The sequence below is a fragment of the Alosa alosa genome, chromosome 1 (genome assembly GCF_017589495.1).
Source record: "Alosa alosa isolate M-15738 ecotype Scorff River chromosome 1, AALO_Geno_1.1, whole genome shotgun sequence".
Taxonomy (NCBI): domain Eukaryota; kingdom Metazoa; phylum Chordata; class Actinopteri; order Clupeiformes; family Clupeidae; genus Alosa; species Alosa alosa.
In genome coordinates, this window is record NC_063189.1 from 22,358,003 (window position 1) to 22,590,502 (window position 232,500).

The 232,500-nt window shown below is 43.7% G+C and overlaps 7 protein-coding genes and 1 long non-coding RNA gene across 14 annotated transcripts in view; 6 read left to right on the forward strand and 2 right to left on the reverse strand.

The window, feature by feature from the left end:
- Positions 1-3,487: 3,487 nt before the first annotated feature.
- LOC125307240 (WW domain binding protein 1-like) lies at positions 3,488-14,361 on the forward strand. 3 transcript variants are annotated; one of them, XM_048263111.1, is made up of 7 exons: positions 3,488-3,878; positions 6,527-6,571; positions 6,815-6,844; positions 6,949-7,002; positions 7,469-7,610; positions 8,189-8,350; positions 9,420-14,361. In XM_048263111.1, the coding sequence occupies exons 1-7, from the start codon at positions 3,819-3,821 to the stop codon at positions 10,325-10,327; spliced, it is 1,401 nt and encodes a 466-aa protein (XP_048119068.1). In that variant the 5' UTR covers positions 3,488-3,818; the 3' UTR covers positions 10,328-14,361. The 3 variants fall into 3 exon arrangements, with proteins under 3 accessions (XP_048119068.1, XP_048119075.1, XP_048119084.1); XM_048263118.1 differs by having other exon boundaries at positions 3,802-3,878; positions 6,466-6,571; XM_048263127.1 differs by lacking the exon at positions 3,488-3,878 and having other exon boundaries at positions 6,525-6,571; positions 6,949-7,073.
- A 1,434-nt stretch (positions 14,362-15,795) lies between these two features.
- Positions 15,796-16,980, reverse strand: LOC125297791. Its single transcript, XR_007194109.1, has 3 exons — positions 16,741-16,980; positions 16,545-16,655; positions 15,796-16,147 (listed from the first exon to the last, which is right to left on the reverse strand). It is a non-coding gene; the product is annotated as an uncharacterized LOC125297791 (long non-coding RNA).
- pdcd4a (programmed cell death 4a) lies at positions 16,981-38,328 on the forward strand. 3 transcript variants are annotated; one of them, XM_048248246.1, is made up of 12 exons: positions 16,981-17,193; positions 17,328-17,448; positions 25,399-25,698; positions 25,936-26,033; positions 28,066-28,179; positions 28,525-28,746; positions 28,854-28,951; positions 29,292-29,406; positions 35,082-35,190; positions 35,403-35,512; positions 35,693-35,832; positions 36,157-38,328. In XM_048248246.1, the coding sequence occupies exons 2-12, from the start codon at positions 17,403-17,405 to the stop codon at positions 36,206-36,208; spliced, it is 1,404 nt and encodes a 467-aa protein (XP_048104203.1). In that variant the 5' UTR covers positions 16,981-17,193; positions 17,328-17,402; the 3' UTR covers positions 36,209-38,328. The 3 variants fall into 3 exon arrangements, with proteins under 3 accessions (XP_048104203.1, XP_048104213.1, XP_048104220.1); XM_048248256.1 differs by having other exon boundaries at positions 17,332-17,448; XM_048248263.1 differs by lacking the exons at positions 16,981-17,193; positions 17,328-17,448 and adding an exon at positions 22,994-23,073.
- Positions 38,329-38,712: 384 nt separating this feature from the next.
- mogs (mannosyl-oligosaccharide glucosidase) lies at positions 38,713-45,573 on the forward strand. 2 transcript variants are annotated; one of them, XM_048263656.1, is made up of 5 exons: positions 38,713-38,846; positions 39,464-39,825; positions 40,010-40,233; positions 42,768-42,961; positions 43,244-45,573. In XM_048263656.1, the coding sequence occupies exons 2-5, from the start codon at positions 39,477-39,479 to the stop codon at positions 45,012-45,014; spliced, it is 2,538 nt and encodes an 845-aa protein (XP_048119613.1). In that variant the 5' UTR covers positions 38,713-38,846; positions 39,464-39,476; the 3' UTR covers positions 45,015-45,573. The 2 variants fall into 2 exon arrangements, with proteins under 2 accessions (XP_048119613.1, XP_048119620.1); XM_048263663.1 differs by lacking the exon at positions 38,713-38,846 and adding an exon at positions 38,879-38,978.
- An 8,994-nt stretch (positions 45,574-54,567) lies between these two features.
- LOC125288644 (early growth response protein 2b) lies at positions 54,568-58,021 on the forward strand. The gene is made up of 2 exons (XM_048235215.1): positions 54,568-54,988; positions 55,242-58,021. The coding sequence occupies exons 1-2, from the start codon at positions 54,841-54,843 to the stop codon at positions 56,552-56,554; spliced, it is 1,461 nt and encodes a 486-aa protein (XP_048091172.1). The 5' UTR covers positions 54,568-54,840; the 3' UTR covers positions 56,555-58,021.
- A 13,454-nt stretch (positions 58,022-71,475) lies between these two features.
- fbxo41 (F-box protein 41) lies at positions 71,476-130,789 on the forward strand. The gene is made up of 13 exons (XM_048249301.1): positions 71,476-71,563; positions 87,720-88,765; positions 103,730-103,937; positions 109,985-110,058; positions 113,709-114,073; positions 116,669-116,904; positions 117,533-117,648; positions 121,717-121,869; positions 122,132-122,227; positions 122,430-122,548; positions 123,501-123,659; positions 123,925-124,040; positions 125,228-130,789. Exons 2-13 carry the CDS (start codon positions 88,032-88,034, stop codon positions 125,288-125,290), a joined length of 2,439 nt encoding a protein of 812 aa, XP_048105258.1. The 5' UTR covers positions 71,476-71,563; positions 87,720-88,031; the 3' UTR covers positions 125,291-130,789.
- A 4,999-nt stretch (positions 130,790-135,788) lies between these two features.
- rnf24 (ring finger protein 24) lies at positions 135,789-180,481 on the reverse strand. Of its 2 annotated transcripts, XM_048238066.1 has the most exons (7): positions 180,182-180,481; positions 180,022-180,082; positions 165,289-165,438; positions 157,462-157,504; positions 156,632-156,673; positions 149,534-149,613; positions 135,789-140,526 (listed from the first exon to the last, which is right to left on the reverse strand). In XM_048238066.1, exons 1-7 carry the CDS (start codon positions 180,258-180,260, stop codon positions 140,385-140,387), a joined length of 597 nt encoding a protein of 198 aa, XP_048094023.1. In that variant the 5' UTR covers positions 180,261-180,481; the 3' UTR covers positions 135,789-140,384. The 2 variants fall into 2 exon arrangements, with proteins under 2 accessions (XP_048094023.1, XP_048094030.1); XM_048238073.1 differs by lacking the exons at positions 180,022-180,082; positions 180,182-180,481 and adding an exon at positions 167,713-167,943.
- Positions 180,482-226,246: 45,765 nt separating this feature from the next.
- Positions 226,247-232,500, forward strand: part of smox (spermine oxidase) — a 13,852-nt gene continuing 7,598 nt past the window's right edge. The window contains exons 1-3 of the mRNA XM_048256306.1: positions 226,247-226,384; positions 230,458-230,692; positions 230,958-231,184. Coding sequence (XP_048112263.1) covers positions 230,485-230,692; positions 230,958-231,184 — 435 coding nt within the window. The 5' untranslated portion in view covers positions 226,247-226,384; positions 230,458-230,484. The remainder of the gene's footprint in view (positions 226,385-230,457; positions 230,693-230,957; positions 231,185-232,500) is intronic.

Here is a 232,500-nt window from a genome sequence, read left to right on the forward strand (position 1 = left end):
TTTGTAATGATGTGTTGAAGTGTAGTTTAAAAATAAAGGATGAAACGCCAAAACAAATGGTATTTTTGCTCTTCTTTTTCCAATTGCTAAGATGTTGCTAGGTTTTGTAATTTGTTATCCAACAGAATCACATATTTTGAGGCCCACAGACATGCGTGTGGATAATGTCAAGCGCTTACTCTGATGGTGAAAGTACTCATGCCTTCTTCAGAATGAGTGAAAAAAGATGAATCATGTGCCCCATGTTGAAACTGAAAACAGACCCTCGGCCAGGCCCTTGACCTGAGGCTGCATGGGTCCAGCCTTAATGACAGTAGTCCTCCAGAGAGCGGCGCCGGCTGTCTCCAGTTCACCTCTGAGATGACTCCCTTCCCTAAACTCCCCTCTTACGCCCATTCCCTACCAGTGTATGTGTGTGTGTGTGTGTGTGTGTGCTTGTGTGTGTAATGTACATGTGTATGGTGCTTGGGTGATGTGACACTGAGGAAGAGGGTAAACAAATGTGATGAATGGCAGCACTCATCTGTGCCCAGCGAGAGAGAGCCTGAGAGGGGGAGGAAGAGGGACGTCCACCCCCTGCCTCCTATCCTCTTCTCTCCTCTGCACTCCTCTTCTCTCCTCTCAGACCCCCCGCAGATGAATGTACTGCCTCCCAGGGGCCTAGGGAGCTCCAGCCAACCTGCAAAACAGATACCCAGACCAACAGAGTACCCCACTAGTGCAAGTGGTCTACCTTGTGCACTGTACTAAGGCAATATATGCTTTAGACATTTGCTATGCCAGCAACTTTTAATTTCTACCGTCATCATCTTCACACTCATCGTGTGTGTGTGTGTGCGTGAGTGTCATGAGGGAGAGAGCATGTGTGAATATATTGCTGTAGAACCTCCTCTTACATCACCTCTCTGAATTGATACAGTCATGTCATGTGTGTACCACATTGCTTTGCACCTGATTCAGCTTTATGAGTTCATTGGCATGTTAGGGTGGCCATTTCTGGAAACAATTTTCTCTACTGGCTCAGCTCTCCAAGAGACCTGTAGTTTCTCATCGCTATAATGATCCCTGACAAAACATAGATCTGCTTTACCAGGTCAGTCAATGCAGTGTGTGCGAGTTAGTGTGAGTGTGTGTATGCATGTGTGTGAATGTGTGTGCGTGTGTGAGTGAGTGAGTAAGTGAGGGGGTGAGTGAGAGAGAGAGTGTGTGTGTGTGTGTGTGTGTGTGTGTGTGTGTGTGTTTATGAGTGTGTGTATGCATGCGTGTGAGTGTGTATTATGCCTGTGTGAGAGAGTGAGTGAGAATGTATGTGTGTGAGAGAGTGTATGAGGGAGAGAGAGAGAATGTGTGTGTATATTACGGGGGAAACTTTTTTAACCAAATAGTTCAGTTAAGAGCAAAGGTTAGCCCAGGCAAATTCTGTTCTGATAAGGCACGGCTATAGAAGACAGACAAACAGAGAGAGAGAGAGAAAGAGAGAGAGAATTGTTCCAGACTTGCAAAATGTCAAAGTGCAACAGGAACCCTGTGGTTGTTTAACCGATCTATGATATTCACAAACAACACGTATTGACACCTTGTCCTCTCACCTTTCCCACCTCCAACTCTTCTCTCTCTTCTTCTGTGTGTGTGTGTGTGTGTGTGTGTGTGTGTGTACACAAATGCACATGCACATGCACACAAACTCAGAACCGCAAATGCATTTTCTCCTTAAAGTCTCTCCTTAAAATCATTGAAGAAAATACATTGATGTGCCATAATATTATGACTAATGGTGTTAACACTTCTGTGCTATTTAAACGTGACACACCCTGCACCCAACAAAGCCTACAATTCCAATAATACATTCATTCATATTCTAAAAATACCTCATGTTTGCGATCTGTCTTGAGTCTTGAATAATTGTGAGGGCTCATGCCCACTGAATGGCATAAGGAGGGAAGGGTGGCTTCCATTAAAACTGACGTAAAAGGGTAAATATTATTGAGGTCACAGAAGTATGCACCATGGTGCCCTAAGGTGTCACACCCAAATGCCAGGGCAGTGACTAGATCATCACCTCTGGGGGATTAGGCACACTGGCATGGCAACTGTGCTGCCATTACAAGTACATACCCACCACATTAAAGCATGCAACACCTCACAACACCTTTACCACAACTATGTACTAGAACTAGAATCTGTGTGTGTGTGTGTGTGTGTGTGTGTGTGTGTGTGTGTGTGTGTGTGTGTGTGTATGTGTCTGAGAGAGTATTCATGTGTGTGTGTATTTGTCCTCTTCCCACCATTTAAAGTAAGTGGTAAATCTATAAACAAGTCTTATGAGAGGTGTACCTCTGCACTTTTAGAGAAGTGAGCCAAATTAAAACGGCTCTGCTGCCATCATGTGGTCAAGCGTGGCAACCGCTCTACTCAACAACAACTATCATGTTGACTTCCATCCACAGGAGTTGAAAATATGCCCTTGCTGGTAATGAAGGCATATGCAAGGAAATCCTTCTTGCATGCCAATATTCTTGCAATCTAACTTTTGATTTTGATTTTCATGGTCATGATTATGGTTATGGTATTTGGCAGGCACTTTTATCCAAAGCTTACAGGATATGAACACTTCATTAGTTAAAAATAATATAGTTCAATAAAACTTGAGTATGACTTAAGAATAAACTTTTCAAAGGAAATCTACAAAAGGCCTTTAGAAATCTATTTCCAGTTTTGCAGTAACAGTAGCTGCTCCACTGCATGTACTGTACAGCATTGAGTCTTGGGGGGCGGGGCGGGGGTAGTGTACCAAAGCTGAAAATGCTGCATTCTCCTGGTGTCATAGGTTGACATCCTGACAGGAGTGCTGTCGCTGCACCCCAGAGTGGAGTGGTTTCTCTGTTACGTAAGAGTGCAGGACTAGACCACTGGACTGGACCATCTCTGCTGCTGATTCTCAGTGTCTCCCTCCCCTCCTCTGACCAGGCATCCCACTATCCATTTAAAGACATGTTAGCCTTCGTCTGCATTTGCACAAATAACTACAGAAAACTTTACTGCAGTTTTCTTTGTCCATGAACAAATGCTCACACGAGACAAATAGTTTATTCTGCTATTGTCATCTATTTGCAGACAGTAGCCTAATGGAAGAGACTTCACAGGTCACCAGTACAGTGTAAAGGATAAAGCTGCATTCGTAGCTTGTATTCATTCCATTTTTGATCAATTTGTGTTCACACGTTGCAAAGGCAGGGGATTGCCATAGGTAAGACTGTAATGTAGGCTATGCCATAGGCCTTATACTTGATTCAGAAAGCAATAAGGGAATTTGGGATTGGAACCAAATTAGGTAGGCTATAGAAAGAAAGAATAGTAGGAAAACTGCTTGAGTGTAGAGAATTTGTCACAGATTTTCATCGACAGCATCTCACAAGTGTCTGCAGTTGTTGCTATGATATGTTCCATCCAATCACTGCTGCAGCGCTCCTTCTCTCCAATTGGGGGCTGGGGTTATATGACATCATTAATGTTAAACCCGACCTTCCGAAATCAATTTTGATACTTTTTACCAATATTCATGAAACCCCCAGGTCTGTGATAGCAAGGGTGAATTGGAACGTTTCCTCCTTCTCTTAAAAGTACCGGCGGCATTGTTGAATCGGCCGCGACATCCCCGTTGGCGTGCAATTCTGGGAGGGGCGTCCTGTCGGCAACCGAGAATGGCGGTTGCGGAGGAGGCTGTATGAGGAGAGAGGAAGAGATGGGGGCTTAGCGATTAACATCCCTTTTCTCGAGACGTTGTCCCTTTCTTTTGTCCATCGGCCCTGTAAACCGGGATGGAGGATTCTCGCGAGGACCATGAACTGCATTTCTGCCATTTACTGAAAGTGGAGGAGGTAAGGATGTTCCTGAGCAAATCGTAGTAACGCACAATAATATTACCAGCATACAGGAGTTCTGTCAACAACAGGATAGCCTACTGGTCTACCCCAGCAGCAATGTGCATCACCACAGACAGCTTTTGAATTTGTTGTGTGGTCATGTCACGAATAGGCTACATCAGTGTCACATGTGCTTTTCTCTTAATGTCCTTTGCGACAAGCATTGTGCTCACTCAAGTATTTCAGAACCATGCACATTACAGCAACATTGGGAGTGTGCTGATAAAAGTGTCTTGATGGATGAGGTTTTCGTTTCGTCATAATTAGTGAGCGTAATCAGTGAGTCTCTCTCCAATGCAGATAGCCAAGTTATTGAAATGTCACCTGTCTCAAAAATGCAGTTTGCAAAGTAACTGGCTGTTGCAAGTGTAGGCTACATTCAGGAATCTCACATGGGAAATAATGTGATTTATATTAATTATTGTTACCATATCAAAACGTGATGTGCAAAGTTCCACAGCACTGTTTTGTGTCATTCTGCTGTGCAATATTTGGTTTTCCAAACGATGCTGTACAAGCCCTGGGTCATCCTCATCTAACATCTCATAAGTGTAGCTTATGTGTTCTTTACATGTAAGCTGATGCAACAATATAATAAATATAATAAAATATAATAAAAGGCCATTTATCTTTAGGTCTGGTATGAGCCAGTATAGTGGTTTCAGTGTGGATGCCCATGATTCTGCTCTGTTTTTCTGAAGCTGTGGTTATTTTCTCTCTTGACCTAGTTTGGAAAACCGTTTTCATATGTGATGCCATTCTGTGTATAGTCTTTCTTATCAATACCAGTTCAGGTTGAATGAATGCTAATGTATTATGGATAAAGTTAGCAAGAAACAACACAACACTAAGCAACAGATCTCAAATATTATGAAGGAGAGCTTAACTGTATGCCTTAACTCACCAAATATAATATCTAAAGGTCCTCTGTATTGTAGAGTTACATGTTATTGAGCCATGACTTGTTTATCTGTAGTAATTATTCACCTAGGAATGGTTAATTCTTCTTTTTTAATTACTCTATCATACCAAGTAAGAGGAGTAATCTGCCGGCAGTAGGCTATTGCTAACTATCGGCCCATGGTAGGTTGACATGCTGATTGTGAAATGGACCTTTGTCAGAATCGATATCTGGCATGGAGGACTGGTAGTAGTGTCGGCGTGCTGCAGAGTGGTGTGGCAAACCCAGTGACAGTCCCCAGACAAGTCAAGTCCAGTGACGGTAGAGAGCATGGACAGGGCATGCTCAGTGAACAATGAAGCCACCAGAATCTGAAAAATGGTGGAAAAGTACCCAAATATGTTTGCCTTTGGATGGACCTGGCTGATTTTCTGGATACTGTGCATGTTATTGCTGCAAAATGCAGGTGTGCTTACTCAGGCTGACATTTTGCCATATGGCTGAGTAGTTTTGGCTTAATTTCTTCATTATGTAAATCCATGATGCAATGCTGTCCATAGCTGTCACTGTCATTGGACAAACCTGTTGCATGGGACTTGCCAAGTTTAGCATCTGAAATGCATCCATTTGAATGGAGTAGCAGGGTGAAGGGACCAGCCTTGAATCTTCCTGCAGGTCTTGTCTACCTGTTCTCACAACTTATGTTAGTAGAAGAGTGTTTACTCTGCAATCTTGAGGAAGATGAGATATATTTTGCTTTTAAAGCAATACTTATAACTTTAAGACGCTAAGTTGCTGATCCAGAAATGTAACAATTTAGTATTTGTCTGAAATACTTTAATCCATTTGGAAACTATGTGTTTTTCTTCCATTACTTGAGTCAAAGTTCTCAACTCAGAAACATGCCCTGCCACTGATGAAAGTGAGTTCACATGAGATCATGTGTTGCTAGTTTGGATCTTAAATACACTCCAGACTGACCTTCAGACTCCTGCAGCTTTCACCTGGAGACAGAAGCCACTCTCTGCAAACAGACTATGCAAGATAAATAAGTAATGAGCTCCGACATATCGTCTGTGTGTGTGTGCGTGCGTGCGTACATTTGTGTGTGTGTGTGTGTGAGAGAGAGAGAGAGAGAGAGAGAGAGAGAGAGAAGAGAGAGAAAGCGTGAGAATTCTTTTTGATAAAACTCTATTGGAGAAATGCTAGATGCAGAAAGATGAGGCAGGGATGGAGGTTGCGGCTCATGTGGGCTAAGGTTTGGTTTGGTTTGGGGGTGGGTAGGGGTGGAGTTGGTCTGTGGCTGGATCTGAGGCCCTGAAGTGTCTGGCTCTTTTGGCGCTTGCTGTCTACTCGTTCTGTAAAGGCCCATTGAAAGGGAAGCCCCTCCACAGAGGGGAAGAGGAGTCACATGGGCCGCTCACTCAGTCCAGCAGCGTTGAGATGCACACAGTGCGGTACAGGAGCAGGACTCCAGCAGGGCTCTGCCAGCAGAATATCCAGCGGCCGTGTGAATGAGACGAGGCAGTCAGCTGTTATGTGCCAGTCAGAGAGGGCGTAGAGAGGAGGGACAGGAGGAAAAGAACTCGTCCCTGTTGACGGATAATCTGCTCTTTTCTCCATCCCATCCTGTCATTCCAGCTGGTTAATCCCTGCCCTCTCTGTCTCCTTGTCTCTCTTGCCTCGGGATGTTTCTCATCAGCCCATGACCATCTCCCTGCCGGAGCCCCATGGGAATACAGCTGAGGTAAGCCTCCTCCTCCCGTTCACCAAAGATCCATAAAACAAACCCAACTCGCAGCCTTACCACATTAAATTTGATATGGAATAGGATGTTTTTCCAGCTCATCTTTGATTAGTTTCATGTTGCGGTTTTATAAAAGCTGCATAGTGGTATACATTCTGTAGTACTGTGGCTACACAAATTATATTGCATTCCCTAATTGCCAGAGTATGTGAATTATGAAATTGTATTTTTATTTTGTTACAGGTGTCAGTTACTCCTGATACAATTCACAAGGTGAAAACTACTCAATTATTATCATATTATCCCTCAGATTTGGGCAGTGATACAGCAAATAAAGACTTTCTTAAAGACATGACTTTCTGACTGTTGACTCACAGGTGGCTGTATCTCCTGAAATGGTAACCAGTGCTGATATGGGAACCCTTAGCAAGGCGAGAAATGCATGAACTTTCCTATTGCATGTAGAGCTATCTGCTATTCTGTGGTTTCTGAAATAGACCCGGTACTGTATTTTGTGTATTCTACTCTCTCTGTCTGTCATTTTGTACATGTTCTAGGTTAAATGCATGTTTTGAATTCTATAATTCTGAAATTGTAAACCTTATACTGTAGCGTTGAGAAGATATATGTTTACTTTGTCCATTTATAAAAGATATATGTTTACTTTGTCCATTTAGTATATAAGATATATGTTTATATGTCCATTTATATAAAATATATGTTTATATGTCCATTTATATAAGATATATGTTTACTATGTCCATTTAGATATATGTTTACTATGTCCATTTATATAAGATATATGTTTACTATGTCCATTTTACTATCCCAACTATACTGACTGGTTTAATCTTCATCTTTCCCTCTTTCTTTCTTTCTAACTGTATTGCTGCACAGGGTGTGAAATATCAAGGTAGCCAGCATATAATGGAGAGTGCAAAGTATTGCCATGGAGTCAACAACAACCCTGGCTATCTGTGTGAGACAGGCCACTGTTGTGGGGAGACAGGCTGCTGCACGTACTACTACGAGCTGTGGTGTAAGTCCTGACTGATTAAATCATTTGTTTCACTGTGTCCTGCTCTTGGCAGCTTTGTGATATACCCAACAGGGTTGAATGTGTACTGTAGAACTGAAATCTGCTAGCACCAACACAAACCTGTAGGATGACAGTGGTAAACTTAAATGCAGTACATAAGCAAATGTTTAATCAAAACCACTAAGTGCAAAGGACATCCTAATAAACTGCTGCTCGCCAGAGGTAGTGCCGGCCAACTCTGCGGCATCCACATTGACTTTAAAAGGCTCTGAAGCTGAGCCATGCAGATTTTTAGTGTGTACTCCATATATTACACTGGTCAGGCAAGTCCCTCTCTGAACTGCATTAGTAAATTGTCTGTGTGTGTGTGTTGTCTGTGTGTGTGTGTGTGTGTTCTGTGTCCGTGTGTGCGTTCTGTGTGTGTTTTGTCTGTGTGTGTGCATTCTCTATCTCTCTCTCTCTCTCTCTCTATGTGTGTGTGTGTGTGTGTGTGTGTGTGTGTGTGTCTGCATGTGTGTGTGTGTCTGTGTGTGTGTGTGTGTGTGTGTGTGTGTGTGTGTGTGTGTGTGTGAGTGCAGGGTTCTGGTTGCTGTGGACGGTCCTGATCCTGTTCAGCTGCTGTTGTGCATACCGGCACCGGCGAGCCAAATTGCGCATCCAACAACAGCAGAGACAGAGAGAGATCAACCTCATCGCTTACCACGGGGCCTGCAACTATCCTGCCTCCATGTTGGACCTCAGTATGAATTATCTTTGCTCTTAAGGGTTGGGATGTTAGCTGTTACACTTGGGGATTGCCATTTGTGTGTATATAGTGGCTGAAACTAAGAAGTGGTGTATCAGGTGAACAAGCGAGGGTGCTGAATATAAACACAAATGCCACTTGTTGATGGCATGTGGTTGATTGTCATAAACAGATATGTCTATATGAGTCTCCAAAGGGTGTTTTTTGCCTGTTCAGGTTAAATGCATTTTGAAACAGTTTTTAAAAAAAGATGTGAGCTAGATGGGAGTCAGCCAACAACTAGCCTTTCCTGTCTTTATGCCTAAACATAATATGTTATTGAATGTCTCTGGCAGCCAGATGTGGTTTTCATATTTTACTGATACTGATCAAATAGAAGATATCTCTGGAAACACCTTGTATAGGTTACAAAACTATTTTTGAAAACATGTGAAAAGACTGTGAAATGTGTGGTGCTGAATTGTGGAGTCTTTCTTTGTGGTCCATTTTTGGGCGGTTCTACAAAGGGATATTGGTGAGGCGATGAGTCCCCACTCAACATAACCCCTCCCCTGAGAGTTGGGTGAGCAGGGGGACAAACTCCAGAGTGTCCAGCCATGTATTCTTTCTGCCTGTGCTCCAAACTCAGTTGACAGAGGAACAAATATCTGAGTTTCCCAACTCTGTGACTGAGTTACAACAGAGAAGGTTCATGTTCAGAATCTTTGCCTGTCTGGAGTGTTTAACATGCCTTCATATACTAGATTTTGAAGATCCTGTAAAAAAACGGAATTAGAATCAGCTGGTTTAGAGAATTGTTGTTGTGGTAGTACAGTTGAGAGGGACAGCAACCTTGTCCCGATTAGGCGTGCCTTCAGCACAGTCAGTGGACCTGCTCACAATATTTGAGAGCAGAGTATGCAGGTCTTTTTTCACTATTTTGAAAACTAATTTGATATACATCTGATTTGGGTGGTTAATGACACCTTCTTCTGTGATGTGACAAACTCAGAACTCTTTTGATTTTGGTTTACAGGGTCTTTAAGTCAGTATGTTGACATATCTTGTGTGTTTTTCTTGCCTAGGCTTCCTAGCATCTTTCAAGCTGCCCTCCTATGAGGAGGTGGCAGCCCAGCCCAACACACCCCCTCCACCCTACAGCTCGGTGTTTGCCCTGCAGGGGGGCTCGCGCTACGCCCACGCTGGCCCCAGCGGCATGACCTCCTCACAGAGCTCCCACAGCAACTACACCAGCTGCTCCTGCGAGTCCTGCTCGCTCACCTCCCACAGCAGCACCTCCTTCTCCGTGCAGGTCACCGACGAGACCGACACCAGCAACGCCACCACGCCCAGCGACGTCGGAGGCTCCAGGGTTCCCAGCGCCACTCTGGAGCCCGAGCACGCCAACCTCCCCACAACGCCTCCAACCGGACCAGAGGGTGCATCGCCGCCCCAGCCTCCCGCGCCACTGGTGCTGTCCGACCCGTTAGGGGCCATGTCCCTACCGGTAGATGAGGACGGCCAAGGAGAAGATGCATCGCAGGAGCGCCCGTCCCCCAGGGCCACCCTCTCACCGCCCAAACACGCCCTGTTCTCCTCCAACGTGGACTTCTTCGAGCCGGACAGTCATGTTTCGGCGGCCTCGGACGTTGAGGGAGACGCTGGGGAGGACGAGGAAGACGATTTGGACGATGAGAACCACTTCCGCCACCGCCGCCTGACGGGAGACTCCGGCATTGAGGTGTGCCGCTGTAAGGTGAAGAAGGAGGATGTGGACGTGGACAGCAAGAGGGACGTGTCTGACGACGGAGAGGGCACTGTGAGAGAGGAGGAGGGGAGGGAGGAAGCAGACCCTGTGCATGACAGCGTTGACTGTTCCCTCCGTGCCGCCCAGGAAGCCCAAACCCAGTTGCCCCTGGAGGACTGTGTCTCCCAGTGCAACCCCACCCTCACTGTTCACAGTGAGTCCGCCATCACGGTGCAGTCCTCGTGAGATGGTAGGCGGGATGAAGCAGAACCTTTCAACGTTGTTAAGATATTTGAAAATTCGCAGTCCATAGCTGTCAGTTATGATGGAGAAACTGACGGACTATCATATTGTTTGAAGGCTGTATCTCACCCCTGAGGGATCATGCATAGATTGCATGGGATATAGATGCCCTTCACTGTCCGCCAGACCTTTGGAGCTGTATTTTGGTGCCCAGGAACCGGAAGGTGGCCCAAAAGACAAAAGCAGAGGGGTTCTGAGGTGACATGGAGCAGGACGAGCATAGAGCCCCAGATGAGGACATTTCGCCCGATTCTCTTGTTCACTTTCACCCACACACACACACATACACACACACACAACCACACACACACACACACTGCTGCCCGGGAGCATCTGAGAACAAAAGAGCATCTTTTCCCGGGCAGAGAAACAAAAGCGCCTGTGAAAAATGCAAATGGGCTGCCTCCCTTCCCTCTGGAGTGGCAGGAAGAAGAGCAGCAGCTGCGTGGAGCTGTGTGAAGTCAGCATAATGGCCACCCAGCTCACCCTCCCTGCCCAGACCCACTCTGCCCCTCCTGCAGCGCTGCCCCTGCCCTTTAGCTTCCTGACAAAATCTGTTCCTCTCTCTCTCCCCCCCTCTCTCTTTCTCTCTCTCCCTCTCTCTGTCTCTCTCTCTCTCTCTCTGTCCCTCTCTCCTTATTTATCTGACTGAATAGCCAAGGCTATGAAAGTCTTGAGCTGTTGGCTTTTTTGGACACCAGTGACTCCCCTCATCCTCTAACTTTCCTGTTGTGGCAGGATGCTCCCTCCACTTACGGATGTGCCCTTCATTCTTTAAAACGCTGCTTGGACTGCTTGTCGATTCTTAGGCAATAATAATACAACTGAGGCTGATGTGTTTGTCCTCTAACACAAAGGCTTGTCTGTGACTGGGGCTTAAAACTATGAATGTAAACATTAAATGCCTGAGATGTTGCGGCTGAAGCAAGAGTTATGATCTTGCATTTAAATTCCTTCAGCCCCAAAACTTAGTTTATAAAGGTGTGTGAATTATGGTTATTACCTGTAGACTGGCATGGCATTGTTGCTCTGACTGTCTTCTCTACATTGTAATGAAGTTCTGATGAGTTTGTTACACATGAAGACACGTTTGCTAGTCCACGTGTGGTTCACAATGGGACCCCTGATACAAAACTACTGCTACTGAATGTAATCCTCTTTGTGGCTATGGACACATATTTTTGGCCTGTTGAATTAACAGACTTAATACTCAAATGGAAATGTCCAGTGAAACATTATTTTGAATTCATCAATGAATTTAATTGAGCTTTTTTTTCCCAGGAAAGTATTTGAAGTGCCCATATGTGTTCTGAATATGTGGGTTCACCCCTACTCCATTCCATTTAAAACAACAGAAACCACATCACATTTTCATCTACAACATATCATACCCTTCTAACATTAAGCTATCGAAAAAAAAAAAAACTCTTTACATTATTTGTTAAAAATTCCACACTGTGAAAAGGTAAAACTGAACAGTCATTGTCATAAGTTGTGGATCTCATTGGGAACAATCCAATGGTGACACAGTGACACATAGACTAATTGACAGCACATACACACTTTGTAGACACATTAAAAAATTAAACGTTTTCAGTAGTTACATTGTCAAACAATGGCTATCCCATACTGGGATGTGTACAAAGCCAAGTTCTGAGTAAACCAGTTTTCGTGCTAAGGGGTAGGAATTGGTCTGGTCCAATTCCTTACTGTAAACAGGCAGCTTCCTTGACTGTTCTGAAGCTTAACTTAGTTGTCACATTGTGCAGTGGATGTTATTTTGGATCATTAGCTGAGACTAAAACATTTATATTAATTAAAGCTGTCTTTATTTCATCTGTGAAACGACAACATTATTTTCTGTTGAGTCATTTTGACAACCGTGATGATTAGAGAGAGACGGTGTGCATGGCACAGAGATGGACCTAGTGCTCAAACTAAAATACTACTCTTTGCTCTTACTAGTGTAGATATGCAGTAGGTGCGTGTGCATTGGAATGTGTGTTTTGGTGAGGATGTGTGTCTGTCTAAAGCTCTTACTCGGCAGCTTCTGTGAATGCACAGAAAGCATTCTTTAGCTTACTTTACTTCTCCCCTAGTTGGTTAGTTCAAGTACATTGTTGAATGATACACAGTAACCATTTGGGAAAAAAGAATGTGCTTATTAAAAGCCAAAGGCATAGTTGGAAGAAATACCTCTTTGTTCTGTTTAGAATCAACATGGCATTTACACCATAAGATTATTTTGACCAGACAATTGATCGCTTTGTCTTAGCTTTGGCCTTCCATTTATAAGGACATTTAATTTGACCCCAGCTATTTTCAATTCCCTGAACTTTTTATTAATATCAGATATGTCCACAGTTCAATTTCAATTTTAATCTAAATCATATAATCAATTGCATCAAAAATTTGAATGCAAAAAGACAATTCTTCAGTGCTTTTAGTGGTGTGGGTGAAATACAATGATGTCAGTGCAGACTGCATAGAAAGGTCAGTTGTAAAAAGGGAGAGGATCAAGTACCCCACGTGCTTAAACAACAAGCCACTGGCTCTGCCCATTGAATCTCAACAGAGACTTGCTATTATCAAGCACTTACAGTCACGCGCCTAGCCGTAGCACATTGAGGCTGAGAATTAGATATTTGAACTAGCTGGAGCATTAGGGCTATTACATTTTCTTTATTTTCATGTTGAGCTTGTTATAGATATTGTTTCTTTTGTGTGTGCATTCATGTTTTATCTCAGGATAAGTTAGTGTGCCGACCTGTGGCCACATTATGATTTTGAGTGCAAAGCCACTGTCAAATGTTTTGCCTGGCATATAACACAGTCTGATACTGTTGAATTACTAGTGTTGTACATAAAAGGGAAATGGATTTTAAAATCATCACATTCAAAACTGTTAACCTTTCAAACATGTGTGCTCTCCATGACTAAGGCCTAGTGTCCGACTGTTATCTCTAGATAAGGCTGCGAGTAGATGTTTACGCTTCCGTAACAGGCAACAATATGTTCTATATTTTTACTATAGCTTCATTTTTGTAAAGCGGAAAAAAGACATTGAAAGTTGACACGCAATTTGATGTACTTATTGTAGAAACCCTTGAGTGTTAGTGTGTGTTTGACTGCTCCTAATCCCCTGAGGAGACCATTTTAGAAATGAGGAAAAAGAGGAAATTCATAACAAATCCACTTTGACTGCTGGTGTACATTGTATATGTACAACGTGTCCCATTTCTGTGACAGTGGAGTGGTGTAGTCTGATCAACTTTAAGTAGGCCTACCTAGTGCAGATGTAACTATTCCTCTATCATGGGGCTTAATGTTGTTGTTGTTGTTGTTAATTCACTTAATCTCTATATCCTGCATGAGAGGAGAGTGGTTATGGAGTTGCCTCAATGACTGTTTTCCCCCCTTTTGTTTTGACACATGTACTTACCTATTGTAAGTCATACCATCTGCAAATCATTATTAAATCTGGTTTATATTAGACTTTTTTACATAACTTAAATCATCAAAACCTGCAGGTCTGTACAGGTGTAGTACAGCAAAGGCTGAAGGTTTCTAGTCTGTGTCAGTTACAGATGACTAGTGTGCGTGGAGTAGTCTGTGAAATAGGCCTGAATGTTCATTTTGGATATTTATCCCTATATTTACTGTATGTGTTGACTTGTCACTAAGGCCAACCCTGTCTGACTGTTGTGAGCATTTTGTAACCTCTGTTATTGACCTTTTCATTTCATGGCCTATGATGTAAGAAGTGCTAATACTGTGTTCAGACTGTTTATTTGTTCAATGGTTTCAGTCTCCCTCTCCCACAATGTCACATCTTATGTAGCACTTTATGTTGCCACAATGTAATAAAATGCTTGTCACAATGTCAAAATTTATTTATTTGAAATGTTGGACTCAACTGTCTGATGCTTATGAAACAATTTGTTGATTTGTGTGGAAATAAACGTTCATAGTGAAACGTTCAGTGTGGCACATGCCCTGATTATGAACTCATTCTGAACGTAACCATCATGTTATATCCTCGTATGGAAGAACTGGGAAAAATGTGTCTCTGAACTTGTTGTGATGTTACAAAGGTGTTGCAGTGACTGTGAATGCAGTGTGAATGCATTCACGTCTGTACACAAGTATGCTTTCTGTCGGATGTAGCAAGTCCATTTGAGCAGGGAAATATCACCGCTGACCTACATTTGAAATATATTTTTCAGAAACACATACTGATCAAGGACCTCTGCAAAACATGATGAAGGCATGCTTCCTGAGCAGCCACTAGAATTGAACAGGCTCTGTTGAAATTGTGGACAGACAGGTCTACAAGGTGATGAATGCAGTACTACCGCAGCTTCACTGATTGACAGTGGCCAGAGATGAGATTTCACAGATCCTTCACTGGACTCACATATAGACTGAGTGCAGACAGAGCCTGAGACCCTGACTACATATTGCTTGCCGAATGTTAAAAATGACCTAGCAGCACTCCCTGTCCAGACCCTTAAACCTCACCCTGCGTCTTTACTCTCAGATAATGGTCATGATGAAATCACTACACAGAAAAAAAAATCTCATTTGTATTGATTACTGTCAACGATTCCTGAAAACACATACATAGCATGAATAAATATTATGGAACATCCCATAAAGGGATTGGTATTTCCCAATTGGTTTGATAAAGGAATATTTTCAGTGTCCCCCTTTCTTAATTTTGACATGACATTGTCACTGCCCTTGAGAATTTTCAACATCTTGCAGCAGCTGCTCTGCACAGTAATCCTACTCCCTGTGGTTTAGTTCTTTGTTGGAAACATTTGTCTTTGCCTCCCTCAGCTGGCTCATCATGAAATTGCAGGTAATTGTTAATACTATCTGGAAATGGTTCTTATCAGAATCAGCTTTATTGGCCAGGTTTGCGTAAACAAACAAGGAATTTGACTCCGATAATCTTTGCTTTCAAAGTACAACACTCACTTAACATATACGAATAAAAAAAGAATCATAACAATAAAAAATAAAACATAAACAGAATAAAAACAGAACAGTAAGACTAGAATGAAGGGCAGAAGAATATGGCTTTGGCTAAGAATAAATACACTATGTATATTTGCAAATAAATAGACACCATGGGTGGGATGGGGTAATACAATTGTCCGGGGTGAGGGGTGGGGGCTAGGGATTGTGGCTAGGGATGTAGATAGATAGATAGATAGATACTTTATTGATCCCCAAGGGGAAATTCATGTCCGCCTCCTTGTTGTCCCTGTCAAAGGTGCCATGGTCGTGGACACCTCAACAGTCACAGGCAAGATGCAATATACAATTGCAATATCAGTATAGACTGAGGTTTAAGATTAAATATAAATATAGTGCAAGGCAGTTCAGTGCAATGATAATGTATTAATAACAATATTGTAACTGTAAGATTGAAGTACACATGAGGTAGATGAGCAGAACAGTGTTGATTGACTTTGTTCAGTGTAAGGGTGGGGGGTATTTCTGAGAGTTCAGTTACTGCTTGGGGGAAGAAGCTGTCTTTGTATCGGCTGGTTTTGGCTAACAGTGCCCTGTATCGCCTACCAGAGGGAAGGAGGTTGAACAGTTTGTGACAGGATGTGAGGGGTCTGTAGAGATTTTTGCTGCCCTTTTTCCTGACCCTGGACCAGTACAGGTCCTGGGTGGAGGGAAGGTCAGCTCCAATGATCCTCCAGGTGGTTCTGACTGCACCACTGGACCAGCTGTTCCACCTCCGGCCTATAAGAAGACTCATCATCATCCTGAATCAAACCAATGACGTTGGTGTCATTTGCAAACTTCAGGAGTTTTACAGATTGACACAACCCTGTGGGGCGCCTATACATGGACCGGGTTTTGGATGAGATCAACCTCCTTTGTAAAATGTTTTGTTGAATTATCCACACAATTGATGGAGTAAGCCAAATACCTTAAATCTATTAATTTATTATTAAATCCAATATGTAAACAACACCACATTTTAAAACATGCAACATGTCATCTGGAGATGGAATGCTGCAGATTGAGACAGCGCATGCATCCCCCAGTAAAACCAATCACAAATTATGAATTTACTCTAGGTTATTGTGGTAGCCTACTTCAGAAACCAAAGGCAAGCTGAGCGTTTAATACCAACCGTTAACTCCCTTATCCTTCATCCTGACCATGACTTCATAGATTGTATGGAGTGGAGTCCACTCAGTGGACCTAATGCAGCCCGTCTGCTTCATGTGCACTGTAGCCTAGGCTAAGTAAATGGCAACTGCTGGGATGGTTTGATTATGATATGCAAGAGACAATTATTTGGTAGGCTATTCATGTATCAGACATACCTGGGTCTCACTTCAGTTGGAGGGACGACAAATAGACATGGTGGTAGAAGGCTAACTATCACAATACGACGATATTTAGCGTTAACTTATTTATTTTGAGCACGTTGTGTTTTCTTACGATTTGACTGGGCGGGACTTCAAAGTCCCTGCCCCTATTTCAACCACTCCCCATCCACATTGTCCCCACGTGATATTCTCCAGACGTTCCAAAGTTAAAAACAGACTTTGTTTGTATTGCTAGAGCGCAGTCTTGAAATGTGCACGATCTACTAGTGTTCTTCTGCCCCACATCAATGCTTAATTAGTTGTAGTTCACAAGTGTAAATCATTTGTTTGATTTAAGTATATATTTGTGTTTTGTGAAATAGCTCAGGGACGTAAGCTAGCTGGCTAACATTTATAATTTGTGGAGAACACCAAACGTGCGATTTGTTTGTCGAGTTTAAGGAAAAGGTGAGGTGGTTAAATGAGGTTTTACATGGAAATGTTTGCCATTTTCACGAAAACATGCATCGTAACTATAACATATAAGTGAGTTATTATGATGAAAACTGCGAACATAACATTACCATTTATTTTTATGACAGGTAGACGCTGGAAGTGCAAGCAACTAGCAAGCAATAAACAAGCACGCGGTCAGCAGCTAGCTTGCATCGAACGCAATGGCGACCGAAGTCGAGACTTGGACTGGAGCTGCTCAGCACGATGGTGAGCCTATTTTAAATCATATATAGCATGTGTGTCTTCTCTCTGACATGTCTAGAGGTGTGCATGAATGAGATATATGCTCCTACGCTAATATTACATTAATCTCCAGCCATTGTCTCGGAGAGGTTGGGCTGCAGTTGCATGCACTCTCCACCATGTGCTCGCATACATCGACTGTTTAGATTGCTCGAACATTTGGGGTGTCAGCTGTGATCTTAACACACACCAAAGGCAACGAGTGCATCTGCATTTCCTTAAAATTCATATGTGCATTATTATTTAGAGCATTTCTCAGTTTTCGTCTGTTAAAATACGTGCAAGAACATGCTTGGTGATTTAACCCTTTCGGTAGGCTGGACCGTTCGATGAATATTACCTTCATCTAGTTGTGTTTGTGTTTTTTTGCCGTCTCTGCCAGTGTTGAGTAAAATTGTCAATGCAAGATCGCACTTGAATCTTGATGCAATTAGCTGTCGTTGTAGCAGCATTCTTCACATCAGTCAACAGGAGAACGTTTGAATTACCATAAGCTGTGCAGGCTGGTAAATGTTCTTAACTGGGGCTCATTTCATGTCAAGTTCCGAGCTTACGGTCATTTCATTGACCTGGCTCTAGACTATTTTTGACCATATTGTTTATGTAGAAGTGAAACTAGCTCAGCTTTGTGGTCGAAACATTTTTATTCCACGCCCCTTTGTCAAATCACCAAATGTGTTCTGACCTTTACCATTTGGAGCAAGCAATTTAACACAACCCTTGTTGATTGTACCTAAGAAATTGACGTTACAGTATGTGCGGCAGCTCTAGTTGGGGTGTTAATATGAACAATAACTACACTGTGATACACATGTAATACTTCCCACTCACTTCCGCAATGCCTTTCTCGTTTGTTTGTTTCTCTTCTTTGTGCAACACTGTTGGTGTTCTTGAAATCGTGCATTACTACAGCATACTCAAACATGTTAACATGGTTCAACATATCGATGTTTTTGGGTGTCTTTGTACCTCTGTTTACAATTGATTCACTCTGCTATGAACTACTCATGCCTCTCTGGATTAAGTGACGCAGGCGAATATATATCGCTATACGGACCAATATAGATTACGTAACGTAACATAGTGTACACTCCTTGTACTCGTTGGTTACATAAAGGATATATCTTATTGCACTATACATTTTGTAATGTTTCTGCTGCTAAATTGATCAATGTTGTGTAGTAATTCGACCAACCATTAGGCATGATTTCAGATGCATAGTTACTCTGGGGTTGCTCCGTTTTGATGTTTAATGTCACAAGCGTATTCCTTTCACACCCAGTGTTATATTTGTCCAACCTATAACGTTAATGTGGTCAATGCTTGAAGGCCTGGCTAGGCACTATCAGTGAACTTGTTTTGGCCTATGCAAAGATAGACGGGCATGCTTAAATAGATAATGGTGGTGGTATGGTGTTGACATGTAATCATAGAAGCCATGAGTCAATGCAATTCATCCTTGAATAATTGAAACGTGCATGTCTTCAGCCATAGTTTGCTTAATCTTTAACTGTACGAACTTATGTTCTAGATTCAACAAAGAACACAGTACAAATTTACTATTCTTGTTGGAGATATTGTTGTGTTCCTTTGGATTATTTGTGGTAAAATTACTTTTACATAAAACTTTGTACTGTGTTTGTTTTTAATATTTAGATTTTCCAACTTTTCAATCGGGTGTCCCACCATTTTACCTGCTTAGACCATTTGCGTAACAGCTGAGGTAAATGTATGCTTGAGAGCATAATAGAGCGTGCACAAACACAAATGTCAAGCCTGATTTGCCCATGGACTAATGAATACGCTTAATGTGTGTCACACGCTGCCCTTGCTCCAGTCGTCTACGTCTAGTCTTCTGGGGGCAACTAGAGAATGGAACAGCCTTGAACATTTTGTAACATTTCCCTAATTGATTTTTGATAATGTCTATAGAAAGATATCTAAAGGCCAGGAGCTGGTGATTCATGGGATGATTGCATACAGTATATGAAGATGTATGCATCAGTGGTGTTCATCTGTGAAGGCTTTTGTATTCCATCAGGTCATGACCCTGTGTTTTTCAGTTAGACCACCGGTCAGCCACACCCACCACACCCTGCAATGCCTCTATGGGACTGCTTTTAGGACAACTGTTTATGTTTGCAGAGTGCAGAAGGGTGATGTCCCTCTCTACGACTGACTGTATCAGTATGACAAAGAGCTGCGCCTCTGAGTTTAGTGCACAGCACACTGCTCTTGTATAGGGTAGTGGGTTGATCCAATGCTCCCAGGTGCCAACAGAGAGCTTTGCTCCAGTTTCCTACTGTAGTTAAGACACTGACAGTTGAGAATACTGTTGCCATTTGTTGGTTAACTTCCTTCAGAGGGTCACCCCCACCCCCAGGTTCGCTGTGTTGACCGAGTAACAGCTCATATGCGTACCGTATTTGGCAGCATGCCACTGTCAGACACTTGGATTAACTGCAGGTATTATGGACTTGCAGTGCATGTAGTGGGAGAGCGCTTTGTGCACCAGCAAAGGCCAGAGCAACATGAGCACTTGATGGGGAAGGTGCAGAGGCGGCCTAATCTGTGGGTGGTTATCTGCTCCACACGGATTAAAGACACACGTTCCGGAGTCTGGTTACCACACCCAGCCAGCCCTAGGACTCAAAATCATCACCCCCACATCCAGCCCAACGATAGCTATCTTTAAAAACACCCCAGGATAAATGGGCAATCTGTTGTCATGGCTGTTTTGTTATTTAAGTGCATGCAGTAGATGTTTAACTCAAAGGCGGTGATCAAGCATAATTTTACAAGTGAGTCCAGAGCGGGAGGCATGTGGCTGTACACATCTTGCTTTTCAAAGGATGGTGGGTAGTTCTATACTCTTTGGGAGGGTCTTGCAAAGCCAAACTGTGCTTAAGTCTTAAGTCATTGTTATTTGAACTATGCAAAAAATAACACTGCAAATAAAAATGAGCTGCAGTGATCCCAAAACAAGATTGACTAGTGTTTTTTTATTATTCCCTGCTTCTACACTCTGTGCTCATTGTGTGTGCACTCTGGCCTGGTTTTGTAGGTTGACATTCAGCAAATGAGTTTGAGCTCTCCAGCAGGCTGCTGTTCTGGAGAGTGAGTGGGAGGGGAGGGACTCTTGAGTTGTTTACAGTGAGAGTAGTAGGGTAGGGCAGTAAGAGGACTGGAAGGCATGTGCTCATGTGGTTAAAATCGGTGTGTGAAGACCGCTTCCTGTGTACCCAACATAAAAAAAGTGTGTCTTGTGTTGGACAGACCTGCTTGTGTCCAGGTTTGGATTGATCTCTTCTATTGTAACTTGGTGGAAATATTTAGATGATTGTGACATCTAACGTGTCACTTTCCTCTGGGCAACAATCAGAATTGTTTTCATATCCTTTTGGGAACATGCCTTTTGAGGGTTTTTTTTGGATTGTAGCCATGTCATAATAAACATAAGACCTTTGCACTATATGGTCAAAGAAAAATCCAAATATACACACTCTCATTTTTCTTGAACAAGCTGCTTGGGGATGCAAAACAAATTTCAGTGAAAACTGTTTCACCATATTGTAGAGCTATTTAAAAAGTTCTAAAGTATAAGTAAGTATATATACTCTTTTGATCCCGTGAGGGAAATTTGGTCTCTGCATTTATCCCAATCCGTGAATTAGTGAAACACAGTCAGCACACAGTGAACACAGTGAGGTGAAGCACACACTATTCCCGACGCAGTGAGCTGCCTGCATCAACAGCGGTGCTGGGTGCCTTGCTCAAGGGCACTTCAGCCGTGCCTACTGGTCGGGGTTCGAACCGGCAACCCTCCGGTTACAAGTCCGAAGCGCTAACCAGTAGGCCATGGCTGCCCACAAGGAAAGGGAACACACATTTGCAAATGCAGAGTCACAGGAAACAAGGCTTGTGTAGCATGGGAGGGCATATTATCTTAAACTTTTGAACATTTAGAGATTTGTTAAATCAGACAAATAACAAAATAACCTGACTAATTTAATAAAATGCTATTTTTGTACACCCCTTTTCATTGGGTTACTGGAAAGCACAGTGGGTATTAGAATCGTGTACTTAAAATGTATTTATTAGGGCTGTCAATCGAAAAAAAAATAAAAATCTAATTAATTACATACTCTGTGATTAATTAATCTAAATTAATCGCATATATAATATATAATTTTTGCTGTGAAAGTATTTAAAATATTTAAATTCAAATGAATTATTGAATAATCACCATTAGTGACATTAAAGTTCAAAAACTCTTTTATTATTATTTTCACTGTTCAAATAATTGCCATAATAATCTATGATATGACCTAATATGCTGAAATAAATTCAAAAGTGCTTTGGGAAGAAGTTTTTTTTTTTTTCACATACAAGGCAATTCAGGCCACAGATATAACCTAGGGGACACAAACATAAATTCACACTCCCCTCAATGTCAACACTTATTTCTTTGCATTGATGTGCAACTATAGAGTTGATGAACTCCGGTGATATGCAAATTCCTTGCTGCAGACATTGCAGAGGACTTTATTTTCAACACTTTATTTTTATCAACACCATCAGGCCGTTTTTTAAAAGTAAATGTTCCAATCAATGATCCAGGCAGCACGTTTTCTTCTCTCTCCTTCATTTTACAGTCTAATTTTTACTGACTAGAACGGCTCAGGGTTAAAGGTCATACGGAATCAATTAATCTGCACTATTTTTTCAGTTCAGTCAGTTATTTTTTCTCAAATTAATTAATCAAAATTAATCAGTTATTTTGACAGCCCTAGTATTTATGTAAAATAAGTCCTGGCTTTGTTGAAGCACATTCTTTTAGGAAGTGTGTGTGTGTGTGTGTGTGTGTGTGTGTGTGTGTGTGTGTGTGCGCGCCTGATCATCATGTATGTGTGTCTTCCATAGAACAGTGTTTGCACAGTATGTATGTTAGCTTGCATACACCCTTTTGGCAGAGTGTTGTTGGATAGCTCCTTGTGAAACTATTGCTCAGCTTGGCCTGTCCTATCCAGCAGAGCTCTTGTTTTGGGTTCTGTGTTAAGTCAGAGTTGAAGCCTTACATTTGTTTCTTCTGGAGTTAAAACTGACTCACTATGGGAAATCTAGAGTCTGTCTTTCTGTCTCGTTCCCTCGATCTTTCTCTTTCTCTGCTTGACTCACTTTGGCAAGTTAGAGTCTTTCTTTCTTTCTGTCTCTTTCTCTCTTCCCCCTCTATGCTCTGCTCTGCCTTGCCAAACGCCAGGCTGTAATCTATAGGCCATAAGTCTGCTGCTGGACGAGGGGGTATTCATTACGGCTTGAGAGATTTTTGTCCCTCGCTGACAAGGAGTAACCATGTGACTGCTGGCAGGCCCTACACTGCCATATGTAGTCACCCCTTCTTCTAGTGGTACGGAGGGAGAGAAAATTGCCCTATCAGCAGTTCTGCTGCATGTGGCCCATCCTGCTTGGCTCCAGGCTCAGATATCAGTTCAGTGCTTTTGTTGATTTTCTCGTTTGGAAAGGGCTGCTTGAGTGGTAGCGGTGCTGCAAGACATTTGTTGTGCTGTAGCTGCTGAATGGAGCTTGCTGGTGAGTCATGTAGCGACCGTGTAGGCGTCTCTGTGCTGCTGTTGTGTCCAGCAGCGATCGCCGTTTTCTGGACGTGATCCTCGTCCACGTTAATGTCTGACCGCATGGCACAGGTGCAGCGTTTCAGTCGGCCAGGGCCATCCCCGCAAAAAAAAAAAAAAAACATGTCTGTAGTCTCGCCAACTGCCACTGAAATGCATACAGAGGTGCAGAGTGCATGCTATATTTGTGCCCAGAATTGCCTGTATACCCAGTGGAAACCTTTAGTCTTGGTCATAAATTGTCCACTGTGGAGGTACCTTGTGCTTGTCTGGGCCTTAGACCACAGCAAGCCTTGAGATTTCACAAACAGCTGTACAAGCCTTCAACTGTATGCTGTATGGCCCACATGCTGTGCTTGTGTTTCCCCACCTTTCCAGTACGGCGCACGGACCTCTGCTGGTAAAGCTTTAACCCGGTCTCTCCCTTTAGCTCGGTAAACACAGGAAACCTTGAGCCGTCATTATCACTGGATGGATGACCAGTTGGACAGGTGGACAGTGTATTGCACCATTCTTTGGCTAGCTTAATAAAACAAGGCTATAAAAGTGGATGTGATCCTTGAAGGTGGAGCAGAGGATCCTGCTGAAGTCGGACATTTAGTCAGTCTGTTAGTCATGGTTGTGTGACCTGTGTGCTTTTTCCCCTCGCTGTGTAATGTTGACGCTCCATTGTCATTTCAGTCTTTTGCGTGTGGCCATGTTGTGGACAAATATGGTTCACATTGTTTATTAGTTGCTTTGCATTTGGGTTGACTGAGTGAATGAGAGCGGACAGACATGAAGAAACATGCCCATTGTGAACACCGTTCTCTCCATTGCTCTATGTGGCACAGTAATAAAGCATGTGGCAAATTATTTGACAGGTTGTTTGTAAATGCCTCCAGCTACAGTAAGTGTTGAAATGTAACTACATCAGGGTTGCATATAGCGCTAGGACAACGCGTCGACGTAATCGATGACGTCGACACAAAAAATACGTTGACGCAAAATATGCGCGTCGATTCGTTGACTAATCTGTGGCTGGGGGCCACGAAATCATTGAGCTGTGCTTTTCACGCACGCAGCCTTTCCTTGCCCCGGCCACTCTCTCTTGTAAAAGCCCGCTGCCCCTCCTCTGCATGTGCATTTAACAAAATATTCACGATTGTTGAAGGATTGTTGTTGCCACATAGAAGCATTGCATAGAACACGGCGGGCTAAATTGATATTAAATCCGCTTAGCATCGTGACCATGCTGTGCAAATTTGTTCAAAACTGCTGCATTAAAGTTAACTCTACTTAGTTTGGTCTCCTCAATGTACTATGTTGTGATGAGACCTTAGCAAAGTTATGCAATCAAGCAGTATCTCAAAGCTAACGTTAGAATACTGTTTGGATGTTGAGTTTAGCATTCTTACAGCTGTTTGTCAATTTCGTTATTCATGCAGGGCTCATTTTATTGACTCTGACACTGAATGTTTGCAAAATCCCGATGTAAATGGGAAAAGTGTTTTCCAAGACTCAAAAGTGCTTGTCCCAAGGAGAAGTACGAACCGTTATTTGAACTAACTACGTTATGAATTGCATCCACACATCAGCAGCGTTTTAACTGTGTTAATGTTAATTGCAAGGATTCCCTCACGAACGTCGTCTTAAAGTGACAGGCACTCAATTAGACCTATACACTACTGAACTGAACTGAATGCTACCTCTGACTAAGAATGCATTACTTTGCACTTGTATAGTCTTTTATTTTGTAATCTTAAGAGCAATAAACTTATATTCCAATGTCAATGTTCAATGGAATTCATGTTTTTTTCATTCAGATATGTAAATCAACATGTATAAGTTGCTATTAGTCAATTAATGGGGAGATATTCGATAATCGAATCGAATCGAATCGGACTGAAAAAATGAATCGTTAGATTAATCGATGCATCGAAAAAATAATCGCTAAAATACTGACTGGGAAATGCTCTCTGTCTGTTAAGTGTGAAAGGCTGGTTTCACTACGATGGCTTTTCTAATAATCCGTTCGTAAACATCAGGAAAGGAGGTCATGTTATTTAGCCTAATTATTAAGGGCTGTTCACACCAGGAACAATAAAGATAACTCTAATGATAACTAACCAATGATCAGAAAGTCCCTCCTCATGTTGATGAATGTGACGTCTGAAATTTGGTTGATTCTGATTGGCTGTCTTTTTTTTTTTTTTTTTCTTAGAGCTTCACAAGAAGTTTTGTCCTGTCTTTTTAGACTGGAGTTGAGCATGTGAATCTCACTGGGTTCTGTCCTCTCTTGTAGGTGTGTTTTCCTTCGATCAGGAGCGGGGCGAGGCGGACGGCTCCCTCGGGGATGAGCTGCTAAACGAGACGGAGGTGAACGGGAACTGGACACCACAGGAGAAGGCCCTGCACGAGGCCCGCCTCAAAGCCAAGGCCAAGCGCCGCCTGCGCAAGTCCTCCTCTCGAGACTCCACCCGGGAGTCGCTCTCAGAGTCCATCAGTGGCGAGCTGGGAGCTGACCCCCACAGCCCCAAGGGCAAAATCAACGCCAATGACCGCAAGTCCAGAACTGGCAAAGGCCGGGGCCTGCCTAAAAAAGGTCTGAGTTGGCGAATGGTGCAACCCTTCTAGTTGGAGAGCTATGCATTTAAGCCTAAGGTTTTAGGACATTTAGAATTTTAGTATTTGCTGTGGTGCATGCATTTTAATAGTTTAAGCCCAGTCTAAGACTAGAAGAAAAGTCCAATGTAAAAAAAGCTTTTAGTTTATTAATGGGGAAAGTGTTAATTTTTGTTTAACACCATCCAGAAGTGAGGTCCTCTCCTCTTATTATTAGGTGGCGCTGGAGGAAAGGGGGTGTGGGGAGCTGCAGGTATGGTCTATGAGATGGAGGAGCCAGACGCCAAGGACCCCAACTACGATGAAGTTGCACAGGTAAGTAATGGACACGCTGCAGACTGTGACCCTCACTCAAATGATCCTCGATGATCAAATGGTGTGTTTGTGAGACATTCACGATGGCTAGGAAATGCTAGTTACCATGGTAATAGTCCCACCATTTCCTATTACTATCTTGCATTGCTAGATGCACAATGACACTCTCTGGAGGAGGAGCCCAGGGTAGAGGCCATCATGGGGATCCATGGGTTACGTGTTTCTATTTAGTGAAGCACGTGCCTACCAGGTTTGTGTGATGGACTGCAAGAGATGAACAAACTTGGTCAGATTCACATGTTGACAAGCCACTCCTGTTTTACTTGTACGTACAGTGCTTAGCTAAGGTAAAGTATCATTAATTGGCCCAGAATTTAAATAAATTTGATCATTCATGTCCATTGGGCAGATTCTAAGTAATTGTAGGCTCTGGCCATTTTTTTTAGTGTTGCACCATGCCTTAGAGAAAATGAATTTGTCAAATAGGGTTGGGCGATGTCCCCTTAATTTGTATTTGAAGATGTGTACAGTAAAAGATTGCGATGGACGATACAATATGGACATATTATAGGCTATATGGCCTGATGACCCCCGACAGATATGGCCTCTGCTGTAACTGTGGAGGTGGCAGGAGCTTTGGTGGCTGGTTTGAGGGAGAGCTTTGTTGTGGAAAGAAATTGACCACTCATCACAACCCACTCTTGTTTTCCCCGGTTTGTTGGGTCAGATCCTTTGCCTGGTCCGAATACAAACCTGCTGATGCCTGTTCTGCCGGCTGATTGCTGAGTGCAGAGACACAAGCTCATCGCAGGCTGACATTGTGCGGCCAGACAAGGGTGGCATCAGCCGTGTTCAGCCCCTCTGTGTGTGCTGTTTGTCTGGGGCTGTCCCAGAGGCCCTCTGTGCGCTTGCAAGAATGGACAGCATTCACGCACTGTCACATTAGTGTATGAGGCTATTTAGTGTGTGAGCGACCAAACCGTTTCAGCAGCCCTCATTTCAGCACATTTCTCTCTCAATTTGGGATTGCTCACAGCGATTTATGTGTTTGCTGCAATGGACTCGGATGTGGTCGGGTTTGAGGTGCAGGGTGCATCTCTCTGACTATTTCAGATGTTTTAGATTCATTCCACAGCTGTTTTCAGTGCATTTCTTCCACAGGCACAAGGTTTTATAGGAAAGGGTTCTTTCTACTTGTCAGTTACATATTTACAGTACATGCATATATTTATATTATCTGAAATAAATAGAGCCTCTAGCCATGGTTCACTCTGCTATTATCTTTGAACTTAGAACATGAAACCCCCATATGTCTGCTGATTCTGTACGTTTTAATGTGCTGTATTTCGAAATGAAGACCTACATTCCAGCCTTCGATATTTGTGTGCTATTTTGTTCGGACCTTTTCATTCCTCATGCGTCCAGGTGTGTGTGTGTGTACGACTTGGAACATATACTCTGCCTAACCCGTCGGAGCTATTGCCTCAGAGAAGAAAAGGGAAAACAGGAAAGTGAGTCAGTGGCTTGGAAACGACCAAGCCCTTTAGAGTGCAGCGGACTCTTCCCTTCTTTAAAGAGTGCCCTTGCTTTTCAGAGCAGGTCAAAACAATAGATTGAGGAGGCTCTTTCCTCTGATTTCCTCCTGGTTTCCAGCTGCTGGGTAAAAAAGGCATACGTAGACACAAAACACTCATATTTTATCACTCCTATCAGAGCTTTGATAACTGTGTTCTCTGCCTTAACCTTGGAAGGGGGCCTCAGCTGTTGTGTTCCCACTTACCTCAGAGCTTATCATTTGTATTTGAGTTAAAAGTTGTTCAGTTGACACAGATGTTTCACCATGCCATCTTTTTATGAGTTCACTGCAGCGACATTTCATATTATTAACCTAGAAGTGTCAACATACGTGAAGCTACAATGAAAAATACAACATTTTATGTCAGCTTTGTAGTAGAATGTCTCTGTCCATTAGTCACAGACATTTCATTGTGTGTGTGTGTGTGTGTGTGTGTGTGTGTGCATGTACCAATAGGGAGACACCATATTCGCCAAAGTGGTGCCAGAGTTGAATGAGCAGGAGCTGGAGAAGATGGTCAACCCCATTGTGCAGGAGTACTTTGAGCACGGAGACACCAAAGAAGTGCAGGTGAGCAGCAGCAACCTCAGACACCACATCAGGCTCCAGTGGGACTTGTCTACACATAGAGAGGGAAGGAGATGGTCTTCACACTGTATATGGGCTCCAAGAAATTATTTATTCTAAAAAGGCAACGTTTCGATCTCCGCAGATCTTCATCAGGCAAATAAGAACTGGAAAAACTCATCCACACACACTGTATAAACCCATAAGGTAGTGCTGAGACCCTAAGACTGAGACCCTACGTCTGTGTGCAGGAGCGGATGTGTATTTCCTTATGTGCTTTTAAAAAAAAAAAAATATATATATATATATATATATATATATGCTTTTTCGACCATGTGTCCCCCTCAGATGTTGCTGAAGGAGCTGAATTTAGGGCCACACAAGTATGAGTTCTCCTCAATGGCTGTGTCTTTGTCTCTGGAAGGCAAAGCTAGCCACAGGGAGCTCACCTCGCGCCTGCTGTCGGATCTCTCCGGAAAGAGTCTCTCTGATCGCGACATGGCGCGCGCTTTTGACAGAATGCTCAAAGAACTGCCTGACCTCATCCTGGACACGCCTGATGCCACACAGGTAGGAGGACCTCAGGCAGCAGAAGATGGGAAGCTTAAGATAAGGCCATGGGGCTTAACTGTTTTTCTCCGCATGAATGCTGACTGGTCTCACTGCTGTGTCTGCAGATGTTGGGCCAGTTCATAGCCAGAGCCATCGCTGACCATGTGCTCCCTATGAGTTTCCTCGACCATTACAAAGGCAAAGTGGACTGTGACCATGCCAGGTCAGTCAAGAGTGGTTGGCTGGTACATGGAGGTGCCATCTAACACAAGGCTGTGTTGTATGTCATATAACTGATCTGTGGCAGAGCTGAGAGCTTAACCGTTAGAGTGAGATGAGGAGAGATGTGTCCTCATGCCAGGAAGGGTCCTGTTGGCTCTCGCCTATAGAGCCTAAAATCAAAGGCTTGCATTCCTCTTTATTTAATGATATTCAAAGACATGCTGTCTGAATTACAAATATCTGTCAAGTCTAAGTATGTAGACCAACGCAGACCGTTGGGATATGGGATGAATGCTGAAAACAGTGGTTAACTCTGTGTGTGTGTGTGTGTCTCTCCCTAGAGCTGCGCTGGACAGAGCAGCTGTCCTCCTCTCCATGAAGAAGGAAATTGTAAGGCTAGATAATGTGTGGGGAGTGGGAGGTGGCCAGAGACCTGTGAAACATCTCATCAAAGAGGTAAGGGAGTTTATGGAACAACGGCCGCTGGCTGTGGGGATGGGAATATGAAGGTTCACATTTGACCAAATGTAACCAGATTGACCATATGAGAACCATATAATTGACTGCATCAACTCTAAGTCTAAGCATTGTCATGAGGATGAAATTGGTGTTATGAAGAAACATTTAAAAAAAACAACTAAACAGAATTGGGATGAAACGATGACCTTACTTGCAGATAGAAATTTCTCACTGACAACTGGAAAGTAGCCAGTGATTTGTGTGAGGTTTCCCAAATCCTGTTAATCTGGGACATGGAGGTGGGGACTGAAAAAGCCGTCTGGTCCTGGTAGTCTTCATACTGTGAAGTCTGAAGATGTGTTTGTGCTTAAATCAACTTAATGCACATAAACAAAAAGAAAAAAGATGTGTTTGTGCTTAAATCAACTTAATGCACATAAACCAATTGAATGCTTAGCCGTTGTCTTATAGTTGCAGACATGACATTTCATTTCTGGACTTTCTTTCATTTTCCTCACCTCTGCAAGTAGTTATAAATAAATGGCATATATATGGCATACCATAATTAAGGCCCAATGCCACTGTGTGAGAAATCCAGGCCGAATCATATAATTCAGGAAATTGGTAAAACAAGAATGTCATTTAAATGGAGAATAAAATGGCATGTGCAAAATGCATTTTTGCCTGCACCTGGTAGTGACACTGATGCCAAAGGTAATGAATCAACTTAGTAAATTTCAACTTGTTCAGTGGTTTTAAAACGGATAGAGTGCCACAGTGATGATGAATGGACGTATGTTTATGCATTGTGACCTAACAGGAAATACAGAAACTCCTAGACTAGAACTGTCTCTTAGAATGACTTATAATGTACATAGACTATTATAACTCGGGTGGTATACTGACTCAGTAGAAGTCCAGGAACCAGAGACAGAAGTTAAAAAGGCAGTTAATCTCCCCTTAAAGATCTCTGCAGTTTAGCCATTTGAATAAAACTATACTTGTCTTTATGGTTATACTAGCATTGCTACCTAACAACCCTATTACAAAATCACCTAGATAGATAAAAACTTTATGTAAAATCACAGTTGCCTTTGTCCTTAGTACATTTATAATAATCAAGTTGAAAACAAGGAATCCCACAAAACAAACCAACAAGAAAAAACAGGTTTCATAGGGCCTTTTAGTGTGGTTCATCTTAAACCCCGGCCTTAAGTGAAAACCATTTGTGCAGCATTTGGCTTCCATGGCTCTGTTGTTATGTAATGTAAACAGGAGTGAAATGCATGCAGGGAGAGAAGCCACAGGCAGATCTGTTGAATGTTTACGTCAGCAGAATTTTCTCTCTCCGTCTTTCCGAGTGAGGTGTCCTTTCCGGTCTATACAGTGGTAAACAAAGGGCTGTCCTTGTCCACTCACCCTCAAAAGACTGAACAAACTCATGGCTTCCATGCACAACCTAACCTGAGCACCCCACCAAAACAAACAAGCGCTCTGCAGCCTAGACAGCCTCTGCAAAAGCTACCAGCTGGCCTACCAGGCTCTGTTTCTGAGGTGGAGGCGGGGAGAGCCAGCTATTTCTGTGGTTGCATAACTTGTCTCTGTACCAGCCTCTTTGCCAGTGTGATTTCCTGGCTCTCCAACCTGCCTGTACTCAGCAGCCTCTATAGGGCTACAGTGGAACCCATCTTATGAAGCCCCCAGGGTATCTGAGAATGCTGCTCTGGGGCTATTAGCAGGTCAACACTTGTGCACTTTGCTACTCCGATAAGATCCGGTTGTTTGGAAAGTTCTGGAAAATATTACCTCTCAATTTCATGCCAGCACCCCCCCCCAAAGTTGAGATGGTGGACATATATGGCTGTCCACTTTCAGATTTGTAGACTACCCTCCTCCACACCTCCCTTCTGTAAGGTGATAGTAGAGCAGGCCTGAGCAAGAAATGTCCCAGGGGTGTGATTCTTCCGTTTTTAAACGGAATTCCGACTTGAAAATGAGACCTACACAATTCGTATAGATCCGGTTTTTTTTTTTTTTGGGGGGGTGGTCTGTGGGTGAGAGGTAGACTATATTTCTGTATAAGTCAGGCCATTGTTATAACAGGCCGCTGACAATGACGACGGGTTTTGTGTTTCACATCTTTCCGAATATCATGCCGCCGTCAAGTAGCCTAGTGGGCCTATTCCGTTTATTTAATTGAAAGTGAAAGTAGTCGGGACGCGTTGATCAGCTGCGTTCTGAAGAATGCTTGATTCAAGTTCAGTGTGAGTGTGTGTGGCGAACTAGTTTCTCAGCAGGAGCCATGAAACAGTACAGGTCAACAAATTGATTTAAAGACATTATGTGTGAAGTTTTTTTTTCTCGTTTTGGCTTTGCATCGGGTTCGCTGTCAGGATTTTCCGATAATGAATCTCGTGATGCTGCGCGTGTAAGCTGTGCTTGAAGTTAACTGTGACAGACTAACCTTACAGGTTTTCATAGTTTTAACCACAAAGCCTGTCTACCTTAGGCCTACTACCGTATTTTCCGAGGTGCGACTTGTATATGAAAAAATATATAATTGAACATGTTGTTAATTCATATTAACTGACATGAACCCTACATGAAACATAACTGTCTAGCCGCGAGAGAGCGCTCTCAAATGCACAAGTTCTGTGCACTTTCAGTCAGAGATTAGGTAGGCTATGCCTGAAGCACACGTGCATACCTAAAGCCTCAAATTATGGCCGGGATTCTATTTATAGCCGGGCCTCAGATTCAGACAAATAAAGGCCAGTAATAATTTTGTTTCAATTTAACTCATAAAAGAGCTCTTCTTAATATTTTATATTGTTGGTTGGTTTAATATTGTTGCCAATGAAAAGTCATTGTCTTACACCACGAGTCTCCAACATGTTGCTCTCAAGCTACCAGTTGCATGCCGCCCCCTTCTGAGCTTGCTAGAGGCTGAAGCAGTAACCTACATTTAAACACAATTGTTGCTGCCAGGTTGTAAACCATGCAGAATTGAAAAAATAACTAAATTTAGGCTATCGTAGACCTCTTTGGCTATATAAGGTTTCCATTTCAGCACAACACACTTCCATGGATAAATGAAAGCGGATGCCTTATTTCTCTCATTATGATGGAGTTGTGGGACTTTTATTATTATGCTCAATACTTATTAACTTATGCGCAATACCCGCAATCCCATGCTGAAATTTAGGCCCTGGTTTTAAATGCGCATATTTTTTTCTCTCGCTCTCTCGGAGGTGGCCAGCCGAGTATTTCTTCTGCTGCCAGCTTGTGCCAATATATTCTTGCATTGCATTCTCCACATTTTTAGCTATATTTTTATGTACCACATCAGCATTTTTGTTCAGTGAATCTTTTGTAAATTGCTTTACAATTAGCGCGGGCACTCGTCAGCAGCCTTCGGCTTGCCTCTTGCCGCTATTCACTCCTTCGTCTTCATTAACATTCTCAATATTTTTGGCCTCTATGTATCCAGTTACATCTGTTCTTGGTCTTGGATTTTGTGAAATACATTTCTAAATATCACCTGCTTGCTGCAGCTTTGGTCTGCACGTCCTATTGGTCTGTGCACTTTTTTTAAAATCTTTTTCTCTCTCATGGGCATTTAATCTGCTGCCGGCTTCTCACTCCACATTGCCCAAAATGCTTGATTGCATTGCATTCTCTACATTTGTAGCTAAATTATTCATGTACCACATCAACATTTTTGTTCAGTGAATCTTTTGTAAATTGCTTTATAATTACTGTCGGGCCTATAGGCCGATCGCCTGGTTTGCGCTTTGGTCACGTCCTTTTAAAACCATCTATTTATCTCTCGTGAGCATTTAATCTGCTGCCAGCTTGTGCCCAAAATGCTTGATTGCATTGCATTCTCCACATTTGTAGCTAAATTTTCATGTACTGTATCAGCATTTTTGTTCAGTGAATCTTTTGTAAATTGCTTTACAATTACCTTCGGGCCTATAGGTCTATGCCTGGCTTGCTTCGGTCACGTCCTTTTAAAACCATCTTTTTCTCTCTCATGAACATTTAATCTGCTGCCAGCTTGTGACTCCACATTGCCCAAAATGCTTGATTGCATTGTATTCTCCACATTTTAGCTAAATTTTGGTGTACCACATGGCATTTTATTTCAGTGAATCTTTTGCTTTACAATTAGACCTTCCGGCCCTCCTCTTGGCTGCCTTCACTCCTTCGTCTTCATTAACATTAATCTTTTTGGCCTCAATGGTCCATTTACATAGTCTCTGTTTTTGATTTTGTGAAATACATTTCTAAATAAATGCGACTTATAGTCCAGTGCGACTTATAATGTTTTTTCCTGTTCATGACTCATTTTTTGACTATTGAGACTTATACTCCGGAGCGACTTATAGTCCGGAAAATACGGTACATTGTTTAGTTTACCTTGTCATTTACGCTTTTTGTCCAGCCTTTCACCTCGGTGAACCTTGCGCCCCTTGTCTAAAACATATTTCAGGATGCCATCTCACCATAAGAACACGTAACGTTATGGTGACGGTGCTAAGAGATCAAAGCTTTGGCGTACTTAGTAAACGTCTTACTAGCCTACTGTAGCATTGTGCTGATGGATAAAAAGTCGCCAATTTAAAGGCACAGTCCGCATTTTAACCTTAGCTCTCCATTTAGTGTGTGCGCTTTTAAAACTAGTGTTGTAGCCGGTTAGCCTACACAATCCTGGTGCAGTAGCTTAAAAACAGCTTCGTACATTTTTTTTTTTACCTTTGCCAATCACACCCCTGAATGTCCAGAATGAGGCTACTCCGACTTCCTATGGGTTGACTAATGAAACAAAAAGGGAAGGACCTGTGCTTTGGCCACTGTTTTGCCACATAATGCCATCTGTGGACAGACCTGAGCTCTAGATTGTAGTCCTATGTTCCTTGCCTAATCTGAGTGCTGGGCTGTCTAAGAGCTATCTTCTCCTCCTGTGCCCATATAAGACAGTAAACACTGTCTACTCCAGCTAGATTAGCAAGCATAAGTACATTGCCCTGACTACTTTATTGCACAGAATGGCGTCTGCCTTGATTAATAAAGGATGAGTGGAATGTTTTGGAAAGATGGATTGAGGGGGGTGGTTCTGCTCCTTGGGACACATTCTTCAAGGGATTGTTGGGGTCTGGTCTGGTCTCGTAAGCAGAGCCTCTTAAGAGGTCAGTACTTCCTTTGAGGTGCTCCCCGAGAGGCATCTGAGATTTGTTACAGACAGACTCTGTGGGGTCCTCCATGAATGCATGATCATGTGGCCTCCAGCAAGTGATTCTGGCCCACTGCATTTGATGCACAATTTCAGCAGTGCTATTTCAATCCCATTTAGATGCTCTATGCTGGCTACCTACACAGATGTACAAAACAAATGTGACTCAGAATACAATCGCTTCAATAGAGGAGGTGAGGGCTGTGACAAAAAGAAGTTTGTGGTTTTGGGTGCAGTGATTATGTCCACCCACAATGACTCCTTTTCAATTTATTGCTTCCCTCTTGGCAGAAATTCCTGCATACTTGGTGCGCCATAGAGGACATCTGAAAAAGCTGAAGGCCACTAAGTACTCTGGGCCGAAGCAGATAAGATTGTCTGGGTCGCTAAGCAAACAAGTGCGCAGTGCTGATGCAAGGCCGTTTGTGTGTTCCAGATGAACCTGTTGCTGAAGGAGTACCTGGTCTCCGGGGACCTACCTGAGGCTGAGCGCTGCCTCAGAGATCTGGAGGTGCCCCACTTCCACCATGAACTTGTATATGAGGGTAAAAAAACAATGTCATCCGTATGGTAAAATACTGCCTCCTTTTATCAGGATACCAGTTTTGACCTTTGAACAAATTAAATTGTTTTTCTTGTAGCAACAGCTGAATAGTAAATACATAACACTGCCCCTGTGGCAAGTGAAGGAATTGGACAGTGGCAGTACATGTTTGTTATCAACTGTTATCCATACTGATAACCTGGGCTTTGCAGGCTGTGATCATGGTTCTGGAGTCCACAGGAGATAAGGCTATTCAGATGATGGTCAAACTTCTTCAGGCCTTTTGGAAAATGGGCTTGATCACACTGGACCAGATGAATCGGGTTAGTTTGTGTGAACACAATTCATTCACTTGATCACCACCAATAGAAAATTTACTCATTTCGAGTGGCTAGCTGTAATTAGTCAAATTACACATTAGTATGGCAGACCTTTCTAGCATGTTTAATATCATGTGATGGAAATGGACTAGACATCAAGATGCTCTTGTTCTCTCCCCGCAGGGCTTCGAGAGAGTGTATGATGAACTCCCAGAGATCAACCTGGATGTACCTCATGCCCACTCCATCATGGAGTCGTTGGTGGACCTCTGCTACCAAGAGTCCGTCATTACCAAACAACTGAGAGATGCCTGTCCCTCCAGGTTGGTGTCATACAAGGCCATATGCTGTGTCTAAAAGAGTACTTCAAATCCAGATTGTTTCTAAGCTTTTGTGATTTATGATGGAAAATTGACTGATTGATTCTTATTTGCAAATGTGGACTTATCTATGTCAATGCATAATCACCTAGAAAACATTGCTGTATAAAGGCTGCATGATCATGATTTAGGTACACTAAATTTAACCATGAAATGTATTTTGCCACAATATAGTATATAAATGACAAGTATAGCAAAGATGGAAGTGCAGTCAAATGTGAATCTGGTATGAATGTGATCACTGACATGATTGCTGGCCTCCACCAGGGGGCGTAAACGCTTTGTGAGTGAGGGTGACGGCGGGCTCGTCAAGAGCTAAACTGGGGGCGGTGTGATCTGGCATTCCCACCCCCTTAGCCCATTCCCCAGGTCCCAGGCTGGGTAGGCTAGGGGTGTCGTCAGACTCCACTCTCCTGCCTTCTGTCATCAGCAGCACCACCTCCATCCACAGCCGCCCCACACATCCACCCCAGCCATGTCGGCAGCTGAAGGCCGACCTTCTCAAGGAGAGCCTGTGGAACACCTCCGTTATCTTCTCTCCGGTGTTGTTCATATTTTATTTTGTTTTGTTAAAAAAAAAAAAGAAGTTTGGTTTTGGAGAGGGCTTTGTGGGTCCTTACTGGTTTTGGTTTCTCATTTGTATTGTTGGGAATGGGCTGGTGGCCCCTCCAGGCTCCCTTGTGTGGGTTGTGTGAGATACAGGCCTCTGGCTTGGTTTAGCTGGGGAGAGGATGATTGAGGACAGGGTGGGGATGACTCTGGGCCCTGGTGTCAGGGTTTGAAGGGTTAAGGGTGTTTTTCTTTTTGTTTTGTTTTGTTTTTTTTTTTTTTTTCGTTTTATTTTCTTGGCTTCTGTTTGCTTTGCTACAGTGATGTCCTCTATGTTTTGTTCTGTTCTTTGCTTTGCATGTATAACGCAAAAAAGCACTTAAACATATTTTGAAAAAAAAAAAAAAAAAATGAATGAATGGAAGAAATGCACCTGGACATTAAAAATGTACTTTGTTCCTGAGAACCCAATCTCTGGGCCATGGTTTAACACCTTTGGGTGTTATATTCACTTATATAGGGATCAGCTCTTCCTCTTTGATTTAATTACTGCTGTCAGTAGAAGGCCTTAAGGCCCAGTCCAAAATAAGATGTCAAACTGTGAAATAGTATTTTTTATTACTGAAGATCACATACCAGATCCAAACCAAATCTGTTTTTGTAAACTGTATGTCAGTTCACTTGGTCTGAAGCCCTCACCATTTTCATCTTTTCTAAATGAATGCTGGATTTTCGTCCTATGAGAACGCTATGAACAAAGAAGTAATTTCACATACTATCCTTATTTACAGTCCTAATTAATTTAAATCTGACATACCAATTGTAGGTTCAAAAAATATGTAACATTTTAAAAACACATTCTGAGCAGGCACCCCCTTCCCCTCCCACACACACACACACACACAAACACACACCACCCCCCAAATGGAGAAGCAGTCTGTGTGAATTGAGCGGCATGTAGAGGCTCTCCAGTGCACGAGTCCTTGATGATGCAAAGGGGCTGGGGGGTGGTGGATTTTTAATGGTTAATAATTTGCATCAACCACCATGCTTGTTTACAAAATGCAAATGTTTCCCGAGTGTGTGTGTCTCCTGTAGCAATAAACAGCCTGTAGTAAGCTTTTAGGATTGGTCATGTCCCTGGGGGTTTGGGGAAAGCAAAGTAGTGTAGGCAATGCACGTCAAACTCAACAGGTAGTCACCATCACTGAGGCATGGGCTGCATTCCACAGCCCTTCCCCATCGTTTAAGACCTTTCCTTCTAAGAATGTTTGTCTTTCAGTGAGTTCTTTTCTGCCTGTTTAAAGAGGGCTGATCTCGTGTGTGTGTGTGTGTGTGTGTATGTGTGTATGTGTGTGTGCATGCGCACGCACGCGTTTCATAGACATTCATATACTTGGGCTAAAATGATTAAGTTTAATGGCACTGACTGGCTTCAAAATCAATGAGGAACAAGCTGTGGTCTGTCCCACCCACCAGAAGAAAATATATATATATTGGTACAGGTGTGTAGTTTAAATATCTTTTCATTCTCCACTGTGGGATTTTAAAGTTATCAAACAACATATTCTGAATAAGTGAACTGATAATAGAAATCACTGTACTGTTTCCAGTATGTCTGTTAAAGTTCAATCCATCTACTAGATGCATTTGTGGTGTCAAGCTCTTTTGGCATGTGATGTCAATAAGTCATAACCAAAAAACCTTGCCTGTTTTGTACATAAGCCCCATCTTTGTATTACTTTGTTCATGGGACACTTTTTTTTTTTTTTTTTTTTTTTGAAGCAGAAGCATTATTTTTGAATAGCTCATACTGTTACAGAATCCCAGCATTACCAATACAGTAATTCTATACTGTAATTGTTTCAATAAAAGTTCATTGCTCTTGAATGGTGTCTGATGTTTTAAAATGATTGCAGTTTTGTAAGCCATTCCAGTGTTTATAATTAGTATTTCCAGCTTCATGTGAAATCTAAAGAAAAGTGTAGCTCTGTCGTTTCTCAAACTCCGTCATGCATGCCATTTCCTGTTATTGTAGTCTGACAATCTCGTAGTAGTGTCACAGTCGAGTTTATGGAAGGGGTCATTGCAGCAGCACTTTGGCGCCTGTCATCGGATTCAAGTGGTATTTTTTTATGTCGTATCCACAAAACTTCAAAATAAAAGTAGACGTGAATGTGTACATATCGTATTAATATCTTAATCACTGTTCTATGGTGTAACGTTTAAGAGACACAAGTATGTGATCAAAGTATTTGTGGAACCTAAACTGAAATAAAATGACTAAATAACAAATGAACATGCTGTTCGATGACGTCGCGGCGAGGACACGTCAGTAGATGGCACAGATGGCGTCTTGACCAGGAAGTGAGGAATATGTGCCGTTGACAATCGAGGCAAATCTTCAGGTAGGTATTTCATTGAGATGCTATAGAATTAAAATCTGATGAAGGCACTTTGAATCATGACTTGACAGTTCTACTGTATGGCGACCAGGTCAACTGCATGGACTTAATGTTATGCCTGAAGTCATTCATAAGGTAGCCTACTAGTTAACATTAGCTAACGTTACCTTGCTAACGTCTATGTTAACGTTATGCTGTGCTTACTTTACTGCTAAGTACACGTGTGTTAAGGGAAATTATACATTTAACTCACTTGGAAGCCGATTACGCAGGCCCTCTGTTGTGATTTCTTTACGCTACTTACCAGCTAGTAGTCTTGTGGTTGCGATTATACAGCTTGTCAAAACTTGGTGTTGATCTTTTGAATGGGAGGTATCTCTGTACCCATGAGATACCTAACGTTAACGGTATAGTCATTACTTTATATCATTAACGTTAGAATCTGGGTATGACTTGCTATATCTCAAGCAAGACAAACGTTTGAACCCTAACGTGAAACTAATATATGCTCATGCCTTAAAACAGTGCAAGAACTATCTGACCTTTCTGAGTGAATTTCATTACCAACAGATACGTTTTCCCCAAAGATCTTGGCTAATGATATCAATCTCTAACTGTAGCCTATAGGGAAGAATGGGTCGGCAGAGAAAAAGGATTGTGACAAGTGATGGAGCCTCTCACCCAAGGACGGATGACAAACCGCCAGTCCCACATCGCAAGGAGAAGAAAAAGAAAACGGACCTCGGCAAAGTGTTCATTAACATTTCCATCGCTCTCTGCATCTTCAGCCTTATCTGGTTCTTCTATGCTCTCTACATGCGCTCATCCCTGGCCAAAAGGGTGGTGACCCTACACACGTCCCCACGTGTGCTCGATGCAAACAGCAGCAGTGCAGAAGTATCCCCCGAGAGGTTCTGGGGGTCATATCGGCCTCAGGTGTACTTTGGCATGAAGACCAGGAGCCCCAGTTCTGTGGTCACTGGTATAATAACCACCACTAATTCTAGACACAGTGCATGGTCATGATTTAGGTCCTTGTTCTTATAGTGTTTTGTATCCAATCTCCATTTGTTGGCAAGAAATGGGAACTCTCCCCATATGAGTATGTTTTCACAAATGTCCTTCTTAACTCCGTCTTTATGCTTCTGTGTCCCCTCCATCCGTAGGACTGATGTGGTTGCGTCAGTTCTCTGACATGGACGTGAACCTCAGGCACACCTGTGAGCAGGGCGACAGGCTGCAGGGCTATGGATGGCTCATGCACGATGGCATTAGCTTTGGTGTGCAGGAGATCCGGGACAGCGACTTCACCCTCACCACTGAGTTTGTCAAACGCATGGGTGGGGAGCATGGCGGAGACTGGACGTGGAGGATAACTGCCAAACAGCATGTGAGTAGAGAAGCTTGACGGACAACTCAGCAGTGTTGATGTGTCCTAAGGTGTCCTTTAGAGGTATATTGAGGTGAGAGCAAATGGAGGAACCAATATAATACAACAAATATACCTCTAAACCTTTGTTCTTCCATGACCCTGAAAAGGGGCAAATTAATCTATCTCTCTGACAAAGGAGGTAAAAGAAACCTTTTTTTCCCTAGGATCACAAGAACCATTGTATTAAAATGCAGCACAAAAAAGCTGTTTTCGTTGAGTTAAGCCTTCTTAGTATGTTATTGTTTGCTGTCCCATTTCAAGGTCATGTCATGGCGCAAGTCAATACATCTGTTCAACTGATGAGCTGAAGATGTAGTTATAGTGTTATTTGTGGTGGGTATTAGTTTGTAGTTCTTCTTGTACTTAATCAGTTGACTTCAAAGAATCTTATACTGTATTTTAGTAACATGAAGACATCATGGCATTCTATTCATTTACACATCATGTTAGTGTTAATTTCGTCAGACAAGACAAGAGGAAATATGTTCGTCAACGACCTTTTTTTTCATGACTAAGACGAGACGATGACGAGACGGCAGTAATGTCCTGAAACACTGACTAAGACTATCTTAAGATGCATTATTGTTGACGAAAAAAGACGAGACTAAAATGTTTTGCATGAAATAAAAACTAAGATAAAATCTCTCTTCATTTTCGTCTACAAAATGATAAGACAGAATATCTAGCTTTTATGTTTTCAAAATATTCAGAATGAGTTCATACGCAACAGCTTTCCTGTAGGGTAGTCCAGTGGTTTTCAAAGTGGGGGCCGGGGAGCCGCGAGGGGGTGCCAGGGGGGCCTCAGCAAGTTGGAAAGAAAATAAAAGCAACAAATAAATACATTTGAAACATTTTAAATATACCCATTACTATGAGGGTTGTTATACAATGCCATTATAATAATTTGTCGCATATCTGAACATTATTTTCCATGATAATGACTGGGAATAATAGTAGAGTGATCGCTCTCATATAGCAGAAAGCCCCAAATGTAATTTTACACACTGTATGCTCCATCACAAAGTGATTGTGGCTAAAATAATTATTAGGATTAGCTTAATGTATTTTTAAATTTGCCGTAGTATTGTCGATGGGTTTAATAACACATCAAGGGGTCCTTGGCCAGAACCTAGTGGTATTTGGGGGGCCTTGTCAAGGATAAGTTTGGGAACCCCTGGGCTAGTCTACGTGCTGTTGCTGCAACCCTGTGGCTGCAACACGAAACTACATGGAACAAGAACACTGCAATTTCTGCCAGAGTTAGCAAGCTAACTACCTAAGCTTTATGCTACAATGCTACATACCCAGAAGTTGAAGCTTATCTCATACAAATTAACATCCCCCAGAATGTCCATACGAAAATGTTCATGTAATGTTAATGTAATGTCAACTATTTAACTAGTTAGACTGATGATGCAAAGTTTGCTAGCAAGTAAGCTAATATGGAAAGTTCGCTAGCAAGTTAGCTATGGCTAAGATGGAGAGTCTGTTTGGGGAATGTGTTGTGTTTGGGCATATAAGCCATCTAGCGAGGTGGAGTAAGACATTAATACTTTGGCCTATGACAGTGTTTCTCAAACTTTTTCAGTTTCAGGACCACTTAACTAACCCTAGCTAAAAAAAAAAGATTAGACCTACTTCAACAGTAGCCTATAATTAGTCTACACAATAGGCCTACTCACTGAACCACCTTGCTTATTGTCTTTGCACTTTGCTTATTGTGTGGATTCATACTGAATGATTTAAACTGGCATATCTTACATAGACAGTGTTGCAGAACTGTTTTTACATACAAGTTGGTTCAATATTGCAAACAACTCATCTATATTATATTTTACCACGTCTGCTCATGGACTACTTGGGATAACTTGCGGACCACCAGTGATCCCCGGACCACACTTTGAGAAACACTGGTCTACGAATATGACAGTGGTCCAGTCAAATCTTTTACTGTCTATGGTCAAATCCCAGCCGAGCTATAACGGTAGCTCGACTTACCTGTGCATGTAAACATACTGACTGACAAAAAATCAGAATGAGTAATTATAACAGACGAGTAGCCCTGTGGACACACAATATTGTTGGAAAATTGAGATGTGTGAAACACTATTTGACTCAAATGGTAATCAGAAATAATTTGTTATAAAAAAAAAGACTAAAATGTGTTGACTAAAACTGACTAAGACTAAGATACCTTTAGTTTTCTTTTAACTAAAACTAGACTAAAATGACAAGACTTTTAGTCGACTAAAACTTGACTAACAAAAATTATATTTGAATGACTAAATATGACAAAGACTAAAAAGGACATTTCGTCACAAGACTAAGACTAAGACTAAATTAAAAATAGGTGACAAAACACTACGTCATGTGAGGACAGAATCTTTTCTATAAATTGACCTACTATGTGACCTAACTGGCTGTCTGTCCAGTTGCTTGATTACCTTGTGACCTCTCCTGGCCTTTCTCTTTGGCTCTACACGCTGCTGCAGAGCTCTGCTGCCCACGCTCCAGTCATCTCTCTCATGTTCTACGTTGCCACGGACACCCAGGGGTCGCTGCAGGCGCACGTGGAGGAGCGGAAGCGGCTGAGCACGGTCACTGGCTCCTCAGAGGAGCTTGGCAACTTCAAGGTCACCTTCCGCAAACCCACTGCTGGAGATGCCGCCAGTGGCAAATATGCCAGGTAGTTTCTCTCACCTCATACGGTTGGGTCTGTTTTCAAATTTATGATTTATGATTAATTACATTTAAACAACAAAAATAAAGAATGTCGAGTACTTCAAATAATGCATTATATAGGATTTTGGTTGTTGGGATGTGTCCCATTAAGCATGTATTATAAATATACTGTATAATACTGCCTGCAAATTAATTTACCTATCTCACTGTGTCACTTAATATTTGCATAAAATGCAAACTTGTCACCTCTGTTATGTCAGTTTGATTCTACATCTCTTCCCCACAGTTACAACCACCTACAAACAGTGACTCCTGGCTTGGAAAAGCTCACTGACATTGTGAAGAACAGCCTGAACCGGAAGTTTGTTTTCAGTCCTCCATCGGGCGAGAAGCGTCCTTACATCGCAGTGGACACCTACAAGCCTCCCCACCACCACCACCAGCAGAAGCCAGCTGACACCAGGAAGGAGACCGATTTTGTTGTTCACCAGGTTACAGTCCAGACACCCTTCCAGATCGAGGTTCTTTTCGAGTCTGGTAGCTTTCATGATCGACCGGACCAGCTAGCGGGCTCTGTTTTGACCGCAGAGCTGGAGAAGAGGAAGGTGGCTTTTGACCAGAAGTTTGAGGACACGTTTGGCCTCCAGGCTAAGGGTTTCACCCAGTCCCAGGTCAAGTTCAGCAAGGCCGCCCTCAGCAACATGCTGGGTGGTATGGGCTACTTTTACGGCCAGTCAATCGTGCAGTCGGTCTACAATGAGTACCCCCTTCTGTACCCAGAGGGGCCACTCTTCACAGCCGTGCCCTCGCGCTCCTTCTTCCCCCGAGGCTTCCTGTGGGACGAAGGCTTCCACCAGTTGCTCCTCAGCAAGTGGGACCCTCAGGTGACGCGAGAGGCCGTGGCTCACTGGCTGGACCTCATCAACGTGGAGGGCTGGATCCCGCGGGAGCAGATCTTGGGGGACGAGGCGCGGAGCAAAGTTCCCGGCGAGTTTATGGTGCAGCGCAACGAGAACGCCAACCCGCCGACCCTCTTCCTGGCCCTGCAAGAACTTGTGGAGCAGCTGCAAGCTCAGCCCGATGACCCCTCCGTGCAGGCCACTCTGCCGCTCCTCCACAGGCTTTATCCGCGACTCCAGACGTGGTTTGAGTGGTACAACACCACCCAGGTTGGACCCTTGCCGAACTCCTACCGCTGGCGGGGCCGAGACAAGGACACCAATCTCTTCCTCAACCCCAAGACGTTGACCTCGGGTCTGGACGACTACCCAAGGGCATCTCACCCGTCGGCAGAAGAGCGGCACGTGGATCTGCACTGCTGGATGGCGCTGGCATCGGGCATCATGGCGAAGGTGGCCCAGCTGCTTGGCGAGCCACACCAGGCGTACGAGCGCACGCACCAGACCCTCAGTGACAACCAGCTGCTGGCCGAGCTACACTGGTCCGAGCAGCTGCACGCCTTCAGCGACTACGGCAACCACACCCAGGCCGTGGCCCTGCAGCAGGAGAAGGTGTACATGCCCCCAGGGCAGCCGCGGCACCAGTTCCCCGTGGCGCGCCTAGTGCGCTCGGTACGTCGCGCCCCCAAGCTGCAGTTTGTCAATGCGCTGGGCTACGTCAGCCTCTTCCCCTTCTTACTGCACATCCTGACACCAGACTCGCCCAAGCTGGAGTTCATCCTGAAGGACATGAGGGACCCTGACCGCCTCTGGACACCGTATGGCCTGCGCTCGCTCTCCCGCACCGACCCTCTCTACATGAAGCGAAACACAGAGCATGACGCCCCATACTGGCGCGGTGCTATATGGATAAATATAAACTACTTGACTGTTAGGGCTCTGTACCACTACGGCAACTTGGAAGGGCCATATCAGGAACAGGCAGCTGCCATCTACCAAGAGCTCAGGACTAACCTTATCAATAATGTTTACAGACAGTACATGGACACAGGTTATATATGGGAACAGTACAACGACAGTACAGGTCGTGGACAGGGCAGTCATCCCTTCACTGGGTGGTCGGCTCTGACTGTCCTCATGATGGCTGAACAGTACTGAGACTCACTGTACTTCTCTTGCTGGCAAGTTCCTTAAAGGTGCCATCTTGTCAATCCTGTTTCCTCCAATGTGTCAGCTCATGCCATCAGAGTATTTTCATGTTTAGTTGGTGGTTTTGTTCTGAAGGAGTTACATGACAGGCTTTTGTCTTCATTTTGTCTCTTAATTATGGTTGATGTCAGTTCACTGGTGTCCTGCCAGGACTAAATTCACTTGTAAATTATTCATATTTTTTCAGGTGCCCTAAGTTATGTCCATTTTAACATTTTTCAGAGGATTCTGTCTCACAAAAGGAACTCAGCTGCGATGTTTACATCAGCTTGCCAAGTGCATTTTATACAGAATTCTGAGAACATAGCAAAAAGACAATTTAACAAGATTAAGCTCATCATTAACAGTGAATTCGAATCATTAAGGTGAAGATGCTATGGGGTGCTTTTCATTTAGTTTTTTTTTGGTATCCCCACACAATATACAAGCCATTGTCAAATTTTCCATCAGAATTCATTGCTTTTTTGACCCTGCTGTTGAACGAGCAAACAAATAAAAAATAATCAAAGAACTTCTTCTAAGATCTGCATTTGTTTATTTGAGGTGTCTGTGCACGGCACAGTGGTGTGAGGAGGATGGAAGACTGTAGACAGCCAGACTAATGTAAACCTGTGTGCTTCGGGAGAGGTTAATACTGAGGCTTCAGAAAAATAGGTTATGAACTATGTTAAAGGAGAATTCCGGTGTGATATTGACCTAAAGTGTGTTGAAACATGATACCGAGTGTGAACGTATGTCTCATAGCTCATCTCTGCTTGTCCCCTGCACTCCGAAATCTGGCGCTAGTTAGCCGATGCTACAGGTTTTCAAAGGGGGTGCCTCGGGCATCGGCCTAGCCATGCAAATAAATCACTGTTTTACACCATTTACGAGGCTCAAAGTAGCTCCACACTTCATTGGTAGACTTCCGAGGGCCCTGACATTTAAAACAAGACATTGAGAACTTTGAAAAAGCACTGGTAGTTTATTTACAAGACGATTTATACAGACAGTACCTTCAGGAAGTTTACCGTTCGCCACCATCTTGAATTTAGTCACGATAAGTCGAGCAACGAGTACGAATGAACAGGTATGATAAGGGATCAGATTTCAAAAATAATTCTGTGGAAATGCATGGATTCCAGTTGCTGCTACTGGAAGCAACTGGAATCCATGCATTTCCACGGAATTATTTTTTGAAAACCTGTTGGTAGCATCGGCTAACTAGCGCCAGATTTCGGAGTGCAGGGGACAAGCCGAGATGAGCTATGAGACATACGTTTACACTCGGTATCATGTTTCAACACTCTTTAGGTCAATATCACACCGAAATTCTCCTTTAAAGAGCACCATGTTTTTTTCCGTGTAACTACACAAACCAACTGGAATTAGATGCACCTCACATTAACACACATTCCGCAGGCATTTAAGCCCTCAGTCTGCAGTCTGTGATTCTAACCCAATACACTATTTGTTGAATTCTGTGGGTTGGAAGCTGCCTGTTCTTCATTTTCACTGTGGGAAATACTTGTACATAGTCCTGGCTCTATAAATGGGAAACTAACAAGTGACTTGGATCGAGCCATGAACAATTCTGGCAAATCAACAAATTGCTCTGGAAGAACTGAATGGAGTAATGTCATTTGATTAGCTGTTAAGTCTCCCTGGCGGACTATGGTCAAGTCAGACTGAATGGCAAAGAGTGCGAGTGTCTGTCTGAGATGAGACGAACAAAGCTTTTGTCATGGCTCATATTCACACTGAGGGACAGCAGTGTGCGTCAGTGCACCAGGGTTGCATTGTTTCCCATGTGCCTCGTTACCATGGAAAGGTATTGTTTTGAGGGGTCCAGCAACTAAAGTAGCAATGCAGAAACTAGTGGAAGTGGATTGCTGTCCTCTCTCTGTCTCTCTCTCTCTCTATCCTCTGTCTCTCTCTCTTTGCTCTCTCTCTGTCTCTCTCTTACTAACTCACTCACTCTTTCTCATTGTCCCTTTCACACAGACAGCAGAAGTTCTACCTGAGGGTAACACAACAACAGGCCCTCTGGCATCTGCTGACGTTGGACACCTGTGTGTTAGCAGCCCTGACAGGGTAATGCTGTTTCCTTTCATGTGATCCAGTCTGAATAGATGAGTGGTTCAAGGCAGCGCTCTGCGCAGTAAGGTTACAGCTCTATAAATAGGCCTGCGCTCAGGAAGCTGAGCTACTGCAGCCTTCAGTACAAAGCACTGCATCTGTGGAACGTGAAAAAAAAGAGAAACTCACAGCATTTCTACAGGCCTGTTATTAAACTGTGTGCACTCACACCACAGTAATCTTCCCCTGCACATGCACTGCTTGCATGCCACGCTACGTCTCAAGCAAACAGCTTGGTAAAAGAGATGTGCCCATGTGCTTTATGTTCTGTACATAGAACATGACATTTACTAGCGCGTTCTTCAGCACATCCTTCTCCATATGTCTTTTTCATGTGTGCACCACATCCACATTCAGCTCAACATCCTCTGGTGTGCAGTGTTGGCATGGGGCTGTGTTATGCGCTGAGTAGGTTGGGATTCTGTCATGTGTGCAGTCAGATGTCCACCGGGGACAAGGTTGAGGGACAGACTGCAGTTTAATGGCTGTGGCAACCTTTTGCATATAGACAAGATAGCTGGACACCCACCCAGGGTGTCATTATACTAGAAGACACACATGGATAGCTGGAAGCTCACATGAAACATGTCTGTGATTATGTACAGAGGTAGTGTAAACACAGGAGCACTAGGACAAGCATGGGTATCAAAAGCTTTTTACTCCACTGGGTGCAGTATTCAGATTACACTCTGGGTTATGTGCACACGCTGCATGCCGTGGGATTCAAACTATCCATATGAGATACATACAGTCGTTGTGATTGTCACTGAGCAAACAGTGTTCTACCATTCAGTGATAATCAAAAACATACTGATGTGCCATGTGTGTTGTCAGCAACACATGTGTTTTCTCTCTCTCTCTCTCTCACCTCAGAGAAAAACCTCCCATTCACGCCTGAAATCATCTCCATTACCATAGATGTATTCTAAGATTGGAGAAAATGTGAGCCTCATGCTCACAGATTCAGAAACAGCGATTACACACACACACACACACACACACACACAAATAAATAGGCCCACAAGCATACATCAAAAACTTTAATTCAGCTGTCAGGATCAAACAGGATCCAACATTTGTTTAAAGGTGCCATGTGTAATGTCCACCAAAAATCAATTCATACTCCACATTCCATAAAAAATGGGGGCAGTATACCTCCAGAAAGTGAGCTGGTTTACCCTAGAGTAACAAACCGAGACTTCGTGTATTGCAGTTTGGTTAGCGGTTATGTTGTCCGTGATACTGCCTCCCATGGCGAAACTGGTATTATGACACCTCGGGCTGTGGCTAGTAATTTAGCATGCTAATTCAGGTTGATATCTCTGCAGCACTATACCTTGTTATTTTTTTAATGACATCATCGCCCTTATTTCTTCTCATTCTTTTGATGCTTGTAGCTCATCTTTTGGATATTTTTACCTCAATTCTTACACATGGCACCTTTAAGGTTAGCTGATTCTCAGGCATTAAGATGTGAGAACAAATGGTGGCATCTGATCTTTGATGCAATCCAGTGAGTATTCTTTGAATCCAGCCAAAGTCCTTTAGGCAAGTCCCCCATTCGGCGGTCATTTTGTAACGCATTTTGGGTTATCGGGCAGATTTTCCTATTCAAGTGAATGGGAGGCATACAAGAGGGCATCCGTGGCCTACTGGTTAGGGAATCGGACTTGTGACCAATGCATGGCCAGTTTGATCCCTTCCTTATAGGAAAAATGTGGGTGGGGGGAGTGATTGAACAGCGCTCTCCCACATCCATGGATGAGGTGCTTTTGAGCAAGACACCTAACCTCCAACTGCTCCCAGGGCACCAAATTAAGGGCTGCCTACTGCTCCGGGAGTGTATGTGTGTACACTACCCCCGAATGGGTAAAATGCAGAGAACAAATTTCATACAGGACTAATAAAGTATAACTTAAGGGGTCATTTATCTGTAGAGACTACTGCCGTATTGCCATTACAAACTAACCCCATGCATTTCTATGGAGGATTCTTTGAGTGCTGTCTCCCCATTAGAAAGTCTCTGGTCCAGCTCCTTGGTCAGAGGTAACACTGAATATGCTCCATGCACACCCATGACTAACTCTCATAGCTCATAGTAAGAGAACAATTAATGCAACAGAGGAAAGTCTATTTTTTGTGCATGTGTAATGCTACAAAGGGAGATTCAGAAAGGTGAGCCTGACATCAAGTAAAGGTGTAATTGCTAGATAATTGTGCTAGATGGAGCTATTTTTGTAGCTTTTTATGTAAAATGTTAGCAGGTTGTTAAGAATGGTTTGGCACTCTTTAAATAATAACATATATTCTATGCCATATAATTATTAAAGTATTTTCATTCTATATTTAGTATTTTCACTGGAGTGGTTTTCTTGTCTGACAAAGTGTCCTTATTGTTCTACTAAAGTCATTCTTGACATTTTTGTCTCATCAGTTATTATCGTTGTATATATTATGATGTTATTAACGTGATAATGTTTTAACAGAATCCCACTCACTTTCACTACTCATTTCCAAGGCCCTAAGCCGCTCCTGGGTGACGTCCACGTTGTGACGCTGTAGCCTGTGGATGAGGACTGTATGTTTGTGTGCTTAACAAAGCCCTCAGGCTGCTCTGCCTTTTGTTTTCTCTTATCTGCCTTTTTTCGCCTCCATGAGTGTTCACTGTGATAAACACTCGTTACCTCGTCAACAAGCTCGGCTAGTGATGCAAACAGTGTAACCGTGACGGCGGTCGTTCACCCTCTGGTGCATCGGTGATTACGCTCATGTCTCCCAGGGGAGTCGCCTGCGAGAGGCGCTCGGCACTCCGCACTCCATGTCCATCACTAACCATCGGCAAACATCAATAAAAACACCTCCTCTCTCTCTCCCTCTCTCTCTGTGGTTTTTCACCTCTCCATCCCGCTCCCTTGCTTGCTGCTATGCTCTTCTTACACCAACTCATCTTCTTTCTTCTGTCACTCTGCACTCTTTTCCAATCAGCCTTGCTCTGACCTGAGGACTTCTGTGTGTCCATGCAGAGGTGCTGGTGGGCAGAGGGCCACTGCCGCCCTGTGGTGCCTCGGGGCCCTCACTGGCTCCTGGTCCTGCACCCTCCTTTGACTGCCTGTGCCAGTGCTGCCCTGTGTATGTGTGTTATGTAAGCACTGGGTCGACTATAAATAGGCTCTGCTGGGATCTTTTGTCTTTACCTGCTCACTCTTAGCCCAACAGTTTTATTTTTGGAGAGCCTGTGGAAGCAGTGCCATGCCGAGCGCCCGTTACCATAGTTACTGTTAAGCGCCAAGCGAGGCTCCGCATTCTTAGTCTGTTTTCTCACAAGAGGAAAAAAAAAAGCTTATTTCAACCGGGCGATTTTCTTTTCACTCCTGGCTGTGCATCAGGACAGTAATGGGTGTGCACGGGGGGAGTTTATATGTTGCTGCAATTGATTTAGATTCAAGGTAACACCACTGTGCACGATGATGTGAAAGAAAACTTATACAATGAATATGTATAACGCTCAAGCAATAGCAGTCAAAAGGGTTAATGACATTTCTTACTGATTTATACTGATCATTCTGAATACAACTCAAGTATAAATGCTGCCTGCATTAAGTACAATTCATATGAATGGTGTGGATTGTGTCTTACTAGATAAGCCTGCCCTCGAGGTAGCAGTAACATCATGAAGGAAATATGAGGTTTTGTGTGCATTCAATTCTCTCTTTCTCTCTGGCTTGCACACACACGCACACGCCTTCAGATCATTAAGTACATAAGACTCTAAGTTTGCCTTAATGCTAAGGGAGGTAGTACGGGGTAAGTTAAGATTGTAGCGCAGGGAGTGCACCACAGAAGAAGGGAGCGTATCACATAAGCACCCAGCCCCAGTGGGTTTAGCAGTCTGACTGATGGTTAGATAACTCCACCTGGTAACTGGATCCGGGCCAGAAGTTATCCCAGCTGAAGTGCGCTTGAGGACCCAGTATGGAGGGAAAGGGGGTCGAGCACCGTTAGTGTGGGAGGGTTTGACCAATGGGCGTGCAGGGAACCATTGAAATGCTCTGCAGTCACGATGAGGAAGAGAGCAACAGCTCTAATCCCGCGGATAGGCGTCCGGGGACAGCGGTGGGCGAGCTGGGTGTATTTATGGAACACAAGGGAAACCTGCCGTTCTCTGAGTGGGGACCGGAGCTGTAGCGGGCTTCCCTAACCCCACTCCCACACTTGAAAGAGTGGAGAGAGGGAGAATGAGAGAGATAAGGAGAGACCCACCAACTGCTCCTTCAAAGGCCCCACGCTCCCACTCCTTCTCTTATGCACACAGGGCATCGGCGCTGGTGTGCAACCAATGCGCGGAGAAGAGAAAGGGATGGAAGGAGAGGAGAGAGCGTGAGGGAAAAAAATCATACTTGGCAGCTGAGATGAGCGTCTTGTATTTATAGCGAGTCGTGCTTCCGGCAGAGGTTTCTCTGGTGGTAGTTCTTCCAATCCTTTTTTGCGGTTTCTCAGAAACTCCATTGTTTTCCCCTGGCACAAAGGAGTTGAGCCTTCATCCGGAGCCTTAAGGGGGGATTGTAATGTGGGACATGGTGCAGAAATGTGATCTGGGGGCGCTTGTGATCCTTCTTACCCTGCACCACCCTGGCTCTGCTGGTGTTCCTCTATGAACCCACTAAATTCAACTCTGTGTGCATCTACACATACACCGCATCTCCCAAGCGGCACTGGAGTCCATTTCTGAGCTGCTGCGCTGTGCTTGGCACATTATTAAGCATCAGCAACACATTTTTGCTGTAGTACAGTGGAGCTGTAACTCCAAATGTATTTAACATATGCTTATATAATCTCCGTGCATGTGTGGATATTGCAGTTATTGCTCAGACAGACTGGTTTATACAATGCATTTCTATGCAATGACTTTGTTTATCACTGATCATTTTTGTCTTTGTTGTTAGGCTTTGGCTGTGAGGTCAGAATGCCTGTTGGCTTAGATCATTAACATTATGATGCAGATGACATGAGATTTCTTTTTAGTTTTTTTTTTTGGAAGAATGCCACATTTCATTAGCAAGCTCAGGAAAGCTGTTGGAGGGCAGCGAGTCTTTCATCCTAGCTGAAGCCTGCTTCAGAGAGTTGAAGTGGGAGTGAATGTTGAATAGACCTGATTGAGATGGTGATAAAGCCAGGGTCAATCTAAGCAATAGAATGCAATCACATCCACTGACCAGATGGGTAACAACTAAGGGCACACCACAGCGACTGGCAGTGCACACCACACAGTGAGATGGATGCCTTACAACTTTATCAGCAAGGTCTTGGGTGAAATTCAAATCTTCCACAAAGGCCTAGACTTTAGCTCACTGGTCAGGCCACTGGTACATGGGTTTTCTCTCATATTTCCTTCCAGGTGTCATTCTAATATGATTCGCTTACATGCAGTACCTTTAATTTACTGATTCTTAATGATGTAAGTCATACATGTAAAACTATTGCAGGGGCCTTCCCCACAGGTGCAATACACGTAAGTGTTTTTTTATATTAAGATTACAGATTGTTGCAGTTTTGACAAAAGAAAAAAAAATACTTTGATGTCATTAGACCAACAATGGGTTTCTCCTGATCTTCAAGTGCTAGTATTACATAAATCCATTACTGTTCTCCGTGATATTTCGCAGAGGCGAGAGGTGAAGCTTCACTCAGCAGTTATCATAACACGTCTTGTGAACTAAATATGACGAGACCTTTTTAATAGATTTGGGCTTACTTAAGGACACCTCTCTCAGATGGAACACTTAGGTATCTGGAGTAAGAGTGCATTAACTCACTTTAAAAAAAAAGAAAACTCATTTTTTTCCGGTGAATGTCAACCTGGACGACGAACGTAATTGTGTCATTATCCGAAGTTTAAAAGCTACACCCGGCGCATTTCCACATTCGCCTATGACATCAATTTAAAGATGAATGGTATTTAAAGAAAATCCTTTGAAGACATTGGCTGAATGCAATCTTTGAACAACTGGAACGTCTTGGAAAAAGGCTCATTTTCGTCTTTCGAAAAAAGTTACTCATGTGTTAAATGCATTTCAATTATTTACAAATCCCTCTAAAGTAAACAATCGCATTCGAATGTTGTTTAGATTACACTCAAACACCCCGAGATTGGCGATTTTGACAAACTGACTGTTGCAGGTTATAAAGAGAAACTGCCTTTGCAGAAGTACACCGCGCGGGAGCTGTCCGTGGTGCTGATTTAAAAAGCGCTTACAAGGGGGCTGCGTAGTTGGCTTTTCACCAGATCGTGGATCCTAAAACCCAGTCTTCTATGCCTATTCAATGTAGATTGTATTTCGTGATGCCTAGGCTGTTGCTGATTTACATGCATTTTCAGTTTGAGAATAGGTTCATTGCAGTTGAACAATGAAAGCGAATGTGGTGCAAAATGTCAGTGCCTTGACAGGTGAGATCAGCCACTGAACTCACGGGAGGTTCAATCGATTTATCCCATGTCCGAAAGGCCATTGCTGCGTTTGGTATTTCTAAGTACAATAATGCCTTGAATAGAAGTGCAGGAAAGCCTGCAGGCTAAAACTGAATGTGTGACAGCGTGCACAGTGTGCCTGAGACTGATGGAGGCAATTACAACACCGTTATTTCAGGGTGCACTTAAGAATCCGTTACCTATCGTCACAGCCTACCTATATAGGCTATAGGTTTGAGCTTGCACCATTCAATTTAAGTCAGCCATTAAATTGTATTTACACATTCTTAACAAATTCCTCTAAACACCGTGTTTATCAGTGCATTTAGGATAAAGTGGCGGTTAGTTTACAAGTTTACAAAAATCATTGTCTGAGCATAGATAAGCATGTTTAATGTATTTCACATAGCTCGATACATGCAGGCAGTATCTAGTTAAGTCCAGTGCCCCATCAATTACTGCAAATAGCTATGCTGATTTATGCTTTTAGATTGTGCGGTCATTTTGATAATGTGTATGCTCGTGCGTGTATGCGCGCGCGTCTGTTCATCAGTAGGCTATTTGTAAAATGAACGGAATTAATTTATATGGCTTAATTGCTTGCAAATTATTTACCCTTTGTCACCCTAAGAGAGCATGTTTTCTATATTGCACTAAAATAAGAATAAACATCCAACTGAATTACCCAAACCTCAAACGATGCTACAGTATATGATCTTAATTGTGTTGTTGATGCATCAGTCACATAGCTTAGTGTTCGCGGTGTCTCTACTGCGAAGAAGAGCAAGAGACCTGTTGCAACGTCACAAACGTAACTCTCCTTTTTTGGGAAAGCCCGTCACATCCTCTGGCCATGTATGGGCAGGAAGATGACACACAGCGGGGAATCCTCTAACCGGAGACGGTGAATGGGGAGGAGGAACCATCGTTCAGCCAAAGTGTATATAAAGAGCAAGAAGGGAAGCCGTTGGTGTGAAATTCACAGCAACAGATAGCACAGGAGCTCTGGACATCGGTGAAGCACTTAGAAGAGAAGGGAATCCCGATTTATTTACATTTTTTCAGGGCACGTTGATTGCATTCTTGGACATATATACGCAAACTTCACTGCGTGAAGAAGGACAAATTTGATAAATCATCCGTGGTGCGCAAAATAGGCTGACTTCACATTTGGACTTCACTCTTGTAAACATGCTAAACAACATGGATTTGAACTCGCAAGACTCATTCTACCTCCAGTTCGAAAACTCCTCTCTTGGAAGGGAAGCTAATGGAGAGAAGGATCATCAGGATATGTTTGTGGAGGCTGACAGCGCGGCACCTGCTCCATTTGCAACCGGTGAGTTCGCTGCTGCAGTATAATCTGTTGCTGTTCAATCAAATATTGCTGTTAATTTGCAAAAGTAATTCAAGTGGTGTGATTGTGTTTGCTTTACATGCAATGGAATTGCAGTTCTCTTATGATTTAAGTCAAATGAAAAATAATGTGTATGCTTATTGGATGTTTTAGGCTTATGTAACAAATGCATCAATTTCATGTGCGTTCATTCCATGCTAGTGTAATAAAACAAAGTTGTTTTTCTGTGTTTTAGGAGGGACACCTATTACCCCCAAAACGGAACCTACAAATTCAGATTTTCTTTATAACCCATGCGACGGCGCAAAAAGTGGCTACGTTTCCTCCCTTGCCTACTCTGGCAGCTTCTATGTTGAGACATCTCAGGGCGCATCGTGCTGCACGGAGACTCTTCTCAACATGATCACCGAGATTGTCGGTATTTCAACTACGCCTATAACTGAGGTGCAGCCGCAGAACGGTACTGGGACGTCGTACACCACCAGCCCACCTCCGATGGAGAACACCAGCGGCAGTTTTCGGGACGCAGGGGTCCAGAGGCAAGCGCCCGCTTGCAGCACCTCCCCGCCCCTTTTCCCCCCGGGGAATATGTGTCAAACGTTCTCTGACGCGCAGACCAGCACACAAGCTTCCGAGGCGGCCTCCACTCAGTTAAACTTCTCCCTTTCCACACCAGTTGTGAGCCAAAAGCTATCTGAACCCCAGTCTGAGACAGCTACGTTCCCAGTTGTTGTGAAGAATGAATTCGAAAGCAGTTGCTATGAATGGGGTGCCTTTAACAAACCTGACACTTACTTGGACGCGGGGACATTTCCAATGTCCAGTGATTTCCCACCTGACCAAGTCGATGTCAAGGATCTTCTGGACACGTTTTCCCCTATTTGCCCAAACCCAGACATGGAGTTCAAAGTAGAGAATGTAATTAAACAGGAGCAGTGTTTCACGGATACATGCTCACAAAGTTTTAGCACCCCACTTTTTAATTACCCCTCCCCAGCTATTGATCTCTCAACCAATAATATTCTAAAACCGACTTTATTTCCCAATATTGAGCTGCAGCAACTATCAAGTCAGTGCGACACTTCATACACATCTTCCACTATTGACTCTATTTTATATTCCTCGTTGCTGCCGGAGTCTTTCAACCAGACCTACACTCGGCCACCAAAGGCCCCCCGTGCGAAGAAAAGTCCTGGTTCCTCCACTGGCCCCGCCAAAGAAAAGCCCTTCACCTGCCCTATGGAAAACTGTGATCGACGCTTCTCCAGGTCTGACGAGCTCAACAGGCACATTCGCATCCACACCGGACACAAACCCTTTCAGTGCCGCATCTGTTTACGCAGCTTCAGTCGAAGCGACCACCTGACAACCCACACCCGGACTCACACGGGAGAGAAGCCATTCTCCTGCGACGTATGCGGCAAACGATTTGCAAGGAGTGACGAGAGGAAGCGCCATGGACGTGTTCATCTCAAACAAAAAGAGAAGATGGAACTGAAGCCTCAAGTGATTAGCGCGTGGCCATTCACTCTACCCGAAGGCATCTGAAGTGCTCATTAAAATGCGCTTTAAATTGGCTTTATGTCAAATCTTTCCGTCTTGGAAGATTCAGCCCGTGTAAACAGCTGGTCACTGATCGATGTCTGTGCGGTGTGGCATGGTTCCAAGAGACTGGTTCCGGCTTGAGTGTCTAAGGCCTGTGAGAAGTCAGAAAGACAGTTTCTCGTCAGAAACCGTATGCTTTAAAAGGCTACTGACTTTAGGGGAACTGCTGTTGGACCCCCTACTTACAAAGTGCTGCTGATCCCCTATGCAACACATACATAAATTGATTGTAAAAGACTTCCAAGTGACCATGCAGACAAACCGGTTTTCCAAACGATTTCACCAGTTTGCGAGGGTACGCAGCAGCAGAACATTGAGTGGTCTAGTACTTTCAGTGCTGGACAGCTCCAAGCACTACACAAAAGCCTAAAACGGTACTACACCGAAGAGCTGGAATGTATTGCACTTATCTACACTGAGATGTCCACTTTCAAATTGAGAGTTTTTAATGCTTCTGGGGCTTTTGTACACCATCGCTGCCAGCAGTTATACTTGTTTGAAATGCATGTTTATTCGGTATATTATTGATTAAGAAACGATCACAAGGTGGTCCTTATGAGTGGAGGAAATGATACTGACCTCCTTTTACATGAATGTAAGATATGTTGGCGTGACTACAAAGCGATTCATTTGTGCCAAGATTTCCAGATTTATTTTGTCTTTGTTTTCTGTTAAAATGGTTTTGAATAGTTATTGTGTTGTTCTTAATAATGGCAAAATAATTAATCGTGTAGGACGTACGTGGATAATACGTGGATAAAATAAATATATTTGTATGACTATATTTAATTTGTATTTTTATAACTGTTCTTGTTGATTTTTTAAAGATATACTGAATTTCTAAACTTACTTGATGTTCATGTGTGAAAGGTTTTTGCAAGGACTCAGGAAAGTGATTAATCCAGTTCCAGAAAATAACTGATGTCATGCTGTGAAATACCAGACCTGCAACCTGCATTGAACATTTTATGGCAAAAGGACAGAAAGAACTGGATATTACCCAGTATGAACATAGATTAACATGATATCATTTAAACAACATTAAACATGTGTTGGATCACAAGATATGTATATAATTTGAATTACAATGAGTTGTAGTTTATAACAACTGGCTGGCCAAAGCCAGAACATTTGTAGTTGAGTAACCAGGTAGCACACATTGCTGCGATTTCCTGTACCTCTTTTATAGATGAGCTATTTTAAAAGGCATCCTGACAAAACTGACATGTGAATGAGATTGTCAAGAACAATCAGGGTAAACAAAGATAATGTGAACTTGCCTTAAGTTATATTAACTGCTTGGAACTTTTGTATATATTCACAGTGTTTATACAGAATACTTTGAATGAGCATTTGATGTTGTTATTTTTATGACAAATGTTTAAGAATAAAACCTTTTGTTTTCTTGAACCATGCTTTGTGCTTTGTTGAATGCTTGTATTGACACAGTAGAGAATAGTCACTCAAGGGGAAACCAGAAATGGTAGAAACTTCCAGAACAACATGCATTCTACATTCTCTTAAGTGGCCTTATTCAGGGTTCAGCTAGTCAATTCTCAATGAGTAAAACTGTCACGGTTCAATTAATAAAATTAAAGATCACTAAAATAGAATAGCAGAGAGAAGTTCCTATACAGATATACACCTCATGGCTGTCACACAGTCTGGGTAGCAGCTTGCTGTCTGTAATGGCACACAGGCACTCTGAGTTGATGAATAGTCTAATGTTGCCCCAGGAGCTTAATTGTGACCATGCAGTGTGAAAACAAAGGTGGGAGTCCCTTGTTGTTGCCTGATTTGAATGAGTGAGAATAAAAGCTCATGAGCGTCCTGAGCCTTTCCCTGTGTTGGGGGTGAAATAGGTTCCTCACAGTTCCTTTGTCTCCTGGACTGGGCTTGAAGGAGATCAGCTTGAATGAGAGGCCTCATTAGCAACACATTATATGTAGTTAGACTGCTGATTTCCCCGCTGATGTTGGTCTGTCGCTTCCTCTATGTCACCCTCCTCATAGCCCCACTTACTCAATGGTACATCTGATATACACTTCAACAGAGCTTCGTTCTTTCTCTCTTTCTTGTTGTGTGTGAGAGAGATGGGGAGTTTGTCAGTGGAGACTTGGCTCCACGTCCCTGGGTGTCTTGCTTGCTCTCCAGGCTGCTACAATCTGTCGATGAGAGGCAAGCAACAGCACCAGGACCTCCATGGTGCACAGCTCTGTACGTAGGATGCCCGTGAGGACATGTGACGCAGCCTGTTGGCAGAACATCGGCCCTGGCCCACGCCAGTACGTAAGAGAGGCGCCACTGTCCATCTCAGTGACACCACACTGACCATGTGCTCACACTGGACCCCTCTATCTGAACTCCAAAGGCTACTGGTGTGTGATGATAATTCATTATTTATTTCATCTTTGGAGAACATGTTAATACAATGCCAAGCATTCAGACAGCCCCTTTATTACAAAAAAATACTTCCAAAAGAACAAATGGATAACCCCAAAATGGCTTTACCGAGAACCCTTGATTTTGAAGAGTACAGAGTTGCTATTATAGTCTTTATTCAGTGGTCACTCACTGAAAAGTAAGTGCAAGGTAATGCACTGGGATACCAGGCAGCTGCATTGACCATATGATGGCACTTGATTTCTGAAGCATCGTTAAACTATTGCACTAGCTTGCACAGCTACACTTGCATAAATGCAAAGGATACTGTTTGCAGCCAGTATTTGACGTGCTATGCCATTAACTCTGTAACCTTAATCACCTAATGGAAGTAAATAAGTGGACCTGTTGCTTTAGGAAATGTGGGTTACAAAACTTAGATTAAGTGTATCCCACTGGTATCTGTATCTGGTATCTGTACATGTTGAAGCATCTATGACAGACTTCACTGAATCCTTGAGGAAACTAACCCTGGAGTCCCACATCCCTCACACAACTGCAAAACATATCACAATAGCAGACTAATAAATCTGATGAAGGCTAAAAAAATGCCCAAAAATATGAATACATTCAGAAATAACCCACCTTAAATGGTCTTTAGGACAGTGGATTAACAGGAAGGGTTGACAGGAAATGAAAATACATGACACGCTATGTGATTTCACATGGTATTAGTGGGAATGTCCAATTTCAGTAAATAGCTTAAGGAATTCTTCTGATTGAATAAATCAACAGGCTGTTTAAAGAGAGTTAGATAGAGTTAAAAACATGGTTATATGATAAGTCACTACCTGACACAGTTATATTGAAAACCTAGATGTTAGGATAAACCCAGTCCTTGACCAAGACATGATTTTTTCTGAGCTGAAACACTGTCAATATGGAAAGCAAATTAATTATGAGTGCAGTATAAAGTGTTCTCTAGAGGTGTCGTTGCAAATGTCAATTCCTCATACCGACTGTTTGTTTTCTTTGAATTGCGAAAGTCATACATTTAGTGAGCAAGTCAAAGGCCTTGTTAAGTGTGGAGACTGGTTATATGGATTTCAAGTGTGCCCTAATAATCAGAGGCGCACTTTAGACAGTCTGTATTGCGACACGGCTGCTCTAGATTGATCCGTTCCAGCGTAATCACTGCGTGATTTTATTCCATTGCAACGATGTGCAGTCCGCTTCGGTCCTCGGCCAGGCCTTGTAATCAGGCTGCATAATCACACGGTTCTAATGGCAATCAACCGCAGCGGATTAATTCCACACGATGACGGGAGCCAGACGGGCCAAGGTCTGATCCTTCAGTGGGGTGTAGGTGTTTTGGAGAGTCCAGGTGATTAAGACCAGAATGGCGAGGTAAAGGAGCTCGTTATGCAAACATTTGAGTATCTAATTCTCACAATCGCTCTGAAAATGAATTTCTTCATTAGTATTACTGGTCAGGACAGATACCACGAGTGACAGATTGAACAACTTTCCATGGAGTTTTTCATCCATGTTAAATTACAAGTAAACCTCTGCGGGTCAAGGAGTCTAGAAGAAGCTGTCTTCTTCTGTGCAATATTGCTATGGCAACAAAGTCAAAGGTGTTGAGTTGCATCCAAACGGAATGGAGAGAGGTGAACGTTTTGAGTGAGATAAATCGCTTCGAATCAATTCAATCACTCTCTAGTACAATTTGGCGCTGTCCTTGATGGGAACGATTGAGGCAAAGGGTCTTGTATAAGACCCCAGAGTACATCTCAGCAATGTCCATGATGATGAAGATCTACTCTATCAAATCAAGCAGAATTCGGTACCCCAAATATGCAAACACATTTGCTTAAGATGGAATGGAAATCCTCTTTTACATACAGATCGACATATGCCTCTGCAAAATCAAGTCTGGTGAGGTAGTCAACTCTGAATGCATTTTATTTTTTACCTTCATTATATTTCAGAAGAAATGAAACTTTGTTAAACTCTGTTTCAGAACAGGCTGTAAAAGAGGTCTGCAACTTCCACATCCTTCCACTTGACATCCAGTCCTTCCCATCCACAGAGTGATTGCCATACAGGACTTGATCAGCTTGGACTGTGTCAGTATCGGTGACAATGTCTCTGTGTGTCTGCTGCAGGTTCCAGGATGGATGACAGGATGCGCTGTTAACCATTAGCCTGATGCTGTCTGGGACGCTCCTCCTCACAGGCTGCGGCTGCTTCCTTCACTTTGACAGATCAGCTGCTAAGTGCTCATTGCTGTCACCGTGTTCTCCACCTCCGTCACAGGGGACGTTGCGGCGTGTCTGTCACAGCCTGACCCAACCCTGACTGATACCCTTCCAGCACTTGCAAAGCAGAAATGTTGTTTGGCTGCCTGTTCCACTGCTGTCAACACTTATGTGTTGGATTTCTTGGTGTTTGGCGGTGTTGATGACTTGGAATATAGTTACAGATGCAACTCCAAGGCTTCGTGTTCAAATGAGAGAAACGGCAGCATTCAATGAGCTGTGTGTTCAACAAAGGACTGCAGTGACACACCACCACAACACAGCTGCCGCTTTGTTGCTACTTAAAACCCAACAAGTGCCATCCAAGCAGACAGAGCATCTCTCGGGTTCCTGTAAAACACCATGCTTTTCAATACTAATGCAGGTCCACGAGACTCGTGTTCCATAATAGTCATGCATAGTATATAGCCCATGGGCTGGGAAGCTGCTGCTGAGGGGAATGCACCCAACAGAACAGGCTAGTGATTGCAGCATGGCTGACATTTGCACTGCAGTAATGAGGCATGTCCTCAGAGAGGCTATGTCACATCCAGCAGTCCATGACTGGGAGGCAGACCTGCTGTGGACAGTCTCTGTCACTTCAGCCCTCCCTGCATCAGTCAGAGACAGAGGACAGAGAGGAGAGAAAGAGAAAGAGAGAGAGAGAGAGAGAGAGAGAGAGAGAGAGAGAAAGAGAGAGAGAGAGAGAGAGAGAGAGAGAGAGAGAGACATAAAAATGAAAGAGAGTCTTCATCTGATGGAGGGGCCTAGGGGGACGTGATGGCGGTGAGCAGGCAGGCAGGAGATGCGGGAGCAGGGCTGAGGCATGGCAACAGCCTGGACAAAGAGAGCATTAGGAGTGTGAGTGGGCAGGCAGAGCTGCTGCTCCCGTGCTGAAGTGTATCAGCCCTGGCTCAGCTGGAGGAATCTGTGCCTGCGTTCCCCACTCTCGCTGCAGATGAATCATCACAGAATATGCCCATTAAGGATCTGATCAGCATGAAATATATGCACATATATTGGTATGGATGAATAGAGTCAGTGCTCTTGATGCATTTTTTCCCCCATGCCACACTGTTTTAGTGTTAGTATTATGTGTTAAAATGGCGGGGGGTTCCTTGGTAGGCTCTGACAACACAGGCAAAAACGAATTAAGAGCATTTCTATCCTTCACATTGAAAAAACCTGTAAGACATCACATTCAGTGATCCTGAAGATGGCCAATTAAAACACTTTAACATTATTATCAGCCTTACTCTGTGGAGAAACAAGACAGCAAGCTTCATTTTAGGGGATAATTAGGGTAAGTGACATTTAGATTCCTCCAAAGCCGAGAAAGATTGGCTAAGCGGACTGTCTGTGGTAGCGTTGGGAAGGTGGGTCATCAGGCAGAGAGAGGCCACAGCTCATCAGAGGGCCATGACTCTCACTGGTCCTGATGGTCCAGCCATATGCTCACCGTCAGGCAGAATAGAGAGCGAATGTGCTTCAGGCACACTGCCTATTTCATCCGTTGCCCTATCAGACTGCAGGAGTACATCATCTAAGCCTCATCCCTGCATATTTGGATCATTCTTAGTCACAAACAGTTGCATGCAAACCCCACACTACCCCCTCCCCTCTCTTCCCCCTGCATAATGGCATGTCCCCACCCACCGTGGCTTCTTTGATAAGATGGATTGTCACTGTGAGTAGAGAGGGGCATGGGGAGAGTCTTTCCTGTGTCTTACTACCAGAGCCCCATGCTGTGGCTGCAATGGGCCCTTTCAGAAGCCATGTCTGATCCATGCTAAGGACAGGGTGCTTCACACATCAACACTGCCCTAAGCCAATCGCCTGCTGAGAGTTTTTAAAGAAGGCTGGGAGAGGTAAGTATTCAATCAAACCACAAAATACCACCTAAATGCCTGCCTTGTAATCTTGTTTGATGAACGTGTTTTCGTTTTCAATTCAAATGATACCCCTCCCTCCCCCTCAACGCACACACACACACACACACACACACACACACACAAACACAAATGAATCCTCATGTTCTACATGTTCTCTGCAACAATTACAGCTAGGGAGTATAACTATAAAAAATGAATATTGCACACAGTTACCTCAGCAGCATAGGTGAGAATGGTTTTGGCACAAGGACGAATGGAATGAACAAATTACTTCTCCAAATAGAATGATAGAATGGTAATAATAGCCAGTCCTTCTCCGTTTTGGCTTTACACACCTATTCCCACCCACTTCTTGTAGAGATATGTATTTTTTACAGACAAGCTCTAACCTCTCAGGGATAACTAATTCTGGCCCCCTCACTTATGATCAGTTTTACCTACACAGCAGAACTGTGCCAAATTGAGATGTCGTGGCCATATTGGTGTTTAAAATAGATCACAGTGAGCTGCCTGCATGGTTTTTGCAGATCCTAATTCACATCACAGTCATTTCATCTGCACTTTATCTGAAGACACTCTCAAGCAAAATTTGTGGTGACTGCAACGCACTTTCAAGTTGTTAATACCACCAATTGGCTTCCCTTAAAATTTTCAACGGTGTAATGGGATTTTAAACACAAGTGGCTGACCTTTAGATGTTTTTGGTCTTGGTGGGTTCTGTGTGCCTTAAGGCACCTCATGGGGCAGCAGGGCTTAGCAGGACAGCCCAGCTTTCCCCCATTCGTCCCCAGCAGACTGAGCTGTGACAGGTCTGCAGTAGCCTTCACAGGCCTCCATCCACCAGCCACTGTATTAACCATTAACCAAACCCTATTGCATGTGAGGGGAAAGAGGAAGCAGGTATGAAGACAGATATGGCCATTCCTTCACACCGGGACACAGCCCTACAAGCTCCATTGTACAGGCACCACTGCTGGCAGGATGGCTGCACTAATCATTAACCACATACAGATGCAGTGGTGGAGCCCAAGCCCTGTAGCAGGGCTCTTCCTCCAGTAGTGATGGATTACTTGGCCCAGCTAACCATTTACCCAGTCCCTCACATTCTCTTCTTCTGTGGGGTGGATGGAAGGATGGAGGTTGTCAGAGGAATTCCATCACTCTCCTCCCTTCTCTGCATCCTGGTGTGTCTGTTCACTCAAAGCCGACATGTTTGCTTCTCTGGACAGCTTGGGTACCACCGATGACATTTTAGGATGACAACGTTTGTCACCGACGCTATCCAGAGTAGAAGGTTTGTTTCTCTTACAGCTCTTAGGTTTTAGAAGCCATTGCATTTTTAAGAGCCTTCATGATTATAAAAGAGAGGTGTTTTTCCCTGTAGCTGTCATTAAAAGCCACACATGGTGGTGGAGTCTCTATAGTGGCGCAATCACTCTCATGTAATGAAGCCTAGATGAACTTGAGGGTTTAATGTCACCTGAGCAGCACAATTCTCATTAGCCACATCGGAGCCTTCACTTCAAATAGGCTCACTACTGTGAACGGCGAGCACAACGACTGGGAATAATCATGCAGCAACGCTACAGACAATCTCAGCTTCACAGAGACGTGGATGGGGAAAAGGCTCCATCCGTCCAACACAGAGGCTAAAACCAGTTGCAGCAGTGCAGCATGAGGCCAAATAAATCAAGCCACTGTAATTCATCTTTGGTTTTTATTATTCTGTTACTTCAAGGCCAGCAGCAACAATACAGTTGTCTGAGTACAGATACCGTATAGTGTTTAACATTATTCTGCTAATGTGCTTATCTGAGTGGTAACTACATGCCACAACAATGTTAAAATATTTTCAGAATGAACCTGCAAATATGACAGAACCTTATACTGAAAACCCTTACTTCCTGTTGAATTCCTTTACATGAAGGACAGTACAGTAGCCTACTTCAAACAATCCATTGTAATTGTATTGATATTCATCCCAGAGTGATGTTCTATACTCTATGCCTATTTATAGTTTATAAGTGTATTTTACCATTTACATAAAAGCCTCTATATATAGCCAAGCTCAGGCACTGTGTTAGCCATTTGATGAGACCCCTTCCAGGGGTTAAATTAACACACAATGGTAGTTAACACTATTAATATGCAAATGAATGCAACAATTCAACAGCCTGTTGTTATACCTACACTGCAAGCACAAATAAGTTCAGCTGGAAAAAAAAAATCACAAGAGCCATACTTGATAAGACATACTCTGTTACTATGGCAACGTCCATGGCTGAAGCTAAGAATGCTGCAGTTTATATTATCACTGTCATCACTGTGCCTGGGTTTTCATAATTACAGCATGGCTTTGTCATTAATGGTGAGGTGCCTGATCACCATTCATTGTAGTCTCATTAGAACGTTTTGTTGAATTGCGTAAAAAAGATTTAAAGTTCTGCAGCCATTTTAATTGTCATGTTCACAGCGGGATAATGGCAAGCCAGCCATTCACTGCAGTGAGGTCGGGGCGACTTGCTACCTGTAGGGGTTTCAACCCTTCACTCACAGAGTGGAAGGATTTCAAGCCATTCCACTGTGGGAGAAGAATCACTTGAATTTCCTCAGCGTTTTAGTCATGTTGTGTCTCGGCTGAATTGGTATGCACACAATGTGCTTGTCATTATAGAGCCTTTCACCTCTGTTTTGTTGATATTCCATCCACTTAGTGTTGTTAATGACCACTTGAGGTATTCAATTGGCATGAATGCTACTGAACTTGACTTTATTATTTCATGTTGTTTTGCCCTCGCATTACTCTCAAAGAACTCTTTCACCACATTTCCTGGACTAACAGTTGACTTGTTGACAATTAACAGAAACTGTTAAATGTAAGTTGAAATTTATTCCCTAGTCATATTGTGTGACCCTCTGCCACATTGTTAAATTGATGCATAATGTTGTATGAAATCTGAAGAAACTATATTTTTTATCATATAGTTATAGTGGTCTACTGTAAATTCTCAATATTCTCAATAGTCTTGCATCTCTTGTTTGCAGCTCAACAAATTCATTATACTTTAAGACTGACAGTAATTTCAATAGTAGGCCTGTATATAACTTACGTATTATAAACACATTACCGGTATATAACATTAGAAGTGGTGACTATGAAAATGCTTGAAAATAATCACTACAGAAAATAGTTCTTTACTGACTGATTGTTGATGAATATTTTAAAGCAAAACTGTGTACAGTCTTCAGTACAAATGTGCATTTCTGGAGGCTATAATTTAGATCTTTTCAAAGTGTTGGACGCCCCTAACATTCTACTTTCATGCTGCCCCCTGTTGGTTAGATTTAGTCTCTACAAGTGATTCAAATTACCCATTTTTACCTTGAGCAGTTTCTTTAGCCAAGAGCCTCTAGCCTGGGCATAAGTTCAAATCCCAAATCTAACTACCAACAAAAAAACAACACCTAGAAAACATTAGTGCTGGATTGATGAATAGAGATAAATGAAGTCTCTCAAGAGAGAGACAATGGCCCTTTTTTGTCCTTACTTCGTCAAGCCATCATTGTGACAAGAGCTAAAATAACCTAGACAAAATTACTACATTGTGCTGAAATATCACTTCTGTATTAGCTGTGGTTGCTAAGTGAATGGTGACTAATAATATCCTCACCGTATGCCTTTTTCGTGAGCCAGCCAGACAAACAGCAAAACACAGAGTGCAGCCAATCAAATGACAAAAACAGCAGGTAGGGCAGTAATTACCTCATAGTGAGCCTGTCATCCTTGACACATGCGACTGATTTTGGGTTAAGGCATGAGAGCCTGTATGTTGAGCTAATTTAGTCTTTCTCAACTACTTGGGGGAATTATAAATTTAATCACCATGCTTGTTAAACCAGAGCACATGATTAGGTTTTCTGGAAATCTCTAAGAAAGCTATGTTTAGAGGTGTGACTAGTGTGTCTCTGGGATGTGTGGTTTGTGTATTACCGATGAGCAGTGGGTGACCTACTTTAAACCACATGAACTCTTATTACCTTTCTCTATGAAATCCCATGCACAGGACAGTGGAGTCACGGCAATTATCAGTTTGCTGCCATTAGGAACATTGGTAAATGTGGAGGTTGGCTTTTGAGCAGAGCAGAGACATGGGGGCATGGGGAAGTTTGTGTGGCTTTGATACACACCCCTGCTGGGTTAGCTTTCCTGAAAAGCCAGGGCATTGCCTCGAACACTGCCATGAAATCCACTTATAAAATATTGAAGTAAATTAACAATGCATGAGGGCAGTTCAACCCAAAGTGCCAAAGCAAAAGGGAGATGAAATCATTTAGGGTTGACTCAAAGGATAAAAGCTGCTCAGAGAGAAAGATGGATCATCGGCAACTATAGGTAGGGATATTTTATTGTGATATGGACTCATTTCCTTTCTTAGCAATCAATGGTAATTTGGGTTCTATGTATGAAATATTATACCCATTTCACATTTGTGTAGACCCATAGACAACAGAAAATCTGTGATTAAAGGGCTTAGACTTTAGAGGCTTTGTCTGTAGAAGGACTACATATGTAACAAGTCAGATAAATGCAATGTTGCCTGTTTCTGTTCACTGAAGACACAGAGAGAGAGAGAGAGAGAGAGAGAGAAAGAGAGAGAGAGAGAGAGAGAGAGAGAGAGAGAGAGAGAGAGAGAGAGAGAGAGAGATTGTGTTGTGTTGTTGGACAGGGAGCAGGCAGGTGTCCTGGTGTGATAAAACAGAGCAGCTCAAGGGCACGTCTGCTGACCTGATCTGCTGCCTCAATGTCATCACCAATGGAGGAACAATTCAACCAGAAGATCTGGGACACACAGCAATCATTTAACAGAAATGCCATTTGTGACAGCAATACAAAACTGGCAAATGCAGACGTACTGTTAAAAGGTAATAATGAGATATTATGCACTACTTGTGACTGGGAATTTATTGTCATTTACTGTATATCCATTAAAAAATCAACATAACAAAATAAGCTCATCACCCCATTAGACTGCATTCAAAATCTTTCAGCTGTAGCTTATCGGCACTGCGTTATATTAAAATGTAATGTATATTTTCAGAAGAATTTAGTTTTAAATTAGTGACAGACTTAGCTTTTCTTCCAGTCTAATTCAGGCTCTCTCTCTCTCTCTCTCTTTTAATCTTCCTCAGATATACTGTCTGTCCCAGAAACATAATGTCAGTATACTAAAAACTGCTGTTTTGAATCAACATACCACAAATAGCAAAGTAAACATGTGACTGTACAGTTCTCCTGTCTTCCCATTAAAAGCAACAAATCAGCTCTGTAGTCTTTAGCACTGAGATAATTCATAGAATGTGAGTCAACAAACTATACCCTTCTCATTTTGTCCAGCTGATATAAGCAGTGTCATCAAAACTATGTATGGTTCATTTCCATCAGGAAGAGCACTCATCTTACAGCAAATGGCTTTGTACTCCTTGGAAATCTAACAGATGAAGTGCTCTTGGTGACATAATTTCATGTCCATTTAAAATGACAGATGACAGCCTCAACCCCATCGTTTGTTGGACACTACCATGTTAGACTAACAAGCATTTAACTGAGTACAAACTGGAGTAATCTGCAGTAACATGCTCTGTCCACAGAGTGGCGTTGTCTGTCCTCCTGATTATCACCTAGTCTGGAGGTCATTTGCCACATGTGAGCGCACCTGCAGCTATGTCCATGCAGATGCAGTGGACATGTGGCCTGCTGCTAAAGGGGCCATGTATCATCACCAGATATCAGCTCTCATTACTGTACACCTTGGAATACACACATGCACACATACAGAATGAACAAACATGTAAAACCATAAAGCCACATAGTGGCTTTCACATAGCCCATAGTCACATAGCCTTTCTTATACATCTTGGCAAATAAGCCCTGATTATTGGTGTTGCTGGGTGTCACCTAAATACAATAAGACTCAATAAAAGAGAGGATGCCTCTGTGTAGTAATCGCAAAGATTTCACTGCATGTACATCACAACCAATTCAAACAGCTGGAGAGAAAAGATTGATGTCTCATGGGAATCATTACCAAGCGCAATGTGCAGACAGCAAGTGCCAAGAGTAGCCTATGACATATTGTATGTGAATGCTGAATGAATTGGCAATCACAAGTTTGTGTGCAGATGAGAAGCATCCAACTTTGTTTGCTTCAGACCACAGGAGGGTAGTAATGGAGGACATCATTCAAAATGGTTTTAGTCTCCGTCAAGTCTTTGGCCAAATGGCAAGATGTCAGTAACTTGCAGTCCAGCATCTGTTCTTTCTTGCTTTCTGTACAATATGTCTGTAGTGTCCCATCTCTATTCAGTTCAGTCAAATATGGATGGAGAGTGTACGGCTAGAATACTGCCTGAAGAGGATATGGGGCACAGGGTGCGTGGAACAACACACAACATCAAATGTGTGGAGTGTGAAAACAGTTCTACACATTGATTTTCACTTTTGATAACACTGATTGCAGAACAACAAGATATTGAAAAAGCCTGAACAAAGAACATGCTAGCTCACCAGCTGTAGATGTTTACAAGCTTCCAGACCATCTCTAACAAACAGATTTTGTTTGGCATGGCCACATTGGCCATAATGATGATCAGTGGAGTTGGCATCAAAGTCAACTGGACAGTTTGCGGAAGAACATTTCAAGTACTTGTAGTCTCGTGGGCCAGATGTACACTTTGTGGTCTTTGTGATGGGTGTAAAGAAGGCTTCTTCCTTTCTTTCTAAAACCCACCCACAGCCTGATTAAAGCACCACTCACATGTGCTGTTGTCTATTGTAATCCACTCTACTACTTTAAATTCTATCTACTCAACCTCACAAGGCATCGGATTGTTTCAGAATATTTTAGATTGTGTACTAATTGTTCTAATCCACATTTAGACCAAAGTCCTACAAAATGACCCACAGATATACTGCACATGTCTGTGGAACAATGGTGGTGTATACTTTATTTACCAATGGTGCTCTTGTGATATGAACCTTTGTGAAACATCTGTGTCCCCTGCCCAACCCTTCCCATTAACAGGGTCCTAGAAACACAAATGTGGTTTGTGCATGTACAATTTTAACACCCAACCGTATCACTATTGCCACCTATCAATTGCAATGTACAAAAGCTTTTTGTTTCTGGGAGACACCTCCTAACAGCCACAAGCCACAGACAATAGTCCTCTAGAAAACCAGTGGTTCTGATGGTCAGAGGCACAACAATCCTCTAGAAAACCACTGGTTCTGATGGTCAGAAGCACAGATGCACCACTTGGGACAACACTCTTCACTTTTCCTCTTCACCTGGCCTCTACACCTCAAACAGTCACAGTCCTGTCATCCAGACTATTTGACACAACTTTGCAGTGGTAGGGACAGGTGTATCAGTGGTGGACAGCAGACTGATAACAGGGACCTGGCAGACCACCTGGAGTGGTGTGGGAACAACCACCTGCTTTTGAATATGGCCATGAAAGATGGTTGTAAACTTAAGAGGGACCAGAAACTGGGTGCTTGGGCGGCAGCATCAGAAAATGTAACAAACAACTGGACAAGCTGACATCTCCAGCCATGACCTCGTCAAAAAGCAGAGTTTCTATCTTTTCTGTGACACGGCCAGTTGTTCCTGCCAACTGCATAACCCTGTGAAATGACTACTTTGGGCCAGGAGAGTTGACCCCTCCTCATACGGCCACTGTCCATGCAAGGTATTAGTTCCGTCCTAGACTTTAGTTATATTCATTTTTATGTTACATTGTAGGCTACTTAGTACACTAAACATGTAATGTACAAAAAAGATTGTATATTTGTATATTTTAACGAAACGTTTTTGTGGCTACTGTAACGCAGCCCATGTTTTCAAGGATTAATGAAGTTAATATATCTTGGGAAGGTAGCCTCTTGGAGGTTTCTGTCGCCATCAATTTCTACATAGATGTTGTTTGGCCTATTTAGCGTAAATGCACAAGTTGGACAGTGTTCTACTCCCTCCACACACCGTGGCGATTTCCTAGTCATACCAGCCAGCGCACAATTGTCACGGAGCGCCAACTCGATCACCTTTCCATGAACAAATGTGTTATGTTTTAAGAGCATGTTACCTCTGAGTCTGAACCCCTGTCTGAGCAATACCTGCTGTATTCAGCTGTAGTATTCGGTCTTGCGGCTGTCTTGCCGTGGAGGCAGCACATCCCTGCCTGTTTCCCATCTCCTCTTCCCTCTACACGCCTTCACAGCGGAGGCGCGCATACAGTCTACTGCAGAGTGGTGCGCGTGACGTCAATGCTGGAGCGGTTCCTTGGCTCAGGAGGAAAAATGGGGAGAAAATTGCGAGGTGAGAAGCGCCGCTTTTCAAAATACAATTACGCATGTTTGTAATGTATGGCAGTACAAATGGATCGCATATTTTTTTAATAGAGTAACAGTGCAGTCGCCTTCAAATACTAAGCTATGGTTGTGAAACGTTGCAGAAGAGGTAACGACACTTATACTCGGATCCGTTATGTAGGGAAATGGTGAAAAATGATGGCTGGCAGTGCTGCCGGGCTCAAATCGTCTCTATTTCTATCGGCCTGAGGAATGGCCAAACTGCGAACTGTGGAGAGAGTTTGCATCGTTACATTTGTTTTGACTTGCGTAAAAATGCACGTCTAAATTAGCTAAGTCTGCAGCATGCAGTGAGACCTGCACCGGTTTCCATCGTGGATTAGGTGGGCTATTGCATCTCGCGCAAATACATTATGTAAAACAATTTACTGAAATGAAGGGTACATTGTCGATCGTCCCGAGACAGTATAGATTGTCGATAATCCTAAATAACGCACAAATCTTTGTAATCTAATCGCGTTACAGTTTGAATAGCTAATGCTGCCGGCCTTACTCGGCGCCCTTAGCATTGATAACCCCACCGGTATGGGGTGAAGATTCGCCCAATGATTGGATTTTATGTAGTTGAACAGGTTAGCATGTCAACATGCAGTGCTCCTGTTGTGATGTTATGCTGTCATAAATGATTTCAACAAGGGCCTATCTCCAGCCAAAAAGTACTTTGATTGTAGAATCCTGTTACCTGTAAATTACATATTGATGCTGAATACGGCATAAGATGGTATCTGTCAGCATGTTTGCACTGTAATTGTTCTGGGGGAAAATAGCTGTTGATTTTGTGTATAGCACAACAGCACTGTGGGAATTTATTTTCTTCCACAGTGTGCTCCTCTCTTTGCCCCAGGGCAGAACTGTTAAGGCAAAAATATGTTCCATCAGTGTCTCACAGCATCATTGAATAGAATTAAAATGCTTTAAAGAACCCAAACTAGCTTCATGTTTAGTAAGAGCATGAGAAAATAATGGCTGCCATGTCCGTAAACAGTGGTTAGTCAGTTTTGAATCAGCAGTCAGCCATTGTTGAATTCGGAGCAGGCCTGTACTATGAACTGCTAAACATTCCTATGGGCCGAACAGTAGTGCGCCAGATGAAGTACTGTGAGCCCAATCTCTGTCCACAGAATTATTTGTATTATCTTAATTAATGATTCAATAGATTCAAAGATTAGTAGACTATCCTTTTCAGCGAATAATGAAATACATTAATAATGAATTAGTACACTGTTTTATAACAATCATTTTTCTAGTGAAAAATATTCATGTTTTTTTGCTTTGTCTGCACATTGCCTCCTGGTGTTAAGAGTTCAACATTCAACCTTTTGTTTGTACATATAGAAGATGAAATGTGACGGCATGCAATTCCCTTGGCAGCATTTCCCAGTGTGTGCCTGAGCTCAAGGCATTGATTGCTCTGAATTCTGTCTTGAGCTGTTATTCCTGCATTATCTCTCATTACATTATATCTCTGTAATGAGAGATTGTGTTATTTACATCCAAAGTCATTGAGGGTCTGCTGCATCTGATATCTCTATCGATCACAAGGAATCGTCAATACACAAAACTGTTATGCCTTGTTTGTTTTCCTTTCTTTTCCCTTTCAATATCATGTTTCCCATCAAATCGCCTCAGCGTTAAGGACAACCACAGAGACAGTTCATTGAAGCTTTTGCTCTTCTGACATTTCGAGTCTAAGCTCAATGGGACACCGGTATCAGGATGACAGCCGCACTCATTGACTTGATTTGTGCCACAGGCAGTGATGTGTAATGTCTGGTCAGGGAAGCCTGGCGTAATTGGCCAGGATATGACTGAGCCTTTGTCTGGATGACTGGTGCTGCTACGAATTGGGAGAGTGACTAGAAAGGGGTGTGTCCCACCACTCTAGCCCAGCTATCCAGACAGTGCCTCAGTAGTGAGAAGCCTGAACAGCCTTTGTCTGAGCTCTAGTCCAGTATGAGGTGTATGGACACTGCCTTCTCCATCACAGATGTGCCTTACATGGTAGTTACCTCAATGTTGTTAACCATTACATATTCAACTATTGATCCTATCCATGTTAGAGTTTAAGCTTTTGAAAATGTCTTTGCTGGATGCTTTGCTTTTAGGCAAAGTGTATTCCCCTGAAGACAATGTAAAAGGCTATGCTGAACTGATATTTTTGCATATTATTTGGGCACACCACTTTTACCAAGACAGCTACCCTAAGTAAGCTATTTATGCATTCAACTAACTTGTGCTGCCGGGCAGTGAAGGAGATTGTCCTGCGCTAAGTGAAGGCTAATGGGGACATACATTACCAGCATTGATTCCCAGGGTGTCCTGGAGGGAGCTGTACATCACTGTGGTCAGTCCTTAGAATTGACTCCTGTGGGGAAGTGTCCATAATAGACACCGCCATATGAAAACAGTGTTGCATGAGGATCATTTTCTGCATCATTGGTTAGGGCACGGTTTGGTTTTCCGAAGCATATTGGCCTTATCTGCTTCATGTGAACTGGTTATGAAATGCTTTACCACGCTTGAGTTGGGCCCAAGAAAGGCACCAGTGGGGCAACAAATGTGGCTGTGTTCCTCAGTGGCTCAACACCATTCATGTTCAGACAGGGAGAATGACTTCATGTGTAGGGTCAACGTGTCACCATCATATCATGACTGTTTTTTCCCCCACTTGTTAGTCTCTGTTTTTTTTTGGCCAATAGGCCATAATATATGTTTTTCTGTAATTTACTTGAATACAAATTAAGTCTTATCAAGAACATAGACGCTGGATTCCAAATGTCAGTATTCACTGCTTGTCTCACTTGTGTTAAGATTGCTAGGAATTAGTGAATCATGTCTATGCTTAGGTTGTCCCAGTGCTATTTCCCTTTGTAAGAGAGAGGGATGTCAGGAATACAGTGATTATGATATCACCTAATAATGTTACTAAATAATGGTCTTTAAACAACTTTTTCCCAGTTGGAGGTCAGAATCCTTGTCTTCTCAATTTATCTGGAATAAGTTTTCTCAATTTATCTCAAGTTTCCTGGAGTCCAGCACAATCTATAGACATCCCAGGACCATGGCCTTCTACAAAACCAAATATGTTTATTGTTAGAGTTCTACATCAAGCATTCTGATTAGCAAACTCGCAATGATAATCATTCTGAGAGTTAAACAATGCTGGTGGTTGTTTTATTAACTAAATGGGTTTTGCTACACATTACTGCATGCATAGATTAGTGCTGGGCCAGTGGAAGCTGGGCTGGGGTGGGCTGGGGCCGTTTGCACAGGCTGTGTTTTATGGGAATACCCCCTGGGGTTCTCAACATGTGATGATCCATGTGTAATGGAGGATAATTGGCCCAGTGAAGCTCGACAGATCAACAGGAGACAGCAGAGACAGTAACGTCCTCTGGGACAAAACATTTTGACAAGCTCCCTGGCTTATGTCCACTCCGACATTCAGTTGTGAAGTTATTGAGAATGTGGTCCAAAGATAATGTCACCACTTTTAAGGTCCTGTCCTCTAGAACTTTCTGTTTTGTTTTTCAGCACCATTTGTCACAATAGAGACATTGTGTACTCAAGTTTAGGCTTTCTCCTATTGGATGCTGGTATGTTTATGTTCTGGTTGTGAAGTGGTGGATTGGGAAGGGGGTCACTGTGTCTGTTTAAGGCAGCGTGTGGTTGTGTGCTCAGGCAGTGTGAAGCTCTGCATGTTTTCCTCTGTGGCCTAATTAAAAGTACAGCCTCACAGCATGCACACTGCCTCCTGATGGATCAGCACCTGACTGAGTCTGTGACACTCTCGTTGGCTCATCCCGGCTCCTGTCTTCCTGATTTGTTTTTTATCTCTCAACAATCTTTTATCTCTCAATCTTTTGTCTCTCAACAATCTTTATCTTAACCTCTTTTCCTGAGACACAAATGGCCATAGTATTTTATCACCACTTGTTTCGGTTGACTGACCAGCCATGACCATAACTCCTGTGGCTAGGAGGAACCTGGATGTGTCCATATATCATGTCTCTGACACACTTGTATGTCTCCTGCTCTTCCACCTTCTCCAACTCTACTGCATCCCCTCACATGACGTCAGTGCCTTTGTCTCTTCTAGGGCACTCACACACTCATAAACACACACTGTCTTTTCCTGTGTGTCCATCTCTCTCTCTTTCTTTCTCTCTCTCTGTCTCTTTTCTCTTAACCTGTGACTAAACCATTCCATACATGGTTTCTATAGCAAAAGATTCAATGCTTGTATCCCTGGCAACCATGAAGTCTGTGATATCTTTGCGTCAGCATGAGCACAGAGAATCCCTTCTGATTTTCTGTAGCCAAGACCTGGCCATATGATAAGAAACAGTAACACTGTCAAATTAAGCCAAAACCCACCCAAATGATGAGATACAGTACGGCTCTGTCAAATGCAATCACACGTGTTTTTTTTAGGGATGCACCGATATATCGGCCAATATCGGCCTTTACTTATATCGGCTATCGGCAAATTTATATGACATTTACCGATGGCAGTGGCTAATGTTTAAAATAAATGTTGTCCTATGAATATTTGTGTTTTCACTCTTCTAAAGGGTATAATCGACAAAAAACCCTGTAAATAAACAAAGAAAAAATATCAATATCAGCATTGGTTATCAGCCAAATTGTTTGTTTATTCATCGGTATCGGCCCAGAATTTCACAATAGGTGCATCCCTAGTTTTCTTCCATGCCGCCACATTTGTGTATTTACTGAATAGTTTTTATAATAATTGGGGAAGTATGGCAGTATCAGTTAAAACTTTTATTGCACTGATGCATTTTGTATCAGACATTTTGTCTAATATGAGTATGCATCTGTAATTTTTTTGTGTCCTCCTGAAAATGTCCTACAGTGATCTGCAGTGGCACAATAAGGTCATGCATGGACAGAAATGAATGTCAATTAGAGGGGGCTAATCCAAGAAGACATCTGGGGGCTAAAAGGAGTCCAAATCACAGGGATGCAGTTTGAGTGTTCAGCTGCCTCGTTCTGGCCCACTCCAGACTGAGCGCAGTGGGGATGCTAAGGTGATTGACATGGGGAATGGTCTATTCATCTGAGTGTTTAAACAAATAATTGCTATGGTAACAAGGCATTGTGGAATGAGCCAACAGAAGCAGATTGGTTTGGTTTACGGACAAGAAGAGGGAAGGGAATTGGACAAAAAGAAAGAGGGAGAGAGAGAAAGACAAAGACAGAAACAAAAAAAGAGAGAGAGGGAGAGAGGAACAGCCTTCTGGGGATTTCCTGCTGTTTCAGGGCCTAGTTGGAAGAATTGTATGTGAGAGTTTTCCCCTTTCCCTCGAGGTACTTCTTGGGACGCTGCATAGAGATGGGAGGGAGCAAGTGATCATTTAGTGACCCTGAGGTAGGTGTTGATTATTTTTATGTTTTCACTTGGTTGTTGATAGGAAGGATGCTCTCCTGTGTGTGAAATATGTCTGTCAAACTGGTCAGCATTTGTGTTTAAAATCTTAAAAGATCCTCATAGGGAGAGGTATCATATGTAGGCTGTAGAATGTGTACTCTGTTGTTGCATACTTACATTAATAACTTGTAAAACTTGGTGATTTGACCCTGTGATTATAATAAATATAATGAACTCATTGGATTGGATTCAGCTCTAATCTATGGGAAAAAATCTGAAACTGAATTGAACTGAACTGGGGTTTTTTTGTTGTACATATTTTTTTTTCATCCAAAGTCATTTCACATTCGCTTCATGTTACTTTGTCTTGAGCTTTTTGTGCGTGAGCAGAATTCTAAAGCTCTGTGCTAACACACCACTGAGAGAGTGGGGTCACAGATCAACAGCACGATGTGACAGGCAGTGGACAGAGCGAGTGTCCGGTCCAGAGTGTTTCTGGAGCTTCTCTGCTGATCAGAGAGCCCCTGGTCTGACCACGCAGCACCTGAACCCCTGGGCCTCTCCCCATGTTCCCCAGCGTCTGTGTTCAGTCTTTGATGTTCGACTCTAATGACTAATGAGGCACGGCTGGCGTCAGAGATGGGGCTCAAGTCAGCTTGATGCTGTCATTTGCTGAATTTGGGCTTTAAAGGTCAGAAATACTTTTTCTTTTATGTCCTTAAAGGAGAATTTCGGTGTGATTTTGACCTAAAGTGTGTGGAAACATGATACCAAGGGCCAGATGTACGTACATTTGCGAACGTAGCGTTATCAGCGTCATGGACAAACCGCAGATTGCGAAAGCTGACAGACCCAAGTTTCCGTCGTATTTATCAATCCTTAGTGTAAACTGTGACGCATTGAACTGCAATTTGGATTAACACCTGCTTTTACAAGGAGGAAGTATTTAGGCGCAGAATAGACGTGCGCTTTGAGGAGCAGTCTTTGTACATACCACTTTCCCCTGGATCCTCCTATGAATGCATATAGACAGGTCATCTGCTGGAAACATTAGGCCTAGTTTTTGGTCAAAGTTTTCTCCATGGATTCCTGGTCAGAACCCCTATTGGAATAGATTAGAACTTGGGGCATGTTGAATTTTGTCCAAAAATCCAATATGGCCGCCGTATTCCAAAATGGCCCATTTTTACACACTTTTTGCTATGCTATGGGGACTGTGACAGAGCGCAGTGCGCCTGTCACTTGATCTGACAAATCTCCCGACACGGTATGGACAATAAGACTGAACATTTAAACAAAACGAGACATTTTAAATTAATATGATCTGGGGGGATGATTGGCATGATTGTGGACAATGTAATTTGTACCAGGCCAATATCATGTGAATGAATGAATGTACGGAGGGCTGAATGTTTGGATGCGTGGTGAAGGGAATTAGGAATGGAAGATTTGTTTATCGGTAAAAGTGCTGGAAGGTATTTGTTTGCATAGCGTGACATCAACGCAGTTTGGGGGTTGCAAGCGCGCACATAACATCTTAGGGTAACTTCTTAAATTTGTCATTGCATGTTAATGCTGTACTAGCGACTGTTCTCACCAGTCTTCATGGCGGCCTTCCGTGTACAGGGGGCAAGCGGTTTGCAGAATGGCGAAGAACTTTTCAATGTTTGGAAGTGCTCCGTGAGGGAAGCTCATTAAGCGTAGGGGTGTTTGTGACAAACTTGTCTTTTCATTGTTTTCTTTTGGAAGCGCAGTTTTTTGTTAATGCACAAGAAAGATTCTGAGTATTGTGCTGCGCAAGGGTTTCTAAGAGATGAAATATTGTTTCAAAATGTTAATTGAATTGTGACCGTGATTTGGTTGTGACTAGAGATGCACCGATAGATCGGCTGGTGACCGGAATCGGACGATTTTCACGTGATCGGCCATGACCGGCGACCGGACGGTCAGTCTGAGACATGCCGATTTTATGCGGTCAAATACACTCGCGCGCCCGCAATTGTAACAACACCCAGCTGAGTTTGCAAAGTTTGAAGAAGCTAGCAACCAGGCCAACACTCAGGGCTGGATGTAGGGCTACAAAGAAAGCGCTAATAGGCTAGTGAGTTTTTCTATGCAGCAAACGCTGTGCTTTACCATTGGCCTACTGCGTGGAATTTACTAAGCTGTCACTTCATTAGGCTACGTAAACATCGCTCATCACCGCCCGTCACTGCCGCTAATTGCGTGCCCACAGCTGAACCACAAGCCTGCTGAACGGAGATAAACGACTGCGATATTAAAAATAATCAAAGATGTCAACAAGCAGCGACATACAGTAGCCCTAGTAGTTCTACTCCACTGAAAAAAAAAAATACTCTAACTATTTACTGCACGTAGACTGCGGCTATGCCTTAAAATACTAGTCTAAAGTCTAGCAGATTGAGAAGTGGATGCCGTGAAAGTGAACAAACGATAGCCTATTAGAAACGCAAACAAACGTTAAAGTTGCTTTTGACATAGTAGCCTACAATGAAGAAAACTGATGCTCTGAATACTGAATCAGTCGTCTCTGAAAGTTTCTATAGCCTAATTGATGCATTTAACCGGAATTTGGATTTAATTTTTTCACCGCAAAACAGACGTGCACTGTTTTCATATGGTGGAGCACCTAATCGCTATTAGCACTTCTCCCCTGTGTTTGCGTGATAGCCTAGGCTGCTACCACTTTTCCCTCGCCCTCCCATAAATTCATCAATGCATATGAAAATATGTTACATGGTAGAATGTTCAAATGTATCATGAAAATTGTTCTTAAATCTTTAGTTGGATATTGGATGTGAGAAGCATAAAATGGGTGTTCCATAACTTAACTTAATCCATAATTTGATAGCCTACTGCATCTGAAGTTAGACTTGAAAAAGAATCTGTCTGCTCACGGTTCCATTTTTTAACAGCCATTTCATCATTGATAAGTTGATTACACGTCTATATTAACATGTTCTATCAAAGAAAAGATAGAAAATAACTATTTGTGTGTGTGCTGTAAAATGGTTAGAAGAAATGAAATCGGAATCGGCTAAAATCGGTATCGGCAGGTCAAACTCTATGAAAAATCGGAAATCGGTATCGGCCCAGAAAATTGCAATCGGTGCATCTCTAGTTGTGACCAGTGCTATTTAATGCCTGGGGTTGCTTTAGTAGAGAGATGCGTCTCTGACGAGAGAGGACGTAAGTACTGTTGCTATAACAGGGCCCTAGAAGCGTGGGCATTGTCCTATCTTTGTTTTCTGTTTGTCCAGTGTTTGTTTGTGAATTGTTTGTCACTTAAACCTGCTGGTAGCCTACTAGTAAATAATAATAATAAAAGTCGTAATTGGCACTTGGATTTCTTGGAGTCTTCTCTCCACCTGCTCGGACACACACTCCTTTACAGGGACATTTCTGGTAAAAACAGTGTCATTTTAGCAAAAAACTGTTCTATCAAATACATATCGTTACAGAGGTTAACTGATGATTTTAAAACCCTAAGTATTTTTCTAACAATTTTAAATCATTAAAAAAATTATAATTTTTTATCAAATATTAGAAATCATCAAATTTCCTTCAAACAAAAACCTCTTACAGGTTAAATACAGTTCAAATAAATTGGGTACCTTAACTCAAACAAATTAAAACATATGGCATTTAGATATTTTCCCAAAAACTCAATATAATTCAATAATATGGCCCCAGCCGCGGCGCAACTGGCTGGGGCACCTGCACCGTACGCCGGCAACCCGGGTTCAATGCTTCACTTAAGGGAAGAGGAGAGATAGACTTCTCTGCATAGTCTGTCTGCCTCTTCACCCCCTCCATGTTTTTAATACTGTCTATCCACTAGCCACTTTTACCACTGTCTTCTGCCTCACTGTTTGCGTGCTATATTAGCACATTAGTACATATGCATAACCCCTCCCTCCATGCCACAGCCGAACTGTGGCCACACTTATACCTTTTCTTAAAATAGTTAAATATAAAGATATATAGACTTTACTTTACTTTATTTCTGCATTGTTGCACTGTTGAACTTACTCATTTGCACTATCACCATGACCACTATCACCATGACACTCATTCACACAGAGCACCTTACCTTATCTTACCTTACTATGCACAGAGAATCACAGGCTCAGTCCCTGCCTCAGTCATTGCAAGCTCCTCTTGATTGATTAATCACCCACTATGTGGATACTGTTTTTTAGAATTGATTTAGATTAAGTGTTAGTTAGTATAATTTGTATTTTAGTATATTTAGCATATTCTTTATCTTCTACTGTCCTTATTGCTTAGTTGTGTTTTTATATTATATACTTTAATTACTCTTTCTGCTGTTAAAGAATGTGTTTGTGTTGTCTGTATGCTGCTGAATTTCCCCTGGGGATCAATAAAGTATCTATTTATCTATCTATCTATCTATTCCCCCGTGGTCCTTTCCGGATCCCACCCCGACTCTCTCTCCCACTCACTTCCTATCACTCTCCACTATCCTGTCGCATTAAAGGCATAAAAAAGCCCAAAAATAAATAAATTCAATAATATCCCCAAAATGTGGGATTTTGGGCCTAAACTATCACAGGAAGGAGAGCACTGGGCTACTCATTCCACCAACGAGTAACCACTGAGGAAAAGAGTCTTGAATTTGATCTAGCATTTATGGCTGGTCCACACAACCGATGCTCATCAGATGACCCCAGTGAGTGGTTGGGGATGTACAGCTGGATCATAGAATTGAGATAGCCGTAAGCAGATCCAGTAAGTGTCCTATAGGCCAAGGTCTATTATAAGGAGTCAAGGTAGAGTAGGAGAGGAGTTACATGTGTCCTCTTTGGCTGATTGAAGACCTGGCATGCTGCAGCATTCTGAATCATTTGCAACGATCTTACTACACAATCAGGCAGGCCAGCTAACAGTGAAATACAATAGTCCAGTTTGGATATAACCATGGCCTGCACAAGAAGTTGTGTGGAATCTTGTATCAGATAAGGTCTGATCTTCCTAATGTTGTAAAGGACAAGCCAACACGATTTTGCAATTCAGGCTACATGCTCAAAGAAATTAAGTCGGTCATCAATTATGACGCCAAAGTTACGTGCCAATCTAGTTGGGGTCAGTGAAGAGGAGTCAAGCTGGATGTTAATCTGTTGGGTAATAGCTGTTTTAGCTGGAAACACCAAAAGCTCAGTTTTTAAGTCGGTCTGTCATCCAGACGGAAATATCAGGCATGCAGAAATCTGATGGGAAACAGTCCTCAGGTGGTAAAGACAGGTAAAGCCATCCGCATAGCAGTGAGTCAAATCCATGGGAGTGAATGGTCTCACCCAAGGAAGTGGTGTAAATAGTGCCCTAATACTGATCCTTATGGCACACCTGTGATGAGGTTATGATATGTAGATGATATATAGATATATGATAGTGAACTATTCCAGAACTGAGTGTAGTAGTATTAAACACATGCATGATTGCTGGTAGAACAGCAGGTGTATAAGTATAGTATATAAGTATATATACTCTTTTGATTCCGTGTGGGAAATTTGGTCTCTGCGTTTATCCCAATCTGTGAATTAGTGAAACACACACAGCACACAGTGTACACACAGTGAGGTGAAGCACACACTAATCCCGGTGCAGTGAGCTGCCTGCATCAACAGCGGCGCTTGGGGAGCAGTAAGGGGTTAGGTGCCTTGCTCAAGGGCACTTCAGCCGTGCCTACTGGTCGGGGTTCGAACCGGCAACCCTCCGGTTACAGGTCCGAAGTGCTAACCAGTAGGCCACGGCTGCCCCAAGTGTGACAGACTGCAGAAGAATAGGATTGGACGAATTGGACAGGATCCAAAGGGCATGTTGTTGGATGACTTTGCTGAAGCAGTAGAGTCCAACAATTCACAGGCAAAGCTCTCCTAATGGGCTCATCAAACTGAGCACTTATCCTGTTGTGTTTGCAGTCAAATATGACCGATTGACAATTCTTCTCTCTAAAAAATATTGTTAACTCATTCTCACTACCATGAGGCTTCTTGGCTATGTTAACACAGGGCTTCTGAACACACAAAACAAATGTTGATATTTTGTTTAACAATTTGAGTGTTTTATTTAACTTTTTTAACTGTTTTATAGAATACCCATGTGTATTTTCGGTCAAAAATGATTGGCCATTAGAAATGAATGGGTGAAAAAATGGTCAGTGTATAAAATTGATTCCAGGCACATACTTATTGATCAGATGGACTGTATATGCACTTCTGTACATTAAAACACACACACAAACACACCCTCACTCCCCCTCTTTGCTTCTATGCCAGCCCCCATTGGAAACTTTCCCCAATGGAATCTTCCCCTTTCTGACTTGCATGAGCTCAGGTCAGTGAGGCCTGCAGGCCAAAATACCAAATGGAAGTTTAAAACTGGGTTATATCCAATAGAACACAAGTTGATACAAAGGTCTATCACAACATTAAATAAAATGTGTGTTACTGTGTATTTATAACAAGTTATAATGCAGCTGTCATTTTTCACCAGGAACACAAAACTAGTAAACATAAAACGAACACAACAGGAGGGTGAAGTGAACTTTCAGTGAAAATTTTGCAAAGTCATCTGCTGACAGTGAAGTATTGCAGTGGTGGAGGATTGAGAAGAGACTTGAAAGTTGAAAAAGTTTTCTACTGTCAGTTGCGCTCTCAATCTTGCTCTGATAGAATGTATTTTTTGCAAGTGTAACAGAGAATGGAAAAGATGATAGCAAAGACTGGTAGTTACTAAGACCATTTCCATCGCTGGATTTACGTCATTTTATCTCAGCAGCTCTAAGTATTACTATCATTAATTTAGTAATAGTAACAATATATCTAGCCGAGTGATAAAATAGTATTTTTTGTAATTCCATCACCTTTATGGAACTATCTTGTTTCTCATATCAATTAACATTTGTCAAAATGTTTTTAATAGAAAAAACCTCTAGCTTAGCCAAAAGTGTAGACCCAAAAATTCACAATTTTGAGGATATTATTGAATTTATATTGAGTTTTTGGGAAAATGTCTAAATGCCATATGTTTTAATCTGTTTAAGTTAAGGTACCCAATGTATTTGAACTGTATTTAACCTGTAAGAGGCTTATGTTTGCAGGAAATTTGATTATTTATGATATTTGACAAATATCTGACAAAATTATGAAAATGGTTAGAAAAATACTTAGGGTTTTAAAGCATCAGTTAACCTCTGTAAATATGTATTTGATTGAAAAGGACAGTTTTTTGCTAAAATGACCGTTTTTACTGGAAATGTCCCCATAGCATAGGAAAAAGTGTGTAAAAATGTGCCATTTTGGAATACGGCGGCCATATTGGATTTTTGGACAAAATTCAACATGCCCCAAGTTTTAATCTGTTCCAATAGGGGTTCTGACCAGGAATCCATGGAGAAAACTTTGACCAAAAACTAGGCCTAATGTTTCCAGCAGATGACCTGTCTAATATGTATGACATGAACAACTTTCAGCTCCCGCGTCAGGCAGTTTGCACTTTTACATCATTGCGGCCTGTTTGTACATACCTCGCAATGATTTTACATGCACGTTGCGAAACATATACGCCTGAAGTGGGCGCAAAAGCGTTAGTACATCTGGCCCCGAGTGTGAACGTATGTCTCAAAGCTCATCTCGGCTTGTCCCCTGCACTCAGAAATCTGGCGCTAGTTAGCCAATGCTACCAACAGTTTTTCATTGGGGGTGCCTCGGACATCAGCCTAGCCATGCAAATAAATCACTGTTTTACACCATTTATGAGGCTCAAACACCTCATTGGTAGACTTCCGAGGGCCTTGACATATAAAACGAGACATTGAGAACTTTGAAAAAGCACTGGTAGTTTATTTACAAGACGATTTATACAGACAGTACCTTAAGGAATTTTACCGTTCAACGCCATCTTGAATTTAGTCACGATAAGTTCGGCGACGAAAGTAATGAATGAACAGGTATGATAAGGGATCAGATTCCAAAAATAATTTTGTGGAAATGCATGGATTCAGTTGCTTCCAGTAGCAGCAACTGGAATGTGTTCTGCTTCTTTTACTTAACATCAATCTTTCTTTGATCAGTAACAATCATGTTCAAGATAATATTTTGAATCAATAAGAGACCATAATGATGAAATATTTGCAGAAAACAAGAGCACAAATTCTATTGCCAGTTGTATCTGTTGGTTCTGTTAGTTGTATGCGAAAGCAAGGGAAATCTTAGTCTATAACCCAGAACATGACAGACATGTTCCATTCCACAGACCATTTTTGCAATCAGCTAAAACAGTTCTGCCCCATCTATCACCAGTTCCCAGTTACACTGGAGTGGAGTGGAACCACTCAGACAGATTAGCTGATGCCATCTTTTTATTTACTGTGACTGGACTTTTTATTTACTGTGACTTTGGGTTAACCTTTTAAGGGACAAATAATTATTTGTGATTAGAGGGTTACACAAACTACTTCAGGATACTGTTTTAGAAATCCCTACCTTCTGTAGGAAACTTTTCCACTATTAGTTTCAATATTGATGTCCACTGGTGAGATTTGATTATATTTGCTAACATCTACCGGTTAGCCAACTGTGTAAAGCATTTTTGACACTACAGTACATTCCATTTTGTCAGTGGGTTTGCGGAGGCCTTTTATCAGTGGGTTTGCGGAGGCCTTTTGTCAGTGGGTTTGCGGAGGCCTTTTGTCTGCGATTTGCACCTGTCAGATTGCATGTTCGGTCCTGTCATCTTCCCGTACGGTGACTTTGTGGGAGAGCTCGTCGCTCGTCCTGTTGTCTTCCTGTGCAATGACTTTGTGGGAGAGTTCATCGCTGTTTTTAGGCTTGTCCCACATGCTATTATTGGCCGGTCCTAACAGGGGAAATGGTGCACTTCTCACTGCTGACGTTACTCAGACTTCATTAGCCGGACTAAATGACTGAACATATAGCATCCTCACATATCCTGCCTAGTGATTTGAATTCAATAAACAAGGGGACATGGCTAGCAGGCTAACTGCCAGTTAAACACTGTTCTGGGCTCTGACACACTCAGGCTGGCTGCCTCTTACCCTTTACTAGATGGACTTGTTTCTGGGCCCCAAGTGATGATGTAGCAGCTGACAGTTCGGAGCAGAGGTGATGCAGGAAGACAGAGAGGAGAGGGTTTCACACTGGTCACACACAGCAGCCCCTGGGGTGTGGGCGGGACTTGGGTCCGGCTCTCACCGAAATAGCCCAGCTAGCCGAGGTCTGTGAGGACAGCGCCGCACAGACATGGACTGGAGTCAGGATGCTGAGGTTTTAACCGGAGGGGAGGGTGACACGCTAGACAAATGGCCTAATATGCCCTCCACATGCTCACAGGGACACAAGTACCTCAGGGACATTATGGGGAGTGCACACACGCACACACACACACACACACACACACACACACTCACACTTCCAAAATCACTAATGGGGCCAGCTCTCACATCCTCAGAGAAGCCTGTTTTTAGAGTGCACTGCAGAATGAGGAATAAGGGAAGTTAGAGGGGGCATTGAAAAGACGAGGAAGAGCCAGACGGAGAGATGGGCGGAGCTGAATGAGAGGGTGGGGGTGACGCAGCCCGTGGAGAAAAGTGGGATGCACTCCGCAAGGTCGCACACAGTAGCGTCCGTGTGGTGCTCCGCCAGTGTTTTCATGGCCAGCCCTGCCCGTCCTCTGAGACTGGGAAGCAGATGGCTGTTGTGAAGTCATAAACTGTCAGTAGTGTACAATGCATTGCTCTCAGTGTGGTCTCCAGGTATTGATTTCTGTTAACAGCCTCCTTGCTTTCCAATGACGATATTAATGGGTAGCAGTAATGGCTGAAAATGTGTAATTCCACCTCATCTTTTTCTATAATGAGAAAATAAATGTATTATTTTATTTGTCCTATACAGTGAATTAAAATTGTGAATGTAGACAATGGTATTGAATGTGATTAATAGAGCTATTCAGTTTGATTCCATCATCCAACAACATGACACAGTATTTTGCATCAGCAGTGAGCATGAACTCCAGGAAGTGTTTTTCTTTTTCAGATTTTATTTTTAGACATCTTGCACATGCAGCAAGAATGTGCTGGTAGGTAGAGGAGCAGGCCTATATTTAGAAGCTGTTTCTCTGCCAAATGTAACAAGCCAGAATTGGTACCATATCTGGCCCTTGAACAGGGAGTGGAAGCCTTTGGTGAATGGATCAGTGGGTTTAGGAGATCTTGAGGTTTCAGAGAAGGCTGGTGACCACACCAGCTTGGCTTGTAGATGAAGAGCTATATCATGCCAATGAGATTTAAAGCAGCAATTCTAGCGTTTAAGTTGTGTCTAATGATATTGTGCAGTATGTCAAACTTACCACAGGTTCATGTTTGAAGACTGATTCATGTTTCCAGAAATGTCTTAAAAAAGAAAGAAAGCTTTTTTCACTTTTAGTATAGTGCATAAAGCATATAATGTAGTGTACAGCATATTGTGATAAGCTGATAAAATGGGCACTTTTGTCATTACATATACAGTATGTATGTTTTATTATTATTTTGTTATTACATATACAACATATATGTTTTGTTATTATATACAGTATGTATGTTTTCTTATTTTGTTATTGCATATACAGTATGTATGTTCGCTGTGACACCTTTCTTTCTCTTTTGTAGGTGTAGTGGATTAGGAGAAGAGGCGGAAGTTATTGCATCCAAGAGAGTTCCCATAAGCCAGCCCTTTGTCTGTGTGCATATAGAAGCTCTGCTCACATGCACGTCCACGTGTGTTTGTCTGTGATGGTTGCTCACTATGCGGGTGGCCCCACCTCCTCTCCTGTTCCAGTCTCCTCCTGTCCCAGTCGACATCTCTACCCCCCTGCGTCTGAGATGAGAAGATCCAGGTGCTGCCAGTGCATGAGGCATCTGCACCCTGTGTGAGTGTCGTCCCCACCCCCCTCCCCATCGCACAGAGGTGGTGGGCCCGGAATGGCCTCTTTGGACCTGCCCTACCGCTGTCCTCGCTGCGGGGAGCACAAGCGCTTCCGGAGCCTGTCGTCCCTGCGCGCCCACCTGGAGTACAACCACACCTACGAGACCCTCTACGTCCTGTCCAAGTCCAACAGCGTGTGCGACGCCGCCGCCCTGCTGCCCCTGGTTGCCGCCGATGGAGCGCTGCTGAACCAGGCCACCGCTGCTGCTGCCGCCTCGCCCTACCGCGAGCTGCCCTGCCCGGACGACCTCGGCCTGACCCCCTCCGCTGCCCGCTATCTGCCCAATGTGGAGTTCCCCCTGGGGGAGATTCTCGTGAAGAAAGCCATGAGCTCGGCTGACGGGCCCCCCAACCCCAGCAGCACGGCGGTGGCCGTGGCGGCGGCCAACGTAGCGGCCAGTGCGGTGGAGGCGGCCTACGAGGAGGGCCTGGCGCGGCTGAAGGCGCGGGCCTTTGAGCGCCTGGAGCTGGACGAGCGTCTGGAGAAGCTGTCGGAGGAGGTGGAGCAGAAGATCGCCGAGCGGGTGGGCCGGCTGCAGGCCGAGCTGGAGCGCAAGAGCTCGGAGCTGGAGAGGGCCAAGCTGGAGAGCGAGCGGCTCAGCCAGGAGAAGCAGGACCTGGAGAGCAAAGCCTCGGAGCTCTCGCGACAGGTGGACGTCTCGGTGGAGATGCTGGCCAGCCTCAAGCAGGATCTGGTCAACAAGGACCAGGAGCTCACACACAAGCAACAGTGAGTCACACCGCATAATCTCATGATGTGCATTGTACTAATGTTAATGTGAGTAACCAGCTGGCAGCTGATCCTCCATGTAGTCTGCTCTCAATCACTGCTGCTTGCCATTCATTTGGGCTTTGTGTGTTTGTTTGTTTGTTTGTTTGTTTGTGTGTGTTAGTTTGTTTGTCTGATTGTGTGTGTGTGTGTGTGTGTTCACTGTAGCTAGCTGTTACACAGTAGCATTTGTTTGTTTGCAAACACCTCCATGATGTGGTCCCCTCTGCTCCAGTCTTTGTCCCCCAGCAAAGTTCACCTTTCTCAGGCAGCCTGTAGCCAGCTGCCTGTCTCTGCTCCATCTGTCAGTTTGTGGGTCAATGACGTGACATTGCGCATCGTCAGATGGTGCAACCAGGCAAAATACTAATTTAAACCAAGACATAGTAGATTGAAGTGAACAAATGGTTGAAAAATGTGTTAGCGAAACGGCGGTCATATAGATTTAGAGAGTTTTTTTTTCTTCCAGATTTATTTATTTTATCTGTCAGTGATTCCTGGGACACGGTCTGCACAAAACGTGGTGGGCATGTAGCCCCACAAGGATGACATGGAACCATTGTTTTTTTGTTTTGATCCGTTGCCCAGGGTAGGCCAGACACAGTTTTCTGTGAATATCTCGAGAACCGTAGGGCCTAGGATGACCAAATTATTTTTGTATGTTGGTGTCCAGGGGCCATGTCAACACATCCCATATCCACTCATTTGAGGTGTAACGCCACCTAGTTAAAAATGAAAAGGCAAAAACGAGGCATTGTTATCGCAGGTGTATGATCATTATTACCCTATAAATGCATGTCAAGTTTCAGGGAATTCGTTCATGGGGGGCCATATCAGCTACACACACGCACACACACACAGACACACACACAACCACACACACATGTGTGCCGCGTCCACACGCATGCATACTCACACACGTACACACACGTGTGCGCACACACACACACACACACACACATAAACACATACACAGACACATAAACACATACATACACAAAGTACACGTGCACGCACACGCACCCACGCACATGCATACACACATGCACGCACACACTCACATGCATGCACACACACACACACACACAGGCATGCACACACGCACGCATACACACACACAAACACACATGCACACACACGGACGCACAGACACATAAACACATACACAGACACATAAACACATACATACACAAAGTACACGTGCACGCACATGCACGCACGCACGCACGCACGCACGCACGCACGCACGCACGCACGCACGCACATGCATACACACATGCACGCACACACTCACATGCACACACACACACACACACACACACACACACACAGGCATGCACACACGCACGCTTATACACACACAAACACACATGCACACACACGGACGCACAGACACATAAACACACTCACACACACATCCACACAAATAAAAACACAAATAAAGTATTAAAATGTCTAACAACTTAAAGTGTCTTCCATGCATTCCGCTCATTTAAAACACATTTTTAAAAGCCTTATGTGTCAATGACCCTTGTGTGTGTGTGTGTGCGTGTGTGTGCAGCCACAGAAGCCCTTAAGAGTGTGATCAAGTTGAAGGACAGTTCAGCCAGGAACAGCTGTGCATCAGGACTAGAGTCAGACTAACTATAATGGAGCCTTAAATGTACACCTTCAATAAGTTGAATGTGCTAAATATATACCACACACACTGTGGGTGGGCCCTAATTTGAATGATGGGCCAAGTGCAAAGTCTGAAGTTTAACTAAAGCATTGATGAGTCCTCTCAGCGCTCCTACATGCAACACCATAGCTATAGTTCTTGAGAGCCTTGCTTGGTGACAGCCTTTGCCCTTTGTCGTCTTTTTAAATTAGGGCCCTGTATGTCTGACTGAGTTGTTTTGGCGTCCTTATTTGTAGTTTATCATAGCTTTGGTCTTGTTATTCAGGGACATTATGGGGCATAATCTGCTCCATTCATTCATGTCTTGAAGAAGCCAATCAGTGTTAAGAGTCAGTAACCTCCTAACCTCCCCCTAGTAGCCTTTTCCTGCGAGAGATTGTTATGAGCTGAGACATAGTGGGGCGTAGAGGAGAAAAGCATTCTTCCCTCCGTCTGACATTCTCCCCATCATCGGTGCCCATCGTGGCTGCTCTGTGTGCCAACTGTCGGCAGTCGTCTGGAAGGACTGTCCAGACCCGAGCGCTGATCTCATTACCAGCACATTACCACAGCCTCTCAGGACATGCCTCTGCACCACTGGACTCCGCCAGGGAAGATGAGACTAAACAGCCCAGATCTGAGCATTATTAAGAGCTCTCTCTCTCTCTCTCTCTCTCTGTCTCTCTCTCTCTCTCTCCATTCCAAATGAGGTTATAGTCTCTTGCTGGCTTTGGTAGAGTAGGTAGAAATTCTGCCCATTCTGTCCCTACGTTAGACTTGAGGGGAAAGCTGGCAGTTAAATGTTGTCTCATTTTATGTCTTTCTGGATTTGAGGCTCAGCCAAGTTCAGAAATGGAAAAAAATACATCACAGCCTACAAATGAAACATGTGGCTGACCAAAATAACCAAAGCTCATATGGCAGAGGTCCCTGCAGTTCAAACAAGCATGGCTGCCTCTCAAACAGTAACAGACAGAACTGAAGTCATGAAGATCGAAGTAATAAAGTTAGGACTCAACATGGCCCATCCTTTTTAATGTCACTGCAAGATTACAGAAACGTCTTTAGCATATTCAGACATAATAATCCCTCCTAAATGTTTCCCAGAAGACATAATGGAATTTTCTGTTGCACTTCTGAGTCTCGGTGTGGAAAATGTCATTGCTTTGTATCTCCTGGGTGGTCTCTTCAGATCTCACATTATTGTGTCTTTATGATTATAGTTGTTGGTGATTATAGAACCAACTGCTCCTAAAGATATGCTTCAGTGGAGCACTTTGTAAAATGTGTAATTTACCAAAGAAAAAAATGTGGTTATGCAAAGTTTTGCCTAGGATATGCATGTTTGTAATCTAATTTTTAGTAATTATATGCATACTCACCTAAGTTCCCCACCAGAAGTGGGAAATAAAGCATATTTCATCCTCAGTTTCAAGACTTCCTTCCATCGACTGAGGAATTATACATATTTGATGGCTTGTTTGGGTGAGTTTGCTGAGCAGTCAGTTTTCCGTCTATTGCAGAAAATCAAGAAGGACATTTTTAGTCCCCCCTAATCTCCTTTGATGTTATCAGCGAAAGTCAAAGTAAAAGGCTGAATAATTAGCATGTTGAGGATGTCCGCAGGCAATCTATTTTAATAGATTGGGGTCGGCTGCATGCACGGTGGGGAGGTCACATGCTCAGCTGTGATTACATCACTTCCTGTGGTGAATGCACCCTGATGGCAGACAGAGTGGTTATTACAGCTGACATCAGTCTAAGTCCAAGAGAGATGTGAAGTACTGAAGATCACAGCAGTGCTCCTTGGCCATAACGCCACATGACTCCTACTGAGGAGAATGCAACATCAGTTTGCTCTATTGTACCTTGGAGACATCGTAAAACATCTCATGTGAAGCAAGCGGTTTACTGAAAGGGAAAAAAAAAGAAAATGAATGAATAAAAGGAAATGCAGCATTTACAACGCCTACCAATGTGCAGTCAACCTAAGCACAATCAGTGCTGCATGACTGCTGGTGGAGGTTGCATATCACTTCCACCCACAAGTCTATTCTCTGAGTCTTTAGAAAATTGTTTGTTTAAAGCACGATTTGATGGTTGCAGCTGCCGTGTGGATGTTGGTGCTTGAGATAGTGCATCTGCACAGCCCACTCTCAGGGTCCAAACATTCCTAGTGACCCACCCCAGGCTTCTGACAGTGGATGTCCAATACAGGGGGAGGATGTCCATGCTCTACAATGTCAGCATGCATTGCCTATATACAAACATGCATACTATATGGTGTGCAGGATTCTAGATACAAATAGACACAGAAGAGGAGTCTGTGTAGCTGGAGGAGTAGGCCTCAGACCTGGGACTGGATTTAAGATAGAGATGGAGAGGAGGAATCATGGAGGGTCCGAACTGAACGAGACAAGCCCTGTGATCAAACGGGCCACTCTGATTAATAGTGCAAATTGAATTCTGTACATCATGTAACCCCACCACTGGCACCCACCTCTCCCTTTCTCCCCCCCACCTCTCTCATTCACAGCCTCTTGCAAAACATGATGCAGATTGTGCAGTGGGAGGAGACTTGTGATGTGGCTCTTTCCACTGCTGCCGTGGAAACAAGCCCAGGACCAGAGAGCTGTGTCCCAGAATGCATAGCGCTTCTGCCTGGATGGGAGCTGTCCTCATTTACAGCAGTGTCTCTGAGGATCAGGATTCAGCTGTGCTGACATGCAGACTGAATGAGCAGAGACGTCAGAGTACTCGCTACTCCCTCGATACTTTATTGTAGCACTTTGCTAAATATAAACATCTCTTGTGATCACCGCATTTAAACGATCACACTACACTAAGCTAACCTACTGCTAGCGTACTTAGCCCTGCTTTATTGGAATGCTGCAGCAGCATAAAGAATGATCCCCAGTGAGGCCTTGACAGCTAAGAGCCCTGTGCTAGCAGGAGCCTGAGGGTGTGGACAACCATTGGCTACCCCCACCCCCATTGGTCACCGTACCCCCAACACCCCGCCCGCCTGTCTGCCTCCATGTGCCAGTGTGGACACGGCAGGGCTTGATTTGTGAGGCCTTGAAGCGAAAGGACTCGAGGCAGAGAGCAGACAATGGTGCTTTCAGAGTTAATCCAGCAGTATATCCAGGCGCTCCACACCTCCGTCCTCACCACAGCATCCCCTCCCCCGCCCCCCCGAGGATCAGCAGCTGTCGGCCCTCGCCGCTCATCACGCCCCTGTGCTCCTCCATCTCTGCACGGCGAGGGTGGGCCAACGCTGGCCACAGGCTGCCATGACACCAGGTGCTCGGCTACCGCTGAGGCTCCAGATCACCCTGGTGACCATTTCCCATAATCCCCTCTCTCCAGCGCCATTGACACCAACGGGCAGATTGGATCTCAGCGCCATAATGCAGAATTTTATAAGGTAGTTTTCTGTAATTAGAACCCATTCACATGTGGCCTATTATGAATAGCTAAGATAGCGTTAAGGCAGTGATCAGCCAGAGGCGTCCGGGGAAACCGTTTGTTTCCTTCTCAGCAGGGGTCATGAGACTCCCCTGCAAAGGACATATCACATGGTGCTGGAGTTTTTGGATGCCTTGTGTCAGTGCATAAGTCTGTGAATCCCCCCCACTGTGCTCCTCATGAAAACTAGAGCATTGATCTTTCTTGGGAGACAGTCGGCAGTTTGTTGCACAGTTCAGGGAAGCACAGGGCTCAGGCTGAAATATTTACTTGCCTTGATTGATTTGTGGAGAGTCCTGGATTTAGATTCCTCCTTGAGAAGCCAGTCACGCACGACAGGCGGCGAGGAAAAGCTTTGAAATGGAGTTGATGAATGCATCACCAGGAGGCGAGCTGCGGCGTACTCACAGCCCAGCCTTTCTTTCTTCATCTTCTCCCGTCAACATACACGTCTCTCGCCAGATTGTTTCCATTGCCACGGAGGCCATTTTGTTTCACCTGTTCATTCTTTATTTCTCTTCTCCGTCTCCGTCTCTTCATCTCTCTTGTGTCATGATGTTGGGAATCAAAGGGGTGCTGTGCTGTAGCGAGCATTCATGTGCAAGTTTGTCCCCGTTGTAAGCAAAACAAGTCTGCCACGTGCTTTAGCATTGTGGCGGAGAATCGACAAGCACCACCGAGGGACCATCACACCTGGCAACGAACAATGCCCGCTACTTCATCAATAGCCACATGCATCGCAGTCCAACGAAGCCTCCATGAAATGAAATGAAACACAGCCACCCATGAATATAAATGCTGAATTCTTCCAGGACTTAATGAGGCATGGTAATAATGATTGGGAATTGTCCTCAATGGCCTCTATGAACATTTAAAGATCATGACTTATTCATACTGTGCAGGTAGAGCCCTGTAAGCTGTGGACGCGGTGGACTGAGTGAGGCCTCCGTCGCTGTGCATCTGTCTGTCTGTCAATAGAGGGGCAGAGGAGCTTGCTGTGGGCACTGCTTTGAATTCTCTCTGCACAAACCTGCATAATGAGATCACACACACCCTGATGTTGCTTTCTGTTTTTCACACTCATTTCTGTTCTGTCCTAAAATATCAAATATCTCCCTTTCCTCTTGTGGTTTGTCTTTCCTCAGAGTCAAAATCTGATACAAGTGAACCTGCAATCCCACGTTATTATTATGACCGCCGCGCAGCGAAGCGGTGGTCATATAGGTTTAGTGAGATTTTTTTTTTTTTTTAAGCATGCCCAAATTTCCGTCAATGATTCCGGGACACTGAAAGGCCGGGGTACACGAAACTTGGTGGACATGTAACCCCACATGGATAGCATGGAACCATCGTTTTCGTTTTGATCTGTAGCCCCCGCTGAATTGGACCCCGAAGGAGGAGGGGCAGACACAGTTTTCTGTGAATATCTCGAAAACCGTAGGGTTTAGGAGGACCATTTTTTTTTTGTATGTTGATCTCAAGGGGCCATGTCAACCCATTCCATAACCACTCATTTCATGTATAGCGCCACCTAGTTAAACACAAAAAGTAAAAAATGAGGTGGGTGTAATTGAAGGTATCTGTGACCTAACATAGTCAAAACTGCACGAAATAGGAAGTGTAGGATCATTATGACACCCTCTGTATGCACGCCAAGTTTTGTGGAATTCCGTTCATGGGGGGCCACACAATAAATTAATTTATGCTACTATACACCAACTGGCCTGTAGGTGGCGGAGACAGTTTTCTGTGAATATCTCGAGAACCGTAGGGCCTAGGAGGTCCCCTTTTTTGTATGTTGGTCTTAAGGGGGCATGTCAGCCCATCCCATTACCACTTATTTCATGTATAGCGCCACCTAGTTAAAAATTAAAAAGCAAAAAATTAGGTGTTTTCATCTCAATATCTCTGGCTGACAAGGTCAAAACTGCACGAAATTAAAGTGTAGGATCATTATGACACCCTCTGAATGCATGCCAAGTTTTGTGTACTTTCGTTCATGGGGGCCTTACAATAAAATAATTTATGTGTACATTTAGTGACATACACCAACAAAGGATTCGGGACACTGAAAGACCGGGGTACACAAACTTGGTGGGCATGTACCCCCACATGGATAGCATGGAACCGTCATTTTTCGTTTTTCATCTGCAGCCCCCAGCTGGACTGGACCCCGAAAGGAGGGTAGGGCAGACACAGTTCTCTGTGAATCATTTATGGTATGTTGGTCTCAAGGGCCCACATCAACCTGGCTCATAATCACTCATTTGTGATTTGCCCCCGTAAAAAAATGAAAATCAGTAGGATTAAAAAGAAAGCCAAAATAAATATTCATCATCATCATCATGGCTGCATTTTCAGTATTGGCGAGAAGTAGTCGTTTGTCCACTAGATGGCGCATCGTTGCAGTGAGGCGTAATTTTGTTGGAAGTTAAAAGTGGGTTGGAAAAACAATGGACGCTTCATACAAGGACTGTAATTTACCGCAGTGAACATCTAATAAGGATAGGGCCCGATGTTCACATGAAGTGTAATTCCCATTTCTTCTTGAAGCGAAATAAATCTGGGATGTTTGTCCGGACATGCTTGGTTTTACTGCAGGCAACGTTAATCTTGTAATATCAATAAGGACCTAGGTAATGTTACCGTTAGCGTTGGTTGAGTGATGGAGGCATTTGATTTATTGCATTTGTAGAAAACTATAAATCTTGGTTATACCAAGCAAATGTATAGCAGCACTGTTTGTATCTTTTCGACTGTCATTTATTACGTGCTACAAAATCATTCTGTGCAATGGAAGATTTACCAACGTTACACCCGGTCTGATACAGTTTTGCCTATACATGCGTGAGACTGAGGCGCCTGTTTATTTTGTTTTGCGCGTGCAGGGTGTGAGAGGGAATCGATGTGCTTTGATTACAGCTTGGTAGTTGTAGTCTGTGAAATTAAAAGCACGTGTGTGAAGTATCCAAACAATGACACCTTCATTTAATTATGGCTGCTTTAGCAAAACACCTTAAGCTACTGTGTAGTGGGTCCCATTTAGAAGTGGCTACTTAATTAGGCTTTCCTTGACTCATGGAGCTGCGTGAATGTTATTACAACTTTTCGCCACGATATCACAGTTTAAGTCCGCTTGAGACTGTGTAAGCCATTGGTTTCAAAGGAGATTTTATTTGTGTCGCTAGTAGCCTATTGACAATTTATGTTGTCAATAGGCCTACCTTATAATCCTACCTGTAGCTTAGGAAGCTAACAGCTTTCTATTAGGATCTAGTTTGTTAGTTACCGTTTTGTCATAACTCCCTGATGCATTTTTGCATTTAGAATAGCCAGAGCGTGTAGGCTATATCTCAATCGGAAAATTAAACAATATCGGGTGCCTATGGACTAGGCTGGGTGAACCCAGCCTGATCTGCCCGCTATTTATTTTTTGATTTCTTAAAAGATTGAGCTTGGTCTGATGAAAGCCAGACTAGCCATGGACCTCAGTTAAACAATGCAAGGGAACATGAATCAGCCTATATTTGCACTAACAATAACGGACAAAAGCTCTTCAACTTTGGCCCGTTAAAATGTGTATGAACAGTCTAGCGGCGATTTCATCAAGGCCCATTTGGACATGTCAGTTATTTGCACCACTGGTTATATGTAAAACAGCATTTCGTTTCAGACTAGGCTATTGTTACTTAATTTGTGCATTAACAATAACGTTTCAGACTACTGTTACTTAATTTGTGCATTGACAATAAAGTATTACATGAACTAAAGATGACTAAAATCTTATGTAGAAGAAAAACATTCACAAAAATCCATCCATCCAAAAATGACCTTTGTTTTTGATAGCTGTTGAAAACGGCATGGAACTGACAGAGATGTTTTTGTTTAAAAATACATAAAAAATAAATAAATAAATAACATTATGCTGATACCTTTTGCTTTTCCCAAATACAATGTAGCCTACAGGTGTAAGTGACCTTTCATCAATCCAGTTGCAATGGATGAACTGTGATGAACTGCCCTACTTGTGATTGTTTAGAGATTTTAAGGTTTTATAACAATTCTACATCTTCTTTGGCTATTCTACAATCTATTCACCTTTTCAGCACCAGTAGGGTACTTTCTGTGCAGCCGACACACACACTCAGGCATGCCAAACAAGCATACACAAAAAGTTTCAAGAGTGGGGATGGGTAAAAATGGAGACAAATTGAAGTGTGATTTATTTTGTGAGCGGATGTACAGGACTGGCGTGGTCATATTTTGTGCACCTTCTCGGTACATCTTTTTGGTATCTGGCATGTGTGTGTGTGTGTGTGTCTGTGTGTGTGCATGTCTGTGTCTAACTGCTTCTGCAGTTTGGTTTCACTTACATTCCACTATTGGAATCCTTTGTCTAAATCGGATTTAGTCCTTGCTTCTGAAAGCCCTTGACTCTAATTACACAAGACCCAGTTTTTGTACTTCTGACTTGTTTTCTCTAATTAGCACCTAGCAGCTCCCCAGGGATAAAGTTACATCCACCACCAGAGGCAATTACATCAGTCATATATCTGCGGGTTGTCAATGCATGCTACTGTTCAAAGAGACCTGAATCATATTAAGGAATTTCATCCCTTTTTCGCAAACCAGGAAAACACTTTATTATTACACCAGTCCACTGTCTAGTGTGGATGCTCCTCCTCCCCTCTCTATGCTTCCCTCTCTCCTTCTCCATCTCTCCCCTGAGATAGATATCTGCCGCCTGATGTGGAGGCTGCTGTCGAATGGGTCACCAGATGAACCTCAGCACGTCTTTAAGTTCCCTCAGCATTAACACGCTGAAATGATTCATGTAATCAGATTAGTGATAATGAAAAGAGTGCTTATACCCTGTACCCACCCTCCACCTACTCTTCCCATTACCTTCCCACCTCTGCTATTGCTGAGACTATCCACGTTTTTTCTAGCAGTAGCCTCATTTTCTGCTTAGTATCATTATACTGATGGTTCCCATGGGGACTATTTTTTGAAGTGTCACATCGGAATTTGAGTGGCCGTGAAGTTGTCAGGCGCTTTATTAGTCCTGCACCATTTACTCAATTCATTTCATTCTGTGATGCTGTATATTCATAGATAATCAGCCCCTCTCATTTGGATGTCTCTCCAGCATCTATCTTGTGGGGCTTTTCAGTGCAATACCAGACATTAGCATTTAAGAGTTAAACCACTCTATTAGTCTATTCTGACTGAGTAGCATGCTGTATAGTTGACCTTCATGTCCAGACAGTGCGGCTTTGGAGCCCTCTGTGCGGATTTACGTTGTGTGTGTCCTCCATTTTGACATGTGTCACGCAACAGCGAACAACGCCTCAGTGGCAATTATGAGTTCAGTGCTTTCTCCACAGGGCTTTGGAACTGCATGCCACATAGGCTACACTCAGGGCCAGATGTACGTACATTTGCGAACGTAGCGTTATCAGCGTCATGGACACACCGCAGATTGCGAACCCTGTCAGACCCAAGTTTCCGTCGTATTTATCAATCGTTCAATCCTTAGTGTAAACTGCGGCTTTCTCTGCCTTTCTCCGCCCATAAACGCAATTTTCGAATGTCCACAACTGAATGGCAGCGCCTACATACAAGCGCAGTTGAATGAAGTTAACAGATGACAACATTAAAAAGAATCAAACGTTTAGCGATCATGAAATAATACCATACATGATAAGATGTAAACAAGCAGGGAGATAATGAAGATCAGTACAGTAGTTCTACTCAAACTACTTGTGCACGTAGGCTATGGAAGATTGGTCAAATCTAGCAAGTGGGAAAGTTTAAGTGAATGACGTGAAATTAAGACATTCGAAAGGCCAACAAAAGTTGAGGTTGCTTTTGGTAGTACAAATACTTTCACCACAAAAACTGGTGCTCTAAATAGCGATTCTGTTGTCTTTGAAAGGTTCTCTTTGAACCGCAATCATTTATTAACACCTGCTTTTACAAGGCGGAAATATTTAGGCGCAGAATAGACGTGCACTTTCAGGAGCAGTCTTTGTACATACCGCGGAATACATAATTAGGCGCTCTTTACTCTTCCCCTCCCATCTTTTTACACTAAACTCCCACTTTCCCCTGGATCCTCCCATGAATGCATATGCATGACATGACAAACGCAATCTGCCACTTTCAGCTCCTGCGACAGGCAGTTTGCGCTTTTACATCATTGCGGCCTGTTTGTACATACCTCGCAATGATTTTACACGCACATTGTGAAACAAATACGCCTGAAGTGGGCGCAAAAGCGTTAGTACATCTGGCCCTCAGTATCCAATACCCTGCGTCCCTCAACAGCTCGCGTGGAGAAACTGAACAAAATGTTTAGGGTATCTGGCTTCTTTCTCCTTTGTCCTCCTTTTCAGAGTCTCTGGTGGTCACCCTAACTGTATACCACTGAAGGGAAAGGAAAAAGTTTATACAGACTGATAACTGCGTAAACTGTATACGACCTAATAAGCTTCCATAGTGCTGAATGCAGATGCAGGTCATGTGACCCAGTGTGCAGATGTCCCAATGTGATTTGAAGGTTTGTGGGCTTGTATGGGTTTTTTTTTTTTTACCCCTGAGTTAACCAAGACAAGACATATATGCTGACATAAAACAGAGAGAGAGAGAGGGAGACATTTTAATTAGGACAGGCAGCAGGAAACCTATTGTTACACCTTCACATTCATGCTGTTCAAGATGGCCAGTGTCTGTCGTGTCCCCTGCAAATTTCAGTCTGTCTCTTGTCACACACACACTCACACACACACACACACACACACACACACACACACACACACACACACACACACACACACACACACACACACACACACACACACACACACACACACACACACACACACACACACACACACACACACACACACACACACACACACACAATCTGCCAGTGTCTAGTCCTGCTGACGGGGCCACAGTTATGCAGCACTTCCTCCGGAGTCCCAGCAGAGTGTGGAGTAGAGGAGGAGGGGAGCGTGGCCAGAGTAGCCTAGTGCTGCTGCTGCTACAGTGCCGGCTTCCCCACAGTCTGCTGCACACACAGGGCATTACTGTAAAGCCCATCTCGCTATTATGTGGCTTATTAGTCTCACAGGGACTGCTTGTAATTGTGGAGTAATTGAGATATTGTTGCCCAAAATGCCCCTCCTATGGAATATGCTGGCACAGAGGTATGCTGTGTCCGGCCATGTCCTACCTACAGTAGCCACCGTCCCAGAACAGAGATGTGGGCGCTGCCCAGTGCAAGTGCCAGCCGTCTGTGCCTGCGCCAGAGTGCACCAAGCCTTCTGTGCCCGCATCGTTCATGCAAAATGGCTTCCTTCTAGAAATAAACACATGCTGGTATTCACAAAAGATTAATCAGCTTTGTGTCCGTCTGTGTGTGTATGTAATCATTATCGATTTGTGGTAACCAGGAGACAGGAAAAGAGAAGAGAATTGGGGATATGTGATTTGTTGAGTGTGGCCATAGCTGGGTGTTTTGTGTGCTGTAGGGAGTGTCCTCCTTTATGGCCCACTGCTCCAGCGCTGATTCATTACTCTCCCAGGGCAGTCTGGACTGAGATGGCCTTGAGCTGGACCTACTGTCTCCACTGTGATTCAGACATCAATGTCCTTTACTAAATATTTGCGTAACTTAAGGAGCTTACAGAACACAGTATGTATGTCTGTTTACCAAAGGTACTTCCTGGGAACTTGGTCAGATGGTTACAAAAAAAAAGCAAAATAGACGTGTCCCTCAGGTGCACTCCCTAGGCCTAGCGAACCTTTGTAATAAACTAGTATCTTGATTTTTGTTTAGCATACTTCAGGTTCTTTGTGAATTTACGCAGATATTCATAACATAAACTAATGTATTTAGGTACTGTATGTATGACTGTAAAAGTCTGTGAGCTATCTGCTGTGCAGGGTATGGCAGAAATATTATGTCGTTTTTTAACACATTCCATTTACTGCAAAGTACAAGTGTGTGTGTGTTTTCAATTTTTACTTAGTTCCTGTGTTATTGAAATACGACAGGCATAGAAATCCTTTCAGATGCAAATAGGCTAAAGCTAGCAGGATATATTTCAATTGCACACTCTACCAAGCTGGGGATAAGAGCTCAGATTTTTTTTCAGTGGTTTCATGCCTAAACTCATGCATTTCCTCCTTTCTCTCTCTCTCTCTCTCTCTTTCTCTCTCCCTCTCTCTCTCCCTCTCTATTTTGTCTCACCTATCTGCATGTGTTCTCTTCACACCTCAGACTCAGGCTCCTTAGCATAAGTGCTGTGCTTGGCTGGATGTAGCAGACCCTGGCTGGCACTGGGGTTAGCTGACTGAACCTCATCTGATGCTGTATAGACTCCAGCACCACGTTCCCTCCCTCGCATGCACACACAGCCTGGAGTGGGGCTTTGTGTGGTGACAGGATCGGACTCTGATCTCTTTAGCTGTGACTCCAGGACAGGGAGAAATAAACAAGGGGACAGGACCCTTTGGGTTCACAACACACACACACACACACACACACACACACACCAAACAAAGAACATCGGTGAACAGTAGCTTCTCTATTTCTACATTTCAAGGAAACCGTGTAATTTTGGCTATTCTGTGTCTTACAGTAATATGAATGTGTGAAGGCATCTACTCAAAGCCATGTATCCATCAGCATACTAACAGGAAGATGTGATACACCAAAATAACATTCTCCAAGGGGTGGTGTTTACATGTTGTTTCATAGCCCAAAAGAAATTATTTACAAGATGCTTTTGATACCAAATGCTCTTTCATTTCATGATTTAATTAAATGGCCAGTTTAATTGCTATCGCTAAGCAGGGATGACTTTGCCCTGGAGACAGGAAGGACTTCATTTTCAAAGGGACAAACAGTGTCCCCTGTCAAGGGAGAGAGAGACAACATAAAACCCGTAGAGCAGCTGAGTCAGAATTTGAGTATGAATAGATGACCTTCAAACTGTATCTGAGTGTGTGTATGTGTGTGTGTGTGTGTTAGTGTTACTGGCAGTGTGCAATACAAAGACTACTATGCAGCTGGGTGTGTATACTTTCTGTTGTGTGTCTATATGAAGATTGTTGAACTGATGTGTTGACAAGAGCGACAGTCACTGTTTATATGGAGAGAAATGTCTAGTACACAAAGATAACGCAGGCAAAGCTATTTTCAGCCATTTCCAGTTTCCTTCAGGGAATTAAAGAATGCAAGAGCTGGAGAGATGAAGGACAGAGAAAAGGATGAAGCAGAAAACTGAACAGATTCAAACACTTGTTATGTGAACATGTTTGTTTATTGTTGTGTATTAGTATATGGGAGTGTGTGTGTGTGTGTGTGTGAGAGAGAGAGAGAGAGAGAGGAAGTGTGTTTATGAGCTTAAAAAGATTTTGTGTTTGTGTGAAATAACAGATATATAATTTGAAGAGTTAATGCTAATAGTTTTATTGTATCTTTAGATGTATGCCTAAAGAGACAGAGAGAGACAGAGTAAGATCAGATGTAAAAACAAGATAAAGGTATTCTACATCATCAGTTTAAATGGGACCATTTGCTTTCCCCCAGTCATAAGCACCAAAGATGATCCTCTGTGCTTCATCAGTGCTTTGAAGAATCCATCTTCCTTTGATGGAGCACACACTCTAGCCATATACAAAGTGTATGATAGATATTATAGAAATAAGAATTTGTTTTAATTGTGTTTAGGTGTGCTCCTCTCTGTCCTGACCCCTAACGTCCCTTTGTCCACCCCCAACAGAGAGGTGGTTCAGATCGACCAGTTCCTCCAGGAGACGGCGGCGCGGGAGGCCAACGCAAAGGTGCGGCTGCAGCAGTTCATCGAGGAGCTGCTGGATCGAGCCGACCGCGCTGAGAAACAGCTCCAGATCATCAGCAGCTGTGGCACGACGCCCAACGGCAGCCTGGGACGCTGCAGCGTGCAGGGGTCAAAGGGCAACGGCCGACAGGTGAAAAGAAGGGTGGGGTCGGGTCAGGTTGGAGTGTGTGCTTGGTGGTGTGGATTGATATGAAGTAGTTGTGGAAACGGGTGCGCACATCCAAAATATGTTTTAACTAGGGCTGTCAATCGATTAAAAAAAATAATCTAATTAATTAAATACTCTGTGATTAATTAATCTAAATTAATCGCATATATAATTTTTGCTGTGAAAGTATTTAACATTTTTAAATTCAAATAACATCATTGAAAAATCAGCATTAGTGACATTAAAGTTCAGAAACTCTTTTATTATTATTTTAATAATGGCCATAATAATCTATGATATGACCTAATATGCTGAGGAAATAAATTCAAAAGTGCTTCGGGAAGAAGTTGTTTTTCACATACAAGGTAGCTATTTCAGGCCACAGATATAACCTAGGGGAAACAATGAAAATAAATGAACACTTCCTTCAATTTCAACACTATTTCTTTGCATTGATGTGCGACTTTAGAGTTGATGAACTCCGGTGATATACAAATTCCTTGCTGCAGACATTGCAAAGGACTTTATTTTAATCAACACTTTATTTTTATCAACACCATCAGGTCGTTGTTTAAAAGTAAATGTTCCAATCAATGATCTACAGTAGTCAGCACATTTTCTTCTCTCTCCTTCATTTTACAGTCTAATGGTTACTGACTACAATGGCTTGGGGTCAAAGGTCATACGGAATCGATTAATCTGTGTTATTTTAATCAGTTATTTTTTCTCAAATTAATTAATCGAAATTAATCAGTTATTTTGACAGCCCTAGTTTTAACAGATGCCAGACAAAACGTGTCAGAGAGAGAGAAGGATATGGTCTGTGTATGGGCTCCAAGAAATGAGTGTTTCAAAAAACGAAAAACGTTTCGAACTCAACAGATCTCCATCAGGCAAATAAGAAGGAGGAAGGAGGAAGAAGAATAAATTCTAAGTTCTTATTTACCTGATGAAGATCTGTTGAGATCGAAACGTTGCCTTTCTAGAATAAATAAAGTATTTCTTGGAGCCCATATACAGTGGACTGATATGAGGACACCCACTATTACTTTAACCCTCCCCAGGTACACTCAGGCAAAAACAGGTCATTTGCAGTCATTTATGAATTTCATTTCTAGGAGGATGCAAATTAATTTGTGCTCTACCTCTCAGCGGCTGCCTGAATTACTCATGCATGAGGGAGAGATATCACTCTCCTCCATTATTATACATACCCCGTGTCCAGGTGGAATTGCACAGCAATTTTCTGTTTAATTTCAGCAGGCAGTAAATACATGGAGGTGTGTGTGTGTGTGTGTGTGTGTGTGTGTGTGTCTCTCTGTGTGTGTATGTCTGTCTGTGTCTGTGTTTGTGTGTGTGTGTGAATTATGTGTGTTAGTAACATTTATTTGGTCTGAGGAGAGTCACTGGAGTGTGAATATCAGTGTTATGAGATGATGGAAGAGGGTTTGTGTGTGTGTGTGTGTGTGTGTGTGTGTGTGTGTGTGTGTGTGTGTGTGTGTGTGTGTGTGTGTGTGTGTGTGTGTTAATTGTGTTTGGCTTCCTCAGGACACGTCTCCTTTACACTCGCCGACTCCTCAGCATCTGTCATGTCACCAAAGCTGCTTCTTGTTGCCTCATTACAGAAAACACAAGAAAGTCTGGCAGCTGCTTACATTTTGGGGAATGAATAGCAGATGAGGGCGCTCGTGTCTGCTGTGGTAGATAGCAAAAGCACCTAGAACGCCCAGCTAGTTGTTCATGTAGAGTGTAGGCTGCTGAAGCTCACTGCTGGGTGGTGCTCAGGAGTGAGACCTCTGTTTACAGAAGCAGAGGCAGTGTTTATCTAGTGGAATGTGTCTCTGGGCACATCTTATGCCTGGCGCCTCCCTCATGGCTCCACGGAGCTGGGGCCTTCTCGTCCGGTCGGACTTCTAGATCTATGCAGCTAAGAGCCAGTCAGACCTGTGGACCGGGTATGTTGATTGGACTCAAAATTGATCACACTTTGTTTGAAATGATGTGGCACAACCAATATAAGCTAGTTCAGAGTGTAAACAGGTTGCTGAACAGAGCAGGTTCATATCAACAATTGACAGAAACTATGAGTGAGGCATTCTGAGTACATTGTAGGCTGTAGACGGCAATGTACTACTCATTTACAGTACTAAAATGCCTGTCTTTTCCGGTATACAGTTTTTCACAATTGTTAAAACACATTATTTGAAACCTTCCACCCTTTTCTTAAAACAGTAGACACAAACCCCCGAACTTTAATTTTTACTGGATTTACAGTAAATGTTGAATTATATATGAATATTTTTGTTTTGTTTTGTTTTTTTAGATGCAAAATGCATTTACTGTATTGTAAACAATGAACATTTCTTCTGGAGCTATATCAGCTGCCTTGAACACTGTGTTTTCCATCTTTCTATGTAGTGTTTATGACTGCTCAGTAGTGTTTTCATTTTGTGAGATGATCTGAAGACAGTGTTTGGTTTTGAGCACAGGTACAACTGTTTTGAGGTCATTGTTCAGTTTTGCAGAGGTTGTCTGATGTTTTGGGATTTTGTAGTTTGAGATTTGGAGTTTGTGATTACAGTTTTGAGAAAAGGGTGAAAGGTTTCAAAAAAAATGTGTTTTATGTAGCAATTGTGAAAAGCTGTAACTACCACTAATGGGAGCAGACTGACAGGTGGTTGGTTCTGCTGATGCCAGTCACTAATCATGTTGATGTTCTCCAGGACTAATTTCACTGCTGATTACAGTGCGCTGGAAGATCCATTAGTCCAACCAGTGAGAGAAGTCAGGGGATAAATGTTTTACTCTGGGTTTGGAATTGATACGTACCCTGGGGCTCATCTCACTTCAATGTGTTGCAATTAAGTTGGCTGTTCATGTTGTTCAGAGTCTTGTTTTGATGCAGTTTTATGCTCCAGATTTGGCACCAAGGAGTTCAGATATTGTATGTTGGTGATGTGTCCATTGAGAATAATGTAATTATAGTAAACTGCCTAGAAGAAGTGCTTAATGTATGGTAATAACTGTAGTATAATAACAGCTAAAAAGTTTAGGACTACCCTAAAGCCAGAACATACACTATATTTAACCTTAATGCTGACAAAACATAAACTGTAACTGAAAAAAAGATTGTTGTGTCAACCATTTCAAATTGTAGGTCATAGTAGCCTACGGTTTATCAGCCATCTCAGTGCCTCGTGCTGTTTTCTCAGCTGATGACGACTCATGGGGATATTTATACTATTTTGACTGTGTTCTATTTTCTCTCGGTGGCCATCCGGGCTGAGCCCTGTCCTATCAGCCTGGTTAGGGGGAGGTGAGAGAGATGATCAGCAGCACCTATCAATCTCAGATGGGGGTCCACCCAGGCGCTTACCACCCCCCCACTGGCGACTCCCTGCCAGTCTTGCTGACATCACACGGGTCCCCCTTACATCTCCATGGAAACCCGCATCATGAGAATCCGTGCTGTTATTATTACACACTGTTTCATATTCTCTTCAGTTTTATTGCCAGACTGTGGATTGAAGAATGGAACCTGCACTTTTCAGGGTAATTTTTTAATCTGTATGTTCCATATTACGAGAAGTAGGCTTTTAGATTTCATTCTAAGTAGGACACAGGAGATGAGAGTGGACCAGTTCAGAGAGAGAAACCCCAGAGTGAATACACCTCCCTATGGGCTATCTGCACAGTTAGGCTGAGAGAACTACAGAGGTATTTGTTATGAAAATCAATTGACATTAGCCATTTGAAAAGTGCTTTTTAAAGTCCTCAATAAGCTTAAGTAGAAATACATCACTTCTGGACAGTTTTAGAACATAACAGTCGTTTGTGCAGCGGTAAGGAGTTTGTATCTAAAATAATGAGTTAACTAGCTACAGGCCAACAGCACCACCAACAGCACAGTAGATAGTAAGTTAACTGATGGAGTTTGCAGATACATTTAGTGAGGAGCTGTACATTTTTGTTGTTTCACTAGCCCAGATCACAAGACTATATAATGAAGTGAATAGTCTATGGTGGCCAGCAGAAACAACACATGGGAATAGGTCAACAAAAATGATTTTAAGATCTTAAAAAAAAAGTAGTTACTTGCAAAAGCATACTTCAGAATCTATAAACAAACCTGTATAATGTGCTTAAATGCTGCACCTTTAAAATGTGCCTTTGTACTGCTCACAAGGAAGAACAGTAAACTGACATCACCTGTACAGTTTGAGGTTTAATTGCTCCATCCTCTGCCAAAGACAACGCTATTCAGAGGGTTTGTTAAAAAGATATCACTGCATGGTTTTCCCACAGTTTGACAGCATTTTATACAAGGATACAAGGAAGTTTATTGTCACATGCATAAGTTACTGGATGTAAGAAATGCAGTGAAATTATGTCTGGTGTCAGCCTATTTTTGCATTTATGGGGGGGTGGGTAAAAAGTGCAGTAGAAGAGGGGTTTAGTAGATTAAGTGGCAAGGGCTGCATAAGAAAGGTGGGGGAGGATTGGGATTGGGGGGGGGGCACCAACAAGGAGCACCTAAGAGCAACAGGGGCAAGGAAAAACTCCCTTACTAAGGAAGAAACCTTGGGCAGATCCACGGCTCAAGGGGCTAACCCAACTGCCAGGGATCTTGGTGTGTGTGTTAGGGGGATGACAAGGGAGATGGGAGAGATAGTGTGCTGTGTATGTGTATTTTATTGTTTAAGTCTACACTTTAAAGGCCCAGAAACACATAAAAAGTATCCATACAAAATAATAAATGAAGTAATAAAGGTCAATACAATTTGTATTATATAGTAAAGTGTCTTTAACAATTCTGTGCTGAATGATTGTCTTTAATTCAGAAAGTATCTTCATGAAAGCCCTCTCTGGTTCTGGTATTGGCTCAGCACTGAAAGGAAGGTCTGTTTCTCTCTCTCTCTCTCTCTCTCTCCCCTCTCTCTGTGTGTGTGTGTGTGTGTGTGTGTGTGTGTGTGTGTGAAAGATGGATGGAGCAGACCTTTGGTTCCAGCCCATTTCTGAGGCATGTACTCAGCCTCCGCCCAGCTCATGCCTATATGGGTCGATGCAGAGATGGATGGGCTCCCTGTTCCTCCTGCTTCTTTTCCACTGGCACAGGTCCCAGTGTCTGTGTGTGTGTGTGTGAGAGTGGGTGGGTGTGTCTGTGAGTGTGTACTGTATGTGTGTGTGTGTGTGTGTGTGTGTGTGTGTGTGTTTGTGTGTCTGTGTGTGTGAGAGTGGGTGGGTGTGTCTGTGTTTCTGTGCATGTGTGCAGTCTCTGTTAGCACCACCACAACCCCTGGCTGCTGTCCCATCTCAACAGGCATTGGCACCTCACCAGCCAACACCTCACCTTTAAAGCCACGAGAGCTGAGAAAGGGAGGAGAGAGACCGAGAGAGAAGAAAGGGAGGAGAGAGACCGAGAGAGATGGAGGGAGGAGAGAGACCGAGAGAGATGGAGGGAAGCTGGAAAACCAGCAGTAGAGTAATGGGTGGGTGTGGCACGGGAAAACCCCTACTAGAGAGGGAGAGGGGGGTTGTGTTAGTGTAGGAGAGGAAGAGATGGCGTGGATGGAGTGACAGGATAAAGGAGTGCGTGGAGCACGTACAGGAAATGGGGTCTCCTGCTCTGCTGCCCTTGCTCTGCCTGCTCCCCCAGCCTTCTCACGGCGCTGGGCACAGCCACCCTCACCCAAGCTAATTACCTCTCAGCTGTACAGAGAACATTTGCGCGCCGTAGCTCTGTGCGTCGTGACTGCCAGTCCGTGCTGTCTGAAATGCTGCCCGTCCACATCCTGTTAACAGCTTCCCAGACATATGCCGCTGGCAGTTGGTCTGTACATGTCAGAATGCTGATGCTAGTCTAGCTCTGGGTTATTTGTGCTGTGAAATGAATGCTGATACAGGTGAATGCCGGCCGGTGGGGTTTGTGTCTTTGCCGGCCGTTGGGGTTTGTGTCTTTGTTTAGAGTGGGATGGATTATTTATCTCTCTCTCTCTCTCTCTCTCTCTCTCTCTCTCTTTCCTTTGCAGAGGAATTCCAGTATTTCTGGGACGTCCAGAGGCATGTACCAGGTGTCAGACCGCCACTCCTCCCCCAGCACAGGGTAAGTCTGATGGACGCAGCTAACATGACTACTCTGCACCGGACTAGTTTATTCATCCTTACTGTGAGGATGATGATTTCATTAATCTGTGTGAAACACCTGTGAAATGTATTTTCAACAATCAACAATTATCAACAATCATGTTGCCAAATATAACATTACATTACTGAAGTAGCATGCCAAGTCACAGCTAAAGTGTAGCTCTTTGTCTCTGATCATTTGCATCAGATCCCTCCCAGACTGTGCTGTCAAACGTGGCATGGCTGCTCTTCGGTATCCTTGGCAACCTGTCCTGGGGGCCTTGGGTCCTGTAGATGGCTATTGTGCGGTAGACCGTGAGTGGAGATAAGCGTGTGCTCAGTAGACCGTGCAGACGCCCCTGACTGTAACTGGAGTTCACCTCCAGGCAGCGTTCAGACACTCCTCAACCCTCTGGAGGAAGAGGCGGGAAACAACAATGTCCTGAAAGCCTCCCTCAATCAATAGAAACTATAGACGTCCACTCCACAATGACTAAGTGCTCAGTCAATGGTCAATGAAACCCACTTGCTACAGTACATCCTGAAGATTTCCTCTGCTGTCCCACTTAATCAGTTCAGCCTTATTAGCAACAATGAGACAGTTTAGAGGTCGGAAAAGTTATTATATGTGAACTGTCTCATAACAAGGGTGACATTTGCCTATCATCCTCACAATGCTGAGGGCATTTTATTGTTAAGGGATACTTGTAGGTTGTTATACGTGTTGCAGGGCCTTCCTGATGGCCTTCAGTTCTGTGTGCACCACTGAGACACACGTGTCATTTCACACTCAACACTGCAGAGATTTTGTAGGCAAGACCACGCTTGCCAATGTATTCGGTCCCTGATATTCATGTACGTTGAGGATGAAGCCTATTTTTACTTGAGCTAAATATAGGCGTGTGCATCCTTACATAAGACTCCATGAGGATTCAAAGCACTGGGCTGGGTATTCGAGGATCAGCAGCAGATGATGGCCGCGTGTGTGAGTGAGTGAGCTCACAGGAGTCATGGCAGGCTCAACTGCTCAGCACAACCCAGACATTTGAGCCTAGAAGGGGGAAAAAACATGACTGTTTGTGGACCCTGCTGTCCACGCCTGGCTTCCCCCAGAGTGACGTCACATCATGGTGCCTCCCTTCTGGAGTCAGACGGACGTGGCCAGAGTCACCAAATGGCCAACTCGGGTCCGTGTGGCATTCGCCAGACGAGCTGTCGGCTACTGCTGTTCAGAAGCTGTGCAGCCAAGAATGCTATTTAAGATGGAACATGTGTGGGAGGATGGTCAGTGGATGGCAGCTCAGAGATGCTGTCAAAAGACATGAATTTAGTCTTGAATTGTGTTATGGAAAAACGTCCTTCCAGTATTTATAGCACGTCAAATGATCATTTCAAGTTATGATTGTGTGTGCATCTGCTAATGTGTCAAGCGTAGAATGATCATTTAAAGTTTTGTCGTCATGATTGTGTGTGCATCTGCTAATGATCATTTAAAGTTTTGTCGTCATGTTTGTGTGTGCATCTGCTAACGTGACGAGCAGCTGTTAGCTGTATTTAGCCAGCTTACTAACTGTTTGACAAGCTATAATAACTTCTTTGCATTAATGTTTTTCATTGATATAAAGACTGACTGAAGACATATGCAGGTATTGTGATCACATTACTATGCCAAATGTGGGTTACCTAGACTGTCCCCCAAAAAAGTAAAGCTAGTAAATAGCCGAGGGCCCAAAGGGTTAAATAGTTCTTACTTCATCAAACTGCAAACTCCACTGCATAGGCATAATGAATCATGATGGAGACAGGTGGAAAGTAATAGCAGATACTGAGCATTTGACTGAGGGCTTCAGGGAGAAACTACTGGCTTTTCACAAACTTTAAAGGAATATATTTGACCAACAAAAGGTAAAGAATTAAAATTCTATAATTATGAATTATTTATATTTATTTTAGGAGGGTATATGTCCCCACCACTTTCCTAATCAATGCCTTTGCCTTCTTCCATCATTGCGAACTGTTAACTAACTACTAGCTAACTAACAATGCTAATTGCTAACTGTTTTGACTGTGTGTCATCTCCAGCGTTAAACATTCTCTACTCAAATGCTCTATTCTGGCTTAGAGGAGCTTTAATGGTTCATGCTTTGAGCCAGCAGGATCCCAAATGAGTGTTCTAAAAATGAAGAGTTGCTCACTAATTAAGGGGATTATACTGCTGTATCACCCTATATGACACTGGAGGCCTGTGGCGCCTGAGGGCTTGTGTCTGAGTGAGGCGCCCTCTGGCCCGTCCAGCCTCATCTGCACCTCACGCAGCAGCCTCAGCTGCAGCAGCAGCACGGAGAGCAGAGGAGAGGACAGCAGCACTCAGAGCAGAGGAGAGGACAGCAGCACACAGAGCAGAGGAGAGGAGAGCAGCACACAGAGCAGAGGAGAGGACAGCAGCACTCAGAGCAGAGGAGAGGACCAGAGGACAGCAGCACGCAGAGCAGAGGAGAGGAGAGCAGCACACAGAGCAGAGCAGAGGACAGCAGCACACAGAGCAGAACAGAGGACAGCACACAGAGCAGAGCAGAGGAGAGGAGAGGAGCAGCAGCACACAGAGCAGAGAACAGAGGACAGCAGCACACAGAGCAGAGGAGAGGACAGCAGCACACAGAGCAGAGGAGAGGACAGCAGCACTCAGAGCAGAGGAGAGCAGAGGAGAGGAGAGCAGAGGAGAGGAGAGCAGAGCAGAGGAGAGCAGAGGAGAGCAGAGGAGAGCAGAGGAGAGCAGAGCAGAGGAGAGGAGAGCAGAGGAGAGCAGAGCAGAGGAGAGGAGAGCAGAGAGCAGAGGAGAGCAGAGGAGGAGAGCAGAGGAGAGCAGAGCAGAGGAGAGCAGAGGAGAGCAGAGGAGAGGATGGGCTCCACCAGGAGGACGGGCTGCTCCCTGAGCTTCACATCCAGCCAGAGGTGGAGGAAAGGCCAGGCACTGGGCCCAGTCTGTGTGTGTGTGTGTCTGTGTATGATGTATAGTGGTCGATATAATAATTCCTACTGGACAAATGTTTGAAAAATTCCAATATCATGTTTTAAGTGGTGTGGCCTTCTAAGCAGGAGCTATTTCACTACAGCCTTTTTCAGCTGCAGTGCCTCACTGGCTGTCAGACTCCCTAGTGGAAAGTTTGTTTCTCAAAAGTGCCCTGAAGAAGAACATTCCTTTCCCACAATGCACTGTGAATGTCCCAACTGTCTGACGGGTTCAGCCCACTGCCAGAGTTTCCAGTGTAAACATCAGCCCAAGTGACTCATTTTATCCTCACCACTGTGGAAACACCTGTTTGACTCAGGACGTGGAGTAACATGCTTGAATAAGACGTTTAATGGATGAAATTATAGACCAGAGAAACAGAGGTTTGTTGAGACGTGTCCAGTCTCTCTGCCTGCCTGTCTCCTTAACTCTGCTGTTCTGACATCTCTGTTGAGTGTCCCCCAGACTGTGGTGGCCTAATATTGACTGTCAGCGACACTTCGGCAAACCGGGAGTGACCACAGCCTACCTTAGTGTGAGTGTGAGGGAGGCTGTGATGTGTGTGTGTGTGTGTGTGTGTGTGTGCTCCTGACAGGTCTGTTCTCTCCTCCCTCTGACAGGGTGCCAGGCCATGTGAAGTCGATGTCACAAGGATCGGGCGGCGGCTACGACAGCGACAGTGTGGAGATGCACCCCATGGACGAGTGTCTGGAGGCCCAGTACTATCACGTGCAGTGCCGGCTGGGGGAGGGTGGTGGTGGTGGCGGCGGCTACGACCGGGCGGGGGCCTCTCGCAGCTGGGGCCTCCGTAAGCAGGCCATCCAGAACTGGCAGCGGCGGCCGTACCGCAACAGCACGGAGGGCGAGGAAGGCGACGTGTCGGACGTGGGCTCCCGCACCACCGAGTCCGAGGCCGAGCTGTGGGACCAGGAGTGCCGCATCCCTGCAGACTGTCAGCAGCCCAGCAGAGCTGCATACCGCCTGGGTACACACTCGTCTACAGATCTGTGATCTGTGTGTGTGTGTGTGTGTGTGTGTTTATATATGTGTGTGTGTGTGTGTGTGTATATATATATATATATAATTTTATATTATAAAACATAATTGCTCATATACAGTACGCAACACAGTAAAACAGGTCATTCAGGATACAGTATATAGAATACAGGATATTGGCGGTATACAAAGTACGGTGTTCCATGGTCACTACCATGCCCATAGACTCATCCATAATTAAACCGCTTACTTGACATGTCAAGCTAACACATAGCTATCTGATTCATTATTGATTGTACAGATAAGGACAGTGAACTCGTAATTGTCTTCTATGAATTGTTTCGACCATGACATCAGCCCCCATGTTATGTGTACGTTAAGTGACGTGTTCTTCCCACACACACAAATTCCAGCCATCTCGAGGCTCCGTGTGTGTGTGTGACAGCACGACAGAGAGGCTGCTCAGCACTTGGCCTCATTCAGGCCCACTGCCCAGACCACTGGTGGGAAACTAGGTCAGGGCGAGACCAGCTGGCGTTCGGGGTTGCTGCTGACCAGAGAGCAGTGTCAGAGTGCGGTGAGTTATGACCAGGCCACCCTCCGCCTGACTCCAGATCAGCTGGGCTGGCAGGATGAGTAAAGGGCCGTCTGCTCCTCCTTCACGGCTGGAGACGCATCGTGTATGACACACTCACGCACATTCTGCACATGGCCTCACAGTAACCAGCACTGGGACACTGTGTGCTATAGTATAGATTGAGAGTCTTTAGTCTTTAGATTGAGGTCCTTTCTATACAGTATTGGTATGTTGCATTCTGTAAGTGTTCTGTGTCATGTATGGCTCATGGGTACAGTAGTGTTTTTGTGTATGTGTGTGAGAGTAGACATCCTTGTCTGTGGTAGTGTTTAACACACACCTCCCTGCATGACCTCTGCCCATACACTCCCTCCCTCCTCAGGGAGGCCTCATGAGGCTAGAGTGCTGCCCCTCACCTCCCCTCTCTCCCCTCTTTCCTCTTTCTCCTCTCCCATATCTCTCCCCTCTCTCTCTCTCTCTCCTCCCTCTGCTCTCTCCTCTTTCTCCTCTCTCTTATCTCCCCTCTCCCCTTTCCCCTCTATCTTTCCTCCCTCTCTCTCCTTTCTCCCCTCTTTCCTCTATCTCTCCTCTCTCTCCTCTCTCTCCTCTCTCCTCTCTGTCCCCTCTCCTCTCTCTCTCTCTCCTCTCTCTCTCTTTCCTCTCTCTCTCCTCTCTCCCCCTCCTCTCTCCTCTCTGTCCCCTCTCCTCTCTCCCCTGTCCCCTCTCCTCTCTCTCCTCTCTCCCCTCCTCTCTCCTCTCTTTCTCTCTCCTCTCTCCTTTTTCCCTCTCCTCTCCTCTCCTCTCTTCTCTCTCCACTCTCCTCTTCTCTCTCTCCTCTCTTCCCTCTCCGTCCACCTCTTTGCTTTCTGCAGGCAAGCAGCTGCATTCCTCTGAGTCTGTCTTTGTAGCATGCATTTGTTTCTCCATCTAGAATTCTCCCTGGTTTGCACCTCCCCCCCTCTCTCTCTCCCTCCCTCTCCCTCTCCCACCTCTCTCCCTCTCCCTCTCTCCCTCTCTCTCTCTCTCCCTCCCTCTCCCTCTCCCTCTCTCCCTCCCTCTCCCTCTCTCCCTCTCCCTCTCCACCTCTCTCCCTCTCTCTCTCATTATAAAGATGTGGTAGAGGGTGATTCCTGGGTGTGGAAGCTTTCTTAGCCCTTCCTTCCCCAGTCATCTGAGCTCGCTGGGACTCCTTTATGAGGGCACCAGCTGATTACTGCATCTCTCCTAGCACAGACCAATACACACCAGCCAGCCTTTATGGTTTCTTCCCAGACTTCTCACACTGACGGTCCTGTGAGTAAGCAGGTGTTATTGCATTGCATTGGAGAAGGAGGAGGAAACCTCTCCACACAATAGAAAGTGCTGAAACACTTGCATCCCTGTTCCTGAGGAGGAAAGCCTGACAGTGTTTTGCTGCACCACTTTGTTAACATAGCTCTGTGAAAATGACATGTCCGTCACCATGGTGTGATCTGAAGGATTTTTGTTGATGCCGCAGCACTTGGCTGTGTGCTGCCTGTGAAAATCTTGAGTGTAGGCGTGGTGCGTTCAAGAGCCTGTTGCTTCCCAAGCCACCCTGCCCAGATCTGAAGCACTGACACATGTGACTCACCATGTTCTGTTCGTGTTCTTCTTTACTTACAATGCTGTGCTGGAGATAGCTTGGCTTCAGCATTTGGCTGGCATGTTGTGTTTAGGAGGGATGAGGGACTAGCAAAAGGCTTTCTGTCTCAAGCTGTGCACTAGTGACACCCTGTGGATACTCATGGAACTACAACCAAGCCATCCCTGAAAGCTCACATCCTGTGTATGTTTCAGGAGAGAGAATTCTGAAAGCATTTGCTTTAAGAATGGTTGTTTTTGTTGCCATTATGTTTAATGAAAACACAAAAGAATGAATGATTCCACTTACTTAGTGTTTTTCTTACCAGTGGTTAGCTACCCCACCATGGAATTACATTTTCCCTTTGTCACCTCCCTGTGTCTCTCCCTGTTGTCCCTGTGAAGGTCGCTCTGAGGGGGGCTACAAGCCCTGCCGGCACGAGAAGAGCCCCTCCAAGTCGAACGAGGTGATCAGCCCAGAGGTGCTGAAGATGAGAGCTGCCCTCTTCTGCATCTTCACCTACCTGGACACCAAGACGCTGCTGCGTGCTGCCGAGGTGTGTCGCGACTGGAAGTTTGTGGCGCGACACCCGGCCGTCTGGACTCGCGTCCTCCTGGAGAATGCCCGCATCTCCTCCAAGGTAAGAGCCCGTAGCAGTGGACGCCATCTGGCCTCTCTCTGATTTGCCGTCATTAGCTACAGTACAGTCTCATTCATCACTGATGTGTCACATACATTACTGTACTACCGCTATTAGTATATAGAGAACTTCTGTTGGTCTGGCACCAGGTGGTGTACGGTGGTGTCTCCATAACCGAGTCAAGGCTATTAATAACTCTGTCGCTGACGCCACCATTCAGACATACACCAAATGTCGAGGGCTGAAAGAGAGCCCAGTTTTCTGAGTTAGATGCTGACAGATTTTCACATATTATCATGAGTCATTTCAGATTTTATCGGCCACGACGTGCCAGTCTAACTGCAAATGTAAATTAGCCTGTAATGAGATGCATCTCCTACCAGAAGAAATGTCCTGCCACAAGTATATAAGTAGTTATCTATTAATAGCACTTATGATATAAGGGGAATTCTTTGTGTGTAGTGAAAAACACCATGTAACTTCACAAAAACAGTATAATTTGTCTTTGAACTTTTAAATATCTGATTTCTCTCTCTCTCTTGTCTCTGTTTGTCCGTGTGTCTTTCTGTTTCTCTCTCTCTCTCTCTCTCTCTCTCCTGTTCTCTTTTTCTGTGTTCTTTTCTTTCAGTTCTTAAGCACGCTGTCGCAGTGGTGCACGCAGACCCACTCCCTTATTCTGCAGAACCTCAAACCCAGGCAGAGAGGCAAGAAGGAGACGAAGGAGGAGTACCTCAAGAGCACACGGTACACTCACTGCTCTCAACACATAATGGGCGCAGATGGTAACACATGAAGCCGGAGTTTTGGTTTTTGCAGAGGATTCCCTCGGGTACTACACTCTATCTTGCACACCAGCGCAATTGACTTTGTATACTCGCGCTTTTGTCTTTCCTATTTTGCAGTCAGCGATATTGGAATTTTCCCTCCACAGGTACATGTAATAATCAGGGGTGTTTCAGCAAAAAAAAAGAGGGGTGTTCGGCAGAAACGGTCTCTGTTGATATTTTGCAGTTTCAGAAAACAATTCCGCCACAGACCAGGAACCTCGTGGTCTAAAGTCAGTGGCGCAAATTCAGATGCTATTTTAAGGGCGCATGCATGGCCACAGGCCTGCAGAAATGAATGCTATGCACACCGATCTATAGACACCCTGTGCACAGATGGAAACATTCAAAGCCTTGATAATATTTGTCCGTTTCCCGGTTTTGTTTGTGCATTGGTCAACTAAAAATTTAGTAGCCTATATAGTGCATCTACATGCAATATCTTTACAACAACAACGCCTAATTACGACCTATTACTGTAATTTGGACAACTTTATACAGCCCTATAAAGGCTAAAGTTACCTTTAATTTTGTTCCAATTTACCGTTATGTATGGCTTTAAACATTGTGTGCGCTTTAACATCAGCCTATAAGCATTATTCCAGCTGCGCTAAGGTTTTGACAAGCATCACAATTTTGCCTACCTTGTTGTAGCCCATCTGAAATAACTCCAAACTTTGCTATGTTCCCTCCATCCTTTCGTTGTTCTCAAAAAACGTTTTATATCCATGATGGCCTTGAAGTCTTGAGTTTGTGAATCCGCTTAAATAAGCTTATTATGGGCTGTTAACCAGCAACCATAGACAGTAAAAGAAAGCAGCAAGTAGCCTTGGCTACAATTTCTGTAGTTGCTGCGTCTATTCATTGTTATTCTCTCTCCTGCTCTAACAAAAGTGCGTGCATTAAGTTGATGATAACGTGTTTACAAACTTTACTTTACATAAAATAAATATTGTAAATAGCCTACTGTCATGCAGTTAATGGGATACTGTGCAGAGTTGGAAAGTTAGGTCAACTTGGAAACTGTTTCTCGTTGTTGAGTTGCCTGTTGGTAAGATACAGTCGTAGCTTACACCTGCAGGAGCGCTTGCTTGGGCGCCTGTGTTGCGCAATGCACTTTGCTCCTCTCATCTATACGACGCAGTTCCCATTTTTCCAAACCATACATAATTACAAGGACAAATATTGCTACACGAGGGAAATCAGTGTGGTGTCCGACGTGAAAAAACAGGTATAAATCTAGCGAACACATTTCCACGAATCACGGATGTGTTGATGACATAAATTAGGAAATATTAGAGGACTTACGTAATGAGACGTGATGTTGAACTGCATGCCGATGCCATTTAACCCAAATGCCCCAGCAGCAGCACGGGAGAGGAGAGCTTATCTGACAGATCTGCATTGTCTATAGTGAGGTAATGTTAGATTACATTGCAAAAATATCACCATGCATTCATAACTTCGTGATTCAGTGAGAATGATCCCAAAACATCGGAAAGTGACATTTCTGTATTACATTTTGTCAAGAGGAAAAATCAATAGCAAACTGTTCCCAACTGACTATAGCGCTGTGAACCGTTCCGGGCTGCGCCTGGCAAATCCGCCATCATAATAGCAATCCGCTATGGAACAAGCGTGGCTGTTGTTAAAGGGAATATGAGATGACGCTCTGATTGGTTTATTGCACGTTACGGCCAAACCACACCCATGAATAATGTAGCTACTACAGACCTCCCCATTTTAGATTTGCGTCAGGCGCAACAGTCATTATCCCGCCGGTAAAATAGACACAGCGCCCAAGATCTGCCCACAAAGCGATTTGCGCAAAGTCAATTGCGCAAAAGAGCAAGATAGAGCCCTTAGTGTGAACAGAAGCGTGTGCTTTAGCATGTTTTGGTTCCTATGGGATGGTGATGTCCTTCATGTCACTCTGTACATTATCATGGTGTTCCCTTGATTGTACTCATTCAATAGGCATGTTTATGCTAAGTAGCTTCTTTAGATAAGGTAAATATACATGGTCTCCATCTTATTAGCAGCGCTGTCCAAGTTGAGCTGCAGGAAGGCAGATACAGCAACTCAGTGTTACACGTGCATGTAATGCAACATCACTTTTAGTATTTACAGTGTTACGTAAGTGCTTTAGTCCACCTAATGTGGAGTAGTGACATATTTGTTGTTATTTTTGGCATCCGAGAGGTGCAGGCAGATGTGATGGAGCAGGTGTTGTAGACTCTGACAGCTTGATCACTGGGGCATGTTTGTGTTTGAAATGAGAGAGAGGAAGAGAAGCCTCCACTCTACCACTCCCCCCCTGCAGCAGCCTCTGGGGCCGCAAGGAGGATTGGGAACCCACGATTCTGTCATGTCATTACACACCACCCGCCACTCCATGGCCGGTGATAGTGGTGTGTGTGTGTGTGTGTGTGTGTGTGTGTTATTGTGTGTGTGTGTGTGTGTGTGTGTGTGTGTGTGTGTGTGTGTGTGTGTGTGTGTGAGAGAGTGTGTGTGTGTGTGTGTGTGTGTGTGTGTGTGTGAGTGAGAGATTGTGTGTGTGTGTGTGTGTGTGTGTGTGTGTGTGTGTGTGTGTGTGTGTGTGTGTGTGTGTGTGTGTGTGTGTCTGTGTGTGTGTGTGTGTGTGCTAGTGTGCTGACTTACAGCAGGTGTCTGCGTTAGAGGATGGATGCAGGGGGCTCACAGCAGAGAATCCACAGCATGAGCCAAGGCAGCTGGCTCTGACACCATTTCTCGCTATTGCTCTCGATATCTCTCTCTCTCTCTCTCTCTCTCTCTCTCTCTCTCTATCTGTCTCTCTATATCGCTCTGTATCTCTCCGTCTAATTACCTTGCACAGCTAGCCCCTTGTCGCCCAGTGGTTTATCTGTGCTTCTCTCTAAGCGGCCGGCTGCGTGGACATGATGACATGCTGTGAGTTAGCCCACATGCCTGTGTGTGAGTGATGTGTAGTCAGCGTTCTAGCTCAGCTGTTCCAAACCTCAGCCACACACAATAGTATGGGAAGAGCCATGATTTGTATTATAATTCATTTGAAAGACAAATCCTTTGGTATTAAAAGGAATTACTCACACACATAGGGACACTGAGATATTATGCTAAAGCTACTAAAGCCTTTGATTTTTCTTTTCATTTTTATCTCTCTGCTTGTTCTTTCTCCTCTCTGGAATATTATCAGACATTTTTGTTTTTATAGCTGCCAGATATTTGAAAGCACCTCCCACTTACTCCCTATTCTATTCATTTCTGTCACTTTTCTCCTGACACCATGTTTCCGTTCTATGTATCCGAGAGTTATCAAAGTATAAAGTCACAGTTTTGAGTACAAAATTGGTAATTTAGTACCTAGTTTAGTGGTGACATTGTTGTGCTCCTTGCAGTCATCACATATCATCCATTTATTATGTTGTTGAGTCTATTTTTGTCCAAGAACCTGTATTTGTGAAGTGTTCCATTGGATTGGCTTATGAACAGTGATCCAAAGCATAGTCATAGTGATTTGATCATCTTTTAGTTCTTGCAGTGACAACTGATCTAGACTTTCTAGCACATTAAACTATCAAACTCAGGTAAGACATGAGAAAACACGATTGACCAAGGTAACATAACTTCATTGATTTAATAAAAGCGGCAAACACTATGCTTATGGCCCAAAAGATGGAAACGTGCTGTTAGTATAGTATTAAACAGTGTTTCCCAGATTATTGAATTCCATTTGTGGTGGTTGGTTTGCAGAATTAACTTGAATGCAACAGTTATTAACAAATTAGCACGGCGTGGTTATGATGCTAACCAGATTTAAGCACAATTTAGTACAACCTGGAAAATCATTGTGTGGTGGTCAATGTTGATATTGTGGTGGGCCGCCACAAATAAGTCAATGTATGGGAAACACTGTTAAGTATGTATATGGATTTATTTAAAGCAGTATGGTGATGAGTGTCTCTGCTCCTCTCTGACCGTGTGACAGTGGCTGTCTTGAGGAGGGCCTGGAGGCACTGCTGAAGGCTACCGGTGGGAACCTGCTCATCCTGAAGGTGTCCCACTGCCCCAACCTGCTGACCGACCGCTCCCTCTGGCTGGCCAGCTGCTACTGCCGGGCCCTGCAGGCTGTCACCTACAGGTCAGAACTATACGCCATAGTGATGGGCGTGCAAGACTTGGCTCTTCTTGGCTTTGAGTTTTATTTACACACCCATGGTGAACTCTGTGTATTAAAATATATTCTATCAGGGCAGTTCCTGTCTTCCATGAAGAGAGGTTTCATTCCTTTGAAAGAGAATATATATATATAATAGTATATATATATATATTGTAAATATATATCAATATACTGTATCTGTGGATGTTGGCCCTTATTGACTGTGTTATTGTGGGTTTTTTAGGAGTGCTACAGACCCTGTTGGACAGGAGGTGATTTGGGCTTTGGGAGCAGGCTGCAGAGACATCATCTCCCTGCAGGTGGCACCATTGCATCCATGGTGAGAGACAAGAATGAAAATTTGAATTATCTGATGTGCTGAATAGTTTTCAACTTATATGCATACACTTAGTTAGATTTATGTATATACTCAGTCATAATGCCTTAATAATGATCATCCAGGAGGCCAAATGCTCTTCGCTTGGTTGGTTTAGAAATGAAACACTGCGTGATCTGATCATCCTGCAATATGTGTTTCATAGTCAACAGCCAGCACGCTTCAGCAACAGATGTCTGCAGACAATCGGACGGTGCTGGCCCCACCTTCGGGCCCTGGGAGTGGGTGGAGCTGGATGTGGCATCCAAGGCCTGGCGTCTCTGGGTGAGTGATTTGCTCCTGAAATGAAACGTGCAGCCATAAAGCATACAGATATTAGAATGGCTATAGAACACTATTCATTACACGTTATGTTCCCAGTGTATCAGCTTCACAGAGTGAGATGACCAAAGACGTTGTTTTGAATGCTGTACCTGAGCTATGTATTTCAGAGCCATGTTGTCTCTTTCCTAAGCCTATGGTACACAGTTGACTCATGTTTGAACTCCTTGAGCCGGAAACAATTTGCCTGCTTCATTTTCTTTATGTTTTCTTTGAGTCCCAACTGGTGAAGTCAGAGTTCTGTTCGTCAGTGGAGCCCATGGTTTTGGGGAGGAAATTGAAAAGGCTTTGAGGGAGCGTCTGTCTTCCTGTGTTGTGTGTGAGGCGCTCACAAGACGCCGGAGCACTTAAGGCAGGGGAAATGACATTTCTGAGCTGGTGGTGTGCGGTGGTGCATACAGATGGTGAGGGCTTGTGTCTGAGATCCAGTGTGCCTGTGAATGAGGGAGTGCATTGGGCTCGGCCTGGTCCTGTATGGAACACTCTGCCCTGACGGACGTGTTCAACTTCCCACTCCACCTGAATGTGACAGATACCTGTTCCCTCACGGGATCAAAAGAGTATATATACTATATACCTGGCGCGAACACTTAGGGATGTGACATTTGGGGCTGCGGCGTTAGGCAGACTAGTCCGTAACTCCATGATCTTACATAAGATGTGCAAATGAAAGAACATCTTGCTGTCACCCTCATTACTCATGGCTGGTTATGGGAGTTGGGGTTCAAAAATACTCATATGAACCTTTCATTAGTCATCCGGCGAGCTTACAACATTTTTGCCTCTTACCTAACAACATCAAAGATTTGCTATATCCTGTGTGTGTGTGTGTGTGTGTGTGTGTGTGTGTGTGTGTGTGTGTGTGTGTGTGTGTGTGTGCTGATGTACTTTTCAGCACGGAACTGCATGAGGCTGCAGGTGCTGGAGCTGGACCATGTGAGTGAGATCAACCAGGAGGTGGCTGCCGAGGTCTGCAGGGAGGGCCTGAAGGGCCTGGAGATGCTGGTCCTCACCTCCACACCGGTCACACCAAAGGCCCTACTGCACTTCAACAGTGAGGGCACACACACACACACACACACACACACACACACACACACACACACACACACACACACACACACACACACACACACACACACATTCACACACACTGCCAAAACCTTCACTCTCTTCAGTCAAAACTCCCTCTTTCCACTCCCAGTATACATAGCATCCACATCAACAGTAAACTGTTCAACACACTCATTCAACCACTGAGTTTCTGAATTGGAGCTGGATTCTGTGTCTCTTATGTCACGGCGATGCCTTTCACACAGGTGTGTGTCGTAACCTGAAGTCCATTGTGGTACAGATTGGTATTGAGGACTACTTTGAGGACCCCAACAGCCCAGAGGCCAGAAAACTCTTCGATGAGATGGTCAACAAGCTGCAGGTACAGTGAGCAGTGTGCAGTAGCACCAGGAGGCATTACATCTGTGACCTTTACAGTGAATGGAACTGATACCAGATTCAGCTCCTTAAGTTGTGTCCACAGAGAGGTGAAGCACAGAGAGTAACTTTTGGTTACTCTTGTGGGATTGGTAAGAATGAATAATATTGCTAACATGTAGCTTTTGCCTTGATATGATAAACAACATGCTAATACATAGCTATGCATAAATGATACTGTAGGTGTTTGTGAAGTAGCCTGTAGACCTGGTGGATTTAAAGTTGAGTCTTGTTGCATACCACCAGAAGATGGATGGAGGACACAGACCTACAGTACAAACTGAATGTGGGAATGTCTGAGTGTAGATACTATATTACCAACTTCAGGGAAATACCAGAATTAAAAAAACATATTTTTATTGAGGCAGACACAACATTGACCTGTATCACACACCATCCATACAGTCAGTGATATCCTTATGTTATTTATGACTCTCAGGAAGGCATTTCCACTGCTTTGGAGCTATGAGAGAATGGTAGAAACAAAGAATAAGCTCTAGCCACAGTTTTGTCCATAGAGCACCTCCACAGATGGGCCAGTTTTAGCAGGGATAGTACCATCTCAGGGGGTGGTTGGGTTTCCTGAATCCGTCGTTCTCAGTCTAAGTGAGTAGCTGAGATGAAGCAGCCAGTACGTGGGAGGAGTCGGACCAGTGAATCCATCGGTCCGCAAGTTTCACCAGTGCCCTTTGGATCGGTGGTGCTGAGCACAGGAAGCTGGCACTCAAAGACAGAGCTGGGATGACCCGAGAGGAAGTGATGCACACAAGTGAGGAGCTCACACAGAACAACCGCCCACAGTGATGAGCTCTCTTTATGTTGTTTAGACAATCTCTTTAACAAAGCGTGTGAGTCAGAACAGAAATGCATTCCTCTCTCCGTGAGTCACACAACTTAGCGGGCAGAGAATAAAGTAAAGAATGAACTAAATAGTTAGTCTTTTCATGCTGTTTCTACAGGGCTCTATACTTATACGATTGTGACGCAGGGTTAAAGTCTGCAAATTATTCTTTCTTGATTCTTTTCCCTCTTTTCACACTCTTATTGTGATTTCTGTCATCTTAAAACTCGGGTTTTGTGCTGGCTGTCTCTCCATGCTCTTGTTCTCGTGCTGTTTTTTTTACCTCCCAGGCACTGAAGAAGCGCCCAGGTTTCTCCAAAATACTCCACGTGAAAGCCGATGGTTTATGCTAACCCTCTTTTGCATGCTGAGCGCTAGCAGGAGGCACCACCTCACCAGTCTCTGACTCCACGCCCTCACTGCCAAGGGCGACTGTACTGTACTGCACTCAGAGGACAGATTCAGAGGAGAAAATGGCCACACACTTCTCAAGACGCATCATGAAACAGACCTGCATTCACACCAAGCAGAATTCCAACACTTCCAACACAATTTGAATTGACTTCAGTGGACAATCTAGGTCTTTTTGACTTCTTGCCAGGCAGACTTTGCCTGTAATCTTCATTCTCAGTGTTCTCAGAGACTATGATGATCTATGACTTCATAGACCACATCTGCAACTGGGAAAACAACACAAAGTTACAAAATTACAAAATCAAGCCTTTTTTTAGAGGACTGCTGGTTGCATCTAATATCTTATGGACATTTGTCAGAAAGAGCACATGTTCAGATTGCAGACAAAATGAGAGTGTGTCTTGGTTTGCATTGGATGAAATCAGTAGTGCTCGTTCTGTAGGCCTACTTGCAACCTGTGACTCACAGCTTCCTCTATGCTCATCCTCAGCACTGGCTGTCTGGCTGAATAAACAAAGACGGGATGTGAGTATGGGTCTTAGTGTATGTGTGTGTGTGTGTGTGTGTGTGTGAGCGCGTGTGCGTGTGTGTCTCTCAGTGTATGTATACTGAAAGAAAGAACCCGATAACAACAGAAAACACTGGAATTGAACACATTATTGTGACTGCACTTACTTAATCAAGGACCTGAGCATTTGTTTGATTGAGAGGGTATTGTTGGTACACAGTGGAAAAGCCAAAACAAAGAAGAACACACCAGCTGTACACTTGGTTGGTTGGACTCTGCAACATGTTTGTTGAGTGACTTTGTTTTGATTAAGGTTAGGGAGGTCCATGTTGTAAACTGACTGCAGGTGCTCCGCTCTCTTCTCCACCTTTCTCTGCCCTCTCCTCTCCGCTCCTCTCTTCTTTTCTCCTCTCCTCTCCTCTCAGTCTGTCATACCATTCTTAGCCAGCAGTATATGTCATGTCTGTGGAGACATGACTCAGTGATTCAGTGAAGGTCATCTGTCAGTTTAAGGTTTAAAAGGCACAGATGCCTTTTATACTGCAGCTGCTCAAATGCATAGGCACATTTCTCAGCGACATTATGTCCATTGTACCAAGCACAGTGGCGACACAGTTAATGGACTCAAAGCAGGGCTCCTGAGACACGTGGGGTACATGCTATGTCAAAGAAAGTATCAAACCGATTTAAAGAAGAGAGAATGGCAAAGTTGAGTTTTATTTTTTTGTTTTTATGAAAGTCTGTTGGCTTCAGCTTTGGTTCTTTCTTCTGTTGTCATGCCTTATTGTTTCCATGGCAACACGCCTACTCATTTTTCAGTGCACTAGTGGTTTGTGAGCAAAATGTGATCTGAGCCAGAAGCCAGTACCTAGTGCTTTAATGGACACCACCATGTCCACAGGACCTCTCTCTGAGGCACATAGCCATATGCAGGATGTATTGCTTGAATTTAAGTTGGTATTTGGATCTTAAAACATACAAACAGACTAACAAAGTGGCTAGACTTTTGTTTCAGGCACCATAGACTTAGACAGATATGATCAGCCTCTTTGTCTGTTGTATGTCTGTGGTTTTCATAGACTCCTGATACGGATGGAGACTTCAGTAGGCCAGACGGAACTGGCTTCCTCATAAGGACTCCACAGCCGATTCTGGATTGTGACACCCAGTGCTGTAGATGGGCTGATGTGATGTGTGTGCAGTGTGACTTGTCTGTGTTGTAGAATCATGAGTGTTACATTGCCTGGAATTATATTCTGCTTATTGGGTGACACGCAGGACTGTTTCACTTTAACTCTGATGCTCTTTCAAAGACAAAACTCTTGCTCATGCAATAAGACAGCACAGGTATTTACTCTGTCCAATGGATTAACCATCAGACAGCGGTGCTCTTTCTCCTGGGCCAGTCACTGATTATCTGATCCCATTTCTAACCAGTAAGTGCAGTGCGTCCAGATGGGTCATTAAGTCCACTTTTGATGTGTCTGCTTTAAGAGCATGAGCCCAGGGAAGGCTTTCCATGATGCAGCACTGTATAGTACTTCCTGTCTTAAAAACTCCCCTGCAGGGTCTGGTTACTCTCCGAGGTTTCATTGGGTGAGGTGGCATTAAAGTACTCTGGCAGAGTGCAATATTTGAGTGAAACATTGAAGGCTACGTAGTCCACAGAAAGTCACAACTGACGTCTGGCACATCAAGTTCAGTGGAACTGTAACTATAACCAATCTGCTCACATCATACAGTGCACTAACACAGAGAGGTGAAGGACAGGGGCAAACGGAACAACTCGGCATCCTTCTGTGAACAGGACCCCTTTAAGCCATCGCTCTGATATTCAGATGGTAAAGAAGGGTCCAACATAGCGAGCCAGGTTGGAGCGCTCCATGAGATCATGCTTTGACTTTTGAGTTACTTGTTCAGTTACCACAGACAATCTGTCCCCTGAAGACAAAAACTAATCTGTAAATATATAAATTGTTCATTAAGGAAAATAATGTCAAGGTCTATGAGGTCAGCTTGGAGAAGGCCATTTTTTGGTTCTTCTGTTTCCAGCGCTTTGGAATGAAACTGGAAGGAACAATATGGACATGGCATATTCTGAGGAGTAGTGTTGGCTCTGCAGTATGTCATGTAATATAGATAATTTATATTATATGTGGAAACAAAAAGAGTTATTTAACAAGAGGATGAAATTATTTGAACTATTTATTTCTATAAGAGAGATGTCTATGTTGGCATGTTTGTGTTTATACATCATGTTGCCTTCTTAATTGTTCTGCTGTAGTGGGTAGACATGTCAACGTAAAAGCTGAACTGCTTGCTGAGGTTTTTATGATATTTATTTTTGGTTGATCAGTTGTTGCACCGCTGTGATAAAAAAAAAATACAGTTCAAATGTCAAAATGTCAAAAAAGTATTATAGTATTTGCTGTTTTCTGTTGAGCTCTTTATCTATGTTTTCCATTTATGATGGATGCACTTTCTACTAAGCGCTTATAGAGGTTCATGGTTATCACTTCTCCAAGACTACACATTTCTGTTAAAGCAGTGTGATACCACAGGATTCATGGGCTATCTCATAGCACAACGTCATTGTCATTTTTCATGCAGCCATGTCACAGCAAAAGGAGAAAGTGGAAAAAAGACAATGACAGTTTCCCTATCAGCTCATAATCAACCTCTCATCTTTGCTAAAACCAAACATTGTTGTCAGACTGAACTCTGGTGTTCTGTGGGTTCGTTCAAATATTTCATGACATTGAAGGTAATAGCTGCTCTAAAGCATTGAAATGCTCTAAAAGCAGCAAGTTTTCATGTGTTCACATTCCAGGTGTGTGTAAATCATTCTTTTATCTAATGTACATGCAATGTACGTGTTCTGCAAGTCACTCTGTCAAAATGACCACAAATGCAATCAACATAGAAGTTTCTTGTCGCTATGAATTCAGTCAATACATGTTCAAATGCAGTTTGAAATATTTGAAATATTTTATTGTTTCCAATTAGAGAACTTCATTTGACGAGTACAGTCAGTTGTTTTTCTGCCTCGGGAGTTCATATGAATTTCAGTGGAAGATGATTCACTGCACCAACAGGCAGGATGTGAAGTCTCACTTTGTTTTGTCTTCTCCTCTAAGCCAGCCAGAAATTATGGACTTGAGGTGTCAGTATTTAATTGCCTTTGTGTAATACATTTACATGCAAGTGAAACATTGTTTTTCCTAAAACCAGATTTGTGCCAACATATCATGCTGTTTGTATCTCTGTCTTTCTTGTACAGTACCTCTCTTACCTCTCGGTGCATATTCCATGTGTGAATGATTGTATTATATTCCCATTTGTTTGAATTGTAATAATACATTACCTCAACGCATATTTGGGCAACACAGTGAACATGTTCTTCATAAATTGTTGCTCCATTGCTACATTGGTTTAAATATGGTGTCATTTTTTACCAGCACTCTGTCACACCAGATATCATAACCTAAAGTTTGATATTTATCATATTGAACTATTAGAAATATTTCAAAGTCTTTATTTACTCTTGCTATTACTGATATTGACCATGCATTTGTGATGCCTTATTGAATGCTTACTCATATTTAAGACCATTTGTTGCATTACAAAGCTAATTATTATTTTCAGTGGCATGCCATAACTTATCAGGATGTTTATTTCTGTGGGGAAACACAAGAAATGTCTTTGCTTTTGTGTAGAGAACCAATGTGATGCCTGAAGTGGACCTGACATGCATTTTACATGCAGCAAGCCTGTGTTCTGGAAGGTGAACTAAATGTATGACTTCAGCATCATTTGAAGTGCTGGAGGCCTTTTATCAGTGTCACTGACTGGTGCATATAGATTCTCACTGTGCGCTTTCTGTTTTGCACAACAAATTGTAATTAATAGTTACAATTACAAGTCAATATGAACAGGCTGGAGAGTGTCATTAATTTAACAGCATCTACAAAGTGTGACTTATTTTACTTAAAGAAATCTGTTATTTCTTTGGTTGCCTGGATGATTTGTTGATTGTTTGGCTGGCTGTTTCAGTTGTTTTTGGAGATGTCTGGTAGAGAAAAAAATGTCCTTTCATAATGCTTAAAGTACACAATGTCTGGAGCTGCAGTGCATCCATTCAGGAATTCAGTCCTGTTTTGGTGATGTTGGAGAAAATCTTTTCCGTAGTGGATCGTACCAAATACATTAGTGATAACTTCCATTTAGCTACTGGTTTTGTGTTTGCACAGTACATTGTTTCAATTAAAAAAACATTGAAAATCTGATGTAGTTTCCAGACGGATTATGTAAAATAAGGAAAAAACAACCATATGTATCCAGACAGATGAGTAGCAAGCAAATATGTTGTATTTAAGACATTTAAGATTAGCAGAAATGTCTTATTTCTTATTTTTTTTCTGTGCCCAATGCAAGAGTTCAGGAAATATCTGAGATGTCTTGTACAACATGTTTATTCTTCAGGATGCATTAGCGTTTTCAAATGTTGCACTATTTCAAGCAAACAATATTATTCAAATTGTTTAAGACACTGGGACAACATCATGTGGAATTTTTAAAAGATGCTGGTGATGCTGCTTTGGACCAAATGATCAACACATACTAACTGGGATGAATGGAGTGATCTTCCGATGACTTGTCAAAAGGTTTTTTTTTATATACTTACTAGTGGAGCGACTCCTCTATGACTTCCTCTCATTGTCTGTGCTTTAATAGTGTGCAATACATACCTGCCCTCTTGGTATTGGGTTCTTAAGTGGGATAAGGCTGCAGTGTAGTCTGTGCAGTCTTTTGTGTGCCTATAATTAGATAGCTCAGCCAATCAAAGGTATATAGGTTATGTTACTGTCAAATCAATGTGTGCTCATTTGCAATAGTGTCCATAGTGCAAATAAAGTTAGATTTTGACGCAGCTCACTTTGTCTTTGTCCCTCTAGCTGTTTTCATCTGATGGTCAGGCAGTGCACATTGCATGGCCAACTGGGATTTCATTCAGTTGAATGGGTCACTTTACACTGCAAATACAGTGTTTTATGAACAGCCTGTGATGGCAGTGGTGCATCAACCGATTGTTTTCATGTAATCAAATATGTTGCATGAGAACATAGCAGCTTGCTTAATTGTGTGCCTGTGCCTCAACTTAAATCACATGGCTTCAGGCTGATAACTGGCAGGAATGTACAGTATGTTGATTTCCTTGTAAGTTCCTTGCTAAATAAAGAGTCAAATACTGTGAAACTACCCTTGCTTATCAGGGCATCTATTTCACAGCAGTTAGTTAGGACACAGCTTACATGATTGGTAATGACATTTAAATTACATGACTATTTCAAACAAGGAGTATGTCTCAAGCTACTTGGACTGAAATACACTACCAGTCAAAAGTTTGGACACAAATACTCATTTATACAAATTAGTATTTGTGTCCAAACTTTTGACTGGTAGCGTAGATTAAAACATACTGTATATCTTCTAAGTAGGGAGGAAGTTATCATAAGAATCAGAACACAGTAGTGCTGACCCATCATTGTATCTGTGGCATGGTGAAATGTGGTGCATGTTGAGCCGTGATGTGGGCACAGGGAGGCAGTAATATTCCATTTGAAGCTCCGCACATCGCTCCCATTAGCAGGCGTTTGCCTGGAGAGTCCGCTGTGTGTGATTGTTGTGAGAGCGCTGTTGGCCTCAGACCAGCCTGTTGATGGGACTGATGAATGAGGAGCGCTGGTCTCAGGGGAAGGGCCAGGCCACCTGCCGCAGGTCCCTGGTGCCATGTTTACTCAATCCTCTTATCAGCACAGAAGAGACAACACTCCAGCAAGCGGTGGACCAGGTGCGCTCCTAGTGGGTCAGAGGTCAGCATCCGCTCACCTCCCAGACGATCTCAGAACCCACCCAGGGCCTTGGGGGGGGGGGGGCACACTTCACGCCTTTACACAATACTGGGAGTCGTTTCTTACAGTCAAGTTTGGTCACTGTTCCATATAGAATGTTCCATGCAGTTCCGTGCAGCTGCAAAATCAATCCATCTTTTAACTGTACGTCTCTGTAAACAGAACTGTTAGATAGAACACATGCACATACTGTATGCAGAAATCAGAACATGACATGCTACTTCTAGCCCTCAAGGTCAAGAGCAACACACACTCACATGCACCTATCTAATCAGCTTGGAATATTATTTAATGTCTAACCATCTTGCTATTTTGTCCTGCAGTGAATGATTGATTCATTAGCACTGTCACAAAGGGAGAGACATCTGCAGTAGTCAGGATAAATTAATGAGTTCATTATAATTATCAAGGCGCTGCAGGGAAGACACTCTCATCCATCAAACATGTCTAATATGCTGTTTACTGTCTCCAGCCTCAACAGTGTCAAGCATTCAGCACTCACAACACTGGTTGTGCTTTTCTGTAATGTTCAGTTGTGTCAGATAAATGGAATAGGTATTTATCTGGGATCCTTTCCACTGTCTCAGGAAACACTTAAACACACAATTCTGATGCCCTGTGCTCTGTTTCCTATGGTTATTTTTATTGTAGAGTATCTTTGAGTAATCCCTCATCCTTTCTCACTCATCAACAGTCATTTATCTGATCCACATTTCTACAGGCTTCTGTCACTTAAATATGGCAGTAAATCTTGCTCATTGTTAATGTAAATCACAGTAATTCAACAGGTCATGCTTTTGTGAGCCACTTCAAATAAATTTGTTCCGGTACACTCCACCTGAATAGCCACTGCTGATGGCTCGGAACACTGAGTTCTGTACTAACACGCTGGCATCATCCTCTCAGGAGGGGGTTCCACAAGGCCCGCCACATATCACTGTGGTTTACATCATCTTAGAGCATCACTAATGAATAATAAATCACTGGGGATTGTGACAGGGCCAGATCTTAGGCCATCCTATTTGGCCCTCTGGCCTCTGGGCCCGTCTAATTCTTCACACATTGACACTTTATTGCTCAATCCTGCTGCTCCACTTCCTCGTGTCTTTGTCATTGATACTCAATGTTCTGTACATCCACAGAGGTCTCGCTGAGATGACGTCCCCTTGAAAGCATAGCAAGCATACACAAGCATACATACATACACAGCCTCTCATGCTGAGAGCACTGCACCGAAGACTCATTAGCTGCATTGCTCCAAAAGTCTCACCCACAGGAATTCCTGCCTCCGTGCAACATTCCCAGATCTTATGTAAGAGGGAGGGGCCGAGATGGGAGGACAGCCCACCAAACACACTCCACTTTAAATGGGGATATGTACACACAAGCACAGACGGAACAGGTCTGGGGACTGTAATGGTGACGAGAGAGGCTAGCGGAGCAGAAGAGAAGGGCACAACACCAGGCATAAGCTGCCTCTTCCCAGGAGAAGATCATGCTGTTTCTCAAGAACCCTATTAAGTGTCTTTCCGTATGAGAGCTCCATAAAATTCCAGAGAACGTGGGAGGAGAATGCCTTTGAGACTTCTTCCAAACACACACACACTCACTTTCTCATTCTCTCTGTCTCTCTCTCTCTCTCACACACACACACACTAACACACACATACTGTAGAGAGTTCTGGGACACAGGCCTTGCAAATACTGGAAAGCATATATCTTTTTCTGAGCATGAACAAAATCAAATTAACAGAAGTTGGATCAATGCTTTTAAACCAGACTCAGTAGAGCTAATATATATGAGCAGAGACCTAGAGAGAGATATCTATCTATCTATAAGGTTCTGGATATGAGGAGAAATGCTGAACTCTTAGATGACTGAGGACTGATTCTGTCTTACAACCCCAAAACAGAAAAAGTTGGGACGTTGTGTAAAATGTGAATAAAAACAGAATGTAATAATTTGCAAATCTCTTAAACTCATATGTGGTTGCAAAGAGGATACAGACAACATATCAAATATTGAAAATGACAAATTTGACTATTTCATGGAAAATATATGTTCATTTTGAATTTGATACCAGCAACATGTTTTAAAAAAAGTTGGGACGGGGTAACAAAATGCTGGAAAAGTTGTGTAATGATAAAGAAAACAAAAGGAAGAATGTTTCACAACTAATTAGGGTAACTGGCAACACAACTGGGTATTAAAAAAAAGCACATCCCAGAGAGGCAGGGTCTCTTAGAAGTAAAGATGTAGGGGTATTCATCCCTCTGTGTAAACCTGTGTGCACAAATGATGAAACAATGTCATCTTCATGCTTCTTCACATGAAATTGTGACATATTTAGGGAGTTCATCATCTACAGGACATAATATTATTAAAACATTCAGAGAATCCAGAGAAATCTTTGCAAACAAGGGAAAGAGCTGAAAAACAAATGGGATGTCTGTGAACTTTTGGACCTCAGATGGCACTGCATCAACACCAGACCTGTTTCCTGACCTGTCATTGTATGGGCTCAGGAAAACCTCTGATAACCATTGTCTATGTGCCCAGTTTGATACTCAATTCAAAAACTGCAGCCAAAATTGTATTGAGACATGATACAGAAAATGCCACCCTCTTATTTGGGCCTGAGCTTGTTTAGAATGGACTGAGGTAACATGGAAAAAGGTCCTGTGGTTAGACCAATCAAAGTTTTCCATTCTTTTTGGAAATCATTGACTCATCTGGGCTAAAGAGGAGAGGACCTATCCAAGTATTCAACCTATCCAACTTGTTTTAGCGCTCAGTTCGAAACCCAACCTCTATGACGGTGTGGAGGAGCATTAGTGCCTACAGCATGAGCATCTTGCACATTTGGCAAAGCACAATCAATTCTGAATAATGTATACAGGTTTTGAGCAACATATACTGCCATCCAGGTAAGGACCTTGAATATTTCGGGAAAACAATGCCAAAATGAATTCTGCACATATTTAAATAGTATTTCTCCAGGTGCTAAGATGACCTTTCTGCAGTCCAGATTTCTCAAATTATGTGCATAATGGAATGAAAAGCATGACTAAGAATACCCCATACTGTTGAACAACTGAAATCCTATATTGGGGAGAAATGGGACAACATTTCATTCTCAAAACTGTAGCAAATGGTCTCCTCAGTTCCTAAACATTTACAGAATTGTGTTAAATGAAGAAGTGAAGCAGTACAGTGGTAAACATGCTCCTGTCCCAACTGTTTTTGAAACATGTTGCTGAAATCAAATTCAAAATGAACGTATACTTTCCATGAAATAGTCCAAAGTTTCATTTTTAACATTTGATATGTTGTCTTTGTCCTTTTTGCTGCTAAATATGGGTTCATGAGACTTGTATATTGTGACATTCTGTTTTTATTTGCATTTTACACAACGTCCCAACTTTTTCTGTTTTGTTGTAGATAGATAGATAGATACTTTATTAATCCCCAAGGGGGAATTCAAGGTGTGTGTGTGTGTGTGCGTGTGTGTGTGGTGGGAGCGGCGAAATTCAAGTCTTTGTTGGCGTTGGTGCTTCTGCTGACCTGCTCGATAGACAGTAAGCATGGACGGAGAGGGTGTCCTGCAGACGCTCTGCCAATATTTGTTCTGCTCCCATTGTAGGGTGGTACTCAAACTATCACAGGATCTGTGACATGGCTTTGGCTAGAAAGCCAGGTCAGCCAAGTCCCAGTGGGTCAGAGGTGGGGCCTTATTTTGGCTAGTGACCACATCTCTCCACCTCCCTGTTGAGAATGTCCTATACTGGAACCAAGGTGACACTGCACAGCATGTCCATGCTACTGTGGTGTGCATTACACAGAACAGAACATGCATTATGTAACATACACACACACACACACACACACACCCTGCTGCACCCTGCTATATGAGCCACTGAGCCACTAAGAGGGCCGCTCTGATCCCCTGAGAGTTCCACACCATTTCCTCTGGCACAGCCAGGGGATCAAGAGAAAGAAACACAAAGGCACCATTATTTCCAAAAAAAAATTGGTAATTTTATTTACAGTTCAAGTCAACCACATGCAACATTTTTTTCAAATGAAAAGAACATGAAATTAGCAAAAAAGTAATGCATCTCATTTTTAATTTTCCTCCAAAATAGCAATTAAATATACAAAAATAGAGCTTACAAATACTGTACAGCAAATGTCTCCAAAATATTCTGCTGCAGAATTCTTAGTTTTACAAACATGTCTGTGAGGATCACAAACATAATCAGTGTTAACACAAGCAGGAAGTGTTGGGTGGGACACGGACTAAGGACGGCAGGGGATGGGGGGTCATGGGCAGGCTTGGTGGGGGGATTAGGGTAGGGGGGCAGGACTAGTCAAAAGTAGGGGTGAAGCTTGACACTGAATAAATATACAACACACTATGTAAACAGGAGCAGTACAGAGATAGAATTTGTGTGTGTGTGTGTGTGTGTGTGTGTGTGGTGGGAGCGGTGAATGGGGGAGGGCTGGCAGGGTGAAAAAATATTTAAGGCCCAAAACTGAAGATTTTGAAATCGGCAGTTGTTCACTTCTAACATTTCCAACTCTCTTCTCCGACTGAGTTCGGAGCCAGATTGCTGAGATCTCCGCCAGCGTGGAGCAGCGGTCTGGAACCTCAGTGTTGTGCAAGCCGCACCTCATTACATCACAGCCCCTTCACCTGAGTGCAAACGCTCTGTTATTCTTTCCTGTGTGGAACTGGGCAGATGTGACAGACATGACACTGTCACGGCTACTAGAGGGAGCCACAGGGGCCGTTCAGTGAGCTGTGGGGGCTCTTCTGCACTACTGATAGATAGCCAACTCAAGCATTTCATCCTGCCCATGAAGTCTTTTGGCAATTAGTACATTACAGCTGTCATTCATGCACCAATACACTGGGGCAACTGCACCAGTTGTGTTAAGATGAGGGTGATTTGGACAAAGACAGTTAAGAACTAAGGCAGTCACAACTATCAGTCTGAGATTTTAGCTGGATTAGATGACATAGGCCAGATGTGAGTGGCATTATCCATGAAGCATTAACCTTCAAACTTTCAAATTGCTAGCAAACCTAGTTTGGCCTTTATAAAGCTATGAAGAATCACTTTCTTGTATGAATGTGGCAGGCAATTCCAATATGCTCAACATGGGTATATATATTTTATGGACAGACAACATGAATTCAAAGACTTTGCCATCATATCTACACTAGTACACAACCAAGGATTGGCAAGCACTTACAAAAACACTTATGAGGTAATCACATGTAGTTATCTTGGTACACATTGATATCTAGGGAGCTGCTTATATCTATTTAAAGCTAATCAAATGGGCTTTGTGGAACGATCATCAATTGATCCATTTAAGGACTGCCATTGGAAATGGAGATAATTTTACCAATTCAAAATGTCTATCTGCCTATCATCAGTTTCAGAATAGTTTGGATCAAATTTTGGTGGCAAATTCCGTTTGTGTTTTGCTATGGCTGGACCAACCGGATACACTCCTACTCAACACCTGCTTTCACTCCTCTATGCAGTTTACAGTCAGACCAGTGGCACAGTCACATGCCATTCACATTATCCTCTCCTCATTATACTCTGTTGTACCTTACTCAACATACATTCAGTGACAAACCGACACTTTCAAAAAAAATAAGACTTTGAATTCAAATCACATGACTCAGTTGGGATTTCAGTTGTGCTGGGTTTCTCAAAATAAAATCCCAGAAGCCTGGTTTTGCTTCAAGGGGACTTCGGGGAGACACGTGTTGTGTTATAGCAAAAGTGAAAATGGAAGTGAAGTGAAAATATACCAAACAATCCCATCATGTGTCTTTAGGTTTACAATTTCCCCAGTCCACAATCCACCACAGTGTACGTTGCTTCACAAACATGGACAAAACACATGACACAAGCACATACATCAGTAACGCACAAAGCTCCAATTCACAACCTGCACCCAGAAACATAAAAGACATTATTTTGTAGTCACATACAAATCATGTCAATGAGTACAATGGAGCTTGTATGGATACAGTTTGGCTTTCCTAGGTATATTCTGCAATCCCTCAACCTTATGTGGTATATAAGGACTCACTGTAGAGATCTTTCTTTAAGCTCAGGCTATCTAAGGAGAAGGGCCATCTCACCTAAATGCAATGTTTGGCAGTGAGAATGCCTGTCTAGAGGAAGGCATCTACATCAGAGAAGACACAAAAAAACAAACCCACCTATTAAGACAGATTACACTTTCGAACCAGTCAACTAGTGAAGTGTAACATAGTGTCACTAAAAGGAGAAGCTTATGATCTTATCATAATCTCATGCTTGTTCATTCAGAGGCAAATGACAGGCCATTATGCACAAAGGTGATTACAATCTAGTCTACTCTCCCCTCTGACTCTCTGATGACAAAAAAGAGCACCTGAAACACTTCGTACCAAAAACGTGCGCTTTCGTCCACACCAGCTCTGTGCTGGCAGGGAATGAGGCCGCCGTAACGAGAGGCCAACACAAAGGACCCTGTTGGTAGAGGGGCGGGCATGGAGGTACACAAAAGCAGTAGCAGAGAGGGGAATGAGCCAGAATAAGGGCTCAGAAAGGCAGCTATTCTCTGGGGAGAATTAAAACGCTGCCTCACCTGCTGACCGCAGCCTCCACAGGCTCGGCACCGAGCCACACAGAGGGGCCGACGTCACGGACGTGCAGGCTGAGCCAGGGCCCATTGAGAACTGGGCCAGTGGCCCTTTGTACCGGGGCCCACACAAAGAGCCCCAGGAGGGCCGCACAAGCCCGCTGATATGCTGAGCTCGGCTGGAATGTCACAGGGCCTGACACCTACAATCAGTCTTCTGTCTAAAAGAAGTCCTCCTAGGGACTCACACAGCTTTAAACAGACCACAGCCCCATATAGGGCTCTGTCCACAGGGATCACCAAAAAGCCCAGGAGTAAGTGTGATATTAAATAGAGATGTAGTAAATAACCAGATCACATTGGCTGAGACAGAAATGGCAACAGTGCTCCAGGATGACCCTGATGCTGTGAGACAAGAGGCTGATAGTTGAGTATTTGAGTGACATGTCCATAGCACCAGCAGTTTTCTCCTGAAATCAAAAGCCAGATGAGGCAACTTTTGTTGTTTTAACATGATCTTTCTGTCAAACAATTTGACTAACCCTGTCGCTGTTGGGGAGGTTGGTGACCTGCTGCTGTTAGCACCACAGACATTAGGGTCCTGCTCTTCCTGTTTGGCCTCTTATAGGAAGAGATTAGAGATGCTTTGTAGAGATGCTTTGTACCGAAACTAACCATACTCAGAGCCACCAGCACCCATGAGTGCTGCTGCACTTCTCTGATGTGTTCGGAGGAGAGGGAGTTTCCACAGAGGGCCGAGCAGCCTAAAGGCAGCTTGGGTCAGTTTGTGCTCAATGGTAGCACGTAGCACATCCTTCACATGAGACACATGTACACTCACACATAAACACACACCAGGCTGCAGATGTCAGCACAGGCATGCTAGTGTAACGTTACATCTGGGGTCAGTCAGTGACATGCTGACCAGCTGTCTCTCCTAAATACTTCACATTCACATTTAGATGGTCTGCCTCAGGGTCAGCCTGGCCTAAAACTTTGCATACTCAAACACAAACACACACACACACATCAACTGTTCCACAGTTTCCTTCTGCATTCTGCATATATTCTGTGTGTGTGTATTTGTGCATGAGACCACCCATAAGTGTTCTGAATCCTACTTCCTGCTCTTTCCATCGGGAGGTTAGTATCCCTTTGAGATTATCAATAATATGTTTATATAAATGTATCTTTGCTTCTTTAAATCAATGTCCCAACTAACCAAAACCAAACTGATGTGGCTCTGTACACAATAACTAAAGAAAAATAAAAGAAAAAAGTAATACAATTAATCAATTGTAATAAAATATAAAATATGACCTTGCTACTACCTTCACAAGCAATTAAGGTTGAGTTCTCATAAAGTGCTTGTTAAAAAAATGTTCATTAAAAATGCAGCCGTTTTCCATTTTTAATATGTAGTTTTGTAGTCTGCGGTTTTGTTCTTTTGTTGTTTTAGTTCTCTTGTTTTCTAGTCTTCTTGTGCTGGTGTCCCCAGAAAAGTGCTTTGGTTGTGAAAACAGTCAGATTGACCACCACTTGGCCGCAGAGAAAAAAAAGGGAAGAAAACTGAAACGGAACGCAGGTGGAGAAGAGTCATGAATATTCATAAATAGTGAATTCCTCTTTTGTTTCTTCTTTGTCTTTTGTCGTTAGTGTGTTTGTATTTGTGTTTGTGTGTGTGTTGTGTGTGTGTGTGTGTGTGTGTGTGTGTGTGTGTGTGTGAACCCACATGGGCAGAGCAACGAGTCAGGTGGTGGGATTTCAGCAGCTCGGATGACGCTGCATAGAAACAGGAGTTCTCCTGCGTCTGTCCCGGGCTGTGTGCACGTGTACCTGTACAGGTGAGTGGGCGAGTGAGTGTGGCAGGGTCAGGTCTCGTGGGAGCAGGGGGAGGGAGGCGGAGCACGTGGCAGCGGGGAGGGGTGGTGGTGGTGGCGGCAGCAGCGGCGGCGGCGCTACACCAGGTTCTCCACCCCCGGTAGAGGCTGCTGCATGGGGCCCTGCGGCTCAGAGCTGCCCTGCTGCTGTGCCAGCTGTAAGACGGGCATGTTGCACAGCGGGCACACCTTCCTCACCTCCAGCCACTTAATGAGGCACCTGAGAGAGAGGGAGAGAGAGAGAGAGAATTGAATTTTTTTTGAATTTCAAAAACCCTTTATTACATTCTTGCCACAAAGTATTTACATGATCACTTTGTCACAATGTACAGTCACATTAAAGATAAAATAAATAAATAAATAAAATCAAGGAGCAAGTCAAGTTTTCTCCAAGAAATGTGCAAACTGCAATTCGCCATCAGCAACCATACACAAAACACTATCATAACACCAAATTTCTTCAAAAGATTCAAGATTCATCATGGCTTTGTAGAAATGAAAATCAATTAACATGCGAGACCTCACAAGTATTGAGAAGACCATTACTAGGTCATCACTAGAAGTTTGCTCAATTTTTGTTTCTACGACTAACGTGATTGCCATTTTGCTTGACCTAAGAGAAAGTTGATCAGCTGACATTTGAAACGATGTTTCCTTTTATATTTAAAACCCAAAATAAAAGTCTCCATTGAAAATGTTTCATTAAAAAGATTAAAGAGTGACTGTAGAACCACGAATAAAGGTGTTAGCCTTACACACTGCATGAAAGCATGAAACACAGTCTCTCTCACAAAACAAAATGGACACTCTTGACCCACAACAGGATTCAACACTGAAACAAAGGCATTGACTGCAATTGCTCCATGCAGAATCCTCCATTGTAAATCTCCACATTTTTGGCTAAGGGTGACTTGTATAGTGCTCTCCACTGGGGTCGGACATCATCCCCCATTTGTAAACAGTACACCAAGGTGTTTCCACCCTCTTGTCCAAAGACTTTTGTTAAAAGACTTCACACACAGTTTATATAAACACTTGCCAGTAGCTGGCTTCTGACCCCAAAAAGAGACAATTGATCAAAATGCAAGTAAGAACCAGTACAACCTGTCAAATTTGGCGACAATGAAAGATTGGGAAAAGGATCATTACAGTCTGAACTGCACAGCCCTCTGAAGTTGTCTGCCAACAACTGCAATTGTTCTCTTGTTAGGGAGGCCCGCCATTTCTCAAGTAGCTGAGCTACTATTGAATAGATCTCATCCCCAGTTGACTGGCAACTTGTTCAGTGTTAACAAGATCTGGTCCTGCTACCTTGAGTAAACCCTCCATAGTAATGACTCCAGACCTAAGAAGGCTATGTGTGATTGTGGGAAGAGACTTTTCAAGAGACATATCTAAAAACAGAACCATAGATTAGGGGCTCCTTTAAAAGCCAAAACAAAGACTCTGTGCTTCCTGTGCGCGTTGCACTGTTAAAAGGGACCAAACTTTAAATAAATTACGATAAAACACAGGGAGTTTGTTGATGTTCAATCTTTTGGATCCATCCAAAACAAAGTTCTGTCCAGCCCCAGTCCATCAAAAGTCTGTAAAATGGCACACGCCACATATTTCCAGCTGGAATCCAGAGGCCCCATGAGAAGACGCTGGACGAACTGCAACCGAAAGGCAGCTGTCCTACTTTGTAGGTGCACAAGTCCATGTCCACCTTCCTCTTTAGGTAGGTATAAGATGCTCTGTGGAACCCAGTGAAGTTTATCCCAGAAGAAATCCACTAGGATTGACTGGATTCTTGACAGCAACTGTGCTGGAGGGTCCACACAAGATAACTGATGCCAAAGGGTGGATGCCACCAAATTATTGATAATAAGGACACGCCCCTTGTAGGATATCTTATTTAAAAGGAATTTCCATTTATCAAGGCCCTTTACCTTTTCAACAGCCCCATCAAAGTTCTTTTGAATAAACATTTCATCCCCTAAAAAAACACCAAGATATTTAAAACCACTCCTGGCCCAATGTAAGCCAGCTGGAAGACTTGGCTCATTTAACCATGTCCCGACCAGCATAGCTAAACTTTTGGACCAGTTTACTCTTGCTGAGGAAACAACATTAAAATCATCAAAAATCTCTAACATAGTGTTTATGTCTCTTTGACCATTCACAAGTACTACAACATCGTCTGCATAAGCTGACAGTTTAAAAACACTTTCACACGCTGGAATTCTCACCCCCACCAGCTCTTTCCTCAACTTCACCAATAGGGGTTCAATTGCCAGGGTGTACAACATACCAGATAAGGCACAACCTTGTCTGACCCCCCTGTGGACTTTAAAAGGAGCACACAAGTCACCATTAACCTTTAAAATACTCTCAATGTCACAATACAGAACTCTAATCATATCAATAAACTCAGGGCAAAAACCAAAGGCTGCCAGAGCACTCCACAAATAATTGTGCTCTACACGCATCAAAAGCTTTTTTTCTTGGTCAATGGATACTAAGCCGAATTCCAGGTTAAACAGCTTACCTACATCAAATATATCCCTGATCAATGAAATGTTGTTTTGAATCAGCCTACCTGGCACACAGTAGGTCTGGTCAGGATGGACAACCTGCTCCACAACTTCACTCAATCTATTAGCCAACGCTTTAGAGAGCAATTTATATTCAGTACAAAGGATTGACACAGGTCTCCATGATTTTATGTCATTCAAATCCCCTTTTTTGGGGAGCAAAGTGAGTATTGCCCTCCGCAGCTCAGTGGCAACCGCCTCCTGGCAAGACTGTCGCTGAGAACAGTCAGCACATCCTCACCCACTTCTGACCAAAAGGACTTATAAAGTCCACGGTAGACCATCCAACCCCGTGCCTTTCCACACTCCATACTCTGGAGGGCTCTCTGCAGCTCCTCTAGGGTCAAAACCCTTCCAAGGACTGCATTAGCCTCTTCGGCCACCTGGGGTAGGTTCTCAAAGAAGGACTGGTCATCCACCTGAATATCCGAGCTCTCACTCTTATATAGGTCTTCAGTAAAACTGACTGCTCTCCTGACGTATTTCAGCCAGATTGGACAACAGAACTCCATCCTCAGAAAGCAGTGAGTGAATGAACCTCCTCTGTCCATTCTTTTTTTCCAAATTAAAAAAGAATTTAGAAGGAGCGTCCATCAATTCCACACTCTGAAAGCGGGACCTGACCAGAGCTCCCTGTGCCTTTATGCCTAGCAGGTCAGCCAATGATTTCTGCTTCGCTTTAACATTTGCTGTGTAAGTCTGGTTGCCAGTTTGTTCAGCTAAATGCTGGAGGTCAATTATTTCCTTTTCAAGTTTCACCATTGAACGAAGTTATGTCCCTTGTGACACTGAAAGTATAATCCTGACACAGTTGTCTTATTTGTGACTTACCAAAGTCCCACCACTGTTGCAACGAGCTAAAAGATGGCTTTGTGTTCTTAAAATCCTGCCAAAACAGTTTAAATACCTCTAAAATGGCCATCCGATGACAAGTTATTATTAAAATGCCAATGAGCACTTTTAGGCTTTACAGAACTCAAAGAAAGAGAACAAAAAACCAAACTGTGGTCTGAAAAACCAACTGGGATGATCGCACATTTCCTAAACAAGCTCAGCTGATGCTTAAAACCATAAAACCTGTCCAGTCTAGCCAATGACAAAAGGTTATTGTAGGAGTGAACCCATGTGTATTGCTTCTGAGTACTGTGAAAGTTCCTCCAGACATCAACAAGCTCATTTGCATTCATCAGTTCTATGAGTCTTCTGCGTGAGGGCATGTGTGGCTCTACATGATTCCTATCCATTGCATTTTCAGTACAATTAAAATCACCTCCCAGGAGTAAAAATCCTCAGATTCACAATTGCATAGAGCATCATTTAGCATATTCAAGAAAAGCATTCTATCAATTGGTGTAGTGGGTGCATAAACACACAAAAAACAAAGAAATTGTTTTCAAATTGGGCTCTGACTTTTAGGAGTCTACCCTTGACTAATTCCTCAGTCTGGTAGGAAATGGGAGTAAAGGTCCGAGAAAACAGAATGGCAACACCACCACTATTGGAAGTGTTGTGACTTAAAATAGACAGGCCATCAAACTCACTTGCCCAGTCAGCAGCAATTGAGGCATCTGAGTGAGTTTCTTGAGCAAGAAGCACATCAAATCTATTCTTCTTAATCGTTTCAAACAACAAGGCTCTCTTGCTTCTTTCCCTGGCCCCATTTAAATTTAAAGAAGCAATTCTGATTTCACCCATGATAAAAAGAAAAAAATAAAAGAGTTGTGTACACGCCATCATCATAATACATGTGAAAAATAGACCAACATCAGACATCGCTATTTAACAAAACGTTAATCTTGGTCAATATCTTTTTGAGACGGAAGCACTCTGGATTTGTGAAGCAGCCCTCACCCAAAAAAGATTTAGTTTTCGTGGTGAACTGCTCCACATCAGGGAAGTAGTCGTCAATCCGAACATTTCTCATATGTTTTGTTTTTGTCAAGAAGGATTTTATGTCTTCCACACTATAATCGCAACTAGCAAACCCACTATGACGTAAGCTACAGGTAACGCTACAGTCAGAGAAATCACTTTCGTATTCGTTATCTGTGCCGCTAAGATCTGTTAAATTATCGCTCTTTTTAGTCCTTTTAGATCTTTTTTCTTTGGGGGCATTTTAAAACATTTTCCTCCGTCTCCATGAGGGATTCATCTAGAGACGCAAGAACTTGGTCATAATTGACAGCAGAAGCACTGCTCTGCGAGTTCTGTGTGGACTGACTCTCAGATTCTGCGTTCACTGCGTCATCTGTGGGAGAACTTTGTTCTCGGCCTACTGGCTTATCAATCGGGGTTACCCCGTTAACCTCTTCCCGCAAAAGGGAAGCATGATCTGCCCCTACTGACTCGGCTGAGGCAGACGAAGGCCCACTGATACAGCGGGTGCTGCAACCGCAGCAGTAGACGCACCATTTCGGCAGACTGCTCATCTACCACAATTTCATTAGGCATAGGCCTACTGGTGTTTTCGTGATTTATTTGCACATCACTGAATTCCCCTTTGCCTTAGGACATGCACGAACAAAGGTGCCCTGATTGCCCACAACCAAAGCACTTCATGACACTTGTTGAAGCATAGATAACATAACTGAAGTTATCTACCTTCACGTTTAGAGTTAGGTCCAAATCATCTTTGTTATCTTTTAGAATCATAAATACGGATCGCCTGAACGACACTACGTGTTTCAGAAGTGGGGATTTGCTTCCAATTGGAATCTTTTTAATTGCGGAAACCAATTTACCATACCGTGATAAAATTTCAGCCAAAACCTCATCTTTAATAAATGGGGGAACATTTGACAAAGTCACTTTCTTTGATGGAGTGGAGAGAGGAAGGACGACAGTAAAAATGCCGTCAACCACTAAACCCCTTTCAACCAGCTCATTAGCCAACTCAACCGTGCCCAAAAACAGCACAATCGCATTGTTCATGCGGGCCGCTGACAGAATATTGTCATGCCCTACAACTTCTCCTGCTGCTAAACTACAAACCTCTACACTGGCATTCGATGCTATTTTAACAGCATGACGCCGCGTAAGTTTTTCAAAACTCTCCATACCTGGGGCGGCTGCAACCAAACACTGGAAGCAGACGTCCAGGTAAAACAAGTAACAACAAAACCCACGCCAGTGTTTACTTATACTAACCCAAACAGAACCAACCCTTAACACTATAAAGAAGAAAAAATAAATAAATAATAATAATAATAAGGAGATAGAAAAGATAGCAAAAAGATAGACAAACACTGTTCCTGGCACAGCGGCCAACAGTCACACTCACTCAAACGCTCGGCTCCGCCCACTCACTCCGACATGCGCACAGAGAGAGAGAGAGAGAGAGAGAGAGAGAGAGAGAGAGAGAGAGAGAGATGAGCTAGAGCTTCCTCCTGCCATTGATTTCACAGAATAAGCAGATATAAGTAAATGAAGCCTTGTGCATTTCTGTTGTTCTCCATAAACAGTGGCAGTGGGCATAGTGGGCTCTTTCACTGGCTCTCTCCTGGAGCAGAGTGAACAAAGGTCCCTCACACAGCTCAGGGTCAGGGTCAGTGTGGGGGACAGTGTGCATGTGGACAGGCTGCCACTCACTAACAATGGTGCTGAGGGAAGAATCTGTGTGGGAGAGTGGAGACACTGAACACAAAGGTTCTCATACTTGTAGAGATGCAGATTTACTCCAACCCACCGCCCGTAAGCAGAGGGTGAGACACAGACAGAGAGAGAGATAGAGAGGGGGAGAGAAAGAGAGAGAAAGATAGAGAGGGGGAGAGAAAGAGAGAGAGAGAGAGAGAAATGCGCTTCTATCGTTATGCACGTGAGTCAGGGAGCGCTGCGCGCTCTCAGCTGGTGAATAATTTACTGTGGGTCTGCAGCTATTTTAGGCCCCCATCTCCCACAGGGCAGCACTGCACAGCAGCACTGAGAGGGAAGAGCTGAGCTGGCCAGAGCAGAGAGGAGGACCGTGTGGAGACACCCACGGAAGGGGTCAAGGGGAGATTACCCAATGGGGAGATGATGGACAAAAAGAACTTGTGTACAAAATGTGTGTGTGTGTATGTGTGTGTGTGTGTGTGTGTGTGTGTGTGTGTGTGTGTGTGTGTGTGTGTGTGTGATTGTCCATCAGTCTGTCTAGAGTAGATAAGCATGTCTACAGCAGACTCAGCAGACTCACTGAGTGTGTTTTCATCTTCCTCTGTATATGTTGAGTTCACGTGAGCGTGTGCCGTGTGAGTTGTGTGTATGGGTCGAGTGAGTGACTGCTGTCTGAGTTGTATGTGTTTGGTCAGTCGGTCAGTGTGGTCTGCCCCTGTGACCTACAATAATACTTCTCAGAAGAATGTGAGTCTGTTTTCTTGTGAGCAAGTGTGTTCAAGTGTGCGAGGAAGGCTACGTCAGCTCTGTTTATATGGACAGCGAGTGGACCCTCCCCACTCATGTGACATGTGCTGCTGTTGTAAAGTGGGCCATGGCAGGGGCCTCTCTCTCGCTGATAAACAGGCCAAGACTAATGGCCAGTCGGGAGAGGCACAGGGCCCCCCGCCACTACACACACCATATATCAAGAGCCGCTCTGTGTTCAGCGCAAGCATGGAGACAGGCACACACACCTACACACCATCCGTACCACGTATAAACACTGACCTCCATTCACTACTACTAATACACACACAGACTAATATACACACACTCACACATGAAGAGTACGGCATAAATGAAGGTGTACAGTACGTACACACTCCTACCCATACATACTGACACTCATTTATTAATGTACACAGACACACAATCCCACCATCCCACACATGCACTTAGTCATTCTTCCACACTCTTGTGTGTGTGTGTGTGTGTGTGTGTGTGTGTGTGTGTGTGTGTGTGTGTGTGTCGTGTAAACTGATGGGTGGGATGTACTGGGCTGAGAAAGGCCAAACCAGGGAACCAGGTCATCTGGGCAACACACTATTTCAGTGTGTGTGTGTGTGTGTTTGTGTGTGTGTGTGAGAGAGAGAGAAAGAGAAGAGAGAAAGATGAGCTAGGAGCTTCCTCCTCCAGTGATTCTACAGAATAAGCAGATATAAGTAAATGAAGCCTTGTGCATTTCTGTTGTTCTCCATAAACCAGTGGCAGTGGGCATGATGGGCTCTTTCACTGAAACTCTCTCCTGGGCAGAGTGAACAAAGGTCCCTCACACAGCTCAGGGTCAGGGTCAGTGTGGGGACCCAGTGTGCATGTGGACAGGCTGCCACTCACTGTAATGGTGCTGAGGGGAAGAATCTGTGTGGGAGTGGGAGACACTGAACACAAAGGTTCTCATCTTGTAGAGATGCAGATTTCCTCCAACCCACATGCAGTAAAGCAGGGGTGGGAGACACAGACAGAGAGAGAGATGAGGGGGAGAAAGAAAAGATAAGAGAGGGGGGAAAGAGAGAGAGAAATGCCTTCCTATCGTTATGCACGTGGTCAGGGGAGGCGCTGCAGCCTCAGCTGGTGAATAATTACTGTGGGTCTGCAGCTATTTTAGCCCCCATCTCCCAGGGCAGCCTGCACAGCAGCACTGAGAGGAAAATGGAGCTGGCCAGAGCAGAGGAGGACCGTGTGGAACCACCCACGGGAAGGGGTCAGGGAGATTACCCAATGGGAGATGGGGACCAAAAAACTTGTGTACAAAATGTGTGTGTGTATGTGTGTGTGTGTGTGTGTGTGTGTGTGTGTGTGTGTGTGTGTGTGTGTGTGTGATTGTCCATCAGTCTGTCTAGAAGTAGATAAGCATGTCTACAGCAGACTCAACAGACTCACTGAGTGTGTTTTCATCTTCCTCTGTATATGTTTGAGTTCACGTGGCGTGTGCCCGTGTGGTTGTGTGTATGGGTCAGTGATGGTGACTGCTGTCTAGGTTGTATGTGTTTGGTCAGTCGGTCAGTGTGGTCTGCCCCTGTGACCTACAATAATACTTCTCAGAAGAATGTGAGTCTGTTTTCTTGTGAGCAAGTGTGTTCAAGTGTGCGAGGAAGGCTACGTCAGCTCTGTTTATATGGACAGCGAGTGGACCCTCCCCACTCATGTGACATGTGCTGCTGTTGTAAAGTGGGCCATGGCAGGGGCCTCTCTCTCGCTGATAAACAGGCCAAGACTAATGGCCAGTCGGGAGAGGCACAGGGCCCCCCGCCACTACACACACCATATATCAAGAGCCGCTCTGTGTTCAGCGCAAGCATGGAGACAGGCACACACACCTACACACCATCCGTACCACGTATAAACACTGACCTCCATTCACTACTACTAATACACACACAGACTAATATACACACACTCACACATGAAGAGTACGGCATAAATGAAGGTGTACAGTACGTACACACTCCTACCCATACATACTGACACTCATTTATTAATGTACACAGACACACAATCCCACCATCCCACACATGCACTTAGTCATTTCTTCCCACACTCTTGTGTGTGTGTGTGTGTGTGTGTGTGTGTGTGTGTGTGTGTGTGTGTGTGCGTGTAAACTGATGGGTGGGATGTACTGGGCTGAGAAAGGCCAGACCAGGGAACCAGGTCATCTGGGCAACACACTATTTCAGTGTGTGTGTGTGTGTGTGTGTGTGTGTGTGAGAGAGAGAGAGAAGAGAGAAAGAATACACTTACTTCCTATGAAAGGCATGTTTACAAGGGCAGATCCCCAGTTCATCTTTCTGTTTGAATTCCTCCAAGCACACCGCACAGATCTGCAGGGAACAAAAAGATATGAGAACATTCTTAGCCAGGAGAGTCATACTGAGTCTGTATCAGTCAGTCATCAACATCAACATCATCAACATTTATTATTTAACCTTACAGCAAGGCCAGGCTAAAGGGCAGACTGCCTACAGCTGAGTGTTTCTCGACTCGGCTTTGTGCTTTGCCGCAGACGGCGGAAGAGGGTTCCCCCCTGAAAGCATCAAACATGGAGGAGCACCAAAAGAGCACCAGATCTTCTCTGTCACATGAAAGGCACGAAGCGCACACTGATGTGAATGGAGCTTGGCTGTGAGGAGGAGATCTGAAAGAGTGCCAGGCTGCGTTTTTCTACGAGGGTGCCTCTCCTCTTTGATCTGTGAGGACTTGTCTCCCAGAGCCACCCTCCCCCTCAGAAGCGATCACTAAAGTTAACAGACTTGAATGGCAAAATGCAAATGCGCTGTGGCTGCCTGTGGGAAGTACCTTGCGATTAAAGCCAGAACATGGCCTAACGTGAAGGACATCGGTGTCGTTATAGATGCGAGTGCAGAGCAGAACATGCCTGAGCATGCAGCAGGATGATAGTCTATTACACCTTAATCCACACTGTCCCACCACAGCACTGAGTGACCACCACCAGATAGGCAGAAGAACCACATGGGGTTTCAGTTCAACAGTGATGTAACACCGAGAGCGGCCAGGGGACGCAATACTTCCTTCTTTTACTCCTCTTTGGAGAGGCGTTGGAAAGAGAATTACATAACACACTGTGAACTCATGTCCTGGTTGGATCTGTCTCGTATCCGACACACCCTTCTGGAAACCCTGGACAAGCATCCAAATGAGAGGCACGCCACACGCACACACGCAAACACGCAAACACACACACACACACACACACATACAAACATACAAACATGCACACACACACAAAGCCGTGGAGGCTGAGGGCTTGGTGAATAATAGTGCCAAGTTCGCTCATGGCATAAACAAGCCGTCAAGGAAAACAAACAGTATGAAGCAAGGCCTCTGAGCCAGTGTACTCATCATGGGAACTGCCTCGCCTCCAAACTCACCCTCTCAACTGCTACCCTCTCAAATGTTCAAACGCTAATAACGAAAATGTCAACATTGATAATCAAATAAGTAAGCGTTGTTTTTATTCCATTATTGATGATAACTCCTGGATTAAATCAATCTTGTGACCTTATGTAAAGCATGACCAAAGAGATTAACAATAATATATTAAGTGCTGTATAGTACTGATACAGTCTAAAAGGAGTCTAAAAGGAGTAAGATATCATTAAGCAGAGTTAATGAGAGTAGGTTATTTCCTTCATTTCTGACAGCCATGTTTCCAAACTGCACCATGTAACAACATTGCCCAGTTCAGTATCTGACTGTTATTCTACACAGCTATTCTAGACCCCTGTCCTTCGGGGACCCATGCAGAACACGTAGATTTACTACACCGCACTGCAACTACGTTACCATAAGTTAGTCAAGGTAAATACGGTGAGTGTTATTATACTACAAGGGCCTTAAGGCTAACGCCCACTGGCGGCGTCGGACGCACATCAAGTAATGCCAAAGTTTAGAACTCCATTACTTGGAAAGGAGCAAAGCCCACTGGCGGTGTCTGCTGCGCGTTGACACCATAGTCAAATCCATAGACGCAAAATTGTTCTATCTCTTGAGAGTCAAATCCATACAGTAGGCGCGAATGTCATCGCCAGTGGGAGTTATGGTCAGGCACTGTGTGAATGTAGATGTCTCTATCTGTCTCGCTGTGTGTGTGTGTGTGTGTGTGTGTGTGTGTGTGTGTGTGTGTGTGTGTGTGTGTGTGCTGGCCAGGCTGTGGCTGTACAGTAAGTGTATGTGTCTGCTGGAGACATGGAGGAGCAGCAGCTGGAGAGTGAGAGTCAGTGTGTGTGTGACAGAGATGGAGAGGTAAATCACTGAGCCACAATACACCTCTTTGTGGAGAGTCTGTGTGTGTGTGTGTGTGTGTGTGTATGGGGGGGGCACTGAAAGACCACCCAGTTACTCTGTAGAAGGTGTGAGTAGACAGTGGCAAAGACAGTATCGTAACACCCCCAATTATCACCACTTTTGTTCGGAAATTCTAAAACAACAATGTTTTTTAACACTTCAAAATAACATTTGCTAAATGAACCTTACATTTTTCAGTAGCCATAGGTGTGCAGATTTGAACAAAATCTGGCTTGGTTCTTAACGGGAGCATTTACTGCCTAAAATATCCGATTTTGTTTACCACGCTGGGAGTTATAGTGCTGGCCTGATGGGTCGCCTATTTACACCGTTTCAATGGCACATGAACGCTTAGATCGAGAATTCTCGTCATGAAATTAAAATTCCACTGGAGCTCTAAGCGGATGTGTACACGCAGCCTTACAACACTGTTTACAGCTCTTCGAGTCACGGTAAAATGTAATTTTTGGTACATAGCTAATTTAGATACACCTATGGTGTGGGTCCTTGCGTTTCTTTAGGAATCCGCCGTCTTGGTTTGTATAGAAATGGATATTAAGTGACACATACACGCAAGACGGCGGACATATGGGACCGACGGTAATAGGGGGAGTTCCGATAATGATATCTGGAGCAGGGATAGTGCAAAAGTTCATTGTTCTTCTGTCTGTGTTTTTGTTTGTGTGTGTGTGTGTGTGTGTGTGTGTGTGTGTGTCTGTATAACTAAATGTGTGTTGTGTGAGAGAGACCAGCGATGTACACTTGCATCTTTAGCTCTCAACAAAACCAGTAAAAAAGGGGGTCAGTGTATTGAGTGAATTGTTACTGAGGCTCCAGACGATCTGGAAAGGCAGTCACTGACCTGGTTTAGACACCACTGAGCCCCCAATCTCTATTCATCTGCACATTCACACTCCCAATTGTGCTGGTCCAATAGCTGTTCACTGAACTGTCAAAGTGATGGGTGCACTCACAGGGCCAACATCACTCTCGCAGACAAAAACAGGGCCTTCTGCTTGCAGAAGCCACACACACACACACACAAACACACATCTACACACCCGCCCACCCACACACAAACACACATCTACACGCACACACACACACACACGCGGCAGTTCAATGGATGCTTGTTCCACATTTCACCTCCTTTTCTCCATTCAACCCATCTGTCCCTTCCTCCCTCTACCCTTCCTCTCGGACTTCCCCGTGAGTGAGAGTGGGGCTTCCCACAGTTGACCTTCCCTTCTTGCCTGTCCCGCTCTCTGCTGTAGGTATCTACTGGGGACAGACTCAGGCCACAGAGGGTCACACACCAGGCAGGGCTCCATAGGCAGGAGCATCAGCAGCTGAATAATGCACACCCTGTAGACATTGGCCTCAAAAACACTGAGTTGCTTTTAAGGGAACCACTGGATGTGTGTGTGAGAGTGAGTGTGAGTGTGTGTGTGTGTGTGTGTGTGTGTGTGTGTGTGTGTGTGTGTGTGTGTGAGTGTGAGTGTATATATGTGTGTGTATGTGTGTGTGTGTGTGTGTGTGTGGTGTAGTGTGGTTAAAAGGGTCTGCCTGCCTTATCCTGGCGGCAGTGGCAGCAGTGGCATTTTGATAGCGCGTGAGTGAGAACGTAATGCCCATCTGCCTGACACATCAAGGTGCTGCAGACATGCTGTCCTGATCTATGCAGCTGAGGAGGGGTGTAACCGGACCTCTCCGTTACATAAGCTCAGGGGCACAAGGGACTGACCAAAAGGGGGATTGGCTCACAGCACTGCCATCCTCTGCAAAAACACTTTATGTCTACATCTCTACATTTCTCCAACTCTCTCTCTCTCTGTGGGTGTGTGTGTGTGTGTGTGTGTGTGTGTGTGTGTGTATGGGGTAAGTGGCTGGCCATTCTCCCAGCAAGACCATAAAGTTCTTCCGCTCTGCAAGCATAAAATGGCCTGGCCACTAGTAACACTGGGATAGATTTCTCAATGTTTACCTCCAGAAGTTAATACAAAGAGCCTGTATCGGAGAATTCAACATTTTGGATAAGGTTATATTTAATATCCAAAATGACGTGCCTTCTGCTAAATCACCGACTATATCTTGGACATGATTGAGGGACAATGATCCACTTAGTTAAACCTTTTGTTTTGTTTTCTTTGGACACCTGCCCGACCCTAAGCACCAAGAGACTCGTTGCTCATGTTGTTTCCCTCCCATAATTATATAAAACACACACCACAACATTTTACCAGACCCAAACTGGTATAAACTGGATGTAGTTTACTAAGAAGGTCCTGCGCGTCATTTAATCTGCATTTCTAAATCCTTAGTCCTTCTACAATAACTGCAGTAAAAAAAACTGAGATATAACGTAAACTCTACAAACCCCCTGCAAAGTTTGTGTCCCTTACTGAGTCTTAACTCTAAGTATACTCTAAGTATAAGTATACATACTTTTTTGATCCCGTGAGGGAAAATTGGTTACTGCATTTATCCCGATCCGTGAATTAGTGAAACACACACTAATCCCGACGCAGTGAGCTACCTGCTACAGCGGCGCTCGGGGAGCAGTGAGGGGTTAGGTGCCTTACTCAAGGGCACTTCAGCCGTTCCTACTGGTTGGGGTTTGAACCGGCAACCCTCCGGTTACAAGTCCGAAGCGCTAACCAGTAGGCCACAGCTGCCCACTTAGAGGATGTCCCATACAGCACTATTCTCTTCAGGCTTCCGGCAGCCCACACTGCCATCATACAGTACCAGCATTTAAATCATAGCCCAATGCGTCACTCTTACTAGTGTGACTCACAGGGGCATGGCTGGAGCACTGCTGTGACAAAGTGATCAAACTGCAGGTTAGGCCTCATTCAAGGCACTCGGCAGCACAGCGCATAGTTATTATGAGTCCCAATCAAGAGCCTTTGCGTCATACCAGACGCACATGCACCCACTAAGCAAGTAGGGAATAGGGTGAGGACTAGCAGGAAGCCATTACACTTTGCTAATGCAATTCAGTTCCCAATTCAGGGAATGCAGAGATTACAATAGAGAACCAAATGTTCAGTCTGATGAAACAAAGCACTCATAGCCTCATCAGGGATGAGTAATGGACAGATGCACAAACACACACAATGGGCAATTTCAGGTGTTGCTGTCCACTGCTCTACCTGTCTTTGTGGATGTAGGGCTTAGAGGGCTGGCTCTCACTGCTTTAGCATCACAGTGGCAGGAGTTCTCTGCTAAGGTCACCAGATCTCAGTGACATCACAGTCACCCCCCTCTTTGGAGGTCATTGGAGAGCTCTGCTTCATATCACTCTGTGTTCTGAATGCACATGATAAGTTGAGTTATCGTGACATATTTACCAAAACATCACACAGCAACTGTCCAGATAACTGCTTGCGTGGTAGAGGGGTATCCAGTCTTTAGCAGTGTGGATATCACATCTCTACTAGCATTTAAGTTTTGAAACTTCAAAACAACACTTGGCAACATTGTTTCTGCTCCCTGACAAGACACATAAGCGTATGACATGTATGTACTGTATGTCCCTGAGTCTGGATGTTTTGTTTTGTTTTGTTACACTGGGTATCATTGCTGCGGTGTCCCTGTTGTGTTCCTGTTAAGCCACACGGTATTCCTGTGGTTTCCAACGGCCTGGTGGGTGTTATTGTTTTTCTGTGCCTGGCCACATCCCCATGCCACATACCGGAGCGCTCGCAGCGGTGTAATAACACAGAGACGGGGGCTGCTGGCCGCCGATGCCATGCTACCGACAACTCAGCCACCGCACAAGCGCTGCACTATGGGAAATTCCAGCTGGTCTCCGCTAACACACTTGGTACTTTTCATTAGTGCCCATGTGCTATGGCTAACAAACCATGGGGGGTGTGTGTGTGTGTGTGTGAGAGAGAGAGAGAGAGAGAGAGAGAGAGAGAGAGAGAGAGAGAGAGAGAGAGAGAGCTAACAGAAAGAAAACATGAGGGAAGAGATGAAAGAGAGACAGTGTGTGAGGAGGACAGATGCTCCAAAGAGATACAAACGTATGGGCTGATATCTATGCTAATGTGTGTGTGAGTCCAGGGCATCTCTGTTGGTAGGCTTCAGCTGAGATGGGGCCATGGGGGCAGCTGGAATGATATTGGCTACAGAATAACTGTTAATCTGACCTCACAAAAATACACTGTAACTGAAACGACAAATGGCTCAATAAATTCCTTACTCATTTCCCTGCACGGTCAATCCAAGTCAAGCCTAATGTTCACACACTAAGTTTAGCTGCCTGTGATTCCAGAAGGCCCCTGTACTTAACTGCACCCAGACCTACTCGTATCCACTCCCTATCCCCAGAGCCAGCCCCGTAGGAGGATCTGTTAGCAGACCTCCTCCTCCTCCCTCCTGTCCAGAAGGAGATTCGCTGTGCATGACATGGATACTTTAATCATGAGATTAGAGAGGAGTAGGTTTCACACTGCGGGAGTGAACACACACACACACACACTCACACTCACACATACACTCACACATACACGCACGCACACACACACACACACACTCACACACACGCACGCACGCACGCACACACACACTCACACACACACACAAACACACACACTCAAGCTGCAGCAGAGCACAGTCTGATCAACCAGCCCAGTTGCTCAATCTCACAAGACGAACCCTCTGCTGTTGCAACCCTGTGGACTAGGTGTGTGTTTAGTGTATCAAATAGGTCTGGAGAGGATTGCATTGCCTAGGTTATGGATGTTTACTGAAAAATGTGGCAACAAAACAAAGGTGTGACCCCCTTAGTGCTCCACTAAGTTTCGACCTCAAACACGAGGTGTTTTTACCAGATGTAAAGAACAGCTATTGTCTTAAGCTGATGATACACAAGGCAACTTTTTGAGAAGCGTTTCAGGCCAATGTTCTTAAGTATTGTGGTTCTGGCATGTTCCCATTGATATTGGGTAACCTTTTCTTTCTGGAGAACTTTTATCAGTAGGCAAATTTAGAGGTTAGCGGTTAGCTCGTCAACATCACACTTACCTCATGCAAATTTAGTTCTTTGACCTTTTCCTTCTGTATAACCTGCAAGAAAATAAAGGAAATCAAAATTACAACCCAATACACTACCAAACTACAAAAACTTCCTACATAAACCATGCTTGATAACATATATATTCACATATTTATGCAAACAACAACATAACCATTGTTCAGTGAAAGGTGTGCAGTAATCAGTTGCCCAGTTGCCAAGATCGGGTTTGGAGGATTATGGACGCAACGCACATATTTTCACACCCACAATCTCACACACACACAGCTCGCTTTGGGGCTGGGCTTTCACACAATATCTGTACATGAGCTCGTCTTATGTAACCTCCTTGAGGATCCTGCTCTTTTTAATTAGCAGTTAGGGAGGTGTGTGTGTGTGCTGGCGTGTATGTGCGTATGTGTGTATGTGTGTATGTGTGTGGGTGTGTGTGTGTGTGTGTGTGTGTGTGTGTGTTGGCGTGTATGTGCGTATGTGTGTATGTGTGTGTGTGTGTGTGTGTGTGTGTGTGTGTGTGTGTGTGTGTGTGTGTGTGTGTGTGTGTGTGTGTGCTCGTATGCGTGACTGAGCTCGGCCACTCATTTCACGTGCACCAACTCCTGCAGGAGGTGCTTTGTTAAAGATCTGAAATGGACATGAGCTGGACACATTACATAAGCACAACAGGGTTAACAGGGCCAGGAGTATCACAATACACAAGAGACGGCCAACCCCAGGACCTCAACACACACAGCACTACAGTATGCCGGCCAGCAGGACACGGGACTGCGCCACGCAGTGAGGGAGAGAGAGGTCAGCCAAGCAGAGGAACAGAATCGCTTACCTGTTTGTATGCATAGAGCTCCTTGTGTGCCTGATGCCGTAACCTAAAGGAAAATGAAAAAAGAGGGACATCTCTCTTATTAACAAACGCGCTTCAAAACTAGTTTACACAGTACAGTTCATCATTTCTCTAGCTATCACACTAAAACTGCTGGTGCAGGGACAAGAGCCAGCTACATGTCAGACTGAGAGGACATTCTCTTCAGAGGGAAAATATATCACCATGGTGCCATTGGCAGTCTCAGCTATCCATTCACCAGGGGAGAGCTGAGGTGGATTCAGAGGACACAGAAACCCTAATACCAAATCCTACAAGGGGCTATAGGTACAAAGTGGTAGTATGAGAAACTACCATCCAAAGCTAGCTGGTTAACATGTTAACTTTAGTGAATATCTGGGAAAATATCTGAGATCTATCTATCTATCTATCTATCTATCTAAGTAATAATCTCAAATCTATGAAATTTCAAACAATTTGTCCTCTACTTGCCAATAAAGATCAATAGTGTTTAAAGGAAAAGTTGCTTGACCACAAATAAACAGCAGATTTAGGGCAAAATTGACAGCCCTATCTGGTATATCTTGGTCAAGGCCACAGTGTTGTTTGTGGACACAATAGAACCAAAGGAGCCTTTCCAAATGGATGTGTTCCATGTAAACATGTCATCTCATTGACATGACCTTATTTGGATCTGGTGTGTTAAAATCCTGTAGTACGAATGAGGCAATTTCATACCTACATCTGCCCAGGCCAGGACAAATGACCTTAAACTCAGTGGCTTCGGCTGCCTGTAAATCATAGGTCCAGTTAGCATGTAGCGGTTAGCCCTGTAACTCCTCAGCTGACAAATGAAGGTTCTACCCTTCGCTCTGATGAGGTCAACTCGACTGACACAGCGTCATCTGGAATAGCAATTACCAAGTCCAATGGGCATTCAACACCTAAAACCTAACTCTTGTCTCCTGTCTCCTGATAGAAGCCATCTGAGGGTAACTCATCCCTGCCAGCTCTACTGGCCTCAGACTGGATAGAGCCGGACTGAGTGGACTCCTGACACTAGACTTCCTTTCTTAGGTTACAACACGCTCAGGTTAAACTGAAGCTGTGTGGCTATGTACAAGCATGCAAAACTGCCATTCAAACACAATTTAGATTAGACCAGGCAACAAACATTAGTGCTCTGCCCAGCACAGCCACGCAGACTGACCTGTCAGCAGGCTTGATGGACATTACTACACGAAGCAAGGACACCTGGGTGGCGGCTGTTCTTCACCTCACAGCTACAGAGTGCAGGTGCTCCTCTAGTATGTACGCACTATGCAGTCTAGATCATACATCATGCCCTTGATGTCCTTGGTGTCCTGGTCCTAACATACAAGGGGGGTGTTTCGCTGCCTCAGCAGTGGGGCGGTAAAGCAGCGGGGCGTCCCTCACACGAGCACACAGCTCTGTTACTGCTGACGCTGCATGGGGAGCCTGCGTCCTGATACCTCGTTAGATTTCATCCCTGTGGGGTCACATGCTGATCTGGTTTGTGTGTCTACCGGTGGGGCAGAACTGAAACATAGGGACAGCCCCGTACTGGAATCTCATAACAGAGATATCTTAGCCAATCAGAGACTGAGTTACATAGGGAGAGCCCCGTACTGGAATCTCATAACAGAGATATCTTAGCCAATCAGAGACTGAGTTACATAGGGAGAGCCCCGTACTGAGATCTCATAACAGAGATATCTTAGCCAGTCAGAGACTGAGTTACAGGCAGCCTAGCACTGGGGGCTAAACAGGGCAACTAAGAGTCTCCACAGTCTTTAGGATAAACACGGGTACGTGATGTTAAAAATGCATGTGTGTGTGTGTGTGTGTGTGTGTGTGTGTGTGTGTGTGTGTGTGTGTGTGTGTGTGTGTGTGTGTGTGATTGAGAAAAGGTAGGGGAAAGAATCTGTGAATGAAAAACAACACTGAGCAGAACCTGAAGTCTTGCAGGCACCAGTGAGCTGACATCAGCACAAATAAATCTAAATAAATTACACGTGCAATCATCTGCAGAGGATGGACAATTAGTAACTTCAATTAGTATGTTAATCTTTGCCTGGCCAGTTTTTATGTTAGCAGTGCAAATTCAGTATCAGACATGTTTTCACAAATGATATTTAGACTTCTAGAAAACACTAGACTATTCAATATTTATCCTCAAAGGTTCCCATATTAACACACACAAAGAATGCATTTTTGTAAAGCCGGCACAGGAGAAACAACATAAGAAACACCATTCAAGTACAATTTAACACTGGTTTGGCCTTGAAAAGACTTGAGAAAATAAACAAATAGGAGAGAACATTTGAAAGAAGAGCAAGACACTAAGGAAATAGACAGAGAGACCGGGGAAGAGAGGAACAAAGAGGAGAAAAGAGGACAAGTTTTGTGTAAGATTTACCTCCATTACAAGTAACCTTAACCTCTCGGAGCAGAGTGAGAGGGATCTGTAAAACAAGCAGCACAGTCTAGGAGAAAGACATTTCTGAAAGACACCAGCAGGTAAAGGTGCAGCGGCTCCCATGGGATAATAGGGTGGAGGTTTGGGGTGGGGTGGGATTGACTGGGGTGACTAGAGTTGACTAAGTGGGATGGCGTTTAAAGAGTGGTGAGTCTGATACTTTAATCATGAGCAGGATACCAACAAACCCTTCCTATAGAACAGTGTTACGTTGCATATTCATGATGGTTCATATTGAGCTTTTAGCATTAGAGGACCGTTCTCCCTGTATGACAGACGAGACCCTGAGTGACCAACCTGCCCTCTCTGAAACATGCCTGGCCTGTGTTGTAAACAGTGCCCAGTATGTAAACTGTGTCGTGTGAGACACTTGGACCTGGGAGTATTTCACGAGTGTGTGTGGCAGCTGGTGTGTGGCTGCTATGTTCAGCCTCGTGTGGAATCTGTGTGTTTACTCAGATCTGGGATGTCGTTCACAGGTGGACACGAGCGCACTCCAGCCTCCCGCCGCACGTCCTACATGCGCATGTGTGCCCAGCGATGTAAATACCGTAAAACTTCAAATAATAGTCCCAAAGAGACGCCTGTCTCTTTTAAACGCCTGGCGTGGCTACAGGTTTGGGTTAAAGGCCGGTGTCCAGTAGAGGCCTGGTCTGTTTTTTAGTTTCGGGTTGTATTTAATCTTCTAAAACCCGTCAGATCGTCTGTTTAAAGCCCAATTCAGAAAGATTCGCAATGACACGAAAACGGTACAGAAAGGAGGTTACAGCGGTGTGAATTAGATGTTGCACGTCGTTGCAAGCCGTCTCAAAGCATTCACCATGTCTGGTCACAGTTGCAAGGTTTTAGAATGTTGCATCAAGTTGCTGGTTAATAGAATGTTGCAGCTCATCTCGTCGCGAATCTTGGGTGTGATTTGGGGTTAAGTATGGTGCAGACTGCACGTTATGATTAGATGGCATTAAAAGACTGCGGTGGGGAAAAGCTAGAGTTCCAAATTGTATAACTTTTTTTCAATATGAACTATGCCTATTTGTCCGACTTCATCATCGTTCAATTCATCCCTTGTTTTTAAAATTTGCGGATAGGCCGATGGTAAGCTTGTTTTTATGCTGGCAACAAAACCAGAAGGGTTCGCGAACGTTATTCTTTATTCTAAATGCCATGGCGATAAAAAGAAAGAAGTCAGAAAAGGAATTTACCTTAGACTAGGCTATATCAGAGCCCGTCTACGGACATTCTCTGGCTATATACTGAAATAGGTTAATGATGTAAAGTCAAGTGCGCTTCTATGGGACTGGTGTGTGCGCGCACAGTTTTTATTGATGAGTTGGAATGGCAAGTGCTGCACATAGTTGCAGTGGAATGTGGCTGCCCAGGGCATTATAAAACTTCTCACTCTTAGACCTACTCATACACGGCGCTGAAATGGTGTTTTTAGCTGTCTAAATTCGAATCATATGCTGGGGGAGAAATCGTTGGACATCCATGATTATTTTGTTATTCAGCACCCCTGGTCAAAAATATGTTCCCGCGCGCCTAGAAGTAGGCTATGATTTGAAATGTAGACTGTTGTCAAATTTGGCAAATACAAAACGGGAGAAACAATATGGTTCATGCTCTCTCATGCTGTTTCATTCGTGCAGAAAAGGAGGGAGAATGAAACATTACGCACGTTCCACTTTTGCATAAATAATTCCTGAACGGTTTTGGTCAGGCCTGATAATGCAACTGTAACTGCAACTGTTGACAAAGGACCGATATAGGCTATTTGCTAGTGACAAAATATGAGCTTTCAGTGTGATACGATCTCTTTGTAAATTATGTTTAATTAAAACGTGTTTCATCTGTTCTGGCTATCCCCGCTATTTGGATCTTACTGTATCTCACTCAATGAACAACATTTCAACACTAAATGAATGATGATCCGTAATTGTCATCAGATAGCCTAGTCATAGGTAGACATTTAGTGTGTTTGAAATAATTAATTCGATAATATTTTCCATCTTTGCAGAGGAAAAGTTTTGTGTAAAGGGAATTAAAGGCCTGTCTCATATAGACGCCTGTCTCTAATATTAGCCGGTGCAGTTTGGCGATTTGGGAAAATAAACGCCCGGGCTATTATTTGGAGTTTTACGGTATTGACCCTGACTGTGTGTGAGATGACCTAAACTGACCCTCTCACTGTACAGAAGCAGGGAGAATGATCAACAGAGCTAGAATGGGTAGTCGCATGGCTTTTGTGTAATTGTTTTAGCTTTAGCATGGTTAAAATGGCAGAAATCATTGCATGTTCATAGAACAGCCCAGCTTGCACTGGATATGGTTTTCTTTTAAGTGTAACACTGGCATGAAGAGAGATAAACTATTGTGCACTTCTGACACAGAAACAATGAGACACAGTTAATAGTCTGCCGGGACAAAAGCCTGGGAGAGATTGTGCTTACTGCATTATTTCTGTGTGCTGAGAACAGCTATCTAAATGGGGACGGCGGCAAAATGAAAAATGGTTTGGTGTTAGTGGTGGGGATTCTCTATTTTGGTCCTGATGCTAAATTTGCTATCATCGTCATATTCCTCCTTCTGCTACTGGTATGAATATTTTAGCGGGTGATTTCTGTGATGGCTGGGCAGTTCTATGGGGTTTAGTGAGGTGATGGGGGTGTCAGGTCGCTCACAAGCCACTTTAGTGCCTCAGAGGTCTGTGAAAGGGAGACTGCAGTGCACCTTTTAGAAGTCTTTCAGAGCCACAGTATCTTTACACTTAAATTGACTTGGTAATCTGATCATGTGAAAAAAAATCTAGATACCACCCCGCCTCCAATCTTTTTTTTTTTTTTTTGTGTGGAGAAACTGTAGATATCACGTAACAGTTCTGTCTTCTGGTGCCTCTGAGTGAGATCAGATATCACGTAACAGTTCTGTCTTCTGGTAAGCCTCTGAGTGAGATCAGGGGAATAGAGCTAGTGAATGAAGCATAAAGAAACTTACCATCTCCCCCGCTGTGTTGGGTGTGAATTTGGATGAGAGTCGCAGGTTCTCTCTGTCTCAGGTGGAAAAAAAAACGCTACACAAACGGCAAGTTATGTTTCTGCACTGGGCTGTTGCAGGAGGTAACCCCATGGCAACAGTGGCCAGAAGTGTTGTGATTGGCCGAAAGGCTGAATAGGGGAGGCGGGGCTATTCTCCTCCTCTGGAAATGGAGCACTACGTCTAAAGCAGGGATTCAACAGTACACAGAGGTCTTACAGAGATAAAAGGTATAACTACCAAGCACGATCTAGCAATGTCCACTGGCATTTAAAAAGAACCTTGAGGCAAGTGGCAAAATGCTAGTGTGTCTCTCATGAATGAAGATGTTCACGACACACCTCTCAAGGATGCCACTTCTGAGATCGTGACTGCATGACAAGCAGCTTTTGATTACAGTGAGCAGGCTTGCGTATTAGATATAAAATGTAGCAAGAATTTCAGCAGGGGAGAGACTTTTTGTTGGTGGGTATAACTTAATTTATTGTATGGTATAATTTCTCAGATTATCAAGTCTTTCTGCTTCTCCAAACTGTGCTGTTTTGACCTTTTCACTCTCAACAACAAAACCTTCCAACAAGCACACCATACCCCAAACTCAATATCAGAACCAAGCACACCATAACCCAAACTCAATGTCAGAACCAAGCTGCCTTACAGTTGAATTGGAACCATGAACCCAACCTCTCAATTTTAATAGCGAATTGGATTTGGATATAATTTAAGGAGGTTTGTTTACCTTTCTGTAAGCACATGTGCGGGAAATAAACCCTTGCTTCAGCATTTCATGGCGTTTCATAACAGTGCAGGTGGCACAACAAAGAACAACAGCACAAGTGTTTTTTCTTCCCGTCTTTTTACGCAGCGGATTTGTATGGATCCTCAGGATGTTGGATCAGTGGCTTATTCTATAGCTAAGGGGCATAAGTGGGTTGTACCATGCAATAGCATGTAATCCCTGCACAGGGGCCAACAGAGACTCTTTGCCGGTGCTGCAATAACATAAAGAATGTTTGTCAGCAAAGTCGGCAGCTCTCCTGAAAATCTAAAGGATGCTTGGGGTAAGGGTCTCACGAACCACAGTCGCCTCCATGTCTGTTAGTACTCCCCACATATTACCTTTCCATTTGTATTTTTAGCCACTTTAGGTTAATTCAGTGCAAGGAACTCTTGGTGCACGACTCTGCTACTTAGAGAACCTGCCGACTTCAAAGTTAAAGTGATGAAGGCCGCCGCCCCATCTCCCCCGCCTCGCCGGCTCTCTCGCCTGGTGAGAAGATAAAAGAGAATCTCCTCTAAGCAGCACCATCTGTCAGCCTTTCCTCGCCTTTCTTCCGCAAGGCTTTTTAACATACGGGCTCCAACATCCTGCTGCATGAGAGGAGTACAGCCTCAACTCTGCCAACTCTGTAAGTGAGGGTTCGGCGTGTGAGTGTGTGTATCTGTGCGTTTGTGTGTTCACATAAAGCGTTCTGAAGCATGGTTTCTTCACAACAGCACACACAGTCCTTCATTAAAGTTAATGGTAGAGGGTGGGCACTGGTGACTGGCCAAACGAGCCCTGGCAGTTTTAGGAATCTCTGCCCAGGCCAATGTAGATAGATAGATAGATAGATAGATAGATAGATAGATAGATACTTTATTGATCCCCAGGGGAAATTCAAGTGTGGGGATGTTGTTGTGCGTGTGTTGTTTCTGGTAGCCACACACCCTTACTGGCTCCTTAGATCAGCAGCACTGTAAACAGTGAGTCAGGTGACCATGTGTGGTGGGAGGTGGCCTGGGATGAGCTGCCCCTCCCCGCAGGAGGACGCAGAGGAGAGGAGAGGAGAGGAGAGGAGAAGAAAAAGCGTTCTGTGCTGGACGCTGTGCTCGGAGCGCGCAGGCTACTGCATGGTCCAAGCAAACAAAGCGTCCGGGCTGCCCTCCTGCTTTGTGAGGGTCACGGCCCAGCCTCCCGGGGCGACAGGGACAAGATGTGCCTCGGCCACGTGCGAACGAAAACTCATTTCCTTAATGCGCTGCACGCAAATTAATCAGCCTCTGACCAGCAGTGTTCCACTTATGTTTTCCATTAATGTTCAACACCGCACATGTATGCATGAGAAATGAGAAGCAAGGAGTTTGTTTCCCATTACATTGCTAGTACTGCAAGTGAAATGGTTTTACAAATCATGCCATTTCACTGTTTCCAGCATTTTGGTTTTTACAAGGGTCAGGCAACTGTAAGGCAAAGGCAGCATCATCAAACATGTGTGGAGAGGACAGAGAAGGGAAGAGAAGAGATGCAAAGGTCTTACCGAATCAGGTAGCAGCAGAAGAGGAGACTGAGGATGAAGACAAATATGGCTGTGCCAAAGACCACAATGTAGATGTTGAGGGGAAGGTTTTGGAACCCTATATTCGGCATTCTGAAACTGTAGTGCTGATAGTCGGAGCTCATGGATATCCTAGGGGAGGAATAAAGGACAGGAAGAGAAAAGAAAGGGAGAGAAGGAGAGAGAAAGAGAGAGGAAGTCAGACATCAAACACTGATTGGTTTAGAAGGTGGCTTTGATGCAGACATCAATTAGGCTCACCACCAGCTAGTCTCTCAAATAGGTATATGTCTGGATACCACACGCAAAAGAGCTGCAGCTTTTCATAACATGTCCCTTAATTGGTGTGTAGTCAGCCTGTCTTACATACTCTTGCTTCATGTCTGGCACTTGTGTCTGGTCCACTCTCTGCCTCTTCACTCTGATTGATTGCTTTATCATTATGGACCGAGACAAATTAGTATAGAAACGGCAGCGCTTGCTTGATCACTTTAATAAATGAAGAAGTGCTTGGGAAATACAGCAGCCGCATGCCCCTGCGGAAACTAATTGACTTCATTTCTGCTCTTCGCTCGGAGAGGCCATGGGAACATTGGTCCAGCAGGACACATTAACCAGCGGCCAGGCTCTGAGCCCCAGTGAAATTAAAGCTAACAGGCTATCTGAGGTGCCATGCGGCTTCTTCAATCTGCACAACTTCACAAGAGCACGAGCCCCACCCAGCTCATAAAGACAAACCCTGGATACATAGGCCAGCATTCAGCTGAAGCACACAGGCTCCAACACACACCCCTCAGAAGAGAGGGCATGTCTGGACATGCCCCTGGATACCCTGCTGGGGAGGATAGGCAGTGAATGAGAGGAGAAGAGAACAGACAGCAGCTTTCAGCTCATTCAGAAAAACCTCAGGCACTGCGTTAAAGCCACACTTCCGTCCACTGATTCATTGACAGACCACTCACTCACACACTCACAAATATTCCACACACACACTTGTTGCAATATAAACTCACACACCCACATCATTATAGCACAACTCAAGCAAACCCCATGCAGTCAGGAGTCCAATCTCATCCATAAATCAATAACTTACTTGGAGAAAGATCAACACTCAGAGAACGGCGTGGGAGTCTTTCCTCCACTCCCTACACAAACAACGCACACCCATCTGCTTTACTATTGTAGCAATACCTTGCCCTGAATCCCCTTCTTGGCCAAGTGTGTGATCATAAACATGAGCTGGGCACTATCTGGCAGGGCTGATGCTCTGCCCCGTGTTGGCCCATGTTGCCAGTTTATACTGGCACCGCGCCCACGCTCCATCTCTGTCTCCCTTTCCCTCCAAAACACAAAGTCCAGACACTGGCCTTTATCAACACTGTATCCCAGCCTACAAACACTGCGAGATCATGTGGCCCACAGACATTCCTGTCCTCCTTCACTGTTAGAGAGCACAACATATGGTGCAGCCTGGCATAACATTAAGGTGGAACGTCCATCCTTGCAGGGTAACCGAGTTCATGTTGGAAGATGGTGTGTGTGTGTGTTGGAGGAGTGCTGAGAGCTGCTGCCAGCCATTGGCTCAGGGAGCACAGAAAGCCATGGTGGTGGTGGTGGTGGAGCTGGAGTTGGTGGAGGTGCATCTGCCTTGACTCTCCTGGCTGCGCTCCTCCCCCACTCCTGCTGCAGGGGAGGAGGGGGGCAAGTCCCTTCAGACTGCCATTTCCACCCTCCGCATTCCTCTCCACTGTCACATTCCTGCTGCTTAGCTCAAACAAGACTGTGATGTGTTTCAGAGAAACAAGCTATAGAGCAAGTCTACTGGATGTCTGATTTTGAAATGGTCCAAAATCTACCTGGCATAAAGCAGAAAGCACGACAGGCTGGGCAGCAGAAGAATCCCAGAGGAGTGGTGGGGACAGCAACTTCATACTGAAGTGCTTATTTACACTCCCCTTTAAAACAGCCTCAGCCAGGGTTCATATGAGTCAGACTGACTGCCTGACATCCATTATGCATGTGGGGGATGGGAGGACTTTCTGTCATACTGTTAACAGTGTGTGTGTGTGTGTGTGTGTGTGTGTGTGTGTGTGTGTGTGTGTGTGTGTGTGTGTGTGTGTGTGTGTGTGCATGATTTAGCACAGTGATGTACCAGACCCCATGAACAACACTCTTAGTTAAATAAATCACCACTGGCGTCACAAAGGAAAAGGCTCTAATGCCACACCCACCCTCCTCACTATGTGATGAGCTAATCGTGCAGTCCTGCAGCTGTGCAGGAAAGCGCTACGCTACCTCAGACAGACCGCAGGCTCACAGGCAGCAGCCTGCAACTGGTGACCTGCCCCATAACCCCCCCCCCCCTAAACACACACACACACACACATACACACACACACCACCCACCTCCGATCATACGGGCCTCTGCCCCGTGTTTCCGGCTCCAGATCCGGCAGTGGAGTGCCCGTGGGCATCCTGTCCGAGCTCGCCTGTGTGCTCCCACATAAAGAGCGGCTCTGTCTTAAGCCGGCTGCGCTGAGTTACGCAACTCTATTCCTCCTTGGGAAAGCTAACTGGGCACGGCCCACAGCAGTGGCAGTGGCAGACATTCACGCGCAGGCTGTTAGCGCTGGATGTTAGGAAGCCACTGTTTGATTTATCAGGCGAGGATGACCTCCTTTCCTAGAATGCATTATCACACACAGACAGGTGCAAAGAACTACCTGTCTTTTTTTATGGCGTGACAGTAAGATTGTGCTCAGATTTTTATGTGTTTATGACCAATACATGAAGATAGGTGCACTACTTAAGCTACTGAGCAACAAGACAGAAGAGTCGGAGTAGGACACTATTGACTCCTTGGCTACTAAGGCCACTCATTCGCAAGCTAGGCTGCCTAGTGTCCTCAGTTCCTGTATCCTCGTGGCTGTCTGTCGTAATTATCTCAAAATGCTGCCAGCCAATGAGCCAAAACAGGATGCGTCTCATCATCATCCATGTCTCAGACTGGGATACTGATCTTGGGCAACAACATCAAGCTTTGATAAAGGCTTTGATACCACAATAAGACCTTCTTTTATCCATATTCACTTACAGTATTTGCTTATAAATACTGTTGCCTGGGCTCCACAAAAGGGCAAATCATACATGCCTGGCTGAGGTCGAAGGCAGTAAAAGTAGGAACTGTAAATGTCAACACAGTAAAGTGTCCATTAAGGGAAGGTGCTGCGGAGGAGAGGACCAGAGAGGTCTGCATGAGGACACACAACCAATGAGATCAGCACCCATCTGATCTTAGTCACAGGCACCCCCATCAAACATATGTGTGCCCACACACATGCAATCCTTTAACCTGCCTGAGACCTGCTGACCCAGATAGCTGTAGACCACAATGTTTCTCACTGACGTGAGCCCACCTGTCCCGTCCTGTCTTGGGAAAAACCTTCAACACAAAAAAGGTGCTTTTGAGATGTCAGTCAAACGCACAGCTTCTGCTCCCCCATCACAGGGAAGCAGCTCTCCAGAGAAAGGACTTCCTCTTTCTTTTTTTGATCTTTTCATATCTCTTTTTCTGTTGGCCTTGCTATTTTTCAGAATGTCAGTCCCTCTCTTCCTGATGTCACCGGGACAAAGACAAAAGAACTGGCAGCACCAAGCTCTCTCTCTCTCTCTCTCCCCTCTCTCTCTCTCTCGCTCTCTCTCCCTCTCTCTCTCTCCCTCTCTTTCTCTCTCTCTCTCTCTCTCTCCCTCTCTCTCTCTCCCTCTCTCTCTCTTTCTCTCTTTTCTCCCTCTCTCTCGGGACACTGACAGTGAAGGTCGTCCTGTGAGGCGGCCATTGAGAGTGGGGCCATTAATTTGCACCCAGCATGTTTCCACCCTGAGGAGTGATGGCTCCCGCGTGGTGGGGCTTGCTCTATTCTCTCCGCACCCTCCCAGAGCTTGGCCCGCCTGTTGCTGGAAAAAGAGGGCTGATTCCCACACATTAGTTATGAAACCAGACCCACACAACACAATTGTGCCTAGGTAACCAAAGTATGTGTGTGTCAGAACTGAAATGGCTGACAGAGGATAGTTTTAAAGAAAGCTCTTCATCCATGAGTCCTTCATTCCAGAGCAAAAATAATTCATTCTGCAGCTAATGGCACTATAAACAGAACTGACAAAAGTTTGTACTCACTGACATCTCTCTACTCCCCCTGCGCCCTGTGATGCTGCTCTGACGTAGTTGTCACCATAGCAATGCACGAGAAAAGCCTCACACATCAGCTCTGTTTCTTTTCAACACTCTCCATACGACTGCCATTAAAGATGGCTAAAAATACAGCCCGCACACTCGACAGAGCGCAGGGCCTGAGAGGGATGGGTGGATGGAGTGAGAGAGACTGGCGTGCGCGGAGGACAAGGAACAAGAGGTGTGGGATCCTAGATCCTGCCTGACCTGCCCTCTGCACACAATGGGCTGAAAGCATGCCTCTGATAGCAGGGGAGTTGGCCGAGAGGAAAGACCTGGCCAAACCCTACGGCTCCTGTTTGTGCCAGGTGGACTCCTCACCTGGCCTCTTCCAGTGTGTCCATTCAACTGCCCTCTGCTTGTGTTCTGTGTCCACAGGAGAGATGTTGGTACGGACTCTGACTTGCTATTTGGCTGAGATGTAGTCACTGACTAACTCCTCTATAACACTCCCCTTCTTTCTCCTTCCCACTCTATCCCTCTTTCCCTACCTCCCACACGTACCCTCAGCTGGATTACATAACACACTGCAGGCTTGGAGTAACACACAGTGGTCTCTCTCACTCTGTTCATTTGCGCGTGCCTATGTGTGTGTCAGTGTACAGTCTCAGTGTATGTGTGTGTGTGTGTGTGTGTGTGAGAGTGCCTGTATGTGTGCATTAGTGTGTGTGTGTGTGTGTGTCTGTGTGTGCGTGTGTGTGTGTGTGTCAGTGTGCGTGTGTGTATGTGAGTGCCTGTCTGTCTGTAGGTGTGCATGTGTGTGTGTGTGTGTGTGTGTGTGTGCATGACATGTGTATGACTGTGTGGTACAGTATGTGCATGTTTGCCTCTTGACTGTGGTGTAGATCACACATTTAGTCTGTGCTCCTTTGTGTTTGGGTTGTGCCTGACAATAAGACTAAGCCCTGAGCTAAACTCCCACAATGCTGCTAAAGGAAGACATCTGTGAACCCTTCATCCTTCCATTCAGCCAGACGAACAAGAGAGCAGGAGAGCGCCAATAAGGAGCGTCAGATCCTCCAGAGAGGTGTGACTGTACAGGCGCTGTTTACACAGCACAATCCTCCATGGCAGACGCTTCAGCCATGGCTTCATCCAGACTACAAGACCTACAGGCTACGAGAGGGCATAAACTCTGGCCATGTCAACACACTCTGCCCGTGTTGACCCCCACAGTTTCTCTGATGTAACTGATCTTCTCCTGGTGCTAGGCTGTGTTTCCTTCGCTGAGGTCCACGGCACGTCCTGCCTCTCTCTGTGGCACGCGCTCCAGTACTCATGGAGGGCTTACGTAAAGCTCACACGGGCCGATAAAGCTACTGAAATAGCCCATGGAGCCGCCATGTGAGAGCAGAGCAGACCCCTCAGCAGACTAGGGGAAACTCACTGAGTCGACAGCACCCAGAGGGGCCTTCTTCCAAGCAGGGGTCACTGAGGAACCCTGCTATAAGGGGAGGCTACATGGTATTAAAAGAAAACATGGATAAAACCAGGACTTAAGTGATTAAAGATGTTCAAGGTTTAGTGCTATAGTTGATGTCCTGGTGTTCATTTTCTAGTGACGTCTTCCACTAGTGTTTTCTTTGTGCTAGATCATTCCAATTCTGCTGGGAACTGTACTTCTATCAAAGGGCACAAGCCTAGACATATGACCTTATCAGTGGGCGTTAAGAGCGAGATGAGTCAGGATCTAGCTGTGACAAAGATCATCTAATCACTTTTCTTGTAATCACCACTTATTCTTGTAAAGGGTTGAACACACAGGAAAGAGAAAGAAAGACTGAGAGAGAAAGAGAGAGAGAGAGAGAGAGAGAGAGAGAGAGAGAGAAAGAGAAGTAGATTTCTCAGTGGTGTTAAATGAAGTGAAGCAGAATCAGTGCACACTGAAAGTCAGACACATGAGGGCCTCTTGACCTATACCTGGCAGCAACCGCTAGTATGTCTCTGACTCCACAGACAGAGTACGTTGCCCAAAGAGAAAACAGATGTCCCCAAGTCCCTGGCTTTGATTTGATGGCCGAGGTTAGCGATTGTTAGCCACCTAAAACATAACGCCATGCTCAATTGGGTTCTCTTCCTCTTTAGTCACTTCAGTCAAGGCTCATGGGCCCACTTACCAAAACAAGCACTAGCACAGACACTGGGTGAAATCCAACATGTGTTCAACTTCAACAACAGGCCCACATATGAAGCAGTTGAAAAAACATACAAGACAGACAAGATCCCATCACTGTCCATGTTTGTAGGGTAAACTACAAAAACTGGCATGTTCTATGGGTGATGTGGACTTGGAAGCATGGTGGTTATTCTCTTCTAGGAATGAAGAAGCAAGTAAAGGAGAAGTAGAAAACCCTTCACACACTCACACACACATACACACACACTTTCTTCTTAGCAGTTCCTTAGTAGTCACTGGCAGTGAAGAGTGGGATGGGATTACACCTTGGCACTGCTTGTGTGCTTAACTCAGTATGGGGGTGTGATTGTTCAGGACTCACAGCATTGATACTATGCGCAGCATGCCTCTTAACACTTAGAGTGTCCAGTGGTACCCTGTTTGCTTACATGCTGACAGTCTATTGCAACACACCGCTGGCCAGTGCCACATGCAAATCTAGCCTGTAGCAGCAGAACTAGGGCTGCCTGCCTCCAGCTCTCTAAACAAGAACATGGAGACAGAGAGAAATTCCCATCAGAGCCGTCTGGACCACGTCACCTAGCCTGTAAGCTCATCCGCATAGCTATCCCAGCAGACAGAGCCAAACTGAAAGGGGAGCTCTCTGCGGATCATTCCGGTAAACTTCCACCCAGTAGGCATGCGGGCCTCCCCTGCCAGAACAACCAAAAGAGTAACGTTAAGGGTGCTCGTCTCATCGCAGGCCAGACCATACATAATGTGCTGTAACCCTCCTGGGCATCCCTCCTTCAGGGGAATTGCACCACCGATAGCCTTCTGACCTGATCAATCAGCCACAGAGAGCATCCTGTTTCCTTGCGGTATAGGCAGCACCATGAAATCAATAAGATGGAGTCACTTGAAACTAACTATGAATGTTACAGTAAGAACTACTTTTTCAAGGGAGTGCATATCTCCATTGCAAGAGGATTGGCTTCTAAGCACAGATTTCATGGGAGATGTTGAGCAATGTCCTGATGGTTATGAGTCATCTACCATTATTTTGATGGAAGACTTTGTGTAAACATACTGTGCTATTACAGGAAACAAGTCCAATTATGCCATCGCACAGTGTCAGTTTCTGTTGCCTGTCCAAGGGTGAAAAGTGTGTGTCAAGACTTGCTCCCACATTTCCATACAACAACTCAAACCCACCCACACATGTGCACACACTGACTTTTTAGGGACTGTTTAGGATCTTATCCCACTCTCTTTCTGTCTTTTATTTTGTCTAAAAAAGCTGGCTGGCTGCAATCTTTTGCAACAGCAGCTGAAGCTCAAGCCCATTTCCAGACTTGTGGCAAGCCCCTGTGCTCCAGAACAAAAGCTGCTGTTGGGAGTCTGGAGTGGAAAGTTCCACTGGCAGCCACAGGCAGCCATGCGCTTTGCACATATTTGAAACTTAATATGCCAGAGCAAAACACCATCACAGAGGCCTCCAGCCCATGAGCTCCGTACAGGAGATGTGAAATATGGACACTGCACATTCAGTAAAACACACACACACACACACACATACACCTTTCTTCTTAGCATCTTCTTGACAGCAATAGTGGAACATATCTGGGCCATGTGTAGACAAAATCAACACGAGGTAACAAAAAGTGAAGGGGAGAAATGCATGTCAGCATTCAAAGGTTCTTTAACATGCAGCTAAGGAGTTTGAGAGAACACAACAAAGACTGGTTTTTGTCCCCTGCAGGCACTGGGCATGTGTGTTTAAACAGAGGGATCCGACATTTAGCACAATCCGCCAAGCATCTCTTAGAGAAAAACGAAAACCCTAGAAGTCCTGAGATATCTATCTCTCACTTCTTCACGAATGAAAAAGAAGGGGCTGTTTTTTTTCGCATGCCTGTGCCAAGTTTTACAATAAGTAGGTCAAACTCAAATTCATACCAAGTTGTTTGGACATGAAGGGCAAACTGGTGTGGGAAGTCAACTTCTACATCAATCTACACAACTCAGTGGCACTTAGAGTGCCTACCTGGCATACACCCTGCTACATCGCCCATTTTCTGGACGGCTGCCCAGAGCTCCTTGTCTGTGGTACTCTCTATTAAAACATCAATCATGACAATCCCCTTTGACATCCACGCTGTGTTGAGTGTCGCGTCTGCAAAAATAAAGCTAACTCAAATGACACTCGAACAACACTCCGACTGCTACTGGAGGTGATGACGCCCATACGGCTCACAGATGCAACTTCTCTTACATAATAACGCAGGCCATTTATTCAGCAAACAATTGGGTGAACAATGGCATAGCCTTATAACGCTGGTGGTCTGGTCAGTGATAGTGGTGATATGTGTGCTATGTGCTGGTTGTGCCCAGGCCACTAAACCTCCCCTGTAAAAGGTTCCATGAAGAATACAGTGACCACAGTCACAAGAAAGAGTCCTGCCAGGGGCACACACATAGATTCCTTGGCACTGTGTGAGGGCATCAGAATTAATCTAGGATTAATCCAACTCCTAATCCAGGGCAATAGTGTTGCTGTAGCAGCTAATTAATCCACTTTACTCCAGGGCTGATCTTGCGCCAAAGGAGCATGGCTGAGGGTGTGTGTGTGCATGTGTGTGTGGTTGTGTGTATGTGAGTACTGGGTGGCTGTATGTGAGTGCTAGAAATGGCGACTGTTTCTACATGCCGAGTATTTGTAAAGAACAATTGCAGGCATGGACATCTTCAGAGTTGCAACAGGGATAGCCGGAAATATGGACACTGCACATTCAGTAAAACACACACACACACACACACACACACACACACACACACACACACACATACACCTTTCTTCTTAGCATCTTCTTGACAGCAATAGTGGAACATATCTGGGCCATGTGTAGACAAAATCAACACAAGGTAACAAAAAGTGAAGGGGAGAAATGCATGTCAGCATTCAAAGGTTCTTTAACATGCAGCTAAGAAGTATGAGAGAACACAAGAAAGACTGGTTTTTGTCCCCTGCAGGCACTGGGCATGTTTGTTTAAACAGAGGGATCGACATTTAGCACAATCCGCCAAGCATCTCTTAGAGAAAAACAAAATCCCTAGAAGTCCTGAGATATCTATCTCTCACTTCTTCACGAATGAAAAAAGGGGCTGTTTTTTTCGCATCCCTGTGCCAAGTTTTACAATAAGTAGGTCAAACTCAAACTCATACCAAGTTGTTTGGACATGAAGGGCAAACTGGTGTGGGAAGTCAACTTCTACATCAATCTACAAAACTCAGTGGCACTTAAGAGTGCCTACCTGGCATACACCCTGCTACATCGCCCATTTTCTGGACGGCTGCCCAGAGCTCCTTGTCTGTGGTACTCTCTATTAAAACATCAATCATGACAATCCCCTTTGACATCCACGCTGTGTTGAGTGTCGCGTCTGCAAAAATAAAGCTAACTCAAATGACACTCGAACAACACTCCGACTGCTACTGGAGGTGATGACGCCCATACGGCTCACAGATGCAACTTCTCTTACATAATAACACAGGCCATTTATTCAGCAAACAATTGGGTGAACAATGGCATAGCCTTATAACGCTGGTGGTCTGGTCAGTGATAGTGGTGATACGTGTGCTATGTGCCGGTTGTGCCCAGGCCACTGAACCTCCCCTGTAAAAGGTTCACTGAAGAATACAGTGACCACAGTCACAAGAAAGAGTCCTGCCAGGGGCACACACATAGATTCCTTGGCACTGTGTGAGGGCATCAGAATTAATCTAGGATTAATCCAACTCCTAATCCAGGGCAATAGTGTTGCTGTAGCAGCTAATTAATCCACTTTACTCCAGGGCTGATCTTGCGCCAAAGGAGCATGGCTGAGGGTGTGTGTGTGCATGTGTGTGTGGTTGTGTGTATGTGAGTACTGGGTGGCTGTATGTGAGTGCTAGAAATGGCGACTGTTTCTACATGCCGAGCATTTGTAAAGAACAATTGCAGGCATGGACATCTTCAGAGTTGCAACAGGGATAGCCGGACACATTTTATGGCCTGACCTTTCACCGCTTCTGTGTCACTACTTACTCCATTACTTCTCACCCCGCCTCTGTCCTCCTCTCCCCCACCTCGTCCACGGTGGGCTCAGACAGTAACACAAGCTGGCGCAAACAAGCACTGGACTGACACACACAGCTGTCTCCCCCAGCCCTCTCTCTCCCTCCTCCATCACCCCCCCCTCCTTCCCACTAAGGGCCATATCATCCACAGGGCTCTTAACCCTTTCCATGCTTCACACACTCATAAACAAGCCAGGGCCCACTGCTATTTTTAATACAGACCTACTTACATGGCCTTGTTTCACACTTTAACCCATTCACACACTCTTGCTCGCTCTCTCTCTCTCTTACTCTCACACACACACACACACAGAGAGAGACAGAGAGAGAGAGAGAGAGACAGAGACAGGGCGTGTAGTATGGACCTGCTGTGGAATTGGTGTGGGTTGCTATTATGTAATTATCTTTCCAAATGTTGCTTTTGGTGTGCTTGTGATGTGGGTTTGGCTGAGGGTTTGAGCTCACTCACATTGGCTTAGTTGTGTGTTTACGGAGCTTCCTCTCTGTGGCAAACCTATTTACAGTACTTACTTCATGTGATAGCTTAGCACTTATCTGATTCATGGTCACACCTCTTATGTTTCAATGGGCTGTCAAACTCATTACAACAGAGTATGATACAGCCACATATGTCAAAACCATCCATTTTCTTCAATACTTCAATACCAACATTTCCCTGCATTGCACTGCCACTCAACTTCACAACTGCCTGAAAATTACAGACAGACCCAAAATTAAGAGTTATAATACAGCCAAGTGTCAATGCCTAGACCTAGAGCATAGCCTAACTGACAAAAAAAATGAGTTTTGCATCACAGTTTCAGACACTGTCACCTGATCCTGACAGTTTATTGAACAAAGACTATCTTATATCTACTGATAACAGATGGATAAATAAATAAGCATCATATGAAGTATAATCTACACCAGGGGTCTCCCACCTTTTTTCCTCCGAGAGCTACAGTACTTTGACAAAGTGAACATGGCCAAGAGCCACCACTGTTTTATAGGCTATTCGAAGTATATGTATTCACATAGCTGACCTCCACCCAAAACAGTAGAATAAACTAGCCTATGTGTTTCAAGGCCCCCTTTCCACACCTTTACCGTCTCTGTTTTTAGGCTGTGAATTTAATTTGATAGGAAGTTTAACAGGTTTACCAAGTGACAGTGTTATCAGATTTGTTAACAATTTCCTTGCACATTTGGAAGAGCTATTCAGAACACAGGTGGGGAGTTACTGGTAGCTCACAAGCTACCTGTTGGAGACCCCTGATCTCAACTTAAACCAGCCTGAGAGAGGGTTAAAAAATCAAATCAGATTTTCAAAACAAAGGGACATCTAACCAGATTTTGGGAAAAAAGGAAATGACTGACTTGGGTCATTTATTTTCCATTAGCACTGAAGATGTGCAGGATTTAGATTTTAACTGGAGAAAAAGACACCTCACAGAGACCTGCCTACATATGGGGCCAGTAGAAGGGCTTCAGTACAGTCCTTTCAGCCTACCTACATCCCCCATTGGCAGTTTCATTAGTTATTCAGTGTCTTCAAGCTACAACACTGTAACTAAACCTTGCAATTCTGTCAAAAAGTGTTAGAAACAGAAACTAAATCAACCCCTTTCAGAGAGCTTCTGCCATTGGGAAAGCATATGAAATCCTGCTCAACGCTTCTTGTGCGGTAATGGTTTGGTAGTTTTGATTTTAAACTTTATCATCTCAGATGACAAGCACACACTCCAATTTTTACATCAGGTTGGCCTATGCATCAACAAGTAGCCCTAGACCTTCCTGAACTGTATATTTGATTATTCAAAATGAAAATGCCTTTTTAACTCAATTAAATCTATCTTTTTTTCTTTTTTACCAAAGCACACATGCAGAAACTAATAACAGGTTAAGGTAATAACTCGGAGAGAGTTAATTTCCTTATAACAATTTCAAAGTGCACACACCATGTCTTATCCAATATTCCAATGTATAATAGTGACGGTAGACGATTCTTAAATTCTTTTCAGAAACAGGTAGGCCTACCTCATCAACAAATCTAAGTCCAAACATTGTCCTGTTTCTCCGGGCATCCGGGCAATATTTTGGCACTAGAGAATGAGAGGCCTACTAGGCCTGGGGTCAACTTCCCATGGCTAAATTCCTTTTGCCAGAGAACTTTAATTTTCATAATTTGAGACTGTGCCTCAGGAAATGCAGTTGACCCCTTCTCTACAGGGGGTTGTTTTTTTCCACTGTCTGTTCCTATGCAGCCAAAAGGTACAAAGGAAACTGACATCTCTGAACATTGTGCACAATAACAAGTCCCTGATTACTTCTTAATAGACATCCCAAAGGGAGAGAAACTACACCTACTGTACTATGCGTTTGACTGCTGCTCTGGCCTTAGGTGTGTGGGTTTGTGCCTAGCACTAGATGTTCCGCATACACTAAAATTACTAACAAAAACAAGAAGGCTAAAAACAAGCTCATGCCCACATACATAACTGTATACAGTACATGGACACAGACAGACACACACACACACAATTAACCTGTGCACACAGCAATATTGACCATAACTTTGAGGATGCATGTGGAGATGTTAACATTTCATGATGTCGATGAAAGGAATCCGTTGGGCCTAACGTTAAGCTACAAATTGGGTCAGCATCCTTTAGACTTCACCCAGTCACATCCATGGACATTGAGATATATATATATATATTTCGCATACCCACTTGCGACAAAAATACACCTCATCCGAAGAAAAGTGCAGTGAAATCACATGTGCAACTCTGTTATGTTGTTTATTTTATGTAACCACACGTGGTCACTCGCAACGCCCGGATTGCACGAGGATTTGACAGCTAACATGACTGCATCTCGAACATTCAGTCGCAAGCACAACCACAGGCAGGACCTCCTAACGTTAACGTTACATGTTCACTTCACTCAGCAAAATACTGTTAATTTGTAACAACTTTCCATCGTCTGACAAACACTGCTTACGATGAGGACATAAGCAACATTCGTAGATAACAAGAAAACGAAAGTATGACTTTCAGTGGCATATGGGCACAAAGCGGGTTGCCAGTAGGCTAACGTTAGCCAAATTACAGTATCAACACAGCTAAGCTACGTAGTTAAAGGGTAATGTTATATATAACGTCCACTTAGTCAATATACTGGAAATTGTAGGAACACTTATCTTGCTTACACGGCGCATACGTTACTATCTCGTTATAAGGCAATACATTTTACACACCCAAGGTAATGAATGATACAAAAAAAACAAACGTTTTTAGAAGGATAGTAACCAGTATGTTGCCACATCTCCAGAGAAAAATAAGCAATCGGGCCTATGAAAACAAGACCAACAGAAGTGACTTAATCGGTTCTAAAAAAAACAAAACATGCGTTAACAGGCCAGGTGCTACCCTCAGTTCACTTCTAGAACTACGTCTTTGTCTTTGAGACCATGAATCAAATGTCCGTAGGCTAACCTATTTGATGAGAACGGTGCTGTGTTTATCTTTTAACGAAATCTGAATGAATGATATGCACGTATTTCACACAGCCAGAACACTGCAATGGAGGTTGAATCGTAATCCATTTTCTTTCTCCTACTCTTCAAATGTCCTCTATTTCGACCACATAGTCCCTTATATTGAACTACATAAAGCAACTTCGTGATTAATGAATTGAATCAATTCGTGCAGTCTTGATTTGTTTCCCACAGGAAAAGGAAAAGGAGGGTGAGGAGAGTTCTGGATCCTGCAACAAGGCAAACTATGCCATTTTCGTGGTTTATTACACAGGCATAGTTGACAGAGACTAAAGAAGGGGAGCAAGCTCAAGTAAGCAACTAACGTTACATTTCAGAAAAAGCCCCCAAAAAACGCAACCCGAAACTCACAATTTTTGTAAACGACTTTAAAGAAACGACAAGTCCGAAATCGCTTATAATAAACGGACATGGCAACTCTGCTAACATACGCTAAGCATTACTGTATCGTTAGCTAACGTTACTATCGTTAACGTTAGCGTTTGAGGGCGTGGGTTAACGTTAAATGCCTCAAAATATGATTCGCTCAGGCTCTGTAATTGTTTTACTAGCATTAAGTTAAAGTATTTGGAAAATATGCAGATGGCTGCAACACTTCAAAATAAACAACATGATGGAATTGTGTGTGGTCTTACATCCCTTGTTGCCTTTGTACTAAAGACACTCAAACGTAAAGTGAAGACCCTTACCAGTCTATCTCTCGGCTCCCGTTTTCTTCCCGATAACCACGAGAATCGATTCTGGTCAGCTCTGTGCCAGTGGATGAAGAGTCAAGGCTTGCTATCTAACCAGATCAAAATACACGGGGTTCTAAACGAGACCCGTTTGTAGTAAAAGCCTTACCGTTACCTGTTATGAAAAACAATCTCGCCGCACAATCATTGATCGGTAATGTTTCACCAACCAAAATACCACGAGGATCTTGCATTTAATAATGCTTTGGCCACTACAATTAAGCTTGACACGAAAATCTCCTTAGATCTTATTTGTCTGTGTTAAGGCAGGTTTCTGAACTGGCTGGTTGATTCCTTTCTATACGATTTTGGCGAACAAATCTGCACGTAGCACACGACACGGTCCCTCCTCCTTGCCGGCTCAACACAGACAGAGGCTAGAACAGTGTGTAGCCTACACGGGGATGTAAACGGGCGGTGACGAGAGGGAAGGGAGGGAGATGCATAGTCGTGGTAAGCTCGCCTGGCTCATGTGTGTAATGATGCAGCTGAACCATAATGATTGAAATCCCATGATAGAGAGGTTTAATTAGCACCTTATAGTTGTATACCGCATGAATGTCACACCTTAAATAACGCCAGAAACAGCATTGCAAACTACATGCACGACTGAATGTGAGGCAGTTTTAGGCGATTTGGTATTATTAGCCTATTGTAGGCATCTCCAACTGTCTGTAGCCTACTGTGAGGAGCAGACACCCTCAACAGAGATTTGTAATAATGTGCCAATAAGATGTCAATGACAGGGCTGTATTGTGAGAAAGCCAAGTGGGCGTATCATGTGGCCCTCAGTGAATGGGCAGCCGGGGGTCGAGCGGGAGACCAGGATGGTAGTGCCCACAAAGGCTTTATTGACTATGGCACACTAGGCAGTATAGATTGGCACTGACTACTTTGACATGCTGGGCATAAAAGAGGGTGTGGGTGAGTAGGAAGCCTGGGATAAACAGAATGCCAATTCAGATATCCAACATCTCTCAACTTTATTTGGATTATTTTGTTTTCTGATTTAGGTTTTTAAGCACTATAGTCACAGCATGTGATCATGGGCGTAACATTTGAAATGCTTTAGAAGTGTCCATCAAAAGCCCATTTCGAATAATAGGCTACACCCATTCTGTGCAAAAGGCTGATGGTGTTAGCATGAACACAGGGACATGAAGAGTGTAAACAGATCTCTATTTTCACCCCTATAACCATGGCAGCCGCCATAATCAGAATACTTTGTGGGGGACATGCCTGAATGCATTAGCCTAGGCTACATGATCACATTTACCATGGTAATATCACACAAAGGAATACCCAGAAAGCACATGCAGATGTTGCACAACCGAGTTTTTGAATATTTGCAACTTTAACCACTATGGACTTATCTTATATGATTGGGCCTAGTTATGGTTGTAATTTGTTCAGCTCTCAATGGTTGACTCCATGGATACAGCCTTGATGGCAGCTAAATATATACTGAACAATGCTGAGTCTTGATTTTACATGGAACAGTTCAATCAGTCCATGAGTTCCCCAGCCCAGCCTATGAACAAATGCACTTGACACTTAAGCGTCAGTGTGCAAGCATCTTCAGTTCAATCACTGACCTTTCGAATATATATTGTAGTCCTGAACGTGTTAATGTTCATGTGTCATACTAGGAATATGATTTCATGTAAAATAGATCTTATTTGTCTTGCATAACATGGTAGTTGGCAGACCCCCAGTGTGGACTGCATAGAGACAAATCTATTTATGGCACACACTATGCCTGCAAACTCCCTGGACCTTCCATCAGCCTTGTCATATTTATACCCTAGATAACATGTCCTTTCAGAATTTATCGAGGGAAGAAACATTGTCTGCACAACAAATATCAGAAGCGTGTTGATTTTGAAGTGAGAAATGCCCGACAGACTAGACAAAGACGTCCATCAAGACCTATATCACGAGAACTGTAGATATAGCAAGTAACATATGAGCTATACAGTATCTACCAATAAGGCGTTTAAACTGCAGTAAACTCATGATACATGACAGATTCACTTAATTTGAAGTCAAGTCAGATTAAAACTACTAGTGGTTGACTAAAGTAAAATAAAACATGGATGTGGAAGTTAAGAATAAAATTAAATGGAATAAAGCGAATATTAAATAAAGTAAAGTGTAGATAGGAAGTGAAAAGTCCAGAGAAGTAACACAGAACAAAACCCCTAGCTTTAAGCACATAGTGTAAAGAAAGGTGAGATGCAAACAAGTAGGTTTTTAGCCTTAATTTAATGGAGGGGGCAATCACACATCGGAAGTTTCTTCATATTTCAGTTTCAGTTTCATTTTGTGAACGAAATAGTGCTTTCCCAGTAGATTTCCCTAATTCCCCATGCTGTGGGTGTTTGGCTGGCTTTTCTGCAATACAAATTTCAGTACTTTAGTTGTTCTGCCCTGTGGGAAACAAGACATTGGCCGCTCAGGTGTTTTTGAGCGTCTGAAATGTGGGCACTGGTTGATTGCACACTTGTCAAGTGATACACACGTTCATTGGCCAGCCTCTACCTGAAAGTTAAACTTGTAGATTTGTATATGAAAAGTTTGGTTCCAAAATGCTATATCCTCCATTTTAATGAATTTTCATAAATCACTTTTTTCTATTTTGTGAATTTGTCGATTTCAGTGCAAATGTAGCTATTGTTATTCGATTTATCATTACTCAATCAAAACAACACAACTGCAATGTTATTGATATTACCTGAAATACACAATTATAAATAAAATGACTTAATAATGTTTTTTTTTTAAAATGGAGATATAGTGTTTTGGAACCACTCTTCATATGCTTTCTTAACATATTTATATAGCACTGCTTCCCTCTAGTGGTTTAATAGGTCACTACAGCACAGGTCACGGTGTGGAGCTTTGTCCAACCATGATCCAATATAACTTTGTGCTAGCATTGTGCTAGTTAGTTATCTGCAGCCATCCATTGGTTCTAGACATGCATAGTTTTAAGCATGTCCTAGGAAATATTACATCACAAGTTGTGTGCACCATACTGTTGTTGTGCACCACGTAGGTGGTTATCATGGTGTTTTTACTTTAAAAAAATTAAAACAAATGGGGGTGGTAGAGAAGGGATGGCTTGTTTATGAATGGAGTTGGCTTTGGGGCATGTTTGGGATGTCTAAAGTTCTATAATCCCAGACTGAACTACACACTGTTATATAACGTTATGTAAAAGCCCACCACCCAGCCGGCATGTGCATACTGTACTCTTGGAGGCAGCAGTTGTCATGTTATACCCAAAGACCCATGGAGATTTGGCTGCAGGATATCCTTTAGCCGTAGGTGCAGCCTCAATATAGACAAAGTGCCATAAAATAAAACACGTCAAATGTCTATTTTGGACAATAACCCAAACTCACAATATTGACCAGTGTATTAAAATTCTCTCCACAGAAAATGAATTACACTTATACATTTCTGTCCATCCCCTACTCCATCAACTCCTTATGTGTATGTGAATGAATGTTCTTTTGTGTGTGTGTGTGTGTATGTGTGTGTGTGTGAGTGAGTGAGTGAGAGGGTGATGGTAAGGACTTTGTCCTTGTCAGAAATGTGTATGTATATGTGAGTGCATGAGTGTGTGTGTGCGTACGTGTGTGTGAGTGAGAGGGTGATGGTAAGGACTTTGTCCTTGTCAGAAATGTGTATGTATATGTGAGTGCATGAGTGTGTGTGTGTGTGTGTGTGTGCATACTGTACTATTGGAGGCAGTGGTCATGTTATACCCAAAGACCCATGGAGATTTGGCTGCAGGATATCCTTTAGCCGTAGGTGCAGCCTCAATATAGACAAAGTGCCATAAAATAAAACACTTCAATGTCTATTTTGGTAAATAACCCAAGTAAATAGCCCAATTTTGGTATTTTGGTAAATAACCCAAGTAAATAACCCAAACTCACAATATTGACCAGTGTATTAAAATTCTCTCCACAGAAAATGAATTACACTTATACATTTCTGTCCATCCCATAATCAACTCCTTATGTGTATGTGAATGAATGTTCTTGTGTGTGTGTGTGTGTGTGTGTGTGTCTATGTGTGTGTGTGTGTCAAAGTCAAAGTCAAAGTCTGCTTTATTGTCAATTCTTCACATGTCAAGACATAAAAAGAGATCGAAATTACGTTTTCCACTATCCCACGGTGGAGACAAGACATATTTTACCAATTAAGTCCACAGACAAACATAACATTCAAGTAAACAATATAAAAAGTAAATAAGAAGGCACATACAATGAAGAAATAAGAGCAGCAAAATTTGGGTTGAAATTGTGCAATTGTGCATACAGTAGACCAGTGTTTCTCAAACTTTTTCAGACCAAGGACCACTTAATCAATAAAAAAATAGCCTCACGGACCACCTAGCAAAAAAAAAAAAAAGTAGACCTACTTCAACAGTAAATTACACAATAGGCCTACTCACTGATTGTCTTTGCACCTTGCTTATTGTGTCAGAGAATTTATATGATTTAAACTGGCATGCCTTAAGATAGGCAGTGTTGCAGAAATGTTTGGATTTACATACAACTTGGTTCAATATTGCAAACAACTCATCTATATTATATTTTACCACGTCTGCTCACGGACCACTTGGGCTAGCTTGCGGACCACCAGTGGTCCCCGGACCACACTTTGAGAAACACTGCAGTAGACAGTCAATATAATAGTGCAAAAGTCAGGCCAATAAATGGCTGAGGTTGTTCTGTTTGACCTAAGTGTGCAAGTGGCATAGTGGTGCAAGTTATGTAAGAGCAGCAGAAGTGTGTTCAGAAGTGTTTTCAGGACAACAACAAGTTGCAAAGTGTGCAAGTGTACAAGTGGAGTAGTGCAAGTGGAGTAGTGCAAGGCAGCCATTGTGGGTCCAAAGTCCAGGATGTTATGTAGCTGAGGGTGGAGGGGGGAGAGAGTTCAGCATCCTAACAGCCTGGTGTATGAAGCTGTTGGTGAGTCTGGTGGTGCGGGAGCGCAGGCTTCTGTACCTCTTCCCAGAGGGCAGTAAATCAAACAAATTGTGAGCGGGGTGACTTGCATCACTCACAATTGTGGTCGCCTTGCGGGTGAGGTGGGTGGTGTAAATGTCCTTCAGGGAGGGGAGTGAAGCACCAATTATCCTTCCAGCTTTGTTCACTATGCGCTGCAGGGCTTTCCTGTTGTATTCAGTGCAGCTTCCGCCCCACACAGCGATACAGCTGGAGAGGATGCTCTCAATGGTGCCTCGGTAAAATGTAGTCATGATGGCTGGTGGAGCACTTGCTCGCCTGAGTTTCGAGGAAGTAGAGGCTGGCTGAGCTTTCTTAGCCAGTGATGCAGTGTTGGTGGTCCAGGAGAGGTCTTCACTGATGTGCACCCCCAGGAATTTGGTGCTGCTTACTCTCTCCACCACAGCACCGTCGATGGTCAGTGGCAGGTGTTGGGTGTGACCTCTCTGGAAGTCAACAACAATCTCCTTGGTCTTGCTGACGTTCAGCAGGAGGTTGTTGTCCCTGCACCACGTGGTCAGAAGGTCGACCTCCAACCTGTATTGAGTCTCGTCGCCCTTGGTGATGAGACCCACCAGAGTTGTGTCGTCAGCAAATTTCACTATGTGGTTGTTGCTGTAGGTTGCAGTGCAGTCATCGTCCAGCAGGGTGAAGAGCAGCGGACTGAGCACGCAGCCTTGGGGGGCCCCCGTGCTCAGTGTGATGCTGCTTGAGATATTGTTGCCAACATGTACTACTTGAGGCCTCTGACAGAGGAAGTCCAGTAGCCAGTTGCAGAGGTAGGTACTGAGTCCCAGTTTGTCTAGTTTGCAGAAGAGTTGTTGTGGTATTATGGTGTTGAATGCAGAACTGAAGTCTATAAACAGCAATCTCACATATGAGTCTCTTTTTTCTAGGTGGGTGAGGGCTGGGTGGAGGGCAGAGCAGATTGCATCCTCTGTGGACCGTTTGGCTCGGTATGCAAACTGGAAGGGGTCCAGGGTGGGGGGGAGAATGTGTGTGTGTGTGTGTGAGTGAGTGAGAGGGTGATGGTAAGGACTTTGTCCTTGTCAGAAATGTGTATGTATATGCGAGTGCATGAGTGTGTGTGTGCGTATGTGTGTGTGTGTGTGTGTGTGTGTGTGTGTGAGTGAGAGGGTGATGGTAAGGACTTTGTCCTTGTCAGAAATGTGTATGTATATGTGAGTGCATGAGTGTGTGTGTGCGTGTGTGTGTGTGTGTGTGAACCTGGCGCAGGTTCACTTTACCTGCGCCTCCAAGGTAAACTTGCATGCCTACAGTGCTTGGACAGGACAGTTTCACATTCGGCCCTACATAATCCATCTGTTAATGCAGGCATTCAACAATTTGTTATTAAAGCTAGGTTGCAAGCACTCCCCACTCAGTATAACCTCTCCCTGTGGTATCACAACGTCATGAACCATTTTGCCTTTTACACAATGACAGCACAATAGAATCAACCGCGCACATAATGAACGGTTGCCCAGCATTTAAAGCACTCTACATAGCCCCATAGACACGATTGCATTGTCGACATTACAGCCAACGAACTACGCAGAGTATATGGACAAAGTGTAATACACACAAACAAAAAGATACAATTGAACTGGTTCACACACTTGAATGACAACTCTCTAGAAAGTGTTCTTAGAGACTCTCCAAATACTCCTGACATTGTTGTTGTTGATGATCTTTTAAAAACTTTAAAAAACTTGTGATTCTGGAAGTGGGTTGTTGCTTTGACATGGACCTGTGTTTCTCAGATAATTTTTTAAAATACTAGCCATTAACTCATGCTCTTTCAGTAGGTGGTTATAGCACAAAACTGGTTGTACTTATTTATGGTAGCCTTGGACATGTTCATAGACTCATAGAGGATTGCAAATTGCTGGACTTAACAAGAAGAAATCTAAGCAAATATCCAAATACTGCTCTGTGTCAGCTATCATAGGCAGTCTGCATGTATGGAGAAGGCGATGCCATCTCTACCCCTGATAATATGTATTTATCTACTGATTTACCTGTAAAGCTGTAATTACTTGCACAGTGTTTGTGTTGCTGTGTGAGACACAAATGGGCTCTTTCTTAATGTAACCCTCTTTTGCCTCAGAGGGGTGTGCTAGTGTAACCTGGGTCCTAGGGTATGGTTCTCACCTTTTAAGCCTGCTGTTTAACCAGAGTAGCTTAAGCACCCCTACCCCGGTATAAAGGTTCTACTTTGCTCTATTTAACCAGTGAGTGGAGATGGAATCAGTATAACAAACAAGAATGCATTATAAAACACAATAAAAAAAGAATGAATGAATAAAACTATATGTACAAAATATCCAACTATGTATGCCCAGCTACTAGGCCAAAGTCAAATAGACTGGACCACCTTAAGGGTCAGTGTCTGCGGAAAATATTTAAACAGGATATCAAAAGTAACGATTCAAATATAAATATAATTCTCTGTGTGGATATAAGTTTTTAAAACTGTACACCAAAAAGTAGCGATTAACACGTTAAGTATAGATTAGTCAATAAAGCCCTGTGTGGAAGTACATGTACTGTAAAACCTAGCACTAAACAGTATGATTCAAAAGGTAAATATAGATTAGTGATAAAAGCCCTGTGTGGAAGTAGGTGTACGGTAAAACCATACACTAAACAGTATGATTCAAAAGGTAAATATAGATTTGACGATAGAGCTCTGTGTGGAAGTGCGTGTAAAACTACACTAAACAGTAGTACAAACAATCTCTACTCTCCGTTTGCAAACTGATAGCAATACCGTTACCCTGAGATGACCGGTCACTCAACATACAGTAAACAAATAGACATTACATATAAAAGCCGGCAAAATAAAATAAAACCCCCGTTGCAGGCCCGTTTCAGTTCGTGTTGACAGGTGACGTGTTGTACTCACGGTCCCTTTAGTAACAAACCGTGCAGCAGAGTGTGGCTCTCCTTGTGTTTCCCGCACAATAGGACCGCGCGTTCAACAAGTGGATTCGGTAGCTTATCTCCCTCGTAGCCGGGGGAACCACTGGCTTATAGCGCGGGAATGATGCCAAAAACCTCCCTTCCTACCATCCGGTGGATCCATCAAACGTCATGTCAAACGCCTACCAGCACGTTCATTGCTTTATCATGCAACAACAAATGTGTAGCTACCTCTCCGGAGGTTTTGTTTTTGGTGCATTTTGTCTGTTTGTCTAAAATCTAAGACAGTAGAAAATTATGTTTAAATACTTAATTAAATTAAAAACATGATTTTCTACTGTCTTAGATTTTACTTTCACATTGCAAGTAACGCTTAACATGACCAATAGGGCTACAAATTGTGGTTAACTAGTGTCGACAGCATATTGCAGGTAGGCCTAGTTTTGAACATTGGAACTTTAATCGTAGCCTATAGCCAAATTGAAATAAATGCGAATTTATGATAAGCCTGTCAGTTCGACTGGCGACCCACAGTTGGATAAGCAGTTACAGTCTGCATTGCTACATTGAGGGCTTCTCTGTCTGCTGATATTTTGCTCAAAGGTCCAGGCGGTCCACATATAGCCTTCATGCCATTTCAGCTGAAAACACTTTTCATTTGTTAGCCCACTTATAAACGTATCTTTATTAGTGTCAACATTACAGTATTTAGGCTATGTTAATCTCAAGCGCACTCTAAGAAATGGCCGTAGGTCTACTTTTACAGTACAGCACAGCAAAATCTATTCAAATTGCAGTCCGAGGGATATTGTCCATAAAACTTTGTTAAACTTAGCCTATAGGCTAGGATACATAATTACATATTTGGAGATTTGAAGTGGGCTCATATGCTTCCATAACGTATTGATGTAAGAAAGAGAAAATGTGGTAAGGCCAGCCTATGGCATTTCTCATATCTCGCGGATAATTGGTTATAGTCCTGTTTTGCTGATGGTTATTACGCATAATAGTTTAAGCAACAATAGCAATAGCTTTTCACTAATAACGACACAAATAGACTAATGAATGTTCATTTAATGAAGTTTCAACATTGTACAGTGTTCCTACATGTATTCATGTTCCAACACAAGCCTACATGTATCCATCATGTTCCAACAGAATAATTACATGTTGCAACAATTCTGGGCACATGTTGGATACGTGTAAGTTCATGTAGGTATATGTAGGCTGCTTATAAAAAGGCAATTATTCTGATACATGTAAGTAAGGCGGGTGGTATGACGATCGGTTGGTTGATCAGATGGACGGTCGGAAGGTTTTAGGCACGATTCCCGCGCCATACTGGCTTTCTCCTGGGGCCTCATGTACAAAGCTTGCGTACGCACAAAAATGCTGCGTACGCCACTTCTCACGCTCACGTCCGGATGTACGAAGACTGACTTGAGCGTGAGAATGTGCGGTCCTCCACGCAAACTTCATGTCTGGCGTACGCACATTTCCAATGTGTATCGTCAGTTGGCGACACTTAGAGGCAATGCAGCGCAACAACATTAGTTGATCGCGAGTCTAGGCCTTTATTTGCACAGTATAGTGTGAAACGTGGGTTATTAAAAATGATAACACTTCGAAAGTAGGCCTTTGTTTCTAAATGGACATGCAACATGTTCAAAATCTACTAAGTTATGCAACAACCTATCTATAATGACAACTGTAGACTTATTAGAGGATACGAATTAAAATGGAATGTGAAACCTATTGCCTACACATATAGATAGAATAGATAGGCTGACTAATAAGCGCGGATATAAGCTATATTTTCCTTAGTATGATTGACTGCATAGGATACTACTTTCCTCGAGTAAGCATTCGCATTATTGTTGTCACACTTGTGTGCAAATATAGGGATATGATCTAGAAATCGTAATGTTGTGGCGATGTGGCCTGGATCAACTTTGTTTATTCCACCTCGAGTGCGCGATGCGTGGTAGCCTACTTGGACACGATTGATTTTTTTTATTTTTTTATTAATGCAGTTGCGTTGTAATGGTTCAAATGCATCAAACCCAGTGCGAACCCTGTTACCTACTTGCAGACTGACCAATAATTCTGCCACGGTCTCTGACCCTATAGCTAGCCACTGCTACGCTCTGCCACTACTGTTTTGTTATTAATTACAGATGATAAAGACGTAAGATTCTTGCCATTTCGTCGGATAAACAGTTCTACCTCGCATTCGCTGGAGATAAACTTTTTTTTATTAATTTGATGATTTCAATTATTAAACTTTGGAGCAGGTTCGAGTATGAATGGATCCACAATTTCACAAATGAGTTTTCATTGTTATTAATATTGCGGGATAGGCCATTTTGTCTTCGCGGAGGTCTGCGCTCTCGAGTGGCCTTCTAGTTAGCATATTAAAATGAGTGTGATTGAGGGAGGAGAGAGGGTGGAGTATAATGCTCGTGCATGTACGCTTAATTTCACGTTAATTGGGATGTACAAAGAAAGGCTACGTGGAATGTATAAGTATAGTATATACTTTTTTGATCCCGTGAGGGAAATTTGGTCTCTGCATTTAACCCAATCGGTGAATTAGTGAAACACAAACAGCACACAGTGAACACACAGTCAGGTGAAGCACACACTAATCCCGGCGCAGTGAGCTGCCTGCTACAACGGCGGCGCTCGGGAAGCAGTGAGGGGTTAGGTGCCTTGCTCAAGGGCACTTCAGCCGCGTGGCCCACTGGTCGGGGCTCGAACCGGCAACTCTCCGGTTACAAGTCCAGAGTGTTAACCAGTGGGCCACAGCTGCCCATATTGAATGCTGCGTACGCACAGTTTCATACATCAGGATTTTTTTGTGCGTACGCTACTTTTCAGGTTTGCACGTACGCAATGTTTTAGTATGAAATCCACACAAGTCTTTGTACATGAGGCCCCTGGTCACCAGTGGCGCTATCCGGGTGGCGGTGCTCCCTCGACGGCTACTCAGTGGAACCACAGGTGTGCCTGGAATCCTGTGGTGCTAACTGAGCAGCAGTTAAACTAAAGAAATCTCAGCGAGACGTTTCTTATTACACTAACGTTAACGTTATGTTTACCTCAGAGCAACTGACTGCTAGCCTAACGTCAAAAAGTATAGAAGTTACTTTTTGCTAACGTCACTCTTAGCTAGAAACTAGCAGCAATATGCTAGGTTAATCTCCCCAAACTGAAGGGCTGAAAATTAATAACATTCATAGGTGCCAACTCTCACGCATTGGCCGTGAGACACACGCATTTGATTAGTTTCACACACTCACACGCCACACCCCCGATTTCTCACGCTGAAGTGTCAACCCGGTCGGTCAGATGCCTGAAAAATGAGTTTAGCCTATCTATAGATCTACCTGTTGAGCCACGGTTATGCTTTCAGAGACGGTGAGAGGGTTCAAGAGCACCCCCTGTCTGTGGAATTTTCTAAAATTTCTCTCATTTGCGATGCTACTTTAGAAGCCGTCCCAGGCGCATTCCCCCCGCATTTCCCCGGCTTCAGGTATGCTTTGAGTACTATTTTTCACGCTGAAGTGTCAAATACCTGGCAGATGAGGTTCAACTAAACTAAACCTATACATATGATATCACTTTATTGTGATAAATGGTTCGCGAGAAAATTAACATTGAACCGACGTGCAATTTAGGCTAATCATATTTGCATTTTGCACACAGTGCACACCCATTACTCTCGGTTTAATATTTCACTAACCCTTCACACAACACGTGGCAAACCCAATTTCACAATAAACAGCAAACCGTTAATAATAGGGATATAAAGCATGCCTCTGTGCAATAAGTGGTTCCTGAGTAATCCGGTTTGAAATTGCAACACATTTCTACATAGCCTCATTAAAGAAATTATAATGTATTCTAATGTAAACTATTTGTCAGTAGGCCTACATACATTTTTGTAAATTGCTCAGCCATAGATTATCCCACTATGGTTCTTATATTGTCAGGTTCCAGCCAATCCCATTACAGATAAATGACTATATTTATATTGGCATGCTTCCTAGTGACATTAATGCAAAAATATGACGAAAATCAAATAACGACACACAAATATTGATATAAAGCCTGACATAAGCCATATGCAAACATTCACATCATGCAGATATGGGTACATCCTGAAAAAGGAATAGCATGTAGGCTAGGCTATGGCCATTACAATGACCGATATATTATCTTAAATAAACTAATTTACCAGTGCTGTTTTTAGCATCTGTTTAGTGCTTCATTGTCATTTTCATTGGATTCACAGTTTAGTTTGATATTTAATTTACTTTTGGACTGTTAGATTATATTGTTAAATGTTGGGACTGATGGGCACTGAAATCTGGGGAGGTATTTGATGATCACTATTACGTTCCATGTAGTTGAAAGAGTGTCGGGATTTCAAACAAACCATCCGCTTTCATGCGTTCATTGAACGTCTGTGGTGCTGTAATGGAAACCTTATTGCGTAGCCAAGTAGCCTATTGAGTTATTTTTAAATTATGCATGATTTACTTTTTATTAATTTCGTAGGCTGGCTTTATTTTGTTATATAGAAGTATCTAAATAACCTGTTAAAATGTACCAGAATTCAGGAAATTGCCTCTATTCCAGTTTTCTGGGGGAGGACCCCCATACCCCCCCTCTGAAATGTCCCACCCACTTTCACAATGCCTCCGACGCCCATGGTCCTAGTAGTAGGCTAGATCCCTTTGATACCAATGTTCATTTAACTCTGGGACCCTGGTCCCAGGGATGGATTACTGCACGGGCCTTCCGGGCCCAGACCCAGGGGCCCAAGGTGTCAGGGGGCCCTGAAGCCCAAGCCTTTGCATGGAATCATTGCCTCAATATCAACACATCAGGATGTAGGCTATGAATCTGATTGAATTTAGTATTGGCCATCCCCAAAACTACAGTTCATCTCACACAAACCACAAAGTAAACAAATTGCCAACAGTCCATTTGGGAGAATAATTAGCTAGCTGACAAATAGCTAGCTAGCAGACTAATAGCTATACCGTGCAGGTTAGACAATAATGCCTAGTGTAATGCCACTATTCACCTTATTCAGCCCCGCCCATTTTTTTAAATTCCACGTTGTCTTTAAACTTCCGGTTGGCTAGCTACGTCTAGTTGGCTTCATTGAGATAACACGGCAGAAGAGGATAGAGAGGCTAACTTACAGAACAGCCGCTCCAAAGTCAGTTTTTTCCTAACTTCAGATAGGAAAGATGTATAACAGAAATGTCTTAAGTCACCAAAATCCTAAATATAAAAAACGTTCCTAACTTTAGGATGACCCATAATATATGATACCAGTCATCTCGATAGAGCTCTGCTATCTCAATGTATCGCAATGAATGTACTGCTCAATCGGAAGTTCGGAGACAATGTGGGCAAAGCTAGCGCCCCCATGTTTGCGCGCGGAATAAGGTGAATACAATGGGTGTGTTCGAAACGGGTAAAGTTGCTGCCTTTTAAAGGTGCGATTTGTAGGATTGTTACCGAACGTTCTGCAGGCCAAAATCAAAACACTGGTGAACGTTCTCAAGACTACCAGACGCGAGCCTCTTCTGGGTTGCCAGATGTAATGAAGACTTAGCTAGTTAGCTAGTACCTGCAGCTTTAACGTTTCTCCAACCATGACCCAGCTACACATTACGGAAACAGTGAAAACAAAAAATACCTCTCTAACCAACGTAACATATTTAGCTGAAGTTAGTGATGCAAATGATGTTTAGCCAGGGGCTACCTGTTGTGGGAGAAATATGGCCAGCTCTCGTCAGACTTGATATTCTTCATTTGACGAAGGCGCCACCATCTCAGGAAGCTCCTCCGATGTCCACTTCATTTTTGTTTTCTTGTTTTAATTTTGGAAATTTGCCTGCACCTCGTGAAGGCTCATGACTACAACTGACAGCTGTTGACAGTTGGTCTTTGCTAATTTGGCAACCCAAATAGGGAGGACGCTGGGCTAGCCCATTATTTATATGCTATTCTAGAATTAATCGCTCAAAACATATAACTGAAAATTCCAAGAGATTCCGCCCGTAACTCATTTTTTTCATGGGTTTTAACGGGTTTTAATGGTTAGAGTAATGTTGTCAAATAAGCCATTACTTCAATTCATCGTGTTTCCTTACTCTCTGACAACATATGGTAATCATATTTGGAATGGTTACAGTTTATTTTCCATTATTTCCTACATACTGGACCTTTAAGATATCTAACTGGGGAGCAAGGCAGCAAGTGTGGTTCGAAACCGAAAAAACAAATTCTGCTGCCTTTTAAGATATCTTAGAATTCCCAAATAACGGTCATTTTTGGAGGCAGCATCGATGCACACTTCATGCTCCCTCCTACCCATAATCCCTTGCGGCAAGGTCTGAAACAGCTGTGAAAGGTAAACAAACATGGCGGATGACATCGGTAATGGCTGCTGAATCTGTTTAAAATGGCATTTGTGTGACCTTATTTTGCTTAGATTTGTAGATTAGAGATGAGAAATAAACAATTTACTATCTGATTATGCCATTGTTGTAACCATTAATAGCGTCTGGTCTGATATATTTGCCGGCCAAAAACTAATTTATACCGTGCTAGCCTGCTAGCTTACTTAAAGCTAATTTAGTTTAACGTCCGCTTTGCTAATGTCATACCGTAGTGTTAACCAAAGATTCTAGAGTGCTACGCTCATTTTTAAAAGATGCATTTAATCCAAAGTCATGTCTAGTGAGACAGCTCTCTATTTAGGGAGGGAGGCAGTAGGCAGCTGTCTCCCGTTTCAAACACACCCAATGCCTTTTGTGGAAAATCAGTTAGCTAGTAGCTAGAGGGTTGTGAATTAACCCTGGGCTACATTAGTATTTGGAGTGCTGTGTTGTTGTAATCAGTATTGGTCATTCCAAATAAATGAATTAAATGTATGTGTGTGTGTATGTATGTATATGTGTGTGTGTGTGTGTGTGTGTGTCTGTGTGTGAAAGAGAGAGAGAGAGAGCCCTTGTGTATTTTCTTTCCATCTGTCAGCCAGTAGATGGGGATGTCGAGCCATGGTGGTTCTTGACAATGAGTCAAAAGACATAAAGCAATTCATAAATTGCAGTGCCCCCCATCCTGTGCCTGGTTAGCACGCAGACTTTCTGAATTGTGAGAGTGGGTCTGGAAAAGGTTAATTGACTTACGACTTCCAGCAGGGGCGTAACTATCAGTGAAATTAAACTTAAATAACATATTACAGCACTTTTCACGACGCTCAAAGTGAAGGGGGAAATCTCACTAACCACCACCAATGTGTAGCACCCAAGGACAGGTGCATTAAACTCTTACCAAATCATTTCAGAATAGCAATCTCGTAAATGAAGGTTTTAAATGCAGTTGTTTAGTCAATTCCAAAGAAATACACATCCATGCTGTATTAGCGATATGCATGCCCGTGTTTTAGGGACATTGGAAATGGGTTTAAATGGAATCTTGGCCAGACGGACCTGCAGAGCAAATCCCAAATTTGCCAAAAGGTTCGTATGGGTATTCCCAGGCTACCCCATCAACAGACTTTTGCAAAACTTTGTGTGCATCCTGCGGTAGTCATGGTGACCCTACATGTCAAATTTTGTGCAGTTCAGAATGTCTCTTCAAGATATTAACGACTGAAGTTTTTGACATTTTTGGTGGTGCTAAAGCACAAATGAGTGGGTTGATGCAGCTCCTTGAAACCATCATATCACAAACAGTTTGTCATCCAGGATGCAACGGTTCCTGAGTTATTCTGGGAAAACTGATTTCAGCCTACCAGGCTTTCGGAGGACTTGGCACAGAAAGGGGGGAATGGCCCCAGGGGGCCAATGCTTCTTTTCCTTATCAGCAAAGTGGGGATACCAAGTAAAAAAAAATGTAAATGTAAATCAGGTTTCTAGGCCAAGTATACTTGTATTGTGTTTGTGTATACAAGGAATTTGGTCTCTGCATGTATCCCATCCATGAATTAGTGAACACACAGAGCACACAGTGAAGTGAAGCAAACATTAACCCAGAGCAGAGAGCTGCCACGGTACAGCGGCGCTCGGGGAGCACTGAGGGGTTAGGTGCCTTGCTCAAGGGCACATTCCTACTGGTCGGGGATCGAACTGGCAACTCTTCGTTTCCAAGCCCAAAGTCCTAACCAGTGCCCGAAGTTCTATGTGGCCTGGTGTTCCAGGTAAAAAAAAACAGCTGAAAAATAAGCAGCGCTGCAGTGCTCATAATGCTCAAGCTTTTACAGTAAATTCTGCAGGTGATTCATCAGTGGATGAGAGTGTATTATGGATCTGGGCTGGCCTCTAGGGGGCAGCCAACTTACACTGAAGCCCGAGTGTTGTGACCTGTGCTCCACATCAGTGTGTCCTCACCGGCCTCTGCATCTACCATGTGGTTGTGCTGGTTATGGCTCAGCTCATTCTCTCTGCATGGCCTTTTGTGGTGCGTGATTGTCCAGGAGTATTCCCCCTAGAGAGTTACATAAACCTTTATGTGAAGTTGCCATGGTTTTCACCCGTGGACTGGCTGGCTGTTTCCGTCACATGGACTCACACGAGCCACCGGTGGCAGCAGATGCTATCTGCATGTGTTTTTGTGAATTTTGTGTAACCGCTCTCTTTCTGTCACCATCTCTCTTGTATTTCTCATACACACATACTCTCTTGCATAGACACAAACACTACCGGGTTCAAGTGTTTCCGTTCTGTCTCACATGAGACAGAGAAGGATGCTCTCACACACAGCTCAGTGTCTCATTACTCTCTGCGTGTCTATGCGACATTCCCACATGTGCAGTGCAACTTTGACTGATTTAGTCTTCAGTGAATTTAACTTCATAATTTCTCGTGTAATTATTTTTGTAACTCCCATCCTCTGCACAATGTCCAGCTCAGTTAATGTGGGTGTTGAACATGGACTACCTTCTCTGTGTTAATGTACTGTAGGAATAATTATTGTGTAACATGATGACGGTACTATCTCTTACCCAGGATCAGAATGGGGAAATGGTAGGCAATGGATGTTACTGCTATTAAGCTCATACCACCATTGGATACTTATTGAATGGAGGAGCCCATTTTTGCCTGGAAAGACATTTTATTTTTCAGTGCTTTTATAATGCCCCACAGAAACAGTTATTTTACCATTAGTATTTTTTGAGTGTTTTTTTACCCTCACATGTGTTGCACATAACAAAATCTTAAAAGCAATAGTAAAATGAATAGCAAAAAGTGTTTTCCCTATTCTATAATATGTTCTATCAATGTATATGCAAAGTGCAATCCTTCATTGGAAATAGAGTAATAATGAAACTCTAGGCAAGGCTGATGATTTTTGTTAAAACTCTTCATGTTTTAGTCTGTCTTATGTCTCTTTGTCCCTTTTCTACCTATCTCTCTATCACACACACACACACACACACACACTCACTGACACACTTTTCTCTCACACACACACACACACACACACACTACTGTATCTCTCTTTCTCTCTCTCACACACACACACACTATCTCTATCACACACACACACACACACACACTACTGGATCTCTCTTTCTCTCTCTCACACACACACACACTATCTCTCTTTCTCTCTCTCTCTCTCTCTCACACACACACTATCTCTGTGCTAAAGAGGAGAGGGCATATCCAAGTATCCAACCTATCCAACTTGTTTTAGTGCTCAGTTTGAAATCCAAGATCTATGGCGGTGTGAAGGTGCATTAATGCCGACAGCATGGGCATCTTGCACATCTGAATCTGTATTTTTGTAGTTAAAAATACTGGCAAATATTTTTGGTGAAACCAGTAGCCTACTTTTGGTGATGTGATGACATTCTAAAAGTGCAAAACAATGAATGTAGCCTCTGACTGGTGCTGAATTTTCATTCGTAATTTACCCACACTTCCAGTGCAAAATGAGTAACTTGTAGGTTGCTCACACACACAATACACACCCTCTCATACCAACCTCAAGTTTGAGAACTTTAATGATCAGTTTCTTGAGAACTTTAATCTTCCAATCAGAAAACATGGAACAGGTAATGTGTGTTTGCCCTCAGCATTGCTCAATCTGGGCATACATTGACAATGGCAGAGACTTGTCTCCACTTTGTAATGCTTGACAAGTTCAACTGTGCTTCAGGGGGGTTTACCTAACACACATGCATAGGCCTACTGCACAGCTATGTACCAGCTACCTACTATTTTGATATTGATGGTAAATTGTGTATTTATTCAATTGAATATGTTCATAATACTATAGTCGCCTACTCCCACCATAATACTATTAATGTTTGAAAAAGTAATGTACATGTGAGTGCAGTGTGTGAACACACTGAAAAAAATAGTAGATACTACACACAAAGGTAGTATAATGAATTAGGTGTGCACCGAACCCAAGATTCGGTTTCAGATTCAGCCGAATCATCAGCTTTCTGAGGGGATTCGGATTGTGACAAACCTTATCAACCGAACCGGCCGTAATCATAATATACTTTGAGGGGAACATTTAAGACTGTACTATAGGAATACAATAGAGAGTAAGGATATTATAGAGGTATAACAGAACATCATAGAGGTATTAAGGCCAAAATCCACTGGTGATGACATTCACCTCTATGGATTTGACACTGAAGAGATAGAACAATTTTCTAAAACTTGGCGTCGACGTGCGGCTTTGCTTTGGAATATGAATATGTAGAATACCATAGAATATGTGATACGCGTGGCATCATGAATGACAGCACATGACAGGAATGTGGTATGGACTTGCATGTTTCCCACCTCCACTACCCTGAGTTCATTAGAACTACTGGCATGACCCCAGACCAGAGGTGGAAAACTACCAGGTGTGTCTAGGAAACACACAGTTAGAAGTAGGAGGAGTTTACAGCTTTCTGATAAAGTGTTGACATTAGACACCCTCAATTTCCAAGTGAATGTTTGTCTAAACTGATTGTTGATTCTCAGTCTAATGGCTGTTCTCTCCAAAACATGTCAGCATCATTTCATTGTATAAGTCATCACATGCACAATTGTCAAAATTAGTCAAAATCATGATACCATGAATACTATACTATATATATACTACCTATACATTTCCTTGTTTTTTATTTATGTGTTTATATTGCACAGTTTTTCTCAGTCGCTTTGGTACATTTCTCAGATCAGAATTGAAATTCTCAAAAAACAGTTTCTCATTTCTCTACTCTTACCCTAAGATCCTATTTTTTTCAGTTTTATACACAATTATAAATTGTATTCTGTTAGCTAGACAAAAAACAGTAGTAACCATTGTCAATGAAGGACTGGACTAAGACTGAAAGGTGGACATGAGGGATATTTCAATGGTCCTCTGCCATAGTGACAACATTTTGATTTGCAGTGCTTACGCAATGCCAAAACAAGAAACGTTTTTTGAATAGTTTTTTTTGAAAGGCCGTATATGTATAGCTTGGTCATTTTAAACCTTTAAAAACTCTTTGGCATCAAGCCATCACAGAGTCAAGAACCCAAAGGGATTGGTTTGCTTATATATTTTGATTTGATTTGAATTAATTACATATACATCATACATTACACATACATACAGCGAGTAACTAAATAAATACGCACAAATCTCCCTCCTTTCTTTGTCATCTTTTTAATTTGTGTTCTCTGTTTTTTTTTTTTTTTCATTTATGTTCTTTGCTCCAACTGTGATAACAAATCCTTGGGGCTATGTTTTCAGCATGTGTGAGCGTCTCTGTGTGTGTTTAGGGGGGGCGTGATGTGCATGTCACATGTACTATAACTGTAACAGGATGTGTATTTTTTAGTTCAGACCAGTGTTTTTTTTTCTGTCTGGCAGCTGTTTCTCTTTACAGGAGTCTGTCTGGAAGGGAGATGAGGAGATAGGGGAGGGTGTGGAGGCCCCAACAACAGCTGATTGAGAATCCATATGCTCATGCTTCCCTTACTGGTTCCCTATGGTCCCTCACACCCAGTTCCATTTAGTAATTAAACAGCACCATCAGTTCTGACTCCTCACCACACCTTCCCTGGTGCTTTATTTGCTAATGAAGACTGCATCAGAGATCACATCAGCATGGATGATGGCCATTGACCTTCTCCACATGGACAGGAGAATTCTCCCCAAGGCAAAATATGGAATGTGTACATGATACGTGCTCTGTACTGGCCTGCGGAAAACAAACTTCTCCACTTGCACTATAGGGCAGGTTGAAAACGCACAACAGTATGTGTGGATGTGTGTGGATAAGGACTTGAAGGTCCTATTTAAAGTTAATGGGGAAACATGATGCATGCAGAGGGTCTGTGCACTGTAACCCATATCTGTGAAAGTGTGAAGTGAAACTTTTGTGAAAGTTTTGTGACTCTGACGCCGCCACTTTACCCCACCCACTGGGCAAAACAAATTAATGATGATAAAAACGTGCACCTGGATAGCTTCAGTGGCCAGATGTGGATTACAACATAATAGGAGAGGGTGAAGGAAGTGTGTCCAGTGTTTCAGACCTGAGGTGCCTCAGCATGTTGACTCGTCCCGCCTGCTCGTGGCCGTGGGTACAGCTGAGCGAGGCTGACCTTTCACTGTACAGCCAGTCACATGCTGCGCTGAGCTCTGTGTTTTGATACATGACACCCCAGCTGACAGATATCTGAGCCCGGTCTGACACACGCAGTGCCGTAGTGCAGCAGCCTTAACCTCAGGGTCTCTGTGACAAACACACCCAGGCTCAGAGCAGAGCTGTTTGTGTGTGTAGACCAAGTGTGTTTGGCATAAAGAGCCTTTTGTTGACTTCTTATTCATACAGTAGGATAAAGTATGGGAAGTGAAATGTTATGAGGTCAGTTGGTAGTAGAATTTTGGCAGATTTGGGAAAAATGGCCTCTGTGGATATCTGCGTAAGAATAAAATAGAATAAAAGCAGAGAGACATAAATAATGTAGTTGCAATCCATAAGCCTACTGTGAAGTGCTTGCCAAAGTTCCCTAATCTGAGGAAGGAAACTTGCCACAAACATCAGCATTCTTTATCACATGCCAGAAACTCACGTTTTATTTAGACACGCACATTTATCATCAAATAGTTCACTTCATGTGGAGCAGCACCTGGCTCCTCTGATGCGTGTGGTGCCGCTGAGTGATGCTGCGTTTGAACAGTAGGCTACTGGGGAAGAGGGGCCAGGATGGGGGCGTCAGGCTCATCCCTTTCCTCTGCACATGTTTAAAATTAACACATTGCCCTCGATTCAACCTAAAAGGTTAGAAGTCACCTCCACTCCCCCCACAGTCACGTTGTCACTGTCGGAGGCTGAAGATGAACATCAGACAATTGTTTGAGAGGTGTGGGGCGCATGGAGGCTTTTCCTTCTCCTGGCCCAGGCAGGATGCCGTGAGTGTTATTGCAGACCCACCCAGCAGTTGGGAGAAAGCTGCTCTGCTTCCCCACCCGTGGAATGAGGCTAAGAATAGAAGAATGTAGGGGCAAGACGGATGGTCACACACTACAGCAACTGCGACATAGACAACAGCGTCAGTATGGGTGCAGGATATACGCACGCACACACACACACCAGTTGTTTGTTCTCCTTGATTGCTGAAACTATCAAGTGTGGCTACATTTACAGGGCCAAGTGATTGTTACTTTTCTTATTATGACAAAGTTCTCCATGATGTCAAGATCTAATATAAGTATCACACATGGTACAGCACTAGCTCAGTACAGCAGATGAACTTTTATGGGGATGAACTATTACAGACATCATAAAGATTATACAAACATTTTAAAGGATCTTTCCTAACTGAACCATTTTATTGAGTTTTTCAGTTTCCGTTGCTGTAGTTTAAGGTATGCCCTGAGATTTGCTATCAATCAAAGCTTATCTGACTCTTCATGTAAATCGCAGAGCCTAGGTAGTCTCTGATTCTCTCCGACACATCTGACTCTGACTAAAGACTGTCAGTATCCACACAATGAGAAGTAGGAGAGAGATGCAGGAGAGCTGGCAGGTTGGGTAGTCCAATAAAATAGTATAATTTAAGCACAAGACACTATGGAAAGTATAGATAGTAAAATATAGTAATTCAAAATTAGATCATTGCTCAGTCAAGACATAAAGTATTTCATTTGTTTCAAGTTGCGCTTCCAACTCTGGCACTTTCCAACTCTCATACTGTACTGTGTATCTCATTAAACAGGAGAGGCGCCCAATAGATCAGTTGATTCTGTATATTGGGTGCACAGACGGTATCATTAGTCATGCTGGAGTCTGCTTCACAGCAGAAGGAAACAGAGTGCCTGTAGCTACTGACAGAATATTACTGGTTTTACATGACGGCCCCGTCTAACAACATCACACAAAATAGGTCATCATCACAGAGCTTTCCATTTCCTCCCACCTCTGATGAGAGGCCAGCACCCTGCAGTCCACTCAAACACACGTACACACACACCACACACTCCACATACACATCCACACACACGCCACACACACATAAACACACACACACACAGCACCCTGCAGTCCACTCAGTGCATGTGCACATGGAGCAGCTCAGTCACACAGTGACTGCCATGTGATCAGCACTTACACCTACTAGATAGCATCTGATTACCTGGGAAGATTGAATGTTAGAGGGACAGCTAACAGCCAGTGTGCTCACAGTGTTATCAGAGCAGTAGTAAGCTGAGAGGCATTTATATACTTCTTTTCTTCCCCTCCTTTTTTCACCATGGAAACTCTTTCCCTTCTATTCCATAGTGAACTCACATGGAAATCTTTCTGTCAACCCCACAAAAATATCTCTCTGCCCTAAATTATATTGTAAAACATTTTCATATGGAACATTCTCTGAGGAAGTGATTAAAAAGTCATTGATGTGGAAAGAATTAAATAAACAAATGGTATGTTAAAGATTCTTGGCCCATATTATTTTCCTTAAGAACCTTAATCCACTGAATAATTTCTCTAAGATGTGAAATTACTACCTTTAAATGGATATTCCACCATTTGGGGAATTACATCATTTTTACTCATTTTCCACCTCACCTTAAGTTAAACAATTGATTTTTACCTTTTTCCAGTTCATCCAGCCGTTCTCTGAGTCTGGCAATACCACTTTTAGCTCCAGCCTAGCATAGATCACTGAATCAGATTAGACCATTACCATCTCCGGTAATTTTCCTATTTAAAACTTGTCTCCTGTCAAGTTAGAAAGTGTAATAAGACCAACGGAAAATGAAACAGCGATTTTTTTAGGCTGATTTGACATGAACTATACTCTCCTTCCAGCGTAAAAAAATCAAGGAACACCACGGGCGCAGCAGCACAATGATATCATGCAGCACCTGAAAATAGTCCCTGCAGGCTAACTTCCAGCAACAAGGTTAAGCTGCAGCAGACAAATTGGTTAGTGACTGGATTGTTTGTATTTATTTATTTGTTGTGGATAAGATGAAGGGTCTGATAATGGAAGGGGGTGTTTGCATTGTTTTATTGTGGTGTTTTCGTTCTCTTTAGATAACACAATCAAAGCTACCTCAGGCCACCTATTCTAACGGTTGTTCCTTACATAGACACTAGGATACATGGTGATATAGTTCCATTTAGAAATACAGGTAATCCGGATTTCGTAATCCTGAAAAGGTTGTATCTGGATCAGGTTTATCCAATCCTCAGGCATAAAAGAAACATGGATTACCTGATCCTGGATTGTAAAACTTTTCAAATTCGGATCATTCTGATCCAGTTTAAACGTTTTGAACAACTGGGCCCTGGATACTGCAATTTTACCCCACTTGTTTTTGAAAAACTGGCAGATTGGAAGGGGATCGGATCGAACAGCCCTTTTTAAGTTACTGGAGAGTAAATCTTCTCCCAAGTCGTAGTTCTCTTGCAGACTGAATCACATTGTCCTCCAGGATTTCCATATATTTTACTGAATTCATTTTACTTTTACCTTTACCAGCCTTTCAGGACCTGCTGTTGAGAAGTATCCCCACAGCATGATGCTACCACCACCATGCTTCAAATTAGGGATGGTGCGTTTTTTGGTGATGTGCAGTGTTTGGTGTCCACCAAAAATGGTATCTAGTCTGATGGCTCAATTTGAAAAGCTCAATTTTGGTCTCAAAGATCAGAATCGACGACAAAACACTGCCAAAATTTGTGTCTGTAAAAAAGTTTTGTAGCATTGTAGATCCAATTTGCACATGACCGATGTATGTCACACTTTTCCTAATTTCTGCCTAATTGTATGCGCAAAGACATAAATTCCTTTATTGCCTGTAACTATAAAGCTGCTCCACACATGTTCAAACTAAATCCCAGTGGACAAATGTTTTTCACATGTGCACAAAATATTTCTGCAGATAGGGCTTTTTTTTGCACACAGACTAATTAATTCCACAGCTACAAAACGGTTCTACACATGTGCAAATCATATCCCCGAAGACAAATAATTTTTGCACATACACACAATATTTCTACAAGTACAAAGTTTCCGTGCACAAGCACAAATTGTTTTATACAGCTGCAAAACTCTATTACACATATGAATATCTTTTCACGGGCACAAAATATTTATGCCGTTGTTTTGACTCCATATTGGGTGCGTCTAGATTTCTAGGCTAGACAAGCTGTACAAAGTGGAAATTGTCAATGCATGTCTGAGTACTGCTGCAAGGCAACCAAATAAGCAGTTCCATATCTTCTGATTGGATGATTAAAGTTTCAAGAAACTTGAGGTTGGTATGGGGGAGTGTGTTGTGTGTGTGAGTAACCGTGAGTACACGTTACTCATCTTGCTCTGGATCATCTTCCTGAATCTCAATATTCTGCTCACAAAAACTCAGGGCCAATTATCAAGTCAACATATGTCAGAGGCTGCATTCATTATTTTGCACTTTTGGACAATTGGTTATTTGTTTTACCAAAACCTATAGAGTCCCGAAGTGTGACGTAGCATTTCCATGACGGCAGAATCACTGGATCTAAAGAAACTTTCGAAGTGGCATAAATAGCATTGAATGTAGACATGTGGCATAATTTCTAGCTAATACAAATAACTATATCCATTTAAACGTGTTTTACCTGCTAGGCAGCAGCTTAGCCACATAACACGGATTCCCTGGCAGGTGTAATAGAAAGAAACAAAATTCCAGTGGATATTTCACGTCTTCTCAAAGACTGGCGGCTGTTAAGGCGGCGTTTTTGCCAAAATATATACGTCCCGTGAATTTAAGGATTTTAACCGCATGCTGTGAAGTTACATGCAGGTCTCTTTTACGGAGGAAACCCATGCTAAAATAAAACTCTGTAGTCACGAATTTGATCGTGTTGGTATCAATATATGTTGTAGTATGTGATTCCTACAGTGTAAAAAAATATACTAACGTCTTAGAAACGTTGTAAAATGGTGGTGGTCTGTCCACCACCCTCTGCAGACTCAGGCCCTGCTCTTGTTTGCGTGCCTGCCCTACCCCCACTTTCCAGCCTCCCAGTCTCTCCAGCTCTGCATCCCGGTGACACCCAACGACCTAAGCCACCATCACCTCACGCTCTGCCTCCGCCTGACGCCTCCTTGCCTGTCCCTGTTGAGGTGTCCACGACTCTGGCAGCCTTGACAGGGACATCAAGGAGGTGGTCATCCCCCAGCCCCCACCCCCACACCCCCTCATTACCAGTGCAACACTCATCCCCACCATCACTGGATATTGCACCCCACGGTGATCACGAACAATGAGGCGACAACGACCTCAGTCAACATCCATCAGACACACAGATCCCAGATGCACCCCTCCCCTTACACCCCCCATCCTCACAGCAACTCAAGTGAGCGCTAAACTAAAGAAACTGCACACGGGTAAGGCAGCGGGGCCTGACAGACTGTGGTGTGGCTAGGGTGTCCCTAAGTAGCCACACCCTAGTGTGGCTACTTAGGGACAGGGGTGAGACATGATGTCTTCCACAGTGTTGGAACTTGTCCAAGGCGTAGGCTCAAATTGAAGATGTGCTTCAGTGGCTCCCCAGTTCAGCAGCACAGGCCTTGAGTAGCCTTGGGCACAGTCTGTCAGGCCCAGCTGCTTTATTGCCTTAATTTCTTAAGTTGGACTGTCACTTGATCTTTGTAATGGTGAGGGGTGTAAGGGAGGGGGGGGGAGGGGTGCATCTGGGATCTGTGGGCCTGATGGCTGTTGACTGAGGTCGTTGTCACCTCATTGTTCATGATCGCCATGTGGGGGAGGGTGCAAAATCCAGTGATGGTGGGGGGCAACGATAGCCTGTGATGATGGAGGTGAGTGTTGCTGGTATTGAGGGGTGTGAGGGTGGGGGCTGGGGGATGGTGGACAGACCACCGCCATTGGAGCTGGAGCAGGGCAGTCAAACCAGTTGTAGAAGTGGTTCAACTGGTTCGCCCAGTCCAGGTCCCCCTCCACAGAGCTGCTGTTCTTCTTCAGGCCAGTGATAACCTTCATGCAGCTTTTGTTCCACCTTCTTTCTGTAATCCTCCTTAGCTTCCTTCAGCTTGAATTTGAGTTCCCCTTGCACGCGCCTCAGCTCTGCCATGTCCCCCTCTCTGAACGCCATCTTTTTCCTGTTGAGAAGGGTATCACAGGGATCACAGATTACCTGACGGAGCGACCACAGTTCGTCAGACTGAAGAACTGTTTCGCTGACACTGTGATCAGCAGCACCGGAGCGCCACAGGGAACTGTGCTCTCTCCAGTCCTGTTCACCTTCTCCACTCCTGTACACATCTTAGTTCCGCTACAACACTGAGTCATGCCACATGCAGAAGTTTTCTGACGACACTGCAATTGTGGGGTGTATCAGGAACGGGCAGGAGGAGGAGTATAGGAGCCTGGTGGAGGACTTTGTGCAATGGTGCAAACTCAATCATCTCCAACTCAACACTTCAAAGACCAAGGAGATGGTGGTGGATTTCCGCAGATCTAAGTCCACTCTGCTACCAGTCTCCATTGATGGGGTCAATGTCGAGGTGGTAAGCACCTACAAGTACCTGGGTCTCCACCTGGACAATAAACTGGACTGGTCAGCCAACACTGACGCACTCTACAAGAAAGGGCAGAGCCGGCTGTACTTCCTGAGGAGGCTGCGCTCCTTCAATGTGTGCAGCAAGCTCCTCAGGATCTTCTATCAGTCTGTTGTTGCCAGCGTCCTCTTCTATGCAGTGGTATGTTGGGAAGGAAGCACAAAGAAGAAGGATGCGGGGCGACTTGACAGGCTGGTAAGGAAAGCTGGCTCTGTAGTGGGAGCTGAACTGGAGTGCATCACTTCAATATCTGACAAAAGGACCCTGAACAAACTGATCAACATCTTGGACAATGAGTGTCATCCACTCCACAGCACTATTGTTAAGCAGAAGAGCCTGATCAGCTGGAGACTTCGCTCACTGCCTTGCACAACGGACAGACTGAGGAAGTCATTCATCCCCAGGGCCATTGAACTGTTTAATGCATCACTTAAGGGAAGATGAGAAATAGACTTCTCTGCATAGTCTGTCTGCCTCTTCACCACCTCCAATGTCTTGAACTGTCTGTCCACTAGTCACTTTACATTTGTCTTCTGCCTCACTGTTTGCGTGCTGTATTAGCACAAATGCACAACCCCTCCCTCCATGCCACATACCTTTCTTAATATAGTTATTTATATATAGATATATAGACTTTATTCTTGCACTGTTGCACTGTTTGACTTACTCATTTGCACCATCACCATGACACTCATTCACACAGAGCACCTTACCTTACCTTATGCACTGAGAACCACAGGCTCAGTCCCTGCTTCAGTCATTGCAAGCGCACCTGATTGATTATTCACCCACTATGTGGATACTGTTTTTTAGAATTGATTTTGATTAAGTTTTATTTAGTATAATTTCTATTTTGTATATTTAGTATATTCTCTATCTTCTACAGTCCTTATTGCTTAGTTGTGTTTTTTATATTATATACTTTTTGTAGGTCCGTTTCCAATAAACAAAACTAAGAGGAGTCCTATGGCTGGCGCGTGTTCTTACAGAATATTGTCTTCAAGTTGTCTTTTGTATATTTATTGTAACAAATGCCACATGAACAGATATTTCATCCAAATATAAATTTCCTAATGCAATCCACGACAGGACACAACTGACACGGTCAGAAAAACCGTGGAACTCCTAACTTCTCACACCGTGCACCAACATAATATGTTCAATCACGTTCTCATTTAAACTTACGTCCTTAAAGTGACATGCACCTAATTAAACAAACACATCACCATGGCCTACAGTGTAATCACACTATGTAAAGTTACATTCTGACATCAGAAAATTATATTAGAAAACACCAGAATCAATAAACATATTAAGTCTTGCATTTAAAATGAATTATTAATTAGACATAAATTCATTACTGGCCCCTAATTGTTCTAATAATGCAATCACTTAAGAACAATTATCACATTTCTATTGAATCTTGCCATACACAACATGAACAGGCATTCACTTTCACAAAACACCGTCAAGTCCAAAACATGAAAAAGATGCCATCAAAAGGCACATTGTTGTCTCATCAACAGCTTCTGAAAGGTTATTAAGTCCATTGGCAGTCCATCTGCGAAGAAAGAAAGAGAGAGAGAGAGAGAGAGAGAGAGAGAGAGAGAGAGAGAGAGAGAGACAGAGGTTGCTAGCACATGGCTTGTCGTGGGGGCTTGGTCTTTACCACCTGCCCATCAAAATCCCACAAGTAGACAGATCTCCGTAATGGGTCTGTCCAAGATATTAGTCTTTGTCTTTATCCGTACTCTGCGAACAAGACCCTTCTTGTCTGGAACTGCTTCAATAATCTTTCCCATTATCCATGAGTTTCTTGGCGCACAGTCATCCACTAGAAGAACCACGTCTCCTTCAGCGAAGTTTCGTGATGCTGTGGCCCAACGCTGACGCTTCTGAAGTTGCGGTAGGTACTCTTTTATCCATCTCCTTCAGAATAAATCGTACATATATTGAACCTGTTTCCATCTACGTCGCGAGTAGAGGTCATCCTTGTCGAACAGTCCGGGAGGTATGATGGCTTTGTTTTCAGCAACAGGAGGTGGTTAGGCGTCAGTGCCTCCAAATCATTCGGGTCACTTGATGCCTTTGTGATGGGTCGACTGTTGATGATCAACTCTGCCTCACAAAGAACCGTGTGAAGGCTTTCTTCGTCAAGAACTTGTTCTCTCACGGTGGAATTCAGCACTTTCCTTACTGATCTTATCAACCTCTCCCACACTCCGCCATGATGTGAAGCTGTGGGAGGGTTGAATGTCCACTTGATTCCATGTTGGTGGAATAGATGCTGAAACTGTGATGCGTTCCAATCAGCAATGGCGGCCTTCAGCTCACGATTGCTGCCAACAAAGTTCGTCCCGTTATCTGAGTGAATTTCCTTCACTTGTCCTCTCCGTGCAATGAAGCGCCAGATAGCATGTATGCATGAATCTGTGTCTAATGATGAGGCAAGCTCCAGATGCACTGCGCGAACAGCTATATATAACAGCTAGTGAATATAACCCCATATCTCTTTATGAGGCTCCTTCCACGTTTCACCTCAAATGGTCTGAAATAGTCCAACCCAACTCTGGTGAAAGGTGGATCATCTGGCAATACTCGCTCTTGTGGAACGTCGGCCATTAATTGTTTACCAACTTTTCCATGTAAGCGCCGACATGTCACACACTTTGCGAGGACCTTTCTGATGGCGGTGTTGGTGCTCGGGATCCAAAACCTCTGACGCAATTCAGAGAGCATGTGATTGCGCCCTCCGTGCCCAGTTTCTTCATGGATTTGTTGGAGGAGTAGATTGGTGATTTGAAAGTCTCTAGACAAGATGACACGCTGTCTACTACTTTCTGGCATAGCTGCCCGGCTAAGCCTTCCACCTACTCGCAACAGACCATCTTGAAGGATGGTGTTCAACTTATACAACTGGCTGCTGCACTTCACATTCTGTCCTTTGAGTAGGGTTAAAATCTCATCAGAGAACTTCTCCTTCTGACAGAATTTGATGATATCAAGCTCTGCCTGATCTAGGTCTTCCACTGTAATGCGTGTGCACTTGAAGCTCGCCTTAAAACTGTCCATTTGTCTTTGTCGCGGCTGTTGACCATTATCTAGGCCATCTTCCTTGTTGGCTGCACACAGCTCTCTACGCCTTTGACAGAGACCCAAAAGTAAGGCCTTTAGCTTCAAAAACCATGACACAGTTCTTTTTAACTTCATCCACGATGAGTAGTTGATCAGTCTTTTCAATGGAGGCACATTTTCTTCCACATTAATTAAGTTTACTGTGACTTTTAACTTCAGGATCGTTTGAAGTGATTTCTGTATTGCTCAATGGAGTCTTTGGCCAACACTCAACTGGAGTGCAGAGGAATTCCGGACCTGACACCCAACTTGTGTTCTCTAGGAATTCGTCCACCCTTTGCCCTCTAGAGCGCAGTCGGCCGGATTCTTGTCGGTACGGACATGTCTCCATTGTTCCACGTCAGAGCCTTTCAGAATGGCTGCAACTGTGTTTGCTACAAAGGTGCGGAAACGTGTGGTCTCATTCTGGAGATACTTGAGTACCACCGTACTATCCGTCCAAAATATTGACTCTGCAAGATCTAATTGTAGCTCTCTTCTCAAAACACCATCCATTTTTACAGCTACTGTAGCAGCAGTCAACTCCATACGGGGAATAGTAGGAGGCCTAAGAGGCGCCACTCTGGACTTGCCCATCATGAACGTGCAATGCGTCTCGTTTTTTATGTTCCGCAAGAGAAGGTAACTGACAGACCCATATGCATTTTCACTTGCATCGGCAAAATGATGCAATTGCGCAAATGCACAATCTCCAAATTCTTCAGGCTTAAAACACCTTGGAATTGAGAAATGTTCTAAAGCAGGCAGACTGGCAAACCAGTCAGACCACCGCTTCTTGATGTGTTCAGGTAAGTCATCATCCCACCCAATCTTCAGCCTGCACAAGTCTTGTAGGATAGTCTTTGCTGGCAAAACCACAGGTGCCAGAAAGCCCAACGGGTCATAAATTGAACCGACGACTGAAAGAAGACCCCTTCTTGTGAATGGGCGGTCTCTGATGGAGATCTTAAACTTGAATGTGTCTGATTCAACACACCAATTGAGACCGAGGGCTCTCTCCATAGGGAGTTCATCCTGATCAAGGTCCAAGGTTTTCATCTCTCTTGCCAGCTCAGACTTTGGAATCGAGTCAAGCACTTTTCGACGGTTGCTTACCCATTTGTTGAGACGAAAGCCTCCGTTGGCACAGATTTTCCTTAAATCCTGACACATTGATATCGCTGCTTCATCTGTAGCGACAGACTTCAGGCAGTCGTCAACATAAAAATTCTGTAAGACTGTTTGTACAACTTCAGCTTTGAACTGTCCAATTTGATCTTCAGCGCACTTCCTCAGAAAATTGTCAGTCATTATCTGACAATCATTATCAGTCATTATCAGGCACTTTAACCTGGTGGAACATTGCTTCCACGTCTGCCATGATTGCCACAGGTTCTTGTCTGAATCGTATTACGACGCCAATTAGACTGCTAGTCAAGTCTGGGCCTTGAAGGAGTTGATCGTTCAGTGACGTACCTTGATAAGATGCTGCGCAGTCGAACACGAAGTTTCTGCTTCACAGGGTGGTAAACCGCGCAGCGGTATATACCACACTTTCCCTTCCTTGAGTGTCACTTCTTCAGACACTTGCACTGCATAACCCTTTTGTATAAGATCATCCATGAAGTCTGAGTATTCTTGTCGAAAGCACTCGTTCCTGATGAATTTCCGCCTTAAGTTGCGTGCTCTCTGCTCGGCAACTGTGCGATTATTTGGCATGTTGACCAATTTGTTCTTCAGAGGCAAACATATGTTGTAGTGGGCGTCCACTAGTTTGGCAGATTCCATGACCATGTCCATAAACTGATGGTCTTCCCTAGACATTTCCACTGCTTCATGTTTTCCTTCCTCTGGAAAATCCATCTTGAACTGTTGAAGCCACATATTCTCTAAACAGGCCACTGATATACGGTTTGCTATGGTCTTGGTTGGTTTTCCCTTATCTGTGTGACTGTAGCCGTCCCTCAGTGGTCCGTTCACAGTCCAGCCTAGTTTGGTTCTTACAGCATATGGTCCATTATCGACACTGCTCACCACCTCCCATGGCTCCATAGCCTTTGGCACGTTTGCTCCTATAAGCAATCCAATGTCGGCTTCAATTTCAGGTAGAACTATTTCTTTAAGGTAAGACCACCTTTCAAGATCCTTCTGTTTTGGTATGTTTTCCTTTCCTACAGGTATCAACTTTTGAGTAAAGGCGTCGGGAAGATCAACGCGCGTCACCTGACAGACGTCACCTGACAGACTGCTGACCTCCAAGCCTGATACTCTGTAAGTACGTACGGGTTTCTCTTCATTCATGGTTCTTAGCAGTATTTCAGACTTCCTTCCACTGAGCTTCAATTTGCTCATTAGTGCTTCCGTACAGAAAGTGGCAGAGCTGCCCGGGTCGAGAAAGGCGTAAGTCTGCACCACCTGACTTCCCTTCTTGGCCTTGACTCGGACAGGAACTATTGTGAGTATGCTGTCATCTTCTCCGGCCCCAGTCAACTCATAACCCTCAGACTCTGCACGGACGAATGCACTCAAGACTGTTTGACCTTCCCTGTTATTAGTCTTCTTCTCTGTATCACTAACTGTGTCCTTTTTCTTTATGTGCAACAGTGAAGGATGGGATAAAGAACACACCTGACAGCTCATTTTTCCCTTACAGAATTTGCTCATGTGCCCTTGCTTCAAGCAGCTAAAACCCAGTCCTTTGCTTCACAAGAATTCCAGCTTCTCTTTGTGTGACTTGCCTCTAAGCTTAACACATGACTCTATGGCGTGTTCACCTTTACAGAAGAGACATCTCTTTGTTGCAGGTGTGACAGTGTTTGTATGCTCCATTGACCCTGTGTTTTTCTCTTGATTGTCCAACTGTATAGCAGTGACTTCTTGATTACACCCTTTTTCTGCTCTTTGTAATTAATTTGTTTATTTGTGGATGCTTTAGCTGGTGTGCTGTCTTTTATGTCACCAAAGACTGGGTGAAGCACAATTTTGGCTTGTTTGTTAATAAACTCAACCAGATCCTTAAATCTGACTCTTCTGTCTCATTGCTCTTGCATGCCACACACAACAGTTCTCCACCTTTCACATAGCTTGTATGGAAGCTTTGCTACAATAGCCTTCAAGTTTGCAACATTATCAAGCTCTTCCATGTAACTCACTTCAGCCATTGTGTTACAGCAGGCTGTTAGAAAGAGTGAAAAGGCATAAAGCCTCAGAGTCTTCTGGCTTGATAGGTGTCCAATTCAAGACCTTGTTTGTGTAGGCTACAGCAATTTTGTAATCATTTCCGAAATGCTCTTTGAGCAGCTGTTTGGCCTTGCAATAACCTGCATCTGGCTGCATATGAAGGCAGCTCTTAATTAAATCTTTAGGCTGTCCACTAGTGAACTGCTCCAAGAAATAGAGACAGTCCTTAGAGCTTTCAGTGCGAGATTCTACGCCATGCTCAAAGGCTCTTACGAAAAGGTTGTAATCTAGGGGATCACCACTGAAAGTAGGGATGTCTAATGGTGGCAAAGTCATCATTTTCTGTTGTTTCACCATCAACTCTGTTATATTATTCTGGCGTGTCATGACACTGCAGAGGGCGTCTACTGCATGATCATCAGTTACAAAGTTAGAATTAGGTTGAAGTGGCTTGAATTCACCATGTCTATTGTCTATGTTGATGACTGGAATTTGACTTGCAGGTAACGGTAAGTATCCAGACTCAATAGTCATTCCACATGCAGGGCTCACTTGTGATAAGTGCTCGTTTTGGAAACTGTCTAATACTTTGAGTTTAGCGTCAGAGACGGCAATAGCAGTTTGCAGATCTAGCTGCTCCATTTTTGCTTTCAACTCAGCTTCCTGACGTTCAAGATCTTGTTTTTGTTTGAGAACTGCAGCTTTAGCGAGCAATGTAGCTCTCTCCACTTCAGCTTTTACGCTGGCTGAGGAAGCAGTAGACGATACTTTGCTTCCAATGGCTGACCCACGCCTTCTGCTCTTTGTGCTTGCAGCAGACAGACAGCAGACAGACCTGTTAGATCTCCCCGTGGTGCCTGGGCATGTGTTCCATCCAGACTCCCAGGGGGTGCTGGACAGAGTGGAACAGGCTGGCGCTTCTAGAGAAACTGGTCAGCGTGTGTGCCACAGGCGGGCTCCAGTTCCCCACAGGGCAGCATCAGGTAAGTATGGGCGGTGGCAGCCCGCCCGAACACCACAGGTAAGTATCAACTATGCTGCCCCACGGGACCGGCACTTTCGTGCACCAGACCAGAGCTCAGCCCCAACTCCCTGGCCCAGAGGACAGCGAAGACCTCGACGGGGCGCAGGCAGAGGGGCAGGCCGCGGTGGCGGTTCTGCCTAGGGATCCGGGGCTGCCCGTCGATTGCCCTTCGATTGCCCTTCCCGGCTGTCCAGGACCTTCTGGGAAGTGATTGTGCCAGACTCTTGGGTTGTGGCTACGGTGACTCACGGTTACCGCCTACAGTTTCGACGGCGGCCCCCTACGTTTTTCAGGGGTCAAGATGACGTCTGTGAAAGACCCCCTTTTAAATTCCGTGCTTGTCAAGGAGGTCCAGGAGTTGCTTCTGAAAAGGGCCATCTCAGAAGTACCGCCGCACGCACAGCACACTGGGTTTTATTCCAAATATTTTATTGTGCCCAAAAAAGACGGAGGTTACCGGCCGGTCCTTGACCTCAGGCCCTTGAACCAGTACCTCAAGGTGCTGCCATTCAAAATGGTCCACACTGGAATAGTGATTCGGTCCATCCAGGAAGGGGAGTGGTTTACGTCTCTGGATCTAAAAGACGCGTACTTCCACGTCCCTATCTGCCCAGCACACAGGTCCTTCCTCCGCTTCGCCTTCCAAGGCAGGGTGTTCCAGTTTCAGGTCCTCCCATTTGGCCTTTCACTGGCCCCCAGAATTTTTACTTGCGTGGTGGCAGCCGCGCTAGCCCCCCCTCCAGGTCCGGGGCCTAAAGATCCTACCGTACCTGGACGACTGGCTAATTTGTGCCCCATCTCAGGTGCAGGTGGTGCATGACACCGAAGCAGTTCTGACCCATATCCAGGCCCTGGGTTTCACGGTCAACTGGAAAAAAAGCAATTTGCAGCCCCGCCAGCAGGCGGATTTCCTTGGTGTCCTCCTCAACTCGGTCAGCATGACGGCGTCTCTCACTCCATGGAGGGCAGACAGCTTGACCGAGGCTCTGACAGGCTTTTCGGCTGGGCAGACCACAAAGTCCAGAGGCTGTTGGGCTTAATAGCCGCGGCACCTGCGGTACCGCCATTGGGCCTGCTGAAGGCACGCCCCCTGCAGTGTTGGTTCAATGCCTTTCAGCTCCACCCGAGAGACGACAGGCATGTGAAGTTGCGGGTGTCTCCTGCTTGCATCCGAGCCCTGCGTCCTTGGAGGGACAGGAGGTTCTTGCACCAGGGTGTTCCACTGGGGGGCCTTCCTCACAAGAGGCAAGTCATCTCAACAGACGCTTCTCTGACAGGCTGGGGAGCTGTCTGGGAAGGGCTGTCAGCGAGGGGCGTGTGGCCTCCCTCCTGGACGTCAGAGCACATCAACGTCCTCGAACTGAAGGCCATCCATCTCGCCCTGCAGAGGTTCCTGCCAGGGTTGCGAAGCCAACATGTTCTGGTGAGATCAGACAGCACCTCTGCGGTGTATCATGTCAATCACCAAGGCGGCACGAGGTCCCGGCGGTGCCTCCAGGTGGCGGAGGAGTTGCTGTCATGGGCATGGCCGCGTCTGGCTTCAGTGAGGGCAGTACACGTTCCAAGCGTGGAGAACAGGGCGGCCGACATTCTCTCCAGGACCGGGCCACTCCCGGGGGAATGGAGATTGAACCCAAAGGTGGTCAGCCAGGTCTGGGCTCAGTATGGTACTGCACAAGTGGACCTGTTTGCGTCGGAAACGAATCACTGCCCAGAGTGGTACTCTCTCGTGGGACAGGGAGGCAGTTTGGGTCTGGATGCTTTGTCACAAGACTGGCTGACAGGCTTGTTGTACGCTTTTCCTCCATCCCCTCTTGTACCTCAGGTCCTGCGGAGGATCAGGGAGGGCCAACACACAGTTCTGCTGGTTGCTCCATGGTGGCCGGTGAGGCCTTGGTTCCCAGACCTTCTCCGGCTCCTGCAGGGTCAGCCATGGCAGTTACCCCGCCGGGCGGATCTTCTGTCCCAAGCAGACAGGCAGATCTGGCATCCGAACCCAGGTGCCCTGCGCCTGTGGGTTTGGCCCCTGCAGAGTCCGTCATTGAACAGCTAGCTGAGTCTGTGCAGGAGACTCTGAACAACGCCAGGGCTCCTTCTACTACTAATAATAATAATAATAATAATAAGCTTTATTTGTATAGCACCTTTCATACACAGAATGCAGCTCAAAGTGCTTTACATTTGAAGCATGTAACACAATAATAGTCAATCAGTCTTTATCAATCACTTTTCTTTGCTGTTTATGATCTACTCAGCAACATATCAAAAATATAGAAAATGACGTCATAAGACTGGCAGCCTTAACCCTCTTACCCCCCCCACAAGCACGCCATATGGCAACTGTGGCAAGGAAAAACTCCCATATTCCAGGAAGAAACCTTGAGCAGAACCTGACTTAATAGGGGGAGCCCATCTGCTTCTGGCTGGCTGCGCCTCCAATAGTAGCAGATGTAGAATAATCTGAAAATGTAGTCTACAGGATAAGATGAGTTAACTAAAAGCTTTTCCTGTACAGGTATGTTTTCAGATCTTTTTTAAAAAATATTTACTGAACTCGCCTGCTTGATGTACAGAGGCAGGGTGTTCCATAGTTTGGGGGGCATAATGGATAAACGCAGCTTCTCCACTTTGTTTGTGGAGCACTTTGGGAATGATTAAAAGATTAGAATTGGATGATCTAAGTTTCCTTTGTGGTTGATAAGATATTAAAAGCTCAGAGATATATGAAGGTGCTATGCCATTCAGAGCTTTGTAAGTAATTAACATAACCTTAAAATCAATTCTATAGGAAATAGGGAGCCAGTGCAGTTCAGCCAACACAGGGGTGATGTGTAGTACTAGAGCTTGCTATGCACTCAGGTGGAGGATCTTTTCGGATTGGTGTGCCAGCTTGGGTCTTGAGCCAGCGGTTTGCCCTGTGCCACAAGTTTTGCGCTTCTTGCGGTCCTATTTGGATCAAGGCAAGGCGGTCAGTACTGTGAAGGTTTATGCCTCGGCCATTTCAGCCTTTCACCAGGGTGCGGATAACAGACCCTTGGGTAGGCATCCACTGATTAGTCAGTTTTTAAAAGGGGCCCGCCGGTAGCGTCCAGTGCGCACTTTGCGGGCACCGAACTGGGATTTGCCCACTGTTTTAAGGTCACTTACTGAAGGCCCGTATGAGCCCATTTTAGATGCAGATCTGCGATCTTTGTCTCTTAAAACTTGCTTTCTCCTGGCTCTTTGTTCGGCCAAGCGCGTCGGGGAGCTGTGCGCCCTCTCCGTCAGCGACGACTGCCTAAGGTGGCAGGCAGGGGGCACTGGCGTGTCACTTAGGCCTAATCCAGCCTTCCTGCCTAAGGTTCTAAATCAGCAGTCTATCAACCAGGTTCTGGAGCTGACCCAATTCCAGCCGCCTGCTGCCTCACAGGCAGAGCGTGACAAGTTGCTCACTCTGTGCCCAGTCAGGGCTTTGAGAGCTTATCTGGCCCGTACACAATCGTTGAGGAGGGAACACACTCAACTTTTTGTCTGTTATGGAGCGGCGAAGCAGGGGCTATCGCTTTCCAAACAGCGGCTGTCACATTGGCTGGTTGAGGTTATTTCCCATGCCTACTGGGCTCGGGGAATGCCAGTCCCTTCGGGTACAAGGGCTCACTCCACCAGGAGTATGGTTACGTCTTGGGCTGCCCTTAAGGGGGTACCAGCGAGCGATATCTGTGCAGTGGCTTCATGGGCGACGCCTTGCACTTTTACCAGGTTTTATAGGGTGGACTTCACTCGCCCAGCTCCGGTTGGTGATGCTGCCCTCATGTCCGTGACCGAGGCGAGGTTTTAATGGTTAGCTTAGAGCTCCTCGCGACTTTTTTGGTATGTGTCATCCTTTTTTTAGACCGTAGTGACGGTCAGAGTGAGGTCGAAACAGATCGTAAGTTACGCATGTAACTATGGATCTGTGAGACCGAGGGATGACCGCCACTATCCTTGTCGCTCGGACCATCCTGAGGCACTCAAGGTAAGAGACTGAACCGGGAGCAAGCTCGAGTCGTTCTGCTTCCGGAGGTCATGGGCATGACTTTGTTGACATATGGTCTCGGTGATAGGCAGAACGAAGGTGATCATTCCTTTTTTAGACCGTAGTGATGGTCATCCCTCGGTCTCACAGATCCATAGTTACATGCGTAACTTACATTTTCACTGCTTACCGTGCTGCTTTCCTTTCAATCCACAGTGCGCGGGGTAATCTTCGAAGATCCAAGCAAGCTCCAGCAGTCCACAGTTTCGACGAGCCTTGTATCCTTTTCAGTATTCCCTTTTCACATGGAGCAGGAGGTTTTTCTGACTAAAATATGTAGGTCCGTTTCCAATAAACAAAACTAAGAGGAGTCCTATGGCTGACGCGTGTTCTTACGGAATATTGTCTTCAAGTTGTCTTTTGTATATTTATTGTAACAAATGCCACATGAACAGATATTTCATCCAAATATAAATTTCCTAATGCAATCCACGACAGGACACAACTGACACGGTCAGAAAAACCGTGGAACTCTTAACTTCTCACACTGTGCACCAACCTAATATGTTCAATCACGTTCTCATTTAAACTTACGTCCTTAAAGTGACATGCACCTAATTAAACAAACACATCACCATGGCCTACAGTGTAATCACACCATGTAAAGTTACATTCTTACATCAGAAAATTATATTAGAAAACACCAGAATCAGTAAACATATTAAGTCTTACATTTAAAATGAATTATTAATTAAACATAAATTCGATGACAGACATTTGGCACCTACACTTTTAATTACTTTTTCTGCTGTTATTGAATGTGTGTGTGTGTTGTCTGTATGCTACTGTGACCTTGAATTTCCCCTAGGGATCAATAAAGTATATCTATCTATCTATCTATCTATCTAAAATTATTGAAATAGATTAGGAAAGCCACCGCTATGGTGATTTCTAATGGTAGATTGATTTGTTTAGATCCAGTGAAATTGCTGCCTTGGCAACGCTACATCATGGCTTCGGTACTCTATTGGCTATTTGTTTTACCAAAAATATTTGGCAGTATTTTTAAAGTACAAAAATACACACCTATAAAGTATTTTGATACAAAATACGAAGCCATTTTCTTCGGCTAAATAATATACAAATGACAACATACTATTTTGTATTTGAAATACTTATTACTTATTATATACATGTATCAGAAATACTGTCTGTTGGCTGCAGCAACTCAAGCTAGGTAGTACAGATTTTTTATGTTTTTGTTTTGTGTTTATGTCCATTTTGATCCAATTTGAGTGTTTTGCTATGTTGCCCACCCAAAATTTCTACCAGCCCACCCAAATGTAGTAGGCTAGAACCGGCCCTGTATCCAAGGGGGGTAAATACTTTTTATAGCACTGTAAGTGTGTGTTTTACTTCACTGTATATAGGTAAACAACACATAAATGTAATTTTGTGAAAGTGGTCATTGCAATTCTTTTGGAGTGTTATTTAGGTTTAAACAGCAATTTTGGTCACCCAATTCTAAGCCCTTCTTATGTAAGCTGCTTAAAACCAGGCGAGCAAGCAGCCAGCTGACTTGTCTGTACCTTACGTGGTGTTCCAGCATACAGCAGACATGCTGAAATGTAGCATTCATGCCTGGAAGTTAGTGTTGCACTTGGTTACAGAACTCGGAGTCAATTCATCAATTTGGGGTGACTTCTAGCCAAGAGGGTTGTGCAAGAGGCGGTCTGATTTGGGGTGCACTGACAAGATGGGGATGAAAGAGAAAGAAACAGTGTGCAGTGTGCAAAGAAGAACATTTCACTGAGTCTACAAGACTGTGTGTGTGTGTGTGTGTTGGGGGTAAGATTTGTATGCTTTTTAAAGGTTTGTTTCCATTCATTTAACTTCTCTCTTTGTAGACTGTGAATTTGATTTTTTATAGGAATTTTAACATGTTTCCCAAGTGACTGGGTTAATTAGATTTATTAACAGATTTATGTCTGGTAGTGTCTTTGATACTGAACAGTGATGCGTGTATCTTGCTTGTCATCCTGCTTAATTTTGATCTCTGTTCAAGCCACAGTTGCCACACACTTTTTAATTCAATATTGCTCCCAAATAGTAGTGGGGTGCCTGTTGTGTTGTTTAGGGTTGGGAAAGCAGTAAGCAGTCTGCATTGCAGCTGTCCCTTCTGTCTTTGCATTCCAGCTCCATCTGTCCAGCACTTCCTCCCTAATCCTAGTTAACTCAGTATCTCTCTCTCTCTAATTCTATGACCAGAGTATGTCTACACTTACTATTTTTCTGAGCCCCCTTATTCAGAATCTTACCCCCTTCCCAATAAGGTAAACCCTTGAGTATTTCACCCCATACTACTTCCCTTCACAAATTTGGCTGTTTAATTATAGATGGATTCCCAAAACAAATGGCTGTACACCATGCAGACAGGAAGTGGCCCTTTGCTTTAGATCCTCATCTCCTCTCTCCATGTCAGCAGTATCAAGTTTAGCCTACACATTAAACTGCTGCGACTTAAAAATAGAGTGGTTTCAAGCATGTTATTTACATCAAAGCCTAACGAGAGACTTGACTTTAAATTACTCCACACACAATTATACCTTTGAAGTAAAATTCAGATGAATTGACTTGCACATGGGGAATTACAGTGCCCTCTAAGTGTCCAGTGTCTGAAACACTCCTCATCTACTTTTTGTAAGGCTGTGGTCAAAGTAAGACAGGGTACAGCTTCATTCTATTGTCCCAGGTTTCCTCCAGTCCGGCCAGTTCTTATGTAATGCCACACAGCCATCAAAGGCAGTAGCCAATCCATCTGCTCTCCCCTGCACGAGGCCCTGGTGGCACTACACTGAAAAGCAACTTGCTCATTGGCCACGAGGGCAACCCAGGGAAGGCATTACTAAAAGGGGCCTCATAAAAGCTGGTTGTTGCTGGCTGACACCAGCCCTCCTACCACTTCCTCTGGCTGGCCCCGCCCCTCCAAGTTGATCAAAAGACACTTTCTTTCCCCATCTTTTGTTGTGTTGCATGGAGGCGCATGGGCATTCCATTAGGGTGGGCTTGGGCTGGGGTGGGGGGTTGGGTGGTGGGGGGGTTGTGGTACATGGGTCTACTGTGTACCCAGGGCTGGTCAGACTCACAATGTGGCATCTATGCAAGCCACTACCGGAACAGACAGAGAGTCCATTCTACTGGTCCAGCAGCTCATTGTCACCCGCCGTGGCCAGTGAATCTGCTGGCCTCCACGCTTTCAGCCTCTCATGCCTCTCCACGTGCCACATACATAACAGTTCGACTCTCTGCTCTAATGCACTCTGCAACATTAAGATAACACGTGTGAATTAGAGGCAAGTGAACACCAATAAAGAGCTGGGAGTATGTTGGTGACCTTGGATTATGTAACTGTTTCATATTGGTTAAGCTTGTTTTACCAAAGGAATGGGTAGCCCCTTTCCTCTGGTTCGTTGGGTTAGCCTAGCTTAGGTCTAACCGAGCCTGAGTCTCCTTAGGCTATGTTAGTCAGATGATCAGAAGGCTGAAGCGTATGTGTTCATGATCAGAGAAAACTCAAAGCTTGTATGCATCTGCTAAAATAAGACCCACCAACACTGCCTTCAAATAGTTGATGCACATTACTCCCCTCAGGCATGATGTCTTAAACAGCACATTCTGTGAGACATTCATTCACGTTGGAGCCAACTGAACCCATTATCACTTCTCACGTGCTATTGATTTACAAGAGAAAGGTGATGTAAGGTGCTGGATCAGGAAGACAGCATGAGGTATGTACAGCTATGGGTAAAGCACAGGGGAAAAAATGTCTTGCATGTACAATTCCTTATCTTTCCACTTGCAACCTCAACTGATTTATGGGACAAAGTGTCTTGTTCTGCACAGTGGCCTGTGAAGTGTCTTGTTCTGCACAGTGGCCTGTGAAGTGTCTTGTTCTGCACAGTGGCCTGTGATCCAGGATAATGGTGGTTTGAGCACCACATCATAAGGCTCCTTGTGTTGCTTTCTTTCATGGTTCTTATTCCCCCCAATTATTTTCATACTCACAATGCTATGTCCACTTTCCCAAAACTCTTCATACTGTGTGCAAACACATGCCTGAGGACATCAGTTAACGTTTGGTGCTAAATGCAGAACTCTTCATACTGTTCCCCCAGCGCAGTATGAAGAGGCAGCTCACTGCTCCGGGTTAGTGTGTGCTTCACCTTACTGTGTGCTCACTGTGTGCTCTGTCTCACTAATTCACGGATGGGATAAATGCAGAGACCAAATTCCTTGTATACGCAAGTTTGTATTGTTTATTATTATTATTATTATTATTATTATTATTATTATTATTATTATTATTGTATCTGTTTGCTAGTAACAATATCAAAGATACCACCATTTTTTGTGGAATGGATGTTACAGTTGATGTTAGCTCAGCAGCAAGCAGATGGCCTAGGGTTTAATCCTGGCCAGTCCCTTATGGTACACGTTGCTTTGGACAAAATTGTGTACTAATTTCTTGACCTTTACTGTTGATTGACTGGTGTTGCATTCTTGGGTCAGTTTGTTACGTTGAAAGCTCATAACTGGGCTATAATAGTATAAAAGGCTTTTCAGTAATGTCTTGCCTATAAACATGCACATTTCAATGCAAATATGAACATTTTCAACAGATCCAAACATATGTCCACTAAAATCCATGTTATCTTTTTTATTTCTAGTGTCTAGTTTCATGTGTGTGTCCAGGTTAAATTAAAAGTTAACTGTTTTGAACAGAGTATCTAAATGTCTGCTAAATTTGCACCAGAGTTTTGATAGTGATGTATATTGACCTTAGAGTCAAGGTATTCATGAATTTTGGAGGAAGTGGTGATTGACAGTTTTCTGACATGGTGAAAGTGTTTGCCTATAAGTGTTTCACAAAGATGGACATGGTATTTAGACAAGTGTGAAAATGACCGGGGGGTGGGGGTGGTAACAGGAATCACCACTTCACCATGCATTCTTGACCAGCACAGAGGGTTTCCCCTGACATCTGATCTGTATTGTGGGTTCCTTGCATCAGCCACTATGGGTTTGCCCCACAGATGTCCAGTCAATGATACATGCCTTATCATCACTTTACACCTCAGCAAAGTTGCACTGTTACAGAACTTTCCATTCTGCTCTTAACTTTCTAGTGATGGTTTACCAGAATGGAACAGGGTGTATTTTTGGTTGCTCGTCCCCTCAGTGCCGTGCCGTGGCATCTGAGCCCACTCATTAGGATGCAGCCCCACAAGCTACCCTCAGCCACCTGTTTCTGACTCTTCCTGAAGAGCATGCCCATGCATGCCACTCCACCCTCTTTTTCCATTTCCAAGCTTCAAACCCAGGCAGTGCTCCTTCACCTCAGACCGTCAGTCAGCTCTTCCACTCACAGGAATGTTGGGTTAGAAAAGGGCTGAGCCAGTGAGAGTGATGTGTCTAATTGAAAATACAGGGAGATCATTTCTCCTCATTACACAATCAGTTTATTCATCTATCTATGGCCCATTTTAACCTGTTGAGGAGTGAATTCTTTAAGACAATGCCGTTCCCCAGAGAGTGAATTATTTTCCTGGCTCCTTCTAGAATTCTACGCAAACGTTCTATAGTTTCAGTGTTCTTAAAATTATTTAATGGCAGAAAAGTCCCTGAGGGTAATTGTTGCGTCATGTTATAGAACCTTTTTCGAAAACGTTCTAATCACATATTTGTGACCGTACTCCTCAACAGGTTAATCTTTTACAAGTATATGCTAAACAAAATGTACCCTGAACCTAAACATGTTGGTGAGTCAAAGCTGACCTCATCTTATACCTTTTTGAATGATCTCTTTATAAACTTTTCTGATGACAGATATGTCCTTAAGGTAAGGGAGTGGTAATTCCCCTTCTGATGGCCGGCAAGCTGATATGCTCTGTATTGTGCTATCCTAAATCAAATCAAATGCATTATATTTTAAGATGAGCAAAGCGGCAAATTGTGACTCTCAGAGTTGACATAAATATTTCTATATATTTCCCAAGGAAATGTTTTGGGTTAAGACTCATGACTCATTGGGTTAGACATTATTTCAATGGCCATTTACTGGCAAAACACCTTATCTTGGACCTTGGGTTACTTTATGCATGTTGTCTTAATTAGCCAGTCCATGCATGACTGTTTCAAAGTCTGAATATGTGGAATGTTCCTAACAAATGGTAATCCTCTTGTGTTCCCCAACAACCCTGCCATTCGGGGGTGGTCTGATCTGATCACATGGCACTGAGAAAAAAACACACAGGACCCCTTCCCTGTAAATATGGCGTGATTACACATGGAAAAAGCTACTGTAAATGCCATGAAACCTTAGCTGCCATTTTCCTTTCCTTAACTGCCGTTTTCCCATCTTGAACTATTTCTATGAAAACAGTAAAAGTTCAGTGTATCTAGCCCATTACTGCTATTGAGTCTCAAAATCATCTCTGGCTCACATTATATCTTTTTGATATTTTTGTCATTGTTGAAACTGTATGTGAAAAAAAAAAAAAAAAAAAAAAAAAATATATATATATATATATATATATATATATATATATAAACCATCATTCTATTTGTTTGATCAAAGATTTCATGTCTTTGGTCACCTGTTTTTAAAATGTAATTTCTTTGTTTTCATCTCGAGTAGGCCTATGTCTGTGTGTGTGTGTGTGTGTTTCTGTGCGGGTGTATGTGTGTGTTTGTATTGGAAAAAACAAAAAGATGGAGTCAGACAAATGTTTTTGTGCTGTTAAAAAGATTAGCTTATTGTATTTTTTCAGTGTCAATTCAACAATCCCAACACAAGGGCAGGAAGGGACGTGGTCAGTTGCCCAAATTAGAGTGTTGATGACTGATTTCATGATGACATCTCTCAGGGTGTTCCCTCCTGGTGATCAAATCTACTCACTATTGTTATGGTAAATCGTAGACCTACAATATCGTACAAAGAGTGGGAAAAAGAAAAAGTTATTTGAAAATTACCTGGGACTTATTACGTCAAAGGTAACCATAAACCAGGTTGTCTTCTTAGAGACCTTTGACCATGTGTACAGTAGGCTATGCTCAATTAATGAACAGTTATTGAAAGTAGAAATCTTGACACTTTTAAAGCATATTCTGAGCGATTTAACATGCCAATAACAATACAACGTGATAACAATATCACGTTGGCTTGTCATTATAATGCAATTACATCATAAAGCTAGGTAGCCTGATGTCTTTTTTTTATCTTCGTAACGTATGCAGAATGTGTAGGCTACATGCTAAAATATGACAAAATGTGTTTGTGCCAGGAATACATCCAGCCACGTAGAACACCTTTCCAAATGCAACACTGTTACAAATATGCAACACTACAATAAAGCAAGCAGATAGTCCTATCATGTGTCTAAAGACAGTAGCTATACGAGAGTATGGCACGTTGTGATTACGCATTAATATTTTTTAGTGATACCTTTTGCTTGGGTCTGTTAAAACTTCGATTACAACACAAAGGATCAAAACTACAATACCCTGCAAGTACTGGCTGATATAATTAGGCTCTGTCACTTGACACCGATAAACCGAATATCCTACTCTACAGAACTCTCTGATGAACTTTCGGATAAAGAAGTTCTGATGTGGCAGGCGCTGCTGGGCGCACCAGTACCGGTTGGTAATTCACTTGACACAGTTCTTAAGAGATTCACAGCTCAGCCCAGGCTATGCACTGGGTTGGTCTTATCCGTACACGTCACCACATCTCATAATTATTCAATAAGGAGGCAGCGGCAATAGGGAACTGGCTGCTTCTGGTTCCAAGGCACACATAAATACAAAGCGCAGCCGGAGACAAGGAAAACACAAAAGGACGAGAGCCACACTCACGTGTAAAGCTGAGGACTAACAGAGTCAGGTAACAGCCGTTTTACAGTCATTTTTATGTTACTTAAGAACGTGCCGTGTTAGTGTCATGGTCGCGTAGAATGTTTCTGTATTAACCGATACCCCATGTAAACATCAAATAGCCTGGTGTATTCCAAGCTGAGAGGGTTAGGTCTTGCCATTATTTATGCAACTAAATATCGTGTGTTAAATAAAATTAGGATTTTGGAGATGAGCAGCTTACGCCAAGGCAGTAATTAAGTTTCAATGGGCTTATGTATACGTTTTCCACTTATTTTACTGTGAAGATTGACTGACTGACTGCGAAGGTTCTGACAGACTCAATGAAAACTTTACACGACTCACCGGCTGTGAAAATAATTATTGCTGATGTGCTTCTTTATTGCTGATGTGCTTCTTTATTCCTGCGTTTGTGAAGACAAAGGGTTATTCGTCCATGGCATTTCTGTCATGCTAACCAAATTAATTAAACTGAATTGTCTAAATCTGGGTTGCTCTGTACTAACAACTTACGTGGCAGTTGTGATGACTCGACTTTATAGGCGATACTACCTCTTGTGCCTATTTTGCGAACTTGGAGAAGTAAGCATATAGATTTATTTGACTGAAGCGGTATCTTCCTAGCCTACTGTTTCCAAAATGTTAAACGTCCTTAGTTCATATGGTTCAATTTGCCACAGTGGTATATCTGCAATTATGACCGCTATCTATTGAGATTTACTTATGCACATCTCATAGCCTATAATTAGGCATAGTTCTACTCTTAAGCGACTGTGCTATATTAATTATGGATCCGCTAAGTTTTGTCATAGACTAGGCAACCCCACACAGTCATCCTCGCGCTCACACAGGTGACGACCTCACTATGACATCGCACCAGTCGCACCCTCATGTGAGGTTTAGACTAACTGGAGTGGGGTGTTGGGCCGGGAAACACACAAACTACCTAGAACAACAGTGTCGGTGGGATATGTGATATGATTTTCAGTTTATTTCGCCCATAAGCACACGATGACTGCATTTCTGGATGCCATAAAAGAGAGAATCCATTACTACTCTGATAAACCAACAATAGCCCACTCTTTGTCTACTCTAGCCAGAGTAGCCTATATAAAGGGCGTATGGAGTATGTAGGTTGTAGTTTCTAGGTCATGCTAGCCCCCCACTCCACCCCCCTAATCTGGAGAGAGCAAGAGAGAGAGAGATAATACTCTTTACTCATTTACTGTACACAGTATGCAGGGAGCCGATTGCAAAAAAATTAATGATATGTGGCTAAACCCGGCAGTTGTAGCCTAGCCTACCTTAAAAATCATTATGCTACTAATAGAAAAGATAGCCTAATGGTTCTGATGACAACTGATCATTCCATAAAAGTCTGTAATGGGCAAATATTAGGATGACATTATTTTTTTCAGCCAATACTGACCATGGGTCAAGAGTCAAGACCTCTTCAAAAAAGCTTTAGTGGTGCCCTACGAATGTTTCTGGGACATAAATTGGGTCTATTTTAGGTATTTTACCTTGTAGGGTGTCAGTGGAGAAGAATAAAAGGAAATATGCTGTTTCTTTATCTCTTTTGTTATTTCCCTTTCCTGGTCTGCCATGGCCTTCCTTGTATACTCAGATTTTGCCTTGCAGGAATGAATAGAATGATGGAAACGTACTTTTTTTTATATTAAACAACTCCTTCCACATACTTTGTAAAAAGTGGTTGTCTTCTGCCTGGTCCCAGATGAGATGCTGTCCAGAGTCAGGACTCTGGAGTGAACCGGTACAGCAGAACTTGGCCCAGAGAGTCAGAGAGAGAGGGTAGCACAGCATATCCTGTTAGTGTTTCCAAAGGTGTCTGTTAAATGTTGCAGGTGTCTGTTAACTGTTACATATTCTAGTCTGTTTAACCTCAAGCGTGCCTTTGAGATGGAACTCAGTCACTACCAGTTCTTACTAGAGCAGGGACCTCCCTCTCCATCTTCAAAAAAACTCCTGAAGACCCAGCTCTTCAGATAACTACTCTCGTAGCACTACTTACAACTAGTCTTGCTGATCCTAGCACTTACCACCTGACTAGAACTGACTCTTGATTGCTACTCATGATGTACTTATTCTTATTGTACTACTTGTTAGTCGCTTTGGTTAAAAATGCCTAATGTAATGTAATGTAATGTAATGTAATGTAATGTAATCTCTGTTAGGTGGTCATCAGTCACCCAAAACCACCACAGCCATCACTACTGCCTCGCTACTGAGTGCTGTCGACTGGGCAGTCAGTGGTCCACTTGTCTCACACAAGGAAATGCCACCGAGACACATTAAAGGACACCGTTGACACCAGCCCTCTTAGCCTACCTGCACGCTCAGCCTATGAGGACAGTCACATATAGAGGATTATTGTTATTAGAAATGGGTCTCGTGTTTGACTTTTTTGTCCAAAGCCTTGGTTCTAGAAATTCATAATTCATGGTTGGTGGTGGGTCAGCCTGAATAAGGTTGCCAGTGAGCATGAATAAATGACAGTATTGCAAATGGAAAATCCAAGTATTATTATTCTTACGATCCCTCAGGTGGTTAATTTTTGTTGTTATCATGTAAGGTAATCTCCTTCTACCCGGATTTGTTGAAACTTGGGTTTGTTTAACACCAAAGACTGTTTTTTCTGGCTCCAGAAACTTTACACCAAGGGGTTGAAATAGCTAGCCTGGAGGAGAACATTACAATGTGTACTTAAGTATTTTTTCATTATGAGCTTGAAGTGTTGATCTGCTAATTGTTGATTTATGATGAAGTGCTCTGGAAGGATTAGACAAAGCCCTTATCTTTAAGTTATGCTCAGGACTGTCCATTTAGTGATGATACCGTAAACAGCTACACATAGACCAGCTTATGGTCATAAGCCTGTTTATTAATTTAATGCATCCATCTAATAGTCCAGTATGTCTTTTCGAGAGAGAGAGAGAGTTCGGCAAGGCTCCATGCCATATGTCTGTGTGTGCTGCCATGTGTCCAGTGTTGCCGTGGTGATGGTTTGGGCTCAGCGGCAGGATAGGGGTAGGCAGGGAAGAGTGGCATGTGTGGACCTCTCTGACGGGCCTACGGAGACCTCTCTAATGATCGAAGGGGCCTACGGAGACATGTTTAGTCTTAGTTAAGCTCACTATGTCTCTTCTCCTTTTCTCTTACCATGAACCTCTGTGCTCTGTTGCCTGTGAATTGTCAAAGATGCCTTCTCTCCTGCTCAGTTGTGTATGAATGAGACAGAGAAAGAGAGAGAGAGCTTGTTTCAGCTTGTTAGGATAAATAGGGGGGAGAGCCTTCCTGTCATTTATGTCTTGTGCTTTGTTATTTTGTTACTTTGTTTGGAAGAAAGATTATATTTTCCACATCAGTTCTTTCAGCCATAATGTGTGTAGTTTACAGGTTGCAGCCTACAAGGACATGTCCTCATGTTTTTGACATCCAGTTTTCTGAACATGGTGGCAGCAAAGTGATAGTACATTTAATTCATGTCCTGGAAAACTCAAACAAGGTGGCAAAATAATCTGAAAGAGTTCTGGAAAAACAAATAGATGCAGACTGGCTTAAGGTTTAGTCCTGGAAACAAATAATTGGACATTTTTGTTTCTTCAGCAGAAATTCACTTGAAAATACTAAAAATGCACTACTGAAATACACTATAGTATGTTGTTGCACATTTGTATGTGGATGGGATGGATTATGTTTTGATGCATTGGTTTGTGCTCCTGAAGAGGTTGCTGTTGCATTAGAAGTTCCACTTATGGTGTTGGCAGGGCAATGGCCTAACAGGAACAGGCCCACACAGTCTGAGTGAAGCCAAGCACTAAATCGCTTAATCTGGAGTGTCAGAATGTATCGATGTCATAAAGGCTTTGTTTGGAAAAGGGGGCTTGTGTGCTCTGCGGCCCTTTGAAATATAGACTGGAGTCAGTGGAGTGAGTCTGACCCACTGAAGCAAGCACTTACCGTTAAATACATTTGTTTGTGCATGTGGTAAAGCGCATTGACAAGAAAGCAAAACATTGTATTGTTTGTGTTCATCTCTCCTCTTCTTTGTCTCCTCTTCAGACGCACTAGAAGAGGAGCTTGGACGGCATGCAAAGTTGTGAAATATCTTCAGACAGCACTGATGATCCCCTTAGTAGTGGCTTACGACGACATCGACAACCACGAATAGTAGTGATTGGCGCTGGTTTGGCCGGCCTCGCTACTACCAAAACCCTACTGGAGAACGGCTTCACCAATGTCACGGTCCTAGAGGCGTCTGACCGAATTGGGGGCAGAGTGCAAAGTATTCAGCACGGTAAGGGAACATCAATAAAAGCAGATGGTGCCAGAAGAACTTATTAGTGCCTTATTTGTTTTAGATTTGTAGTCATTAAGGTATCATCCTCCATATAATCTTCCTTTGTTTTTGCTTGGCTGTAAGACTCATTTACACCTTGTTTTAAGGTAAACGGCCAATGTTGAGTTTCTACAGGCCATAGAGATAATAGTGTTGCAGTACTTGCGAATAACTGCTGTATTACAGTTTGTTTGCTAAATGAAATGCAACACATTTCACACAGGTAACGCAATTCTAGAACTCGGAGCTACCTGGATCCATGGCGCCAATGGCAACCCAGTGTACCACCTTGCGAAGGACAGTGGTCTCCTGGAGCACACCACGGACGAGGAGAGGAGTGTTGGCCGCATCAGCCTCTATGCCAAAAACGGGGTGGCACACTACCAGATCAACAATGGCAAGAGGATCCCCAAGGACCTGGTGGAGGAGTTCAGTGACCTTTACAACGAGGTTAGGGTGTTCACCAGTTATCAGTGCATAAGAACACTTGATACAGTTTGGTTGAGGCATGTTCCCTTATACAGTGGGAAGTGAATCTGTTGCTGCTGTTCAAAGTTGCAGTCTGTGATTCTGGTGAAACACTGTTGATATTGGAGCTCAACTGGACTGTATAAACACCAATTCAATGTGTCCGTACACACACTGAATGGACAACTAGGGGACTGTAGGGAGCAATGTGACGAACAAAAAGTGAACTGAAATAGAAATGCAGGCTGTGCCATTAACTGAGCTCTGCAATCATCACTGTCTTCTGAAGGCCATCGCACACTGGCGATGTCATTCGCATCTATGGATTTGACACTTAACAGATAGAAACATTTTCTAAATGTTGGCATCGGTGCGTGTCAGACGCCACCAGTGGGCTCTGCTCTGTTAAAGGTAATGGAGTTCTAAAGTTTGGCGTCACTTGCCGCCAGTGTGTGTTGGCCTTGAGGGTACTGCATAGTTGTGTTGGCCTAAATGTATGTTGCAAATGTCTTTTAACATCTTTTGAGTTCATATCTATTTTAAAAGAGAACTGTTGAAACTTAGTTGACGTTTGCAGCAACTCATCACAGACTTTTGGCTAACATCAGCACACAGTTTCATCCTTTCATGTCAATTGTTTTACAAATAAGTACTGGGTCTGTGTTTTGTCCAGGCCTTTGAAACTCGTGCCCATGGCACCTCACCTGCTCCCGCTGGCACCATGTAGCCAGGGCCTGACTGGGCACTGCTGTGCCCTCTGTCTTATCTCGCTTTGACATCCGCTGACGCATCTGCTGTGATGCACTGCAGAATTTAGAACGCTTTAATGCCATCCCCGGAGCACAGGATGTTGCATGTGGCCCACTTACTTTACTGTAGGTAACTGTGATCATCCAGTGGCATCCATGCCTACAGATGGGGTCACCTATGGTGCTGGGTCAATCCTTTTGATGTCATAACCCCTGTTATTCCATGCACAAAGAAAATCATGGTGTTATTACTGCATGATCAAGACCCAGCATATCTTCACCATCTACAGTATATATTTCATAAAGCATGTACATTATTGTTGTCAGACTTTAGTGGAAATACGTATCTATTATACCTTACTTATCTTAACTTATCTTCGTGCATATGCTGTGCAATATGTCACAATGGCAGTTAAACATATTTTGTGATTACTTAACCAGTTGAAACTGACAACCTTGTTTTGTGTATGGTAGATGTAATGAGAATATGAATTAGATGGAATATACAATTGCAGGGAATATCACTTATATCAGCATGACGGGTTGATT

What these genes read in the sequence shown, in the direction of transcription:
- LOC125307240 (XM_048263111.1), top strand. Translation starts at nt 3,819, where the DNA reads ATGGAGGATTCTCGCGAGGACCATGAACTGCATTTCTGCCATTTACTG. An exon ending in ATTTACTGAAAGTGGAGGAG is followed by an intron (nt 3,879 to 6,526) that starts GTAAGGATGTTC and finishes GTTTCTCATCAG; the next exon opens with CCCATGACCATCTCCCTGCC. An exon ending in CCCATGGGAATACAGCTGAG is followed by an intron (nt 6,572 to 6,814) that starts GTAAGCCTCCTC and finishes ATTTTGTTACAG; the next exon opens with GTGTCAGTTACTCCTGATAC.
- LOC125288644 (XM_048235215.1), top strand. Translation starts at nt 54,841, where the DNA reads ATGCTAAACAACATGGATTTGAACTCGCAAGACTCATTCTACCTCCAG. An exon ending in ACCTGCTCCATTTGCAACCG is followed by an intron (nt 54,989 to 55,241) that starts GTGAGTTCGCTG and finishes TCTGTGTTTTAG; the next exon opens with GAGGGACACCTATTACCCCC.
- mogs (XM_048263656.1), top strand. Translation starts at nt 39,477, where the DNA reads ATGGGTCGGCAGAGAAAAAGGATTGTGACAAGTGATGGAGCCTCTCAC. An exon ending in CCCCAGTTCTGTGGTCACTG is followed by an intron (nt 39,826 to 40,009) that starts GTATAATAACCA and finishes CTCCATCCGTAG; the next exon opens with GACTGATGTGGTTGCGTCAG. An exon ending in GGATAACTGCCAAACAGCAT is followed by an intron (nt 40,234 to 42,767) that starts GTGAGTAGAGAA and finishes ACGCTGCTGCAG; the next exon opens with AGCTCTGCTGCCCACGCTCC.
- pdcd4a (XM_048248246.1), top strand. Translation starts at nt 17,403, where the DNA reads ATGGCGACCGAAGTCGAGACTTGGACTGGAGCTGCTCAGCACGATG. An exon ending in GTGGACTGTGACCATGCCAG is followed by an intron (nt 28,952 to 29,291) that starts GTCAGTCAAGAG and finishes GTCTCTCCCTAG; the next exon opens with AGCTGCGCTGGACAGAGCAG. An exon ending in AGAGATGCCTGTCCCTCCAG is followed by an intron (nt 35,833 to 36,156) that starts GTTGGTGTCATA and finishes GGCCTCCACCAG; the next exon opens with GGGGCGTAAACGCTTTGTGA.
- fbxo41 (XM_048249301.1), top strand. Translation starts at nt 88,032, where the DNA reads ATGGCCTCTTTGGACCTGCCCTACCGCTGTCCTCGCTGCGGGGAGCAC. An exon ending in CACTCCTCCCCCAGCACAGG is followed by an intron (nt 110,059 to 113,708) that starts GTAAGTCTGATG and finishes TCCCTCTGACAG; the next exon opens with GGTGCCAGGCCATGTGAAGT. An exon ending in AGATGGTCAACAAGCTGCAG is followed by an intron (nt 124,041 to 125,227) that starts GTACAGTGAGCA and finishes TTTACCTCCCAG; the next exon opens with GCACTGAAGAAGCGCCCAGG.
- rnf24 (XM_048238066.1), bottom strand. Translation starts at nt 180,260, where the DNA reads ATGCAAGATCCTCGTGGTATTTTGGTTGGTGAAACATTACCGATCAAT. An exon ending in GAGATTGTTTTTCATAACAG is followed by an intron (nt 180,083 to 180,181) that starts GTAACGGTAAGG and finishes CCACTGGCACAG; the next exon opens with AGCTGACCAGAATCGATTCT. An exon ending in AAGAACTAAATTTGCATGAG is followed by an intron (nt 149,614 to 156,631) that starts GTAAGTGTGATG and finishes TGTTCCCTGCAG; the next exon opens with ATCTGTGCGGTGTGCTTGGA.